At 36.3% G+C, this 288,358-nt stretch overlaps 1 protein-coding gene across 1 annotated transcript; it reads right to left on the bottom strand.

The window, feature by feature from the left end:
• Positions 1–61,356: 61,356 nt before the first annotated feature.
• On the bottom strand, positions 61,357–169,965 carry Cabcoco1 (ciliary associated calcium binding coiled-coil 1). The gene is made up of 8 exons (XM_048335518.1): positions 169,863–169,965; positions 156,238–156,347; positions 147,862–148,031; positions 141,565–141,712; positions 134,359–134,431; positions 67,496–67,618; positions 66,995–67,129; positions 61,357–61,748 (listed from the first exon to the last, which is right to left on the bottom strand). The coding sequence occupies exons 1-8, from the start codon at positions 169,944–169,946 to the stop codon at positions 61,674–61,676; spliced, it is 918 nt and encodes a 305-aa protein (XP_048191475.1). The 5' UTR covers positions 169,947–169,965; the 3' UTR covers positions 61,357–61,673.
• Between the last annotated feature and the right edge of the window lie 118,393 nt (positions 169,966–288,358).

Raw genomic sequence — 288,358 nt, 5'->3', positions numbered from 1 at the left:
TGAGACTGGCATTATACAAATGAAATGATGGAGACTTGGAAATAAAGTAAGTTGCTCAAGGTTTTTCAGCTAGAAGGAGATGGTAGTGGGATTTAAACCTTGTGTTTCACATCAATCTTGAGCTTATAATGTTTCCTATGAAAAGTGGGAGCTGTTGCAATACCAAACAGAGTAAATAATGTCTGTTTAACATTTAAAATGTTGAATTATCTAATACTTTATTCTGTCTTTTTTTTTCATTCAGGAAATGTGGATTGAGTTCATACAATGTGAATCACTATACTAGACATAAACAAGAACTTCCTTAAACGTCTTCAAATCTACTTCTTATATCAAAGCATTGCACTAAATGGATCTATTAGGATTCTCCATGGCCCTAGACACTGATAGCAAGCCATGACAGCTTGTTTTCCCTGCCAATTCCTGCATTTATCTCCTTTACCAAAGCCCATTCCATCTGCCTGTGTGGCCAGCTGGATGAGCTGGGGTATTAATGCCTCCCAGGAATATCCAAAGACAGCGCTTGGTGAATAAATACCAAACTACAACCTCTCTGGTGCGATAATTCTGAAATAAGTGTTCTACTCTGCTCCTCAGAAATTCTTCATGGGGAATAAACTCTAGTTAACTCACCATCATAACTTACATGGCGATATAGCTAGTATTGACTGTCATCCATATTTTGTCTTATCTTCCTACTCTATAACTGTGTGTTACCTTTGTCTCCCAAATCAACGTCTGGTACTCATACCATCTCAAGGTCTGCTTCTAGGGGAACCAAAGTTAAGTCAGGCCTCTTAGAGTCCCTCTGTTTTAACGTTGGTAGATATTTTTATTTTTATTTTTATTTATTTATTTATTTATTTATTTATTTATTTATTTATTTATTTATTTATTTTGGCCAGTCCTGGGGCTTGGACTCTGGGCCTGATCACTGTCCCTGGCTTCTTTTTGCTCAAGGCCAGCACTCTGCCACTTGAGCCGCAGCGCCACTTCTGGCCATTTTCTGTATGTGTAGTGCTGGGGAATCGAACCCAGGGCCTCATGTATATGAGGCAGGCACTCTTGCCACTAGGCCATATCCCCAGCCCCTATTTTTATTTTTTTATTTGGCAGACCTGGGGGTTGAAGTCAGGGCCTGGACATTGTCCCTGAGCTTCTTTTGCTCAAGGCTAGCACTCTACCACTTGAGCCACAGTGCCACTTCCGGCCTTTCTATTTATGTGGTGCTGAGGGCTTCGTGCATGCTAACCAAGCTCTCTACTGCTATGCCACATTCCCAGCCCTTGGTACATATTTTGACAGGGGGTTATATTTAAATTCTTAGGAATTAATTCTTGGCCTACTAGCTGTTTAACTCATGTTTGAATTAAGCTCTCTACGAGTTATTTGGGACTGTGGTGAGCAGCCACCTACTATATCTTGTAACATATTTTTTTCCTGAGAGAAACATGTTCTTGCTTTTTAGAGATTTACTTTATGAGGTCTGCAAAGGCAATGAATACTCAGAACCTAATGACAAATATGGTGTTGACAATATCATAATCAAAGAAAACATTCTTTTCATTGAGTCCTTACTATTTCATAGTTAAGAACTTATTGCTCTAGTGGAGTGGGGAGTTATATATCAGTTTTGATCAGGTAAAGAACAAGTCTGAAAGGGTGAGTCTGGGAGCCATCCTTATCTCCTTTGAGGCTATTTTCATTCTGTTGCTCAACAAAAGTTTATTGAACCTTAATGGGGTTTGAGCTTCAGGCTACGCAATGTGGAGCACATATAAACACACAAAAAAATGGGCAAAATACACAGCTCCACATAAGGTTCATGGATCTGGGAACAACTACTGAAATACCCCCTTTTCAGGGTTCATTTGGGTGATAATACATTTCATCCTAGAGAATAATCAGAAAATCAAATTGACTTTGATATGTTTGCTTGATTTTAAAAATATAATCCCAGAGGGGAAGTGGCCTGTCTGTGGAGACAAATGGTTACCATTCTCAAAATAGATTTTTACTGTATTTTTACTCAGCCACAAAACATTCTCTTGTAGAGTCTTAACCTAATTTCCCAGAGTTTTCTGGTCTATCTTTCTCCTCTAATTTTAATGTTCTGCCAACGTTTTTAAGGTCTCAGTTGGTTAATGTTTAATGCTCTCCACGACCAGTATTTGATGTTTACACTTTATTGGGCTAACCAAATTTGTAGAGCAAATTAAATGTGTGCAGGTCTTTGGCAAGCCACGTTTAGATATGTGTTGCTCAGAGACCATCTCCTTGTTCAATACTGCATGCCCCAAATAGTTTCAATTAACTGTTCTTCTTTCCTGGCAATGTCTGCAGCTGTCTGCATTGCTTTTGGGGAGCTATTATTTCCTAGACTTACAAATGTTACAACCTCATACCCTTTGCTTCCAAAAAGCATGTCACCACAGAGAGCTCAACTTCTGTGTGAAATGAGAGCCCCAGTAACAGGTAACCTATTAAACCAGAATGACCAAAGACCAGAAAAATACTCTAGGGCTGGATCAGAGGAAACAGGAAGGGAAGGCTTTGTTTGGAGAAAGAAGTAAGAATTGAAATTGGTATTTTTGTTAAAGTACTCTCTCTCTCTTTCTCTCTCTCTCATACACACAGGAAGAAAACATATAGGAGGAATTTTTAAAAAGTACAGGAAGAATAAATCCAGTTTATTACAATTACCTAAAAATGTATTGTTTTTTTTCCAATCCATTAATTTAATTTCAGTCTTCTTTTTTGAACAAAGTGATAGGGTGATATGTTTCTACACCATGGACAGGGATGGGGAGACCAAAGTCTACATTCCATGTTCAGCCAAGTGAAGGCTTGGCAATTCGACCTTGGCCAAGCCCTCTCGTTCACCCAACCAGATGTCATCTAGGAGAGAAGAATTGGCCATGTTCTGTACAGTGTCTTCCAGTTGGGACATTTGGGGATTCAGTGCTATCTTTATCCCCTATGATCAAATTCTTGGGGGAGTGGAACACACTGCTTACAACAATCATCTTCAAGGATATGTTTCAAAAATAATAGTTCACTTAACTACAACTTAATAGTCCTTCCAGAGTGCCTTGACCATGGCTGTTAGCAATACTTTCTCCATCTTTCCAAACCAGTATTCTCTTTCAGCTTTGCTTAGAGATAGCTGGGTTTTGACCCACTGTGAGAAAAAAAAAAGAAGATTCTGGGATTTAATCAACAGATGAAAACAAGGAATCCCCAAACTGCAGGGTCATTGGTAGACTTTGGGGCTCAGATTTCCTAGGGGTCAAATTTCCTCTGTCTCCTCAAGGCTACCAGAGAGGGAGGCCAGGTCTGAGTGATAGCCGCTTTTCTGGCACAACAGCAGTGGCTGAACGCTAATGTGTTTAACAGTTGGACTTATTTTTAATCTACTGTATTAGGAGCACACATTTAATCAAGAACAAAATGTTACCAATGTTTTTTTTTGTTCCTGAATATGCATATATTCTTAACACTGTTTTCATTCCCTTGTGTGCAACAAAGCTCTCCATCTGACATCTGACTTATTTCATAACATGAAGGTTTTAATTTTTTTCTTCTTCAGTGCAAATATATGTGGAGGAAAAAGAGAGAACCGAGGAACTGAATTTCTATTCAATGTAGCTCCCCTGCTTAAAGAAATAACTGCGGTACAGATTTTAACAATTAACATTCCTGCAGTGAATGTCGTTATGGATGGAGCTAATAAATGTTTTCAAACACTCTTTGGCTCAAATACACATTCAGCTTATTTTCTGTCATTTGATGGCATGGGTGGGTTGAGACATTCTTCATTCTTCACAGCATTTCCCCCCTTCCTTAGTCAAAGAAAGAGATCTTATCTCTCTGCTAACCCCCTCCCCCTTTCCTCTACCCTCCCCCGCACTGTGACTGCTTTCCTGAAACCTGATTTACAGGTCAGCAAGCTGGTAACAGATTAATTCTACTCAGAGAGGAACACCAAGCATTTTGGCCAGGATACATGAGAATCTTGTTATAATATTACTCCCCCCCCCCTCAAAATTAACTATTAGGAAAATTAAGCCAAATTATGGCACATACTGCAATGGAAAATATTTCTCTTTCCAACACTCCTCTGTGATAAATGCTTGTGTAAGTGAAAACACAATAAATAGGCTGTACGCGAAAAACCTAGATTATTCAGCTTTTAGGACTTATAGCTAAAACTGGTTTAATGTTTCATGCCTAATAATAGATTACTCCTATCACATTTCTAACCTTTATTTCTCCTCGCTTTGAAGTCCAGCCATATAAAGGTTGTTTGTAGAACCACACGAAAGTTAAAGCAAATATTACTTAGAGTGATTCATACCACTAGGAATCTGCAATGAAGGCAGTCTTTTTTTTTTCTCCCCTTGTTTGAGTGTATGTGTGTCTGAATCAAAGGAAATGAAATATTTGTAATATTTTTCGGTTGATAAATTTATTAAAACATTTTAGAGGCTTGTAGTAGTAGAGTTGACATAAACAGACTGTCTGGAAACAGATTATATTCTGCTCTGTGGGGGAGGCAGAATTTAAAGGGGGGGAAATTCCCTGGATTTCAAAAATTGCCACTAGGTCACAGTAATACTTAATTAACTGAATACATTAACAGAGGGCTATAACCTAGATTAAAAAAAAAAAACCCACAACCACCAAAAACAAGGGAGGGGGGGGAGGGAAGAGTAGTCAAATTCATTTAATCCTCTGTTCTTTGCTTACAGATTAGCCTTTCAGAATGAGCAACCTGATTTTTTTTTTAAAGGATCCATTTACCTTCCAGAGCTTTTCATAGCAAAACATTTTGCATGCTTGCAAAAGAAATTAATTTGTTGCCAGTTGCTCCATACTGGCAGGAATTCTGAATAAAGAATGTAAGCAATCTATCTTTGTTTGCAAGATATAATTAATCTGGCAGTTAAAATTCTTTGGAAACATTCTGATGACTTATGTGGAAAAGTAGCAGCAGCATTTTCAAAGAAAACTCAGAACTGTATGTAGAGGAAGATAAAAGATATATGAAGTGTTTGTTCTAAGCGATACTATTCATTTAAAGATCATAATGTAACCCCACCCTAGCAATTATTGTGAAAAAACAAGACAAATCTCCGTCTATAGCTTTCTGACACAGTCTTGATTTGAGAAACAAAATAAGCACATTACTGTTAGAGTCTAATAGACTGCAAGCTGTTTTATTAGAGTCAGCTGAATCCTGTTTTGCATAAAAAAGAACTCTGTTTGCTATCAAGAACACATTTACATTAATATGACTTTGACAAAGTAAAATAAAATCGCATTAAGATGATGTAAGTAGATAAGACAATGAAATCTCTGTGAGAGAGTTTTGGCATGCACTAATTACAGTCAAGTCCCTGCAGGAAAAGAACATATTTTTACACCAACTATCCATGTGTTTGAAAATGTAGTCTAAAATGCAGTTCTTGCTTTAGGTATTTCCTGAATACATTGTGTTTCCATGTTTCTAAGATAGTTGTTGGTGTTTTAAAGGAGCCTGTCTGATAAATAACACTTTCATTTACAATAATACAAGCAAGTTTCTTTCTGAATACTAGCCTGTAATCATCCTGATTATTTTAAGGGACTTTCCAATATAGGGCAGCTGAAAACAAGGTTTTAGATTACATGGTAATTTAGGAATGCATGAAAAGCTAAGCAGTTACCATAATAGGGTTCTGGATAAACTTCATGCTTTTTAGAGCAAAACATAACAACATATGTTTTGTGATTTGTTACAATGATTTTTCTGTATACACACACGTATATATATGCAATTTTTTTGTTCAGGTTCTATCAAAATATTTTGAGCCTCATCTGCACACAGCATTTTTATAACCTTATTTTGAAAACTTTGATGTCTCTCTTTTTGGTTAGGTCATTAAAAGAAAGGCAATGATGGATGATGAAAATGCCTCGGATTTTATGACTAATCAGTTCTTGGCAGTGGCTGTATTTCTTCCGTAGTGAAACCTTAATATTCCTTTGGCCTTGAATAGGCTTAAATTTTTTTTTGGGGGGGGGTGGGACTTTGCTATTCCAGCTCCATATTAAAGATTACCAAACAAGTTACTGCACACACACACACACACACACACACACACACACACACACACACAGCACTATGATTTAACATCTGACTAAACCAGGAAAGACAATCTGTTTTCTTTCCTGGCTTCTCACAAATTTTAGATGTCTGTGATTGTGTGTGTGTGTGTGTGTGTGTGTGTGTGTGTGTGTGTGTGTACATGCATGTGTGTGTTGGTGTGTGCTTCTTCTTGTTTTCAAGGCAAGAATGTGGAGAAAAATGATTCAAAAATGGTTGAAATATTGAAAGAACAGAATGCCCTAAGGGTAAAATGGGCTGCCATTTATTTGTATTTCTCCTTGTTAAAGGAGCAGTCTTGGTGATGATGCAATTCTTATGAGAAGCCTGATTTTCTGCCTGGAGACTTGGATGTATTGTTCTTGAAGTTGCAACAACAAACACCAGGTGTCTCCACTTAGCTGAGCTAAAGGTTCTGGAAAGGAAGGGCAGTTCTGGAGAAGTTGAAGGAACCTTTCCTTCTTAGTATTCTTGACCATTGCCCTAGAAAGCTAGCAAGCAGGGCAGGCTAGGGGCAAGGGAATGAAGTTCATTCTTTCATGAGTATTGAGGTTAGTGCTTTTTAACTCATCTGATCTGTAAGGGAACCGGATATTTGTGTGGAGGCCATGAAGACAGATGTCTCTAGCAGGGGTCTACTGAACTAGAAGGCCATAGCTCAGATTAGTCTCCCCAATGAATGGCAAGAGGCCACAAATGGGTGCATGGTTACTTCACCCTTTTGAGTGCACCAGTGCTGGAAGGGCCTTTTTGGAAATAGGAGACTCAGTAGCTGATAGGCTGGCTTCTTTTTTGCTAATGGTTGATAATCCCAAATCCAATTCTAATTTCCATAAACATTTCTTTCTTTCTTCCACAAATTATTTAATCTCGACCCCAAAGTCAGGTACTATCATAAGCAGAGAGAAACTGGACAAACTACCTTGCTCATATGAACTAAAGGTATATGAAATAAGGTATATTTAAATATACCTTATTATTTGATGATAACCGAGGCCAGTGCTTCCCAACATAAATGTTTCCCATTCATGAAATGCAATCATTCTCAGGACATGATTTTGAGGAACATTTTCATATTTCATTATATTTTAGATAGAAACTCCTTAACAACCTTTATGTGCTAATTCGCATTGTTCTTTTCAAAGAGATGTGTTATTTCTCAAATCATGTTTGGCTAAGAAGTCATTAATCATAAAAAAACATTCTTTTCAGGCCATTTAAAAAGAATTGCGTATGTTCAAATGACTCTAGGGAAATATTGCAAAAGTTTCATTGTTGAACCATTTTCATAATCATTGTCATGTTCATTGGCCATCTATATTACTATTTTTTAACCTAGAAATTACCCTAGACATGAGTGGCTAGTTTGAAGAACATACTTTGAGAACAATTACTTTGAATTACAGGGTCTTTCTTCTTCCTGTGGTAGATAGGAGATAAGATTTGGAAGGTGAAGAAGGCAATAAAAGCCAGGGCTTCTGCCCTAGAAAATGTGACTGTGTGTTCTCAGTATAAGAGAAGCTCTGTTTCCCATCAGATTCTAAGCAGCTGTCAAAAAGCAAATTGGGAAATCCAAAGACAAGGGTTCTAGTCACAGCTTCAACCCTAAGTAGATGGACAGAGAGACAATATGTTCACACTTTTTGTCCCAGTTCCTTACTCCTTATAATAAAGGATAAGTATACACAGTCATTTAGTCATCAAAACAACTTTCTCAGCTTATATTGTTGCCTTTATTTCTGGATAAAGAATCTAAGGAAGAGAGGGATTAAGAAACTTGTGAGGTCACAAAGCTAAACACAATGGAGCCAAGAATATTACAGGACAATCTTGAATTCGGTGATCCTTTCAAGATCCAACATTCTGAATTTTTATGAGATTCACTTTTGTTACATCTCCTCAAAGCAGAAATCATTTATCACTCAACTGATTTATTACACACATACCTTGTGCCAGATATTACCCAAGGAACATGGGATATTCACATAGAATAAAACAAAGTCCATTTTAACAGGACAATATAATCTAGTTGTATTAGGAGTGGAGACAAATAAATGGGGCAATCCATTGTTATGACAAAAATATTATCTGTATGGTGAATCATATTATTAAAATGTGAAGGTAGACTCTTCTCAAGAACCAAAAGGCAAAATAGTCCAAACATAAATCATCAAGTGAACAGATAAATGAAATGTGCTATCTGCATACCATGGAGTATTATTTAATCACAAAAAGGAAAGAAATACTAATATATGCCACATTGTGAGTGAATCTTGAAATATATTGCACTAGCTAGAAGACGCCAGGAAAAATGGTCACATTTTTTTCTGGCCCCACTTATTATGTTCATAATAGGCAAATCTATAGAGACAGAAAGTGGATTCATGGTTGCCAGGTGCTGAGGGAAGGGCTGATTGTTTAATGAGTATAGAGTTACCTTTCAGGATGATGAAATGTTCTGTGGTAGTTGCACAATATCATCCATATACTAAATATGACTGGCAGTAAGTTTTAGGTTATGAGTCTTTTACCAAAATGGAAAACAATGTTCCTATAAGGGACGGTAGGTGAAACCAGGCCTATCATTCTCATTTCAGAGGACTGAGGGGAGGCTATTCATCACCTGCCTGGTTAAAAACTGGACTTATCTGTGTAAAGGTGAATCAGATATAATCCCTTTCCACACAAATACATAATCTACTCAGTGTCATAAGAAGAAACTATCATTAATAATTAAATCATCCCTAAAAACAGCAGAATGGACAAAGTACTGAGGGTTATTTGGCAGAAAGAAACTGTGCTTTCAATTGGGCTTGTGGGACTCTTTTTGGAAGTGTGATAGTTCATGTATATTGAAGGTTGAGTGAGAATTCAGCAGAGAAGGAGAAAAGGGCAGATGGGGATACAGCTAATTTGTAGATTATTGTGCTACAGTAAGGAAGGAGAAATTGAGTACTAGAAAATTGAGTCCTAGTCTTTATCCTTTATGACTTGTGGATTCTGTATGTGTGCACTAACTACTTGGTTAAATGTATTTGTAACCCAAACCATTATTTTGGGTATGTTCACAGTCATTCATGGGTGTCTGCACATTCATGGACACTTTTGCACATTCTCTGCTGAGGTCAACCAAGACAAGTACTCTTGTCATAGTCTGTCTGGTTCCATGTAATCTTTTGTATTTTTGTGCTTTTTGTTTGTGATTTCACTATTTGAAATGGCCCATAACTATAGTGCTGAAGAATTGCCTAGTGTTTTCTAGAGCAAAAAAGTGCCTTATGGAGAAAATAAATGTCAGATAAATTTTGTTCAGCCATAGTATTTGTGTTAGTGCTAGGTAGTACTTTGTGGTAGGCTCAGTGTTAATGAATAAACCATCAAACTAAAATAACACTTCACTCACAAACTGACATGTTGAAATGAAACCCTTTTGTACAACTGCTTAGAGATAATAAAAAGATATAAAAATAAAAAGCTGAAAAGTCCCCCAAAGAGAGTTGTTTTTAAATAGAAGCAGACATGAAGGAAGGGTGTGTTTTGATAAGCTGATGAAAATGTGACCAGAGGCTTGCAGGAACCCAACCTTGTATTTCCCCTAGGAGAAATACATCCTAATTTACTAATGCAGTCTTTATGGCAATTTTATCAAACAAAATCCCTGCAAATAATAAAAATTCACCATATTTCTCATTATTATGTACTACTAAGTTTGACATTGTGCTAATCTTTCTACACACACACACAAACACACACACACATCACTTTTTCCCCATATATAAATTTCAGGATCCATTTTTACTTGTAAGATGGGCATTCAAAACATTTGTTTGCTAGTTATTAAGAATTTTTAAGGTTGAAGGAACAGAGTTTTAATACCACTCATGTATAAGGCCCACTGTAAGCCACACACCCATGGAGCTGGTCTCCTGTCTTCCTCCATGCCGAGAGTCATGTCCTCACCAGGTACTTGTGCTTGTTTTTCCTTGATGACAGAGGCGTTTTTAATTGCTTTCCTCTATATTATTTGAGATAAAATATTTGCCTAGTCATTTCAGATTTAGCAAACCTCTTTGGGGAGGAAAATAATGAATTAGCAGACAGTCTGGGACCTGCAGATGGAAGGGCTGCTTTGATCTTTGGCCTCCTGGAGTCTATTGGAGAGCATTTTATGTTCTCGTTGACAACTGGTCATGGTCATGTGGACTTACACGTTGGAGCAAAACAGCCACCAAGCTCTCTTCTGCCAATTCTGAGCCACATTCCTGAAAGCAGTCTCCTTCATGCTTTGCTAGGTCCCAGTTTAGCTCTGTGAAGTTCCTGGACCACACTCAGGTCTTGGCAGCCTCTCCCAGACAGCCTCTGTGCAAGGGCTGTGGCCTCTCAGGAGGATGGTGAGACTTCCAGGACAGGAGCAGGGGGAGGGTGTGGCAATAGAATCTTGAAGAAGGATAAACGAGGCTCTGAAATGGCCTCTTTACAAACACTGGGACTGAAGTTTTCAGTGAGGACACAAAGGGTAGAGTGGAGATTCCAGAGCAATTCACAACAGACAGATCCCAAATGTCCCATGGCTTGCATGGCCACTCTACCTCTTGCTCCTCCTCCTCTGATGTAGGGGAAGCCTTCCAGGCTTTCAAGGAAGAAGGCCTGGATTCCACTTGGCAGGGAAGAACAAGTGTGTTCTCTGGGTCTCCTACCTTCTCATTTCTGTCTCCAGCTGTTTTCTTTCCTTCCCTTTGCTTGGGTACACTTCCCTTGGCCATCAGAGCCACTACTTCCAGAAAGTTGCATGCTCCTAGGTCAAGGAGGAAGCTGTGCTAGTTTCTTGGGCTGCTCTAATAGAACATCATGGGTTAGTATTTGGCAGAATACATATTTATTGTCCCCTGGTTCTGGAGGGGAGTAGCCTGAGGTTGGTGTCAGCCAAGTTCTAAGGGGTAGAAGGAGAGGATCTCGTCCAGACCTCTTTCCTGGCTGCTGGTGATATTTTTTGGCCATCTTTAGCTGGTGGACTCATCAATCAGATCTTTGCTTTGATGATCAGGTCTCTTGTTCCAAATGCCTATCCCTTTTTTGGGGGACAGTGCTTGCTATGTAATCAGCATTGGCCTCAAACTCAAGATACTTCTGTCTCAGCCTCTCATGTGCTAGAATTTCAGGACGCATCACAATGCCTAGTTTACATGTCTCCTTTTTATAAGAATACTTAGAGGGACTGCATTATTCTCATGTAACCTCATCTTAGCCAGTTATCTTTGTAATGACTGTTTTAAATAAAGTCATATTCTGAGGTACTAGAAGACACCATTCAATCCATAATGGAAGCCATGGTGGAAGGGAACAACTGGGGTGAGATTTTGTAGGTGGGTGAGACAAGAGATGAGCCAGACTAGGTGCTTAGCATAGAATGGAAAGTGTGGAACTAGACATTTTCCATGGTCTGTGGAGCCAGAATTGGAACCGTCAAAGACAGGCATAGCTTGTTTGAATGTGTCCTGGAAGAGAAGTGGGTGTCACTGCTGGTTCCTGAATTGGATTGTAAACGTATCAAATCAAGTTTTAGGTCACAGACACAGGGAGTGGTATAGAGGACAGATTGAAAGGGTACATTGGTGGAGGCAGGGGAACTAATTGAAACCTAGGATACATTGAGAGTGGGATGGAAATGCTAAAAGAGATTTTAAAGGAAAAATAAATGAATTTAGGCACTGAGAACTTTAGTAATAGAGACCTATCGTCATGGTAACAGTGAGAAAAGAAGAATGGGGGTAGAGATTCTGTGTGTGTGTGTATACATGTACTTGATCAAACTGAATCTTAGTTTGTGATGTAATGAGTGTGCAACAATGTTTCACACCTAGGAAGACACATGTCTCCTCAAAGAACATCAAAATTTCTCTAAAGGGCCAGCTTGTGCATATTTGAGGATTTTATAGTTCCATTGTGACTCATCAGTTCTGCTGTTCAATCAAGACAGTAGTCATAGACAATGTGACATTTAAAGGGGTGGTTGCTTTCAATAAAACTTTATTTACAAAATCAAGCAGCATGTTTGGTTGAAAGGTTATAGTTTGTCAACCCCTTTTTTGTTGGTAATTAGATCTAAGACACAATCATATTTTTAAGGAGAGAATATAGAAGTATTTTGAACAATTGTGAAATTTTTTTTTAAGTATGGCAATTCTTTATTATCAGGAATCCATAATACCAAGTAAAAAACCACAACAACAGCATTGTTTTGCTTTGAGATAGGGTCTTGCCATGTAACCCAGGCTGGTCTTGAACTCATGATTCTTCTGCTTCAGCTTCTTATATGTTTAGAAAACAAGAATGTTCCACAATGTCCAGCTACCAATTAAAATTTACTCACGTATTCAACTAACATTTTGTTGAGAATTAACTAGGTGCCAAGTGTGGAGATATGTTATCGCTATCACTTTGCTCTGACAACTTCATGAGTTGGGTAACACTTATTCTCACTTCACAGAAGAGGAAATTGAGGAGGATCTCAATAACGTGAAGTTTTTTAAACTTTCTACCTAACTAAGAAGCCTGCCGCTGACTGGTGTAGTCTTCCATTCTGAGAAGAACATTGACCTGGCTTAATTATTCGCAAGAGACAATGTCAAATTTTATAGCTGGTTATATGTTGCCAAGGTTTTAACTTCGCATTCAATTAACAATGTTTAGGATAACTGTCTTACCCTTGTTTTGCTAGACAGTAAAGTCTTGAAATTTCTACAATCTGTCTAGTGCATGGAAGAAAGAAATAAAGAAGATAATTTAAGTTTCATGAAATTTGTCTATTTCTAGAGATTACTTATGTTTTTTTCTCCTGGTTAAGATGGCTTTAGGATCCCTTACAGGATTTTCTCTCTGTAATTTAAGACAATTTTTTGAAATCTTTTTAAAAATTGCTTAAATAATTATGAGGCTCTTGCTCTTGCTTTGGTTGAGATTTATTATTGAAAGTATTTTATGTTACAATCTTATATATTATCCCTGGTGTGAAACTTACCTTAGAATTTGACATAAGAAAAATTATTTCTCTTAAGAAAAGAGGATTCTGCCTCTTATTTAGAAGAACCATGCAACTAATTGTGCTTTCTCTTTTTGATAGGACCTCTGAGAAGCTCAAAGCTGTGTTTAATGTACCAATACGGGAACTATTGTTTTTTACTTTTATCTGTGTTTCAGGCTATATCCCATTTCCTGTTCTTATTTGATTAATTTTCCATTTCTTCCAATAAACCATTCCAAATACTTCTTGGAGAAGGAGAGGTGTTTAAAAAAAGACTAAATTTCAATGATTTAGAATGAAGATAGAAAGTTTTTCAGTCAACCAAGATAGAAACAAGTTCCATTTGACTCAGGAAAAAATATCTTGAAAAGACTACAGTTAAGAGCAGGTATTTGCTTGGGTGGCTTTAGAGGACATTGGTGTTTGCTCTTTGTTGACAATGATTACATTTCTGTTGGGTGAGCTGCCTAAATGAGCTGCTATGCACACTTGCCTCCATACTAGGTATGAACCATATATGGAGGACAGGAACAAGATAAGATGCAGAGATAGGAGGTCTGAGGCCCATTTCCATTCTGCCACTGGGTCTTCAGCTGCCTCCATGTGGAACATAGAAACTCAGCTGGATGATTCTGAATATCCCTCAAATTTAACCTTCTAGAACTGAGAGCCTGCTTGCTATTCTCAGTCACTCACAATCTGGCAAGCATCCTTAATGAAGTCTTCTAGTACTTTGAGACCTCTAAGCCTTGGTGGGGAGAAGGGAGAATTTCTAAGTTTGGTTATACATCTGACTTAATGCATATATATATATATATGTATATACATATACATATATATATGCTCACTGAATTATATTATGTACCGTATACTATTCAGATCTAATGTGGTCTACAAAGATGAATGAGATAAAATAAAATAAATTTATACTGAGTTAAAAAAGTGAAGATGTCTTGAAGAAGAAACAGAAAGCCAAGGTGATAGGGAGTAAGTATCTGCTAAATAAAACACCAATATCCATCTGCCTGCAGAGAACACATTTGGTTTCTTACCAACACAAACCACCTTGGGAAGAGAAGTAAAGTGAAATAAGATTAAGTAATCTCTTTGTTTTAAATTTAAACCATCATTTGATAGAAACCTAGCACGCATTGACTGAGTGTTCTAAGTAGATGCTGATCATTGATCCATAAAGGCAGCTACTGGATGTGGTAAATGGAAATTCCTTCAGTCAAAATGGAAGTTTGAGAGAGACTGGTCACAGTGGGAAAATGAGAGGTTCTCCTTCATAAGGAAATTATTTCAATTGGAAGATGTTTTGGTTCCCAATGGCTGCCTGTGTTTTCTTCCAAATGAAGGGATACTTTGGGAGTAGAGAAGAGCCGATAGTAGCCATGAGAAAAGAATAACAAGGAGAAAGCAAGTTGTGGAAACTTGTCAAATAGCACGTCTTATGAATAAATGAATAATAAGGCATTATAGAAGACCATTCGTTTTTATGGGGAATAATCTCCTGTGAGCTCTTCATATGAAAGGTCCTAAATACTGTACTGCAATGCTGGCCAAGATTTATGTAGCACGAGGTCATCATATATTGCCAAAGAAATTTGAGGCCATGAAAATTAGTAGCACTTCCATTAATACTTCATTTAACAAATATTTATACAATTCTTACTAGATATTATGATTATCACTATAGGGAATGAGAAAAAGCAAGTTGGGAAAATACCATGCCTGTCTTTTGGAAGCTCATCTCTTAATGGGAATATGGGATCAAATAAATTTTATTAATTCATCAAATGTATTTCTTGAACATTTAAAGTATTTATATGCCAAGGCTAGTGCCAAGTGTACTTGAGGCATATAATTTAGAAGTAGAATAAATGAGATCTTTTTTGAAATATTGAATTAGAAACTTGTAAACTATGAGTTTTTATCTCCTTTTTTCTTTCTCAACAAGGGAATCAACACAAAGAACTACAGAGACTAAACAGAAATGGATAGGATCCAAGTAGTATGTAATAAAGAAATAGGAAAGAAAACAGGGTACAACTGAAAAAAGTTCCTTTATTGTCCATGGTAATTTCTTCTTCTTCTTTTTTTTTTTTTTTCCTTTTGCCAGTCCTGGGCCTTGGACTCAGGGCCTGAGCACTGTCCCTGGCTTCTTTTTGCTCAAAGCTAGCACTCTGCCACTTTAGCCACAGCACTACTTCTGGCCATTTTCTATATATGTGGTGCTGGGGAATCAAACCCAGGGCCTCATGTATAGGAGGCAAGCACTCTTGCCACTAGGCCATATTCCCAGCCCCCATGGCAATTTCTTGATATATTTATTGTGAACATAAGCTGTATCTAATTTTATATGAATAGTAGTATGGGCTACTATGGCCTATAACTTAAAGAATGATAACTCTCAAATGATTAAGAGTTGCTATTAAAGGAGGACAACCACATTTTCTGAACAAATATAAAGTTAAGGTGCTGATTGAAATGGGACAATATCAGATATAGAAATGGTTTTATTTTTTAATTCTTCCTATCTGTTAGACACCACTGCAAGTGTTTTACAACTTATATTTGACTCTGTATGTTGTTTATTATTTTTTCTCTTTTATGCTTGGGGGAAACTAAGGGTTAGAGAGGTTAAGGAACTTTCTCAAGATGACTCAGCTATAAATGATCAACCTAGATCAAACCAGTAGTCCTTTACAGCTGAGACTCATAATTTGCTAAACTTGACATATAGGTGAAAAATCTATAGGTTTTCTAGCACCTAATAATGAATTTACAACAAAACTAGTGAATCTTAAGCTTGAGAGACTCTTGCTTGCTAGCGCCCTTTCCCAAATCCTCAAGGCATCCTAGTTGCTCATCATTCTGATTCCCCATGTTGCTCTTCTCTGGAGTCATGTTTTTTTCAGACAATAAGCTGTGTTTGGGGCTGAAGGCTTCCAGCTACCCAGCAAAAATGCACATATCTTTTATTTAGAATCTCATTTATGACATCACTAGTAGTATGTTTGTAACCCTCTGAATATAGCCAACCATTTAATTATAGTAAATGCAGTCCAGGAAAAATGGACTACAGTTAAAACAAACTGCCAAGAATTGTGCACTTGCATGTCATGATCTGGAAGAATTGTTTAGCTGAATCACAGATTATCCATTTAGATCAAGCCACAAGAAATTTTGTGCTTTCTTAATTTGGGGCCTTTGGAAAGAGCAAAAGAATTCTAGTCAAATGTGCTGAAATTCTGTAACCTTAAAAGTAAACCATCTTGCTAAATCATTAATAGTTCTTGAGGAACTGACTACATATTTAGGGCAAGAATATCTTCATGCTAAATGAACTGTATTTACAGAACTATGACAGTGTAAAAGATGTGATGACTAGGGGATTCAATAAGAAGTTTAAATTACTGTAAAACTGTATCTGGAAATTAATTTGGACTACTTGAGTTCTGAGACAAGATTTATAAAACACTTAATGTTATCAATACAATAAATCCAGGTATATGGAAGAGACTACTGGTTCAAGCAAGAGTCATGCCATTAGTTAGCTATGTGACTTTAGTGTTCATGACTGGCAGAATTAATATGGTATAAATGGCTATACTGATGAAAGAGATCTTCACTTTCAATGCAACTCCCATCAAAATTCAAATGACTTTCTTCACAGAAATAGAAGAAACAAAAAACCTCTAAGGTTCATATGGGAGTACAGAAGACCCCAAATATGCAAAACAATTCTGAACAAGAAGAGCAATATTGGAGGTATGGCAATACCAGATTTCAGATTACTCAACAGAATCATAGTAACAAAACAGCATGGTAATGCCATAAAAACAGACACATAAGCCAAAGGAATAGAACAGAATAGAATAGAATAGAATAGAGTAAAACAGGAGGACCCAGAAAGAAGCTCACACAACTACCTTGTGATGGTAAAGGTTCTAAAAATATGTACTGGATCAAAGAGAGTTTCTTCAACAAATGCTGCTGGGAAAATGGAATATCAACATGTAGAAAATAGAAACTAGACTCTTACCTTTCATCCTGTGCCCAAATCAATTCAAAATGGACTGAAGATCTTAATGGAAGACCTGAAAGTTTGAAATTGCTTCAGGGAAACCTAAGGAAACAGTTGAAGCTACAGGCATAATAGGCGATGACTTTCTAAACAGGACTGACAGTTCAGGAATTGAGCAAGAACTGATAAATAGGGTCAAATCAAATTAGAAAGCCTCTGCACAAAAGAAATAATGTCCAAACTGAAGAAACAGTTTAGCGAAATCTTGGTCTGTAATATATATGACAAGGGAAAAGTATCTAGAATACATAAAGAACTCAAATAAATTAAACATGCCCAAATGAATAAGTGGTGTTGAGTGTAGAGACTACTGTTGCTGTGAATGATGGTGACAATAGTTAAAATGATAAAAGTTGTTGCTTTTGCCCATTTAACAAGTCAGAATTGTGCTAATCACTTTATACTCATATCTATTAGCCATTAAAACTGTATAATTATCCTCAATTTTCAGATGAGACCCAGAAAAGCTGACTGATTTGCCAAGGTCTTTTAGCATCCTCATGGACCAGGAAGGTGAAAACAGGCTGACAGCAGAACTAAGCTTTTAGCTAATCTTCAAGCTGCTTCCCCTCTCTTTTGTCTTGCTCTCCCCCCAGTACAAGCAAGGGCATTTCCCTCCCTCATGGCTACCATTTCTTTCAGCTTTGAAGCTCTGGGATCCTATATTTTCAAGTTATAATCCTTCAGCAGTAAAAGAGCTGTTAGTTTTTTACTAATATGTTTATTTTCCTAATTGATCTCTACCAGCTCAGGATAATTAAAACCCCACAGCTCTTACATTCTTCAAACAAACAGAAGCATGCGTGTTCACCAGCCTCACAGCAGTGCACACACATTGTTTATGCATGGCACCTAAGCTAAAAATCAAATACAGGGAAAAAAAGGATCCAGATATAAGGTGGAAGCCAGCAAGCTCTGTGTAAACATGAGAATCAATGCATACATAGTCTAGCCTAATGTACTGAACCTTTCTGCTTATTTACCAATAGTGCTAAGTGTTGGCCAGAACCTGGGCTTCCATCAACAGGTTCAGGTGATCTATTGGAAAATAGTACTCCATATTCATGGTAAATAGGCAATGGAATGAGGACTTTAGAAATGCAGCACATCATTCCTCAGCTGGTGACCCAGGTCACTGTTCATCATGGCCATCCCAACAGAATTAGCATCATGAGAAGATGGTCAGTCTGTCTGGAATTGAGATACTGTCATAGAAAAAAAATCTTTCATGCCACAGTCTTTGTGCCATGGGGATAATGGTATAGAAGTTTTCAAGTTCTTGGTCTTACTGGAATGGAATTGTTTATTTATTATTTGTGCATATATATATACATATACATATATATATATATATATATATTCCTGAAAGGATGCAAAAGACAACCACATGTCCTACAGGGGAAGGAATGGGGTGTGTCATCATGTACTAGGGATTTCAAAGTACAGTACTATCAGGACATAAAGGTTATCTTTTGTTAATTTCAGAGAATTAGAGGGTACTTTCTTTTCCAGCATGTTTCTGGGTGCTACTGACACTATTAAGATGAAGTATAATGAAATTGTGCTTTCAGGAGCTTATAATAGAGAGAGAAGATGTATGCAAAACTCTACTCCCATGTCTACCATGGTTCAAACTTCCTTCTCTAACTTCTCATGGAAAGATGGGTATATAGAAAAGAATTTGAATATATAGAAATTAGGATGAGGATAGAGAGAATGAAAGACAAGAGAGATTAGATGAGGAAGGAAAAGGATTTATTGCATGTCCATTTATTTCTGTGTAGTGTCAATATCATTGTTACTCTTTGTGTTGTTATTTGCTTATTGACCATCAGCCCAGAATGAGATGTCACCTCTCTAAGAACAAGAACTAAAGATTAAGACATATGCCAGATGCCAGTAATAGGTAGATATGCCATTAGAGATAAGTAAATATGTATCAGTTACAAGGAGGAAAGAAAGTATTACAGGGATTGTTTAAGTGTGTTGAAATATATTGACTTTAGGGATCAAGGATACAAAAGTAGTCTACTTATCAAGAATTATTAAAGGTTTTATAAAAGTTACAGCATTGGAGTAATCCTACTGCTAGTGAGACAGATAGCAATAACAAAAACAAGAACAACAGCAGCAATAACTTAAAAAAAGACATTGAGACTAGGCAAAAGAGAGACCAATTGGGCAAATTTTCATTCAATTTAGCAAAGCTGCACCATCTACAAGCCAGACATCATGCGATAGCAAGGGTAAAGGAATGCACAGAGATCAAGGTTAACTGTAACTATCTTAAAGGAGGCAAGATGGTATCTTTTTGGATAAAGTTGCTTTACAGAAAAGGCAGACATTCAAGTCATATTTGAATAATGGGTAGGGTTTTTGTTAGAAGGGATAAGTGTATTCTGATAAAAAATATTAGAGGTGGAAAAAGAGCATTTCTGAAGAACAGTTCATGTCAATTACTTCTGTATGCTCTTTACTTTAGAACATCATGTTTATGATGCAGATCAAAGACACAAGTTTATAAAGGGGGAATTTAGCCTTCCTAGTGAAGCTATGACTTAAATCTAGATATCTTTGATTCTACAGTGGCAAGACTAACAGTAATGATGGACATTTATTAATTTGGGATTCTAATTTCATCATCAACTCAAGTACCACATCTCTGAGATTTTTCCTATAAGCACCTGCAATGATTCTATATGTCTTCCTTAAAATATTTATTATGCTACATTGAGATTGTCCAAGGACCTTTGTTCAGAAGACACTTGTAACTGCTATTTTCTGCAGAGGAACTCCAAGTAGTATTTAATCGTATAACCAATAATTGAATTCAGTCATGGGGAATCATTCAATAAACAGAATCTGAAATGTTTGGATGTGTGCTAGCTGCAAGAGAAGCAGGAAAAGCATGTGTCTCGTATTGGTTTTGTAGTAAAATGGACTAATAACCTTGGGAGGTTTGCAACACAGGTGTGGGTGTTCAGCCAAGCTGAATCATTCCCTGAAACAGCTTTGAGTAAGAAACAGACCCTGGTTTGAGTATAGGTTATGGGCAAGGAAGGAATTGGAGATATGACAGAGACATTACTGTTCTTACAATGACTCAATTGAATCACAGCCTGTAAAACAGCAGATTGCAACCTATGGGTATTTTAGCGGGACACAGGCTAATTTGGAGATTGACAAAAGCACTACAAATGACCTCAACAGTCATTTATCTTGCTATATATCAGAAAAATAGGTATCACATCAACCTGTAAGTTCACAGCTGTTCTTGCTCAGGTAAAGGTTAAGTTTAAAAAGAGATAAGCAAGTAATGTAGCAGGTGGCATATGGCTATAGGAGGATTCCTAAAGGAAGCATGGGGGTGGCAAGTATGTTAATTGCTTTTTGATTGTTGTGATAAAATATATCTTAGAAACAACTGAAACAGGAAAAGGTTTATTTCAGTGTATGGTTTCAGAGCATTCGGTCTGAGGTCACTAGGGTCCAGGTGGCAGTGAGAGTGTGTGGAGGATGAGGCTGCTCACCTCTTGGTATCCAGGGAGCACTGAGAGGGAGATGGGAGCCAGGTATAGCCTTTCCTAAAATTTCCAGAATCTCCAGAAATAGTACTACCACCTGGCACCAAACATTCCACATATAAGCTTATGGGATGGGACATTTCAGATTCAAACCATAAAAACGGAGTTTTAGAAAAACAAAGACATTGAAGCAGAACCCATATATATTGGTTTACTGAACCTTTGTGTCATTTTTAACAGAGGAATAGCATTTTCACGACTTCCTGAAGATAGTGTCAGAATCACACTATATCTCATTACTGTCCAGGTGACACTTCAAATTTGCCCAAACCTACGAAGACTGCTTATGAAATTCTGGGAATTTAATCTATACAAGCTTGAGAAATGTCAGACTCCAGAGTTATCTGTCTCTAAATGAGTGTGGCCTTCGGACAGGGTTCATTATGGGGTGGGTGTCTTTCTCCATTTGATAAGTGTTTTAAACTCAAGGTTTGATTTGCTGTAGACATTAGACTGCTCCCTAGCTCCATATAGGGATCCCCTACCTCCCACCTGCAGCTTTTCCATCCATAAATATTTCTTTTGAATTATGCACCACTCACTTTCAGGGAGTAAAGTGACTCCAGTGTGGCCATTCCCTTCTTAGAGTCACTTCAGGTTTTTGGTAAGTATAGAATCAAAGTGGGCAGTTATCATACTATGTCATTTTAACTCTCAGGAAATTGGATTCATTTCTCAGGGATATTTTCATGTATTAGCTACTTATTCTGGAGTCATGTATGTTTCAGGAAGACCTGCTGTCATAGGAAGCAGAGGATGAAAAGGAAGGGAGTCAGGAAGATCAATGTGTACTGCAGAGTATTTAGTATTTTCTGAGGCGTTTGGAGGAGCACAGGCATGGGGAGAAACTGGCTGAGTAGGAATAAAATCATAGCAGCAAGGAGAACCTGGATTCACTATTTGAGCACTTGTGAAATGGCAGGTAGAATTAACTCATACTTCAATCTGAATATTTGTGAGAAACATGGATAATTACCCTAAGCATAGGGTCAACTAACATATTTTTTATTTATTCATATTATTTATGATGTAGTTCAATATGCTCTTGTACTTGTGATTCTCCTGCCTCTGCTTCCAGAGTATTGAAATTATTGGCCAACAACACCAAGTCCAGCTTATTTAGACACTATTTCCAGATGTAATTTGGGTTGAGCTCAAAGAGTCTTTAGGTTCAACTGGTCAAGCTGAGTCAAAAAGGAGACTAAAGAAAATACGTCAAGACATTGTTCTTTCGTGGTTCAAATTCTGTGAATAAACTTTAGGAAACTCATTGGTAAACTACCTGCTTCATTTTGTCTCAGAGTCAGCAATGATATGGTTGGTTGATGATACTCTCTTTCATCAAATATTCCTCTTTTCATTTTTCTCCTCTCCTCTCTTTCTTTTTATCTTACACATTTCTTACACATTTCCACTTTGCTAACCTATGAGTGGCCAGGCCATATGATTTGCTTTAGCTAATGATTTAGTGAGCTAACATGATGGAAAATTCTGGGTAGAAACTGTATGTGCCTGTATACCTCTAATTCTTCTGCGGCAGCAGCTAGCAAGATTTCAGCCTACATGCAACAGCCAAGTACTTGGTTGACCTGCAAAAGATATGTAGTAAGTTCTAGAGAAGGCTTTGTTATTGGAAGCTGTTGAGCTTTTGTGTTGCTTATTATAGAACTGTAGTCTAGAGCACAATGGCCAATAAAATAATAATGATAAGAGCCCTAGCAAGTAGAAGTTATTTAAACACACACTATGTGCTCTGCACTGTGCTAAGCATATGTATAGTTTACCTCATTTAATACGGAAACAACTTTGAGGGCTAGATAGACTTTCTTAATTTATAGAAGGGAAATTAAAACTCAGAGAGATAAATGTGTGGGTTTTTTGATGGTCATATCACTAGTATATATTCAAGATTTAATTGGCCCTTGATCCTCAATGCTTTACTTGGTTGTACACCCAGGCCCAACAACTTGGACTGTCATAAGACACAAACACAAAGCTTCAGGTTCTCAGATCCTGCGAAGAGCAAAGTTACAAAAACATAGGTTGGGGAACAGAACTTTCAAAAAAGAGCTATTCTATTTGTTCATAACCTGAAAAACTTATTATATATCTTAGAAATCTAGAGCCATATGTATAACTTCTTACTATGAAAGTGATTTATGCCTACAAAATAACCCAATAATTACATTCTAGTATTAACTTGATAGTACGTTGGAATTTATACTAAAAACACAGGTACTATTACCAGGAAAATATTATGTAAGTAAATTTGGAGAGGGTATAACTATATTATGTACATATTTTATAACATATACATGTATATGAAATCTGCTTTGGAAACAATGTACTGGATGATAGACATTAAAATTACAATGTATAGAGGTTTTTAAGTCTTGTTACTGGATGAGTATAAGCCAAAATATAGGTGCAAATAAATACTATTTTCACAGTAGAGTTTAACCAAACAACAACAAACTAAATTAATAATTACAGTGATTCATAATTAAAAGTAAATGGCAACAATTTAAAGACCACAAGTAACCAACCGAGACAAAACTTGATAATATGTTGAGAGAGAAAAAAAAAAACTGACCCTTCTTGAAACTTGTGGGAATGCCAGCTGTGTGAGCATGAGCTTGTGTTGAAACTTGCAATGTTGCCAAGCATTGTGTGGGAGCCAGGAACTGTTAGAGGAGCAAAGAATTAGTGTTCTCAGAAAAAACCCAGCTATGTGCTGACTTGAATTTATGAAGACTAAAATTTAGTGACCTCTAATTGCCCACTTAATAGTCCTCAGGTCTACAAATTAATTCAAGATAAGTTTCCATCTATTCACATGGTTGTTGATCAATGGGTCTCCTTGGTCATAACCTGGTAATAATTCTTTTACAAGTATAGTGAATCAGATTGCCCAGTGTTTTCCACTCAGATGGTTAAAACATTGACCCATCCTTTAAAATGCCCACAAAGTACAAGGACTTCCATCACCTGCAATACTCACACTTTGATCCAAGACATCATCATGTCACATCCAGTTTGGGAAGTGAACTCCTAATTGATTTTCCTTGCTTATTTCTGGTGGGTCATAGGGCTTAAACTCAGGGTCTGGGCATTATCCTTGAGTGTTTCTGCTCAAGGCTAGGGCTTATCACTTTGAGCCACAGTTCCATTTCTGGTTTTTTGGCGGTTACTTGGAGTTAAGAGTCTCCTGGACTTTCCTGCCCAGGCTGGCTTCCAGACATGATATTCAAATCTCAGCCTCCTGAATAGCTAAGATTACAGGCTTGAGTCACTACAGCCTGGCTCCTAATTGATTTGTATGTTTCTTCTCTAGACTCTCTATAATTTACCAAATCAGCTTTGTTGATATATCAGTTGGTATATCAGTCTGCAATTTACTTATTTGAAGTGTACACTTTTATTCATTTACATATCTTCATTGAGTTCGATAACAGTTACAATAAACTTTAGAACATTCATTACTTCTCCTTTCAAAAGAAACCTTGTACCTCTAAAGAGTTACTTATTTCCTCCAAATTTCTGCTGATCTCCTTGTTCTATGGAATTAAGAAAATCATTTTTGTTTCTACAGATTTGACTATTGTGACTTCTTTTTATTTACTATAATGTTTTTGAGGTTTACCTCTGTTACAGCATTCATCAGTATTTCACTTCTTTAAGATGTCAAACATTCTATAATATGGATTAATTACATTTTATTTATATGTTCATCAGATGGTAGATATTTGGGTTGTTTCCATGTGGGGGTAATTATGAAGAATGCTATTATAAACATTTGTAGACTTTTGTATGAATGTATGTTTTCATTTCTTTTGCAATTTAACTAGGGTTGAAATTTTTGAATCATGTAGTAACTCTAATGGCCTATTTCCTAAAATGATCACGCCACTTTATATTCTCACCAGAAATGTATACTATGTCTGTTTTTCCCCATCCTTGCCAACACTTGTTATTAGCTGACTCTTTTGTGTATAGCCATCCTAGTGGCAATGAATTAATTTAGACTGAAATCATGTTCTCTTTTATCTTCTGCTCCCTAGTGGCTCATCATTCATAGTAAAACAGAAAGTCCTTACAATACTTTTAAAGTATCATGTGATTTAATTTCTTTTCTCTTAACTGTTCAGACTCATTTCCTGTCATTTTCCCTGATGCTCCGTCTGCTCAACTTGGACTCAAAGATTTTGTCGCTACTCTCCTTTGGACTAGGTCTGATTTATGCATTACCTCACAGTTTCTTTGAGCTCCTTTCTTTCCTGCTTGTTCTTCCACAGACCTCAACACTGTCTGACATATATACACTTCACTTGTATGTTACCAAGTTCTCCTTACAAAATGTAAGCTCTACAAATGTTCTATTTCTATCCCTGAGCTCAGAACAATGCTTGCAGTATACAAAAGCCCAAAACATACTGTGTGAATCAAAGGGATTCCTTAAGAGAACACTAAACAATTTTTCTTTCAGCCAAAATAAGAAAGTCGGATCTTTAAAGACACCACAGCTGGCAAATGGATGAATTGCAGATAGACATTTTGTGTAATATGACTTCGATAGCCTTTGTTTCTTTCTGATTAGGTCTATACTGTTTATAGCTTTGGCAGGAATGGATATTTACAATGGTTTCCTATCCTTGTCCAAGTATATGGTTTTAGTTCCTTCAGGATGAGAGAAAATATGGTGGAGTGGGGAATGGCATAAATATATTTGCCAGAGGAGATATAATTCTGGGACATTTGACTCTTTACATTCTCTAGTACCCCTTCCCCTCAAAAGATGGTTCCTTGTTACTTTCAGAAGTAACAGAGGTGATAAGCATTTGTGTGAGTACCTGTGTGTGTTATTCTCATTAGACAAAGACATTTCTGCGTTGCCACTTGTTTGCTGGGTGACTGAGTAAATCACTTAACCTTCCTGAGCAGTGTTTTCTTATTTGTACTACAAGGGGATTGAAATACATGATCTTGGAGGTCTTCCTAGGCCCGACACTGTATATAGTCTGTCGTATGTTTCACCTACTGTTTTGATTTGAAGACATGGGGTTCTGGGAACTGGCAGTTCCCAGTTTAAAAAAATATTCTAATGCAATTTAAACACAGTGGAACTTAATGTATTTTTGTATCTGGGCTTGGAGAGATCAACATTGGAGTTGGCATTATGGGGAATTCAGTAACTATTTTTGACAAATGGTTGGACTTACAGAATGATACATTGCAGCTGGCAGCATTACTGATGAAGCAGGGAACAAGGACAGAGTTAAGAATTTCACAATAGTGGAAGAATCTTAAGAGATCAGCCCTAATGAGGACACTAGCTTCTTTTAAGGAACCACAATTTGTCTTGCAAAAACCTTCATCACACAGAACTAGCTACCCAAAGTCAGAGGAAAGAGAGGTGGTAGGTGGAGAGAATGGTTTGAAGGAAGACTTTGATAATAAATGGGGCCTCAACTTGTGAAGCAAGAGGACAGCTACTCTAGCTCTTAGTAGTACAGTTGATTTCTTACTACTGTGTGTTAGGAGGGATAGAGAGTGTTGCTTATGACATTTTAAGAGGAGGAAAGGTTTGGGTTGGTGGGTCTTTGTGCTACTTCTGCAACTTAAGAGTTTTGTTCCTATCACACAAAGTGCCTATAAATGACATGTTGAAGATGTCCTGATGTGAAGACATGTTCAAGACGTCTTGATGTGAAGACATGTTCTAAAATTGCTCTTTTCTGGGATCATCTCACCCTGTGTGATTGACAACATAACCATTCTTTTTTGGGCCAGTTTAAGGATGGTGGGGCAAGAGCCTAAGCATAGATTGAATTTCTGGCCACTGCCCACTCAGAGTTAGAGAAGATAGAGAGTGTCAAAAAATTGAGACATGTTCTGGAACTTCTGCCTTATAAGTTCAGTGTCTTGATGATCGTGTTAGATGTCATGTGAGTCTATTGCAACTGTACTCAAGAATCACTAGGGCAGGGACTATCTTGGGTTTGTGATTCAAAAGAGGGGATGCTTAATTCAGTAGTGGTCTATAGTTTTCACACTGAGTATCAATAGTGACTAGTTAGTAATAACTTCCTGAGTCACTTTGTTGAAGACTTAGTATTTAGGTTCAACAAAGGCAACAACAAAAAGAGTAGCTTTCTGGATTAGCAATGTCTTCCATTGAGAAAGAGGGAATGTATTATGTGTTGACCATGTATTTATAGTAACTGACATACTCTTCATTTCAACTGATAAAGGCCAAAGGAGGGGAGAGACTTGCCTACAAATGTCCCAAAGTAAACAGAGAATTTCAGAGTCACCAGCAAAACAACAAAAACATGGAAGCACATAATCCATGGAAAATGGCTAGGCTGGTTCTTAGGGTCTTGGATAGCTTAAGAATAGAAGATACAGGAAAAGAAAGATGTAAGGAAAAGGCATGGGGGTAAGCAGGTGAAAATGGACACATAATAAGATATTTGTACTGAGTGCAAACCTCCATTTGCCATCTTCTATAAAAGAGGCTCCAGAAAACCACGTTTTCTTACTGGCTGATTACTTACTTGGTTTATTGCTTGAGTTTTAAATTATCTGCTCTCATTTCAGAAAGAGTTCCATTGGCCCTATTCACTTAAGTCTTTTCCGCAATATTCCACTGTTTCACTTTCTTCATTTTGCTTAGACAAAATGACTGCATTTATTGTGCTTTGGCTGTATTTTTGGCTAGTTCTCCAGCTAACAGACAAGAAATATCCTTGCCTTTCTCATCACTGCATCTTCTATTTGTTGAGTACATGACTAGGACTCAGATAACTTACCCCAAACTTTGCAGCTAGTAATTGTTAGAACTGGAATACTGAGTATAATCTCTGTGATGTTGAACAAGATACTTACTATCATATGTGTCTTGTTTCTTCCATTGTACACAAGCATAGTAATAGTGCCTACCTTTGTGTCACTCTGCAATTGAAGGAGTTGTTACACACCATTTTCTTAACATATAATGGTTTGACTGAATGATTACTGTGAATGTGATATGCATTGGGTAGAAGCTGTACACTGAATTGTGAGCTTTGCCCAGGCTAGTGAGATATGCAGAGTTGCACTACATCATGTCACTGGACAGCAGCAGTTACCTGCACCTCCCAGCCTATAAGTGGAGCATGTTGCTAAGCTTATGATGTTCTGTAGGTTATATATATCAAATATGGTCTGGGCTTATTATAGCCTCAACTTGCAATGAGTTTATTAGGATATAACCCTATTATAAGTCAGGAAGCATCTGTTAAAATATTTTCAGCAGTGCCTGATAAGTACTTGATGCAGTAGAAATATTTGTTATTAAGTAGTAAGAATAGGATTTAATCTTGGGCCATACTGGATCTTTCACATTGGTAGAGTCTCAATGTGGCATTGAGGGCAAGGGAAAATGTGGGAAGAGGGATAGCAAGTGATATGCTCAGGTATCTTCATAACCTCATCAGTCTTTGTGTATTAAGTACTTAATATACCCCACACACAATGGTGGGTACTGTATTAATTACAGTAGGTACTCTGTCTTCAAGCAGGTATTGTCTTAGATGTGATGTTGTGGATGCTTATAGTAATATTGGACATCCTAAGTTATTAGGGTAGTATGGAGACAGACCCATCCTTCTGTATGGCTAAGGATGCTCATACCTGGGATGCCTGCTGTCATCTCATATCATCTATATACCTCCTTATCCAGACATGTGGACACATGTGTAGCAAAGCTTCTTTAAACTTCATTCCAGTTTCATTTTGCAGAGAGTCATTGAATTTGTCTCCTAGCCTCCCCTAAGTTTGACTTAAGAAAGAATTGATGGCTCTCTTCTCAACACACTTGATCTGAATCGCTTAGGACTCAACTTCTGGGCTTGTGACTACAGGAGAGCTCAGACCCTGCACATGAGTTGTGTATGGGCCATTGCTTGGCTTTACAGAACTGGCTGGTGGAAGTGTGTGTCTCATTTTTACTCTTGACATTGAAAGGTTAATCTAAACTACTCTTGGACGAAAATTATACTTACTTTTGCCTGGGAGTTTGTGCCAGCATTGTTTGCTGGATACTGTAGTGAGTACTGTGCTTATTGTAACTGCATGATTTCACTGTTCATTTTCCTCTTTGGGTTGAGCTTCAAGCATCAAGGTAAATGACAAATCCTATCACAACTTATTCTGTTGGTTGGTTCATTGCCATTGCCACAGTGGATTCTGCATTCCTATCAGAGGAGGGGGAAGATTTTTCATGTAGGATGCTAGGAAAGTCATCGCTTTGCTAATATTAGGAATGTGGTCTTTTCTAATAGAGACATGTGTGAAAAATTTGTATATAGCAGTTTCTTTTGCTCATTCCTCTCTCAGCGATGTGTTGCAGCTTCTCCTTTGCTCTTGGTCTCAGGAAAGGTTATATGTTGTTTTAATAGCCTGTGTATATAATGTCCATTAGTGCTAATGGGATGTATTCTTTCATCAGGACATAATTGCCAATAGCATGCAAATCAGCGAATTCATTCTTCTTCAATGTTTGCTGAAGCCTCTGTTCTTAGGCAACATATGGTCCCTAGTCACCTCCTCACTCTGCTCCAAAAAATTTTCCATTACACATTATAATGATAAAAAATTTCCCCTCTGTTTATGAAATAAATTAAGCCAGTAAAATTCAAAATGACAACCAATTTTAGATTGAACAGAACCTTTCTCCTTACTTTTAAAATCCACTGTTACAGATTTATTTTGCATTTATTTTATTTTTTAAATCACCAATTAGCACCTCAAAATGACTTTTTGCATCTCACATGCATGGGTGTGAACTATAAAAATTCTATATTTAATGTTTCTTTTGCTTTTTTCTCCTTGCAGGGAAAAGAATCCCTTTATAAAATGATTGCTCAGGCATAAAGGATGGTAATTTCAGATATAATATGAAGAGTATGTATCTAGATATACATTAGTTTAGAAAATGTCTGACAGGGGCTAACCTGATAAATATCCAGAAAGAAGAAGTTAACATTGAAACAACACCTCCTTTGTGTCAGTTACTGTATTTCATGTATATCATTTAATGGTTAAATAGACAAAGAAACCAAACTAATTTGCCCACACTTTAAAAAAGTAGTATACACAGCCAGGCACTGATGACTCATGTCTGTAATCCTAGCTACTCAGGAGGCTGAGATCTGAGGCTCATGGTTCAAAGCCAGCCTGGGCAGAAAAGCCTGTGAGACTCTTAACTCCAATTAACCACCAGAAAACCAGAAGTGGTGCTATGTCTCATAGTGGTAGAGTGCTATCTTTGAATTGGAGAGCTTAGGGACAGAGCCCAGGCCCATAGTTCAAGCCCCAGGACCAAAAAAGGAATGTACACAATTGTAGGGAACAGTGAGTATCATTACAACATTTTCATACATGGACTAAATATACTTTGATCATATTCTCCCTGTCACAACCTCTTGTCTTCCATCTCTTCTGCTATTGTCTCCTCATTAGTCCCCCTTCTTTTTCATGGTCTTTATTTAAAATCTAGATTCTGCATATAAAAGAAAATATGATAGTTTTCTTTCTGAATCTGGCTTCATTTTCCTTGACATGATTTTCACAATTCCATCTATTTCCTTGCAAATGACACTGCATCATTTTTTAAATGGCTGAATAATATTTTGTTGTATACATACCACACTTTCTTTCCTTTATCTCTTGATGGATACATAAGCTGATTCCATAAGTTGGATGCTGTCAATAGTGCAGCAATACACATGGGTGCTAACACACACCCCTTGGGATATATTCCCAGGACAAGTATAACAGGATGGTGTAGTAGTTCTAGTTGTAGTTTTCTGAAGTGACTTGCCCAAGTTTACTTATGTTTTTAGGCATCATTCTTTCAACAAAACAAATAATTACTGATCGTTAATGTAGGCATTGTACTAGATACTAAAAAGAGTACAGTGTATGTGGTAGAATTACTTTCCATGTTATGAGGACAGATAAAATGTAATTAAGGAAATAAATAAATCAAATAAATAATGAATGGTAATTGCTCTGAGAAGCAGTAGAGAGTGATTGAATGTAGAGGATAGAAACACTTCCTTTGGTTTTTATTTATTTTTCTATCCATCGTGTGGCTTGAACTCACTCAGGGCCTAGGTGATGTCCCTGAGGCTCTGTGCATTCAAGGCTACCACTCTACCATTTTAACCCACAGTGACACTTCTGGTTTTTGAGTGGATAATTGAAGGTAAGAGTTTCATGGTGACTTTTCTGCCTGGGCTGGCTTTGAAATGTAATCCTCAGATCTCAGCCTCGTGAGTAGATAGGATTGCTGACATGAGCCACTAGTGACTGGCATTCCTTTGATTTTTGAGGATACATTGTAAGGGACAGGGGATATGACCAAACCCAATTTAATCTTGTCCCAAAGCTATTTCGTCACACTCTGGTTTCTCTTCAGATTAATAAATCTTTCACTTTTTACCAAAGCTATTCCTTCTACTTTGTGTTCTGAGTTTTAACCATGGTTATGCTTTCTAACAAGTCTTTTCCTATGGTAAAATGTATGCAGTTTATGTGTTTGTTCATTGTGGAATGATACAAATTATTCTTTTCCTCATTTTATAAATGAGGAAATGGAATATTATGAGAAATTTCCAACCTAGCCAGAGTGAAACAGTCAGTACTGCTTTCTCTCTTGCCCCTATGATCATTTCTGTTGTTCTTTTGGTTTTGTTAGTTTGGGGATAAGTTCTTGCTCTGTAGCACAGGCTGTCTTTCAGCCCCCTGCCACCATTTCCATCATTTCTGGGCTCCAAAGCTCACATTTTTTGTATGTGTCAGGCCTTGGACTTGAACTCTGGTCCTGGACACTGCCCCTGAACTTTTGTGCTCAAGTTTAGTGCTCTACCACTTAAGCCATAGCTCTTCTTCAGGCTTTTGGGTGGTTAATTGGAGAAAGGAGTTCATGGTCTTTATGGGCTGGCTTTGAACTGCAATCCTCAGATTCAGCCTCATGAGTAGCTAGGATTACAGATATCAGCTACCAGGGCTCCGCATTGATGGTTACTTTTAGCAACTAGAATTTGCACTCCTCTTTCATCTCAGGGCCTGAGGGTTTTCATTGTGTTTTTCTTTGAGAACAGACAGGCAATGATGACTGGATTGCCTGTCTCTCCTTCTCTAGTTCCCCTGTCTCTATTTTTCTTTCTCAAAAATGAAGGCTGGTTCGGAGGCATGGCTCAAATGGTAAATCATCTGCCTAGCAAACATGAGGCCCAGAGTTCCAAAACAAGAAAGAGGAAGAAATCTGTACCTAAATCCCGAAAGTCAAGAATCAAATATATTTTAAATAGAATTTCTGCATTCAAAATATCATGTTTTTGAGAGGGATAATGATGTGTGTTTATTGTAGGCACTTTGAAAAATCAAAAAGGACAGGAAAATGTAAAAATAGGCATTAAACTCACTTATAGTTATTCTACAGAGAATATGCTGTATTTGGGTTCTTTGCAACATTTTTCCATGTATAAGAAAAAGGACTAGCTCTTTATAGTACTCATATGTGCCAGACATAATTCTGTGTACATTATACCTTAATTAATTGCAACAGTAACTCTCCATGGAAGGTAATATTTTTCTCAATTTTAAAGATGAGGAAAGTAAGGTAAACAAATAAGTATTCCCTAATTAAAGTAAATGGCTAAGTAATATTATCCAGGTCACAGGATCAAACCTACTTACTCAGGTGACATGTTGGCTCATGCTTGCAGTCCCAATTTTTGTGAGGAGATTAAGAGGCTTATGGTAAATCTGAGTGATAGCCAGACCATATCACAAACAAACAAAAAGAAACACAAGCATAAAAAAACCAATTTCTATTCAGCCTATCTCATCTTGCTATCTCGTCTCTATATGCAGTTATGCATCATCTTTAAATACAATCACATATTTTGCTGTTTAATGTCACATTATTTTATGAGCATTTCCTCATGTTCTTAAATGTGTATAATGGTCCCAAGGATGCATTTTACGCAACCATCTCCCACTGGTACACACTTAGGTTGTTCCTACCTTTTTGTGATTATAAAACATGGTGTTCAGGATGTCTGGGCACATAAATCTTTGATGAGCTTTTCGGTTATTTCCTTAGGACAGATTCCTGGAAGAGGACGACTCGCTCAGAATTTTTGGCATTGCTAAGAAAAGTAAGTGTTCATCTCTGCGTCACAGATTTTTTTTTTTTTTTTTTTTTTTTTTGGCCAGTCCTGGGCCTTGGACTCAGGGCCTGAGCACTGTCCCTGGCTTCTTCCCGCTCAAGGCTAGCACTCCGCCACTTGAGCCACAGCGCCACTTCTGGCCGTTTTTCTGTATATGTGTTGCTGGGGAATCGAACCTAGGGCCTCATGTATCCGAGGCAGGCACTCTTGCCACTAGGCTATATACCCAGCCCCTGCGTCACAGATTTAGATGACATGAAATCTAAGGAACATTGATTGTGCTGGCTCTGTGTGGGCTGCAGGAAGAAGCATTAGGGAATACTTCTTTCAGGAGGTAAAATGCAGCCGGTGTTGGCCTTGGAGGCTGAGGGGCTGGGTTTCTACACTGATAGGAGGCTCAGAGGCTCTGTGTGTCTTTCTTCTAGAAGTCAGTTGTCTTGACTTGGGGTCTGATGAAAGAAGACTTCATGGAGAAGGGGGTGACTAGTCTAAAAGGAATTTTCAAGACAGTCAATGAGGTGAACAGAGGCCCAGAGGGGCGCGTCAGACTGTAGATCACCTAGACAACAGACCTAGTGGAGATGATGGAGGGCCTTCAATGGAGAAGGAGACAGTCTGAGGAGCTCAGAAGAGGCATGTGCAGTCCCTTTCCTGTGGCAGTAATACTAGAGTTTGGCTTAGGAGAGAGGTGGTCACCTCGTTATTGTGGATAGGCCAGTGTGGTGCATATGGAGATATATTTTGAGGTCCTAAGACAGTCCTTTCTCTAGCACAGTCCTATTGGGGGTCACTTTGCCTGTGGCAGGACACATGGTTTTCTTTCTCATTCCTCATGCTTCCCCAAGAGGATCTCAGAGTGAATATTTACATGTCCCTACAGTAGAAGTGAGGAAGCTACAGAAAATGAAGAACAACAAATACTTCCTCTGCTGTTCAGAGTTAACATCCGCAACTGGAGCAGAAAATAATGAGTCAATCTACTTCTGGAAACAAATTTAGTCCCTCTTGGTTGGGGCCTGGGAAAGGAATGGCGAGTGATTTTTGCTCTGGGTGTTCTCCTGCTCCTTTTGAAGCTGATAGATCACTCAGCACCTTTTTTTCCCCCTAGGCAATTATTTTGGGGTTGATTGAAGATTTCGATCAACCAATCAAGCTTTCACAGAAGCTGCTTACCTTGATTGTATTCCTCATCTTTAACTGGGGGAAAGATTTTCTTCTATATGGCTTGACAGTCTCAAGTTTTCAGTTAATTTCTCACTCCTCACCTCCTACATCTTTTTACTTTCTGTTGGAGAGTTGTTACGTTTGTAGGCTTCCAACACAAACTTCCAATGTGACCTCTAAGGAATCATTCTGGAAATGACACTGTCCTTCAGTGAGAATGTCCTGCAAAATAGCCAAAGGACTGGTGAGCAGGAAGCTGAGTGAGCAAGGGTCACAGAGACGAAGCTTGATAGGATGCTAATGGGTAGCTGGATTCAGAATCAGCCCCAGATATATTCCAAATGAGGCCACAGGACCCCTATCCTTTCTTCAAAATATATTTAAGATTATTTTTTTAAATGGCTATGTATCTATTTCAGTGTGATTCTTTCTATGGACATTATTTCTTGTCTTTAAAAATACAGTTATTTGCATAAAGTATCAATGACTTTAAAAATGTGAGGCAAATGCTTACTTCCCCCTCCTCCTTCCTTCTCCCCCACAAAAAAAATATAAAAATAAAGGCCTCATCTCCAAATGCTCAGGAATTTGTGGGGTGAGAGTGTAGGATTTCAGCAAGTGGATTTTGAAGGGACATAATTGAATCCATGAGACTCAGTTACATTTTGATCATTTTTAGCATAGGAAAATCTATAGGCCGACATGTGCAACAGTAGAATATTGGAACTGACCAGTAGTAAATACTGAAAATCTGACCACCCATCCCTAAGTAGGGAAAGAGTAGTGATAAGGTGAGGACCAATACATTGCCAAGGTAACTTTGTAGGGCTTGGAACATGATTCCCCACAGCTTCTTTGAGCTACACACACACACACACACACACACACACATGAAATCCAGATCCATCTCACTTTTTTGTGTCCCCAAAGATGAGTCTACTTAGAGGTCCTTAGTTTTTCCATATGTTAACTGGGAAAAATAAAACCAGGATCTCAAGTCTTTCAATGGGATACAGTCATATGTTACTTTAGCACTGAGACTTTTGTACAAACACAGAAGGGTTTCATTGCTTCTGCTAATAAAAAACAAAATTAAACACACACACACACACACACACACACACACACAACACCCTTGTCTTTCTGTGGGACTACAGTACTTACAGACTTGTATTTTTTTTGAGTATCAGAAAACCATGGTAAGGGTTTGAGCTATTCACTCACTTATGATCTGAGATTATTCTAAAAAGACTTTGCAGCTTAGTCTAATTGGGTAATTGGGATGTTTCCAGATGAAATTCGACTTGTATTTTTAAAAAAACGCTTTGAAGAACTGGTTGCCATGGCACTGTTCTGCTGACAAGATCCCTCACTTGCTCTCACTAAGCAGCGATAATGGCCTTGTGTTTATTGTAATTCTCAAGTTACCCACCTGAGCGCCCTTCTGGGCGGAAGCAGGGGGTGAGCCTGAAGGAATTAGTGAAGTCCCTCCCCACCTTGTCTGGAATTAGGGTGTGTCTCCGCAAATACGGAGTAGAAAAGCAGAGGCCTAGCAAGGCCACTTGCTGCTGGCGATGAAAAGTTGGGGGGCAAAACCATTGGGTGTCTGCCACAGTGTAAAATGGGTGGCTGTTTCAGGATATGCATCGTAATCCTTTCATATTTGTGGGCAAATAAGTATCTGACAGGGAGAATTGCCTTTATTTTAAGACATAATATGGTCTTAAAAGTTAATGTTTTCATGGTAGCACTGTATTACATTTGAGAAGTCTTTTGTTCTAAGTCAATTTTTCAACCCAGTGGACACTGTTCTTACCCAGAGTCCTTAAATTTCTTGTAGTGGAGTGTTTATTATAAGAATGTGAAACATCTTTCCCAGATGCAGTATTTTGGCTTCATTAAAAGTTTTTCTAGTTCCTCTTCAGTCATGTCAATATTTACCTTGGACAATGCTTTGTATCCTTTTGTTTATAATTTCAGAATTCTCCAAGACAAACTGATTATTCGTGACTCTGTGGCCGGAGTTACAATTTAAACATACCTTAGGTTGACATTTTAAGAGTACCAATCCCCCAAACTATTTTCTCTACTTCTTCCCAGAGATTCATATTTTGTAATCTTCCATACTCATTTCACTCCCTGTGTTCCTTCTAGTCTCTTCCAAGTATGTCATTATTCTTAGAACATGAGCACACACACTCCTACTTCCGTTTCTTTTGAAATCCCAGGGTCCCTCTCTCCCGCTGAGGATACTTTCAGTGCAGAGGGAGACATGCACATTCTTTGAACACTTCCATTGTTTTCCTAGAGAGCTAGCTCTTCCACACTGCCCAGTCCTTCCTGAGTTTCTAATCACCAATGCCAAGGACACACAACCCCTATTTCTACAGCCTAAAGACAACAACTCCAGACTCCCAATGAGTATCAGGAGGCCTTCATGGCTAAACATGAGAAGTTCAAGTATTTTCCTAAGGGGCCCACATTCTTTAATTATGCAGGTTTTTTTTTCTTTTTAATCTGTCTTTTTTAGTTCTCTGTATGAGCCTTAGTTATAGACTATTCTAAATCTTACTAAGTATTTCACATGTATTGTTACATTTGATCTTTATAATGGCATTTGAGGGAGACCCAGAGGCTTCAAATGACCCGTTTAAGATTACAAAGGGAAGCTGAAGAAGAAAAGAATTTGTCCTTGAGTTATTTATTCTAATACATGCTTTGGATTTAAGCAAGTCTTCCTGTTCCTCTAAAATGCTCTACTATTTCTTGATTTGAGGATCTTGCTTGTGTTATTTCTGCTGCTTGGACCCTCAGACTTCCCTCTTGGATGAGCTAAAAGCTCTTGCTCATTGTTGCAACTTTAGCTTTGATTTCACTTTCTGTAGAAGCATTCTTTGCTCCAAGTTTAGTTAAGCTTTTTTCCTCCTCTGTGCTTTATAACATTTGTAAACATATATAAACAAATTTCTTACAGTGACTGTCACTTAATTAACATTTACAAACATTAGTTGTCATATTATTCTTCATACTCTGACTGTACAACACACACACACACACACACACTTTTTTTTCTTATTTATTGACAAAGTGATGTACAGAGAGGTTACAGTTTCATATGTTAGCCCTTGGGTACATACACACTTCTATGTTTCAAGTAAGATATTGATCTAGATTATTTCTTCCTCTCTTCTCATGGTGAATGTCTTTACCTCTCCCCTTTTCTCCTATGATGTCCTAATAGTATTTGGGTTTAGGTAAATGCGCATAGAGAAAACACAGACATTCTGTGCTCAGACATAGAGTCCATACCACCCTGTCAGAGGGATCTGCTTAAGGATATAGGCATAAAGGTAGGGATAATGAGGTAGCATTTGTTTCTTTTTGTTAGAACTCCTCAAGAAATTGTCAGGACCCAGGTTCTTGGATCTCTAAAGCAATATCATTTTAATTGATTGATATCTTTTATGTTGATTTCTAGCAGAACCAAAATAGAAAAAAATGTTTTCTGCCTATTTCCCAGTTAACCTGAAAATTCAATTAAATGTCAGTCTCCAAACACCACAGTTCATTGACGTTTAACTATGCACATTCTTGGAAAGGCCAAACTATATGAAACTGACATTTTCAGAGTTATATTTTGTACTGAAATAAAAATTGAAATAGGAATGTATTTTTACTTGCTTGTTTTGATAGCATTTTCCTGATAGGGAGTTTGGGAAGCTTTAAGGGGGCAAACATTGAGTTTCTTGTTTACTGTCAGTATTTTCCATTCAATCTTATTGCTTTAGGTACAAATAGTATTCAACAAATTATATGATTTTCCTGGAATTTCATTGCTACTTTCATTCTGGCTTCTCTAGAAGGTCTCTGGATATTTAAGAGTTGCAGCCGCTGAGCTTAATGTTGACTTTTGCATTGCAGTATTTTCTTAATGTTTTCCCCCAGAATTAGTGATCACAACAAACAGCTGTGCTGATAGACCCATTCTGCTTGGTGACACACTTTTTGCCAGTGTCTGTCTGGCAGGGGACAGCAGTGGAGTGGGGCGGAATCCTGCTTATTTGAAGCTATGTTCCTTCATCTCCTCTTTGGGTAGAGCATCTTGCTCATATTTCTTTCTCTAATTAGGTGGAGCAACTACTTTCTGCCATTTGCTACTTCTTCTTCTTTAGCCATTCCACCATTTTTTCCCCTGACATTGAAAAGTTTGCTTGTACTCCTCTTGGCTAAGTATCTTGGGGTTATATTCCTTAAGAAGTCTACAACTGGATTCAGTCTCCCAGTAAAATTACAAGCAGAACACCGTGTAGTGAGTAAAAGGAGACAAGGGATGGTAACTGAGTGGCAGAGGTAATTTTGTCAAATCAGTGTTATTCAAACCAATGTTAGACTGAAAGTGGAGCATGTGCCTGTTCTACCATGGATGTGGTGCCGTTCTGTCTTTGCTTTTGTTGCCATGCATAGAATGACTTTATCTCTTATATATCTTATATTACTCGTGAGACATATTCCTTTAGATTTCATCCTTTGGAGTATTAGATACCTACAAGTATTAGATTTACAAGTGTCTAGAAATACAGATAATGATTTTTTGTTTACTAGTTTCCTTAAAATGGTTTTGAAGGAAAGAAAGGAAGCCTTTATCTGTTGTTAAGGAAAAATAGTTGCTTTCCCTAAAGGCCTATTGGAGAGCCAATGGGCCTGCAGCAGATCTGGCATCTCTACTTGCCTTGTATCACTGGAGCTCAGAATTTTATTCCTGAGTTACTTGGACACACCACTTAAATTCATAGCCCTCTTGTTTAAACTGTAGATGTATGACCCACCCCGAAGACAGACTTTTTAAAAATTACTTATTTATTGTCAAAGTGATGTACACCTTCTACCCCCATGAGTTGTTCAGTTGGTTTATACCAAATGGTTTTGTAAATATTGCTTTTGGAGTCATTTGTCTTTTTTTTTTCTTCAAATTTTTATTATCAAACTGATGTACAGAGAGGTTACAGTTTCATACGTTAGGCATTGGATTCATTTCTTGTACTGTTTGTTACCTTGTCCCTCATACCACCCCCCTCCTCCCCCATTTGTCTTTTTATCCTTTATCTCCCGATTTTGATATTCTCTTTCCCTTCCCTAGTTCTGGTTGTTTATGAAGACCTCAAAATGGAAAATGATGACTTTCTAATAAAAAGACTCCAAGCGCACTGGAGTATTTGTCACTATTTCTCAGAGAATGTTCTTGAGATTCAAACATCATATGAAAAATGAATATCTTTGAGTAATGAATACAACTTCAAAGAGAATGATCAGGGCTCCTTATGCCTCAGATACATTTGGAATATGTGATACTGAAGGTCACATTCAGTTCCAATATTATGCAGACATGTAAGAGTCCCTTTTCCTATAAGACGTTTCATACTTCCACAAACCCACTACAGTAGCAAAACATAGTATTTGAAGTTCCTACAGTTATCCCTCCTTAAGAAAACATCTACCTCTTTCACTATGACTCCCCCACCCCTGGAACTCCCATAGAGTCTCTATTCTCAAGTCAGAGATTTAGTGAGAGTCCATCTTAAACTCTTTTCTTTCTTGAGCTATACATCTCTATACATCACTGCTATGGGGATTCTCTATCATTTTGACCACCTCTATCTGTAGACTCTGCAACTACAGTCTGTTAGAAAACATCATGAAGATGGTGAGGTACTGTAGATACAGAAAACCCTTCTGGAACATTTCTCATGTTCTTATTGATTAGGAAAGCATTTGACTATTAAAAACGGCTTATAGGCCATGACTAAGAATTTTTTTGTATTTATGTTTTGACAACCAAAGTACCATACGGAGTCAAATTTCTAAAACTGAAATGATGCACTCTAATTTGACATTTTAGTTAGTTCCTCCTCTTGACTATGCTGTTTCTAAAGTAAGACCCAAATCTACAAATCTCTGAGGACTCCTTTTTCTCCACTACTTTCTTCCAGTGTTTTCCCAATTTTAATTCAGCATCAGCTGACATTGAGACTGCATAAAAGGTAGGATATTCCTATGACACATTAAAAAAATAATCAACCTTTTACAGGAAGACACATGGAAGATAAGGTTGCTACCAATCCACTGACTTTTGGACAATGCTAATCTGTATTTTGCTAAAACATATACATAAATGGGAAAAAGCTCATGGATGAAGAAGAAAATACATAATGAAAATTTCCATCTTATCAAAGGACCTAATATGAAAAGAGCTATGAGAGGAGCACATTGTCAATCTGAGAATCACCTACATGGAAATTCCTTAGACTGTGGTTGCACCCAGAAGAGTGAGATGCAAATTCTGGTGAACTTTGATTTCCCACAGATTGAGTCTTAAATGAAATTTGGAAAGGCTCTTTGACATCAAAGGCTGTTGCTTTTGGCTAATCGATTGGGTATGTTGTGGCCATCTTGCCCCAAACCCCCTCTCGACAGGGAACATATGTCAGATTCGCCCTCTGCCAGAGTAATTTGGCATCTTATGACAATAAAGCATCCTTTTTCTAAGAAACAGGAAGGGACTGTTAACCCAGTGAGGAATGGCAATGATTTATTCTTCTCTGAAAAAATATACAAAGCCCTATCAATGCTTATCTGAATATCATCTCCATAATTTAAAAATAACTCATGGAAGGGAATAGGCCCAACCTCAGTCTCTTTCACATTTACATCTGGAACAACTGCCAGAGCCTCTTGGAGTTGATTTTTGTTCAGTTCTCAGGGCCGATTTGAAACTCAGGCAGAAAATGAAAGTGAGCAAATTTACCTCTGGCATTCAAAGAAATGCTTTTTGGTCAAAGTGAATATTTCTGACCATGACTCATTTTCAAAAGAAGCATTGAATTCGCTTTGTCATCTTTGCCTGGATCAGGCTCAATTGGCCCTTTTATGATTTTTAAAATATCCTATATAGCTGGGATGGCATTTATTAGGCTTCGGCTATTCAATATTGCATTTCAATGTATAAAAGTCACTGTTCAATTGAATATTGAGTTTTCTAAGGAAGTAAACCTACAGAAAAGAAATTTGCAAGAATCTAAAATAAATGAGTTTGAGGAAGATCAAACTGTTCTTTTGGCTGTTTTAAAGATCAAAAGATCTCTCTTTTATAGAAATCAGGAGCAGTTTGAATAGCTTCTTTCCTCTACTGTAAAGCCCCATTTTTTCACTATCACTGATAGCGTAGGACTGTTCCATAATGGTATGAAAGGCCTATGGAAGAGGGAAGACAGTTTCATTCAGCCAGGCACCAGGACTTTGGATTCTGAAATGACAGGCTTTTAATTTAATGTAGTCTGGAGTCCAATAGAGTGAGCAGAGCACTTTCAGGAATTGTGGTGGCCTTGCAGGGCAGAGAGGGACTCCCAATAATTGTTTCTCAAGGTTTATCTGTGTCTTGGTTTCCACCTGTAGGGGAGGCTGGGTTACACATAGAACACTATCTTTGGGTTCATACTACCTTACATTCCACATAACTTTAGGAATTTACCTGTTCTTTCTAGATTCCAAAGGCTTCAACTGTAAAATCAAAATAATAACATGAATATTATTGGAAATACACTCCTTTCCTTCCAACTCAGAGTCTTTCCTCAAGCTATTTCTTCAAAGGGTAAATAATGAGAAAACATATTCATCAGTATCTTGAACAAAAGCCCAAGCACTATGTTTGTTGAATGAATAAAATTCCTCATATCTAGCATATAGTCAGAAGTGGTAGTTCATCTTAATTCTTGTTCCATGAGCTCTTGGAAGCCAGGATGGGCCTCTCTTCTCTACTGTAGAAGTCTGGGGAGGTTCCACAGAGGAGCCCCTTCAGGAATGTTTGTGGGTATGCACATGGATGTTGTATGTCAACACTCTCTCATCGCCTTGTTCCTAGGCTTACTACCTGAGAGTATATGTCCATCTCCATATACTGAGATAATTATCTTCTTGGAATGATTCTTCATGGAGTTCCTCAGGAGAAACTAAAGGTGCAGAATTGGGTAGAATGGGGAAGTTAGAGATGTCATTTTAGCAAGCCTTATAGATTACGTCTGCTCTTGCATTCTTTTAAATGTCACCATCCATATTATGGTTATTGTTAACTTCTAGAGAGATATTTTTTTAAGTGTAGCAAACTTTTGCCTCCTAGTCGGCATCAGGAGAGGAGAGTCTTCCATCAGTTGTAGGCCACCCATGATTGGAAAGTCGCTATTAGAATCCCTTTGAGCTGGTTAAGTCAAGCACTCATAAGAAGTTACTTTATCAGTTGTTATTTACTGTGAATAATTAACCAACTCCTTGCATCTGAGAAGTTGAATAATCACGTATGAGGCATTTGGTTGCCTGTGTGATTGCTAGAGTTTAGCTGCTCTAGCGAACAGAATTCATGGTCTGGGAATATGACTCAGTGGTAGAGTGCTTGCCTTGCATGCATGAAGCCCTGGGTTCTATTCCTCAGCACCATATAAACAGAAAAAGCCAGAAGTGGCGTTGTAGCTCAAGTGGTAGAGTGTTAGCCTTGAGCAAAAAGAAGCTAGTACATTGCTCAGGCTCTGAGTCCAAGCCCAAGGACTGGCAAAAAAAAAAAAAAAGAACAAACAAACAAACAAAAAGAACAGAATTCACTGGAGCTGATTTTAGAAGATAGATTTCATACAACAAATAAAGAACTTACCAAAAAATGTCACTAGAAAGGCTAGAGGATTCAATTGTAGGCAAAACTTCCAAGATTCATACCTAGAATCACTACCTCAGGCCTGGCCCACTGAGGCAGCTTCTGCCTTTGCCTTGATCAAGGTGGTAAATAAGCAGGTCATCACTATATGCAGCTGTTTTTGACTGTCACTATAGCTATCTCAATGAAACAGATTTCTTGACTTGTCTTTCAGTACCCATGCTAGTAGGATCTAGACCACAGGTTCTCAGCTATAGTTCCACATTTCTCTACCATGTGTTTATTAAGAGAAGGAAAAAGGTACAGCTTCTTGGTCAGTTTCTGTTTTTATATTCTGCCTGGCTGAATATGGTTCAGGGGACTCTGGGAAAGGAGGCTGCTACCTTTTCAGCCTTTGGTGGCCCATACAGCGGCTCTGAAGAGCCAGACATGGATCACACAGAGTGAACCTCTGCAGAACCTGCAGAACCTGAATCTGCAGAACCCTCCAGCGGGGCTACCAGATACAGGAGCCAGGAGTTCAAACATATCTGAGAAAGACGTAAATGGAGAGGGAGCTGCAAAGAGCCCTGACCAACCCCACAACATGGCCAAGTTGGGATGAAGCATTTTAGGAATGCCATATCAGGAGAGACCTTATTGTTTTCTTTGGAGAGGTGATTTTGAGGTCTGCATGTAAACTTGTCTAAATAAAAGGCCTGGCATGTCCTTGCCATTGTTACTGGGAGCATTTGAGTCTCCTTGTTAGCAGAGGAAGAAAGGCCCTGTTCCTTCTAAGTTTTCTTGAGACTCATTTGCAATGGGGGGTTGGGAATCTTTCTTCAGGACAGTGTCTAGATAAAACAAAAACAAAACAAAAAACACCTGAGAACTGGTGAGAAGAGAAGCTTGGGCCACTACTCAGGAACATGTGACACTTCCATCAAGCAATCAATTGTTAGTTCGCTGAAGAAGAGACACAAAGAAGAGCTTGAAATACTTTGATTTTGATGGCTCATAGGAGCCCCTCTGGGCTTAGAAGCCAGAAGCCAGTGGTGTTATCCTGTCATCATCTTTTTAATATTCAATCCAGCAAAACACCTTAAGCTTTAATAAACATTTTCTGCTTTAATAGTGTGGACTCCAAGCTAATAAGGCAACAAGTGAATCAAGTGGAGGTAAATTTCTCATTAACAATTTATTTAACTTTGTAGAAGAGAGCAATTCCAACTTCTGCTAATTGAGTTTGTAGCAAAAACAGGGATCCATTTTACTACCACCCTAAGGACCTTAATCAAACTCCAGGAAAGGTAAAGTAACTCTCATTAGTAGACTAAATGCTAGACAATTCAGGATGGAATGGAATGTACTAGAATACTGTTACATTTTAGAAACTTCAAGAGCATTATAAAGCAGGGGCAGAGTTGGGAGTTTTGCAGTGTTTTAAAATTTCTTTGCCAATGGAAGAGTCCTTTTGACACAAAGTGAAGCCTATAACATGTGTAGGACTTTGAAGATGCTGGCTTCTGTATCTGGGTGATGTGTTGAATTTCTCCCCCTTGATTTAAGACCTCTTTGTGGAATATGGAAGGGGTAGCTGGGGAGACCTGCAAGAGAATTTGTCTTTTTCAACTGATCCAAAGCCTTTCCCTGTGGCTCCTGGAGGTGGCTTTAATTTAGGAGTTCTCATAATGAAGGGATGAGCAAGACTGCCTAAAATGATGACCCTGTAGGCAGAGGCACATATGGCGTGTTTGTGATCGGGCAGTGATTGAATTTGAAGGGATTTATTAATTCTTTTGGAAATTCACTGCTTTTTCTTCAGATTTTCCTCTGGAAACCTGATTAAATGCGTATTATTTCTTCTTAAGTGATTTTACAGGTCGTTTATTTTGGATTTATGAGCATCAACACGTTTTAAAAGGTATTAGAGACTTGTACTGCTTGATACTTGTTCTCTAAATCATTAACTTGACTCTTTATCGGCACCAGATAATAAGAAAAATTTCAAAAAAAAAAAACCATTGGTTTTTCTTTTATGTACTTATTTAGGCAACAGTTATTTAAAAGCATGGACTATGTGCCAAGCATTGTGATTCTAAATCTAGTCCAATCTGAAACTTTAAGAACATGTTAGGTAATATCTGTATTACTGGGAAACTATGGAAAATGAATTACAATTTGAATTAATTGTCTATTACCTCTCAATTTTCTAACCATAGAGTCAAGGTCTACATGAAAACTGTACTTGGTTCCTTAGTGTTTTATGTGTGTACTGATGTACAGCATCATTTAAGAAAGAATAAATTTGTGAGAACATACCTTTCCCAAAGTGCCTGTCCAATAGAATGTGACATTGTGAAATTGTTCCAAGTTGTTCCAAGCTCCAAAAGAGAAAGTGGCTACAATGCTGGTAAAAGAATCCTCATATTACCTATTTTTCAAGGCATACATATCTCTTTTTCTCTGTGTGCCACTCAGAAGATGGTGGTATATAAGTATAGGACCAATTGAAATAGGCAGAGTGTGATGAAGTGAAGCATTTTAATAATGGTGATGAAGATAACCTAAGCGAGAGGCTTAAGGCAAACAAAAACAGAGAGGCCACTTCCCTTGACAGAGTTAGGTGGGTGAAGATGAGAGGTTCTGGAAGAAGGCTATGGGGAATGCTGGGGGTTGGGAAATTGAGTTTCTGTATTTATCAAGTTTCTGAGTATTATGGTAGTACAGTTGTCAGCTGAAGAGCTCTTGCTAAGGCTCTGAACACAAAGCCCATGGGAAGTGGTCAACTGTTTAGTGACTAGAAGTCTTTTAAAACAATTTGTTTATTTCACCAAGGTTCCTGGAAACCTGAATGAAGAATGTAAGAGAAGAGCCAAAGATGCCATCTCTTCTTGGGAAAAACAAAACAAAACAAAACAAACCAGGGGAGTATTGAGCAAAGTAGAGGATACTTAAGACTTTACCAAATTCTTTCCCCCCATGTTCATTGTCCCTTCCAGTTACCCAAGGATTCAGAGGACTATTTAGACAGCATAGGTTTTCTCACTTGACAGATAGTGAACCTGAAACCAGTGAGTCAGTTCCACATCACAGAATTGGGTAAGGTCAGACTTAAAGCTTGAGAACAAATCTCATTCCAGTTGCCATTCTCCTTCCATTGCAATTGAAATTGTTTTAATGGTAGATAAATAAAAGCAAATGTTATCACTAAGCAAACATAATGACCTATGTGTAGGATTGTAGGCAATCTCAGGAGAAAGTATTTGGTAATTCTTATTGGCCTTATTTTCTGGTCTTGATGGTATTGATAGAAATATATCCTCTGATCTTTGGATATACTTGTTTTTCTCAGCATGTAGATTGACATTTTGTTTATAGTCATGGTCCATAGGGTAATTACAATGATGGAGGAGTAGGAAATATTTTGCTCAATAACATTTCACTCATTTTCTTATTCAACTGCTAAATTATCTTCCAAAAATAAACCAGAAAGTTTTACCATTCTATTTGCTCACTTTTGTTGGGACATTGTAGAGAAATGATTTTAATTCATCATTCTCATTTCTAATTAAAACTTCATAACATTTCAAGCTTTTTGACAGCAAAAAAGGGTAAGAAATTTCATGTGGAAAGCAGCTTTGATGAGGCAATCCAATTGTGATGCTTGAGAGTTAGAAGGGTTAAAAAAGGCAACAACAAAAAACCTGTTCATTTTTCCTTGCTTAAAAAAACAAACCAGAAAACCAACTCAAACCATCTCCAAATGTAGTTTAATCCATTTTCAGACTCTATACATTATGCATCAAGATTTTGTGCAAAAGGAATTTGAGGAGTTTTTGCATCAAACCACTTCAGTGGATTAAATTTGCAGTTCAGCACATTAGACTCAAAAAGTACACAAGACACTTTGAGAGTTCTGTCTTCTTTTGTATGCATGGTTCCTACTTCAGGTAAATAAATTTTTAAGGGTGACTGGATTCTAGCAGCTGTCTTTAAGGAAAAAAATTAAGAAAAGATTTGGTCTATTTTCTACTTTGCTTAGCAGTGATGACGAGTGCTTGAAGAAAAGTAATCACAGTTGATCTAAGCAGCTCTTTGGATTCTCATCTCTTTCAAGCAAAGATGCCCTCTTCAAGATGGAAACACCAGCTTGTAAAGATATTACCAAAGGAGTACATCACAGATAACTCTGCACAAATGGCAAACGCCTTTGTTTTAGAGTTACAGTGCTCACTATGATGGGGGTGTCTGGATGGAAAGGTCCGAATCAGTCCTGCCTATGTCTTCAACTACATACTGTGGAGACAGTGTCTGGATGTATGGATGGAAAGGGGTATCCTGCTGTTTAATAATGAGTTATTGATATCTCAGAAACACTTGTACCTACTTTATCTTATCCCAGAGACCAGGTCCCAATGGATACAAATGTTTTAGAGCAGCCAGAGCACCCAAAGAGTAACCTATTTGTGAGCAATTTGAGTTTAGTTAAGCTGTAGATTGACAGGGAGAGTTTAACCTCTAGGCATCATTACTATTAGAAGCAATGTGCTGTCTAAACAAACTGGAAAGAAAAAGACCTGAGAGATTTTAATAATAACTTTTATTTTTTTAAGTGCTGAAAAGTTCCTAGTGGTGTGTCTGGTTGACTGGGTTACAGTGTTATGTTGACAGCTCTGGTCCTTTCCTGGCAGCCGAAGAACTGGGGCAGTAACCAATGAGAAGAGAGCATTCTACTCTGAATTTTCCATTAGACTGGTGATTCATTTTAAAATTCACATTCGACGAATGCTGTGAATTCAATGCAATGTAGTTGTTGAGGTGTCCACATTCAAATTGGATCCCATTAACTTTATAGCATGATTAAATGCCTGAGTCATAAGGATGTTGGACTGAATTTATATGCCTTCTGAAAGCACTTTTGAAGACTGGCAGCTTTGATGAGAAAAAATTTGATTCACAGGATTGAGAGAACAAATGTAAAGAGGTATCATCTCAAATACAATGAGGATTTGAGAACTCTGGTCACTCTCACATGGAGAATAGAGTTGTTATTCAATAGGTAATTTTTTTTTTTCCAGAGACTTTGGATTATTGGAGATTGTTTACTAAGGAACCCAGCGGTCTGCATTTTTTTTTCACACATTAAAGTACTAATTGGAGTGTTTATTAAAATTCCAGTTCTCAGTCCCTTCTGTCTTGTGATTATAAAAGACTGGGCTCCTGGACCTCCCTAGGAACAATTCTGATGTCGTTGCTTTTGTACTTGCAGAGAGGGTGTTTCTTAGGCATAGCCCTCTTTATAGCTGTGCTAAGAGGGCCAATAACCAAAACTAGACATGTCTACATTATTTGCTAAGAGATTGTTTCATCATCTGCTTAGTTCATGCTCATTCGGATGGATATTTATGACATGGAAATGATCGCTTATGGGAGAGTCACATATGCCATGTTGGAAAAGGAGAATATGGGGTGGCAGGAAGAGTGTGTGGCATATTGCATTTTACCAAAAATCACTTCTTACATCTTGTCTGAAAATTCAAAGTACTCTTTATCACAGAAGGTTTAAACAGAAGATGTATAATACTTTCAACATTGAACTTAATATTGGGCAGTTCCTGTGTAAGTGTGCAAACTATATTTATACCTGCATTTCTTTTTTACATTTCTTTGGACTCGAGTATACCCAAATTAAAATTTAAATATCTTTAAGGTTAAGAATTGATGAAACCAGTCAAGAAAAGATAAAAGAAATTGAGAACTGGTGAAATAAATCAGGAATTGATGAAAAATTGTTGTTGATAACTTGCACTTACTCTTTGATCTGTGAATTATTTGTTCAGGTTAGCTTTGTGCCTTTAGTCCTGATTTTAGAGTTGTTTATATATAACATTATTAATTTCTTCTCGCTGATCATATGTATTTTAACCATTTTTTTCGGTTTTCTTTTATTTCTATGGTTAATTTTCTTTTATATAGAGAAGTTTCAATGTTTTCTATAGAAAAATTAAAATTTCCATTTGCCTGCTTTTTTTCCTCTTTTTTTTTCTGTGATGTTAGTTCACTAGGTCTATATGTTCAACCTCTGTCACAAGATCAGAAAAATACTTGTTCATATTTTCTTAGACTTTTAAAGTTCTAGATATATTCTGTAAAATGTGGTATATAAAATGTAAGTTCATAACTTAGATTTTTCTTAGATAATTGCTTTGTAGTATTGTTTTTGATAGATTACTTTCTCTTTGGTTTATATGATAATTACTATTTATTATATATTTAAGTGTAATACTAAATATTTTAAATTATTCTTAGTATTTATTTTAGTTGATCCTTTCAGCAACACTGTCATGTGATTAATTCTGTTCTCATTTGAACAAAGTGAGGTTGTATAGTTTTTTTAAGCTGCCTATTGAGAGGTAGATCTGAGAGGTGACTGCATGGAGTGCCTCCAAAATCTAGAGACTGAATCCCACCCTAAATAAATGTTACAATAAAACAAATGTTTAGAATAAAGCCATTTGAGTATTTTAAAATTGTTAGGTTCCCATTTTGCATCACTATAACATTTCTAAGCATTAGTTTCATAATTTTTAAAGTGGGAAAGTCATTGCCCCTTCTCTTCAGCTTTCTCATTCTTTCTTTCATAGGCTTAGTATTCAAATCACTCTCAGATAAACTTCAGCAGATACAAAAATACTGCCTGAGATTTTCCATGGAATTATACTAAAACTTGACACGTTTGCTATATTTAAACCCCATATTTAGCAAAATATCTTTTAGAAGAGGTTTGCATATATTTTTTCTCTAGACAGGTACTTCACATTTATTATTGTCATCTCACCTATTTGGAAAGTTGGTTGTTATTATATGAATTTTTTCCATTATATTTTCTAACCACTATTAATTGATGGAAAATCTATTTTCTTTATCTTCTCACTTTTTCAAGAGTAAAAAGTCATGAGTTTCAGTTAAGTGATTTTGTAATGTACAAGTCATAATAATTTTAGTTTTGAGTTAATTATGCCACTAATTTCTACATTTTTTCTTATTACAATTGTAGGAAAAACAAAGTACTAGTAGTTAAAATAGCCAAGCACCAGTGAGTCTGTCTAGGTAGGTATTATACAATTGACTCAAATCACATGTATCTCATTTCTTGATGGGGAACACATTTGATGCTTTACTTATGAGCCAATTTGAAATATTCTTTTACATTAATTTTTGTAAGGCAGATTTTTAATTTTTTTTAAAGTTATGAATGTCTCTAGAATTTTAGGAAAAGACTTTTTAACATTCTCTCTTTTCATATAGTTTCAGGTCATCCACATACATCTTATAATCAATAAATGTGAAGCTCTATAGGCTAATCTGACATGTGGACCCCATGGTCCTGGTTTTAACTTCATTATGGAATATATATCAAGCATCATGCATCTGTTTTCTGTATACTGTGAGACAGCCCAGAGCATCTAATTTAAATTAGAAGTTTCTTCAGAAAGAGAATTATTGCAGAGAAACTCTCTATGCTTTCCTAAATGGAAATGATACCTACTGTTCTAATGATTGCTGCTGTAAAGGTTCTCTAACTACCCAGAGAGGATAAGGAAGATTCCTGTGGGTTATTTTGGAAGCTGATGAATGAGCAAAGATACTGGAGACTAGGACACACCAGAAACCATTTAAAAGCAATCTTTATTCTTTTCTTTTGAAAACAAAAATTGTGTTAGTTTCTGCTGCAATAAATAACCCCAGACAACTCAGAGGTTAAAATATTTCTGTGGCTTAGTGTTTCCAGGTTTCAGTGCATAGTTGTCTGGCTTGTTTCTGGCCCTTGGAGAAGCATCATAGCAGAAATATCATGGCAGAAAAGTGGGTGGAGCCAAGTCGTTGACCTCTTCATGGCCAGGAGTAGCTATCCTTGATGCCTTCCTTCTTCTGCTTTTTGTTCACTAGAGTATCAGCTTATTGGTTGGTGCTATGAACATTCAGGTAGGGGCTTTCCTCAGAAGTAACATTACCACAGGCCAATAGTCTTGGGAGATACCTTCACAGACAGATCAAGAATTATGTTTTATGAATTTCCTGGGCACATCTCAATCAAATTTAGTCAACAATTAAGATTCAACAGCACAAAAATGGCTATATTACTGAAATCCCAAAAGCCATTTACAGAGTCAACAATACCCCAAAAGTCATTCTTCACACAGATAGGAACAAACAGTTTAGAAATTTATATGGACACATGAAAGACCTCCAAAGAGCCAAAGCAATCCTGAGCAATAAGAGCAATGCTAGCAGTATTGACATACTTGACATCAAATTATACTACAGAAGTATGGAAACCAAAATAATATGGTACAGACATCAAAAAATGTATAGATTCATAGATTCTGTTTCATAGTTACTTGTCAATTGTCGGGCTCGGTAGCCTCTCCCGGCATGGGGATTGAGACTCAGCTACTCTTTTTACAACTCCCTTTCTCACCCTCTCCCCTAGTCACCCAGCCCGCAGATAAAGCTAGAGTGGGGCGGGGGAGCCAGCACCGTGCCCACCCCCTTACCGATAAATAAAGCCAGGCGTATGCAAGTCTCGGAGCAAGCCTCAGGAGCCAACTGCTTTATTAAGGCAAAGGTAAAAGGAGATGATTCCGAGAGAAGGCGGTCGGCCAGGACGCCGATAGGCTGAAAGCTGTCACCTGATCCCCTTGAGCTCCAAAGCCTGGAGCCAGGGCCGTCGGGACAGGTAGGCGCCTGGCTGGCTAGACTGGGGGACGCCTGGGCTGGCTAGAGAGTTGGGGGCTGGGAGCAAAGCCAGTCCCTCTGGTTCTGGACCCAGAGAACGTAGCCTGCTTCCGCATTCCCCCAGGGCTTGGGGGAGGGGCGTCAAGCCCCCCCCCCCCCCCCATCAAGTCTAAAGGCTGGATCCCAACAGTCAATTTTCATATTTATCCTATGATATAGTTTGCCTTTTTCGGTCATGAATAATTTTGCAAATGTATAAGTGCCTCATTATTTTGTTTGTGTCTTCAGTCTATTCCCAGCCCACGACTTCTACTTTATAGTATTCTGATAGTTCATCTAGGTATTCATTTTGAAGCATTTTAACAAATAAAGGGACTGATGGAGACACCCTGAGTCAAGTCTGAAGCTGCTTGATGACCATGTCATCAAAATTTACACCCTGAGTGCAATGTATTTTCCCTAAAAATGTAATTTTTTTTACTTTTGTAGATGTATTTTTGTTGTTACTATAAGTCAGATAATAAATACATTTCATTATTTTTATATTTTAATTTAATTTTATTGTCAAGGTGATGTACAGAGGGGTTATGGTTACATGCGTAAGGTAGTGAGTACATTTCTTGTCAAACTTGTTACCTCTTCCCTCATGTTGGTGTGCACTAGCTTCTTCTAAGACACTCATTTTTAACCACACCCCCACACAGAGATAATAATCAACCACAGTAACATAATCTTTGAAAAAGAAGAAAAGGTATGCTATGCATGTGTCTATGTGTTGTGTGTATATATCTTTCCAACTGTATTTAAATTTGGAAATCAAGAATGATGAGAATGCTAATACATCCAAGTAAAGTCACTAGGTAGAGAAGAAATGACAGTTGCCCAGCTAATAGCCATGCCTCCTTCCACTTTCCTCCTCTCTTTGCCTATTCAGTGCCTATTCATCTTGATGCAAGACTTTCTAGAAGAGTTTTCCTTGATTTGGTTCAATTTCTTGGTATGAGCTGTGATGGCAAGTATACATCTTTCCTTAGTACTAGTTTTTTTTTTAATATTATTGGAGTTAATTGATTAAAATTCACCTCCAGTGAGGCAATAGTTACCCGTGTTTTCAATAATGTATGCATAACATAGATTTGGACATTCATAGGGCATATTTAGCACTAAGTTTCAGCATATATGAAGAACTTACTAAATGAACACAATCACAATTATCCATGTGGTAAGAGTTCTGTGGTTTTTGTTTTTTTCCTTAGCTCTTCTGTAGATCAGTTTCTTCTTAAAAAAAGGATTAAAGGAGATGATTTCTAGAGTTGTCAACACAATGGTTCTCTGGCCTCACTTATATTGAATCCTGTGAGTCATGACCTTCCTGTAATCATCTAGCTACGTTTCCTGAGCAGATGTAATAAGCTCTGAATGAGATGAGGACATGTTGTACTCTTCCTTAAAAAATTTTGATGACTACAAATTCACTTCAAACTTTGAACTGTGTCCTGATCTTAAAGACTAGTTACAGATGCAAAGTAGGTTAACAGATTAATGAAAACAAATAATAACATTCAATATTATACTGAAAAGGAAAAGTAAATCTGTACTTTATTGGTCAGTGGTGATTAAGTTGTGAATGAGGTTGGAAGAGGAGTATGAGTTGAATATTACTAATAAAAAAATCTGAAATAAAAATGCACTATTTGAGCACCAACATGCCATCAAGTAAAAAATTCAGTACAACCTGACTTCATGTGATGTTACAGTCAAAGATTCAATTATGCTAAAAATATTGCATGATAATATCTTCAGACTAATTATATGTACAGCCTAAATGATATGTATAAAATGTAATGAATTTTGTATCTAGACTTGAGTACTTTTCCCAAGATATCCCATCATATATATATGTATATATATACATACATATGCACATAATCTAAAATTGAACACCTTCTGAAATCCAAAATACTTTTGGTAAGGGCTACTCTACCTGTACTGTTACTTTATTATGGTTGACTGTAGGTTTTTTTGGGGGAAGCCTATATATTGACAAACCATTTATATAAAATATCACCAGTAAAAGATAAAATATTTTTTTCTTAAAAAAATTCTTTTTTTGCCAGTCCTGGGCCTTGGACTCAGGGCCTGAGCACTGTCCCTGGCTTCTCTTTGCTCAAGACTAGCACTCTGCCACTTGAGCCACAGCACCACTTCTGGCTGTTTTCTATATAAGTGGTACTGGGGAATTGAACCCAGGACTTCATGTATACAAGTCAAGCATTCTTGCCACTAGGCCATGTTCCCAGCCCAAATATTTTTTTTCCTTATTTTGCTTTTGAGATCAATATCCAGTGTGTTTTACTTTTGTTTTTGGTTGATGACAGGTGATGCGATCCTTGCCAAGCCCAATTTCAAATAGCTAGCTAGAATTTAGGAATTCACTGCACTCTTCTTGTTATATAAAGATTGTTCATTTAATGAGCAGCAAGATCCAGAGGGCATTGGTTTCACTGTAAGGAGCTTGAGCCATTCTATGAAAAGATGGTCTCTTCATTAAGAGCTGATAGACCATTTTATCATGTTAGTTTTAGAGTTGAATTTTAAAAGAAATCTATCTACTGTATTTTTAAAAAGTATGAACACACAAGTTACAAATTCTACCCCACAATAAGGAAAGGAGAAGATCAGGTCCAATAAGGTTTATAATTGCCTTTTTAAAGGGGATTTGTTTATCACTGTCTCTTCTATGAATGTATTTTTTCCCTTGTTTGCAAAATGATGATTTCTAAGTTTTCATATGCCATTTAGAAGGGAGGGTCATTTCATTAATGCAAAAATATCACTCTGGCATCTTTCTTTCTAATTAATTTTGTTTTGTTTTGAAGAAGTTTCTTCTTTTAAGTAGGCTGTAGGTTTTTTGCATAGTTTTAGATTTCTAGGTAAATTGGGTGGATATTACACTCCCATGTACCATCCCCTTCCTCACTTTCCCTATTACTAATGATCAGTTTTTACTCTTATTACTAATTTAACATTAGTTAGTAACATCTAGTTGAGTTAATGAACCACTACTGAAATATTTTAAGTTAGAAATCAGTATTCACTCGTGGATCTTCAGGCTTCCATTTTCTATTACGGAAACCCATCAAGTAGACCACATTGCTTGTGGTCATCATTATCCCAGGAGCTCCGCTGGAGAGTGATAGGTATCATATTTTCCTTATTGTTGATGCCCCTTCACAGTGCTGAGAGCCATCCATTGGTCAGGATTATTTTAAGACCTTCCACTACTGTATGTTTTCCTTCATTATTAAGCTGGAATTATGAATGGTGGAAAGGAAAATTATAGAGCTTAAGTATAGTTTTCTCTTGATAGTGACATGATTAATGAGTACTGATGTAGTTGTAATCACCTGGTTGGAGTAGTTTGTCATGGCTCTTAATTGTGCAGATACTCAGCCCACTCTTAATTTTTCCATTCCTTATTCTTTCAAAGGAAGCCACTATGACTGACACTAAAGGTGGACTTGTGTTTCTCCTTTTGGTGTAATATCTACATAATTTATTGAGGGTTCTTCTTTAAGGGAAATTTGAATCAAGATTCTTTTAAGGGCTGGGAATATGGCCTAGTGGCAAGAGTGCTTGCCTCCTACACATGAAGCTCTCCGTGATTCCCCAGCACCATATATATGGAAAACGGCCAGAAGGGGCGCTGTGGCTCAGGTGGCAGAGTGCTAGCTTTGAGCGGGAAGAAGCCAGGGATGGTGTTCAGGCCTTGAGTCCAAGGCCAAGGACTGGCCAAAAAAAAAAGATTTTTTTAAATAAATGAGATTAGTTCAGTTTGGAGATTATCTGAATGGGCATTTTGTGGCATAACTCTGTATGTAATTTTTTTTTTTTTTTTTTGGCCAGTCCTGGGCCTTGGATTCAGGGCCTGAGCACTGTCCCTGGCTTCTTCCCGCTCAAGGCTAGCACTCTGCCACTTGAGCCACAGCGCCCCTTCTGGCCGTTTTTTCTGTATATGTGGTGCTGGGGAATCGAACCTAGGGCCTCGTGTATCCGAGGCAGGCACTCTTGCCACTAGGCTATATCCCCAGCCCCTCTGTATGTACTTTTTAAGAAGTAGTAATATGGCCCTGGCAATCCGATGGAGTATAAAGAGCATGAAATTAGGAATGACACCAGAGTTTAAGGAGTTTGTAAACCAGCCTGGATTTGCAAACTTTCCTGGATCCTGACCCTGGGTACCCCCTCATCCCTAAGAGCTGCTTTGAGTGACCATAGGTTCGACTTGGCGATACAACACAGAGGACACTTGATTTCTAATCCTTGCTGTTTGGAGTAAACATTCCTTAACACAACCTCTGTCTGGCTCTCTGTTGTATTTTGATCTTAGATCAAAAGTCACACCTCCTAAGCAGTTCTCAGAGCATCTTAGGTAATGTAGCTCTTCTCACATCTCTAGCCTTTCTGCCATTTGTGTTATTTGTTGTACACAATCACCTTATTTATTCACTTGTTTTTTATCTGCCTTTAGATTATGAACTTCATCAATTCCATGAAGTCTAAAACCTTATTTGTCTTATTTTGTCCCAGTGTCTAAAAAGTGCTCTGATTAAATGATAGGCAAGCATGAAAAGAAGAAATAGATATTAACATGACAACTGAAAACATCTTTACTGAACATTCTTGGAAGCTAAAAATTAAGTAAGCAAAATCTCTTCACTAGCAAAATAGGATAAACTGATCTCAACTGCTGTTTTGTTAAACTAGTCTCTGTTTTGTTGTTTGTACATTTCAAACAAGATGGGAGTTTTTTTTAATCTAGACTCATTTTTGCTTAGGAAACTTAAAATTAATAGGTATTTTGGCTGTCTTGAGGAAACCCTGACTTTTTTTCCTTAACAAATTAATGTCTCAGAAAAATAAAAGTGACTTGCTATCTACATGATGGGCTTCTTTCTGAGACTGAAATTTGAGCTGACACAAGAATTTCTCCCTTGAAATTGTTGGGTAAAGGAGCACATTTATTCTCTAGAAGAACTGACGCATAATGAAATGCAATCTAAGAACATGCAAACTTATTATCTACCAGGATGGTTGAATGGTTCCAATCAAATGGGGAACAGAAATATGGTTTTATATTCAGATTTTAGAAATGGGACTCATTATGTTTAGGTGACATAGTGCCTGTAAATATCTGAAAGAGTGGCAGTACTTGTCTTATTATAACAAAATGAATATATAGCAAAGTGAATATATTTCCTATATAACAAAATGAATCTATTTGGTCTTTGAAACAGCATGGAGGCTAGGAGAAAAATCTCCCTAAACTATTCGTATATATAGAAGAAACATGTCTTCTTGTGAATTTTAAGAGAAAAACTGCTCCTTGTCTCAGTTGTAGGTGGGGAATAGTTTGTAATTGGCTCTTCAGAGGGCTGCCTTGTGCCAAAACCTGCTTAGGATGGAAAAACCCAGTGTCTTTAGCAAAGTCCAAATTTCCGTATTTTTCCCATTCTGAAAACTGGTAAGATGTGGTACTCTAGCTTTATTAGCAGTAAGAGTCTCCTCATGAGAATACTCTTATTTCTGTCTGTCCACAGATAAAAGTCCTAGTTATCACAGGAATGAGCTTTGTAAAAATAATAATCTGATGCCACTTGCTACTTAAAACTTGCCAACAATTTCTTATTTTTTTTTAGGTGAAAAGTAAAAAAAAATCTGTAATGGTCTATGACCCTGTAAAAGAACTTAGACTCTGGTCAATTTTTCAGCCTTCAGTTGTGTTGATGGGCTTTGCTTATCTTACTCTGCCTGAAATGCATCTTCTCCAACCGTCCTCTGTCTGGTTAAGCTCCACCTACCTCTCAGATCCCTGCACAAATGCCAATACCTGTGGGAATCTTTCCTGACCTTACAGACAAAAATCAAGCACCTTTGTTTTATACTTTCAGGACTACTTAAAGCTTATCTTTGTGATAGCATTCACTGTGACAGATTAGTTCAGCACAAACTTTGCCCCTTTGGCTTCTCATTAATGGCTCAGGCACCAAAGAATTTCTCAATGCATTACATAGGAAAGAATGTCTGGAGCGGCATTATCTGTTCTATAGTTGTTCTATTTCCTAAATATTCCATAAGCTAATAAGGAAGTTTATTCTTACATTGTACCTAAAAAGAACGTAGATCTGTTTTCATTTTAACTATTCAATGGACAGACAAAAATAGAAGTTAAGTATATAAGTTTGTAATGATAAAAGCTTGGGTTCAAAGCCTGCTCTACCAGTTACTAGATGCATGATCATGGAAAAACTACCTAAAATTTCTCTGTATTATAACTCCATCATCTGTAAAATAAGTCAGACCTGGATTTGAAGTGCTGATCTACCAATTATCAATTGTGTAAACTTCATTTAAGTTAATAATCTATGTTTTAGTCTCCATTACTATAAAATGAGGCTTATAATCTTCATTTTTCATGGCTTTTCACTGCATTAAATGGATGTATATGTGTATATGTAATGAACATGTATATGTATGTTTTCTTAAGAACATATAAAAAGTGTTTTATCAATTTGAATGAGACAGCAAAAACAAAAGAAAAACAATAGTATGAAATTATTTTTATCAGAATTAAAAAAATAAAAAATTGGACACTATCAGAAGAAAAAGACATTCACACATACTATTTAGTAAGTGTGCACAATGGTGAGCTGTCTTTGCCTGTGTCTATGAAGAATCAAAATGCATGATGAACTTGACCTAGAAAGTGTTTCTTCTATTTCATCCTAAAGGAGTAATCATATATATTGGCAGAGGTGTACACACAAGGACGACCATCAAACTTAGTGATAAAGTACTGGAAACTAAAGATGTTAAAAGTTTTGAAACGGGCTGGGGATATAGCCTAGTGGCAAGAGTGCCTGCCTCGGATACACGAGGCCCTAGGTTCGATTCCCCAGCACCACATATACAGAAAACGGCCAGAAGCGGCGCTGTGGCTCAAGTGGCAGAGTGCTAGCCTTGAGCGGGAAGAAGCCAGGGACAGTGCTCAGGCCCTGAGTCCAAGGCCCAGGACTGGCCAAAAAAAAAAAAAAAAAAAAAAAAAAAAAAAAGTTTTGAAAGTGAAGGGATAAACAGAAGTAGTCAAAAATGTGTACAGTTGGAAGTGGTGCTGTGGTTCAAGTGGTAGAGCACTAGTCTTGAGTACAAAGAAGCTCAGGGATAGCACCCAGGCCCTGAGTTCCAGCCCCATATCCGACCAAAAAGAAAAAAATATAGTGTAGAGTTGATGAAATACAATACAGCGAATAAAATGTACTGATTTAATCATCTCTCAAATATATTATGTGATGAAAACAAACAGAGTAAAGATCAATGTAGGTTTTTTTTTAAACACTGATACAAACATTTGTGTAAAAAATACTTTTCTAAGGGTTGAGTGGAAGCTGTAATTGCCTATGGGGAAAGCAATGTGAATACCCAGGGAGAGATTTATTTTTCATTGTCTCCACAATGTATATTTTGTGAGCTTATTTCTTTATTTTTACAAAAATATTGATATTTCTTTAAATTCAGTATTAATCTGAATGCACACAGAATGTGGATTAAAATTTTGAGTGATAGCTAGTATGATTTTTCTTGTCCATATTATTATATCTTAATTTGGGGCTATCACAGAGTGCCCTGATTGTTTTAACATGAAGGATGTAGGACAGCAGAGGGGCAGAGCCATGACAGAGGGATGATCTCAAAAGAGTGGGAGACCATGCCTACCCACAGGTGCACTGGGAAAAGCAGGAGGCTGGGAATTCTCTAAGACAGGCCTGTCTCCAAACTCAGTAGGAATTTGAGATGGGTGGTGGTAGTTTCTGCATTCTAAGAGGTAAACAGAGAGAAAATCTTGTAATGAATGACCTTAATATGATCTTATTGAATCCTCAAAATGAATCACCTCAAAAATGAATACTAGTAAAGAATCCAAAACACAAACAAAAAGCCAGTGCCTAGCAGCTCTTAAGGAATGTGGATGTAGCTCAGGGGTAGAGTGCATACAAGGCCCTAGACTTGATCTCCAGCAACACAAAAGATAACAACAAAAAAACTCATGCATATAAACAAAATGAACACAAAGGTATTATCTTCACTTAATAGATGAAAAAGTAAAGAAGAGATTGCATAGCCTGTTCAAAGTCAGACCTGAGTATCTCAGGTTAAGTCATGTTTATAGCACATTGTCTTTATGTCGTTTTAAGGATTAGAGTGCTATTTTTTTTTTATCAGTTTTAGACTCCTTATAGCCTCCCCCAAATGAACACTTTATTAGAAGTGCAGGTCCACTCTGTGCCAGTGACTGTAATTGAAGTGGTACTCATGATTTCCAGAAGTTTCTTTGTGACTTGTTTTTAGTTAGCTCAGTTTTGTATGTTTCCTAGAGAGAACTTGTAAAAGGCACTACTGGATACATGGCTCAAGTGGGGGTACATCAGCTGTGAATGAACAAGCCAAGCAGGAGTGTTGAGGCCCTGAGTTCCAGCTCTGGTACCACCATGCACATACTTACGTAAAGAATGCAGCTGGCACCCAGAGTAGGAGCCCTCCTTGAGGTTTCCTTGGTCATGCATGTGTTCATGCAGGAAAGAAAGCAAGCTCAAGGCTTCTCCCCTTGGAGTACCTTCATGAAACAGTAAACAGGGTTTTGCTATTCTTTAAAACAGCAACAACATAATTTTAACTTCAGGACAACTTGGAGTTTGCTGAATAGTGTAGTTAGAAAATACCAAAAGCTGTCAGCTCTGTCTGTGTCCCAGATAAACATGTTCAGGAAAGTTCTTTTGATCTTGATGGAGAAGGTATGATGATAGCCTATATTCAATCATGGACCATCTAGTTTTTTGCATTTTTTGGAAGGAGGAGGGCCTTATGCTTGCTCTGTTACTTGAATCAAGTCCCTTGTCATTTTTGCTTTAGTTTGCTTTTGATAGGACCCCATATTTTTGCCCCGGCTAGTCTCAGACCATAATTCTCCTACCCCTATTCTCAAGCAGCCGGGATTACAGACATGTACCACCATTCTTGGCCCCAGCCTTGAATATTATTGAGAGAACCATTCTATTTCAGAAACACTCTGAAAGCTAGGAGCTTTGAGGAGTGCTTAGATAGCAATTAATTTTTCTTACTAGGGACAATCAGTTGACACATAAGCTATTTTTGTTTTGAAATTATATTTTCATAGGGATATTTAAAGATGAGCTATTTTTCAATTAATTCACTACAATACAGTGGTTAATTTTAGGAACTTTGAGTTTGATTTGTATTTAAGGTTTTGTTTCTAAAAATCTCTATATAGGTTGGACTTTAATAACCACTTATACATTGCTTCTTTATATAGGTCATGAATTCTCCTGGGAGGGTAACAAGATTAGAAATAACAAATACAGTGCAGAATAAATTAAAATGCTTCAAACTGCATTATATAATTTCAGAAAATTGGTTTCACACTGAAACATTTAAATAAGAAAACCAAATGAGTTAAGTAGGAAAAAATATCTAGGATATGCACTTGGATTTCCATTGTTTAGCAAGTTTTAGCCTTGGCAGCGAATTCTTTGTATCACTTAGAAACGTGGCAGTTTATTTAGGTCAATAATGGATAAAATTATTATTATTTTCCTTTATTTCTAGTTATTTTAAAAAATGACTCCATTCTCACTGAAGATTAATAGCATTTATTAGTCCAAACATCAAAAAGCCATCATAAAAGTAATTACAGTTTTACATATAATTCTCCAAACTCTTATATCCAAAGTATTCTCATTATATGCCATGTAATAAATGGAGAGGCAGTTAGGAGACAGGAGATGGCAAAGTTGGGGCTAATATTTTTCTCATTACTAAGGATAATAAAACGTGGGGCGGGGTTTTCTTTTTACAACTAAATGACGAAGATCCAGCGCTCTAGAGACTGTTTTATTTTGACGACTTTTGTTTCTATGAAGTTCAGCCACGTTCTCTCTGTTGCCCAAGTCTTCAGGCCTTTTTCAATTTTTCAATTCGTTCATTAAAGGCGTCTTCCTGTATTTGCAGCTTTTCATTTATCTCGGTCTGTGAAGACAATCATAAAAAAGTGGTTATGATGGAGCTATCTTTTGCTGCACATTGTCTTTGTGGTTTTGACATCCTATAGTGCCTCAAGACAGACATTATCCCTCACACACCTTCCTGTTTAGCAGACATAGCCGTGTTCCAGCCTGTAGTGATGTGATAACACTTTATCATATTTCTCTGCACATTCCCAATGTATAGCATGTCTACTATGAACAGGAAGTGGTATTTGGACAGCCATTTTTCACATAGACTTGTGTTGGAAGATAGGATAATTTATCTGTATTTTCAGACAGACTTTACCAATAAGCACCGAATCAGAATAACTGCTTTGGGCTTCGTTATTTCAGTGTTGTGGGTTGCCCCACCCCTCTGCAATGGCTGTTTTAGTCTTTTGTGTGATGCATTCTAAATGGGATTGCAGAGAGCTGCTGTTGTGAAATAACAACACAAATAATCTCATAATGTGAACAATTCTCATAATTAACAGCATTTATCATACATTGCAACTTTGGGAGTGATGCCACTTTGTGGTATATTTTTGGGAGAGAAAAGCAAGCAATTGCTGACAGGTTTTAGTGATGACTACAGCCATGATCGATAGCATTTAGCCTCTGGCAGCGATATTCTGTGGACTAACATCGCTACCCGCACAATTTCAGAACTACTTACACATCGTCTGAACATTAGCAGCAGCCCTGGAAATGTCCTCCTTGTATCATGATGGATAATAAAATTGCATAGAGATAACTCAATGTAGGTTGACTTGGCAAAATCCTTGTTTTGTTGCCATTGTTTGAATAATTTGAAAAAATAGCAACATGTGCATGAAGTGTAGTTTATACTGATTGGTATTCATAAATGTAAAACTGAGAATCTACCTATCTATCTATCTATCTATTAGAATATGTGTCTAGTCTAGTACACAAAATGTATAATATAGAGTTTTTTCAAGGTCTTCTTAGTTGGAGAAACTTTAATTATCCAAGTAGAAGAAAAAATAAAAATACTGATTTTGGCCGAGATGTAAGTTGTCTAATTTTTAAAGTATGTAAATATAATAGTGAATTCTGAAATGCCTGTCCTGGTCACTTTATCTGATGCAATTTTTTTATGTCTAACGATCACATTGTCAATAATTCTGAATTCAGCATTCATGTGAATATTGATCTCTTCGGGTTCAAGTGTTTTTAAGTCCTGGGATCAAGTTTGGCCTCTGCTTTTTAAAATTCTTTTCTTTGTGGCTAGGTGGAAAAGACAAGGCAAGATAACATGACCCTCCAACTTAAAAAGAGACTATCATTTTTCAGGATTCATGAATATCCTGAATATCCTCATGAGTGATTTTAGTAGACTTGGAAGGAGGATTTGCCTATCACTGAGGAAGCCTATGGACTAGTTTGGTTATGTGGCATTGAGTATCTCATTTAATTACTTCTGGTTGTTAGTCCTTATTTGAAATTTGAAGTAGGAGCATAGGATTTTTATAGACATTATATTCTAGCTTTAAATTTGTAATTTCAACTCTCAATTTCATACTTTGCAAATGACATATCATTGATATGTTGCTATGGAACATTTAAAAAATGTCACTCTTGTTTTGTTAAAATAAATTTTGTACAGACAACATTTTAGACCATATAGGGATTGCAATTATTTGACAAAATCATTTTGTCACAATTCCAAAGAATTGGGAAGAAATATTCTCCTCTCCCTTTCATTATAATTTGTTGATGCCTGTCAATAATCTCATGTTTTTCAGCTAAGGACTGAAAGATTATCAGCCATCAGCTTCTGCACCACTCCCTCACCAGATATTGTCACTCACTTTTCTGATATACCATAAAGACAGGGTTTATTGCAATAAATGTGTGCTGTGGGAAAAAAGATTCATGAAGGTAAGGTATTTCTCCCAAGAGTAGTGTACTTATAGGAGAGGAACCTTCTAGCTCTTCAGAACTTGGTGAACAGTACTGTAGTTCAGGAACAAGTAGCAGAGGCTGGGTCAGAAGATTCTGTGTCAAGTCAGGTACAAGCTGTGATTTTTCTGTCATCTCTTTTTGTTACTCTTCAGGCTGCTTTTGAACAGACAAGCTATCACTCAATCATGGGGAACAATTTCTTTGGCAACCACTGCCAAGTCCATGTCTTGGGTTCAATAGCTTATCCTTGACCACTCACTGCCTTTAGGAGATCTCATTCAATCCTTTAAACTGGAAAATTCGAAGTACACCTCAAGATAGCCAGGATCCCAAGAGAACAAAATTCCCTCAAGGTTTTCACATTATTTTACCCTATTTGTAAGACAGGGCCATCAGCCAACATTCAATGTAAGAATTTAGTGTTAGCATTCACATTTCTCTGAAATGTGATTCTTTAAATATATTAAGCTTTGCTCCACTGGATGTGATTTTTATTATGTGACTTAGAGCCAAAATAGTTTCATTTTGAATGTATCTTTAAAATTAAAAACCCTCAACTATATAGGCATAAAATGTTTGCTCTATTCAGTCTAATTTTTAATTAACATCTGAGGGGCAAGATAACTTCATTCTTAATAAATCTCTAGAATTACAAAGTGAATCAATGGGAAAATAAGTGGATTAACATAAAAATTATAACAATTCACATGACATTTTCAAAAATTTCTTTAGTATAATAGATGATATGTTTGTAACCACACCAGAGAAGGAATGCTGAAAAAAATTATCCAAGTTTTATTTTTTAAATTATCTTTAAGTGGTTGTTACAAAGGAGTTTCAATTTAGCATGTCAGTTTGTGAGTATTGCCTCTCAATCAATGTCACCCTTTTCATCATTCTACCCCATCTCTCCCAACCTCACCCAAATTATCCTGAAAACATGAGTTCTCTATTGCTTTTCCTGCAAAAGAAATGATGAGATTGTTTTTGAAATAAGAGGAAAACAAGAGGGGAGAGTAAACCAAGAAGCGAGTAATTCATTAGATGTGTGTTCAGCGGGATAGTTCACTAGGCTAAGTTACAGTGGCCACTGACATGTGACTCTTTGAATAGGCATGTGGCAGATTCTAGAGCCAGGATGACTGGAAATCAAATTTCAAAAGTGAAAAATCGTTCACCTGTCTGGAGCTGAAGGAGAAACTGAGGTAAGTAGAGAGTAATTATCCAAATTGGAATTTGGCCAAGGTACAAGGGTAGATGGTGAATCCCTAGGTTTAATCCCTAAGTGGATTAAAATTCAAAGCAACATGGTTGTGATGTTAGACCTTATGTATCTTTTGTAGATAATTTTGGTTCACAGCTCCTATTCATGGCCTTTCATCAGTTGTTGACCCTGGAAACTTTAGACAAATGACTTAATCTTTCTGTCTTAGTTCGTTCTTAATTTATCAAGAGAAGCACCATCCTCAATTGCATGGAGTTTTATAAAGATTATTGAGAATAAACACATAAGTGAGTTTGCTATCTTGAGAAATTGTGTAAACCCACACCTTGCTATTTTATTGAAAAATTTGCAGTGATTTAGTCCAGGCTATCCAGAGATCCATTTAAGTTGGGAATAACCAAGATTCTGAAAGGATTCACATCTTTCTTCTGCTCCATAGTTTGTCTGCAGCTAATTACATGTAGGTGAGCAAGCTAATGAACTTCCAGGATGGCTTCAGTTCAATGGGGAGAGAGTGTGCACACATAGCAATTCTATTCTTTCTGTTAAAAACAGGCATATAAATGCTGCAGACTCTAATATATTTTATAAAAACATCAGTGAATAGTTAAAAACACACTGTTAGCTACGTGAAACATGGCCTTGGAAAGTATGTTTTCAATTTGGGGGAGGGGCCTCAAACAATTCTATTGCTGTCTAGTAGTTCCTCACAATAATTCAGAGCTGCAGGATTGCAAAGGAGCCCAGAGCCATGATTGCACATAAACTATATTTAGATGAAATGTTAACAAATCTAAGAAGGAGATATGTTCTGAACTCAGCTTAATTCAACTGCACTCTCCCCTTCTACACACTACCCACTTATTACATTCATGAGGTTGTTAACAATAAAGCTTTGTGTAAAACGTGTTCTTCCACTATTTCTAGTAAACACTTACCACCCCTTATTAAGCTGAGGATTTTGGCTCAGTCTGTTGGCACCAAATCATTAAATGTTCATGTAAATACTGCAATAACATTTGATGATTAAACAAGTAACAAGGTATGTTTATGCCAAGCTAATCTTTTGCTCTTTCTAAATTAGTTGTTAATACAGTGTGCTTTTATATATGATCTCATGATCTGATAGGCAAATTGTCTCCTGAGATACATTAGTAGTTTATGTGTGTTTTACTGCTCTATGGTTATTTCTATGAAATTACAAAATCACTTAAAATATGCAGTTCTTTAGGTAATCATTGACCTGGAAGGCTATGCGAATTCCTCTAAGTGTGTAGAGGAGAAATGGTTGTTTGCCTTTTGAACAGCATGAGAAAGAATAGAGCATGAGGCCAAGATGGTTGGTAGGTCACTGGCAATGGCTATGGAGGTGACGACTGCTTTCTTTATTTTCATGTAGTCCCTATTGTCCACTGTTTAGATCTTAGGGAGATGTGAAAAGGAAAGAACCATTGCAGAAGAATTTCAAGCACCTTTATTTTTTTTTAATTAAAGAAATTTAGTGAGAAGACATACCTAGGAACTAGGATCTGATCTTTAGTGTTTACTGCACACCAATTTAGGAATGCATACCAATTATTCTTGCACAAGCACTGTTTACAGTAGAACAAGGTACAAAGTCATTACCATGCTGTTTTCTGGTTCAATGTTGAATGATTTTGTAAACAGATAACATACACTACACTAGATGCTGCTTGCAGATCTATTTTATGATCTTGCCGAGTTGCAGATGGTTCAATTGAGAATTGTTTGGTGGTGGACTTCATCAGAAATACCTTTTTAAAAAAGTATTATTATTATTGTTATTGTTATTATTATTAAGTAGTTGTACAAAGAAATTACAATTCCATACGTCAGGTTATGAGTACAATGCTTCTCAATGTCACACTCCCTTGTTATACTCTCTCATTGTCACCCTGCAGTCTCTAACCTCAAGTTATGTAGTTTATATTTTATATAGCGTTCATTAAATAGAATGACTGCTATCTCTCTGGCACAGCGTGAGCAATGTTTAGGTAACACAGTGTTAGGTATTTAGGTAAAGCTTATCTTGGTTAATTAACCAGTAATAAAATGGAGACACTACCGATCCTAAGTACCTGAATGCCCAGTAAGACATCATCTGTCACTTGACCCAGAGCTGATTTTACATCCTCAATGGTGAAGCCGACTAAGGGATCTTCTTCTGAAGTGTCACTTTCAGTCTGGCTTTCCTCAGGGACTTGTTCTTCAGCCTAGAATGTTGAAAGTGAATAATGTTCAAATGCCTTCTGGAACATGTATGGATTAAGATCAAGCTCAAACTTCTACTACATACTATTAGGCCAAGTACAGTGTCCATACAGAGAATAACTTTGATTTGATATTACTTTATTTTTTAATAGGGATTATGTCTGACCAAGTCATAGTTCCAAGGTAGCACCTAACTTTGGGAAAGTACAGATGGAAACTGAGGAGAATTATTAACACTGCTGAACTATTATCAGCATTTAGATCTGGCTTGAGAAAGTCTGGGATGAAGAAAATGGCAGTATGTTTGTTTCTTTCATCTTCTGTAAGGTTGAGGTGGGGTAAGTAAAGTAAATCAAGAGGACGCTTACCTTCACATCTGTTTCCAGTGTTGATGCTGGCTCTATGAATGTTGAATAATTATCAAAGGAGATTCCTTCTTCCAGTGGATCTGGGAAATGATAGCCTATAGGCCTGACAACCTCTATCACTTGCTGTAAAGGAAAAGAATTGTGATGGCCTTTGCTGAGAAACCACAATCCAGCCAGTTTCCTTACATATGTACCATTTTTGTAGGCATGGTATATTCTAAGTCACATCCCTCTGGACTTTCCATTTCATTGCCCTCTTTCTATTCTGGTGCTTTCTTTATAGCTACATCTCACAATTTGCATTTTCTTGTTCACCTTCCCTCATCTCATTCTTTGTACTCTGTGATTGAAGTTTTCATTTTGTATGTTTTGTTCTTTGTTTCAATACCAGTCCCTTTTTCCTGCCTACAAGATCTCTATATGTAGAGGACCATGCTTTAGACTCTGTACAGCTCCAGTTCTGACACAGAGTTAGGTACTCATTATACTAATGAGAGACAGCCTGATAAGAGATTGATATTATTCAGAAGAATGGAGCTGGTCTTGTGGGGACCAGTGAAATGGCCAGTGAGAGTCATGGAGGCTGTATAGGTCTAGAGGTTAATATGTGGATCAGAGAGAGATTCACTAAAAATGAGGAAGGGAAGACAAGATTTCTTCATAAGCATCTGACTACTCTGGCCAGTGTGCCAGTCAGAGGGAGCGTAAGAATCAAAATTGGAAATGAAGGAACAGAAGAATCAAGGAAGCCACCTTTGGCAGGGCCCATTTGCCATGAATTGAGAGAGAGAGAGAGAGAGAGAGAGAGAGAGAGAGAGAGAGAGAGAGAGGAGAGGAGATGAGGGTACTAACAGCACTAAACATCTGGATCATTTAATTAGTTCCCCTTGTTCTAATTCCATGTTCAACAAGTAATGTTTTGAACATAATTTGATTTCCCATCTCAATTGATCTGTAAAGACATGCCCCACTTTGAATGTTCTGTGTTTTATGCCTTTTACATTCTTATTATATAAATCAATAAATTTTGCCAGTCTATATATAAATTCATGATGTTGTTATTGCAGCTCTGAGATGAAGTCACTGACTCTATGCTGGCAAAGTCACAACTTGAGCTTACAAAGTCTGACAACAAAACCCTGCAAATGCATACATTCTTAATTACCATTCTGGGACACCTAGAGAAAATTGTGAAATAATCATTCATTCACTTTGAACGTCACAATGTTTTAAATAAATTTCTGTATTATATTTCATCCTTTAAAGATAACGTTGTGTTTCATTTTGATAAGTTTTGGAAAGTACTGGAAGATAAGTTATTTCTTGGTCTTATCAGTGTGTGTGCATGTGCATTTTAAACCAAAATTGTATTAATAATTTTTTTTTGGTACCAGTCCTGGGCCTTGGACTCAGGGCCTGAGCACTGTCCCTGGTTTCTTTTTGCTCAAGGCTAGCAATCTGGCACTTGAGCCACAGCGCCACTTCTGGCCATTTTCTGTATATGTGGTGCTGGAGAATAGAACCCAGGGCTTCATGTATACAAGGCAAGCACTCTTGCCACTAGGCCATATTCCCAGCCCTGTATTAATAATTTTAACTTGATGGGAAGTTACTGCTCAATGTAAATATATAGAAAACACTGAATTATCTTAATTTCACAGGCAAAACGATTTGGAAATGAAGAGGTTAAATGATTGGTCTAAGGTCAAATAATTACTTAGTGCCAAGCTTGGGATGTAAACCCAGATATGCTGACCTCTTAGCCTATGCTGTTTCAGTACTGTAATTTGTCATCAAATGTCCATACTTGGTAATTATTGATATTATTAAGTACTTAATTTCTGTTTTGTTAGTGGACATCATTCCAGATTGTTTATCTTAAGTCTTCTAAATGTTCATCAAAACAGAGTATTGAGGAAACACATCTGAACAGTTTTTTTTTTCCTTACCACATTCAGAAGCCATTACTTTTTCCTAAGTGGGGTAAAGAAGCACTTTTGTTTTCTCACAAAATTATGTGTGCCTTTTTTTTTCACTCTCACATCTATTGTTCTTCCTTATTTTCCCAAGTTGGGAAAAGGAGATAGGTAAACATACTTTTGTGTCTCTGCAACATCAAAAGTAAACAAAGCTGGACATGAGAAGATGATGAGGTATGACTCAGTGATACAGACTTTAATATGTGGGGAGAAACAATATTCTTTGCATGGAAGAATGAGGGAGACAATGAAAAGAGGAAAAATCCGGCATGGTTGGTAACATGACTGTCACCCCAAGCACTTGGGAGCTTGTGGCAGGAGGGTCTTGAGTTCAAGGCCATCTTGAGCTGCATACTAGGATGCTGTCTAAAAATGAAAAGGAGGAAGGAAGGAAGGAAGTGAGGAAGGGAGGGAAAAAAGGAGGGAGAGAGAAATAGAGAGAGAGGGGGAGGCCAGGAGGACTGGAGTTAGCTGAATTTCCTGCAGGAATTAAGAAGGTTGGCATCAGCTCTTCTGCAAGATGAAAGTTTCTTTTAATGAAGTTGAATTTTGTATTGTCTGCTGTCACTGTATTTGTGCTGGTGTTATGCTTTTTTATGCATAGGCTAGGCCTTTGGGCTAATTTGCTCCTCATCCCCATAAAGTTCTTGGTAGATAGCTTTTCCATTTTGGTAACAGAAAACTTTACCATCTATTTTCTTATGAGATCAGCCCCAATTAATTGTAAACTGATATTTGTGTTTAGGTCTCTCACATGAATTATTTGTCAAATACTCAGTATGTTTGTCTTTGAAACTGTGTGTGTGTGTGTGTGTGTGTGTGTGTGTGTGTGTGTGTGTGTGTGTTTCTGTATACTGGGCACACACATGGAAACATGAAACTTTCTGGATTCTCATCATTATTTCTTTGGTAGAATGAAGCTCCTATTTAATCCAAGAAACTGGAGTTCTGGCTGAGTTGAGCTTTTCTTTCCCCTGACTTTTATGAGTGTAGTTCATATGGCTATTAAATTGATTTAATTTGTGCACAAAAACTAGATGTGACTTTCTTTTTTTTGCATGCTTTGCCTGCTATTAATGAACCAAACCCATAGCTATGTTTCTTTCTCCTTCATGAAGAATTACACCTAACTATATTTGTAAGTTAGTATAAGGAAAAGAAATGTCCTGATTCAGATGAAGATAAAAATAAAGTTTTTGTTGATATAAAAAGGCCATTTCAAACATATAGTTTGAAATGAACATAATACCCAGAACCATCATAGTGATATTCCCCTTATTAAAAAGCTGGGTGTTAAAAAAAAAAAACACAACAAAACCAAAAACCCAAGTTGGAGGAAAATTAGAATCAAGAACATAGAGACTGAAATCATGCTTCAATAAAATCATTTGATGCAACTCTTGCTGTAAAAAATATAATTAAGTCTTTGTATTTTTTTTAACAAAACCTCATGTTTTACAACATCACTAGTTCTGTAATAAAATCTATTTAAAACGGAGAGACATGGTCAGCTTTATTAAGTTAGATTTTCTAAAAGAACATTATAATTTCCTCAAATCTATGAATAGTTGAAACAAATTAAATAAAGCTAGTTCTATAACTATTTTTATATATTCCTGTAGGATCATAATTGTCTCATATTTTTCCCTTCAGAAGTCTAACCTGTAAAATCTGGAAAAATAAAAACTGAAAAATGCATCAAGTTTATTTAAAAGGCATTTGTATTTGGTACCGAGTCTTAGCACCTTTTCCCCATTTTTTCATATGAGAATGTCACTCATAACATTCCGATCAGGAAACAAAGTGAAGGACTTTAAGTGACTTGCCCATGGCTCAATGGTGAGATTAAAAATCAGGAGTTTCTCATTATGCACATACATCTATTTGACCAAATGATTGGTTTTTCCTGACTTTCAAATCTCCCCTAAATAGTCCTTTGAATGTAAAGCAATAAATGTGTTTCTCTTGCCATTTTTGAATGCTTACACACAAATGGATATAATAAAAAACAATCATGTTTTTCCATGCGAATGCCATTTATATTTTTTTCTGATAATGAGCAGACCATGTGAACCAAGGTGAGTACATTAAAAGCTCTAATAAAGAAGAGAATAGATTTCTAAACAGAATAATGGACTGTTAAGTGAACATACAATAAATAATGTCTACAGATGTGTAGTTTTGCACAACTTACCAATATACATTTCCCCCAGATGTTATCTGTTACATGAAAATTAAGTTACATTGTTCATTATGTGCACATTGCCTTAGTGTTATTTAAGATGGTTTACAATCTGTGCTTTCGTTCAATTGTGCTATGGTATTTAAAGAATATCAAGTAAGTGGCTTTTTGGCATAATTTATTATTTACAAGTACAAAAATTCATCCTCAAACATTTCTTAAAAGAAACATTCTCTAAAAAAGTAAACTCTTTCCTTACGGGCCAAGTGAAATTATTAGAAAATTTCAAGAAAATTGTATATGAAATAAGAATTGGACCTTTACCATGGGAATAAGTGCTAAGAATTTTGACTTTTTTTGGAACTAAGTGCAGGGTCAGATTGAGACTTAAAACATGCTTATAGGAATTAATCGCTGCTTCCAGATCTCAGCATGTTGGAGAACATTAACATTTCTTTTATTACAATGTTGTTTGAATTCATGCTTTTCTTCTGTTGACTATTTTTTGTGATAATATTAACTCAGATTCATTTTTTAGTAATGTTTCTTTAACAAAAGTGTAGGTAGTTTGTGGATAGTGTTTGAGCCAGTAAAGTATATAACTAAGGTAGTAAATATTAAATCGCTAAAATATACTATTCAATTATTCAAGATTTTAACAAGTCCATTGAGATTATAACTTTCCATTCTTTTGAGTGGCAGAAAGCAAGATAAATCTGTTCAGTCCTTTTTGAGCCACGGTCACACAGAAACAAAAAGAAAAAAAAAAGTGGGTTTGTTTTGAAAAGACATTTGTTTGGAATTGTCAGAGAATGACTTTATATGTAAATCAGAACTTACTAAAATATGTCAAAGTTTCAAAAAAGAACACTTTATCACCGACTTTCCCCACTACTAACTAAAGGGAAAAGGCACACAATTTCTTGTAATGTTTTAACTATTTTTCTCCCTTGAAGAAAAGGCATTACTCATCTGAAAGTCTAATTAAGAAGTGCTTGTGTGGTTTTGGAAATTTTTAACAACAAAAAATTGTAACTCACGGCCCACAAGGAAAGTAACAAGATGTAAATGCCACCTGCAAAATGCAACAAACAGAGAATGTCATACAGAGGCCATAAATTTAAAATGAAAAAGAGGAAACTCAAAAGCAAGATTATCAGAGAGGCTAATTGCTAAAGTATTTTTCCTTTGTGTTAGGGCCATTACAAACTTCTTAATAAACCTGTAAATGTAGACTATCAATTCTGCTACAGGAATCCTCCTCCTCCTTTGCATTTTTGACTTGGAAATAAATTTGCAAATGCAGCACATTAATTTTCTTTCCTGTGCTTAATATGCAGTATTTACATTTTCAAAAGGTTCAAAATGTTGCCAGGCTTCTGCAGGGTATGAATAGACATCTAATAGCAATTTCTATTTTTAACAGCATACTGGTAGTTTGAACATTTATAACTTAATGGAGCTTTGAGACCATCAGATCCACACATGCTAATCACCTAAACAAGGACCAGTAACACAGCACAACAAGTCCGGACAGGAAATGAAGCCGACCCATTCCAGCTGAAGCTCCAAGGAAGAATGGAAGTTGGCAGGCTGCAGCAAACCAATTTGCAATCTGGCCAGGATATTTCATTTAACACCTTGGGCTCATTTTTATTTATATATCTTGATTTGATCTCGTTGAACTTGGGCTTGAAATAATCCTTTTTTAAAAAAAAAATGTTGGATGCTTAAAAAAACTGATTTCAGACACCTTTAGATATCTGCAGTATGTCTAAGTCAACTTCTGTGTACTCAGATGTGAAAGGAATTTGAGTACACCTATCCTAATGACTTCAGACAATAAAATCCTCCCTAATGAATTGGAAAAGGACTACCGTCTTATAGTGTAAATGTGATTTAAAAGGAAAAGATGTTTTGATCTTGCTCTAGTGCAAACATTTCCTGAGGGATGGAACCATTCTTCACATACTCTGATATTTTTCTAAAGATGCAAGAATCTGGAAGATGGATCCCTGAATTACAGGCTTTAGGGTTGGCTCTATTCCTAATTGTGTGATGCTAAGAAAATCTCTAGGCCTCAGTTTATTTACCTGTAAAAAGAGGGTAATGATAATTGCTACCTGGCTCCTTCATTGAATTGTTCCAAGCACAAATGAGATAATGTGGATGAAAATGCTAAGAGTTCTTCAAAGGGAAGGTATTATTAAACTTCAGGGTGTATTATTATTATTTATAATTACTATTATTATTGAGAGAATTGGGTTTCTGATATGACCAACTAAACTAGAATACCCATGTCTGAGGACATTGGCCCAAGCTACTTTGGGTGCATGTTTGTTAACAGTGCTCAGGCAGTCAGCCCAATTAACTGAGGAGACCTGCTTAATGAGGACATGTTGTCACACTGCTTACATATAGTGACATTCTTTAAAATATCAAATATCTCTCCAAAATCTTCTTACTTAAAAATAAGATTGGAAAAATCATCCCCTTGGGCCCAAACAACTTCCCTTTACAGATGCAGATAATTAGGTAGCTATGTGGCCTAGATAGGAAGAAAGCAAACCTTTCCTTAGGAAAGGAATGGGTACATCCAACTTTGCAAACTGCTCAATGTATCACTTTCTTTATCTTTTATTTTAGAGCAACCAATGTGGCATGTGTAGCTCAGATCACATTCATTTCACAAAAATTCCTTTTAATAAACTTTGTCAAAAATAAAGAGTTAAGCTGGGCACTGGTGGTTCATGCCTATACTACTAGCTACTCAAAAGTTTGAGATACGAGGATCACAATTCCAAGCCAGCCTGGCCAGGAAAATCTGTGAGACTTTTATCTCCAATTAATCACCAGAAAACCAGAAGTGGTTCTGTGGTTCAAAGTATTAGAGCTGTAGCCTTGACCTGAAAAGCTCAGGAACAGCTTCCAGGCCCTGAATTCAAGCCCCACAATGGAGGAAAATAATAGAAGAGTTAAGGCATGCCCAGACAAACCTTTAAGAAGTCTTTGTGAAAATGAATATTGGACCGCTTGAAACTACTAAATTTGGCACTGCCCTTTTGATGTTTAGATTGGCCTTAACTAGTAACTTTCTCTGGGGGCACAATCTCTTTAAAAACTAGCTGGAAAATACCTAATGGACTTCAAAAATAGTTTTTCAAGGCTACTTGAAGTGTATTTGCTTAGCCTACTAGGTTATGATCTAAAAGTCATGACCTTGAAGTCAGTATAAAATATTTGAAAAAATTGTAGTTATACAGAATTTTCTGTTTAATTTTATCTAAGATGTTATATTTTAAATTTGAGGACTTTAACATTTAAAACTTGAAGAACTACTCCTATTTATTTTTTTTTAAGATTTGAAATTAAATATCTGCATCATTCAATTAGTTAGAATTACAAAGATGAGGTAGGCAATTATCTCTGTGGAAAGCCTGTTAGAGTTATCAAATACAAATTAAAACATTTGATTTTTACAAATGTTGCATTCTCATTGTACCTTATAATAGCTCCTATGCAGATGAAGCTATTTCATGGTTTTCATATTTGACAATGTTCTCTGTGAACAAGTACCTGTAATTTGCAGAAATTATATGAGACAATAAATTATAATGGTTAGAACAGAAACCATAATGGGAGAATGAGAAGTCCTTGGTTCCAGTTTCTTTTTTCTCATGGACTTTCTATTATTTTGACAATTTAAACCACCTGAATAAAGGGAGGCTGAAACTGTATGAAGAAAGCTGTACATGTAATTTACTTCAAAGCACAGTGATTGAACTAAATGGACTTCAGTCCCTAGTGTCGTCAGTTGAAAGTGGATAAACAAACCTTCTTAAAGCCATATTGACACTAATTTCACTTAGAAATATAAAATTCGAAGGGCTAAATTAGAATGTTTATAAGATGCTATGAAATCTTTACAGAAGTCAATGTAATGTTATTATTCCTGACCTCTTAGATCCGAGATTGCTATTTTAAGTAATCTGACATTAAAAATGTGCTGACAAATATAGATTTAAAAAAAAACACAGGAAGTTGTAAATCAGTTGTAACCCTTCGCATCAAGGAAACAGGAATACAGGAAAATGTAGTCATTTACCTAAGTCAACCTCAACTTTAATTTTTAACTAAAGAAAATTTGCAGAAGGCATGATGTTTATGTTTTGGATATTTTATTCATAGTTTATGTGTTTCTTTTTTTCCCCTGCAGTAGATTCATAAATTATTACTAGAAAACATGCTGTCAGAATTACAAATATTTTCCTCTCCACTTCATTCCCTCTGGCCCCCACTTCTTTTCTTTTCTGTTTATATCTCCACTAACTGATATTTTTTTTATTGTTAAGACAATGAACAGAGGGGTTACAGTTATATACTTAAGGCAATGAGTACATTTCTTGTCATACTTGTTACCCCCTTCCTCATTTTTCTCTCACTTTCCCTCCCTTCCCTCCACTTTGATCAACTTTTTTAACCTTCCCAATGGTGGACATCATCATTCTAGTCTACAATGCTTATGAACTCCATGAACATTAACAGTAAAACAAGTTCAAGCCCCAGGACTGGCAAGGAAAAAAAAGTTCAACAACTGATTACTTTCAACTCCTCCTCCACTTTAAATTACAGAGAACAATAAGATAATACTCTAGAAAGACGGAACGTGGTATTAGAACTAGGAAACTGAAAGAATACCAAAATCAAGAGACACAGGGTAAAAAAAACAAACGATTACAAAAGCAATACTTGCAAAACTGTTTAGTGTAAATCTATTGAACAACTCATGGGGAGAAAAGGAAAGGGGAAAGGGGAAGGGGGGAATGAGGGAGGAGATAACAAATACAAGATACAAGAAATGTATCCAATGCCTAATGTATGAAACTGTAACCGCTCTGTATATCAGTTTGACAATAAAAATTTAAAACAAAACAAAACAACAACAAAAAAAACCCCACTAAAACAATTTCTTCCAGGTCTGGTGAAATGTACATTTCTTTCCTTTTGCTTAGTACAATCTGAACTGATTCTTTAACTGTATTAGGCACACTTTCTTGGTCAGTAGGGAAGGATTTTGTTGCTTTGGGGAAAACTATTGCTGACTGTTCTTAAATGCTTGTCACTCTGGAAGCAGGCTCCTCCAGAAATAACCCAACCTCTTCCTTTCTTCAGGACAGCTTTTTCTTCTGTACATGGAAGAAGCCATTATGTTGATGATATGAAGAGACATGAATTCCTTTGTAAATAATAGGTATAGGTACCTTACAGGGCTTCTCATATCATCAGAAATTGTGGAACTTAACTTAGCAAAACAGACTTTGTGGTCAATGGCGTATATAACAGAGGACCTTCACTTGTAATCTGTAAATCATGTTAGTTCCATCAAAACAATACTTTTGGGGGCCTTTAGTTGCTATTGTTTTCTGAGGGTGAAATGTTGTGGAAACCTAGGCTCTTCCTCCCCCACCCCTTTACTGTGTATCGAGTCCTAAATTGTCTCTACCACACAGTGCAGAGTAAGTTTTGAAGTGATTTCTTTCTTTGTGAGATTCAGGAATTAGATAAGGTCATCTCCAGTCCACATTCATAAGTTATAAAATTTCAAGGAGCTTTTGCTCTATTTACCCAAGAACCAAAGTCATCCTTCCATATAGATCCCCAGATTCCATGTGTCTCTGATGGAGAATATTTGGCCTACCCATTCGGTGTTTACTGGAATCTTTAGACAGGCTGAAGCTTGTCCATTTGTTTCTACTTAATTACTTCTCAAGCCTATCCTCCTCCCATTTTCTTTATCTTTCAAATGCATCATCAGCTTCTTAGTACTGGAGGGAAAGCTTCCAGTTGTCTTCACCTATTCCCTTATTCTCTCCCAAGCTTCTCATATTATACCAGCCACAATAGTCATTGTGTTGCCTCCTGCCTGTCTCTACACTTTGCCCTTACTTTTCATAACAATGCCCATCTTCTTCCAGCCTCCAGAGCCACGTTCTTGGCTTCACAGATATTTGAGTTCCAGTGGTAACAAACTATTAACTCTAACTTTTTTTTTTCGAGTTTGTACAGTGCCTGGAACATAGTAGATGGCCCATAAATATTTCAGGAGGGATAAGGGGAGGTGGAAGAAGGAGAGAAGTGAGAGGGGGAGGGAAAGCTCAGATTACCTGGGTTGCCTCTCCCCTGGATAGGGTTTTCTACATCATCCCTAACAGGCAATATTTGACATTTGGTCTTCTGAATCAGCTAGTCCACTTCAGTGAAAATTTCCTTTCTTCGTTGTGTTCTTGCAATATTTTGCCCATTCCTTTTGTATGGTACTTGTCACATTGATCTTGAGTTACAAGCACATCTGAGTGATCTCTCACTTTCTAGAAACAACTTGAAGGCAAAGTGCATGTCTTCATATTCATCCTTAGGATACAGAGATCAGGGGTTTGTTCACAGAAAGCATAATGTTTGATGTTGTGTGTGCCACAAAGGGTATCCATTCATTAAAAGAAATTTCAAGGCTCTCAGTAACAATTCACATGAAAAAGTGAGTTATGTAAATGAGTCCTCCTGAATGCCCACTTACTGGCTATATCCTAACCGTACCTGTATTTTTTAGTTCTGGTGTGTTTGATTACCACATGACAAAACGACCTGATTCCTAGAAACTTGATTGCATTGGTGGTCATTTTTAACTGGTAATTAAGCTGATAAATGAACTGATTGATAGTTGTTTCATAGACACAATGTGCTAAAGAGTTCCTTGGAGACAATCACTTACCCACTTTACTTCCAATGGAGGTGGTAACATCAAGTAATCTCCAGGAGGTACTGCTGTGATACCTATTCCTGGGGCAACAATTGACAGTTTTTCCACTTCATTTTTTTTCAATTCATTTTTTTTCCCATTGGGCCCCTCCCATTGCTAATACAGAGCAAAAGGCACCCACTGGAGTTGTGCAATGGGGAAGCCACGAGGGCATTGCTGGCCTCCATCCAGGAAAATAGTTCTGATGATAAGGAAAAGAAAGAGCACTCATTTACTGAGAACTTACTCTGTGCTTAGCATTGAGCTGGTTGCAGAGCACATTTTAAATATATCCTTGCCTCATAGTACATTCTAAGAGAGGAGGTTTTTATTGACCTCATTTGTTTTTGTAGATAGATGAAGAGTCTACAAATTACAGAGGTTAAATCACCCAGTGAAGGCTGTACAACTAGAATATGGTGTATTTTAGTCACAACTTGAATCCATATCCATTTGGCTCCAGATCTCATACTGTCTAATCCTTAGAGACAAATACAACCCTATATTGGGTTCTTTGTAGATCTCCCAAAATATCTATCTCAGGTTTATGAGTAAGGAGATAAAAGTTCAGAAAAATAAAATGATAAAATAAAATGTATGTGCACACTAAGAATTAAAAAACAAATCGAGTACTCCAGTAATTTCTGGGAGGCTCTTCACAGCCCTAAAACCACAGAACATTTTTCTAAAAATAAATCAATAAAACAAAACCTTGGAATATTGGGGCTGGGGATATGGCCTAGCGGCAAGAGTGCCTGCCTCATATACATGAGGCCCTGGGTTCGATTCCCTAGCACCACATATACAGAAAATGGCCAGAAGTGGTGCTGTGGCTCAAGTGGCAGAGTGCTATCCTTGAGCAAAAAAAAAGAAGCCAGGGACAGTGCTCAGGCCCTGAGTCCAAGCCCCAGGACTGGCAAAAAAAACAAAAAACAAAAAAAACCCCAAAAAACCTTGGAATATTGAATTGAAGAAAAAAATAGGGCAAGATATAAAAAGCACTGAGTTTGTAAAGAGATTTAAGAACTTGCTTAATTTATGTGTATAAACAGAGAAGCATAAGATGACCAGTTTGCATTTGGTGACTGAATGTCTATGTTCCTGCCCAAATAGCAATTGGTGCTATTTGTTGTTATTATAATTGCTGTTTTCATTGGGATCACAGTTTCCTTTAGAAAGAGCCATGCAGGAAAACACCCAATAACCTAACAAGTTAAGAAACACTGAGAAATGGGTATGGCAATGTGACCAAAGCTCTTCCACCGGGTGCTGTGATATGCTTTCAATCCATTTCCATATTTTAATTAACACTTCATTCAGAAAAAAACTTTCATGGAGGCCATTAAAATCACAAATAGGGAAAAAAGTAAATTTCCTTTATCAGAAAATTGCCTATAGACTATTTTGGTGGCTTTTTATTATTTTTTTACATATTAATGATTAAAATTAAATATGGCCTATGGCTCAAGACAGAAGACAACAGTGAAATAATTTTCATGGCTGATATAATTTTTAAAGTCAAAGCTGGGTGACTAAGATATTAGAGCTGTTGTGGATGAGTTTCTTTGTCCACCTTGCAGCTCTAATTTCTGATCAGATCCATCCATTTTACAAAAGGAATTACACAGTGTTTTGGAGCTACTTTTCTAGCCGACACAGAGGTACACTGGCTTTATCTCAACTGCTGGCCCACTGGGAGAGTGTGGTGCTGCTTCCAGCCCATTTTTTGAGGCACCTATTTTCATGGTATGAGCCATTCATTTATTTGAGTGGAAAACAGAGAATACGATCCTACAACTAACATAGCATGGTGCCCTCCACTATGCTCAAACACTGTCCTTACAAATGGAAAGCATAACTGTGGCTTCTTGAGGGCGCATGTCCCCTCACCATCCCATGACAAGGAGCGCTGCTCCTCATCTATAAGCTGGGGACAGTGATATGACCTGCCACCCTACAGGGTTTTTATGTGGATAAAACCAGTATGCACAAAGTACTTCCCCAGTGTTTGGCAGGTAGGAAGAGCTGAAAAGTGAGATTTAAAAAACAACAACAACAACAAAAATTTCTTTTTTGTGCCATATTTCATTAATGGTGAAAAAAGCTCTCTGATCTATTTTGTTCCTCATTGGTAGGTGATAGCTTAATAAAAAAAGCAATAACTGTTTAATATGTAAATGTGGGAAATCATTGCATGGTCTCATATGGTCAGTGAGTCATCATATCACAATTTTTTTCCCTGCTAGATAGTGAAAGTTTAGAATGCCTTTGGAGATCTCTTCTCCAGCCCTGATCATGACCTGTAACTTAAGCTCCTTTTCATTTGGGAGTCCAATGGTGCACACTGACCCTTTCTCATCCCTCTTGTGCTTGTGATTAGATTCTTCTAAAGGATGTCTGTGCTAGAAGGACTTATGTAAAATAAATAGACATTGGATGGGAGCCTCAAGTTTCAGTTATGAATGTAACTTCTTCCTTGATAAGAGAAATCTCTTGAAGGGTAGTCCTGGCTTTCACATTCGTGTGAACACGGCCTTGGTATGAGCGATTGCTAATGAACCCAGTGAATCTGGTCCAGCATTTTAATTTACTCAGTTCAGGGAACTTCCCTATATTTGTAAATGAACTTTGTACATTAGGTAACCTATATTTAGATAAGAATATCAGAAAACAGTACATCCTGTAATATACTGTTTCAACAGATTGTAATATCAACTGACTCCAGCAAAGCTAACATCATTTAAGTAAGCAAACCCAAACAAGGACAATGAGCTACTATTTAAATTTTTTTTGCTAGAAATAAGAAACCAGGATTAAAAAACATTCAGATTATAATGATGCATTGCCAAATGAAGGTATAGCATTAATTGGGTTCATCTAATTATACAATCTGCAATTAAGCCTTCACATATTTTAGATTGCTAGTATCATTGGAAACATCAGCTCTCTGATTGCTATCACTGCCCCAGGAGGTGATGCAGGATTTACCTTTGAAGGAGCTGGAGTTCACAATGTGTTTTGAAGAGCAGATAGACTATCAAAATGTTATGAAAGACACATTCTGTTTCTTCCACTCCTATTTGTGTTAGAAGCTTTTGATTTTCATTGTGCTCAGCAAAAAATACTATAAATACTGAGAACTAAGATAATATTCTTTATTTTAAAAATACCTATCAGTTTCTTTATAATTAACTTATTGTGATTCATCCATTTACTTACTTATTGGGGAAACCATTTTACTTTGGTTTTAGAAACAGAATTACAACATTGTAGCTGGTTTATTCCTTTGTCATTTATTTTTCTACTAGTGTATCATGAAACATTTTGCTTTTTTACAAGAATTTTTAGAGCATTTTGCTGTTGCATCTCTGAACCTCACTGTCTCTCCAGCATCTGTCAGATTTAATCACCTACAGAACTACCTGATAAAGATTACCTTATCAGAAAAAGTGTCATCTTGTGAGCTTAGGTGTGAGAATTGTAAAATAAAGCTGAGCTACACTAACAACTGCTGTGCTAATTTATTGTAAATTATGGTTTTTTTTGTTTGCAGGAATAAGACATGAGCAATGTTTCTATTTAAATTCATTTCCTATTTTTTCAATGTAAATACCAAACATTTCCACATACTTAAAAAAAGGGAGAACATAGAATCTTATTTAAATAGGTCCTATTGAGAATGAATTTTATTTTCTAAGCTTTTGATACCAATCATATCACCCTGTTCTAGGTACAGAATTATACAGCGTAATTAGAACAAAAACATAAGTGCTTAAACATGCTAGATGGAAATTTCTGATAGTCACATGACGAGGACTGATTTATAAGACATGAACTGGAAATAATTGCAGAGTGAGCTGGTGTACAACAAAGCTTTAATTCACTGGGTTGACACTGTAAACTCATAATCTGTCGACCTAGCACCAGCCCTGATAGATTACAGCCGTTCAGGAGACATAAAGCATGTTCCTTTCATGAACATTCTGGGAAATGTAGTTTAGATGACCCCAGTAAAAACAAGCACAAGGGTTTTAATCAAGCTGGTTCACTAAGAAATGCAAAAAAAAAAAAAATCACGAGTCATTATATTATTAAGTTTCAGAACTAGGTGGCAATGAATCACATGAAGTTATCACCTTTAAATCACCAAAGAGAGCATAAATTGAGTCCTATAAAGCTCCACGAGTCTCAATGCATTTTTAACAAGATGAACCTCTTATATAAACAAGATTTTATTATTCTATTTATTGTTATTATTATTAAAACGAGAGTGAAATTTAGTACTCATAAAAGTGAAGGGCTAATGTTGCAGGCTTGAACCAGAAAGAGCAGGGGACTGAATTTTGTAGGCTCCTTTATGTAGCTCTGCTTTATGTAGCTCTCCTATTCTTGTAAGTCAGTGCCAAACACGGGAATTAGTGTGGTCTACAAAGTATGCATTAATGGATAGGGTATATGGGAAGGGACTCTCAAATCTATTTTAGATTTGAACCTAAACTAATGTCAGGACTCTGGGCATAAAGAACCAGTTGTAGGTCAGCATGTCTTTAATTCACACTCTCTTCCCTCAAGACTAGTGCTCTACCACTTGAGCCACAGCTCCACTTCCAATTTTTGCAGGGGACAAGGGAGGTTGGCTTTGAACCACATCTCATACCTCAGCCTCCAGTGGTGCTAGGATTACAGGTGTGAGTCATTAGTGTCTGGCTTATGATACCTTTAAAACATACACACACACACACAACACACACACACACACACACACACACACACACACACACACACACACACACACACTTGGGATCTTTCAAAGAAAAAACAATTCCAATGTCATTTAAACTAGGTGTGGTGTCTAGCCTCATTCCTTGGAAGGCAAGACCAGAAGATCCTGGTTTGAGGCCAGTCGGGCAGAAGTTAAAGACATCTTGTCTCAAAAGCAAGCTAGAGGGCTGGGGATATAGCCTAGTGGCAAGAGTGCCTGCCTCGGATACACGAGGCCCTAGGTTCGATTCCCCAGCACCACATATACAGAAAACGGCCAGAAGTGGCGCTGTGGCTCAAGTGGCAGAGTGCTAGCCTTGAGCGGGAAGAAGCCAGGGACAGTGCTCAGGCCCTGAGTCCAAGGCCCAGGACTGGCCAAAAAAAAAAAAAAAAAAAAAGCAAGCTAGAAGTGATGACAGATGCCTGGGGTTCTAGACATGGAGGAGGTGGAAGTAGGAGTAGGCTGCAAAGTCAGCTGGGACAAAAGCAAAATAACTAAAAAGCAATGAAGGGATGGAACCGAATGGTAGAGTACACGAGGCCCTGAGTTCAACTGCCCCCCCACCGCCCTCCAAAAAAGAAACACCATTTAATTAAAGTGAAGATCATCTTGCTAGATTTGCTATGACTTGGTTAGTAAGTTCTGTACTATACTAGACACATGTGTGTGCCTTTTCTGTATGAGTTAATCTATGCTTCAATTCAATTAATCTGGACAGACTTCATATGTTAACTACTCCATATTACAGGAAACATTTACATCCTTGGAGGGTTACAGTCTGGAGGTGCTGTTAGAGGGCTGGGGATACAAATACATTTACAATCAATTAAAATATAATTGAAAATGGTTACAACTGAGCTGCTGTGATAGAGAACTGTTGGGTTAGTCACTTTTTATTTATCTGACAATGGAATAATGTATCAGTCATGAATCCACCAAAGAGAACAAAAAGAAAAGGGCATGGCAGATCCCATTGTCAGCCAGTATCTTCTCACAATTACCCCAAACCAGAGGAAGACTCAGCAAGAAATGTCTGGACTACAAAAGCATTAGGAAAATAAATTTGGATCTTAGAGAATTTGACAATAATTTTTAGTTTCTGACAAATATCACTTTGATTATATATGTATAAAGAAAGAAACACTGATATTGGCCAATAGTTATTTTATTTAAAATGTTGGTAGTTACATGGATAGAAACAAACCTTTGGTGCTAAATTATGGAAAAAAAACATTTGATAGCTAAATATAAAGAACCAAATATTAATAACTACTGACATTTGTACAGTCCTTTGCTCTCAAAGCTCTGGACAAACATCTCTAACTATATACACAGGAATAACACTAAAATGTTGCTATATTTTCAAAGGATTAGATGTTAACCTGAGAAAAGAGGAGCAAATAGATGATATGTGTTAAATACTAGTCTGCAAAATGCAAGTGTACATTTAGAAATAATAACCCATTACATTATCTCACTACATGATCTCACTTTCAAAGTTTTATTGAATTATCTCATTTATCTTGCTTCTCCTACCATGTTTATGCATTTTCTTTCTTAGATGAAGTGGTTAATGGATGCTGACGAAGAGGGGAGTAGAAAGCAAAGATGGGGTGGGGGTGTGGTGGGAGATGAACAAATATCAGGGACTGATGGCATTTCCTTTCTGAAAGCAGGCATTCTGGCTCTTAGTGCCTCCTAGTGTGAGGAGGGTTGATATGCCAGCGCAACACAGCAGTGCTATCTAAGACTTATACTATGTCAATTCATCTTGAACCAAGAATGTTCTCAGTTATCTGAGAAACACCATCTGTCTCCAATCAGTGTCATTACTGAAATATTTGATCAAACAAGCTTTTGCTGGACTGTTAGATGACACTGATTAAAAGGATGGTATGTTTGTCATACTTGGTTAGACAAAGTGTAAATTACATGGTGATAATAATTTTTAAAGGCTAGAAAATATGAAATGTTTAATGTACACACAGAAGGCCCTTCCTGTAAAATATTAATTATTTTATTGCATTCTCAAAGTATAACTGGGAATGACAGAAATATAAATCAAGGTCCATTACATTTCCTGTAATGATGATAAAAGTTGGACATTTTAAGTCTAGATTTATTCTAAATAACTTCTTTAAAATTTAACATTCTCTCTTCCTTTCTCTATATATCATAGTCTGACATTGAAGCTAATCTCCCAGCAACTCATAAAAGCATTTATACTTTTTTTTTTTCAGAAAACAAGCAGCTCTATTTGTTTAATATTCTCAATTACATCATCTTTTCTGGTCATCTTAACATGTACAACATGCCAAATATTATCTGAGGATTTGGGGGATTTTGAGATGAACAACACACAATGCTGACCTTTAAGGACATAATTTAGTCTATGGGTGGTGAACTTGGTAGTGTTGACAGATGAGGAAAATTCAGGCTAAAATAATTACTAGAAGTATAGTTAGAAGCCAGGTACTGGTAGCTCACATGAATTTTATGTATTCAAGCAACTGAAATCTTGAGGATCATAGTTTGAAGTCAGCGAAGGTAGAAGAGCCTAACCAGCTACAGGGCTAGAGGCATTGTTCAACTAATGGAGCACCAGCCTAGCAAGCAAGTGCCACCCTGAGTTTAAACACCAGTATTGACTAAACAAATAAATGTTAAAAAGTAAAAAAAAAAAAAAAGTAAATAGACAGTGTCCTAGAGACATAAAAATGGGAGTGGAGAAGTCAATTCATTCCTGAGAGAGGGAAGGTAGGATAGAATTCAGGGAAAGCCTTAAGAGATAATCTCCAAGTTTAAAAAGGATAAATTAGAGTCAAGTGGATGGGCTTGGACTGGAAAAGAAAAACTTGGTGACACACACAGACAGGCAGGCAGAGGTAGTAGTAACATGTATCAAAAAACAGAAGAGCATCTCAGAGCAAAAGCTGCATGAAGTGTTGACAACATTCTGGGGTCCAGTCCTTTGGATGGACCTGGGTCCAGTCCAAGACCTGATATTTAATAACCACATGAATATTTGGCAAATTGTCTAATTTTCAATAAGTGTTAGGGGTTTTTAAAAAAATCTATTAAATGGGAAAGTAACCTGACAATTTGACAATCTTCCAATAAGTAGAGCCAATTTCCTTGGGAACATACATCAAAAATTCAAAAATCAGAACAATGGAAATAAAATCTATGGTGAAGTTTAACAATGATAAAGTGAAATTAAGTTGAGGAGTGTCAATGTTTTCAAATATTAAAATGGTGTAAATGCTTTGAATTTGGCATGTGACTTACAGTCTCAAAGTAAGTCATGTCTAGAAGTAAGTATATGTTTGTCTTTTGCTATGGCCACACTGAAATGGTAGAAGAAAAAAAATATCAAAGGGGTGGCTTCTCCATATGCCCAAATAATATCCAGTAATCTTTAGAAGCAAATTTAGCAGAAGTTAGCACAATGTATTTTCTCCTCATCATTTGCTAAGAGGAAGCCTGCTTGATTAATGTAATTAAAGGGTTGCATGTAACTCAAGACTCAATTAAAAAAATAAATTTGGCCTTATTACTTTACTTCCAACTGGTGGTTTTCCTAGTGTGATTTTTGAGCTAAAATCTGTGGCTGCTTTGTTCATGACACATGAATTGTTTTAGCACATCCTTTCCCCTGCTGTGCATATGATTAAGAAAGCAGAGGTTAAACAGTGCAGTAAAGAATCAGGTAAATTTATTCTATTTTTGTTCACAGTGCCTTTTAATCTCTCCTACCCCCTTCAGAATGGTGAGAGTGAAAGAAACCTATTATCTCCTCCTGAAATTATTTAAGATATGTTCTTAGGCAGAAAATATGACTCGTCTCTCTTAACTTTTTCTAGAACACTGATTTTGTGCTATCTGTTCTATAGGTGTTGTCTGCCTTGGGAAGGAAATCAAATGCAAGTGCATCCTACTGTTTATTGAGTGCTAATGTAATCTGGGCACTTGCAGTAAGAATTTGCATACAATGTGTTTTATTTTTACTTTGTAATTAATCTATGAGTATACTCATTCTTGTTTTCAGATGAGGAAGAAAGGGCTCTGAAGGGTTATGTTAATGAGCCCCTTCTAAGGTGCTATGTTTTATCTCATTGCAAATATAGACACTTATCAAATTTGGGGGAGTTGGAGTTTGAAGAGATTTGAATGCAATTTTGGAGAACATCTTGAACACAGTTGTTCTAGTTGAGGTTAAATTACACTGAGGAGACATCTTTTGTTCATGAGGGAAGAAGCAGTGAGTTCTTGGCCTCTTTGAGGTTAGCATCTCATGTGGGTGGGGCTGTAAGGTGTCCCAGGATAAGCAGCATGGGAAGCCATTTGTCCTAACAAAGGAATGCTTCTTTTTGTCTATTAGATATGGCTCTTCCCTGTTGTTTGAAACAATGCCTATAACATCCATCCAGCTACCCATCTAAATGTGGGATGTGTCCTTGAGTCCTCTTCTCTCTCCACCCACTTGCAATCCAGTTCCTCAGTAAGTATACTCAGGTCTGCTCTGTGATATATCTAGACACTATCTCTTCCTATCTTCGCGGTATCAGTCTGTTCTAAGCCATCTAGACCACACTTAGCACCTGCTTCTCATTGCTTCTTTTCTTTATTCAACAAGAGCCATGTACAAAGAGCAGCCAAAACAAACTTTGTAATGCTTAAAGCTAAATCATGGTTCAAGGTTATATGCAAAAGTGAATCGTTTTATAATTAGGTTTGGGTTACTCTAACAAAATGGCTGGGATAGTGGGTTGGGAATGTGGCTTAGTGGTAGAGTGTTTTCCTAGCATGCATGAAGCCCTGGGTTTGATTCCTCAGTACCACATAAACAGAAAAAGTTGGAAGTGGAGCTATGGCTCAAGTGGTAGAGGGCTAGCTTTGAGCAAAAGATGCTCAGGGATAGTACCCAGGTCCTGAGTTCAAGCACCTGGACTACCCCGTCCCCCCCCAAAAAAAGTAGTTGAGATAATTAATTGATAAAGAAAAACATTTGCAGCTTATTTTGGCTCACAATTTTCAAGGTTCTATGATTGGTAGGCTCCATTGTCTTGGGCCTGTTGAGAGTGAGCATATATAACATGGTGGGAGTACATGGTAGAAAATGCTGCTTATCTCGTGGTTAGGGAGCAGAGAGGGAAAATATAAGGATAGTACAATGATTTTCAGGTCTTGTCTTCAATAACTCAAGGACCTTCCACAAAGACCTCTCCTAATGGCTTTATCACCTCTCGATAGTCTCATACTAATGATCATTCATAAGTCATAGTCATGTGGAGGACTTACCCAGTCCACAGCATATAGAATTCACGGAGGTGAGTACACAGAATAAGTTATGTTTTGTAAATGCTAATAAATTCTGCAAACAGCACAAAATTAAATTCAAAAATGATTTACTGATAATCTATTTACAATGTATTTTTATCCTTGTTTTCTGGGACTTTATACTCTAATCAGCTCTACAGATACAATATCATTATAATATATATCATGACCTGGTTGATGACTTTTTTCTTTCTCTCTTTTTTAAATTACTTATCATTGATCAAGAACCCAGCAAAACCAGCAGCCAGAAGCAGTGGAGAAACGCAGGAAAACAAAAAGGAGCAAAAAAAGAAGAGCCGAAAACCTACATGGAGCCGGAGAATCTATGGGGCACCCTCCCCCCACCAGCCGACCCTGGCCTGAACAGGGCCAGGCTGGGAAAGGGGACCCGGTGATCGGCAGACCGACTGCCGAGAGCGCAGAGTCCAGACAGCAGGACTCCACGGACACCAGGGAGACTGAGAACCAAGACACACGGCGACAGCAGCAATGGGAAGTTCGGGTCCACACCGGGAATGGACGTAAGCAGCTGGGGAACCCAGCGGTGCAGAAGGGGAGAGCCGGGGACGCCACCACAACCTTTCGCCACACCCAAAGGACCAATTCATGGCGCTGGACACACACACAATCCAGGACCCCAATGGGAGACCAGCTGTCAGAGACCCAAACCCTACAAAGAAGCTAGATCTCCCTCCCTCCCCTTCCCCACCCCGAGGGAACAAAGAATCCCCAACCCCCAAATCAGGCGGGAAGCTCCCATCAGGCTCTGGGAAGTAACAGGAGTTTAGCAGGGGAAGGGCGGAGCAGCCCCAAGGCCGCCCAGGAGCCTGAACTGGCCAAACCGGCCCTGCCCCCTTCCCAATAGGGAAGCACGGCAGGCAGTGCAAGCCCCACCCGAGGTGCCTGGACCTTTCGAACTTTTACAACTAAAATCACAGGCCCTGGTGGGCAATACCAGCACAGCAGGGACACCTGGGCCTGATCACTCGCCCCTCTTGCAGCGGAGGCACAGTCTGAGGGCGCTAACCCGCGCCTGGACAGTTGATCCCACCGGGCCCCACACATACCGCCCCCCACAGTGAACTCGAGGGAGGGCACAAGCACAACCCAACAACCCGGGGCTCCCTCTGGTAGGCGTACCCTGATCAGGTGGGCGGGGCCACAGCGGCAGCACCCGTTGTAGTGGGTACACAGCACACAGGTGGGCGGGCCACAGCAGCAGCGCCCACTCTGGTAGGCGCGCCTACACAGGAGGGAAGAGCTCTCCATCGGCCCATGCCCACTCAGTTTGACACATTTTGCACAAGTGGGTGGGCCGCCCCTCAACAACACCGGCCCCAGAGTGGTCTACACAGGAAGGCGAACTGCCTGAGAGGTGAGCTCCTCTGACCAAGATACAGAGTGGAAAAAAGAACCAAAGAAGAGATAAGCCTCCATGCCACGCTGAATTAGCGACCAGCAAACCCCCAACAGGGGCACGCTAGGGTCAGAACAGCACAGCGGCAGGACACTATCCCGCAGAGAAAGACACAGAACCTACCAGCCCTCAAGTGCAGGAAGAGTGACCACCTCAGCAACAACCGAGAAGGTCATGCTCACCCATTGGGAAGCAAGGTCCCACAGCCAAACCCAAACCCACAGCCAGGACACCAGGGCACAAGGCTCCCACTGACGGACCAGTGGGAGCCAGCACAAAAACAAACCAGGGAAGCTACTCACAGATCTCCAGATGCACAAATCACAAAGAAATATAACACAGTTCATCAAAGGGCAAGCCAACTTGCCAGCTCCAAAAAGCAGCACGACTGAAGAGGAGATGGAGAATAAAAAAGCAAATGAGGCCATGTTAACAGAAATGATGGAAAGCATCAGAAATGAAATCAGAAAACAATTCCAGGAGTTTAGAGTGGAAGTCTTGAAGGACATCCAGGAAGCCAAGAAAGAAATGGAAGCAAAAATGGATACAATGCAAACCTCCGTTAAAGAAGACCTTAACATCCTGAGAAGTGAAATGCATGAAAAAATAGATTTAAAATACAACTCTTTAAAGGAAGAAATTTCCACGATCAGAGCTGATCTGACAACCATAAATAGCTCTCTGACATCCATAAACTCCGCAATTGAATCCACAGCACAAAGTATTGACCATATGGAATCCAGAATTTCTCTCTTGGACGATGAAGCAGCCGACAAGAACCAGAAAATTACCACAGTCCAAGAAATGGTAAAGCTTCAGGGAAGACTAATCCAGGAACTAATGGACAAAGACAAGAGATATAATCTGCGCACAATTGGAATTGAAGAAGGAGCCAAGTACCAGAACAGAGGGCTTCATCATATTTTCAATAAAGTTATTGCAGAAAACTTGCCCAATCTCACAAGGGACCCCATCCAGGTAACCGAAGCCTATAGGACACCTGGCAGGCCAGACCCTAGAAAAGCCACCCCAAGGCACATAATATTCAAGACTTCAGATCTCAAGAATAAAGAGCAAATTCTGAATGCAGCCAAAACGAAGAAAGAAATTTTCTACAATGGGAAGAGGATCTGAATAACCACAGATCTCTCCACACAAACATACCAAGCACGAAGTGAGTGGGAGAACATCATCCAAGTTCTACAGGCCAACAGTATGCAACCTAGGATTAAATATCCAGCGAAATTGGAGTTCACATTCGAAGGGAAATCCAGATCTTTCCATAGCAAAGAGGATCTAAAGGAGTATGTGAATAAAAAACCATCCCTACAGCGAATTCTAAGAGGGGAATCTCACCCAACAGAGACTGTACAGGACACACAGACAGAAACAGAAACAGAAACAGAAAGAGCAGCTCACTAAAGACAAAAAAAAAAAAAAGGAAAAAACAGCCCAACAAGAAAATGGAAGGAGAAAAAACACTCTTATCCTTGATCTCTTTGAATATAAATGGTATAAACTCTCCGATAAAGAGGAGCAGACTGGCAGAATAGATCCGCAAACAAAAAGTTGGCATCTGTTGTCTACAAAAGACCCACCTTACAGCAAGGGACAAAAACAGGCTCCAAATGAAAGGATGGAGAAAGATCTTCCAAGCAAACGCACTTACCAAAACGGCAGGTGTAGCCATCCTGATCTCAGACAAGCTGGACTTTTCATTAAAATCAACTCAAAAAGACAAAAAAAGGACACTACATTTTAATAAAAGAAAAAAATCCAGAATCAAGACATCACGGTGATAAATGTATACTCACCAAACAAAAGAGGCCCCACATATGTCAAGCAAATTCTCACAGAATTACAGAACAAGACAGACGCAAACACAATCATAGTGGGAGACTTTAATACCCAACTCTCTCCAAGAGGCAGATCCAACACCCAGAGGATCAGCAAGGGAGCTGAGGGCCTAAGTAACACCATATCCCAAATGGATCTGACAGATCTATACAGAATCTTCCACCCTACAGAGACCCAATACACCTTCTCAGCAGCACATGGATCATACTCCAAAATAGACCACGTCATAGCCCACACAAAGAACCTCAGCAAATACAAAAGTATTGAAGTCATCCCAGGTATTATATCTGATCACAGTGGATTAAAGGTAACCCTCAATAACAACGGTTACCACAGAGGCTATACACATTCTTGGAGGCTAAACCCCCACACTGTTGTCCAACACATGGGCCACAGACCAAATTAAAGATGAAATCAACGAATTCATAAGCCACAATGACAATGAAAATACATCACAAAGAAACCTATGGGACACAGCTAAGGCAGTACTGATGGGCAAGATCATTGCACTCAGCACTCACATTAAAAGAATGGAAGCAGAGCATGATGAAACTAAAACAACTGGAGAAACAAGAAATGAACGAATCTAAAATGACTAGGAGAGAGATCACAAAGATTAAAGAAGAGATAAATCTGATTGAAAATAGAAAGACCATTCAACAAATAAATAAGACTAAAAGCTGGTTCTTTGAGAAAATAAGTAAAATTGACAGACCCCTCACAAGACTTACAAAAAAAAAAGAAGAGACTCATATACGTAAAATCAGGGACTCCACCAGAAAAATTACAACAAGTACACACGATGTTCAAACAATCATAAGGAGCTATTTCCAGAACCGCTATTCAGTAAAAAACAATAATTTTAAAGAAACGGATCAATTCTTAGAGAAGTACAAACTGCCCAAACTGAACCAAGAAGAAATAAATCAACTAAATAAACCAATAACTTACAGTGAGACACAGGAGGTAATCAAGAACCTCCCAACAAAGAAAAGCCCAGGCCCAGATGGATTCACCAACGAATTCTACAAAACCTTTATTGAGGAGCTAATACCAATACTCCTCAAACTCTTCCACGAAATAGAAACAGAGGGAGAAATCCCAAACTCATTCTATGAAGCTAATATCATACTCATTCCCAAACCAGGCAAAGACCCAACAAAAAAAGAGAACTACAGACCAATATCACTAATGAACACAGACACAAAGCTCCTCAATAAAATATTAGCTAACAGGATCCAGAAACTGATCAAGAAAATTATACATCATGACCAAGTAGGCTTCATCCCACAGTCACAAGGATGGTTCAACATCCGTAAATCAATCAATGTAATTCACCACATAAACAGAACTAAAATCAAGAATCACATTGTTATCTCAGTGGATGCCCAAAAAGCCTTTGACAAAATACAACATCCATACATATTAAAAGCTTTGGAGAGAACAGGAATAGATGGAACATTCCTCAAAACAATAAAAGCCATATACAACAGACCAACTGCTAACATCATGTTAAATGGAGAGAAACTTAAATCATTCCCCCTAAACTCAGGAACAAGACAAGGATGCCCACTCTCCCCATTTCTTTTCAACATAGTGCTGGAATCCCTAGCCATAGCAATAAGGCAAGAGGAGGACATCAAAGGGATCCACATCGGCAAGGAAGAAATCAAGTTATCCCTATTTGCAGATGACATGATCTAATATCTGAAGGACCCAAAAACCTCAGTCCCCAAACTCCTACACCTAATTAACCATTTTGGCAAAGTAGCAGGATACAAAATTAATCCACAAAAGTCAGCAGCTTTTCTGTACACCAGCAATATACAAACAGAAAAGGAAATTATGGAAACAATTCCATTTACAGTAGCCAAAAAACTAATAAAGTACCTAGGGATCAACCTAATCAAGGACGTGACAGACCTATTTAATAAGAACTATAAAAATCGAATAAGGGAAATCAAAGAAGACACAAGGAGATGGAATGACCTCCCATGCTCATGGGTAGGCAGAATCAATATAGTGAAAATAGCCATATTGCCCAAATTGTTATACAAATTGAATGCAATCCCTATCAAAATCCCAGTCACATTCTTCACTGAAATAGAGAAAGCAATCCATAAATTCATATGGAACAGCAAAGGACCTAGAATAGCCAAAGCAATTCTAGGCCAAAAAAAGGAGTGCAGGAGGTATCACAATACCAGACTTCAAGCTCTACTACAGGGCCATCATAACAAAAACAGCCTGGTATTGGTATAAAAACAGATAGAAAGACCAATGAATTAGAATTGAAGATCCAGAAATAAAACCGTACTCTTACAGTTAGCTGATATTTGACAAAGGAGCTAAAGACATACAATGGAATAAACATAGCCTCTTCAACTACTGGTGCTGGGAGAACTGGGCAGCCATATGCAGAAAACTCAATGTAGACCCAAGCCTATCACCATGCACCAAGATCAACTCAAAATGGATCAAGGACCTCAATATCAGACCTGGATCCTTGAAACTACTGAAGGACAAAGTAGGAAAGACGCTAGAACTTATAGGCACAGGAAGGAACTTCCTGAATATAGTCCCAGGGGCACAACAAATAGGGGAGAGACTCAACAAATGGGACTACTACAAATTAAAGTTTCTGCACAGCTAAGGACATAGCCACCAAAACAGAAAGACAGCCAACCATATGGGAAAGGATCTTTACCAGCATATACCAGCACAGCAACAGACAAAGGCCTAATATCTGTCATCTACAGAGAACTCAAAAAACTAAGCCCCTCCAAACCCAATAAACCCATTAGGAAATGGGCAAAGGAGCTAAAGAGAGACTTCACAAGAGAAGAAATAAAAATGGCAAAGAAACATATGAGGAATTGTTCAACATCCCTGGTAGTAAAGGAAATGCAAATAAAAACACCCCAGTTAGAATGGCCTATACTCTGAACTCAGGAAACAACAAATGCTGGAGGGGATGCGGGGAAAGAGGAAACCTTCTCCATTGTTGGTGGGAGTGCAAATTAGTACAACCACTTTGGAGATCAATATGGAGGTTTCTCAAAAAGCTCAATATAGACCTACCCTATGACCCAGCCATTCCACTCCTAGGCATCTACCCGGAACAGCAGGCCCAAGATATCAAAAAGACATTTGCACTTCCATGTTTATCGCGGCACAATTCACAATAGCCAAAATATGGAAACAACCCAGATGCCCCTCCACAGATGAATGGATCCAAAAAATATAGTACCTGTACACAATGGAATACTACATAGCGATTAGGAATGGTGAAATATTGTTATTCTCAGGGAAATGGTCAGAACTCTAACAAATAATGTTGAGCGAGACAAGCCTAGAACACAGAAAACAAAGGGGCATGATCTCCCTGATATATGACTGTTAAGAAAGGGAGATGGAGAGACAGTAGAGACCAGGTCTGTGAAACCAAAAACTGCTTGTCAAATGGTATTTCCCACAGGATTGGGGCAGCGACCCAACAGTATGTAACTAAAACCAAACAACTACTCAACATATAAAGGTCAAAAATCGACCTCTCAGTGGAATACAATAGCTCAAAAGCTATGTATGTATGTTCATATAAGACTACTGTTGACATATTGTCTAATATCGACATTACATTTAAAGCCCTAGGTGAATTTTCTTGGGCTTGGCCACGTGGCTACTGTATATGTTCTTGATACATTGTATATTGTATATATGTCTACCTGACCTAGAGAAGGGAAAGAAAAACAGGGCGTAAGATATCACAAGAAATGTACACACTGCCCTACTATGTAACTGCACCCTCTTTGCACAACACCTTGTCAAAAAAATTTGTGTTCAATAAATAAATTAATTAAATTAAAAAAATAAATTACTTATCATTGATAATATCACATACATTTTTCAGATTGATGTCAAACTTCAGAAAATCTTTAGCAAATTTCCTTCACACATGACTTGCAATATTTAAGGTTCTGTTCAGATACTTTCATGCAGGCAATCATTTAAAAACTCTTCACTCCTTGAATGAATGACTCAGTATTGAGGAATATTACATATTTTTGTTACATTGTTTGAAAGTAGCATTTTTATTAAAGTACAAGAAATTTCTGTCTTTTCCTATTTTTCATTTTACTATATGATTAACACACAATCTGTAAGCTTAATCTTTGTTTCTACTTAATATATCTCCTGTTACTGGTCAACCACTTTTCTATGATCTGAATTTGGGTGAGCTGCTATTTACTTCTTGACAGCAGTTATTTTTGTTGATTTCATCATTCAATTATAGAACTAACGTTGCCACTTTCCTCATATTTTTTAATAACTTGAATTTTCAATGACAAAAGAAGGGACCCTATGTCTAAACCCAAACCAGAAGTCAAAATTTCTCACTTGTTGAACTAAAACATTCCAAAAGTCTGCCCAAATTACAGTTAAAATGGTATACTCAGAATTGATTGAGTAAAATGCTTGCATTTCATTTGCACTTTGGTTTTTATTCTAAGCCTTCAAAAGTATATTTTACAGTTCTTAAAATGTCATTTAACTCATGGCAAGATTTGAGTAGCATTTTACACAGCTGATGTTTAGGAGAATTTTCCATAGACTAGCTTCTAGTTGCATACATATCAGAGCTGTTTCCTCCTACATTGCTTACATCTTTCCAGAGCCTGGCCCCAATGATCACAGTCGCTTTGCAATATGACGTTGAATCTGTCCACACTTATATAATGATGTGGAGCCTGCAGGAAGATGGTTAGAGACCTTGTGGTTACTATTCTCTCTCCCTTTTGAATTAATATTCTTTCTCAAATACTTATTTATCCTTCTTTCTCCAAATCTTTGTAGGATAAACAAATCAGCTATTGTCATTCTCCTATCAAAGTATTCAACATTAAATTCGTCAGCATAGCCCTTTATGTTATTATGAGAAGTGGCTTTCCTAATTAGGTTAATGGCACAATTCCTCTTTTATATAATCACTCTCGTATTCTGGCCCAATTTGTGCCAATTTCTGCTTATCTTCACTTCCTAGTCTTTCATATCCAAACATTCAAGAACATGTTCTTTCCTTTCCATTGTTCCATTGTTATTTCATAGTCACTTTTAATGATTTCTCAATTTCCTAACTTCCCAATTAATCTCTCTGTTCCTAATGACTTTCATTTCAAAATGTAGTGTGTAACATTGCCAAGTTATTCTGTTCAAAATACTGCTTTTATCACAACAGTGTCATGCCCCAAACCTGCAAGCCTTATTGCTATCACTAACATTTTCTTGAGAACCCCTACCAAATATAGAATGTAAAAATGAGCTCAAATTGCTATAGAACTAAAGCTCCTTCTCTATTGGTCAAATATTATTAATTAGAGTGATTGGTTGCAATGCCAGTCTGAATATGAGAGCAGGCTGATTTATAAAATATTTTCTAAATAGATCACATTTTCAAGTGGTGATAATTCTTGACCTTTCAAGCAGGATTTGTAGAAAACCAAACGGCCCCAAGCATTTGTAATGAATTAACTTCTATGATTCTATAAAGTCTTCCTAGATATGTACTCTCCTTGTAAAAATTAAGAAAATACCCAATTATTTTATGCAAGATTTAGTTTCTTGCAAAACCCTTCTTGACGAAGAAAGGTAGAGCTATGGAAACACCGAGTAGCTGGGTGCAAGTAGCTGGTCATTGATTATTCACACCTGTAATCCTAGTTACTAAGGAGGTTGAGATCTGAGGATCATTGTTTGAAGTCAGCTCCTGCAGGAAAGTCCATGAGACTATTATCTCCAATTAACCATCAGAAGCCTGGAAGTGGAGCTGTGGCTCAAAGTGGTAGAGTATCAACTTTGAGAAGAAAAGTCCAGGAGGAGTTCAAGCCCCATCACCGACTAACTAACTAAGTAGGGATTTTTCTTTTTTGCTGGTCATGGGGCCTGAATTCAGGACATGGGCACTATCCCTGAGCTTCTTTTTGCTCAAATTAGCATTCTACCACTTGAGTCCCAGCACCACTTCTAGATTTTCTGTGATTAATTGGTGATAAAAGTCTCACGGACTTTCCTTTCTGGGCTGGCTTCGAACTGCGATCCTCAGATCTCAGGCTCCTGAGTAGCTAGGATTACAGGCGGAGCCATGGGCGACTGGCCAAGTGGAGGTATTTTGAATCTACCTTAATGACTTTAAAAACAAAATGAAACAGAACAAAATAAACCTTATTCACTACTAGAAATGTCATGTCAATGTAAAGGGGAATGTTGCCAAATTCCAACTCTGATTTAAAAGAATATCAATTATAAATTTGCAACAGGAGTACCATACAGTGATTTTGGAGTCTATGTAAGTATGCACATATGGCGTGTGTGTGTGCATGTGTGTGAGTGTATGTGCTACAGCTCACAGGACAGAGGAAGCAGAGAGAAGAAAAACGTAATTTAGGATTAAATTACACACAAGATTTCCTGAATGAAACTTCAATGGTAGATATAACAATAGCATCATAGTCACCATCTGAACTCCCAGAATTTCAGAACCTCATCTTTTTATGAGAGACTTTTGGACAAAGAGCGGAGAATAATAGCTGCATTGGAGCCAGATTGAATCTTCCTAAATCTGACTATTCCTGGAATTCTGGGTGTGAAATTAAGACTCAAGACTTAAGGAATTTACAATGAGGCCTGGGATGTAACTCAGTGACAAAGTGATTACAAGTACTGTGTCCTTCAATCCTCAGTACCAGAAAGGAGAAGAGCAGTTCAATTTCTATGGGATCTTCAATATCACTGTACTTGTTTTAAATATTCGACAGGAGGAACTTTAGATTTACTTTATGTGTCAATGGGACGCCATATATTCCCAGCTGTAGAGAATTTCATTCTCTGGATTTTCTTTAGAGTCCAGAACAACAAGGGTAAGTAAGAGTACTTTCTCAAGTTCCACTTTGTTTCACATTTTCTTATTCTATTTTTGTTTTTATTTTAACATTTTGTCCAACACTTGTAGTTTGGATGAGCTTATTCATAATCGTTTGATCACGGTTACAGTTTCAGAAAGAGCTCCAGTTACTTCCCCAGTTATAAACGTTGCCAGTTACCTAATCATGTGTAACTACAGACATTTAAATGTGAAAAACCAGTGTTTTTTTCCCTTTTCCATTTGCAGGAGATAGACTGGAAGGGAGTTATGTACAGCGACAAATATCCATTTTATTTTTCTATGGATATAGAATGTTACAGATAGCTTTTTGCTCAATTCTCTTTAATTTTACCCCTCCCTCCTCCTTGAAGAAAGTCTTAACTGGAGCCTAGAAATTCTCAATACTTGTTTAATTTTCCAATTAAGTATGGTAAAATTTTAGGTTATAAGTAGTTCGTGAGTATCTCTAGCATTAACCAATTATAAAAGGATGGGTAGTGAAAAAGTAGGGTAGGGCAAGAAAAGAGAAACATCAGACACATATATACATATACATATAGATATACATATATCTGAGGATTTTGTATAAATAAAATTTAATTAGAAACATGTGTCAAGAATAGAGAGGTATTTTTGTGTGTGTGTGTGTGCACGTGTGTGTGTGAGAGAGTTTGTGTGACATAGACTAGTTCGCATTTCCTTACTCATGAAACTAAGCAGAAAAGTATGGTTTAGGGCTGAGAGGAAAAATAAATGAACTGCATTATTTTCAAATAACACCTAATAAGTAACATTAATTTATCATTGGGGAAAAAGTTAATTCTTGAACTGGGGAATAAAAGTTTAGCAGTTTGAAAAAAATCACTTAATAAGTATAAGTACATATTATAAACTAAACTTCCAGTGTTATTTTTATTTTCTGTGATTAAAAAATTGTAATCTTTGTGCTTCAAACAAGAAGCAGTTTTCATGACCTAAATCTGAAATGTGTTTCCTGAAGATTTTACCTTAATAGTTAAGGATTTTATTGCACTCTTTTTTCTTTTAATATTTAATTTTAACTAAAAATGGGCAATCTATTTTAATAAAATAATTAAGAAATGTAAATGAGAAACAGACATCTCTCAATTTGTATTTAATTTATATTTGGAGCTTCACATCTTCTAAACCATGAATGCCTGTTATGCTATTAAAAACAATTTCATGTCTAGTTAAAACTTTTAAAATGACGAATGATAGAGAATTTCAGTAATTCACAATGCTATGATTTAGCTACTCAGCATGGAAAATCATTTTCCTTGGGCACTGAGGTGGAGTTTTAAGGAAACCTCCAGCAGAGGGCACTGTGGTGCGACTCCAGATGACTTGAAAGTCCAGCACCCATTCTTTCCACATTTAGCTCCCCATCAAATGTCTCAAATGAGGAGCCCTTTTCCTGAATCAACAATTTCTACTTCATGAAACTACAGTATGAATATCGTGTATGGTAAATATTTTCTCTTTGGCTAAAAATGATTGTAGGCCATTTAGTCTTTCATTTTAGACCTAGGTACTACATAAAATTTTTACCAAATGATAGGAAAAGTAGGATACGTAGTCTGAGGGAAGCAAAAACTAAATAGGTTAAAATTATAGAAGGCTTAGAAAACAACAGTATTTCAGAGCTACCAAGTTAAGCAATCAAACCCCCAAAATATTACAATAAATTACCTACTTGTTATCTTCATAAATGAAACACGTATAAATCACGTTTAAATGGTTACTCCAAATGCTATTAGTTATGGTGCTATGGCTAAGTAGATTGTAGATAAATAAATAAATAAATCTTAGTAAATGTAGAAATAGAACCAAAATTTAAATTCTATAACATTTCTAAACTGGCTTTCCTTATCCTTATAAAAGCTTTTAAAAAAAGTGCTTTCAAAAGGGATACTCTAAAGATAAAGAAGTGGATTTAACACCAATTTATATTTTCAAAAAAATCCCTTGTCCTAACTTTGAATCTCACTAGTATATTTTCAAATCATTTGTTTAGAGATAAAATATTTTAATATTTTAGTAGATTTAAATCAATATAAAAGTAATTACAGTCTTGGCAGTTGCTATGTGTCTTTGTGAGACTTGCCTTGTTATTTTGAAGACTAGCAGAGCTTGAAAATCTAAGAGAGTTACACTGAATAGACAGTTTCATTAAAGTTGAAAAATAACAGGAATAGTTACTTATATAGAGAGAATATATGTTTCCAATGACTGTTTATATAACAAATCTATTTCCTGTAAAGCAACCCTTCTGCTCATTATAGTTTAGCCAAAAATGTCATTTGGGTCAATCCTAACAATGGAGGGAAAGTCTGGTGAACGGATGTGTTTTCAAAACTCTCTGGATGATACATACGATCTTTTCATCAAATATTGGTAGTTTTAATAATGGTTTAGTAATTTATAGTTGACACAAAATAATGTAGCTAGAGTATAAATCTGACAGTTTCTCAACCTGCATTTTATGTTAGAAAATCAATGGCATCAAAATTTCATAAAAATGCAAAGCACTGGCTTAAAGTAGAGAAGTATGCTAAATTTTTGATGGTTTACACCTGGGTAGAATCAGTAAATTTGTTAGTAATTAAAATGCTAGTTCATTACTCTCCTGGGGGGATCAACACTGACTGTTTCATTTGAATATCTTTTGAGCTCACATTTACAAATTTTGTGCCATTAAATAATTCAAAAATTAGATTCAAAAAATGGAAAATTTGTATAACCTGTTAATAAAATTAAATATGTCATGTAAGATTGGCTAATTTTAAACAATAAGATATAGAAATAATAGAACCATATTATTTCAATATTTTCTTCTGCTTTTTTATCTAGTATCTATCTTTTTTTTTTTTTCTAGTATCTATCTTACATTGTTTTGTGAGATGGGGATTGAACTCAAGGCCTTGCATGTATTGTGCACATGTTCTAAAGAGATCAACATCTCCAGCTCTTAGTCCAGAATCTAGCTAACTAGAAATTTTAAATTATGATATTATGTATTGCTTAACATTTGTAGAAAGGTTGTAATCAAATGACTTGCTATTGATTTAAAAAAAATAGCAAAACTTCAGGGACTCAAATTAACAATGTGCCAACTTTATCACATGCTGGTGCCTCTACTCTTAGTTACTCAGGAGGCTGAGAACTGGAGTATCAAATTTCAAAGGCAGCCTGGGCTGTAGTGAAGTCTGGGGCTCATCTATTAATATTAGTCCATTGTTATTTTTCCTTGAGATACTGAGAACACAGTAAGAATGACAAAGAATGCAGCATTCACCTGCAGTTTATTCTCATGGCTTATGCTCAACTTATTCTCAATAATGTCTAGAAGCACTAGGTACTATTTTGGCAACAAACTTAAAGTAATATCACTATATGATCCCCAGCCTCTAATATACTTCACTGTTTAGTCCAACAATGCCATTTATAAGTCCAGGATACAGTTAGAGGCATATATTGTATTTGAGTTTTCCTTCAGTCCCTTTCAATTTGCATGGTCATTAGTCTTGAAGCTGAAACATGTTGTTAGGAGGTCAGGGGAGCACGTAAATGGAGAAAGGAGGGCTGGATGAATTTGGTCATAATACTCAATGTCCACATGTGAAAACAGAACCAGGTAACTTGAGGGGATGGATGGGTTTCAGAGAGATGGGGAAATCAATGGATCAAGATGCATTGTATTCATAAATTCACATGTTGAACCGAAACAACTTTTTAAATAAAGCAAAACAAATTTAAAAGAGTCTTTTTTTAATGGACCTTGACATTTTTGAAAAACTTGGAAGTTATTTTGTAGAATATTATCTTTTGGGTTGTCTGATGTTTTCTCATGATTTGTGTGTTTTTGGCAGGTATACCACAGTAATGATGTTTTGTTCTTTTTATTGCAGTGTGTCAGGAGGAATGAGTGATCATTTGCATGATTATTTGTGTCATTAATGTTTATTACTTGGGTAAAATTATATCTGCAAAATTTCTCCATTCATAAGCTTTTAATAATAATTTTTGGGGGATACAAATTATGGCTATGTTGATACTCAGTTCCTTATCACAGATACAAATTTAACATTCTTTGGTCTTCCCTTCTTAAATCAAGTATCGACAATGGACTCAATCATAGTATTTGAAGTCTATTAATGTGATTTTTTTTTTTGCCAGTCCTGGGTGTTGGACTCAGGGCCTGAGCACTGTCCCTGGCTTCTCTTTGCTCAAGGCTAGCACTCTGCCACTTGAGCCACAGCACCACTTCTAGCCATTTTCTATATATGCAGTACTGGGGAGTTGAACCCAGGACTTCATGTATTCGAGGCAAGCACTCTTGCCACTAGGCCATATCCCCAACCCACTAGGCCATGTCCTCAGGCCCTATTACTGTGATTTTATTAATTGTGGTTCTACTGATGTGCCCTCCTTCCTCTCCATATGTTTATATTTTCTTAGTTTGTGTATTTATGAAGTATTTATGTAGTTCCACATGCACATATTTTGCATAAATGTTATAATCCTTTACCATTTTGATATTCAAATTTGCAAATAGGAGACCTTTCAAGTTGGATCCTGTGAGTTTTGGACAAAGCTTGATCTTCCTTGTATTATACTACTTTCTGACACAGCATATTCCACATGCTTCTATTTCATTTCCTTCCCCAAACCCAAAGTTAATCATATCTTAAGGAGCTATATTCTTGTATTGAACAATGGTATTTTTTTTAAAACAAGAGCTAGATGGGAAGTATATTCATTACATTGGATGACTTTTTATGTTATTTTCCTTTATTCTTTCAAAAACATTTAATCTAAGATCTGCTCTTTTGACAAGTTTTAAGTGTGGTTTGTTTTTCTGCACATAGTGCACAGATCACAACAGCTTATTTATCTTGCTGGACTGAAACTTTGGATTCCACTTTGTGTCAAGTTTATGTTGCCATTCTTTGATTCACCTTTGATAGCTGCCTTTCTACTTACTCTCTGATTCCATGAATGTATTTTATTTAGATTCCTCACACATGCAAGTTCATGCAAGATTTGTCTTTATGGGGCTGGGGATATGGCCTAGTGGCAAGAGTGCTTGCCTCGTATACTTGAAGCCCTGGGTTCGATTCCCCAGCACGCCATATACAGAAAATGGCCAGAAGTGGCGCTGTGACTCAAGTGGCAGAGTGCTAGCCTTGAGCAAAGAGAAGCCAGGGACAGTGCTCAGGCCCTGAGTCCAAGGCACAGGACTGGCAAAAAAAAAAAAAAAAAAAAAAAGATTTGTCTTTATATAGCACATTCCACTCAACACAACATCCCCATGATGTCCAGAGTATAAAATGTTCTCATATTTAACTTTAATAATATTATTGTTGTAATTATTTGGTGATGCTGAGGTTTGAACTTAGTGCCTTGCTCTTGCCAGGCAAGTGTTCTGCCACTTGAGTCATGTCCCCATTCCTTTTGTTAAAATTTAGTTATTTTACAAGAGGTGCTTGCATTTTTTCTCCAGTTGGTCTCAGACCGAAATTCTTGCCCTTATTCCAACCTACGTATATACCTGAAGTCACAGGTGTCTACTTCCATGTTTAGCTTGTTTGTTGTGGTGGAGTTTTGCTAACTTTTTCCACAGGCTGGCTTTGAACCAAGATCCTCCCAATATCCATTTTACAAGTAGCTGTTTATAGGCATGCGATACCACATGCATCCCAAGAATATCCTTCTTTTTACCGGACAAATAGTATTCCACTATGTGTATGTGCCCTATCCATTCCATTCATCTGTTGATAGACATTTATGTTATTTACACATGTCAACTGTTATGAATTGTGCTACAAAAAACACAGGTGTGCTTATGTATCTTTGAGCTTCTGATTTAAATTATTTTGGTGGAATATCCAGAATTTGGAAATATAACAGATGCATTTTTAATTTTTCAGCTACTTTTATACCATTTTCCTCATGGATTTGATTTGCATTTCCCCTGATGATCAGTGAGATTGAGCACTTTTGTTCATGTTCCTGTTGGATATTTGCATGACATCTTAAGAGAAATGGTTTGGATTGGATTTCTTTTTTTTTTTTTTTTTTTCTTCAAGATTTTTTTTTTTCCTTTCTCAAATTTTTATTATCAAACTGACGTACAGAGTGGTTACAGTATCATACGTTGGGCATTGGATACATTTCTTGTACTGTTTGTTGCCTTGTCCCTCATGCCCCCCTCCCTCCCCCCCTTTCCCTCCCCCCCCAGGTGTTCAGTTCACTTACGCCAAAGAGTTTTGCAAGTATTGCTTTTGTAGTTATTTCTCTTTTTTTACCCTGTGTCTCTCGAATATGGTATTCCCTTTGAATTCTATTGCTACAAAAGCATCACAACAATTACTAGTAATTGAATGAAATAGGATGTGGTCCAGTGCTGTAAGTGATCAATTATGATTTCTAAAGTAGAACTCACGGTTCTGATATATTACTGAAGACATCTATGTATCCATTCAGCTATCTGTCTATCTATCTATTGATCGATCTGTCATCTGTCTGTCTTCTATTTCAGTTTGCAAAAGGGAAATAAAGAGATCAAGAGTTGTTGCTTTTTTAAATCAGGAAGACATACCACTCACATCTTTAAGTGCATTCGAATGTATGCTGAAAAAAACTAAGGCTAAAAAATGGACTTAGTCCCACCAAATTAAGGTCTAAATACTAATGCAAGGGCTGGGAATACTAAAGCTGGGACGTAGTGATAGAGTGCTTGCCTAGCATGCATGAATCGCTGAGTTGAATTCTTCAGCACCACATAAACAGAAAAAGCTGAAAGTTGTGCTGTGGCTCTAGTGGTAGAGGGCTAGCCTTGATCAAAAGATGCTCAAGGACAGTTCCCAGGTCCTGAGCTCAAGCCCTAGGACTGGGAACAAATTACAAACAAAAATACTATCGCTTGGGATCCACAGTTTTTAAGGCTCTAGAAACAAAATTTTAAACCAATTTTGTAACAGATGCTAATGTAAATGATGCTTACATGCATTGATAAAACATTTTGCCTTCCTTCTACTAGCATATTCCATAATTATACTGTGACTTAGTTTATATATAGAGATGAATGTGGAACAGGAGAAAAGTAATACTATATTTGCATTCAGAGTAAGGAATTCAAACATCTAATGGTTCAACCCCAAAGAATATTAAATATTTCCAGGTAGGTGTTCAAAATTGTTATTATTTTTGTTAAGTCATGTTTATCATTTGAAAAATTATAAAAAATTTTTTAATTAACTTAGATGCATGCTCTTGGGAAAAGAGTAAAGGAATATGATGAAAATGATCAGTTAAACATTTGTGCTCTTCTTTTATAATACATGCATGCAAAAATCATAACTTGAGGAGAGTTATGGATACACATAGACATTTCTAGTTTCCTTGACTGGGGAGATGCTCTGTGTAAGCATGAATAAAAATCTATGTATCTGTGTGTTTTCCTGTATGGGTGTATGAGAGAGAGAGTGGACATTAAATAGACATTTCTCTCAGCTCTGTCAGAACTCACGCGATGTGATTAAAATAGGACAGACCATTTGAGACAAGGCTCTAATAGGTAACTGCTACTCCAGCAATGCTTATTGGATTAGCTTTGTAAGAAAAACTTCACTGTTAATTGTCTGCATCTTTGTCAAAATCTTTCCATCATGCATTTGGGATACTCTTAGTCTCTATGTCTTTTCTGTTACACTTGTGTGGTTTCCTGAAGTTTGTTTCTCCATGGCACAGTTTGGTTTCCTGCAGTGTCATTCTCATTCTTTACTTTTAAGGTCATAATTTTTCTTTAGAAAAATCAGTTCTATTTTCATTTCATTCTATTTTTGTTTATATGTCATAGTGTTCTCTTTCATTTCCTTCCATGTTCAAAGCATATATATTTTATTTTTTATTATTTTTAAAATTTTCATCTTTATTATCAATGTGAAGTACAGAGGGGTTACAGTTTCACATATAAGGCAGTGAGTACATTTCTTATCCAACTTGTTATCTCCTCCCTCATTTTCTCCTGCCTCCCCATCTCCCTCCCAGCCCCCATCAGTTGTAGTGTTGGTTTACACTAATTGTTTTTGTAAGTATTGCTATTACAATGGTTTGTCTTTTTATCCTTTGTTTCTCCATTTTGGTATTCCCTTTCCCTTCCCTAGTTCCAATATACATATATACAGTATCCAGGGTACTAAGATCAGATACAGTGATAGCAGGGGTAAAACCGTGGAAAGGGAATACAAGAGAAAAAAAAGGGTTGGGTTTCACATGGCATGTTGAAAATAATTGCAACAATGATATACCACTTGTTTCACTTAACATCATCTTACATGTTCATAGGGGCATAGCTATTGGGCTATTGTGATCTTCTGCTATGACTAACCTAGAGATATACTAATTATTCCCTATGAGGGAAACCATAGAGTCCATGTTTCTTTGGGTCTACCTCACTTCACTTAATATAATTTTTTCCAAGTCCTTCCATTTCCTCATGAATGGGGCAGTGTCATTCTTTCTGATAGAGGCATAGAATTCCATTATATATATGTACCACTTTTTCCCGATACACTTTTCTACTAAGGGGCATCTGGTTTGGTTCCATATTTTAGCAATGACAAATTGTGCTGCAATGAACAAAGTTGTGTTGGTGAACTTGTTCAACCACTCTGGAAAGCGGTATAGAGGTTCCTCAGAAGGTTGCAGCCCCGCTTTTGGGCATCTACCCAAAAGATTACAAGCAAAGCATATATATTTTAAAACGCTTTCTTTAAATGTTTATGTCATTAATGAATCTAGTTATTATTTTATTCTTTCTTCCTCCCTTCCTGAATGCCTCCCTCCTGCTTCCCTTTCCCTTCCCTTCCCATTCTGTTTCCCCATCCTTTCCTTTTTCCTTTTCCCTGTCTGTTCTCTTCTTTTTCCGCTTGCCTCCCTCTCCTTTGACCCTCCGTCTCTTAATTTCTCCTTCACTTGTTGTTCTTTCTTTTCTCTCAGTTTTTCTTCTGTTTCTTTTTCTTACTTCTAATTTAGTTTTGTTTTTCCTACTTTTGGTATAGGTCATCACAAGACAGGAAGCAACTTCTCATTCAGAAGTTCTGAAAGATTGTGCATGAAATACAGATGGAACTCTCTGAATCCTTGTAGTTTAATATTTGTTCCCAGATGACTACTTCCCTGCTAGAAAAGGAAAGGTCAGAAAGAACAGGTGCCATTTGGCAAAGCCATACCTTGTCTATTTCTTAGTTTTGTATCAGCAATGAGAGAGCCAATCCTATGCTGAGTGTTTTCCAGCTCTTTTTTTCCCCAATGCTGACCCATTATATTTGATATTGTATTAGATGGTGAGCTTGGTTCTCCAAGTACTCTTTAGGTCAAAATAGATTAATTTCTAATGATTATTCTTTGGAGTTTAAAGCACAGGCCTAACCGTCCTTAGTTTAACTTAGAAGTCAAAGAAAATAGTTTTGTAAACAAGCCCATAGGTCACTGCCTTTCCAAGAAGGCCATTAGATGTTTCGTAATTTGTTTTCCTAAGACTTGGAAAAGAAATGTTCAAAATTAATGGTTGGCTTAAGATACAGGAAATCAGGGCCTTATTAATACTTCCTAAAACATTGAGGCATTCAGAAATAAATTATATATTGGAATTATTTTTCTCCATTAGTAAGTGTAACCAAAAGGTGATTTATTTAACCTAATGACTTTCTGTAAAATTAGTGAAGTGTTTTTAAAAGTCTATTTATAAAATGAAAAGTAATTGATGAGTTTTTCATTTGGAAATTTTGCTGAACTTTTTATTATGAATTGGAAATCAATTTCCAAGCACTTAGGAGAAACAGGCATATGAGTTTTTTTGTGTATGTCTGAAAAATGTGTTCCATCAGTTTAATCAAATTTGTTTCTCCAAAACAGTGACAAGTTGTTAGAAATGGTAAAACAAATACATGCATTAATATTTTTCATTAGGTAAACTTTCTGTGACTTTTAACATTGAATTGATAAAAACAAATTTATTTTAAGCTTAGTTGTTTGAATTTTTTTTCAGCGATGTGTCTACTTTGTGGACATTCTGACAGTTTGATTGGCCAGCTTGACTTGATGTAGTGGTAGCCTGCCTTGTGACTTCTTTGAAAATTATAACACTCAGAAATGTGTATATACACACACTCACATACACACCCAAATCCTGACCTTTGTTTCATGTTTAAAGAATAATATCTTTAACATAGAATGGGTTTACTTTCATACTTTCTTTAAACAAATAGCGTTTGTTTTCACAGATAATTTATAATTTTGTAAATTTAAACTTAGCTGATTGATGGTCTTCCAGTGAATTGACTACTTTGGGGACTGAAATAGACCTTTGGATTGGTTGCCTTAACTTTATGTTGCCCTAACCTGCCTCCTGACCCTGATTTTGGAAACTAAAACACCTACACAAATCATCATGTTCAGGAATACAAGTACACACCCAAATTCTGACCTTTGCTTCATGTCAAAAATAATACTCTCTTATGGAAAGTTATGACGATGTTTATTGCAAACAAGTAGACAGATTTCATTCCAACCCCACTTTTGGAAGAATTTTCCTATGCTAAAACTTAGTAAAATTTCCTTTAGTGCACTAAGTACTCCCATAGTCAAGTTATGAAAATGGCTTTGGTTGTTTATAGTACCACATCTGAGCCACACTGAGTGGCATCTCCTCCTTTCTCGCCATGATTGAGCCTGCTTTACTCATTACTCTGTATTTTCCAGTGATTTCCAAAGTGTATTTTTGCCCAAGATAAATTAGTCTCTTTTCTGGTATATTGGGTTATGACATTATAATCATGTTTGCCTCCATTTCCTCATTATTGTCTCAAATTGAATCTAGAACATGTAATGGTAACTTCTCTAAATTCCCTATTTCATTTCTTTTTCCCCCCCATACCACTGGGGGTTGAACTCAAGGCCTGGGTACTGTCCCTTGATTTTCTCACTCAAGGCTGGCATTTTGCTACTTAAGCTCTACATTTGGCTTCTAGGTGGTTAATTGAAGATGTCTTACAGACTTTCCTTCTAAGGCTGGCGTTGAACCATAATCCTAAAATTTCAATCTTCTGAATAGCTAGGATTCCAGGTGTGAGATACTAGTGCTCCAAATGGTTTTTAACATTCAGCTCAATCCCCAACTCTACAAACAAGTTTTACCTTTTGATCTTATATTCCACATGGATTCCTCTGTTTACTGTCTTCTCGTGTTTCCTTTTCAGCTAATTTACTTATTCACTAATTCCCTAAATATTTAACTTTATCTTTTGAAATACATTGTATAGTTCATTGATGTTATATAACACAGTACACTCCTTTTGTGCTTTTCAACAATCATGAAGCATAATAATGAACATCTAATAATTTTAGGTTACTAAGCAGAAGTATCGAAAATATGTTTAATTTTCTCTATGACACTATAGTACTGTCTTTAATAAAATAATTTTTAAAGATAAATTATTGTTGATCTTTGTTTTCTTGAACAGGCAGTTAAATATTTAACTGTTATTAAAACTACAGTAAGCCAGGCGCTGGTGGCTCACACCAGTAATCCTAGCTACTCAGGAGGCTGAGATCTGAGGATCTTGATTTGAAGCCATCTCCAACAGTGAGATTGTTATCTACAATTAACCACCAGAAAACTGGAAGTGGTGCTGTGGCTCAAAGTGGTAGAGAACTTGACTTGAGCAAAGATAGCTCAGGGATAGAACCCAGGCTTTGAGTTCAAGCCCCATGACCAACAAAACAAAACAAAGAAAAAAACCCACAAAAAAATGGTTTAAAACCACTGCAGTGCCAATAACAGAAAAATGGTGTATTTGTTTTGAACATTAAGAATCTGTGAGCTATATGAATCTACAAATGTGAAAGAATAGATTGTAATTCTAATTCAGAGGTGAGATGTTCCATTCTGTGCATGTAACAGAATTTGGTTTCTCTGCCCATGTAGACATGTATGTTAAAATCTTAGATGTCTTGAAGCTGTTCTGGGGTTTCTAGGACAATTATTTTCTGACTCTTTTTTTCATTGGCTTTTACCCCTTTTACTTCAAAATTTTGTTGGGGGTTAGTTAGGAGGATGAAGTGTTAAGAGCTGTGACTGGCCATAGCTAAGAGATCAGTATTACCCAGGGTGCTCTTCTTCTTCTTCTTCTTCTTCTTCTTCTTCTTCTTCTTCTTCTTCTTCTTCTTCTTCTTCTTCTTCTTCTTCTTCATTGTTTTAAAAATATTATCTTTCCCTACAAAATAAGCTTGGAAAATATCTGTTACATTTTGGCTATATATATGTATATATATACATATATGTATGTATATATATATACATATATATATTTCTGACTGAGTATAAGCAAAGAAGTAGAATGCCAACTGAACATAGGTAAATAAATATCTCATTTTGACCTGTTAGAAAGCTTGGATTTTATTCCAAGCTTTACTGAATATATGTTTGCTAATCACCTGTGGAGAAAGTAGGTATAAAAATGAATTCTGAGGGGCTGGGAATATGGCCTAGTGGCAAGAGTGCTTGCCCCCTACACATGAAGCTCTCGGTTCGATTCCCCAGCACCACACATATGGAAAACCGCCAGAAGGGGCGCTGTGGCTCAGGTGGCAGAGTGCTAGCCTTGAGCGGGAAGAAACCAGGGATGGTGCTCAGGCCCTGAGTCCAAGGCCCAGGACTGGCCAAAAAAATAAATAAATAAATAAATAAATAAAAAATAAATAAAAATGAATTCTGCTAATTTTTACAATGTGAATTTCTTATTTCAGTAATTTTAGGTGAATGTTACTTAAATATAGAAAAGATAAGACATATAGTTTGAGTGATACATATAGTTTGAGAAAAGAAAAACTAGAAGCAATCATATGTTAACTGTAAAGCCTGGAGTAGCTCCTAATTTTACATATAGTTTTATGTATTTCATTTTTCATGTATGCACTAATTTTCAAAAGTTCTTCATTAAAAATTAAGAATAATTTTGAAATTAAAATGAACCATCAGCTGAAAATGATAGAAACAGGTCTGCTAAGAAAAATAATGAGAAATTCTTCCCTCTTGGCTAGTGTCCCTTTTTTTTTCCTTCCCCTTTCACTTTCCCTTCCCTCCTCTCCCATCTTTATTCCTTTCTGTTCTTTTCTTTTTCCTTTCCTCTCCTCTCCCCCCTCCCCTTTCCTTTCTTTCCTTCCTTCCTTTCTTCCCTTTTCCTTCCTTCCTTCCTTCCTTCCTTCCTTCCTTCCTTCCTTCCTTCCTTCCTTCCTTCCTTCCTCCCTCCCTCCCTCCCTCCCTCCCTCCCTCCCTCTCTCTCTCTCTCTCCATCCATCCCACTACCAGTTGAGCCATCTATAGCTCCAATTCTGGCTTTTTGTAGATAAAACTCACAAGGATTTGTCTTCCAGAACTGGCTTTGAACTGAGATTCTCAGATCTCAGACTTACAAGTAGCTAGGATTATAGGACTGAGCCACTGATACCTGACACTTTAAAAAAATATGATTTTCTTCATGTTTAGATCTATGTTTCCTCTAGGATTCACCTTTGCCTATATGTGAGTTGAGGGTCTGGATTAATTATTTTCCTTATGGAATAGTCTACTCTTAATCACTGAAAAAGATCACTCCCCCCTCCCCTGAACTATATAGTCATATTTGCCATGAGCTGAGTATCTGTGTACGTATGAATATGTTTCTGCTCACTTTTAGCCTCTTATGCCACTGTAATTAATCTCAGTGTTTTAAACTCACTGTAAGGTCATAAGTCTTGAAACATCATAATATAAACCCTTTAATTTTGTTCTTCCAGATTGCATGAGCTTTTCTTTGCTTTCTGTAAATTCTTTACACATTTAAAAATCAAGTTGTCAAGAATGTTTAATTTTGTTCAATACTTTTTTACATCCTTTCACACACACACTTGCCTTATACATTTGCAATTAGATATTTTATATCTTTAATACTATTGTAATGTTTGTTTCATTTTCTAATTGCTTCTGGCTTGTCTGCAGACAAATCATTTTTGCATATTATCCACTCGTGCAATGATCTTGCAAAATTCTTTTATAAGTTTTAATGATTTTTCTGGAGATGTCTTCTCATTCTACATATACACTCATGTCAAATGGGAAAAGTGAGAGTTTAAATCTTATTTTTTCCTTTTTTTTCTCCCAGTATGTTTTGTGTAGATTTTTTATTTGTCAGTCCAGGGGCTTGAACTCAGAGCATGAGCACTGTCCCTGGCTAGTTTTTGCTTTAGGCTAGCACTCTACCACTTGAGCCATAGTGTCACTTCTGGCTTTTCTATATATATGGTGCCGAGGAATCAAACCCAGGGTTTTATGCATATGAAGTGAGCATTTTACCATTAGGCCATATTCCCAGCCCTATTTTTTGTAGCTTTAGTAGACTTTGGTAAGTCTGGCCAGTGTCTATTAAATAGAAGTGCCAGCAGCAGCCATCCTCGTTCTGGGAATTCTGCAGAGGAAAGACTCCACTATTTGACCAGTGACTTAATGTTTTATGTAGGTGTTTGTAGATACTATTAATTTTTAATCATATTAAGGAATTTTCCTTCTATTCCAGATTTACTAATGGATTTTTTAATGACTGGGTGTTAGATTTATGAAATGATTGTTCTGCTTCTAATGAGAAAATTATATGATTTCTCATCATTATTCTAATAGTGTGGTAAGTTGCATTGATTGACTCTCAAATTTTAAGCAAGGCTTGTCTTGAAATAAACTTAATTTGTTCATGGTGTGTTAACTATTTATATACTATTGGATTTGAGCTGTTAATATCTCATTTAGGAGTTTTGCATGTATATTCATAAAGAAAATATTTAAGATTATGTTATATCTTATTATGTTATTCTCAGACTTTTCCATCACAGATATGTTGATCATTTTCTCTATTGTGAAGGTTCACACAAAATTGATTTATATTTTTATACATGTGTGAAAGTTATATAGAGAATTTATTTTATATTTTTCATAGGCATAGTCATATACATATGAAAATATAAAATTATATACATAATTTATTTTATTAATTTTTAAAAAAATTGAATTGTGTGAGAACATGATTCTAAGTAACTGTTTAGGGGAATGAAAGGGAGGGGGGAGAACAAAGAAAAATGGACCATAAATAACTTTGAAATATATTGTAACTATGTATGAAGATGACATAAGAAACCTCAATAAAAGCTGTTGATCAATGTGTGGGGGAGAAAACAATGCATTATTTTGATCGAAATATTATATATTGTCTGAAATGGCATGATGAAACTTTGGTACAATTAGTATGCACCAGAAATGCAAGTGACAGGAAAGTAAAAATCAATAAATAAAGATAATGTTTTAAAATATTTTCCACAAGAAAATTTCCAAGTACAGATTGCTTCATATTTAGTACAAAACACAAAGTCAATCTTAGATGACCTTTTGTTATTATGAAATGACCCTTTTTCTCAGTGGTCATATTCTTAGCACTGAAATATTGTATCTAATATGTATAAAAGCACTGCTACTTTGATTACTGTTAATATATATGTTTTTCCATATGTTTAGTTTGTATTTATGTCCTTTTAATTTAATTATGTTTCTTGTAGCAATCATCTAGTTGAAGCATGCAGTTGACAATCTAATGACCTTGACTTTTAATATTGGTTGTTAGGCTTGATGGGATAATTGGTATAGTTAGGTTTACATTTTTATATAATGTGACAATTTAGATGGTTGGGTTTAAATTTATTGTCTTGCTGTTTGTTATTTTGTACCATGTACCCTTGGCTTGCTTTCTTGTGTTCTATTGAATTAAGTATATTTTTATTTCATCTTTTCACTTGCTTATTAACTGTAAGGTTTTGGTGACTGGTTCTTAACTTATTCCTGCCTACTATATGTGATGCTATACCACTTCATGTACAGAAACTTAGGATAATCCTTGCTCTTCCTTTGGGTATTTGTACTACATTGTTTTATGTTTTAGCTCCTATTCAGGTTATAAATCCAACAGTACATTGTCTTTATTTTATCTCTGTATTTTATTATTTGAAATCTATTTTATATTGGCTCACATGTTTCAGGTGCTTTCACTGCTTAGTGTAGAAACACATTTCCATCTGGTATCATTTTTCTCAACTTGATTTGTTCCTTTTAACATTTTTTATGATGTAGGTCTGTTGATGACAAACTTTTTTTCCTCCTTGTTGTCAAAGTGAAGTACAGAGGGGTTAGTTTCATACGTAAGGCAAGTACATTTCTTATCCAACTTGTTACCTCTTCTCTCATTTTTCCCCCACTTCCCAGCTCCCCATTTCCCTTTCCCTGCCATGAGTTGTAGAGTTGGTTTACACTAATTGTTTTTGTAAGTATTGCTATTGCAATGGTTTGTCTTTTTATCCTTTGTCTCTCCATTTTGGCATTCCCTTTCCCTTCCCTAGTTCCAATACACATATATACAGTATCCAGGGTACTAAGATCAGGTACAGTGATACCAGAGGTAAAACCATTGTAAGGGAATACAAGAGAAAAAAAAAGGTTGTGTTTCACATGGCATGTTGAAAATAACTAATATACTACTTGTTTCCATAACTTGAAGTTCATTTCGCTTAGCATCATCTTGTGTTCATACAGGCATAGTTATTGAGTTATTGTGTGATCTTCTGCTATGACTATCCTAGAGATATACTAATTATTCCCTATGAGGGAAACCATAGAGTTCATGTTTCTTTGGGTCTGTCTCACTGCACTTAGTATGATGTTTTTCCAAGTCCTTCCATTTCCTTATGAGAGGAGCAGTGTCATTCTTTCTGATAGAGGCATAGAATTCTATTGTATATATGTACCACATTTTCTTGATCCACTCATCTACTGAGGGGCATCTGGGTTGGTTCCATGTTTAGCAATGACAAATTATGCTGTGATGAACATTGTTGTGCTGGTTGCTTTAGTGTGTGGTCTTGCTTGTTTTCTCTTAGTTAGATGCTCAAAAGTGGAGCAGCTGGGTCGTAGTGGACCTCTATGTTTAGCCCTCTGAGGAATCTCCCTACTACTTTCCAGAGTGTTTGAACAAGTTTACATTCCTACCAACAATGTAGTAGGGTTCCCTTTTGGCCATATCCCCTCCAACATTTGTTATTATTAGTTTTCCTGATAATGGACATTCTTTCTGGGGTGAGGTGGAATCTCAAAGTTGTTTTAATTTGCCTTTCTTTTATGGCCAGTGTTATAGAGCACTTCTTCATGTGTCTCTTAGTCATTCTCATATCCTCTTTCAGAAAAAATGTCTGTTTAGGTCTTTAGCCCATTTGTTGAGGGGGCCATTGGTTCTTTGAGGATTTGTTTTGGAGGAATTTAATTTTTTGAATTCTACATATATTTTAGATTTGAAGCCTTTGGATGACAAACGTTTAAGCTTTGTACACCTCAAACAGTATTCCTGCTACCTGAATTTCAAAAGAAGTTTTCAATGCATATAGAATTGTAGGTTGCTTTTCGTGTCTTTCAGTGTTCTCCAGTGTCCTGGCTTACTGTGCTTCCAACACAAACTCATCCCTCATTTCATCTGTGTTCATTTGCATCCAGTATAGAAGATTTACTCTTAGCCCTGATAACTTTTGAGGTATGTCTTTTTCACTGGCTTGTAGCCACTTGACAACAATATATGATGGCTTCATTTTATTTGGTTGTCAAATGCTGGGAGTAGGTCTCATATGGATCTATGAGTTAGTGATTTTCATAGACTTGGATGAAAATTGTTCACTATTTCTCCACGTACTTTTTTACTCTTGGGAGTCCAGTGTCTAGAGGGGAAAGTGTTTTCTTCTATGTACAGATTGTTCCCTGATACCTTGTCTTCTGGGTCTTGCCTACTTTGGCATATCAATATTCTAATTTTGTACTCCCAGTAAATTGCCAGAAGTTCTACTAGCTTCTCTGCTGTGAAAGGAGTAAGATTTCATGTTTCTCAAACTCAACCAACAAATGCTCCGACAAATAAAGCAACACACCAATAGTAGGCTTCATTCAAAGTTTTCACATCTCCAAGATGGTGGCCTCTAAAGTCTGAGCAGCCTCAGGCAACCTACAAAACCTTCAGATGATTAAAAAAAGCATTCAGTTATAAGATATGCCATGATAACTTGAAACAGATGGGCCAGAATGATTATTTTTGAATGAAGCATTCTTCACATTTGAAAAATATGGAATTATTTGTAAATTTTATGCTTTATTGTTAACATATTTCCACTGTTTTGAAAAGTGAAATTGTGTGTGTTTACTGTAGATTTAGGGAATAAAAATAGCATCACAACTGCCTTAGAATCCAAACTCCGTTCAACTGACACTTGGGGTTTTCCAGTTAACTCTAAGCCCCTTCAAGCTGCTACTGTAATGAAGTTACTATTTCTGTCTCTATATCAATGTCTCTCTCTCTTCTCTCTCTCCTCTCTAACACACACACAGGTGTGCGCACACATACACATACAAATTCAACATCTTGTTTTCAATCACAAAATCATATTGTAATTTGAGTTCTGTGGCAAACAATCAATGTTTCCACTGAATATACTTAAAAAACATTACATAGAAACACAACAATTAGGAAAATTTTCTTCTTTATATTATGGAAAATGAATACTTTATGTTCTTAAATCATTTTGTCTACTTGTGAGGTAACACCAATTTAAATTCACAAATTCTGTAAAACATTTTTATGAATCCACTCATGTTTTAAATTCATGCCCTTTCCCTTCTTAATTTATAATTTTTGAAATGGCAAGTAGAGCTTATGTTACCACAAACATTTCCTTTAATCCAAAAAATGTGTTTTTGCAAAAGCTACTCAATACAAATAAGGCTATAAATAAAAAGTTTTACTTTTTTCAACATAAGTTTAAATTTGTTACATTTTAAATAGTGAGATAGTGTTGGGGCCCTTAGAAAATAAGAGGAATGAGAGGAAACTGCACTAAGTTACACACACACACACACACACACACACACACACACTACTTTTTCTATTTGAAGGGAATAGGGAAAACCAGAGAAATAATGATTTCAATGACTTTAAAATAGTTTTTACTGTTCATTGTGCTTTAGTGGTTACTGGAATTTCTCTTTGTATGAAAACAAATTCAGTTGAAGGCACTGATCTTGTGACATTGTACAAAAGCACTGTACAGTTCCTGTGAAAATGTTACTGGGTTTTATGGTCACTGCATAAAGCTGAATAAACAATCCAAATATTGTAGCCATGATTTAATGAAAGGTGACTATCTTAAACTGACTTAATTCAAAATGTCTGGCCTTATTTTAATTTAATGGCTCTGTGTCTAAGCAATAATCAAATTTTAAGCCTTTTGTTTATCCCAAGTAAAGTCAAACAATATGTGCATTTGTTAAGAATAATCTTTGGGTGCCACTTGAGTTGATGTATCCCATTAGAAATAATTAGGGAGCCTCTTTTGAGTAAGCAATCTAAACTGTCTCTTACGATTTGTAGAAATAAAAGGGATAAAATTAACTATATATCTCTCTTACTCAAAATTTCACTGTTGAATGTTAACTATTTTCCACATCTTTTCATTTTGGATTTATTGCAATAACTTTCAGAAATAGGATCTCTTCCAAATTCTTAGAGCATTTTCACCATAAAAGGCATAAAAATATTTTGCAATCCCCTGGGCAGTAATATGATATTTAGGTTAATATATTTTAAAAAAGAAAAAGAAATGAATAGAGTATGAGCTTTCAAAATTAGAACTTCATGCGTGGTCCACCAGGAACAACATTTATTTCAGTCCCTATAATCTGTTAGTTATTTTGAAATATAAATGGGACAAGAGGAAAAGAAAATTATAGAATACTCCCTATTTTCTAAATGCTTGAATTTTATCTGGTTTATTCCTTACAATCTCTTATGAGAAGAAATGATGCGATAGCTTCAACTGTTTGTATTTCCCCCCAAATTTGCATGTTGAAGGTTATAGTTCCTGATGTGTGGTTGTGAAATGGGCCATTTGGGAGTCCTGCAGGCAGAGCCCTTCTGAATGAAATCAGTGCATTTATAAAAGAAGCCTAAGGGAGTTTGCAGCATTTACTATGCCAGGATGTAGGAAACACACCAGATCAGAGAGAGAGCCCTTACTAGACACTTTGTCTACTGTTGCTTTGACCTCAGGCTTCCCAGACTTTATAACTACAGGAAATAAGTTTCTGACACTAATAGTATACACAGTTTACAATGGTTTTGTGTGTGTAGGGGTATTGCGGTTTAAACTCAGGAGTAATGGGTTGCTAGGCAGACCTTCTACCACTTGAATCACACCTCCAGTTTTTCTTGCACTGGTTATTTTTGAGATAAGGTCTCATTTTTTTTGGTACACAAATATGATGGCAATCCTTTTTATGCTTCCCATGTTAGCTTGCCAGGCAGATATGACCCCAGCGCTTAGATATTGCTTGAGATGAGATTTCACAAAGTTTTGCTCTGGGTTATGACCCTCCCAATCTCTGCCATTTAAGTAGCTGGGGTTACAGGTATGAGTCCTCATACCTGTTACTGTTCTTATCCTAGCAGTACAAATGGACTGAGAGAGAAGTATCTTAGTTTTAAGGAGGAGGAGCCTACAGTTTAGTGAGGTTAAATAATTTGTCCTTTATAAAGAAAGTACATGCAGACGTAGAATTTAAACACATAGAGAAAAAAAAAGGAAGAGTGACCAATTCTATGTCATCCTCATAATAACCACTTACTCAATTAGTGTCTGGTATGTTCCTCCCTGCGTCAGGCACTGATGATGCACAAAGGAATAAATAGAGGTGAGTGCTCACTGAAGTCTGCAATAGAGCACTTAGTACTGGATTGCAAGAACTATGAGTAAGGAATGGCCAAAGCAAACTCAGTTTCCCTGGTTAATTGAATCACTGTCTCACATCAGCCCTTTTGTGTTTATGATTACAAGAATGGGAGGCAGATATTATTTTCTTCATTTTGTTGATGAAGATGTAGAATTTCACAGAGGCTAGTAAACTGTCAACCATAACCCAATGACTCAGTGAGGAGTAGATTCCTTTGAACCAGGCTCATGTGTCAGCTTCTCTGTTTACCTTGTGCCAGATGCAAAAGAAGGCTCTTCATTTTGTTTGTATTTGGGTATACAGAGTTCATTATTTCAAGTGAGCAGTCACATTTTACTGGAAATTTCTTTTAAAAGAACCTCATTCTAATTTCTTTTCTCTGGCTCATAATATTACGGAGTCAGCTAGTGCTCAAGGAAGGGTAGAACAGTCCATGGAATGGTGAGCATGGATTATGCCTCCCATGTGGTCTCCAACACAGAAGTGGCTCCAATCATCCCAGGGCGCTGTTCAGAAGTCAACCTGGAGCTCATTCACCAGCAATGGTAGTAATCCTCTCATCAACACATCTCTTAATGTCCTGATGAAGGGAGTATGTCTTTTGGTCACATGTCCCCCTTCCCCCAGAGTAATAGTGAGGAAAGGACTGAACATTACTTCATCTTGTTCACCAGAATTCTCTATATTATGCTAGGGAAGTTCCGGCACATCCACCTAATAGGCTGTAGGCTATTGCAAAGTATGGACTTCAGTTAATTAATAAATAACTCTATCCTTGGGTGATCATGCCACATTCTCAAGTTCTGAACCCTGAGTGAATGAATTCACACAAGAACTTCCTGTCCAAGCCAAGTAGCTGTGCTCAATCCTTCCTAATAAGTTACCTGGATACTGCGACTTAGTTCATGGCAAAGGTCAGTTCCCCAAGGCCATTCCTGGCATGAATTACTATTTGTCAAAGTTTTAAGTGAAAACATTCTGAAAACTGAGAAATTAAGAAGGGTTCAGTAAAGGGACCATTTCTAAAAGTGTAGACTGGTTTGGAGAAAGTAACAGGGAATAATATAATACTTCTCCATCTTTGCTCATTTCCAAGAAGCTATATGAATTCAGAGAGAAGAGAATATAGACCAGACAAGAATTCTAACTTTCTGTAGAAGACCTACAGTGAGCTAACAGGGAGGAAGCTGAAAGAAAAACCATACTCTTTCTATTCCCATCCCCAGTGGCCCAGCTGGAGGCCTCAGGGCAAGGGAGCCCATTTGCCCATGGCTTCTGTACTGTTGACCTTCTAAGGCAGGAGTAGGATAGAAAGGTCAGAAATGAGTCTGGAGGAGTAAAAAAAGCCACCTAACCAGAAGGAAAAATATTTAATGTAGGGTTTTTTATGTTATTTAAATGTATCTGGAAAACAGGTATTGTTCAACTATAGCTGTTTTTACCTATGAAAAAGTTCTATTGAGTAGGTGATTGCCTTTATTTTTGCTAAATCAGAACAATTAAATATTCAGTACTTCATCCAAAGAGTTAATCTTAAGGAACATTTCAAGTTTTGAAAAATTTACACTTATAGCAGAGTCATGCTCATTTGCATTTAACGATCATATTATTTCAAAAAACATGCATTATTTAACAAGGAATAACAACTTACCCTTCTCTTTTTTCAATTTTCACTTTATAAGTTAATATATGTGTAAGTGTCCATTTTTGTATGTTGCATATAAATTGATACATACATATTAGGTTAGCAATATTTAATATAGAAGAGAAAAAGTACAAAGAAATTGAAAAGGTTGTAAAAGTGATGAATATGTAAGATAATTTTGCTACAGTATTATTTACCATGTACTTTATTTATTTATGTATTTATTTATTTATTTATTTTTGAGACTGCATTTTTGGAAGGTTATAAAGTAAAACTAGTTTACGTTTTTAACTTGAAATTTCTGAGGGCAATCACTATAACGGCATGCTGTGCCACTTAAAAGGGTTCTAAACACAATCTTTCATTGAAAGCTGTGTTTGGTACCCTTGAGGATTAAATCAAAGCTTTTGCAGGGGAATTTGGCTCAGTAACTTGGCATGTAGTTAGTTATCAGTCCTGTGTTAGATATCTTGAACATGTGGCTAAGGGCTATCTACCTCCTATTTTTGTGAAGGGTGCATGGTGACTGGCAGATGGTAACTGCTCAACTAACTCAATTTTCTTTGCCTTACACTTTTGCCTAGTTGGTATGTTATCCTTTCATCTCTATCAGAAGATAACTGGCTCAGAACAGACTTCTTGGATCTGCTGCTCCCCAGATTAGAGAAAACTCTCTAATACATTTTCTTCTAATCTTTTGAGTATCTGGTACTTTTCTTTTATAGTACTTGATTTCTAAATATTTGCCTGTGACTTTACTAAACTAATGTCTGTTTCTCTTGTGAGGCCATTAGGATTATAGACAACTCAGTTTGTTTTGTAAACCAATGTCATATGATATTTAAAAGTAATGTTTGATCTGAGGCTCACTCTTTTAATCCTATCTACTCAGGAGGATGAGATGTAAGGATCAGAAGTTGAAGCTCAGGAAGACAAATCCATGAAACAAATCTCCAATTCATCAGCAAAGAGCCAGAATTGGAAATGTGGCTCAAATGTAGAGTATCAGGCTTGAGCAAAATAGCTAAGGGAGTGCTTTAGGTACTGATCTCAAACCTCAATACTGGCGTGCACGTGAGAGTGAGTGAGCACATGCACACATAGACACACACACAGACACACAGATAACATTTGTACATGAACGTATTAGCTGACTGACATGTTCCCAGACCATTCATTAGGCTGGTCCGCATAACCATATTTGCTCAATAAATGACTTGAACATCATCTGGTAATAGATGCTTACCTAGAGCTTACAGGCAACACATACGCAGACATGCCTTTAGAAAACAGAGATCTTGAACCTAGAATTGATCCTTAGGGTGAATATTAGTTGAGCTCTAACTGCACTGCAGTTTTGCCCATGTGAAAATGGAATGCATGGCTGTACTGCTTCCAGAAGCAAAGCAGCCATGACATGGAGCCCTGTATCGGCTAGGCTCAGGCACCGGAGAAGTGTTAGAGTCAGTAGGCCTGAGTCCTGCTTATACAAGGATTAGCTTCAAACACTTAAGCACGCTCCCCTATAACTTTAGACTGAGTTGTTAAGAAAATATTTTTCAAGTGAATGATTTTCCTTTGCACAAGTCAAAAATTGATATTTGCTCAAGTTATGCACAAATATTTACTGAGCACCTATTTGTGCAATAGCTTGAGATAGGAACCACTTGTGGTGGAGAATTGGATTTTTTAAAAACGAAAATCCCTAGGTTTCTCTGAGAATAAAAAGCAACAGAGCAGCTAGTGGTCTGTACAGGAGATGGCCAGCCATAGTGGAGCAGAAAATGAGAGTACAAGAAGTGAACATTTTTGGGGGGGGGGTGTTAGAGGGAGATGAGAGAGGCTTGCCTAAAATACAGGCCTAAAGGAGAAACTTTGTTACTATTATGAAAATGAGATTGATTAGTTATTTAAGTGACAAATCACGTAAGCCTATGAAGTTTAAATCAACAGAAGTCTACAGCAGTACAGGTGTGCTGGGTGGGGCTGCTTCAGAGTCTGAAGGCTGCTGTCCCAGTGATCCAACAGGCCTATGGCTCTCCCAGGGCTCAGCCAAGGCCATCTGCTGACAAACCCATATACAGCATTGTGTGCTACCTTTGGACCTTAGCCATGTCGACCGCTCCAGAGGCTTTTGCATGCTCACAACACAGCTGCTAGTGTCCCTCAGTGCAAAGGACAGACAGTGGGACAAGAGAGAAATGGACAGGGTGCTGCTGTTTTTGTATAGCCTAATGCTGGGAGAGATTTCGCCTAATGTATCTACAAGAAAGATTTCTGCCACACTCTACCCACTAGAAGCAAGGCAAGCCACTTTCAAGAGGAGTGGGGTGGGCAATTGAATGCTCCCTTTGGAGGAGAGAAGTATGGCACAATTTGCAAAAATACATTAAAAAGGAACAGAGAAAAGTCCAATAAGGGAATATACAGAGCTCTATGTGATACCTTAAGTCTAATAAGCTAATAAAAACAATAACAACAACAATTCTAATATAAAGACTTACTATTCCTTTAAGTGTCTAGGAATCAACTCTGAGTGTGTGTGTGTGTGTGTGTGTGTGTGTGTGTGTGTGTGTGTGTAAAGGCAGGCAGAGGTGAACCTCAAGGCAATTTAGCTAATATCAAATTACACGTAAACTAGTATCTAGCTAAATCAGGTAGGGACATGGTCTTTGTCAGCATGTTCTACAAGAGTCAAAAAGACTTCCCCCTTTTTTGGCTCCCTGTCTGGGAGTCGAACCCTGGTCTCCTGGGTGACAGGAGGGGATACTCACCACTATACTAACGAGGATAGAAAGATTTCTGAGAAGACAGAAATTTCTCCAGATTATAAATATCCATGCATGATATGTACATAGTATAGTTTGACTTGTATTGAGGAAAAGGTAATTGACATCAGATTCTCATTCTTTAAATGAAGCAAAATAGTTACACTCACTTGATCTCTTTAGTTGAAAGTCTCTAATTCTGAAGATACTATGCATTGAATAAAGACAAGAAAAACTTCCTTGAAAACTTATTCTTCTTTTATATAATATAGAAAGAGAGAGAGAGAGAGGAAGAAAGAATGAAGAGGAGTAGAAAAGAGAGGAGAGGAGAGAAAAGAGGAAAAAGGAGAGAGGAAAGAGGGAGTTATTCCGCAAGCCCTGGCACATTTATATGATATTGTGTGTACCGTACCAGGCATGCAAATCTTGAAGAAAAGGAAAGTATATTGTGACTCTCATCTAAATTCTTATTAGCCCCAAACTTGTGCTCTGGGAAATATGATGCTCCATATTCATTTATTAAACTTTCCATTTCTGCTGTGAACATTAGAATGCCAGGAAAACGAAATGAACTTTCAAATACCCAGAAACAAAATCCCCAATGCCCCTTGTATCTCATCTACCTTTGTACTTTTTTTGATGAAGCACACGGCTACTTTGCTACAGAGAACTTTGTTGCTGCCCTGCCCCCCCCTTCACTCGTATAGTGTCAATGGTGCCCATGCAGCTGCATAATTTGCATAGAAAGTTGCCCAAATCTGTAGTCAGAATACCAATAAGGTGGCCTCTTTCTAAGCATGTTTATTCTCTCTTGATTGACTCTTCACTTGCATGCTTTTCTGCACAATGCATACTTATTTGCAAATTCTCAGCCCATCTGTCAAACACTCACCCAGCCTTAAGGGTGGCCTACTAATCAAACTTGAACACTATGGAAACTGGTACATGAGTCCAGCAAAACACAAGTGTGACTGCAATCTCTCTAAAGAAAGTAATCAATAGAAATATGCCACCCTAGAGTCTGGGTTGAGTTACATTTGATTACGTTTATTAACATGCATTCACCAAGAGTTAGAGGCAGCTACATATTCATGGCAAATGGCTTCCTATTTATAAATATACTTTTCTCTAGCCCCTCCAACTGTAGCAGTCCACCATGATTTCCAGCTTGTAGAAAGCAATCCACTTTGTCATTCTATTAGCCCTGCCATCCAGAGGAACACTGACTCCTTAAGAACTTTGGACTTTACTCATGTGAAGAACATTTGGATGTTTACTCAGACAAGACCAGAGCCTTTAAGTTGGGTTTTGTGAAAATTCAAGAAAAAAATCCCAAGAAAATCTGGGGTAGACAGTCCCATATTTATAGATTATTTAACCAGCTTTCCATTTAGTCATTTGAACAGCAAGAATCATATTGTAAGCTGGAACAACAGTGGAAAAGGAAATTATTATGCCTCATTTCATATAATACAACTTTAAGTAATTTCTGTTTGTCAGGATGTGTGCTGAAGTTTGGTGGTGGTGAAGGGAGAAAGATAAATCTTGGTCTTCCATTTCATACAGCTTCCACATTGTACCACTCCTGTGTCTGTGTACTTCATTATTTAGAAAGTGATTGCATTTAGTTAGTCAAAATCCTCCTATACAGATCCACTGGTCTCTGGTCTGCCATGTGGGAGTTTTTCAGATAAGACAAATTTCTTTTTGTCTTGCTAGTCCTTTAGATTAGAAAACAGTTATATATTGACTCTGAATCTTTTATTCTTTAAAGCATCTGGTCCTGGAGAATTCAGTTTACTTTTCTCTAAACATATAACTGTCTCTTTTAAAATGTGGGTTGGTAAGCATGACACATCCTACCTTAGGCATGTCTAGACATCCTAGAAAAGTCTTAGAAGATTGCTTTCTTTTTAAACCTGGGCTTGGATTATTCATGGATTTTTGTGGGTGTGTATTCACAGAATGGAGACATGTTGGCTTTTGAAAAACTGCATTCATAATCTCTACTTACGGGCAGTAAGTCCCTGTGGCTAAGGTCCTTGTTTTCTAAGTGTAATTATTGTCACCTGGACCATGTTTAGTGATTTATATAACTTATGAACAGTAAGATGTGTATCCTCAAGTAACTATTAAATCTTCATTTGCAATAGAACCTCTTCAGCTGTAGGGAAAAACAACACTGCCTAATCACATAAACATGAACTGCATCTCTTCAAAATAAAACAGGCATTTCCATAATGTTATGCGATCTTGTAAAGTTAAATAGGCAGGGGAAAAAAGAAAAATAAATAATGGTGAATAATGAAAGGAAAAGGAAGATTTTGATAGCTTAAAGCACGTATTCTTAATAAACAGCTATGGGATGACTGTTTAAAAAAATTTCAGGACATACAGACAAAGAGAAAAGCAAAGGTTCTCTGATCTGCTATCAATATCCATAACTACTACCAACAATTTGATGTCTGTCCTTCAGGATTGACTATGTGTGTGTGCCTGGGTGTAATACAGAACTATAAACTGAAGTCACAATAGGCACATAAAGTAGCCTATTTTAATTCACATAATTGTTATGATATGAGTAACAGTCCATGTTTCTTTTTGGCTATACCGAGGGCTTTGAACTCATGGCCCTGAGTTTGCTAGGCAAGCACTTTACTGTTGAGCCATGCTTCCAGCTGTTTTTAAGATAGGATTTCACTTCCTTCTCATGAGTGTACCTGGGTCATCATCCATCTATCTTAGACTTCCTCCTTCAGGACTTGTGCTGAGAGTTGGTCGGGTGGTGGGCACAAGCCATCACTCCCCGCTTGCCTCGATTGAAATGGAGTCTCATGCACTTCACTGCCCAGGTGGCCCTGGAGTCACAATTGGATAGTTTCAGCCTCCTGCATAGGTTATGATGACAGAGGCATGCCATACCCAGCTACTGGCTGAGCAGAAGTCTCAACAAACTTCTCTTCCCTAGGCTCACTTTTAACTTCTATCTTTCTATAATCAAGACACTCAGGTAGCTATAGTTCCAACTTTGATCCACACAACTGGGTTTGGGTAGTTTTATTTATTTATTTTTATTAATGACAATCATATAGCAGTGCCACAACATCTAAACTTCTTTTTAATGATAGACATTTAGACACTACAGTTTTCTTTTGCTATTATAAACAAATATATTCACTCACATCTCTGCCTAATGTCTCAATATTTATTTCAAATGTTACACACATTCTAAAATGCAATGTATTTTGCAAAATTGTTTTCTGGAAACCTTAATGATTTATATGTTCCCTGAAGAGAGTGCCAAGTCACCAGAGCCTCACAAGATAGTAGGCTATTTAAGAATTTGGTCATCTCCAAGCCAGGAACACAGACAAATGGCATATGGTCTCCCTGATATGTTAGAATTAAAATGCAAAGAGATAGAACAAAGCAAACAGGTCTCAAGATACAAAAATACAGTATAAAGAAAAGTGGACACAGAATTAGTGAAAATACTACTACTACTACTACTACTACTACTAATAGTATAGCAGAAGGAGCCCATCAGCTACATTGGACACTGATGAAAGTGAATTAAGCAACTCATGGGTGGGAATGGGAAGGAAGGAATGAGTGAAAGAGGGACCATGTTACTAAACAAAAGGAAATTAATCTACATATCACCTGAAACGGAGGAAATAGTTTTAATGTTAAAGTTCATAGACTTTGTAAGCTATGTAGAGTAGAATGATAATTTTCATCATTGTGAAAGTTAAAATGTGTACAGTGAAATATATGTAGTAACTTCAACCCAATAAAAAAGAATTTGGTCATCTCAATTTAATTTGAATACTACAAAGGTTCAAAAACTTCACATATGTTTATTGCCATTTGCATATCTTCACTTACAAATATGCTTTATTACATTTTCCTTTGGCATAATAACCTATATCCAATCTATTTTGTTGTTGTTGCTAGTTGTGGGGCTTGAACTCAGGTCCTGCCTGCTTTCCTTGAGTCTCTTTGTGCTCAAGGCTAGTGCTCTACTACTTGAGCCACAGCACCACTTCTACTGTTATGGAGTGGTTAACTGGAGATTAGAGACTCATGGGGACTTTTCTGCCTGGGCCAGTTTTGAATGATGACCCTCAGATCTCAGCCTCCTGAGTAGCTAGGATTACAGGCATGAGCCATCAGCCCCTGACTATCATATTAATTTCAAGACATTATTACATATGAATTATTAGGACATATCATTTCTCATAATATTTTAAGGGTATGATTTTAAAATATTAATTAACATTAGAACCTTCAGTTATAATGAACTATATTTAGATACTTCCCAAGAAAAATAAAACACATTCTTCATAATTAATAAAAGTAAAATAAACATACTTCCTTCTAAGTGGCAGCTTTTAATTTCTTGGTAATGATTAAATAATTGAGAACTTGACAGATTGACTTAGGCTTTCAATCTACATCCCAATACTATTTTGCAAATACAGTATTCTACAATTAGAACTAAAACAAAACTTTCTCTCTCTCACATTACCTGATATAGTAGAAAATTATTGGACACTAATTGAGTGAAAATAGTTTCCATGTTGGGAACAAGAGAAACAATAGCTATTCTGATATTGTGGATTGCTACAATTAGTTTCATGAAATGTAGATCTGTAACTGGAAGTCAATTTCTAAGAGAGGACATGATTACCATACTCTTGAGTAAGGTGTTTTATGTCAAGAGAATTAAAAGTAACCTAAGTGGAATTTGCCAACCCGAGCTTTGAAGAAATATTGGTTTGGGGTTGGCAAAGGGAGAATTTGAGGAAGTCGGAAAGAACTCATTCTTATAGGCAAAAGTCAGTAGGAAACTATATTTGTGAAAAGAACAACTGAGTTCACAAAGGAATGGGTCATTGAGGAACTGAGATTGATGCTAGTGAACACAGACAGAAACACTTATGTGACAGGCTGAGCTGAGGTGTCATGTGATTGGCGGTGGAAGCTATCTTTAAATCATGCGCCTACCATTTGTCAATTGTTTTGCTGGAGACAGAGCCTTGAATTTCTCTTAAATGCTTTATATTTAGGAAAACATGATTATTTTTTCTCTGCTTTGGAGGAAAAGGACTAGAATGAAGTTTGATAAATTGTATACTGAAGCTTCAACCATTTTCTTTAAATGATAGATTCTAACATCAGTTAGTCACACATGCCAGGTCGAGATGATAGAGTTATTTTAACACAACAACATCTGATTGATTTCCTTTAGCAACACCCAATGTAAGCAGGTCAAACTACAGATTATGTACTCTATGATTTTCCCTTCCAGCAGTTTGCTAATAGGATCATCCAACAAGAGGAAACCTTTTTAAAGATTAAAAGAATCATCTGGATAAGTTTGGATTATTTTGATAAGAGCATCTCAAGGGTGACACGAAGAGGAAAAGGGTATCGATACAGCCATACTTCACTCACTTCTTCCTTTCCAAAATTTGATCAGACATGATGTGTTTTTTTCTTTTTGTCTTTTTTTCCTCTAAAAGGGTTGATATTTGTACGACTTTCATATTTTGTTCATTCAGAAAAACCACAGAGTTATCATTTAAAGAAAAAAAGTTATGTTTCAATCTGGTTATTTTTCCTTCACAAGCTAATAATTTTTTAAGAATGTTGTCATTAATACCCATGATCTTTGTGGGTTTTGAAAAAGAGGGAAAAACTGTTTTCTATATTTTGTGTGTATTCAGAATGTGAAATGTTACACAGTTGGCATTCACTGATTTTTAGAGAGGTCTGAATTTCTTGTATTTGCAGACTTAAGTGGTATTATTTTGGGTTATGGAAAGTTGCCAAAAGTATGACTCTAGGCAAAGTAACCACTTAGGTATATTTATAATTTTCTTTAAATACCTTTCTACGTCTATCATATTTATAATAATCAGATCTCGATACAGTAGTCCTTGTGAAAACAGGACTTTCACCGAAGTCTTCCCAGACTCCACAATGACTATCTCCATAGTCATACAGATGACAACATGAAGAGTGACCCCTGGAGGTGTGCAAGGGAGTCCCTGTGAGAAATACCCATCTCTTGAGCAAAATTCTGCAGCACATTAAGCATACTGGCTTGAGTGGTTAGAAATAAAATGGCATCTACCTATAACATTTTGCAATGTAAAGAAATTACTGTACTAAAATAGACTAAGTTTTATGAGATATCATATTTCTGAATGCAAATATACATGTCTGTGTGCCTGTGCCTAGATACACTTATATAATAATATAACCTTTGAGAGTACACATGATATCAGTTTTATTTTCCTGGGGAAAATTTGAGATGTTATCACACAACATAAGACTTTTATTCCATAAATGACTTTCAGTTAATCCTTTCTTGTAGTTAAAATTTAAATATGGCAGCAATATATTTGGAAAGTAATTTAATGTATTGAGAGGTCACCTTTCTTTCCCTTTTTAATGTGTTCAGTTTTTGTCTTCTTAACAATCTAGATAATGTTGCTCTGACTGAATGTCTATCCATTACCATGTTTAGTAGTATGCATGATTTTTTTTATTGTGTGACAGGAACTGGTTATGTAAAAAATGTTGATATAACCTGGAGTATAGCACAATTTTGTTTTAATTTCATGGAGGTTAAGACTGCACACAGCTAATATAAATATGCTAGAAACTCAGACCATTTGAAATTGAAATCTAATCTATCTAAGGGCTGAATTCATAAAATATGGTTCCTTGTAGGGTAATATTCAATTTGGGGGATTAACTACCTTCTTCTCCCTTTTCAGTTTCTCCACATGTCTACCAAATCTCCACCTTTGAGCTTCCAAGTCTTATAGTCACCTTTTAAAAACTGCCATGGTTGATACTAAGTACCCATTTCCAAATGTTAAGCCTCCCTCTTGGATTCATAATGTTTTTGAGCCACCTTAGCTGAACCCTAAAATACTGATGATTTAAAAGAAAATACCCTAAAAAAGCATTCTGATTTTAAGCGTTGGACCAAACTAGAGTTTTCCATTATAGGATATGTCTACTATTAGAGAAAATTGACCTTAATAAAATTTGGTATAAGGTAGATATGTAACTTGTTTTCACTCAGTTTTTAGCTAACTATCCCAACTGATTTGTTGAATTGTATATGTCATGGATTACAAAAACCATATAAGTATTAGCTTAATTCTAAATTTCATGTTTAAGAAGAATCAACAATAACAACAAATACTGAAAATGCAAGACAATACTATTTGACTGTAGCCTTTTCCATCATCTTCAAGGTCAATTGTATATTTTTCTTGGATAAGAAAATTGATGACTATCCAGTTTGATTATCCAGTTTTAATAAGCTAGGATAATCTTGCAGATAATCCAGAATTATTTCTCAATCTCAAATTCCTTTCCAATCGAATCTTCAAAAGTCATTTTGCCATGTAAGCTAACATATTCACAAGTTCCTAGAATTGATATATGCTCACTGTCACATCTGCAGGCAGCATTCATACGTCCCTGGACATCTCATTTCTCTTCTGTGTTTGTAGGATGCTTTATCTGGGTATTTGAAGTATTGTATATTTGTCTGCTTTTCATTACTACAAAATTTTCCTAAAGCACGCTGACTTTATAAAAACCTGTATTTAGCTCATGGGTTTATGAATTTCAAAGCAAGGTGCTTGGGCTATGATGAGGACCTAATAGAAGATTGTGGAGAGAGAGAGAAGAGAGAGAGAGAGAAGAGAAAGAGAGAGAGAGAGAGAGAGAGAGAGAGAGAGAGAGAGAGACTAGTTTTCTGCAAACCTATCTAAAAGCAAGTTCTAATGCCCTAAGAATTTCCCATTGGGCACCACCTTTTAAAGGATCCCTTAAGCTCCCACATCACAATACTGGAGATCATGACACTTTGGGATATGTACCTAGCCCATATCCAAACTATAGATTATGTTCCAGAAATGATATCTTTGTTGCAACTGAGTTCAATATATTTTAATCTATAAATTCACCTTTTACTTCTTTTTAACTTTCCTTGCAATTTGTTGAAGATTCCCCACCTTTTATTTTGATTCCCACAGCCTGGTTTGCTAATTACACCCCAGTGATATCCGTAACATATTCGTATCTTCCATATTTTCAGGAGATTCACCAGTTCAAATGTCAAGCAAAAGCAATAGATAGTTTTGTATAATTTTATTAGGAGGCAAATACTGCTTGTTTTCTCTCTTTTTATATTTCTCGGACACTGAACATTAATGCCAAGTTCTGCTAGTTCCACTAGTTCATTAAGGGTTGACAAGTGGTGACCTACTATGTCATCATTCTGTTTTAATTTATGAACTGTTATTCTGATAGAGGGATTACCTTATTTTTGTGTTGCAATGATCTCTTTACAGTTAAAAATATGCTAAATCTCATTGATGTTACCTAAATTGAATGCTTGTTTGAGAATCAAGCTAAACATATTCATATAGTTGCCATGTGTCCCTTATTTAGATCCAGGAACTGAGATCAGTATGAATCATCATACATTAGAGGGTTGAAATTAGGCTTCTCCACAATAGATTGTTAATTTGCAAAACAGATTTTTGCACCAGAAAAACTTCAGACAGATCTGAAATGCCATAAAATACTGTAATATAATCACAGTGGTTCATAGTCCATTAAAATTCAACAAGAGATCTAATTTTGAAGACCTAGTAGCTTTTCCTTCAATTTTTTTTTTTTTTTATAACTCTGGTCAACATGAGGGAGAACACAGGAGGAGATGTAAAATACAGGAGCCAATCTGTTGATTTTATACAATTATTTTTCCAGGAGCATAAATGTCACCCAATGTCCTTATAATATAGAAGAAAGCCATGCTTGTTTCATTAACAAATAAATTGATTCTAGAAAAATTTCCCCCATGACTCTGACACTTATACTTCTGTTCGGACCACTGTCTTTCCTCAGAGTTTCGGTGAGCACGTGAGATTAATTTATATTGCAAACTAATATTAATTATTTTCTTACAGTCACCATGTGTGATCCTGAAATCAACCTTTGGCAGTGAAACTTTTTCAAGTGATACCTAATTTAACTATGTCGTGAGGAGATTACAAACAAAAATTAAGCAGAGTCAAAAGGTGAAAGATCAAGTGATTTCCCTGGAACTCAAGGGTAAAATGTCTGAATTTTTGCAAGTACTTGGGTGTGGAAGGTGAGATAAGAGTACTGAGGGTTTTTCTTTTTAAGTAAGCAATTTACTTGTTCCAGAATAACAATACATTCAGGAAGACAGAATAGCTATCACATTTCATATTCATATGTCATTCCTGCTTACTACCAAGAAAGATTTAAAGACAATGTGAATGTCCTTTTACTCCATCAGTGTTGATAGTGATGGCTCTGTCCTGATGCTTCTAGGAAACAATGATGCCTCTTATAGTGATTGAGAACCCACAATACCTGTTAAGTCTCCTTCATGTGTTCTCCTACCCAAGATTCAGCCTCAGTAATTACGAATATGTGATTCTATGTGAACTGTTTAAAAGTATCTCTATAGGTAGCCCATTAATTGTAAAACTTCTATTCTGTGACCTGCCAATTGAAATATTATTAATATAAGGAGTTTATTGTGTCCAGTTTGATGTGTGAAGCTGTCACATATCAAAGAAAGATAACAGCTGATTCCTGTCTTCAGGAAAATTACTGTTCCACTGACTCAAACGGGCCATAGGAAGCAATTAGAAAATTATATAACAGTTCATGTTGCATAACATTTTTACTGGCATCACAGTAGCCACATTTCAGCAAGAAGAACCTAACTGAAATAAAATCATAGGCTGTGATTACAGGGTTTATCCCACCCCTTTGTTTGAGATACGGTTGCAATTAAGGTAGATTTGCTTCTGCAAAGAAGCGGGATTTGATTAGCTCTTAAAAAATGAGTAGGCTGAAAATAAATGGGAAATGAGAAGATATTTAACTGAATTAATTTATCTCATTTTTCCTGATTTTATTTATATGAAGACATACAAACCTCATTCTACTGAGCTTTGTCAAATAGTCCATAAATACTTAAAGCATACGTGATTAACAATGCTTCTAATGCCAAAAGACAGCTTATTTTCCTAATCCAAAGCTCACTTTATATCATCATTCTTTTGCAAACGACTAGTTGGTTACATTAACACTTGAGTAATCTCGACAAGAAGTTGCTTTGAGCAGTTAAAATACCCAGATGCTGATCGGCATGCATTAAGTGATTCAGCCAAATTGGTTTCGTCTAGATAAATTACTTACCTTGGTTCCAATCACGATTTCTTCTCTTGGAGAGAAAAACAAAAACTCATAGAGCTTGTAGTGTTGAAATAAGCTGAAATATAAATTAAACATGTAAACCATCATATATTTATTTCAGGAAAAAAAGGACAAGGCATAAAGGTATTTATTAAAGAAAAGATCATACTGACCAAGCTACAGACATTATAAACAAGAAAATATTATTAACTACCTCTTTTATTCCTCCAGTAATTTCACCAGACCTGCTAAGAAATGCAAGTGTTACTTAGAAGACATTGACAATAATATAAACCAGTACCTAGAATAATGGTGGTAAACACATTTGTAATGGTCAGATAGTTTTGAGATAACGATGCAAGTAGATTACACCTTCAAATTTTCCAGCCATAAGCCAGTAATGCATCATCCCTATGGCATAAAAATTCACATTATTTGCTAGGTTGTTTTTTTTTTTTTTTCTCTAAACTGGAGTCAGTTTCTTCTGGTATGAATGGCACTTATTTCTATAATCTACTTCTGCATCAATTACTTCTCCTTATATTGCCAAACTGTTTTAGGATTAAGTTAATCTCCAATAACACCTTAGAAATGATGCACCATGAACTGGAACAATTTAGAAGATTCCAATTGTCTGGAAGAATATTCTGTCACACACAGGGGGGCAATAAATTTAAGATGGATCCTTTCTTGACTTCCTACCTGAAAATCAGGTGGCCAGTGAATACAAACTACCAAGAGCCAAGGGATAGGAATTTCTGAAAATAAATATTTCTAGTAAGTTTAAAAGCTCAGCAACATATCACTGAGAGTTAAAATTTCTCTGAAGGGCTGGCTGCTAATACCCTGTTTGTGATAATATTTGAATTTTTCTAATTCTCCTCCTGCTGGTTGGGAAAATTAATAGACTCATAATATAGCAAAATGCCCAAGAACAAAAAAAATTGTCTTAGTGGTTTCTCTTTCACTCTGGTGCCTTTTGCTATTTAAGAAAATTGATTTTAATATAACTGAGAAATTAACATTTGCAAAATGTAGCTACAGAGCATGTATAATAATGCCTTCTCCTGAATGCTGTAATGGATCAAAGTTTCAATTCATTTGAAATCAATGAAGAAATCCTCAGGCAGCTGGGTCCCTCTGAGTTATATTAGCAGTTGATCTCACTACTAACACAATCCATTAAAAACGATGAGTGTGTAGACTCAGTCATGTTTTTCTTTAACCCTACACACTTTGAATTATTAACATTCATGAAACTAACAGCTTTTATTTTGTCACCAGTTTGATGGATAGAAATATACATTAAGATTAATGAAAGTGATCCTTCACTGAAGCAAAACTAATTCAGACGTCATGACATTACACTGTCATGTTATTACACTGGCAATAACCACTTTTTCAGTAGAAAAATTATAGACTAGAGCCAGGTATGGTGAATCATGCCTGTAATCCCAGTGATTTAGGAGGCAGCTACATGGAGGAGGATCAAGGTTTAAGACCAAGCTAGGCAAAAAGTTATCAAAACCCCTATCTCAATAAACTGGACATAGAGGTACATGTTTGTAATCCCAGGTAAAGGGGAGGCAGAGATTGGAGGATTTCTGTGTTGAGGCTAGCCCTAAGCAGAAATGCAAGATTTAATGGGGGGGGGGACAGAAGAGGGCTAGGGAGAATGGTCCAGTGTTGATCACTTCTCTAGCAAGTGTGAGCCCCTGAGTTCAAATCTCAGCACCCTCAACAACAAAAAGAAAACAGGACTATTTATTGAACATGGCTTGTCAGTCACACAAAGAACTTTATACATTTTTGAATTGCGATGTCTTAATCTTTCAACCTTATTTCCCTGGAGGTAGGGTCTCTTGTGCTAAAGTGATATTACACAATAAAAATAACATTCAGGACTTAGATATGGTGGTCAACGATGTAGGCTTGGAGCACCAGGGGCAGAATCCTAGGTGTCACTTTTCCAAGGGCAGGGGTCAAATCGCCTACTTTGTCCCGACTCCCCCTCTAGATTTTTTAGGAAGGTATTGAGTACTCTTGCATGAAAACCAAGTGACATTTCATCTGTGGGAGGGCATTTAAACTTTCTTTAGCCTACTGGCTGGCTCATGCTTCTCGATTATTTTGTCAAGTAAGTAATACTAGTCTTAATCTGCAGGAGACATAACAAAACAAGTGGGCTCTTTAGCCCACTTAAAAAGAGACTTCTCTGTTGAGGAAATGAGAATGGCCAAGAGATATGAAAAAGTACTCTACATCACTGGCCATAAAAGAAATGCAAATCAAAACAACATTGAGATTCTATCTCACCCCAGTAAGAATGTCCTATGTCAAGAAAACTAACAATAACAAATGTTGGAGGGGGTGTGGACAAAAGGGAACCCTACTTCATTGTTGGTGGGAATGTAAACTGGTTCAGCCACTCTGGCAAGCAGTATGGAGATTCCTCAGAAGGCTAAACACAGAACAACCCTATGACCCAGCAGCCCCACTTCTGTGCATCTACCCCAAAGACCACAAACATGAACACACTGAAGCCACCAACACAACAATGTTCATACGCAGCACAATTTGTCATAGCTAAAATATGGAACCAACCCAGATGCCCCTCAGTAGACGAATGGATCAGGAAAATGTGGCACATATACACAATGGATTTTTATGCCTCTATTAGAAAGAATGACATTGCTATATTCGTAAGGAAATGGAAGGACTTGGAAAAAATTATACTAAGTGAAGTGAGCCAGACCCAAAGAAACATGGAATCTATGGTCTCCCTCATAGGGAATAATTAGCACAGGTTTAGTTAGGCTAGTCACAGCAGAGGATCACAAGAGCACAATAGCTATACCCTTATGAACACATAAGATGATGCTAAGTGAAATGAACTCCATGTTATGGAAACGACTGTTATATCACTGTTGTAATTACTTTCAACATGCCATGTGAAACTGTAGCTTCTATTGTGGATGATCCTCTTGTATCCCCTTCCTGTGGTTGTACCTGCACTATCACTGTATCTTATCTGAGTACATTGGAAACCATATATACTGGTATTAGAACTAGGAAAGTGAAAGGGGATACCAAAATCAAGAGATACAGGATAAAAAGACAAACGACTAGAAAAGCAATACTTGCAAAACTGCTTGGTGTAAATCAACTGAAAAACTCATGGGGGGAGTGGGAAAAGGGGAGAGGGGAGGGGGGAATGAGGGAGGAGGTAACAAACAGTACAAGAAATGTATCCAATGCCTAACGTATGAAACTGTAACCTCTCTGTACATCAGTTTGACAATAAAAATTTTTAAAAAATCTGGCTTCATGAACCATGTATATGTATAAGAGGAGCAGGGTTGTTTTTCTTATATCAGGCACGTGCCTGATTCTTAGACCACAGAATGGTATACAATGAAAGTGCATGGACTGATATGCATATGTGATGTGTTTATATTAGAAGGCAACAATAATGTCTAGTTCTAACATCCAGTCTTTATAATTGAATGCATTACAGAGTATGCACAAATGTGTATATTGCACAAATAGGCTATAGGGATACTTACAGTAATACAAGAAAGTTGTGACATTAGTTTTTCAAATCACAGAAAAATCATAGCACATATAATTTAGAGTATTAAAAGCATCCCACGTGATTTTATTGTCAAGTTTAGTTTCATGTGCTATGGCATCATATTCTATAAAATGCTTTCTCTAAACTGAATAATGCTTTCAAAGGTTGGAAAAAAGATAATATCAGGCTAAAGGGAAACATATACTTTTGATAACTAAGTTACATTCGTATTTTAAAAACTGCTGTATAGGCAGGCACTGGTGGTTCATGCTTTTAATCCTAGCTATTCAAGAAGGCTGAGATCTGAGACTCAGCGTTTGGAGCCAGACAGGAAGAGAAATTCAAGTGACTCTTACTTCCAAATAACCAGCAAAAAGCTAGAACTGGAGATAAGGCCTAAGTAGAAGAGTGCCAGCTTTAAGCATAGTTTAATTTAGTGAGAATTCAATGCCCCAAGTTCACAAGTTCATACCTTAACACCAGCAGAAAAAATGTCCAACAAACAACTCCTGCTGTATAGTCATCAAAAGGAATATATTACAAAATTCACTAAGCTTAAATTTGTGGACCTATGAAAGATTCTGAAGAGGAATATAGCAAAGCTCTTTTCCTGTCACAGAATTTCAATATCGATTCAAGATATCCCATTCATTGAGTTTATCTTTTTGTTTTAGGGGTATGCATAATTTCTTTGAAGTCATAAAAATGAAGATTTCGCAACATTGAAATGGCTGTGGTTTATGTTTTAGGCTAATCTTTTAAATATTACTCTTGGGGGAATTATGCAGGATTATAACTTGGTGGTATGTGAAGTTAGCTTAGCTAGGATTTAAATGTGACTAAGACTGACTGTCCTCACTTAACCATGCTCTGAAACAAAATGTGAAGAAGAACGTTGATGAATCTTTGCCTAGAGCAATGAGGGCAGAGGAAAGTGAGAGCATCCTTCAGTCAGGATGAGGTCATTAGGGTGCTGAAGTGAGTTTTGCTTCTGTGGTTCACTACTGGGTCCCAGCTTGAGTTTTAAGCCTCCTGGGCTTAGAGCTCGGCTGTAAAAATGTGTTCTGCAAGAGCAAGCTTGTGTGTTTCAATAGAGGGATAAAGGAAAGAAGGATGGTTAATACAAATGAGTAGGGCACTCTCTTTGTCCAGTGACTCTCAAACCCAAAAGGGCAGAAACACTTGAAGGCCGGAGTTCTTCACCCAGTTCTCCATTTCTGCTCCCTTCCCCCTCCTTCAAGGGCCCCACTTTGCTCTAATTGATATTAAAAGTACTGTGACTCTTAGTGAGTCATTCATTAGGAGCTATGTTTTTAAATTAAGAAATCACATTATGTCAAATGCTTATATATATAAAATCACACACCATTATTAATTCATGCCAGAAACTAGCATAAAAGATTCATCATATTCCACACTCTAATATTTAGAAAGCATTCCAGATTGCAAATGGGATCATTGCCAAACAAATCAAGAGCATGTCTAAGATATTATTTGACACTCTTTAGTTTAGAAAGTTAATTCATAACATTGGAAAAAATACTGGAGTATATAGTAAAAGAAGAAAAAAATACTGTACAGAAACTTTTCAGTTAGGCAAAAGATTTTTTATCTATTTTGCAAGTTGTAAAAAAAATGTCCTGTTGGAGAGATGTGTGACTCTAATGCGGGTGTGGTGACAGACTATATAGAAAGAAAAATTTCGGAGTTCACCAGTGAAGAATCACTGTAATGAAAACACTTTCCCTCTCTCCACCATCATTTTCTAAGCATGAAGAGGGACTTGCAATGGATTTAATAGTCAACAGTACAAAATAATTTAAGCCAGGCAATAAAACCTGAGAAAAAATATATAAATCTCTTCAATTTCTAATGCAAAGTACTTAAATGAAACATTTAAGTGGAAATGAATGCTGTCCTTCAAGATGTGAAGTTTGGTCATTGGAAAGACCAAATCTAATTACATCGAATTAATCAGAAAGAAAAGTTTTATTAATAAAATACCATTAATTACAGATAAAAATCAGGAAGTAGGGGAGTTTATTACAATTTTAGATGAAATTATGTTAATAAAAAATAAAACATTTTTAATTTTTTTGGAAGACAGTATTTTATTCTTAAATTAATAGCCCTAACTGCTAATGCTTAATGAACATGAGAATGGCCATTCATATTAACTAATGAGTATTGATAAAAATATTCATCATGAATCTCTTAGCAAATGTGACCCTTGTACTCAATGTACGTTATACAAAGTTTGAACTACATACTTTGAGGGCAGGGGACAGGGGCAAAAGAGGAAGAACAATTGACGGGGTATCATTGGTCCAAGTGCATTGTACCTATGCCTAACATATGGAATTGGAACCTCTTTGTACAACTACTTAATAATAATATTGTAATAAAAAAGAAAGCAATGTTGGCTCAAAGACTACCATCATAAAGCAATCCTACATTTTGTCTCAATAATTCAAACATACATTTTAGAATACAATTTTAATTATATAATCATACATTTCTGTATATCATTTCTGATGATTCAATAATAAACTTATCAAGATTCAGATGTTTTAAATGAATAGTAGTGGTAAATAATAAAAAGTAGCCATTGAATGTAACTGTGGGCTCTCTCTCTCGACTTCCCCTTGCTTGGGGGGAGAAGGGGCTTGTCCGCCCCTTCCTGGGTGGTCCTCTATTGCTCTTGCGATGGCCACAGGTAGCCTCCTCTCTCTCTCTCTCTCTCTCTCTCTCTCTCTACTTCCCCTCCCTTGTGGGGGGAAGGGGCTTGTCCACCCCTTCCTGGGTGGTCCATTATCGCTCACGCGGGAGTGATGGCCACAGGTAGCCTCGGTGGCGTGTGGTCACAGAGTGCCCCAAAACCGCCAAGAACGACACAGATGTGTGGGCCCCTGGAGAAAAACCTCTAGGGCTTCTGTTTATTCAAATGAGGAGCCTCCCAGATATACTCCAAAGGTGGGCACAAGAGAGGGGCCCCTGATTGGTCCCAAGGAGCTGTCCCTCAAATGATGTCAGGAGACTTCCTTTGTTGGCAGAGGTCCAGCCCCCTATGGATGGGCCCCTGGGGTATCCCTCCGCCATAGCACCTGTGCTAGCCCCAGGGACAGGGGCTTCTCTTCCTGTTAAAGACAGGAAGGGGAGGGACAGGCCAAGGTCAGCTGTGGCCCCTTAAAGGTGCAGCTGACCCCAACAATAACCATAACATTTTTTTGTTTCTGTCATCATGTTTCCATCTCATAATTCTGATGAGACAAAGAAGACACAATGCATATAGCTTGTGTATAGAAATATTGGGAGAGGTGGATCTATGAATGATATACTTATTTGGCTAGACAGGTAGAAACAGATAGAAGATATCTAGATTTGATTGTATAAAATGTAAAGTATCATGTTAGTGGCCACCAAGTTAAAGAAGCACAAATAATTTCTAAGAATATATTAGCCAAAATGTCCTGACACTTATTATGTGGAAGATTTGAATATGACCTTTTTATTGGATTAATGATTACATAAATTTTCGTAAATCTGACTTCTCTAAGAACAAAATTATTTTTATTTAACATGCATTTTATAGAAGATATGAAATGAAAACTAAATGCTACCAAGAAACTCCATACCTGTTTTTGAAATAATCAATAATAGCATTGGATTGTTTCACATCAAAGGTATTCCATTCCTCATTTTCTAATGGAGATGGGTGTGGCCCAAGTTCGGCCATAACTTCCCCAAGCCACTTTATGCTCTCTTCTAAGGACATATGTAGCACTGAAACAAACAAAACCCCAGGAAAATCCTAAGTATTATTGCAATCACTGTTTGGGGGGTAAAGCAACACAAGGTATACTAAATGTGACAAAACTTACTTTGTTTAGCATTTTTGAAGACAGCAAATAATGTTTTTTCATAATAAACTGATAATTACATTCTGTGTAAAAGGATGTAGTGCCATCAGACCCACCCACCCAACAACTGGAAATTATCATAATGCTATTTCTGTGAAGAGTATATGTTTCTATTTTAAGATGCAAAAAAGTAACACAAAATCTAGAGTTAACTTTAAAATTGAAAGAAGATATTTTTTAAATGATTTTATAGGAAGTGGTTCTGTCACTAAGAATTGGTTGTATCTGCTCACTGACATGTAGGAATTTGGACCATCAGATTTTTCCAGTAGAAATATGGATTTCTATGTAAAGCATCAAAGTATGTTTTCCTTTTACACAGCTACAGGCTTACAATTCATGTAAGATGTTTCTCAGATGTGTGCCTAATGAAATCCTGTTTTTCAACTATATTTACTAAAATTCTGTTCAGGAAATTTCTGCCTATGACAGCAAGTTCTAATGTTTCTCTTACTCTTCTTGCAGTTTCAAGGTTTCAGGTTTTACGTTGATGTCTTTGATCCACTTTGAACTGATATTGGTGCAGGGTGAGTGACAGGGGTCTCCTTTCATTCTTGTGAATGTGAAGGTCTATTTCTCTAGCACCATTTGTTGAAGAGGCTATCCTTTCTCCAGTGTATACTTTGGACTCTTTTGTCAAAAGCCAATTGGCTGTAGGTGTATGGTTTATTTCTAGATCTTCTAGTTGTTCTATTGTTTTTCTTTTCTTCTTCTTCGTTCTAGTTTTTTTTCCAGTATTGTGTCTAAGCTGTTTCTATTATTATGGCTTTATGATGTAAATTGGAGTATAGTGTTATTAAACTACCATCATTTTCCCTTTCAGTATTTCTTTGGTTATTTGAGGTCTTTTGTGTTTCCATATGAATTTTAAAATTGTCTTTTTTTTTTTTAACTTTGTGAGGAATGAGATTGGGATTTTGATGGATATCACATTAAATTTGTAGGCTGCTTTCAGCAGTATTGACAGTTTTGTGATTTTGATTTTACCAATGCAAGAACATGGAGCTTTTTCCATCTTCTCATGCCTTGTTTGATATCTTTTTTCAAGGTTTTATGATTTTCTTTTTTTTCTCCAAATTTTTATTATCAAACTGATGTACAGAGAGGTTACAGTTTCATACGTTAGGCATTGGATACATTACTTGTACTTTTTGTTACCTCATCCCTCATACCCTCCCTCCCTCCTCCTCCTTTCCCTTTCCCCCCCATGTGGTGTTCAGTTCACTTACACCAAATAGTTTTGCAAGTATTGCTTTTGTAGTTGTTTTTCTTTTTTTACCCTGTGTCTCTCAATTTTGGTATTCCTTTTCAATTTCCTAGTTCTGGGAATATGGCCTAGTGGCAAGAGTGCTTGCCTCGGTTTTATGATTTTAAATACAGAGGTCCTTTAATTAGAGAGGTTCTGTACTGTGAAGGATATTGTCACTAAGTGTAAAAGACAGCTGAAAGAATGGGAAATCTCTGTCAGAAGAACATCTGACAAGTGTCAAATAGCAATAACATACAAAAGGAGCTTAAAAACTATAACCCCAAAAAATCAATAACCAAGTCAATAAACATGCAAAGAAGCTAACTGGATTTCAAAGAAAAAATTCAAATGACCAACTACTACATGAAAAAATGTTCAACATCTATGTCTATATAGGAAATGTAAATCAAAACAATATTGAGGGCTGGGAATATGGCCTAGTGGCAAGAGCGCTTGCCTCCTACACATAAAGCTCTCGGTTCGATTCCCTAGCACCACATATATGGAAAACGGCCAGGAGGGGCACTGTGGCTCAGGTGGCAGACTGCTAGCCTTGAGCGGGAAGAAGCCAGGGACAGGGCTCAGGCCCTGAGTCCGAGGCCCAGGACTGGCCTGGATCAGGAAAATGTGGTACATATACACAATGGAATTTTATGCCTCTATCAGAAAGAATGACATTGTTCCATTTGTAAGGAAATGGAAGGACTTGGAAAAAGTTAAACTAAGTGAAGTGAGCCAGACCCAAAGAAACATGGACTCTATGGTCTCCCTTATTGGGAATAATTAGTACAGGTTTAGGCAAGTCATAGCAGAGCATCACAAGGCCCAATAGCTATACCTTTATGAACACATAAGATGATGCTAAGTGAAATGAACTCCATGTTATGGAAACAATTGTTATATCACAGTTGTAACTACTTTCAACATCCTATGTGTATCTGTAGCTTCTATTATTGATGATGTTCTTGTATCACATTCCTGTGGTTGTACCTACACTATCTCTGTAATCTTATCTGAGTATATTGGAAACCGTGTTTACTGGTATTGGAAGTAGGAAATTCAAAGGGAATACCAAATTTGAGAGACACAGGGTAAAAAAAGAGAAACAACTACAAAAGCAATACTTGCAAAACTGTTTGGTATAAGTGAACTGAACACCTGGGGGGGGGGGGGGGAAGGGAAAGGGGGGAGGGAGGGGGGTATGAGGGACAAGGTAACAAACAGTACAAGAAATGTATCCAATGCCTAACGTATGAAACTGTAACCTCTCTGTACATCAGTTTGATAATAAAAATTTGAAAAAAAAATTGATGGGCTGGGGATATAGCCTAGTGGCAAGAGTGCCTGCCTCGGATACACGAGGCCCTAGGTTCGATTCCCCAGCACCACATATACAGAAAAAACGGCCAGAAGCGGCGCTGTGGCTCAAGTGGCAGAGTGCTAGCCTTGAGCAGGAAGAAGCCAGGGACAGTGCTCAGGCCCTGAGTCCAAGGCCCAGGACTGGCCAAAAAAATTGAGATTATCTCACTCCAGTCAAAATGGCCACCATCAGAATATAAACAATAGAAAATGCTCCTGAGGACTCAGGTAAAGGACTCTAATAGATTCTTTGTGGATGTTAAATTGGTGCAATCACTGTACAGATTTCTCAAAAAATTAAAAATCAAAATATTCCTGGTTTATTTTTTATTTATCCAGAAGATTGGCAGATGGGATACGATAAAGCACCTACACACCCTATTCTTCATAACACTATTTACAGTAGTCAAGTTATGGAAACATCTCAGATTCCAAGCCATACAATGGCCAAATGAGTGTGTGTGTGTGTGTGTGTGTGTGTGTGTGTGTGTGTTTTATTCAGCAATCAAGAAGAAGGACCTTATGTCATTTGCCTGGAAATGGATAGATGGATCTGGAAAAAAATCATATTGACTGAATTAAACCATTCCCATGTTTTCTTTCAGACTTGGATCATAGACCCAAAATACAGCTCTCAATAAACACACACTAGGGTATACGCATATGTATGTGAACAAGTTGAGTAAAGTATAGACTATGCATGAATGAAACTCCATTGTATAAACCTTTGGAACAGTTAAACAATTTAACAAAATGAATGAAAAACCTGAAATGTGTTTTGACTGGGTGGGGTTACTGGGAGGAGGGATGAGGAATGGAAAAGGGAACAATGGATAATTATAGTCATGATACTCAAAGTACATATGTAAATAAGGAAACTTGCTTTGTCAGGTGAGAGGAAGGTAGGTAAGAGGGAGAATGATGGAAGAGATGACTTTGAACAAGATGTACCGTAGATAAAGACAGACGTGTTAAAATGTAACATTACAAACAAAAATATCAGAGTATGAAGAGATTTTTAAGAGACCATATCTTCACCCCCATAACCCCAAACCAACAGCTGGGTGATCTATTCCCTTACATCGCTAAACAAACAATACCAAGCACTCCAAACTATCTTCTTTGGCATCTGTCCTGCTAGAAAAGCAATAGATAAAAATATATTGCCAATAATAAAAGTATTAACTTATATTGTATTTTTTGTTTTATTATATTACACTCGTTTTCACTAGTGGCAGGCAAAACAAATATTATTTGCAATCTACACTTACACCCTCTGGAGATGAGTTCAAGTAAGTGGAGTGTCCAGATGGCCCTTTTCTAACTATAGTGGGTGTGTGGACACAAAATAAAGGTGGCTAGAGGCGGAGAGCGGAAACCAAGGCTAGACTGCTTGTTTGGGGCAGTCACTATCAGCTGGGGGAACTATGGGAGGGCTCCGAGAAACTGTTCTTTTGCTCAGTGTCCATCTATTAGGAATCCATCAGCAAACTTTCTACTTCCTGTAATGGAACAGGTTGAATGGGAATGGAAACAGAGATAGAAAGTCAACTCTGAGACTATACATTGATTGTTTGTCCCAGGCACTTCTCGATTATACTCTTTTTCTCTAGGAGGTAACATCCTATGCTCTGAATGGCAAAAGACATATTAAATGATAGTAAGTAAAAGATACATACAATGACCACTAATTTGTAGTTTGTTCAGTGAAGATTGCCTTCTACTTAGATCATCCCTGCACAGAAATTTGTGTGTATGGCACAGAATTGTTGCTGAATAACTGTGCTTTTCTATATTACCTAATGTGGAATTCAATTGTACATCTCCCTTTCCACAATAGAATTTTAGTTTTCATAGTTGCAGGTAACTTTAGATATAAAAAAAATCTGTTGGGAAAGTGAAATTCATGAATGAATGAAAAATCTGAATTGCTTTATAAACAGAAGGTTATTCACTGGAGATACAGAGAAAAAGGAATTTTCAGATAATTGATTTTAATTCTAGGGGAAATTATACTTATCAAATCCAAATTTTATTTATAAGACTCTATCCTTATGTTGAAAAATAACTGGGTCTTTAAAATGGTTTCTCTATGTCTAATGCCTTTCAACTGTTAATTGCTTTAAGAAAGTTATCACTTCACTTATCCAACTGAAATACTTCCTCTTTTAAAAATTACACTCACTGGTATGATTAAAATATAAAAGGATTAAATCACTTAGCTACTCAGGTTTGCTAGAATAAATCTAGGGAAATTAGAGAAATAGTAGACATACTTAGTAGCACCATTACTATTACACTGCACCTGCGTGGGAGTGAGGAGCCCAAATACATTCTTTACTGATGGCGTCAATAATCTTATTCAGTTTAAAGGGTAGGAATAATTTTCTTTTTCATACCAGAAACAAAAATTGGATACCTTGCTTTTTTCTGTTTTACATGTGTATTTTCATTTGCTCAAGCTATGAAATTCACTTTGGAACTGATACCAATAATATAAAGAATTACCGAAAAGAAATATTCTTGAGTCCATTTTTAAGACAGAGAAAGTTGAAAATGGAAATCTTTTCTCAGATTTGGAATGTGAAGTTCATAAAAGTTTGTTTTCCTTCAATCTCTTTCTAGTTTACAAATATAAGAGGTTTCATATTTTAGGACTACCACAGCATATGTTTTTAAAATTTAATTTTGGCATTGGTAATAGTTCTATGCCTCAAAAAATACAAATGCAGATATATCAGGAAATACTTCTTGAACCCCTCTTTGTCCATGTGCCTAGTTCTATCTTTCTCCAAAGGTAATTTTGATTATTAGTTTGTTTCTCTACTCTTCCAGCTTTTCTTTTGTGACATATAAATATAAACAAAAATTCACATATTTTTCTCTTTTACAAAACACAGAATTCTTCACTTTGCTCACCTTAATAATAACAACATATAATCTTCCACACAATACTTAGAAAACTTCCTCATTCTTTCACTTACTGAGCTGTACAGTATTCTATTTTAGGCTAGGATAAATACCAAGGGAAAAACTTTTGATGTCAGTCCTCTGAAATGGCTGAAAAGTTGCCATAATTATCACAGAATCTTCACATATTTTTAAGGTGTATAGCACTGATAAAACTTTAAAATGAAACTAGCATATCTTTGACAAATTGATTTTTAAGAGACCATTAATCTTGCTAAGTATTATTTGAATATTTACAACTCAATGGTGATATGAATTATAACTCTGAAATAATGAGATAAAAACCATAATTTTCATTGAAGGAATTATAATTAACCCAGGAACTTTGGCTTAAGAACGTTCATTAGAACTATAGAAAAATTTTGCTCTTCTAAGAAACGAGAAAATGAGTGTAATTTTCTTTTCTTGGAAAAAGAGAAAATGAATATACTTACTACTGAGGTTATGAAGCAACATATTTAGTAAACTCATAAATTTTGAATTTTGAAGAATAGAGAAGTCCATTTCTTTAGCCCACAAGAATCCGGACACATAATAATCTAGTAGAATGGCATCCTTTAAGTGAGTATGAAGATGTTTAAGATTCAAAAACTTTCCCAGTTTCCTGTAACAAAAATGCAGATACTAAATCAGATTAAATTCAAAATAATTCCTTTATATTTTGAAAACAATTTTATGAAACAAATGTATAATACTTATAATCTAAAAATATTAATTTGTATCAGAATCCATAAGTTCAAAAGGACAAGGGAGAGAACCAACAGTATGAATCCTATTTTCTTTTCTTTTTTTTTTGCCAGTCCTGGAGCTTGAATTCAGGGCCTGGGCTTTGTCCCTGGCTTCTTTTTGCTCCAGGCTAGCACTCTACCGCTTGAGGCACAGCACCACTTCCAGCTTTTTCTGTGTATGTGATGCTGAGGAATCAAACCCAGAGCTTCATGCATGCTAGGCAAGTGCTCTACCACTAGGTCGCATTCCCAGCCCTTGTCTCCTTTATTTTCTATTACTCTTCCTTCTCCCTCTTATCTTCGACTTTCTTTTTCTGTTTTCAGTACAATATTTTCTTTCCTCTAAAGGTCAATATTTCTCTCCTTTTATTTCTGAAATTTTTCTGAAACTAAATTATTATATATCTGATTGCAGTTTCTTTGTATTTTAAGAATTCCAGGTATGTATGTTATATGAATTTTGATCTTCAACTATTTAAAATTGTTATTAGGTATTTTCAAATATATTTCACTCCTATTTTGTATATTTTTGTTATGGTCCTCTCTGCCTCTTATCATGTGTTCAACACTGCTATGCTTCCCTTGGTTTGGTATTAGTTTCACTGCAGATTCTGTATGGGAGTTCTTTCAATTTAATGTTTATAACTTTTTATTTCTGTGTTATTTCTTCTTGTGCTTTTATATCTTCTTGAGCTTTTATGTTCTTATGATTGCTTCATAAGATTTTAAAATTCATGACAAAATATTTTGTCTGCTCATGGCTCTTTCTGATCAATTTTCTTTATTTGCTATTTCTCTTTTGTATTCATACTCCCGTATGTTTTATTTTCTTGCACTGCCTTTTCTGGGGAGAGGGAAGCTGTCCTGGGGCTTGAACTGCGGGCCTGGACCCTGTCCGTGAGCCTCTTTGAGTTCAAGGCTAGCACTCTACCACTTGATCCACAGCACCACTTCCAGCTTTTTCTGACTAGTTTTAAGAGTTTCAGGGACTTTCCTGACAGGTTGGCTTTGAACGGTGATCCTCAGATTCTGCCACCTGAGTAGCTAGGATTACAAACATGCGCAATCAGCATGCCTAGCTTGCACTGACTTTTTATGGATATTCTTTGCATTTTACTTACCATTGAATCAAATTCACATTTGTCCTTCAACAGCTACTTTCCAGAGATCCTTTGGAGGTGAAGACCTGCTTATGTTACAAACTAGTAGTTATTTCCTGTTTGCACGACTTTTCTGTCCAGTATTATAACACCTATTATTATTATTTTTTTTTACTGGGGAGAAAGATGAAGACAAATTACAGGTGAGTTCTGTTTTGCTATTCCACAAACTGTCTACTTCCTGAGACACAAAATGAATCTGCTCCCAGTCTGTACAGCTTGGTCTTGCTAATGCTACTAGGGGTTCTTAGTCTGACATTTTAAGGGTTTTTTCCCCCCTAGGAGAACAAATATATATATATATATATATATATATATATATATATATAATATAAAAATATATACTATATAATACATATAAATATATAAATATATTATATAAAATATATATAAGCTCATAAATATATATATATAAATGCATCTAAAGAGCTACAACTGTGTGTATCTTTTTTATAGTTCCTCCTGTACTTCTGCATGGTCTGTGAGTGTGGAAATCATCTTCACACTTTGTGGTTTGGGCTTTCAGCATTCTCCCTATGTTGACAAATGTACAACTGGTATTTCCTTGCTCCCTCTGAGGGAAAAGGAGGGGGGAAGAGGCAAGTGACAATATATACTACTATCTACCACATTAGTCGTAAAATTAAACCAGTTAAGAATCAAAGTGATAAGTCCAGCAGAATCAAACTATTTGGGAACCAATAGAAACTTATATTGGTATGTGGTTAAGCCAGCTCTTTAACTTCAAACTCAAACTCAAAACTGAGGGCTGATATTTTTTTTTTTAAAGAAACCCTGTAATTGATTCCCTTTACCACAATATCCAATAGTACCATTCAGTATGTAAAAATTGTAAGAATTATTTTTCAGTGGTGGTACTGGATTATCTCCTTAATTTACAACTAAATATGTCTTAATTCCTTCTGGTGAACAAAAATAAGAAAAAGTAAATGAGAAGCCATGTTATGATACTTACATGACAATTATAGAAATTATATACCACATATTAGGAAACTTACAGATAAGCTTATGTCAAAGTTGTTTGAATCAATGAGGCTTCAATAGTATCACCATCACAGTGTGTGTTTATAAATATGTGTTCGTACTTGTGTACATGTTTTTATTCATTTTAAGTCAATAGAATCAGGATTTTTATGTTTCTTGTAACTATGCCTTTTAATATATTTTGTCAAGTAGACAAAAATTGGTAGATGCATATATGAACAGATATGTGATAGTCATAGTGGTGGGTTTGCTCTACTAGCTGGACATCTTTAATTTATATTGGACATTATTTAGAAAAATTGCTTTTTTCAAAGGTTAGTTTTAAGCATTATTTTCAGTGTTTCACTTACTGCATTATTTACGCTTAAGAGAAAGTAAAAACATTCTAAATGGATAGTAATTGGTGGCCTTGTTATGGACTAAATAAGCAGGCTTTGGAACAGGTAAGATGTGCAGAAACTGTCTCAATATTCAAGGAGCTTGCTATACATGAGGTGATATTTCAAATCAGCAAGGGGAATGGGAAGTCAATGGTGCCAGGAGGACTGTCTATCCATATGGAAAAAGCATTCCATCCTATCCAGTACACTGAAATAAAGTCCAAGTGGGCTAAGATTGAACCACTAATATCCAACAGTAAAATTAAAAAAAAAAAGAAACGCATACTTATCACATTTGAACAAAATATCTTAAGCATAACCCCCTAAATTCAAATAAAAAAGAAAAGACCAATAAATTAGACTCTATTAGGCAGACCATAAAAAACACACTGCTGCATGACCAACCACAATATTACTAAATTGAGAATAAAAAACTGGAAAGAAGTTTGCCATAAATATAAATGAGAAAAATATTCAAATTGTAGGAAGAAGGTAGAAATAGAAAACCTTCACATACTCCCTACTCTTTCCAGTGAGAGAAGAACTCTAATGCTAAAAATATATTGGGAAAACGTATTCCCAAATGCGTTTCAATATTCTCCATTGGTTATGAAGGGAGTAAGGAAAAATGATTAAGATCTTTTCAAAATGCCACTGATCTTCTGCAATAAATTCTTAACATTGGGATGGCTAGGTTATATTTGGCATGCACAATGTATTTCTAAAGTTCCCTCCAAGAATGTAGTGCCAAATAAATGTCCCTTTAATATCACACAAAACCTCCATTTTTCACACTCCAGTCTAGTTTGGATTTTGTCCATAATTTTAATATTTATTAATTTGCTATAAAAATAACCATCTTATGCAATTTTTGGCATATTCATTACATTAGAATTTTTTTCCTGTGCTTTGTTAGATTTAAAGATGAATTTCTAGCCAGGTACTTACAGCTCATGTCTATAATCTTAACTACTACTCAGCAGGCCAAATATGGAGGATGAAGGCTCCAATCCAGCCTGGACAGAGACATCTGAGAACTTTATCTCCATTTAGCCAGCAAAATGCTAGACTGAAGGTTAAAGAGGTAGAGTGCCAGCCCTGAACAAGGAAATTGAGCGAGAGAACAAGTCCTTAAGTTCAAACCTCAGTACCGTTCCACAAATGAATTAAAAAGAACTTCTGTATAATTAGGAATGCTATCTCTTTATGCTTTATTTATTTATTTACCTATTTATTTATTTATGTTCTGGTACTGGGGTTTGAAATCAAGGCTTGGGCACAGTCCTTTAGCATTTTTTCCTTATGGCTTGTGCTCTACCACTTCAGCCACAGCTCCACTTCTAGCTTTCTGGTGTGGTTAACTGGAGATAAGAATCTCAGACTTTCTTGCCCAGCCTTGCTTGGGGCTGCGATCCTCAGGTCTTAGCCTCCCAAAGATACAGGATTAAAAGCATGAGTTAACTGTTGTCAACCTTTTTACATTTGTGTTACAATTTAAAAAATTTTTGAAATTCAATTTTATTTTTGCCAGAGGAGTAAAATAGATTACTTATTATTTTTCTCATGTGCACACCCATTTTCATAGAAAAGTTCTACAATAGTTGTTTCAAGTTATCATTATCATGCTAGATTTCATTTTAATTTAAAGTGAGTTTCATAGCAAGGATTTTATATTTCAGCTTCTTATTGGCAATTTTGCTGTTATTTTTATTTGTAATTCACCAATGAATCGGTTAGTCTTTCAGTTAGATTAATAGGTAAATAGATTTACAATAAGATAAATCAGGAAAAGCTGTATTTTTGAGATATTACTCATAATACAACGTCTTGTCACCATAACCAAAAAACAATCCATACTACTATTTTATTCTGGATTTAACAAATTACCTACTACGTTTTCTTGCTTGCTTGCTTATTTATTTATTTATTGGCTGCTTTGCTGGTATTCTATCATTTGAAGCACATCTCAGGTCTTGCTTTTGACATTTTTGTTTTATTTCATTTTCTTTTCTTTTTTTTTTTTTGTGATAGAGTCTTGCAGACATTTCTTCCTGAGCTGGCTTTTAACATGAGGCACAGGCAGTCGGCATGGATTCAGCTTATTTTTCTCTTCCTAAATTTTGATGACTTGTTATTTTCTTTATTTCTGCTATGTAATATTGCCAAGGAAAAAAGGATGGAAGTTTACTCTTATGATTTTCCTTTTTAGGTGAGGTTTTTTTTTTTTTAGCTATAAGAAGATACCCAAAGTTTTATTTGACTAAAACAGATTTTAGGAAATTTAATTTTATCTGAATAATTACATCAAATGTATATTCTAACAACTTCTAATTTCTTTTTATGTTACTTAAATATATTGTCTCTTGTTCCTGACTTGATTTCCACCAAGTTAAGAACTTCATTAGTTCTTAGTACCCTGTTTCTTTCTAAAAGTTTATTGACATATTTTATCATCTTGATATGTTTTGTGGAATTGCAGCCCTCTTTAATTACCAGCCTTTGTGTCACATTTTCTCCCATTTCTAGCAGTTAGTTTCCCTTTCAAGTTTCTCTTCGTCTGCTCTCTGCATGCTACATTTTGCTAATTAAATATTTGACCTGAATATTTGTGTGTGTTCTTTGCTCTTTATTTTTGATATTTGTGTTTAATGATGTTTAAATGAATCTCTCTGACCTTCTGCTACTTGGGCTCCCCTTGTCACCCTCTCCACCACTTCCCCCAGTACTATTTGAATTTTCCCCTTTAATTTGAACCACAGGATTCAACCATATTTCAGGTCTTTGCCTAGTCATTCTGCTACAAAGGATATTAAGCAGAAAGTCATTTGGCACAAGATAATGCTGCAGCTTGAATGCAAAGTGTCTTTTCATTTACCAGAAAAGGTAAAAACTTTCTTTTCTAGACACAGGAGAAATGGAATAAGGTAAAGGGAGGGAGGTGGCCAAAGCTGAAGCATGAGGGATGGAGAGTAGAAGAAGGATGCCTGAAGCTGAACTGGGACACAGAGTGATGGAGACGGGTGATGGGCTTACCTACCTTTCTTTTCAAGAATTTACATAAAACTTCTACATTATTCTTGCATGTGTTTTTGAAGTTGGAGTGCACTTGACTTGCTGAATATGATGACTTGCAAGAAAAAAAAAGCCTTTTAAGAGCTACAAAGGGAATACAGGCACTCAGCCATAGAAAGATTGTTAAAAGATGATTCTGGGTTAGTTTTTATTTTTTACAAAGTTATTTTTAATTTACTCTCCATATTTTTCTAAAATAAAAGGATCTGGAAATAAATTTTCATTGAAGAAACTACGATTGATAGCAAGCAGCTAAGAGATCCTGGGAAGTGTACTTAAACATTTAACTTTGTTTTAAGTATATTCCAAAAATATTCTTAATGATATTTTAATGCTCCATTTGATTGGTCCCTTTCAGGGAGAAGAATTCTTAATTTTAGCATGTAATGAACTGATTTCTTATGATTTATTTAAATAAGGTTATGCTTTGTATACAGTACATTTTAGTGTACTTCTGTCACTTGATGACAGGATAATTTGTATTTGTCATTTTGAAAATTACATAATTCCTATGTACAATACTGCTACTTTAATTTGGAAGTAACTGATTGATTGAAAATATTTCAGGGTTGCTATTACAAAAATCCTATAAAATCATAAGAAAATCACAAAGAAGTGGCTCATAGTACTCACAATCACTTTTAGTGATGCTATTTATTCAAAGATGTTCTATAATTTCAAATTGCTTTAGGTGATTTTACATCAAGACAGTTGTCAAAAGTCAGCCTGCTATTGAACCTAAATATTTTTATGTTACTCACTGCTGTATTTCCTTATGTATACTTATTTTTGCAAGGCCTCGCCCATAAAGATTTTCAGAATTTAGATATTTAACAACAGTGAGCCAGTGATGATGATGATGATGATGATGATGATGATGATGATGATGAAGAAGATGAAGATGATGATGAAGGAGGAGGAGGAGGAAGAGGAAGAGAAGAAGAAGGAGGAGAAGGAGAAGAAGAAAAGAAAGAATAAACAAAGAAAGTTAACTAAAGTGCTATATACACAGGAACACTTATGGTGTGATAAGACTCTTGAAAGCAACAACCTTCATTAATATTCACTGTATTTAATATAACATTTATACTTAATGTCCAATATAAATAATTATTACAAACTGCATTAAGTATCTGTAATTTGCATTGTATTCTTTTCACCTAGAATTAAGTTAAAATTGTTATTTTGCATTGCAAATTTATTATCACTATTTTCCATTGCAATGATCAGTGACATTTGAGATTATTTAGAAATGGAAAAATATAAAAATATAATCAATGATATCAGTACAAACTCATTTAAAAATGGTTCTTAAACTAAGAACCAAAATTGCCAATAAGCAGTCATTCCTATAAAAATTGTAAATTTGTAAAAAACTATTTGTTTGAAATCAGGAGAAATTTTAATTCATGAACTAAGGCTTGCAAAGATACAGATGTTAGGCAAAATGGCCAAATCACAGGTGTTCAATTCTTAGCAGAGTCTGAGAGCAGTGAAAGTAAAGAGCATCTTGAAAAAAGGGCTGCCAGTGCCATTTATCTGCTCTTGATAAGTCTTTTCTTTTCAGATTTTTTTCTTTTTCTAGCAAGGACATCTGTCATAGTTCCTTCTCAATAGTTAATCACCTCTATTCCATGAAACTTTTAAGATCTGCCTGTGATAACCACTGACAGAGTCATTTTCTATTTGTCCATTATGGTACAAGACACCTTCCTGTGTCTTGAGGAGTAGCCAAGAGAGCAGACATAAGCACAGTGCTCTCACATATTGCAACATCCTCACTTTCCACATAGTTTGGCCAGTCAGCTTCCATTTTCAAGTGTGATCATTTTAACCATTGACAATGACTAAAAACATTTCTTAATGAAATTATCTTGTTTGATATATCTGGCTGATGTTATATATAAATGAACTGCTGGGAAAAATAAATCAGTGAGAGGTATATATGTTAGAATCATTGCCTATGTATGTGGTTATATTTACATTTTAAGCAACATATAATGATCAAAATATTTATGTAGCTTCATTTCTGAAAAAGAAATCACAAAGTTAGTTGGCTAACATTTGGGATTCCCAAAATTATAAAATGCATTGAGTAGTATTATTATAGAGAACACAGCCCTTGATTATTATACGTATTGATTTTCCCATCAATTAAAGAAAAAAAGTAAAAACAAAAAAATACAATATGTTAATGACTGCTTTTAACAATAAATCTCTACTGTTCGTTAATATTAACACGTTGATTTGTCATCTATTTTTCTCATAAACTAAATTGCCAAGCAAATTTAAAAAGTCAGGTATTTTTGAATTTCGGTATTCTAGAATCTGAATATATTTCAGTGCACAATTTAATAATATATATTTGAGAAAAAACGCTTTAAATATGTAATTAAATACAATGGTCCTTTATAGATAAAAATCTAGATCTGATCTATATGTGTCTGAAATAATAAAGTGCTTACTCTTGAATTGCATCTGCTCCAATGTCCTCTGCTAGCAAATTTGCGATTTGGTCCACTGAAAGAAAATCTGAAGACAGAAACTCTCCTTCTTCCTCAAATTCAGCATATTTCTATAAAAAATAGAATGGGTATTTAAATAATATATTTTACATATGAAACCCAATTATACAAAAATGCATCTTTCTGTGGGTTAGTTGCTGCCAGAAAATATTTTAAGACAAGTTATTAGACAGTTATTTTTTCCAATTTTTGGAATTCACTTCAATACTTAAAAAAATTTTAAGTTTATTGTAAAGGTGATGTACAGAGAGGTTACAGTTACACAAGTCAAGTAATGAGAACATTTCCTTTTGGATGGTGTCACCCTCTCCCTCATTCTCTCCCAGTTTTTCCCCTCCCAACTTCCCTTCCCTACAAGTTGTATAGTTCATTTTCCACATAGTGTGTAGTGACTATCACTGCTGAATTGGTTCACCATTTGTCCAGCCATTTCTGTGCTTCCCCTTTCCTTCCCCAAATCAAATAAACTTAAACCCAAGACAAAGGGTACAGAAATAAAAAACAGTGACAGAAGAGAGTAAACTGAAGAAAAAAAGGAAAGAAAAATAAACACAAATAGTGTAATAGAAACTTCTTGCTTCCATTTCTTTTTTTTTTTTTCAAATTTTTATTATCAAACTGATGTACAGAGAGGTTACAGTTTCATATGTAAGGCATTGGATACATTTCTTGTACTGTTTGTTACCTTTGCTTCCATTTCTTGCAATTCATTTCGGTAAGCATCATTGTATATGATCATATGCACACAGCTATTAAGCCCTTGTGATCATTTCCTAAGAATATCCTCTATTCTCACCATGTGAATGTTTAGAGTGCTGTTAAATTAATCGAGTTCAAGTGTAATTATTTTTCTTTTTACTATCCATTGGGTTTATTTGTAGATTTATAGGCACATTCTTATGATTACAAATAAAGGAGACCTTGGAACTTATGTTTCTTTGGGTCTGGCTCACTTCACTTAGTATAATTTTTTCCAAGTCTTTCCATGTCCTTACAAATGGGGCTATATCATTCTTTCTGATGGAAGCATAGAATTCTATTGTGTCTATATACCTCATTCTCTAAATCCATTCGTCTACTGACAGGAATCTGGATTGATTTCATACCTTAGTTATGACAAACAATGCTGCAATGAACATGGTTGTGTTGGTGGCTTTAGTGCAACCTGGTTGGGTTTTAGTCATTTGTATAAATGCCCCATGTGGGATTGCTGGATCACAGGGAAGCTATGTTTAGTCTTTTAAGGAACTTGCATATTGCTTTCTAGAGTGGTTAAACAACTTTACATTCCCATCAACAGTGTAGTAACATTCATTTTTGGCTACATTTCCACCATTGTTAGTTTTCTTCATAATGGTCATTTTAATTGGGGTATGGTGGCATCTCAATAATGATTTTTTTAAAAAAAATTTCATTATCACGGTGACATACAGAGGGGTAACAGTTATATACATAAGGTAGTCAATACACTTCTTGTCAAACGTATTACCTCCTCCCTCATTTTTCTCCCACCTTCCCTCTTTCCCCAATTCCCCACCCTCTGAGTTGTACAGTTACTTTACAACATATTGTTTTCTAAGTATTGCTGTTTCATTGGTTAACCTTTTACTCTTTGTCTCACCATTTTGATGCTCCCCTTCCCTTCCCTAATTCAGACAATCATATGTACAATACCCAAGGCACCAAAATCAAATACAGTGACAACAGAGGCTAAACCAAGGGATGAGAGACAAAAGCAAAAAGAAATAATTTCACATTGTATGTTAAAAATAGCAACAATGATAAACCACTTGTTTCCATATCTTGGATATCATTTCGCTTAGCATTATCTTATGTGGTCATAAATACATAGCTCTTGCACTTTTGTGATCATCTGCTAGGACTATCCTAGACATATACTAATTATTCCCAATAAGGGAAACCATAGAGCCTATGTTTCTTTAGGTCTAGCTCACTTTACTTTGTATGATTTTTTTTCCCAAGTCTTTCCATGTTGTTATGAATAGAGCAATGTCATTCTTTCTGATAGAAGCATAGAATTCCGTTTGTATATATACCACAATTTCTTTTTTTTTTTGTTGAATTATTTATTTATTTTTATCTTTGTTATTGTCATTTTTTTTCAAATTTTTATTATCAAACTGATGTACAGAGAGGTTACAGTTTCATACGTTAGGCATTGTATACATTTCTTGTACTGTTTGTTACCCTGTCCCTCATACCCCCCTTCCGCCTCCCCCTTACCCTTTCCCCCCCTGAGGTGTTCAGTTCACTTACACCAAACAGTTTTGCAAGTATTGCTTTTGTAGTTGTTTCTCTTTTTATACCCTGTGTTTCTCAATTTTGGTATTCCCTTTCAATTTCCTAGTTCCAATACCAGTATACACGGTTTCCAATATACTCAGAGAAGATTACAGAGATAGTGTAGGTACAACCACAGGAAGGTGATACAAGAACATCATCAATAATAGAAGCTACAGATACACATGGGACGTTGAAAGTAGTTACAACTATGATACAACAATTGTCTCCATAACATGGAGTTCATTTCACTTAGCATCATCTTATGTGTTCATAAGGGTATAGCTATTGGGCCTTGTGATGCTCTGCTATGACTTGCCTAAACCTGTACTAATTATTCCCAATAAGGGAGACCATAGAGTCCATGTTTCTTTGGGTCTGGCTCACTTCACTTAGTATAATTTTTTCCAAGTCCTTCCATTTCCTTACAAATGGGACAATGTCATTCTTTCTGATAGAGGCATAAAATTCCATTGTGTATATGTACCACATTTTCCTGATCCATTCGTCACTGAGGGGCATCTGGGTTGGTTCCAGATTCTCGCTATGACAAATTGTACCACAATTTCTTGACCCAATCATCTACTGAGAGGCATCTGGGTTGGTTCTATATTTTAGCTATGGTAAGTAATGCTGCAATGAATAGGGTTGTATTAGTAGCCTAAGTATGGCCTTCATTGTTGTACTGGTAGCTTTAGTATGACCTTGTTTGTTTTGATTTGCATTTATTTTATGACCAGAGATGTTGAACATCTCTTCTTGTGTACTGGCTATTCTATTTCTTCTTCAGACAAGTCTCTCTTTAAGTTTTTAGCCATTATTAATTGGATTGTTGTTTCTTTGAGGATTTGCTTTTGGGAGGTTTAATTTCTTGAGCTCTACATATATTTTATAGATGAGGCCCTTTAGACAGTTATTTTTCTTTTCCAGTATTATTAATTGGTACATCTCCACTGGGGGAAAAATCAGATGACTAGTCTGTCTTTTGACCAAATGAAAAACTGAGTGATGGCTTGCAATTCAACATATGTTTATAATGCAGCATTACTCTTTGAACTCAGTGGCTCAAGGGGAACAGAAGGCAAATAAGAAAGACTTGCTGACCTCAAACACTTTAGTGACAGGAACATAGCAAGGGTGAAAAAACTAAAGAAAAAGAGAACACAATAAATGACTCATGGTTAATGGATTGTACAGTCCACTAGAAGAGACAAGGACAGGACAGACTATGTAAAGTTTACAGAGAGGAGGTCCATGGATGACTTTCCAGCATCGGGCATGGATAATGACCTAAGAAAATGAATCTCTGGCAGGACAGTAAAAGAATGGTTGAGGAAACATCAAACAGTTTAGAGAGGTGCTCAGGACAGGGGTTGGGGATTAGTTACACTAAGTCTGCAATGAGCACCAGGACCATGTTCTGAAGGATTTTTAATTTAATGAGCCAACAACTATTTATTAAGTGCTTACAAAGTGTAAGATATTGTGCAAGGGACCATAAATATTTTTAGACCTAGACTAGTTGAAGAATGACAAGCTAAGGTTTTTTTTCTTAATAAAATAAGAATAAGAACCCATGAAGTTTCTGAGCAGTGAAATGACAAGATAAAAATATGCTTTGGGGAAGGGTAATGTGTAGCAGGATACAGAAAGGCAGTAGCAGAGAAAAAAATACAGAGGAAGAGTTAAAATGAAGAGAGTTCATTATACTAGTTACGAGATGAAACACTTGACAAAACTGTCCCCCTGGCTGTTTGGATGGGAAGAAAGGGGGTAAATACAGCATTTGATATGACTCAGTGATTAAAAGAGGGAAGAATTTAGATTCTGGGTTTCTGATATAGGTGAATTGGAAAAATGCTGGTAGTTCTCACTCAAAACACATATTCCACCTCTGAAGGAATTAAACAGATGAAGTTGCTCAGGCTGAAGGGAGTAGTAAAAAGGCTTCTCCCAAGGCTGAAACAACTCTATATGCCAAATGTATGGCAAGGCAATATAATTTTATGTCATACCAACACTTCAGCCCAGTGCTTCTCTTCAGGTTTCATCCTCTACAATTATACATGGCACCCTTCTTCCACCCATAGATGTCTGTCTGAATTAGTAAAGGAGAGGGGAACATTAGAATGGTAAGACAAAGGGTAAAAGGCAAACCAATGCAATAGCAATACTTACAAGACAATATGCCGTAAATTAAGTGTACAACTCGGGGGGTGCAGATTGGGGAGGAGGGAAGGAGGGAGAAAAATAAGGGAGGAGGTAACATGTTGGACAAGAAATGTAGTCACTACCTTATGTACGTAACTGTAACCCCTCTGTACATTACCTTGACAATAAAAATAAATTAAAAAATAAGAAATGAATGTTGGAAGAGGATGCTGGTTATACAAAGGCAAAATGTTAAGTTCCATTTCGGTGGTAGATTTCAGAGTGGAACATGCATAATAAGCATGAAATATTTAGAAGTTAATTAGAAATACTGGAGTCAGGTCAAGCTGAAAGATGTTGGCTTAGAAGTCAAATGTAAGTGTGGGAAAGGGTGATACTGCTCAAAGCCAGAGCAGGAAGAGAAGAGATGCAAATAGGAGGTGAAAGAGGAGGCTATGAAATAAGCGGGTGATAATAACAGCTACACAAAAATCAAGGCGAGTTTGAGATGTGGAGTGCAAAAGGAGAAAATATTTTTAATTCACCAAATAATTATTGAGCATGCCAAAAATGGGTTCCAATAAATGAGAGCAGTAAAAATATGCTTTGCTACCATTTGCCAGATAACACACTAACATTTTCTAATTTCAATAGAAGAAAAAGCTAACATTTATTAGTTATAATTAGTAACTTAGAGAGTATAAGGTTTGTAACCTTGGCAAGTTAATATTCAGTTGTTATATTTTTAATTAAAAAGTCTTAGTGTAAAAATAAAATATGCTGTTATTACAAAATATGCTTTTTATATTCTAGGGTGGGCAAATTAACCTAAACAAGGTCATAGGGTTGGATTATTAATCCATCAAAGAAAATAGTACTTACTGTAGTACTTTGCACCAATTGGACGCAGATATAAATTCAATTATACCACTCAGTTTTTTTATAAGACAGTATTTTGTTTCCTAATATATGGCAAAGTGTTTGTTTAAATGTGTTGTGATAACACACATGTTTTATTAACAGTGAAGAATAATGATTGCTACGCTGTCAATCCCATTAGATTGTAAATTCCTGAGGCAGACAGTCTTTCACTTCTTTTTTAGAATTCCGCAGACCTTGGCATGTCAACATCCATTGCTAACTGACTGCCTAGGCTCATCTTCATCATTGGATGGCATTGTTACATGGAATGGTGTGAGGAGAAAGCCTCAGGATTTAGAGAAACCCAGAATCTCACAATGGGCTACTAATTAATTTTATAACATATGACAAGTAATTTGAAGGTTGTGATTCATTTAAAAATCCTTTTATATGCCTTAGTACAAATAAAATTGCTGTCATTATAAATATATATATACCTGAAAACTGAATTATACAGACATTTGGCTCAATTTATTTGAGTTGAAAACTCTCCAGACAGAAGGAAAGTAGGTCACATAGGAACTATATAAAAGAGAACATAAGAATCATAGCCTTTTGGACAATAATAATTCTAGCTAAGTTGTTTAATATTAGTTCTGCTATTTTTTTTTTTACTAAAACTTGCAGTATTAAGATAATCATCTTTTAGTAGACTTTTCCTCTGGGTTTTTGTTTTCAATTATATTCCCAGACCTATTTTGAAATCATGCCACTTTGGTTTGTTTCTACTCTGTTTCGTGTTAGAAAGAATATTAGGTGGCTTAAAAAAATCTCTGCTCTTTCATCACACATGTTCTGCTTTGTAAAAAACTAAAGATACAATAGAAAATTCAAAAATTAGCTAAACTAACCACAGTGCATAATTGTTGCTTTCTCTGTAAAAATGCATCTCCAACTAGATAACTATGTAAGCTAAATGACACCATTATCTCTTTTAAATCCACCACCAGGTGGATTTGAGCAGCTATTCCAAGGGCAATAAAAATTTTAAGCCTGATATTACTTACCCGATAATCTTTTCTCTGATTTGTTTTCCCTCCAATGCTACCTAAACAGTCCACATTTCTGTGTCAGTTTTATCCCTAGTATATAAGCGTTAGGGAGTATGTTTGTATCCACCACTAGTCATCTTTTCAGACAGAAAAATTCCTAGTAAATGCTTATTATAAAAGAATGACAATGGATTTCATTTAATAGAATTGGGTTTCCTAGTCCTGGGGAACATAGGCTTGTCTACAAATGCCAGGCTTTGAGTGGCTTTTCTTTTCTAGTCTAGAAATAAATGAACTACAGCACAATGCCTGAATATGCCATATTTGGCATCTGAGGCAAGAGAAAAATCACTGAATATATACATATATATTATATATAATCACTGAAGAATACTGAATGTGTGTGTGTGTGTGTGTGTGTGTATGAAACACTCAGTTCTTTGACAAATGTGATTAAAGAAAAAGCAGGAATATGTATGTGAATATATATATATATGTCACACTGTCAATACTTTTTAAAATTCCACAGAAATTCAAGACATTGTAGGAAAATGTAAGTTACCAAAATGACCTGACCAAACATAGGCATTCACTTTTTAAAATCATCTAATCTAGATGGTATTATATTTGAAGTACTGTAGAATCAAAAGCACACAAGTTCTCTATTAGTGTTATAACTATAGTCTGAGGAAAGTTCATCACTAAGACCCCAGAAGAGTCTACAAACAAAGCCCTAAACTAGCAAACAACAACAAGAAGATAGTACAAACTCAAACTACTAATAATAAGATACAAAAATTATAATTATAATATATTTTGGAAAATTAGGTACAGTAGTATATTTAAGAATAATATGCTATTACTATGCCAAATAAGACTAATTATCAGAAATACTATCAATCTAGAAATAAAGGATGGACACCATTAAGAGCCTTAACATGATTTTATGTCAAATTAAATGATACAAATTCTATGAGTACATAAAATAAATGCTGAGATAGCATTCTGTAAATTCTGCAGCAAACTCTTGGAAAATATAAATAGAAAAATGAGTTAACATCATATAGTTTTTTAAGTATTGCTGTTGCATTGGTTTGTCTTTTCTTCCTTTGTCTTTTGATATATATACACAATATCCAGGGTTTTAAAATCAGTTACAGTGATATCAGGGGTAAAACCACGGGAAAGAAATGCCAAAAAAAAAAAAGGGCATAATTTCATGTGGTATGTTGAAAATAAGAGCAACAATGACATACTACTTGTTTCCATAACTTGAAGTTCATTTTGCTTAGCATCTTTTTATGTGTTCATATGGGCATAGCTATTGAGCTACTGTGATCTTCTCCTAGGTGCAAACCAACTGTACAACTCACGCAGGTGAAACGGGGAGTGGGGAGGCAGGGGAAAATGAGGGAGGAGGTAATAAGTTGGTTAAGAAATGTACTCACTGCCTAATGTATGAAACTGTAACCTCTCTGCACATCATTTTGACAATAAAGAAATGGAAGAAAAAGAAAGGCCAGAGATGGCACTGTGGCTCAACTTGGTAGAGCACTAGCCTTGAGTCAAAGAAGCTCAGGGACCACACCCAAGAACCAAGTTCAAACCACATAATCAACAATAAAAAGCAGTGCTTAGCTTGTAAGTTATGTGTAAAACATGAATTACACTAGATATATAGTGCTGAGTCTTCTCAATAAGGCACATGGTGGCTGGGGATATAGCCTAGTGGCAAGAGTGCCTGCCTCGTATACACGAGGCCCTAGGTTCGATTCCCCAGCACCACATATACAGACAACGGCCAGAGCGGCGCTGTGGCTCAACTGGCAGAGTGCTAGCCTTGAGCCGGAAGAAGCCAGGGACAGTGCTCAGGCCCTGAGTCCAAGGCCCAGGACTGGCCAAAAATAAAAAAAAAATAAAAAAAAATAAGGCACATGGGAGACAGCTAAATACAGGGAAAAATATATATATTCTTGGGCTCCAATGATTACTCTGCTGTTCACTTGCTGTGTACATTTGTGAGATTTGTGAAACCTCTCTGGGCCTCAGATTGTTCATCTGTAAAGCAAAGACAGCACCTCTACCACAATGTTATTTTGAAAGCTAAATCATGTGACACATGTAAAGTAGCTGTTATACAAGTCAAATCATAGTTGACAATAACAAAGGCAGTAGTAAAATCGTAGTTCAATAGTAAGCCTATAGAACCACTAGACTACAAGATTATCTTGTAAATTATACATAGGAAAATTTGCCCCAAGAGCCATCTGGGGATAATCCTGATGTAGTGGCATTGAAGTACCACTAGGTCACCAATTCCACATGCCTTAGACATTTTCTGACTTACATGAGTACTTGAAAGTAGGCGTGTAGATCTTGAAGGCTTGAGATGAGTCTTGAGGAAAGGAAAACAAACTTCAGGCCTGGCACCTTTGGCTCATGCCTGTAGTCCTTACTACTCAGGAAGCTGATATCTGAGGATCACAGTTTAAAGCCAGCCAGACAGAAACATCTGTGATACTCTTATTTCCAATAAAGTACTTAGGAAAGTCCAGAAGTGGTGCTATGGCTCAAGAGGTAGAACTCTAGCCTTGAGCACAAAAAGGCTCAGGGACAGTGCCCAGAGCCCTGAGTTCAAGCCCCAGGACAGGCTACTTACAAGACAATATGCTATAAACCAAATGTACAAGTTGAGGGGGCAGAGGAATGGAATTGGGGAGGAGGAAGGTGGAAGAAAAATGAGGGAGGAGGTAACAAGATTGATAAGAAACATACTTACTGCCTTAGGTATGAAATAGTAACCCCTCTGTACATCACTTTGACAATAGGTAAACAATTAAAATTAAAAAGAAAAAAGAAAAATGAGTTAAACATGAAAGACATCATTTGCCAAAATCAAAGGTAAATATCACATTACATGGAACAATAGGCATTCTTATAAAGAAACTAAGAACTAAAATAAAACTATAATTAGGTTCTAATCTAATACAATAAGAAAATTAAGTTTGTGGCTTAAATATTGGAAATAAGGCAATAAGAAAAAGGTTTCCTGGAGATTTTACATGATTACATACTTTAATAAAGCTAACATTGTATTAAATGATTTGAATTAAGAATGCTTATTAAAATAGGTATATATAACACAAAAATATAAATGCCAGTTGCTTTTCACTCTATATAACAAACCACTTAAAAATAGAAGTAGTAAAAAATTGATTAAACTACACTTGGTTTTAAATATCAGGAAAGCCTAAAAGCTACATAAAGATTGTAAAACTTTATCTAAATTTCAAGAATCGAATATTTATTAGAAACCTTTGAATTCAAAAAATGAAATTTTCTACTAAATTGTAAATACAATACAATGACAATCTCAGCTCTCAATAAAATTGTTCCAGATCTGTACAAGGAAACTTTTAAGTTCTTATGGGAAGATAAATATATTTGGAAAAAAGAAAAATAAAGAGAGGGACCTTTCCAAGTTTAGATATTAAAGCTAACTATAAACGTGGTATAATATTGATACAAGAGTGTATAAACTATGCAATGGAAAAGAATAGAGGATCCCCAAATTAATTATCTAGGCAGAATGTATATACATTCATGTGTTTCTACATTTATACATATGTGTTTAAACATATGTACATCTTGAATTCTCTATTGTTGTCCAATGACTAGTTTATCCACCTTTATGCCTATTTATATATGTGAGCAATGTAATAGCAATAGTCAACACACTTTCAACGGAAAGGAGAAATGATGGTTTGCTAAGCAAATAAGCCTGACAATTGTGATTTACCTCTAGAAGGAAAAAAAATTATATCTCTTCCAATATACAAAATAAACAAAATAAATTTATCAAAAATTAAGTCTTGTCAAAGTCTTAGCTTTAACAAAAATAAAACTTAAAATAGCATAAAGAAACTGAAGACTATTTGGCACCACCTGAGGGAAAGACAGAAAGCATAAGGGCAGGACATTTTTAGAAAGAGTAATGAAGAACAGTGATAGACAAGCTAAACTTTGTCAATGTATCCATACCTACAGCTGGTATATGGTAGAGGTCTTGAAGTAAATGTTACTACTGCATACTAACATTCTGAAGGATATCAGTAATAAATAGAATGATATAAACTATGTAACTATAATTCTTCTGTATGCAATGAATTATTCCATTTCAATAGGTACTTCTTGAATAATAGTGAAATTGTCAAACCCCTTTACAGTTAAAATTGACCCTGAGATTTTTCTCTAACTTACCTGTAGTGAAGTGGGGCTTACTTTCTAACATTTTTAGGAACAATGAAATGTAGAGAAAATTTTCTGTGGACTCTTCTTAGACATGCTGGTGATCCTTAAGACAAGTGACATCACCTTTCACTCATCTTTGGCCTGATAAAGCCCCAAATGCAATAAAATCTATCTATTATGGGCATGTGGGAATGCAATGGCACTTGAAGAGAAATTATTCAGAAAAAAATGGGACATACTAATTTGGATTTTCTTGTGAGTTAAACACATAGCAGAGTCTTTAAATGATTCCATTTTCCAAATATTATTTCTGAAGCTTTAAAGAAAGTTTATAAACAAACTAGAACACTGATCACTGAATTCGAAGTATATATTTAGAAACTTGTTTCACTTGTAGGCCAATATACAGCAAACATTTGCTTTTATTTTTCACTCTTCTTATGTATTCATACAGATAAGTGCCAAAGGTTTAGTCTTATATTTTAAGGGGAAGCATTTTGTCCAACATTACTAAAGAAACGAATGTGAAATTCAAAAAGTTGGCAAGCAAAGCTTATGCAATGTCACTGAAAAAATATTTTTCTGTATGTGGCTCATATTTGCTTGTTCACAGTATCATACAGAAAAAATTTTAGACTATGATAACTACTTCTCTTGGCATATTTTAGACCACCTATGATTTTAATGGCTATAGCAATTTATTGACCTCTTTCCATGTGATTAGGATAATTGCTTTTATTCTAGATGTTGGCCATCACCAACAAATAGGAAACCTCAGATACTCCAAGCTTATGCTTTGTTTCTGATAGATTTGGCAGGAAAAGAAATACTGCACTATTGCCTGAATCAGTTGACTATATGGTCTATCACCGAATCAACTTAGATATGGAATTTATTAGATAAGACATGGTAAAAGCCTATTTCTGGGGTGGTGGTGGTGGTGGTGGTGATGGGAATTAACTCTGGAAAGAATTTAGTATTCAACTAAAAATCAACAGCTGAAGGAACAGACTACAAGAAATTCTTACCCTCTTTCAGTATGAACACTGAAAGCCCCAATTCGGCACCAAGGCAGGTTAGACAAAACTTGGTTTTAATTTAACGTACAGCTCTATGGGTCAACTGTCCTGTCTTGGAATTGCACTTCATGGGGAATACCTTCTCCCCTAAGAATTTAACAAAAGGGCAATCTGACAGTCATGAAATGATAATTAAGGTATAAGTAGTTCGTTCATATGACTCATCACTTATTGAAAAAAAATGTGCGTTTTCCTAGAGCTTGGTACTTCTTGACATCTTTCTTGCATCCTAAATGTAAGTACAGACTTATTAGATCTCCAATTGTCAGATTCTTCTTAGAAAGGACATTGTCTGCTTAGGTTAGTATTTGTATGTATACACTGACAATTGTATATGCTCATAAATTTTTATGTATGTTTAAATAACACAAGTTAATTGGGAAATTTCCTATGCAACTTCTGAAATTGTATTACTTACATTAGCGACCACAAGGGAGTAACTGGCTTAGAAGCCAGTTTATCACATTAAAATGTGCATTTAATGTATGCTAATTTTATTCAAAAGGCTCATATGAGAGTTGGCTTGGCTTAGCAGTCTGCATATGGAACTAGGAGAAATCTGTATTGGGGAGGGTTTGCATGTCTAAGAGCAAGGCATGAAATTATTGACTTTTTGCATTTCTCATTTATACAATCGTAGCTAATATACTTATCTTCTGTAGAAGGTTGTTTAGACTAATAAGGAGGCTAAGCGAAGCAATGTTAATTAACACATTATTATTCATCCTTTTGCATCTTTAGAAAAACTGAAGAAAAAAATTCCTAGAAAAAATGTACGATAGACTCCGAGTATGGAAATTTAAACTTTCTTTGTTGTTTGTTTGTTTGTTTATTTATTTATTTATTTATTTATTTATTTATTTATTTATTTTGCCAGTCCTGGGCCTTGTACTCAGGGCCTGAGCACTATCCCTGGCTTCTTTTTTCTCAAGGTTAGCACTCTACCACTTTAGCCATAGCACTACTTCTGGCCGTTTTCTACATATGTGGTGCTGAGGAATCGAACCCAGGGTTTCATGTATATGAGGCAAGCAAGCACTCTTGCCACTAGGCCTTATTGCTAGCCCCAAATTTTAAACTTTAAAAAAAATATATCTGGCATGGCAGATGTGCTCTTTGTTAAAAATCTCAGGGTTTGAAGCTTATGCCGTAAAGTTTCTTCTCACTCATCTTTTACTGAGAGTGGGTTTCTATCTGCCTTACAAGAGGAAATTCCTGGGGTCCACTGAGGTTAAGGGATGACTTTCCTGAAGACAAATTTATGAAGAACAAGGAAGCCACAGCCAGGAGACAGATTTTGCAGATCCTGTCCTGTGTCCTGTCTCCTACTATGTATTGATTTCTTTAGAGACATGTCAAAATAACAGAAACACTATGGCCTGGTGTTTCTAGTAGCTTTCGGTCTACTTACCAGGGCGTAGTTATTATTCATGGCCACCTTTTCAGCAAATAGTACCGAGATCATTACAGAACAACTGGTAGCTTATTTTAAAATCTGAGTTCACTGTTTTTTTAAATATTAGAAAGTGTGTGTGTGTGGGGGGGGTGTATGGTTGTGAGGTGGTTTGGGTTTACAGGCGTCCAAAGAAAATACATAGGAATGTATAGTTTATAATCACTGCTGGAAGCTCCAGGAACCAGAGGTGATTTGGGGGCGGGGACTGGAAAAGTGGCAGGGCTCAGAAACCCCCCTATATCTTCCCTACCCTGCTCCCAGCTCCACCTCCAATCAGGCAGAGGATCTGCAGGGCTAGGCGAAGCTCCCACCATGGGGACAGGCCTTGGTCTGGGCTGTAGCCCCGGCGGCAGCAGCGGCAGGGGCTTGGGGACTTGGAGAAACTGGGACCTTGATGGAAAAGGGGCGGCGTACCTCTGGGTCGGGCGTGCTTCCCACCGGCGTCAGTCCCGCGGGGGTCGTCCCCCATGGAGTCGTCCCCAGCGAACTGGTCGCCATGCTGCCTCAGCAGAGAAGCGAGGCCTTGTCGCCCAGGCAACCGGGGTGGGGCTGTTCCAAGGCACACAGCCTCTGCCCAGCCAGGGAGAGGGCTGGAAACACGGCAGAGGCTCTGATCCTCTGGGAGAGATCATGGCATCAGATCTGATCCTTCTAATCAGAGTTAGGAAAGAGGCAGACATTTCCATTTTTATGAGCCAATAGATGTTCATATTGCCTAGAGGTAGGCAACATGAGAATGCCCAGCTTAATAGGCTAGGCAGTATAAGCCTAAGCATTTTTTTGATCATGTGTTACAGATTCAGTTTTATACCACGGGAGATAGACTTTGACCTGACCATTGATAGACATTTGATCTTACGTTATTTTATTTTTCTTTTGGAACTTAAAAAGTCTTATGATAACATTGTAGTCACGTTTAGAAGGGGAAAACAATGTTCTTATCTTTTAGAGAAATATACCCAAGTTTTCAGTATAAGAAAATGATGTTAAAATCGAGAGACACAGGATAAAAAGACAAACGACTACAAAAGCAATACTTGCAAAACTGTTTGGTGTAAATCAACTGAACAACTCGGGCGGAGAGGGAAAGGGGGAGGGGGGAGGAGGGAATGAGGGAGGAGGTAACAAACAGTACAAGAAATGTATCCAGTGCCTAATGTATGAAACTGTAGCCTCTCTGTGCATCAGTTTGACAATAAAAAATTTAAAAAAATAATAAAATAAAATAATACTAAACAACAACAATAAAGAAAATGTCATGAAACCTGAGATTTACTCTGAAATAATGAAGGGGGAGAGGTGTGGGGAAGGTACCTCAACTTTGGGAACAGAAGTGGGGTCAGTATACTATTTTAACTTTTGAACATGTTCAAAATTTTGTGTAACAAAATATTTAGAAACAAGACATATGTCACTGAGAATAGGAATATTCTTGACTTCTCTGGATGATCAGTATTTCCTTTAAAAATGGAATGTACGTTGGCTTGTATTTATGAACATGGAGGTTGCTATGAAAGATGCTTACTGAATCAGATGTTAAGCTGGGCACTGGTGGCTCATGCCTGTAATCCTAGCTGTTCAGGAGGCTGAGATCAGAGGATCTCAGTCCAAAGCCAGCCCAACCAGGAAAGTATATGAATCTCTTATCTCAACTTAAAAACCAAAAAGCCAAAAGTATAGCCGTGGCTCACCTTGTAGAACTCTGGTCTCGAGCACAAAAGCTCAGGGACACTGAGTGCGAGCCCCAGGACCAGCAGCAAAAAGAAAACAACAAAAAACTTGAACAAGTAGGCATTAATTGCTTCAATTCTCTCAGATATAAAATTAAAATAAGTTATAAGACTATTGGGCTCAAAGCATTATGATGTGGATTTAACAGGTTTTTTTTTTTTTTTTTTTTTTTTTTTTTTTGTCAGTCATGGGGCTTCAACTCAGGGTCTGGGCACTGTCCCTCAGATCTTTCTGCTTAAGGCTAGTGTTCTATCACATTGAGCCACAGCACCACTTTTGTTTTGTGCAGAGTTATTTGAAGATAAGAGCCTCCCGGGGACTTTTCTGCCCTGGCTGATTTCAAACAGGCAGTGGGTTAATTCTTGCACTTGATAGTAGTTTGTGCTTGACAGCTTTAGTATTCATAGTCCATTTCTCCTGATTTTATTTAGTTCATTCTGTATTTAGCCACCTATGTACTATTTCACTATATAACTCTCCTATGGATTAGCCCACTGACCTTCAAACCAAAGATACCATACTAGATTACCATAGCCTCATATTTTCTTTCCCCTTTGATATAAACCCTTTGAACTTCTAACTTGTGTTTACAAGTTGAGTCTTGTCATTTGTACATATGGCCGCCTCTCTTCAAGTGGGCTATACTTTCTGTTCTTGAAATTTTTACTCCTAAAGGAACCAGTCCACTTTTCAGTACAAAGTACTGATTCAATGTATCTGTGACTTTCAACTCCATTTAAAAAGGATGACATTAGAATTTCTTCAGCAACTGAAAATATTGTCAATGTAGAGTGATTTCCAGATGTAACAAGAACCACCATCTTATAAACTTATTACAGAGTTTATTGTTATTTTCTCATTATTTCCTTTTGTCCTTTACTCCAAAGAAATTTAAAGTTGCTGGTCACTTTCTGAGAGGTTAGATTGTCTCATATGTTTTCAAATTTAATGTTTGCTAAAATATTAAAACATTTATTTTTCTTAAAATGTAGTTCTTGTCTTCTTGTTCTCTCAAAGATCTCATTTCTATTTTCAACATTTAGTTGTTTGCCTTTCTTTAATAGGTTCTAGGTTTTCTCTATTTATTTCTGGCATTAGATCCCAGATCTAGATGAGGTATTCCACTAAATATGAAATCTGTTACAGTAGCATTACTTCAAGAAGCCAGGAATCGTTTTGTAGGAATTCCCATTTTACTTTAATATACTCAAAGTTGCAATTTATAGAGGGTTCAGTTTTGAAAATGTAATTTAGTTTTATTGGGTAGATTTTTTTTTCCTCAATAAGGAGTAGTGTTGAAAACCCATTAGCCTGAAGGTTACTTTTAATTTGGACAAGTTGAAGCTGACTTTAGCCTCACGCTTCTTTTGTAGAGAAATGCCAACAAGGAAGACAGATCTCAGTAGGTGCTCTGCTTTCTAACATGGAAAGGTCAGCTAAGTCTTCCTTTCTTTTCTCTTTTGAAGATAAAGTCTTGTAACCAAAGCCGGAAAAAATACACTTGTTATCTTAGTTTATTGTTTTAGGATTGGAAAAGAAAAGGAAACATATGTAGGTCTTGTAATTTATGGTTATTTTTGAAAGGACCTCTGACTTTTACCACATCATTAAAACGTTGTGGGTTTGATATGATTATTTAATCTATTTGGCCACTATTTTCATGAAAGTGCTCAAGTTTATATACTTATAGACTTTTGAAAAGCACAACATAATAGAAGCTGAAGCAAGTTTTCTTGAAAAGGAATATTTTCATCTTTATGCCCTTTCAAATACTGGATGGGAGTTTAAAGCACAATTTTAAATACCAAAGGAATATATAGGAAATATCTAGGTACTTTAATGGTAGATATTGATGAGTTAGCACAGCAGTGTATGTTCAGTAGTTGTGATGAAGAGATTTCATCTGTCTTCTTATAATGGGGTGAAATTTTAACAAACATTTCAACTCCACTCCTTGTGTTTTTTTTTTTTTTTTTGCCAGTCCTGGGGCTTGGACTCAGGGCCTGAGCACTGTCCCTGGCTTCTTTTTGCTCAAGGCTAGCACTCTGCCACTTGAGCCACAGCGCCACTTCCTGCCATTTTCTGTATATGTGGTGCTGGGGAATCGAACCCAGGGCCTCAGGTATATGAGGCAGGCACTCTTGCCACTAGGCCATATCCCCAGCCCACCTTGTGGTTTTAACACCACTGTTTCATTTTAAATATTAATCAGATTCTTCAACAATAAACACAGTAATGTCACAAATGAGATCAATGATATGCATATTAACTAAACTACTCACACTCTTGAAGACGCTAGTCAATTAAATGATCTGATGAAATTCCCCAAAAGATCAGGTTAGAAGAAATTTACAGTTTGTCTTTGAAATGATGTCCTTTAAATCTCAAACTCCCAAGTAGCTAGGATTACAGGCATGCACTGCTCATGGCTTTATTTTGTTCTTTTCTTCAGAAGTATTGCAACACCTTGTAGATTTTGGTGAACCATTTTTTTTTTGAGTTATCTATACATATTTGTGAACTGCTAATCTAGTACAAAAAAGGAGCTAACAATCATAAGAAATGACTGATACAATGCTACAGCAGCAGAAAAAAAAAGTGTAATACAGATTCTTACAGAACAAGCAGAACCTTTAAATTCATAATGTTCGCTACCAGGAAAAGTTTCGTGACAGTCAAAATTCACCCTCTACTTTTGTTTTGAGATTTGCATGATCTATTTTTCTCCTAAAATCTTCTGAAAGTGACTAGGTGCCAGTTAACTCATGGCAAGACATTGCTCTTTGAATATATTTTTGAGCAGCTTTATCCTGAGGGATTTTGTAAGTGCTTGCTTGAACCAGTATATTCCCATTGTCTGTCCTACCTCTTATCCCATCCTTACTTTTATAGAGAGAACTTCCTGTTTTACCAGGTTTCATAACAGTGTTTGTACAAATTTCATTAGAAGGATTTGAGCCTTAAAAAGTTTGAAAACCCTGGATAATCTCTAACAAAACTTCTTCTCTAAAAATTCTATTATGGTGTAATTTCCCAAAGCTTTCATTGCTAGAGCTGAGACACATCCTTTGGCAAACATATAGGGTTGCTGTTATTAAACCTTTCGGGCATACATGCATGTTTATGATTCCAGGGAGGTGAAATAACCTACAGTGTATCTCACTCACTCATCAGCACCACATTAAAAGGTAGACAGTAAGAGTTTTCTTTTGCAAACGAGCAGATGGAGGCCCAGAGAGCTTAGGGAATCTGCCCATGGACTTATGGTTACATCAGATATGAAGGAATTCCTAGGACTCCATGGCCCACTTAACTCTGCCCACTACATCACAGCACTTTAGAGCCTGGGTGGAAGTAGATGGAATTTATATCTCTTCTTCCATGATTCTCCTCTTGTTCTCTTCCCACTTCCCCAGATCCTTTTGCAATAATTACTAACTTAGCATTTTATTCTTGGTAGATTATCAACCCACATGCATAACAATAACATGCATAGTAATAACTGAAGATTGAGTTGTTAAGTGTTAGTACCTACCAGGGTGCATTTGTATTTTAGTAGGAGATTTTGGAAGAGGAAAAATTCTTTTCCAGCTGACACCAATGAGCCTTTAATAGACGAGTGGCAAGTTGTGAAGTTTCAGTCTTGTAAAAGGAAGGCTTTTCGGGTAGCTGCTTCAATCTCACCTTTTAGACAGCTTTACTCCACTTACTAGTGTCAGAAACTCTTCCATGATTTCTTCTGCCTTCTACCATGCTTTGGTAAGTACCCAATGACTAAGTAAAACATAATGATAAAAAAAGAACATAAATCATAAAAATATTGTAACTCTGGTTATTCTCAATGCTAGCATCAGAAATGGCCAACTCAATATTTTTATACAAAAGGTGAATCTGAAGCCTTCTCAGATCGAATGTGTTTTCAAATTCCTCAAAGCTGAGTATCACATCTACACTACAGAATTATAAGACAGCATTGTGCTGCTCTCAGGAGAACTAATCTAGGCTGGGATTTTTAATTCCATTTGATTTTTCTGATAATAATTTGAAGGAATGATTGCCTTTGTGTGCTGAAAGGCCAGGTTTGTAAAGGACTTGCTGTTTCTCTAACTCTAGATATCAAAGCCTATTGGTGATTCACGGTGGATTTTCAGCTTGTAATTTGATCCAAGCCCTACTGTGTCCATTATGATGCCAGTTCACCAAGGTATCCACATAGACATTGCTTGAGTATTAGTATAATGAGTTTTTTCTTTTTCTCTCTAAATATCTTTAACTCCTTGTGATATACATAGTTATTTTTAGAAAACCTGTAAAATTATTTTTATTGGCATCAAATACTGACATGCTTATTTATGCCGAACACATATCATGTATCTTGATCTGAGTAAGTCTTCCATTACTTTTCTGCCTCCACTACCCTTCCCAAACCAATTCTAACAAGCTTTATTGTTCCAATTTTATACACACACACACACACACACACACACACACACACTATTTTGAGCATATTTGCTCTCCTTCACCCTCTCCATTTGCCTACCCCCTCATTAAGCAATTCTTTATGTTAGAGCACATGTACTTAGAATGTTTCCACATGAAAAGTAGAAGATTGAAGGAGATAAAAGAAATACAGATGGATAATAGAACAAAAGTGATGTTTCGACTTTTTAGAGAGGAAATAGGGTCCAGTTGAAGGGCCAGATCAAAACCACCATGACATTAGATCACCCTCCTGTCATGAAGAGTTTTCCACATGAGATTAGGTTATGACATTCTAATAGATTCAACTTTGCTCTGAAATTAACCTGGTAATCAGTAGTAAGGTTCCTAGGACAATGCTTGCTTTGTGACTTCTATCTTCTACTTTAAAAAAAGAGACATTTTCCCTTTCTATCACTGTACTTTCTTAAAATAATTGATGGTATGGCCATAGATGCAAAGCTGACTAAGGCAAACTGGTTTGAATTCAGCAGTAAATAAGGTAATGGAGCTATAATTAAGATGTAGAATTTTTAAGGCTACTTTTGCCTAGGTAGCACACTCCTGATATTCTATCATGTCCTGATATGGCAGCCTTCTCATCGATGTCCTAGAAGAGTCATTGAACTCAATGACTCCGTAAGTGATAGACTTCGTATTACACTCTTTTCTTGACTAGATTAGAAAGGATCAATTTTTCTTATGGACACTAAAGTGTTTTGAACAATTTTACCTGTTGATCTCAAGCAGCAGTATGATCAGGCTCTTATGGATAGAGGAAATAAATATTACTTTCCATTTAGGCTAAGAGACCTGTCCCTATACCAATATGCTGAAATTAGGACCAAAATGTAGGATAAACGAAATTCTATCCACTATTTAAGATCACCTAAAGTTGCTGACAGTATGTGTTTCTCATTTGTCATTCATACATCCAACATTTACAGATTATCAACTTATATTCTGTCAGATGCTGTTCTAAGCACTTAGTCAACCAAAGAGACCAACCCTCCCCCCCCCAAAAAAAACCCTCCTTGTTCTCCCAGAAATTCCATTCTTGTGATTTTATAAGCCTAGATCTATTTCAAGATTAAAGACTCACTAATAGTTATTTTGGAAAGCTTTCTAAGTGAGTCAGAGAAGTTAAGATAAAAAAATGTGATAGTATATGCAACATTTTTTAAAGTTGGAAATCATATTGTACTTGCTGATGATTAATAGTTTATTTAAAGAATGTTAAAGGCTGTGGAATGAAATAGAATTGACTGCAGGCATCAAGTGTGTGGGGTTTTAAGATAGGTAGGATAGGCCTAAAAGAAAATAGGACAACTTAATACAGCTTATCATTTGCATGACCATAACTAGTACTCTAGCCAATTATTTCTGTACATTATCTCCCCTAAACTTTACAACAAATATATCCTTGAGGCTTGAAGAAGTTAATTATTTACCTAGCTTTACAGCAATATTTAGTAGAGGTGAAATAATTTAAACTCTGGATTATCTATTTAAGAGCCTGATACTGTGTCTCAGAGCAGCATTTGAAGGTGTCACTGACACTTCACTTTAGATTTTATGTATGTATGTATGTATGTATGTATGCATGTATGTATGTATGTATGTATGTATGTATGTATGTATTATTTATTGCCAGTCCTGGGCCTTGGACTCAGGGCCTGAGCACTGTCCCTGGCTTCTTTTTGCTCAAGGCAAGCATTCTGCCACTTGAGCCACAGAGCCACTTCTGGCTGTTTTCTATATATGTGGTGCTGGGGAATTGAACCCAGGGCTTCATGTATATGAGGCAAGCACTCTTACCACTAGGCCATATTCCCAGCCCTGCACTTTAGATTTTAAAGCATCTATTGTTAGTCATATCTTAAAATTGTTTTGTAAAGCATATACTAAATGTATTATAATCCACACAGTAATCTATGGTAAGATCTTGATTGGTTTAACTGTGTGTGAGGAACATTTTGGAACCTTTCCAATTCCCTGTGCTCTTAAAAAAGGTATAAATATCTTGCTGGTAAGGAATGCTTGAATTTTGCATGATTAAAAAATTCAGGTCTTATCATGTCTGTCCTCATAAAAATGTAAGACAGAGCAGAGTAAAATAAGGTATGTCTGTTGCTTACATGTTCACATCAGAGTGAAATGACTGACAACTTGTTAATGAGAGAAACCATAGCATGTTTATACCATGTCATTATTAAAAGTCATCTTAGTATTATAGGTTAGGTTTATAGAATGTCATATTAAAAGTCATCTAAGTACTGTTTGTTAGATTTTCTTTTTTGCCTATCTTATATTTGAAAATAGATAAAATATAATGACTAAATCTTGAGTTTTGTTTGAAGCTCTGAATTACATAACTGAAGAGTAACCGAAGAATACTTGGGATGATCCTTTAAATGTTATGAGCAAAATTATTTATAGAAACAGTATAAAAGTGTAAAAGTGTAAACATATTCATTTATTTACTTCCTCCCCCCCCCCACCAAGGTTTGCAGTCTGGGCAGTGTCCTTGAGCTTCTTTTGCTCAAGGCTAGTGCTGTACCACTTGAGCCACAAGGCTACTTCCACTTTTCTGTGATTAATTGGAGATTAGAGTTTCATGAACTTTCCTGCCTGGTCTAGCTTCAAAGCTTTGAACCCTGATCCTTAGATCTCAACCTCTTGAGTAAGCTTACAGGTGTGAGCTGCTGGCACACAGCTACTTACTTTTTTAAACTAATATTTGTTTATTCTTAATTTCTTTCATCAGTTATACAAGAAGAGAGTCATTGCTATTTCTCAACCTATTTATATTGCATCCCAATCGATTTCAATCCTATCAGACTCACTAACTGTTTCCTCTATAAAACAACAACAACCAAAAAAAAAATCCCCAAGAGACTTTTTTGTTCTGTGATCATAAGTCCTACTCTTTTAAGACAAAACATATTCATCTTAACTGTATTAATTTTATTAAGCGCTCTTTTAATGTTCAAGGGGTTTATACCATGGGCATTTGCTCCAATGTACACTATACTTTAGTCAGTTTGATTGTGTATTTATGCATATGAGATTGTATGTGTTTTTATTTATGTTTATATTTTCGATCTAACTTTTATATATTAGACAAAATGTGTTATTTGTCCTCTGAGGCACGTAATTCACTCAACATAATGCTTTCCAAGTACATCAATTATACCTATGTATCTCTCATCTATTTCACATCTGTTCTGTTTCAAAACTTTGACTGTGGTAAATAGTGCAACAATGAACAAGGGGACCTTTACTGTGTACTGTTTTGTAATCTTTTGGGTAATTGCTTACGAGTGGTATCATTAGTTTACAGTAACTGCATTTTTTTTAAAAAAACAAAATATTAAAGGAAGTTCAATTCTACACAAAAAAAAATGTGTTCAGATCTACAGAAGCTACTTGCTAATTGTGATTTTCTATGACAAATTTATTACATCTCCTCTTGGACAATATTTTGTTTCTAGAGCCTAAATACTAGTTTAAAAATACTGACTTAGGGGCTGGGAATATGGCCTAGTGGCAAAAGTGTTTGCCATATATACATGAAGCCCTGGGTTCAATTCCCCAGCACCACATATATGGAAAATGGCCAGAAGTGGCGCTGTGGCTCAAGTGGAAGAGTGCTAGCCAAGGAAGGTGCTCAGGCCCTGAGTCCAAGGCCCAGGACTAGCAAAAAAAAAAAAAAAAAAAACTGACTTAAAGGCATTTCAGTGTTGTTTATGAACATGGTAAATCAGTGAAACTCTTTCTCATGTTTTGAAAATGGAAGTAAACACCTCCTTGTTTTCTGGACATTAGTATAATTTCTCTGAATCCATAAAGAAGCTCTACACAGTAAGAGCCAAGATGTGATGTGCCCAGCTTTGCACAGTCCTTACTTCCTTTCTTCCTCTAGCTTAGGTATTGGCAGAATTATCAAAGCACATTTATGTGAAAGGGACCTAACCTGCACTCAGTTTGAAGAGCTCTTTCACTCTTGATTTCTGAATTTGACGTACAGTATTGGCTATGCAATAGATATTTGTAAGAAGCTTCTAGAAGTAGTTAAGAGCTATGTGTGCTCCAAAGGATTATGTGAAAAACAGATTCCCTAGAGTTTAAATATTTCTCCACTGAAGAATAAAAGACAGAAAGATGCAACACTGTCTAGTGTATTTATAACTTAAAACCTTTCTTCTAGGATCCTGTATTTCCACCAAGATTTAAAAGCTTTTTTTATTTTTTATTTTTTGCACTGCATTAGTGGGACTTGGTGCATATTGATGGACTAAACCCTCTGGCAAACTTTAATGTGTGCTATTTTTTTTTTAATTCTGGATAAGTTACTTTTGGAAAGTGGAAAATTGTTTATTTCTTTTATTTCCATAAGTTCCGATATTGTGGTTCTAAGGAAATCTCTAAAACTGGATCATAAAAAGTAATAAATGCACAGCAACATTAGTATAAACATAATAAATGCCATGCTTTCACATGGAAAATTGTCAATATCTATTGACATTTGTTCTTATGGCATCTATTAAGGCCACAGTATATTTATTAACTCTAGTTTGATTACACTGCTCCATTAACTTGGTAATTTCATTACAGTTTAAGAGGAATTTTAGCTGCTGGATTTAGTTTAAATTTTATGCATAAGCCCAGGAGTCCTTGGGCAGTGAATACATTTCAAATAAATCAAATAAATAAATAATGAACAAAGGTTATTTCAGAGAAGAACAAAACAGCAGAATCAGGATCAGGTAACTTTTTAAAGAACGTATTGAGAAATTGTTCAAAGATGTTACAGTCATAGCTATGTCTGATTATATACATATGCTTGTTAGCTAAACATTGTCACATAGAAATAACCATGTCAGAAGCAAATGTCACTGTAGTCAGAAAACAGTTGCTAAGCCTAATGAGGGAAGATGAGTTCAATGATTAGGGGAAGATACTTTTAGAGGTAAGAGGGTAAGTAATTTGCTTGTTTTTTAAACTAATTTTGAGCATGATATTGCAGACATTTGGTGAAAACTGTGAAAAATCTCATTAAAGTTTTCGAGCTGGGCTCTGGTGGCTCATGCCTGTAATCCTAGCTATTCAAGAGGCTGAGACCTGAGGATCACAGTTCAAAGCCTGCCCGGGCAGGAAAGTCCATGAGACTCCTATCTCCAATTAACTACCAGAGAAGTGGAAGTGGTGTTGTGGTTCAAGTAGTAGAGTGCTACCCTTGAGCTGAAGAGTTCAGAGACAGTGACCAGACCCAGAGTTCAAGCCCCACAACCACCACCACCAACAAAAGTTTTCAAAACAAGTGGGGATATATTAGTTAAGAGCTTCTTTTTTGCTGTAGTGAGGCAGCCTAACCAAACTATCCAGAATATAATTTTGTGTTATTTTAGCTACTGTCTGTTGATCAATCACAGATTATACCTGGGTTTATCTTTGCGTTCTCAGTCCACTACTTTAGCTTAGTGTTCAGTTTGAAAGCCCTTAAAACAATGAAAAGAAAGCTTTCAAAGGCTTGAAAACAAATGAGTAAACACATTTCGACTTATCAATTTGTCACACTGAACAGAGCTCATTGGATGCCCTCCACAGCTCTTAGATGAAGACAAACACTATCAGTTAAATAAGTGAATGATTACACTGGGATCAGTAATTTTCAACAGAGGCTATTAATTTTTATGAGCATTGACTCTGACAGAAATCTATGTGTTTGACACCACCTAGGCCTCTGTAAGTTCCCTCTGCCGTGTTAACATCAAGGATAGAGTCTCATGCAATTCTGATGGAAACTATAGCATGAGGCAAGATCTTTTCAATGGTGGGAAGATAGGGCAAGAATTATGTTTGTAATTTTCTGAAATGATTTCCAGAAATGCAATGGGGGCTAAGTGCTATATGCAGTATGCATTGTTAGCAGGTGTTGTGACTACTTTCTTTCTTACACACAATGCTGACATTTTGCTTCTTTATACTCTTTAAGGGAACAAGCAGCATAATTGGAATTCTTTTGAGAATGATTGGTTAGTTATTTTAGACCTTTACAGGGAGTAAATGGTAAATGTGAGCTGAGATTTTTTGGACATTAGTATCTATTGGTTGAGTAGATTATACTGTAAATTTTTAAAGGGAAGGGCAATTTAGGCAACGATAGTAACAGCTGTGTGGTTATTGTGTAATAGTGGCCCACCTGGGCTGAATTGTGAATTGCAAAGCAGAACTGAATGCTTTCAGTTCTGTGATGTATTATGCTAGGAGGGAAGCTCTCAGCTAAGCGCTCAGCTACTGTCAAACTGTATCCCTCTGCCAAATTACTGCTGCCTTGACAAATGGCTACAGTGATATCATTTGGTGAGATCATCACAGTCTACTTCTCCTAATGATTCCATCATTTCTGATCTGGATTTTATACCTCAGCAATTTATTTTTGATAACAAAATGCTTTCTCCTCCCTTACTTTGATAGAGCATATGTTAATATTTCTTTAAACTTTTTGAGAATGAGAATACTAGTAGTTTGTTTCATCCTTCATGTTGCGTGACCAGTTTCTAGGCCATAGATACATGATTGATTTGTACATAGGACGTACAATTCCTCTATTCAGAAAGTGTTCTTATGGATTAAGCGCAGCAAAAGTAAGGCTGTGTGCATGTGTGAGTGCATGTGAGTGTGTGTGTGTGTTTATATGTATACTGATTGGGGCTTGAACTGCAGGCCTCACACTCTTGCTCAGCTTTCTTGCTTAAGGCAGGTGCTCTATTACTTGAAATATACCTTCACTTCTGGATTTTTGCTGATTAATGGGACATAAGAATCTCAGAGATTTGTCTTCTGGGCTGCTTTTGAGCCATGATCCTCAGATCTCAGCCTTCTGAGTAACTAAGATTACAGACATGAGCCACTGGTATCTAGATAATTTAATAATGAATTTACTACTAAGTTCTGAGCTTAAAAACTTTTACAAAGTTCCATATGACTGAATAGACTTCTACAACTTCATGTCTAAATAACAAGAAAAAAAAAACATTTCCTATATCTCCATGAAGACCCCAACCCTGCCTTTCTCTAATTTCTCTCTACACTTCATAGTGGTGAAGCGAATAATGGAGGCTTTGAGAAATATGCATTCTTAGAAGAGGGAGGAGAGAGTTGAGACATAGGGAAACCATGTGGTCTTGATGTGAATCATCATAAATATAAGCCAAAGAAAAATTGGGCATGATGTCAAGCACCATTTTCTTTCCAGGCTTTGCTAAATCTGGCTGAGTTTTGCAAACACTTCAGGGGAATTTTAAGAGTTCTGAATTTGATTCCTAGATCTTTTGCATGACCCTGCAAGATTACTTAAGCTTACAGATGTGTTTGAGATGGATGTTAAGCCACCTTTCAAAATATATCAGTAATAAAAGGTGTTCATTTGGATGCTTTCTCTTCATGCACACTCAGACAAAAGCATGAAAACAGTAATATTATATCCTGATGCAAATAATAATTCAGTTTTTAATAAAGCCAAATGACTGCTTGGATAAGTCTGTTAATCAGTCTTCTCTTTACTTATTTTCTTTCAGTAATGTGGTTTCCATTATCCTTTTCAATTCTGCTTCATTGCTGGTATGCATCTGTTTTAAAATACAGTTAAAAATTGGTACTCTTGGTCCAATTCCAAGGGGCAAAATCAGCAGGAATAAGTAATCCCACAGCCTTAAGAAGAACCTTCTAAACCATGAAAGAAAAGCAAGTAAGTACTAAACTTTGAATAAAAGAGCCATAAATGAGTCTGGAAGCCTCATTTACATTGTAATGTGCATACCAGCATGATGTCATTATCAATTAAGTGTGAGTATTTTCTAACAGCCATCTATTCCAAGTATGTAGTCATTTAGTTTATGGTTATGATTGCAATGTGTGTGTGTGTGTTAGTGTGTGTGTGTGTGTGTGTGTGTGTGTGTGTGTGTGTAATATCAGGCAGAGAACATTAAGACAGTAATGTCCATGAAAAGAAGTAATACAGAAAAAAATTTAGGCATGAATCAGTCCTACTTCATTTAATGTTATTTATTGATATGAGGTAGGCATAGTGCCTCAATAATCTATGCTTGTTGAATAAACTAATAAAACCTGGTTGTAATATAATCTTTCTACTGTATGAGTTAAAGCAAAACAAAACATGTATCTATATCATGTATCCACACATATATTCATTGTTTGTCAGTTATGTCCCAATGTACTTATTTCCTTTTGGATTTTGGAATGCTATCGGCATTATGGAGATTAATATTTTTCCCTGTCTTTCGTTTCTCAGTTTCTGTGTTTTGATTATGTTACAAGGACTCTGGGGCCTAGACTAGTGAGGTGGAGGCTGAGGCATGAGGTGAGACCGCTCTCTGGAGTTTACCATTTGTTCTTTATGGTTCTGGGAGAACATAAGGTGTTTGCATGGACACTGATAGAGATGAGGAAAGAAATGTGGATAAGAAAATATGCATCTGGCTTCTTGGTTTTAAGACTGTCCCTTACATTTTCATTTATTTCGTCCTCCCTGTGTGTACTCTGAAATATTGATTCTTTTAAAAAAGTCTAATCCATTATTTTTCATTACCATGTAGGAATTCATCACAGCTATTAATAAAACAGTTTTAATTTATGATTTCAGAATGTAAATACTTCTGACTGAGACTGAGCCATGAAAAACAACCAGTTAGTTCATACATTTGTGGAAAGTATTTCTGGATAATACTGTTGAAATATAGAAATCTTCACCTGAGAAGTTTATATCTTATTCGGGAAAAAAGGGAGAATGCTGCAAATGGTACCTAAGCAATAAGGAAAAAACAAATGAAGCAAAACAGCCTTATGACAGCTTCTAAACAATGCAGGGAAAACACCTCTATTAACACACTTTCCTGAGTCTTTTCCCTTTTGTCACTTATTTGTGTTGAAAGTTGAGCATGCCCAGAGGAATTCTTGTTGACAATATGAGAAGGCTCCCCCAAAAGGTTTCTATATGTCACCTTAACTTTTAGAACATATGCTGCAGGAACCTGGGCTGAGCCTGCCCCCCCCCCCAAAAAAAAATGCCTGCCATCTTCCCTCCTTGAATGGAGCTTGCAGGAATATACTGCTTAACTAATCAAGCTCAATAGTGTGTCCTCCCCTAAAATCCTTTCCTGTGTGACTAGGTCCAGGCTCCGTGAATGAAGTCTCCATACTTCCTTTGTTTGAGAAAAACCTTGTTTTGGAAACAATTCCCATGCTGTCCTTAGCTGCTGCAGATAATGAATCTTTCTCCACTCTTCTTTCATGCCTGTGCTTGTTTTGGCTTGGCACTGGCTAAGGTACAGGCTCATTCTGTATGGTCGCACCTGTTTCTAACTGAACATTTTAACCCAAAGCAGTGCTTTATCTCTGCCTCTCAGTGTTCTTCCAGCCCATCCACTCTCAGGTTGAGGCTGTGCTGCTTGGTTCTGAGCGCTCTGCAGTTTGGTGATCTGTGTAATGGTCTGTGTCTTTGTTAATCACACAATGGAAGGACTGAACTTACTGAATCATTGGCTTTATTACAACTCCAGAACAGCACTATGTCTATGTAGCTGCCTCATGGGAACTCACTGCAAGACAGGGATTCTGGAGGCAGTCATTATGTAAACTCCATCTCTTCAATTCCTGTAAATGGTACCAGGACCTGCTGCTACCACTACTCGATTCAAAAACAAATAACCTTTTTTGGTTCAGTTTTGCTGGTCTTTCATGCTGTATTTAATAACATCATGGTATTAGCATGCAAAGTGGCTAGAATGGTGATCAAATCAGATCAATGATGAGCGCTGAACACTCGGTGACTGCCAGCCAGGTCTAGTGACCAACCATGCACACATCACATAATAATGTGTCAGATTAGCACTACCTAAAATGGGTTTGTTTTAAAACAGTTTTATAACATTTCACCAGAATACAAATATGGAGCATATAAAAGTACATAGAAACTCTCCTGTCTTCACCATGTCTTATCTTAATTTTTACCCACCAGAAAGAATCTTCACTCATGTCATATTTGCCCTGCTGGCACCCACTGTCCTTTCCACTGTCACCTGTAATTGCTGTCATGTTTTCTTCCAAGCCTTATTCATAAAACACAATACTCCACCTGGATCAACCTTTTCTTTAAGTAGTTGGCTTCAGTTTATTCTTTTCTTTTTCATAACTAACTTCTTAAAAGAGCTGTCTCCTTGATGGCATGTCCCCAGCTCCCTATACATTTTGAAAGCAACAAGTGATATGGCAGCACAAATATGAAATTATCACGGCATTAGGGAGATCAGTTGCAAATTGTTAATCAGAAGAGAAACAAAGAGAATATTCTTAAGTTCTTCTCCCGGGTGGCTGGGAATATGGCCTAGTGGCAAGAGTGCTTGCCTCCTATACATGAAACCCTGGGTTCAATGCCCTAGCACCACATATATAGAAATGGCCAGAAGTGGCGCTGTGGCTCAAGGGGCAGAGTGCCAGCCTTGAGCAAAATGAAGCCAGGGACAGTGCTCAGGCCCTGAGTTCAAGGCTCAGGACTGGCAAAAAAAAAAAAAAGTTCATCTCCAGGTTTTTAAATCAAGAAACTAGATGGTAAGAAATTGTTTTACATGCTGTGGTCTCCAAGCTGCATATGCACTTCTTGGGGAGAAGACTCTACAATGGTTAAAAGTAATTGAGAGTGAAGAATGCTCCAGAGTCAAGTAAACAGCTCCACAGTTTATTTGCAACCACCTGGCTAGGATATGAAAATGGTGATTCCTGAGGTAGAAAAGTGGATAGTTTGGGGTTGGGTGAGGGATGATGGCAAGATCAGGGCTGGTTTTTAAGTCTGGATCCAAAGTAAAAATTTTGACATAACATGTCTAGGTTAGAGCTGTTGCATAATACCTAAGAAACTTGGTAGTTAGAAACTTACCTGACCAGGAAGGAAATTTTTTTAATTTAAATTTTTATTGTAAAGGTGATGTGCAGAGGGTTTGCACTTACATAAGTCAGGTAACGCGTACATTCCATTTGGAACAGGAAGAGTTTTTTGTTTAGTTTATTTTTGTTTTTTTGCCAGTCCTGGGCCTTAAACTCAGGGCCTGAGCACTGTCCCTGGCTTCTTTTTGCTCAAGGCTAGCACTCTGCCACTTGAGCCACAACGCCACTTCTGGTCATTTTCTATATATGTGGTGCTGAGGAATCGAATCCAGGGCTTCATGTATAGGAGGCAAGCACTTTTGCCACTAGGCCATATTCCCAGCCCCAAGGAAGAGAATTTTTTATCGGGCCAGTTAACACCAAAATACCAGCTGGTATGCACTTCATTCGGTAAATATATTTCTAGAAATTGAGTTCTTTTAAAAATAATGACAATTTTGCTCGTTCATAAATAATGACAAGTTGCTGCCTCATCAAAGAATGAATGCTAAATAGCATGACTCTCATAGTTGCCAGTTTTACTTTAGTGTAAATTAGACAATCACATTAACTTTTCAGGCCTTTAGGGGAGCTATCATTTGTCGTATGAAGAATTATCTGGCTCCTGTCATTTAATATATAAATAATGAATGTGTTATGCTCATACATGGCTGAATGTTGCTGGTTTTCAGGATATTATTTCAATAAATATTTGACTGCTATTCTTGTCAGCCTATTTTTTTATTTTGCTATTTACCATCTCAATTAATCTCTGTGTTATACGATACTCAGTAAGGAAAATTTAGGGAGAAATTAGATGATACTCAAATAACTAGTTATGTCACAGATCTTGCGTCATTTTTAAATTCTGCAATGTTCATTAAGTTGATAAGAATAGGAGTAAAAGGGCTCGAATAGACCAATTTTCTCAGGATACAACTTACCATTGAAAAGCTACCTATCAGATTTTGTGTGGCCAGAGGTCCATTTAATAAGATTTTTCTTCTTTTCACTGGAAAGGACTCAGGGGACATGAAATTATTCATGTGCGTTCCAGTCAGTTACAGACTTACTATGCTTATTTATTGCTTCACAGCAACGTTTTAGTGATATCCTGAGTCAATTTGTCAAATTGGGTCATTTTGTATAATGTTGCGAAATATTTCTGATTCATTTTCCCTTTTGAATGTCTGTGTTCCTTCTAAAGTGGCTTTGTGGAATGATCCATTAGAACTTATTGGGGTGGCAGAGGTGATTAGAGCTGAGGTTAGGGGCTGGATTGGGGGTTGCAATGTATGTAGAATGCATTTGCTGATTTGCATTCAACCCAGTAGATGTCTAAAGAAGACGGGATATTATTATGATTGAAAACATTAAATCAGGTCTTAAGGCAGGGACCTGATACTGGCTTTTCATCTGGTCTGTCAGCAGCCTTGGGTTACTGTGTATTCAGCTCTAATCCTTGAAAGCAATCAGTCAGGACGAAGCTTTCCTTTAACATCTGAATTTGACCTACAACTGCTGAGTCAATTGAAAACAGCATGCCAAGACTAAAATAATAAGATTAAATGGTGAATAATCATCCTTTTGCGCTTATTTTGCCATTAGAAATAAAAAAAATCATGAACTAAATGGCAAGAAAACTTCCAGTGTCAGAAGTAACATATTTTAAAGATCTGCATAATGTAATAGAATCAGCCAGCAAGTGATCAGAAACGTCAGAGCCAGACTAAACAGGAAAATCAGTTTTCTTTGAATACTTTTATAGAATAGTAGAATGGTGAATGAAGAAATTGGGTAGATGGCCTAAGGATACAAGAGTTCAGTTAAATAGGAGGTAGAAGTTCAAGCTTATGCAAGATGGTGACCATAGTTAATAAGAACTTATGGTTAATTTCTAACGAAGAAGTTTAAAGTTGATAATAACATACTGAAAATTTCTAACAAAGAAGGTTTAAAATGATTTCACCACAAATCAGTAATAAGTATGTGAGGCCATACATATGTTCATGCATCGGAATTGGCCATTCCTCAATGCGTACATATTCCAAAATTTCTTGTTGCATGCTAAAAACACAATTTTTAAGTGTCAATTGAAAACTTAAAAACTGTATAAAAGTGAGTATTTGGCTCACCAGGCTAATTTCCAGGTGAAGAGATTGAGACCCAGAAAGTAGCTGGTATACTCAACTTCCTGCAACTTGTCTATATCTGTTTCTGAGCCACTTGCTTGAGTATATGGTATACTGAAGGATTTTTTTTTTTTTTTTGCCAGTCCTGGACCTTGGACTCAGGGCCTGAGCACTGTCCCTGGCTTCTTTTTGCTCAAGGCTAGCACTCTACCACTTGAGCCACAGCACCACTTCTGGCTATTTTCTATATATGTGGTGCTGGGGAATAGAATCCAGGGCTTCATGTATACGAGGCAAGCGCTCTTGCCACTAGGCCATATTCCCAGCCCCATACTGAAGGTTCTTGAAGTGTGCATTTTGCTATGCTTTGTTACCACATGACTCTGACTTTTTTTCCTTGTGAACAAGGCATGCATTTCCATGTGAATGAGTACTACTTTTGATCAATCTTTTCTAATATTAATCAGTTGTTTTTCATCTAGTAAAGTTAAGAAGCATGAGCTTTGCTATCTGACAGATGTGGATTCAAATTCTGACACCCCAGTTATCTATATTTGATATGTTTAACATAAACCTTGAAAAATAGAATTTTTGTATAACAAATATAAACATTCACTGGTTGGTTGAATAGGGGAAGGATTTCTGTGGTTTTGCTACTACATTTAAAGACATCTTATTTTTAAAAATGGCAGTAATTGTAAAGTGACCATGGTGGCATGTAGAGACAAATCTATGAATGTGTCCTGCATAGTCTTGTTGCAATATTTCTAGATTTACAGACATCCATGACTTACCTTAAGTCTATAATAATAGTCTCTCACTATGTAAGTTATATAGGAAAACATAGACCTAAAGTTACTTTACTGGCTTATACAGTCTGAGGTCAGATTTCAAGTAGAATTTGAACCTTAAATTAAATGAGCTGTTTACAAAAGATCCTATTTTCTTTCTACTGTCCTCTTTGTTCCCTAAGTGTCTGTTTCATCCAAGAAAGGCTCCATTTGGGGGAAGTAAGTATTTCTTAGTTTACATTTAGCAACAAGGAAATCTCTTTAATGCAGCTCTCAACAGGGTGGAATTAATTTCTTCAGAAGCTGTCAGCAAAGATCCTGGGTTTCATTGGCCCTCACTAGGCTCTGCTCATTGTAGCAGAGATCAGATGTACTGATTGGTCACTCAGGATCCAGACCAAGTAATGAAAGAAAGTCATCTTCTGTGCTAATATAGCTGTGTTGGGGAGGGGAGGATATTTAAGAAGAAATTTGAGTATGTTCACTTAACAGACATTAAGTAGGACATAATGAGTTTGCCAAAATTTCTACCATATAGCTCTGCAAAGCTATCAGTGTGTCCTAATTTTGAGATCAAATGTTAGATGTGATCACAGCTTTTATCTATCACATTGTTTTTGTACAGATTAAAATAATTGTGAGAACTTCCGGGAAGATGGTGGAGGAGAAGCAGAGCCCTAGCTGAGCTCCCTCCGACATTGCAGTTTTCTCACCCCATAGAAACTTTTACTCCTAGAAAGACAGCCAAAGTAAGTTCTAACAGTACAGGGATTCTGGCCAGGAAGGAAAAATCAACTTTGCTGGTCTGAAAACACAGATCTGAGCTACGGGCGGCGTCCCGCTGCCGCACCAGTGCCGGCGCCAGCACATCGCCCAGCACAGCAACCTGCACTCCGTGCAGCTAAAGCACACAGCGTAGACCAGGGAGAAATCCTCCAGATGGCGGCTGAGCACAGACGACCTGAAATCGCAGAGAAAGCGTGAGTACCCCACGAAAGATATTCTCACTCGCGCCCACAGAGCAGCTTCTGGAAGGCAGCCCTTCCCCCACCGCCAGAGCAAAGCGCCATCTTTGCCACTGGCATAGAGTCAGACCAGATTGGAACTGAAGCAGGCCTGGGGAAAGCGAGGTCAAAGTAGCCATCTTTGAAAAGGGCAAGAGGGACTGAACAGTGAGAGACAGCTCCGCCCAGGAGAACGCCCCCTGCCCAGGCGGGAGGCGAGTCCTGGGCCACAACTCAGCCAGAGGTGCCCCGCCCTGCCCGCCGGAATTTCTAAACTTAAAGCAAAAGCTGCGAGCAGCTACCGGCGGCACGGAAACACCAGATGGAGGAACAAACAGTTCCTGGGACAGCTAAACGGTCCCATCGCAGAGGAAGCCCAATTCCCAGCCCAAAACAGAGCTGCATTCCATAGCCACCTCCGCCAAGGAGGCCGCCTCCCCCAGGCAAGCAACTCTCAGCCGAGCAAAACAGGCCAGAGGCGCCCTGAGCTGCTGAGCCTATTCAAATCCAGGCATCAAAGGCAGCAGCCCCACAGCAGACAGAGGAGCCACAGTTCCTGAGACTGCTCACGTCCCCATCTACAGAGGATGCCAAGGCCTGCCTGCAAGCTGTGCGAACCACAGAGACCCAGGATTGCACCAACAGGGGAGAAGGGTCAGAACAGATCCACCCCTTGCATACTGAAATCAAGTTAAACCAGCCAATCAGGAAAAAAGACTGCAGACCATTGCAAGGAAACCAGAGACTGGGGAAAGACCACCCAAACAAGGAGGACTCCTTTTTTTTTTTCTTTCTTTCTTTTCAAACATTTTTTAAACTTTTAAAAAAAATTTTCAGGGCTGGGGATATAGCCTAGTGGCAAGAGTGCCTGCCTCGGATACACGAGGCCCTAGGTTCGATTCCCCAGCACCACATATACAGAAAACAGCCAGAAGCGGCGCTGTGGCTCAAGTGGCAGAGTGCTAGCCTTGAGCGGGAAGAAGCCAGGGACAGTGCTCAGGCCCTGAGTCCAAGGCCCAGGACTGGCCAAAAAAAAAAAAAAAAAAAAAAAATTTATTTTAATATTTTAACATCTGAAACATCGTTGGTTTTTTTTTTTTGTTTTTTATTTGTTTGTTTGTTTTCCATTTTTACTGGTTTGTTTTATGAAGTTTTTTTGTTTGTTTGGGTTGTTCCTTCTCTGTTTTTTTTTCCTTCTTACTTATTTTTTCTTCTTTTTTAAATAATTTTTCTCTGTTTTGTGTATCTGTATTCCAGTATTTTTACTTTATATCTCTCTTTGCATTCTCTTTCTTTAAAAATTACTTTCCTATGAATAACACCTCCACTCTTTTCTGCTAACTCTCCATTGTCTGTCATTTTAACCTTGTTCTTTCTACTGATTCCACTCTTCTCCACATTTCCACGTCACTGAAACTAAACCAAAATCACCACCACCACCACCACCCCCAATACATTTTACTCTATTCTCTTTACTATCTCCAACTTACCCTCCTGACTTACTGCCTGGACCTCCAGGTTCCATTGACTCCTGGCTAATGGATAGAGGGTATCCCAGCTTAATCTGAGTTAATCAAAGGGGTTCATAGAGAAAGCCAGTCCTAAAAGAACTTAATATAAAAACAAGAATTGCATATAGGGTTGTAACAGTAAATAAGTAACTACTGAATACAGGGCCCAGGATCAGTTGTTATATTGAATTGTATTCTTTAGAAACACCAAATCTAATTTTATAGACAGGTATACAAGTTATCTGTATATAATTGTGAACTTGTAAGATTTACACAACAGTGCTTGGTAAGGGCTGCTTTGGGTCTTAAACGGTGCTCACAGGTGCTGGTAGACTGGCATTCCCAATTCAAATGGGCAGAAGAAACACAAGAAAGATGGCAAACAATGAAGTCCTATCCCCCACTCAAAACAAGCAGGAAGCAGAGCAGTCAATCAAAGACATAGAAGAGAACCCCCAAAAGGCTCTACAAAGTCTACTGATAAACATGATAAATGAAAAGTTTGAATCTCTTCAGTACATTATTCTAGAGTGTGAGGAGGCAAAGCAAAAATTAATGGAGAATTTCATGGCACCCACAAATAGAAAGATAAATGAACTTCAAGATTCAAATGTAAAGATAGCTACCCAGCTTAAAGATCTGAGAGACAACAATCAGAACCAAAGTAATGAAGTTAATGAAGTAAAGAAGTCCATACAAGACCTAAGAAATGACATGGAAATCATCAGGAAAGACCAGTCAGAAGGAAAAGAGATTCGAAATCAAGTAGCTAGCCTACAGTCCCGACTAACTGAAGCAGAGGATCGAATCTCAGGAGCTGAAGATTCCCTAGATTCTATGGAGAAAGATAAAAAATCAATACAAATCCAGTCCAATCAACAAAACAGATCGCTACAGGAGATTCAAGACATGATCAGGAAGCCCAATTTAAGAATAATAGGTATTGAGGAAAACTTGGAGAAAGAAGTTAATGGGATAGGCAATCTATTTAACAGAATATTAGCTGAGAACTTCCCAAATATCCAGAAGGAAAGGCCTATACAGATACAAGAAGCATTTAGAACCCCAAACCGACCAGACCAGAATAGAACATCCCACAGACACATTGTGATCAAAACAGGATCAGTAGAGTACAAGGAAAGAATCCTTAAAGCTGTTAGGGAGAAGAAAACAACCACATATAAAGGAAAAGCAATCAGAATTACCCCAGACTACTCAACAGAGACCATAAAAGCAAGGAGAGCCTGGAATGAAGTATACCAAACACTGAATAAAAATAACTACCAACCAAGAATTCTGTACCCAGCCAAACTCATTCATAGCCGAAGGTCAAATAAAAGTCTTCCACAGTAAGGAAAAACAGAAACAATATATCTCCACAAAAACAGCTTTACAGAAAATCCTCAAAGATGTACTACACAGGGAAAATAATCAAGAGCCCAATACAGACAGAGAAATGAACCCTAAATAGTAAACATCAGATCAAGAAATGGGAAGACACCCCTTTAAACAAGATAGTGATAATGAAAGGAACAAACGATCATCTCTCAATCCTAACTCTCAACATTAATGGACTTAATTCTCCAATCAAACGACATAGGCTCATAAGTTGGATCAAAAATCAAGATCCATCTTTCTGCTGCCTCCAAGAGACACATCTATTCAGCAAAAGTAAACATCTTCTAAAAGTGAAAGGCTGGAATCAAATCTATCAAGCAAATGGCCCCCATAAGCAGGCTGGAGTTGCAATCCTAGTGTCAGACAAAATTGACTTCAAATTTAAAAAGGTAAGAAGAGACAAAGAAGGCTACAACATACTAGTAAAGGGATCTCTCCTACAGGAAGATATAACCATCCTAAATATCTACACACCAAATGCAGGAGCACCCAACTTCATCAAACAAACACTACTGACTCTAAAAACACTCATAGACCCAAACACATTGATAGTTGGGGACTTTAACACTCCACTATCACCTCTGGACAGATCAACACGCCAAAAACTGAACAAAGAAACCACAGATCTTAATAATTGCATAGACCAACTAGACTTAACTGACATCTACAGAATATTCCACCCAGCAACAACAGAATACACATTCTACTCTGCAGCACATGGAACATTCTTCACAATAGATCACATCTTAGGGCAAAAAGAAAATCTGTACAAATTCAGAAGTATCAAAACCATTCCCTGCATTCTCTCAGACCACAATGGAATAAAATTAGAGCTCAACTCAAACAGCCACCACAGAAAATCCTACACTTCATGGAGACTAAACAACACACTGCTGAACCATCAGTGGGTCATTGAAGAAATTAAAACGGAAATTCAAATGTTTATGGACTTCAACCAAGTTGAGGACACAAAGTACCAGCTCCTTTGGGACACAGCAAAGGCAGTACTCAGAGGAAAATTTATATCTCTGAGTACATACATCAACAAACTGGAGAAACAGCAACTCAGTAATTTAAGGAAGCACCTTAATTTTCTGGAGAGAGAACAGCAAGCCAAACCCCAAGTCAATAGACGGAAGCAAATAATTAAAATCAAATCAGAATTAAATCAATTAGAGACTAAAAAAACCATTGAAAGAATCAACAAAACAAAGAGTTGGTTCTTTGAAAAAATCAACAAGATAGACCCCTGGCAAACCTGACCAAAAAACGAAGGCAGCACACTCAAATAAACAAGATAAGAGATGAAACAGGTAACATCACCACAGAAATAACCGAAATTCAGAAAATAATAAGGGACTATTTTGCAAACCTTTATGCCAACAAATTCGAGAACTTGGAAGAAATGGATGATTTCCTAGAAAAAATTGATACCCCCAAACTCAACCATGAAGATTTAAACCTTCTAAACGACCCATATCCAGTATTGAAATAGAAATGGCAATAAATGATCTCCCATCCAAGAAAAGCCCAGGTCCAGACGGATTCACCGCAGAATTCTACAAGGCCTTCAAAACAGAACTCACCCCAATATTTCTCAAACTCTTCAATGAAATTGAAAGAGAACGTTCACTACCAGACTCATTCTATGAAGCCAGTATAACCCTCATCCAAAACCAGGCAGGGATTCATCACGGAAAGAGGACTATAGACCGATCTCCCTGATGAACATAGACGCAAAAATTCTCAACAAAATTCTGGCCAATCGACTTCAACAGGTCATCAAAAAAATCATACACCACGATCAAACTGGATTCATCCCAGGGATGCAAAGTTGGTTTAATATACGCAAGTCAATTAATGTAATCCCCCACATCAACTGGAGCAAGCTAAAGAACCACATGGTTTTATCTATGGATGCGGAAAAAGCGTTCAATAAAATCCAGCACCCATTTATACTTAAAGCCCTGGAAAAACTGGGATTCCAGGGAACATTTCTGAATATAATCAAGGAAGTTTATGACAAACCAACAGCAAGCATAACTCTAAATGGGGAAAAACTAAAGCCATTCCCTTTAAAATCAGGAACAAGGCAGGGATGTCCACTCTCTCCCCTGATCTTCAACATAGTACTAGAATTCCTAGCCCGAGCAATTAGGCAAGAAGAAAATATAAAGGGGATCCAAATAGGAAAAGATGAAGTTAAACTTTCTCTCTTCGCAGATGACATGATCCTATACCTAAAGAATCCCATAGACTCTACCCCCAAGCTATTACAGCTGATCCAAAACTTTGGTAAAGTTGCAGGATATAAAATAAACCTTCAAAAATCAATGGGCTTTCTCTATGCTAACGACCCGAAGACCGAGGCTGAAATCAGGAAAGCAACTCCTTTTGCAATAGCCCCCCAAAACATAAAATACCTGGGAATAACCTTAACCAAAGAAGTGAAAGTCCTCTTTGATGAGAACTTTAAAAGCTTGAAAAATGAAATTAGGTCAGCACTATGGAAATGGAATAACCTCTTATGCTCCTGGATTGGGAGGATTAATTTAATCAAAATGGCAATATTGCCAAAGGCTATCTACAAATTCAATGCAATACCCATTAATATTCCAACACCATTCTTTAATGAAATAGAGGAAGCAATCCAGAAATTCATATGGAACAATAAAAGACCTAGAATAGCAAAAACACTCCTAAGCAGAAAGAACAGTGCTGGAGGAATTACAATACCCAACTTCAAGCTGTATTATAAAGCTATAGTAATAAAAACAGCTTGGTATTGGCACCGGAACAGGCGTGAAGACCAATGGAACAGAATTGAAGACCCAGAAATGAACCCACAGAACTACGCCTACTTAATCTTTGATAAAGGAGCTAAAACAATAGTATGGAAGAAAGATAGCCTCTTTAACAAGTGGTGCTGGCAAAACTGGCTCAACACATGCAACGAACTAAAACTAGATCCTTATATATCACCCTGCACCAAAATCAATTCCAAATGGATTAAAGACCTCGAAATCAAAACAGACTCCCTGAAAACACTAAAGGAAGGAGTAGGAGAAACACTTGGGCTCCTTGGCGCAGGACAGAACTTCCTTAACAAAGACCCAGAAAGGCTACAAATCAAAGAAAGGTTGGACAAATGGGATTGCATCAAACTGCAGAGCTTCTGCACAGCAAAGGACATAGCCTGCAAGATAAACAGAAAGCCCACAGACTGAGAGAAGGTCTTTACTGGACATTCAACAGACAAAGGCCTCATCTCTAAAATATATGCAGAACTAAAAAAATTGCCTTTTTCCAAAACCAAACCGCAAAGAACCAATAGCCCCCTCATCAAGTGGGCTAAAGACTTAAAAAGAGACTTCTCTGTTGAGGAAATGAGTATGGCCAAGAGACATATGAAAAAATGCTCTACATCACTGGCCATAAAAGAAATGCAAATCAAAACAACATTGAGATTCCATCTCACCCCAGTAAGAATGTCATATATCAAGAAAACTAACAATAACAATTGTTGGAGGGGATGTGGCCAAAGGGAACCCTACTTCATTGTTGGTGGGAATGTAAACTGGTTCAACCACTCTGGCAAGCAGTATGGAGATTCCTCAGAAGGCTAAATATAGAACTCCCCTATGACCCAGCAGCCCCATTTTTGGGTATCTATCCAAAAGACCACAAACAAAATCACAATTATGCCACCAGCACAACAATGTTCATTGCAGCACAATTTGTCATAGCGAGAATCTGGAACCAGCCCAGATGCCCCTCAGTAGACGAATGGATCAGGAAAATGTGGTACATATACACAATGGAATTTTATGCCTCTATCAGAAAGAATGACATTGTCCCATTTGTAAGGAAATGGAAGGACTTGGAAAAAAAATTATACTAAGTGAAGTGAGCCAGACCCAAAGAAACATGGACTCTATGGTCTCCCTTATTGGGAATAATTAGTACAGGTTTAGGGAAGTCATAGCAGAGCATCACAAGGCCCAATAGCTATACCCTTATGAACACATAAGATGATGCTAAGTGAAATGAACTCCATGTTATGGAGACAATTGTTATATCACAGTTGTAACTACTTTCAACGTCCATGTGTGTCTGTAGCTTCTATTATTGATGATGTCCTTGTATCACCTTCCTGTGGTTGTACCTACACTATCTCTGTAATCTTCTCTGAGTATATTGGAAACCGTGTATACTGGTATTGGAAGTAGGAAATTGAAAGGGAATACCAAATTTGAGAGACACAGGGTAAAAAAAGACAAACAACTACCAAAGCAATACTTGCAAAACTGTTTGGTGTAAGTGAACTGAACACCTCCGTGGGGGGGGGGGGGAGGGAAAGGGAGAGGAGGGAGGGGGGTATGAGGGACAAGGTAACAAACTGTACAAGAAATGTATCCAGTGCCTAACGTATGAAACTGTAACCTTTCTGTACATCAGTTTGATAATAAAAATTTGAAAAAAATAAAAATAAAAATAAAAATGAAAAAAAAATAATTGTGAACATGGCACACCAACAGAAGAATATTTATAAAGGGTTATTTCTATTACTCTTCACATCTCAGACTCATCCCAGAGTAGCGATGGATGGAGAGCTTCTATTGTTGAGAAGAAGTTCCCAGATGAATTATATTGAACACTGTAACACATTTCAGAATTCTGAATCTGGAACGTAGCAATGGAAACTTTAAACCCAGAGACAAATTACTGGCATTATTTTGTATTATTTTGTAATTCAGTTTTCTTCTTTGAAAAAAATTCTTATCAAGCAAGAGAGAAATGAGAGGAACCATTTTGGTCAGAAATATAATTTCTACTTTTAGAAAATTATAGTGCTATCATCATGTAATCTTTATTTCTCTTCCCTCCAAACTCTCCCAGTTGGAAATTATTTTCTGTTGCCATCATTTTTTGACAATTTCTAACCATATATGAAGCACACTGATGGATGTTAGAGGTATCCAACCTTCTGCAGACTAAAAATAATTATGGTTTCAAAGTAGTTTGAGTCTCTGAATATTCACCTTACTCATAGGAAAAATAATCTCAGGACTAAATCAGACCAAAGCACAACAAAATGATGCAATGGTAGAATCTCACAGAACTTTCAGAACAAGAAACTTGACTGATTTTGGACTTCATGACTTTTAAGTACACTGAACGGTCCTGTGATAGTGACTAAATAGCCCAGAACACACTGTTTCAGTCATTGTTGGTAACATATTTTTTGAAAATCAGATGAGAAATACAAATGCTCAAATCTGAACAATGTTCTCTCCTGCCCAAATTTCACACATAATTTTAGGATAGCAAGGATTCCTATTGCTTTTTTTTGTTATAGGCACTCATATATATCATCTTTTTATCAGAATATAAAACAAAGCCCTTCCTTGAATTTTAATGTAATATCTGCATTACATGCACAGCTTTAGGGACTAGAAAGAAGTTCACTGTTTCCCAAAATATATTTATAGTAGTTCACTAGAGTAGGAGTAAAAATATTGGGAAGAGTAGGAAATGAGTAGCAATGGGTTCTTTCCATGTCTCTCACATAGTAGGCACAATGAAGGTGAAGTAAGTAATTTTTTAAAAAGCAGACATGCAGCGGTATCACCTTGATTCTAGTGTTATAAAATTAATAATAGAAAGATTCATAGAATAATTTTTCTTTATTTTATCATAAACTGCTTAACTACCATATTATAGTACTTGACTACCATTTTGTCTTTGACTCAGGATTTTCTCAATATACAAATGATTAGAATATGCAAAGTAGCTAAAGTCCTGGGTAATTCCTTGGCTTTGTAACTTCACTGGCATGTTTTTAGGATCAGTGGTATATTTATGAGAGAATTCCAACAGCTTCATGAAGATTATTACTTACATTCATTCTCCATTTTAAATGCTAATTTTCTTCTTTCTTTTGATTTTTATAATCATTAATAAGCTGAGCTCTTCTAAAAATCAGTGTTCTTACTGGAGATGATCCAACGTGTCAACTCCAATGACATGATCAGTTCTAGCACTGAGCAAAACTATGTGGAAAATTTGCAATGATTTGTAAACATTTTCACACTCATTATGATTCAGATATGGACTGTGGCCCAGAAAAGATTTGGATTTATTTTGATAGTCCTGTAATTAGCTCAGCAATGTTTTTCTAAGTTATGATTTCATGCTGACTATTAGATATTGCACATCACTGAGATGCCACATGCAAAGAAGGTACAGGATTATATGGCAACAACTAAACACATCAAGAAAATATGAAGTATAAGTGACATAGAGTTAATAAGGGAAACTGATATCTAGTTTCAGATTTTATAGCAGATTCTATGCACACGGCCTAGTTCATTTTTGTACAAGTAGAGTTAGAATCCTGATGAGAGGTTAAAAAACGTGGACTCCACTATTGTATTACTGGTATCAGGGTGGAGATCAAGGAAACATATCTTGAAGTCTTTCTTGCTGGGGTGTATGAGAGTTAGACCTGGAAAAATATAACTTCAGGACACCTCAGTCATGACTGTTTACAAATTTCAAGATGGCGACTGCAGAAATTCAACCCAGCACTGCGTCTGGTGATTTTCTACCCTGTAAAGATGTTACTGAATCTCATGTGTTTCTGTCTTCTACTTCTCTTAGACTCTGAGAAGATACCCAGGCCAAGCCTAAGGGCATGGCCAGCTCTCTGAGATAAGTTTTGATGGCAAATGAGATGACAAGGGCTGCTTCTTCCTGAAATCCATCCTCAGCATAGGTTGTGAGAATTAATGAGTTAATATCAGAAATTGCTACGGGGCAAATCTTCACTTGCCTAAAAGAACATAAAATTTTTATTTTGTCTTTTATGCTTTCTGACAATCCCTTTAGTCTGCCACTAGACTTTTTGTGGAGTGTGTGGAGAATTTAGGACAAGATGATGAATCTTACTCAAGGGCATCTCAATAGCTGTGCAAAGTTAATGCAATAATGCAAGGCTTGGGCCTTGTGTTATGGAGAAAACTAAGACAGCCGAAATTTCAGATAAAAGAGGCCATTGTTCTTCTATTATTATTATTTAGGAGACAAATTACGGCAGTATTTTTTTTCTTAAAATGTCTTTCTATCATTTGATATCTACCTAATTTAACTTGAATAAATAGAAATGCTAGAGACACTTGATTAAAGTTTTATTTTACTTTAAACAGGAATAAAGAATGTGTGTCAATGCTATGAAAAACAAAATTAAAGCCAGTTGTACTCAGAAGGGAACAGGGTGATTTCCCAAATGAAGTCTGTTGGAATTGCTAGGACAGGAATCTTTGCTTTTGAGAGTCTAGAGAATGGTTGGGAAGGTGCAGATTTCTGTCCCAGTGCCACAGCTAAGACTGTTCCAGTGGTCTTAACAGCAACTTAAGGACATGTACTCTTGAGTCCCCAGGAGAAAGGTGATAAGGAGGTATTAACACTTGCACTCCCCCTTTTAGCTGATTCCATGCAAGGACAACAACCAAAGGCAGCCAAGAAGGGGAGGAGAGGGACATTACCCAGGCCTCTATACATGGAAGCTTCCCTTTCTTTGTCCCATGTGCTTTACTTCACAGTATGTGAGGAGAAGTTAGGTGTCTTCCACTCAAGGAGCCCTTGAAGATAAGCACTGTGGATAGAGTTCTCAGATTTGACTTCAACCAGCTTTCAAACTTGCAGTGGAGGATATAAAGACACCGGTGGGTACAAGAAATACTAAGGATATTGAGATGGTGTTGACAAGAAGGGAGGAGAGAGGCTAGGAAAGCTTGGATGAAGGAAGTACTTTCAGACATCAAATCTAGATGTTTGAATTGGGAAAATGCAGAATGGGAAGACAGCACAGACTGTATTGAAGCTAATCATTAGGAAATATATATTCTGCCAAGATATCTCTGTCTTGAAGAGGCTATATATAGAGAGATGTATGATAGGTTTATATGGTTAACTGGGGTCCTGGGGTGTGAAAAATAATGGGTAGAGGCAAAATAAAACTGTTTCTGGTATAATGAAAAGATTACATCCATAAAAGCAAATTTATGGAAAATAAATAATCTCTGTATATTGCCATAAACAAAGTCTCAAGGTAACACAAATCCAGTAATGATGTATTTAGACAATTGCCTTGGATTCCTTTTGTTATCTGAAAATTAATTTTTCTCTATGATAAAAATAACAAAGGCAACACACACACAGTAGAATCCTAATTGTTGGCTTTTAGTTATGTCTACGTGTGCGCAATCAGCAGTGATACACTGTACCTGTATGGAAGTACAGGTCCCTTAGTTTCTCCTCTGTGCTTCCAATGAGACCCAATCCCACCCCCCCCCACACACACAGACAACCACATACATAGTGGGCAAGCTGATGGCACTGAACAAAACTGAACCTATCCTTTACCCCACAGTAAACAGTAACAAGGTATCCAGAGCCCTTTGGGAATTGGGAAAGCTACAATATTAATGTCTAAAAGGAGCCATCTAAAGATAATAACCATATCTTAGAGTTCATTTTAGTTATTTTATATATGCACATAGTTATTGGTATAGACATACATTAATTATTACAAATGATGTAACCCATGGAATCCATGTTCCTTTGGGTCTGGCTTACTTCACTTAATATACATTTTTCCCCAAATCTTTCCATTTTCTTACAACTGGGGCAATATCCTTCTTTCTGAAGCATAGAATTCAATTGTGTTTATAGACCACATTTTCTTGATCCATTCATGTACTGAGTGGCATTTGGGATGGTTCCATATCTGAGCTATGGTAAATAATGCTGCAATGAACATAGTTTTGCTAGTAGCTTTAGTGTGGCCTTGTTTGTGGTTATTTGGGTACATGTCCAGGAGTGGGATTGCTGGGTCATAGGGAAGATCTTTTGAGGCACCTCCTTAACTGCTTTCCAGAGTGGTTGAATCAGTTTACAGTCTCACCAACAGTGTAGTACTGTTCCCTTTTGGCCACATCCCAGTCAGCATTTGCTATTATTTGTTTTCTTGATAATGGTCATTTTAATTGGGGTGAGGTGGAATCTCAATGTAGTTTTAGTTTGCATTTCTCTATAGCCAGAGATGTTGAACATTTCTTCATGTGTTTATTGGCTATTCTTATTTCCCCTTCAGAGAAGTCTCTTTTTAATTCTTTAGTTTACTTATTAATGGGGTGGTTATTTCTTTGATAATTTGTTATTGAGGTGGGGTTAATTTTTTGAGATCCAGGTATATTTTTTATACTAACAGAGAATTCCAACATTTGTTAACAAGACTTTCTGTTTTGTTTTGTTTTTTTTTAATGTACTGTGTGAAGTTATTGCTTTCTTCCTTTCACTTTTTTTCCATTTGGTTTATCCCCTGTTGTCACTGTTTTTGATTTTGGTACCCCATATCTTGTACATACATTTATCTGATTTGGGAAAGGGAAGAGGAATAACAAAATGGTGATCCAAAGGACAAAGTGTGAACCAATGCAACAGCAATACACACTCAAGACACTAGGCTGGAAATGAACTTTACAATTTGGATGAGGGGGTGTCAGGAGAAGGAAAGTAGGAGAAAAATGAGGAAGGCAGTAACCCTGTTTGACAAGAAACATACTCATAATCTTACTTATGTAACTGTAACATCTCTGTGCAGCACCTTTACAATAAAATAAAATTTAGAAATGAAAAAGATGATAATCTCCTATGCGTTGCTCCCTTGAAGAATGTCAAACTCACTATTGTCAGATCCTCTTTTATTTTCAAAAAGTACAACATTGCACTTAGAATGTGAGAATTTCTTACTTTTCTTTGGGCTGGTACTGGGGCTTGAACTCAAGGCCTTATGTTCATACTCTGCTTTTAGCACATTAACACTTTGTGTGTGTGTGTGTGTGTGTGTGTGTGTGTGTGTGTGTGTATTTCAGCATTCTTTGCTTTTAATAACAAGAATAGGCGTACAGCTGGCAAGATGTTACATATGCCAAACTAGATATGTTTGTAAGTACATGCAATTGAGCCTTGGATGGGGAAGGTTTTGTTCAGTATTTTGCATCGAGTTCAGGCATATTCTGGCTTTTAGGTAGGGTATCACATATTGTGAGGGATGAGGAAGGGATGTGATTTTGATGTTTCCTATGGGGAAATTTGAGAATATTGAAGGGATGTATTAGTCACACACTAAGGCAGGATAGCTATGAAAAATTTTGGTGATTAGTTGGTTATTTTTTCAGCTATGCTGAATGTCCATCTTTTCCTGATTATCAGCTCTGTTTAGACTAATTGCTAAGATTCAACTTGGGAGACTACTGAGAGAGTCCTTTCAACTTCTCTCTAACTACAACAATACATACACACGTTACATCCACAGATTTCAAGCATGGAGACACAGAATACTGTCTTGCTATTTTAATTGCATAAGAGTTAGAGATAGGAAGCAACTGAAGGAAAAACTGTAGTGTGTCATTGCTTGTTCTGAATTCCAACATAATTCTAACACCTCCCACTAAGATTTGTCATTCCGCCTATAGTCAGGACTGTTCTTAAATTGCCCTAAACACAAGAACACCTGTGGTGTTCAGGAAGCCTCCTGACAGTAAGCTCCCCTTAGAATTACTCAGAATATCATTCTCATGTAGTTCTATATCTCCATCAAGACGATAAAGGTATCACTCTTAAACAGAAAAAAAGTAGGTTAGCACATTGGAAGTAGAATCGAGTCATTGGCAAATAATATGCTAGCCCGGCTCATGACAAAATATCAGCTAAACCTTCTCTCTCACTCACAAAAGGGCACAAAAATTCTGGAATGTTATACTTTATTAATTTTTAAACAGTGCTGGCAATGAGTACTATTGAAACATGGAAATATTACGAACCATTCTGCATCCATAACAGTTCTTTTTTAAAATTTGTTAGAGGGGTTACAGATTTATACATAAAGGAAGTGAGTACATTTCTTATCAAACTTGTCACCTCCTTCCTCATTTTTCTCCCACCGTCCCTTCTCCCCAATTCCCTCCCTACCCCTCAAGTTGTACAGTTGGTTTACATCATATTGTCATATAAGTATTGCTGTTGTATTGGTTCACCTTTTACCCTTTGTCTCTCCATTTTGATGTTCCCCTTCCCTTCCCTAATTCTGATAAATGTATATACAATATCCAGGGTACCAAAATAAGCTACAATGACATCAGCGGTAAAACCATAGGGAAGAACAACAAAAGAAAGGCATAATTTCACACAGTATGTTGAAAATAACAACAATGATAAACCACTTATTTCCCTAACTTGGAGTTCATTTCGCTTAGCATCATCTTACGTGAAACATAGCGACTAAGCTATTGTGACTATCTGCTAGGACTATCCTAGACATATATATATATATATATATATATATATACATATATATATATATATATATATATATATATACTAATTATTACCATTGAGGGAAACCATAGATTCTATGTTTCTTTGGGCCTGGCTCACTTCACTTAATATGATTTTTTTTTCAAGTCTTTCCATTTCCTTATGAATGGGGCAATGCCATTCTTTCTGATAGAAGTGTAGAATTCCATTGTGTATATTCACCGCATTTTCTTTTTTTTTTTTTTTTGGCCTGGGCCTTGGACTCAGGGCCTGAGCTCTAGCACTCCGCCACTTGAGCCACAGCACCACTTCTGGCCGTTTTCTGTATATGTGGAGCTGGGGAATCGAACCCAGGGCCTCATGTATATGAGGCAAGCTCTCTTGCCACTAGGCCATATCCCCAGCCCTCACCACATTTTCTTGATCCATTCTTCTACTGAGGGGCATCTGGGTTGGTTCCATATTTTAGCAATGGTAAATTGTGCTGGTTGTGCTGGTAGCTTTAGTGTGGTCTTGCTTATGATTCTTTGCGTAAATGCCCAAAAGTGGGATTGCTAGATCATAGGGGAGCTCTATGTTTAGTCTTCTGAGGAACCTCCACACTACTTTCCAGAGTGGTTGAACAAGTTTACATTCCCACCAACAATGTAGTAGGATTCTCTTTTGGTGACATCTTTGCCAGCATATGTTGTTATTAGTTTTCTGTATAATAATCATTCTTACTGTTGAGGTGGAATATCAGTGTTGTTTCGATTTGCATTTCTTTTATGGCCAGGGACAGTGAACACTTCTATAGGGGCCTCTTGGCTATTCTCATTTCCTCTTCAGAGAAGTCTCTCTTTAAGTCTTTAGCCCACTTATTAAGGGAGCAGTTGCTTCTTTGAGTATTTGCCAAAATGGGTATTCTTATTTTAGAAATTCCTTTTTCACCAACTATTGTAGCATAATTTTTTGAGAAGGAACTAAAAGATTTTCCTCCCTAAAGTCTGTCTTCAAACTTATAACTCATTTCAGGGAACTACAAACCTGAAATTTTGATATTTCCAAGCCATCATGGGAATCGCATAGCCTTTGTGATCCCAAAGACACATTTCTTGATAATACTTTGATTACCCTACCTGCAAATGGATATTTCTGGTATATTTTTCTGTCTAGAAGCCATAGATTCCCACCTATTTGTCTGGGTAATTTCAGGTTCCAGAAGAACATATGGACACATTCATAACATCTACCATTTTCAGTGTTTATCTTCATTCTGTAAAAATTTCTTAGGAGTATATCCCTTTTGCCTTATTATTCTCTTCTTTGAGTATATTGAGCAGCAGTTTACTTTCATAATGCTCCATCTTGAAAATTTGTGGGTTAAGCAAAGCTCAGCATTAAGGAAATGAAAAAACCAGAGGCTAAACGTTTGATCCTTGCTCTGTCATGATTTAATAATTCTAGTAATAATTAATAATTCTAGTAGGTCATTTAATGTATCTTAATCTGAGATCTCCTATTCATCACTATCTGCTTAGTAGGAATATAGTGGTAATGATGGATGCACACAGATTACTTTGAGATCCTTTGGAAGAAAATCTTGGGTTCTTAACTTTATTCTAAAAACCATTCATTTTATTGCCTAGGCAAAGTCACTTTGACAATGCTTTGCTCTGTTTTCTTCATTTGAATGATTCGAGTGATAATTTATCTGCATTCTTCATTGCAATGCCTGGATCTCCATAGGCAATTGTAATACTTTTTAAGAACCAACATTTCTGAGACTCTAAGGAAGTGTGACTTAGCTTCTGTAAAATAACTGATGATGCATACAATAGTTATCAAGAGCCTGTTATATGTAGGCTTTTTATACTTCATACTAGTTATATGATGTGTTATGATCTTTTTACTGCCTTTGTCGCTATTCTCAATTATCCCTATTCTTTTATGTGGAGGAGGAAACTATTGGCATGTGAAAAACTAACCCAAAGATAAGGGACTGAACAAGAAGGAAATAAAAACAAAATTTCAATCAAGTTGTTCTCATCTTTGAGAACTTATTTTTATTCAATAAATGATTGCTGGTGTGTTCCTATTTATTTATATTTATGTTGTATAACTGGCCATGTTATGAAACTTTTCAAATACATAACAATTTGTTCTAACATTCTAAATGTTAACTATCTATGTATCAATAAAATTGGTAACTTTAGAAATGGCTTTAGGTAAGTAGCTAAGTATGATTTCTTATATGGGTTTAAAGTACAGACTCCTCAAGGAAGGTCATATGGTATGTAATCTCTACTGACAGAAAGCAGATTGTTAGAGGGGCTGGGAATATGGCCTAGTGGCAAGAGTGCTTGCCTCATATACATGAAGCCCAGGGTTCAATTCCCCAGCACCACATATATAGAAAATGGCCAGAAGTGGCACTGTGGCTCAAGTGGCAGAGTGCTAGCCTTGAGCAAAAAGAAGCCAGGGATAGTGCTCAGGCCCTGAGTACAAGGCCCAGGACTGGCCAAAAAAAAAAAAAAAAAAAGCAGATTATTAGAATCCAAGGCCAACAACCAGTGTGGGATTGAGCACACACACACAAATCTTTGAGGTAATGCAATTCTTCTCTATCTTTAATGATTATAGTAGTTACATAGGTGCATTTGTCAAACCCATTAAGCTCCACACTTAAAATGGGAGCATTTTATTGTTGATAAACTAAGCCTTAATAGATTTATTTTTTTAATACGGGCAATATCATCTACTTGCTATCTGATTGGGCAAGTTACTTAACTCATCAAATTGTCATAGTTCTTCTGGATGTAAAGGGATGCTAACTGTACCAATGTCAAACAGTTTGGGAAGTATTACGTAAGACAATGCCTATAAAGAGTGCCTCATCACATTTGTTCACATTAAGCAATGAACTCATGCCTTTTTGGCAGAAATATATGTTACTATTCTCAGAGGCAACTTCAATAAAGTTTCTGCTTTCACGTGGCTTTTATTCTAGATAAGGCAGCCAGATAGCTAGCAAGTAGAAAGAGATGACCACAGAAATGTCAACTAGCAGCAAGGGCCATGGTATTAGTGACACTGTGATACAGTGACAACTGAGGATGGTGGCTGTTTCTCCGAGTGGTCTGAGAAAGACTATAAGGAAGTGTCATTTCAGATAAGGCCCAGATAATGTCAAGGAGACACCTAAGTGAAAAATCTACAGACAAGTGTTTCAGAAAGGGCAACAGAATGTGTCAAGGACCCAAGGTGAGAGCAAGGTTCTGTTTTGAGAATAGAGGCTGAAGAACGGATAAGAGTTGAGTTTGGATAGCTAACAGCAGGCCATTCACCACTGCAACAAGAAGATGATGGAGGAAACTAAGCAGGGGATGACAAAATTTAACTTCCGTTACAGTACATTTTTTAAGCTGCTGTATAAAATATGAGTTCTGAAAGTGAGAGAGAAGGTATTGGTAGACAAAAGCAGAAATATTGCTATTTGAATTGGGGTGGTAGGAACAGAGCTAGTGAAATGTAGCTGGATTAGATCTGGAGTAGAGCAAACAGGAAGGACTGCCAGTGTTTAGATTTGGCAAGGAATAGTGTCATTGTTTGTTGTTGTTGGTTTTTTATTTTTTTTGGCTTGATCAAGAAAATTCTTGCAATTGGTAGTCTTGACATATACTGATCATATTATATTGATTTTATTGAGAATCCATCGAGAAAATATAAGATGGTATATCATGAGGGGTTTCCAACTACTAATATAAAGTATTAAGTTCTAGTTTAGGTAACCTGAAAGTTTTGTTGAAAATTTTTCTGAAATCAGAATAGCATTTGTGAGTTATTGTGTGTGTGTGTGTATGTGTGCAAATATGATGTGAATGCACAAATGATATATTCTAGAATCCAGGGTGTCTGCTTCCATGAGAGACATTGAATGGTAAGAGATTAAACGTCAATCTGAATATGGACCTTCAGTTTCTCCCTGCTCATTATACTTGGACCATCCTATACCCTCCATAATATTTACAAATGGAGCTGAGATGTTCCTTAACTGTGCTTTCCTCATTACTGTTGTTTTGTTCATAAAGCAATAAGAATTCTTCTAATCATCCCAGTCTCTCTGGAGTGGCAGGTGGGAAATGTCCAGAACACTCCATAGTTTCAGTGCAGAATCCAATGGTCAAAGCTTCATTTTATCCCTTTGGTAGAGAAGTTCAGAACCAGCCTCCTGTGAGTTGATTAGTAGAGTTTCCCTCTTCCTCAGCTTTTTACTTACCAGATTCTTCCTGCTTAACTTTGCTTGTGTTTCACATCTAAAAATCACTAGAAGTTTCACTCCGTGTGAAGGACTAATGACTCTGCGATAAATCAATAAACTAAATTCCCCAGGGGACAGCTGACAGCCAATAGAGCTTTTAATTCAATAAAAATAAAATACACAGCCACTGACTTGAGTTGAGCTTTATAGGAATTTTCTCCTAATCCTTCCAGCAAACGCAAAAGCTCTCTTGTACAAACTTGTAAAGCTCTTTTATTTTCTACTTCTAATGGTTGAGTACACAGGCTCAGAGAGTAAAGTAATTTGCCCAAGGCCACACAGCCAGTATGTGACAGAATTGTAGCATCAACTCAGATCTTTCTGCTTTCAAATTCTCAATTTATAACGAAGAAGCTACAGGGTCTCTATCCATCGGAGCCTCTGAGTATGGGATGCTATGGCATGAGAATCCTGAATCTTGGCTGGGTATTCAGTCACCTGCTGTGATGCTGACCATGACCTTAAACAATCACAACTATGGCAGCTGCTGTCCTAAGTCAAAACCACTTCTGCCATTTGCATGGATGGATCTGTTAGTTATATTTCTCACCTTTCAGCTAGGCATGGAAAAGAGCATCAACCTTCATTTTAGACTGATTTCATGCTGCCCACTATGTTTTCTTTCATAAGTACAAGTGCTAATTCACTAAAAACTTTCTGTTAGCACAATTATTAATACATTATTAGCTAGAAAACTTTTCTGTCTAAAATATCAACCAGACTGACTACTTCATACATTCTATCTTTTCCTGAGGGAGTTCCAATATGGGATACCAAGCAAGTAAATTCAATGGGAGACATTAATGATGGACAATTCTTAGAATACTTTTCCCCCCAGGTTCACATTTCTTTATTGTGAAAAGAGTAAGGCTACAGGAGGAAAGAGAGGAGTAGAAAAGAGACTGTATTCTGTGGTGTTTCTTGACTACTTAAAATACTGAAAATACATTTGGAAATCTCCAAAAAGGATATTTCTTCTCCATTCTGAAGATATGAAATACTTGGAAAATTTACATAATCTAACATTGCAAGCTGACACTGGAACAGGTCCAAACAAAACCTACAACTCTTCCATTGTTCCTTTTGAAGTTTAATTTGCTAGAACTTGGAATCCAAAACTACTCACCCTCTTACAGCGATTTACTACTCAGAGACTATATGCCTTTATGTGACTCAGATGTACATTATTAGGGTGATGGAAGAATGGAATTCTGATTCACAGATTACTAACAAAGCAATGCAGATGAGTCTATTAAAGTATATCTCTCTTCACTATTTTGTTATTGACTTCCAGTTGGCACTTTTTCTTGCTTTTCAGCTTTGAAACTTGAGAATAAAACGCCTTTGGAAACAAAGCAATGTGAGCTGGAGAGTGTGTTATACAGAATACTGAGAGCTATCTTTGTGTCATTTGCAGCTACAGCTGTCACCAAGTTTTCATCTACAGTAAGGTCAGCCAGAAAAAAAGACCCAAGACAACACAGTCAGTAGCATTTTTGTTCTCAACTCAGCCTAAAAGAAGCAACTTCTTGTGGTGACTTCCAAAAATGGTCATAGTGATTTTCAATACGTCATTGGTTTAGATTAATTGTGAGTCATATTTGGGGTGGCGATTTCTCAACCTCCTAAAACCAAATGTAACTTCCACTAAAGATGTTAACCCCCATTTTCCAGAGCTAAGGCAGTTCCTTAACTCTTCTTGCTGGGACCTGGTGGGTTGCCTTCTATTTGTTTTGTGGAAACAAGATAAGTTATTAATTCAAGATAATTTTCAGTCTTAAAAGTCTACTCTGTTCATCAGGTTTTGATGATATAGATTCTTTTTGAGATTCTTTACTTTGCACTATCTCACTTTGGAAGCCTTCCTTTGCCCCCTTTCTCTATTAAATGGCTGGTATGGAACAATCTTGCATTATTAGCTACCCACGGAATCCTTAATAAATGAAGGTTTAAGAATTATTTGTCTATCATCTATCCATCTCTAATTTTTTGTAACTCCTGAAGTGCATGTTTGCATTTTTTCCTTTCTTTTAAAAAGATATCAGCCATACTACAAGAAAACAAAGAATTGCAAAATTTTTCAGTGCTTGTCTTCAAATATTTTCAGACCTGTTCTATGATATGATTTGCAAAGAAGCTTCCTGTTTCTTGAAACATCGGACATGATAAAGATGTTAGTTTTTGGTGCTTAAATAAAATGCACAGTTTCAAAGTACTAACTTCATTTTCCCAGTAAATTTTGATTTTTACATATTGAACTTCAGCTTCAGTGGACATGAGTGTATGCTCCATTTTCTTCCTAAATGAGAGTAGTTTCATGTCCTGTCTTTGTAGAATATTTGTTTTTTTAAAAAAAATAAAATTGTTCACAGAGAAGGAACTTCACAGAGGATGTCAAAACAGTGTTATTGTTCACATTTCTATGTAAAAAAATCAGATGATTTTGTATTGTATGGGAAGAGGTCAGAGCCTTCACAGATCTCCAAAGCTATAATTAAAACTACCTTTGACCAGATATTATGTATTGACAAATAAACATCAATGTAAAGAAAGAAGAAAGTGATAAAATTAGGCAAAAGGGAAAGTTTGTTCCTTCTTCATGTTAAAATGGTTTATTTCTTTTTGATAAGTACTTACAATGAGTCCACTGTTGACTTGGCATGAAGATCAAAAGAGTGACAGATTTAATTCATGTTTCTGAGCTGTGCAAACAATGACATGGATGAGGCAATCGGTATTGCTTTCAGCAAGTAATTGAAGGTAGCACAAACACAGACCTTACAAGATCAGTGGAATATAACAGGCCTGTTCTACAAAGAGAGATCCAACAGTGCATATTCTTTTTTACTGTTTCATTGAGATTTCTCTTTGCTTGCCCTCTTCCCTGTCCTAACTCTCCTGGAATTAATAGCAATTGATAGGCTCTGTATTGTGTCAATGGAAATGGACACACACACACACACACACACACACACACACACACACACACACAAACACTGTATTTTAACTCATTTGTCTGCTGCGGGGGGAAGAGATAATCTCAGAGGGTGAAAGAAGAATCTGGAGACTTTGGGAAGCTAACCACAAGAAATCAAAGTTTATATAAGCTACCATTTCACAGGCAACTTTTACTCTGCAATGAGCCTAGTCAGGGTAATAAGGTTATAAATATGCCCACAAATGTATAAAGGATGACCCTGTAGGATTTTGATAGGACATTTTCTTGTGGATCTAACTTGGTTAGAAACTATAGGCAGCATTTTTCTCCAGTAATTTGTGTACTTGATGTACTTTTTTCTTTCAAATTGCATAGTGCCAGTCATTTGGTTTTTAAATACAATAGTCTTTTGAAAAGAACTGTAGAAAATGAATAGAAAATCACCAGCATCATAGCAAATTATCCCAGGTCAACACATAATGCCTTCATTTTCCAGATGTCTCCATTCAGGCAGCTACTTTGGCTTTTTTTTTTGTCCAAGGATTCTTATATTCATTCCAAGTTCAATACTGCATTTTCTGTTGTGTGTGTTACCATGGGTTAACCGTGAAAACGAAGAAAGAGTGTAGCCCTTCGAGCTCCTAGAAACAATAGGGCTTGTACAGTTTCACTGTCTTAGTTTACTCTTAGCTTCTATAACTCCATTTTGGTGACTCCATGCTAAAGGGCTGCACCCCCACCTGTGGGACTAGTTCCTCATAACTTGACGTTTGAAAATAAATGTAGCCCTTGTTCCTCTCTGTATCTAGGTAGCAACCATAGTAACAGATTGTGAAAATGATCATAGTAATAGATTATAGAAATAATCATAGTAGTAGTTATAGAAATGCCATGGTGACTGTCAGGTTGCTCCACTTATGATTGAGTACTGGATTGTTTTAGCCCTCTCAAGCTTGCTTAGTTAATATTAGGGAACATGGTAACAATTGTTAAAAATGAAGTTAATATTAGATCAGCCTGACCTCAAAATTCTGCTTCTGTAAAAAGCTTGATTAACCCATTTGTGACCTGTTCTACCCCCTGCATTGACCCCCTGCATCTGTGCTATCTGACCACCTGCTGTAGAATTCATAGCTTCTACCTTTAAAACTCCAGCCCTGTGGTGGCTCATGGCTGTTCTTTACCATCCCGATGGTGGAGAGCAGAAGCTGTACACAGCTAAATAAAGACTCCTAGCCCTATTGACTGAGTGCTGGTGACTTTCTTGTCATGGGTTTGAGTCCTGGGTTAGTAGGATACTAAACTAACATCACTGTATGTATGTCCTCTGATTTCAAGTTAAAAAAATAAGAATTCAAAACAATAGTGCCTTGTCCAAATGTTCCAGATAATAGGTTTTAGTTGTTGTTGTTCAAAATCTTTACCTACACATTACAGTCATTGATAATTTCTCATAATTCTGTTTCAGTTATAAGATTTATAATTCTTTTAGACAAATAGGTTTTAAAATATTGTTTGCAAGCTTTTTCTTTGCTTATATCTACAAGTTTTCTATATTTTAATCATGAATTGACTATGTAATCAATATCATTATGGATCTTGCCTTAAGAAAACTTGCATAAGAAAGGTTAGCTCAAGGTAGAAAAAGTGAGACATTTCAAATAATCAAAAAATGTGAAATACTTTTCAACCAGAATAAGCATTCTTGTTTTTTTTTTTTTTTTTTTTTTTTTGCCAGTCCTGGGGCTTGAACTCAGGTCCTGAGCACTGTCCCTGGCTTCTTTTTGCTCAAGGCTAGCACTCTACCACTTGAGCCACAGCGCCACTTCCAGCTTTTTTTCTATATATGTGGTGCTGAGGAATCGAACCCAGGGCTTCATGTACATGAGACGAGCACTTTACCACTAAGCCATATTCCCAGGCCCCAGAATAAGCATTCTTATCACTTAGTTTCTGTCCTTTCGAAGGATAGGATGTGCCTACTCTTTAAAGAAATAAGTAGGAAATTTGAGTTAATAGTCATTGTTAAACACACACACACACACACTCACACACACACACACACACACACACATTTGTTTTCCTCATGGAATTATCTAGAATGCTTTACCTGGTAAGTCTTTTCCCTATGTTGACTTTCTGTGGATTTACTTGAATCTGGCGTTTTCAAGTTAGAAAAGGTTCAGTCCATGAAAGTCTGTTACAACACCACTTAGGGACTAGCAGACTAATATCATCAGAATAACATCAATGGGTTAGTTACAGAGAACTAAAGATTGCTGTAAACTTCAGGTATGGAGGGCAGCCATGATTGGGCACATTTAGACTAGCAAAAGATCATAAAATTATTATTTTCCCCCAAATGTTTTCCATGTGGAATTCTTATGAGTGCCCTCTTTATTCTGTCTGCTATAACAAGAAATGTCCTAGTTTGGTTGCTTAAGTGGAGATGGAAGTTAGAGCTCAGGGTTCCAGCCTTGTTGAGTTGTTGGTGAAGGCCCTCACATGTCTATGTCATTGTTATATCCTTGTTTGAGGGAGAGGAAGAAGCATGAGAAGGGTGGAGGGGACAGAGGAAGTTCTCTTTTAATTCTCTTTTCATACAGGCTCTAATCTCATCATGAGGGCTCCACCCTTGTCACCTAATTGCCTCCCAACTTCATCTCTAAATTGCAGATAGAGATTTCATGAGAAGAATTATGAGGAAGGAGATACAAATATTCAATCCACAGCAACTATTTTTAAAATAAAAAAAAATCTGGGATAGCAGGGTGGTCATTACATTCAGTAGAACTGGAATCCTATTGGAAAGGAAAGAGTGATTAGCAATTATAAATATTCATTAGTATATCCACTGCATGTAAACAACCATACCATTGAACATGACCACTGGAACCCAGGACAACTATCAGGTATTCAGAATGGGGGATTCATGGGGAAAAAAATTAGAGAAATGTGAACTAGGTGCTAGTGGTTCATGCCTGTCGTACAAGATGCTTAGAAGACAGATCTGAGCATCCTGGTTTAAAGCAACCCCAGGCAGGAAAGTCTTTGAAACTCTTATACCCAATTAATACCCCAAAAGCCAGAAATGGAGCAGTGCCTCAAAGTGGCAAAGCACTAGTTTTGAGTACAGAAGTTTAGGGACAGTACCCAAGCTCTGAGTTCAAGGCTCAGGAATGGAATAAAACATAAGGAAAAAGAAGAAGGAGGAGGAGGTGGAGGAGAGGAGGGGGAGAAGAAGGGGATAAGAAAAAGGAGAAGGAGGAGAAGAGGAGGAGGGGGAGGGGGAGGGGGATGGGGAGGAGGAGGAGGAGGAGGAGGAGGAGGAGGAGGAGGAGGAGGAGGAGGAGGAGGAGGAGGAGAAGGAGAAGAAGAAGAAGAAGAAGAAGAAGAAGAAGAAGAAGAAGAAGAAGAAGAAGAAGAAGAAGAAGAAGAAGCAGAAGAAGCATGAGAAATCCCCTTATTTTGAAGGAATGTATTTCTGCAATGCCAGTTATCCCATAGAGCTCAACTCCACAAAACTAAGATGTTTGTTATACACATCAGGTTGAAACCTAAATGACACCTCCAGAGAGAAGATGAGCAGAAACAAAAACAGTTTTTCTTTATATATATCTTTGATTAAAATTTCTAATTAAAGTACTGTTAGACATTTTGTTATGCCAGATATTAGGACTACTTTTAATTTTAGAAACATAGGATTTGTCAGTGTTAAAGTTATCCATGGGACTTGTCAGAATTTTTATTCAGTGGTGAGGCTTCTATATCCCACTCTGGGGAAGAAATCCATGAGGAAGGCTGAAGACAGAATTATGTGTGACACACATGATAAAATGAACTATATTCAGTTATTTGTGTGAAAAACCTAATCAGTCTGTATATGGCAGCATCACAATAATATAATCTACAAGTAAGTAAATATAAATCATCACATTGGAAACATAGTGAACAAAGCTAGAGATAATTCTTGCATGGCAGAATGGTAACAAAACCTAGATGACTTTATGTTATTCCGGAGACAAAATGAGGATCAGCATAAACACTACACTACAAGATCTGCAAAGGTGAGATGATCATTATAAATCTGGGTGTTTTAGAGAGAAGAAAAGTGCTGTAGCTTGAGACAGATGCTCTAATTAGCACGATATCCATTTCCAAATTATTATGTTTTCAAATAAATTCTGACATGCAATTTTGGAACATTGGAAAATAATACTAAACCAGCACAAGCAGAAACAGGAAGTAAGTAAATCTTGGCAGAGCTGTGCACCCTGAGCTTATTACTAACAATTCGTTATATTGCTGAGAAGGGGGTGGTGAACAGAATAATTTTCAAAACCAGCATTTAACTTGAGATGGTTTTTCTCAAGCTTGGAGTTACAAATTCAAATAGGCAAAGTCAGAGGGAAAAAATCCTGTAATTACTAAAGCAGATAGTTCAACCAGATAGTTTAAATTGATCTATAAGGACCCTCATGTCCCAAAATACCAAATGCAACTGAAAAGTCACACACTTAATTTCACCCTCTGGTACATGGCATGCATCATTACACATCTTAGAAAATCTATACTGTTTCTACATGTGAGCATAAAATTCTGTTTGCTTTTTACTAAGTCCATTTATGCAATGCATTTGGGACCCATGTTAAGTTCATAAAAATATTAACCCTACTTCCCAGTCCTTAATACATATAAACTAGGAATTTTTTCTAACCATGAAAAGAAGCCAGTACTGACCTCACAAAGCCACTCCTTTGATTAATACAGGGCAGGGAAAGAAACTGGAAGTTATTTCCAAAGTAATTTTCCATGTATAAACTATGTCAGGAACAGCTATAATTGTTACCTACTATCATAGGATTCAGGATAGTTTGGTCGCACCTGAACTTTAAATCTGTTCATCAATAATTTTAATGCATTATTATTTGCAGACCATTGGTTGGATTGTATGTGTGAAGGTTTTCTTCTCAGGTAGCTTCCATAGCCTTCCAGAATTTGTGAGTGCTCTGTAAAATCAGTATTAAGGAATAAATGCAGGTTTTTCTTTTCAAAAAGGAGCTGAGATAAGGAAGGAAAGTATGAAGAATGACAAATTGGAAGATCAAATAATTTGAAGTCTGAATGTCTGAGTACAGACTAATGTATGACATATGTAGACAAAAGCTATTGAAATCAAAAGCAGTGGTTTGGGATAGAGTGAACAAGGATATGAAATGACTGTGTTCTTAAGCTGTCATTTATGTCAGGCGATTGCTTGTCACTGGGAATAAGCCCGGAACCCCCTGTGTATAAATACAGAGATGAATCTTGGAAATTCTTACATGTATGCTTAAGTACCCTCTGAAGTTCAGTGAAAGCTTTTCTGTTTGAGCTCAGTTTATACAGCTGTTGCCAATGTAATGCTAATTATGATGTTTCATGGTAGAAAAGACTCTGAACTCTTTGTAGGTATTAGCTCAATTAGTCTTTACAACACTTCTCTAGCATAGAGGTTGTTAATCTTCCTGTTTTGCAGATGAGGACACTGAAGCCTAGAGAAATTGAACAATTTGATCAAAGTTTCAGTTATTGGGTGGCAAAACCAGGGTTTACGTACAAAATCCTGACTTCAGAGCCTGTGGTTTAAACCAGAATATATACATACATTCATACATATACACATATATATGTGTGTATATGTATATATGTGTATATATGTATGTGTGTATGTGTATATATGTATATGTATATATGTGTAGAGTGATCAAGTTTTATCTGTTTTAAAAAATAGACAGTAAATATCCCCCCCACATACATAAGCAGTGAATATAATTAGCTGACCATCAAATAATTTAAACAATGCTTCCCAACAAGACTTAATATTTTAGCTCTAGGCTTTATCAAGGCTTTCAGAGTGTTTACTCAGTCTTCTCAGTTTTGTGGAGTATGGCACTTAGTATAAAATAGTACATATTTTAGATTTTACAGATTATGCTGTATGCACCATGAGCTCTCTTTGTGGACACTGAACAAATAATAGACAAAATGGATGAGGCTGTTACAAAAAAGCTTTATTTATGATGATGGAAAACAGGCTGTGGTTTGGAGATCCTTGTATGTAAAATATGTCCACCCCTCAAGAGTAATATAAAAGAACTACAAGTTTTATTTTCTTTAAATCACACACAACTTCTTTGAACAATAATTTTATATTCTCTAGTATTATATTTGAAAACTTAGATGCTTCTTGTTACTTTCAAGTGGTAGAAGGGCTTAAGACTAAATTTGTAGTAGGGATGATGAACTTGCTTTAAGGTATTCTCACTCATCTAGTTGCTCTAGACTCCAGAAACATGGATTTATGAAAGAGTTAACTGGGCTCAAGGGGTGGAAATTTCTAGAAAGGAGACAGATTTCTGCACTTGGAGAATGTAACTCACCTGTGAGAGGATTTCACTTATGAACTAAACTTCTTTATCTTCATGCTTTAACAAGATGAGGCTTCCAATCTGTGCAAACTAGTGATCTTGAGGATTACACTGGTTTGCACAGTATCTGCTGTGTGTGTGTGTGTTCTGTGCATGCTTATTCTAGCTGAATATTTCTTGAACTTTTTTGCTTATTATGTCAAAGTGAAGAGACCTTTCCAGTCTAAATGCTTTCAAATAGCCTGCTAATAATAATGATAATAATAATAAATTGCAAGTTGAAAATAAATTTGAAAACAATAAATATTATCGATTGTGGCTTTTTGGAACTTCTTAATCCTCTATGAGGTTTTTTTTTTTCCCTCCCCATCTCTGTACAGGGACAATAACAGCTATCATATTTCACAGAACTGAGAAGATTGAGTGAGGAAACACCTATGAGCCTTAATAAGTTCAGAGAGCTAAATACCCAATCTTGTAGGGGTATGTGGGAGTGTTGTTTAAATTTTTGGTGGTCTTTAAAATATATTCACTTCCTATGTGTGTATGTGGGGGTTGGTAAGATGATAACACTGAATCGGGATTCTTATTATAAAATAGTTCTTGAAAATATTTCAACAGTTCATGTTTTATGGACAATTTGGAACACTCTGGAACTTCTTGGGGGTAAACCAATGTGGATTGTAAAAAGGAGCAGGAGGCCTTAGGCATACTGTGATGATATATGGCAAAATATGGATGCTACTTTTGAATTCAAATTCCTTATAGTGGTTGTTGAAAATGGTGGAGGTTTTGTTTGTTTATTTTCTTGCTTATTGTTTTCTTTGCAAATAGTGATTTATTTATTTGTTTGCTGCCAGTCATGGGGCTTGGACTCAGGGCCTGAACACTGTCCCTGGCTTCTTTTTGCTCAAGGCTAGCACTCTGCCACTTGAGCCACAGTGCCACTTCTGGCCATTTCTATATATGTGGGTGCTGGGGAATATAACCCAGGGCTTCTTGAATAAGAGGCAAGCACTCTTGCAACTAGGCCATCCTCCCAGCCCCCTGGTTTCTTTTTGCTCAAGGATAGCACTCAACCACTTGAGCCACAGTGCCACTTCTGGCTTTTGCTGTTTATGTGGTACTGAGGAATCAAACCTATGGCTTCTTGCATGCTAGGCAAGCACACAACCACTAAGCCACATTCCCAGCCCAAGTAATCTTTTTTTTTTTTTTTTTTTTTTGGCCAGTCCTGGGCCTTGGACTCAGGGCCTGAGCGCCATCCCTGGCTTCTTCCTGCTCAAGGCTAGCACTCTGCCACCTGAGCCACAGCGGCCCTTCTGGCCGTTTTCCATATATGTGGTGCTGGGGAATGGAACCCAGAGCTTCATGTGTAGGAGGCAAGCACTCTTGCCACTAGGCCATATTCCCAGCCCCCAGTAATCTTTTTTTAAAAGCAATTTTTCTGTGTGGGTTAAAAGGAAAATCATCATTCTAACAAAACTAGAAACTGAATTCTCTTCCCTTCAAAGTAGCTGATAGATCACTTTCTGTTGCTTTTTGCTTTTGGAAATGGGCTGTTCTAGAAGTACTCACTACTTATTGACAGCAAACAGACTGGAGTCCACACGAAGAAAACAAAGCAGGTGGGTTCTGCATAGTTCCTCAAGTTGTTCACTCATGAGGCTCTTACCTAAAATCCTGAGGACTACTTAGATGCTTTTTTTTATTTTTATTTATTTTTTTTTGGCCAGTCCTGGGCCTTGGACTCAGGGCCTGAGCACTGTCCCTGGCTTCTTCCCGCTCAAGGCTAGCACTCTGCCACTTGAGCCACAGCGCCGCTTCTGGCCGTTTTCTGCGCCGCTTTTGGCCGTTTTCTGTATATGTGGTGCTGGGGAATCGAACCTAGGGCCTCGTGTATCCGAGGCAGGCACTCTTGCCACTAGGCTATATCCCCAGCCCTACTTAGATGCTTTTTGATTCTTTATGGAAAGAGTTTGGATCGATGAAGGTGAAATGAGTATATAAACAGGAAGGACAAAGCAAAGGGTAGCATGATCATGAGTGTTCAATAGTAAACACACTAAAGTTCTAAATAAATTAAAATTCCAATTTAATTCTTATAAATCCTTTCTACTGATCACTTAGGTTAGGTCAATAACTGTGGTAAGGATGTAAATTACTGCCTCTCCATAAATACCTTCATAAGGTAAAAAATCTTACTTTTTTTGGAAATTGAAAAAAATGACTGGGGGTACACAGTAAATGCTACTGACTGATAACAATGTTATTTGATCACTAGTTGGGGAAAGAAAAAGGGTAACTGGGAACTGAGCTTTATTTATATAGAGATGTGTCTAAGAAGATAGAGCTTGTAAGCAACTTGGATAATATAATTAATGAAGAGGAAAACGAGCATGTATTCTTTGCCTTGGGGGAGGAATGAAAGAGGTTAAGGTAGAAGGCATCTTTTTAATGCTCAAATCAGCAAAAACTTCTTTGGCCATACTGAGGTGACAGATACTTGCACACCATTTTTGTCTCACATTTCATTTGGTCTTGTTTAGTTTATTTGTTGTGGTGGTTGTTTCATAAAACATGTCAGAATTTCATATTTCATTTGCATCTGTGCTCAGTTGACCTTTGATTTGCTGTATGAATATTTGTCCTTTGTCAGCCATATTCACTGTTATGAACCCAGTAATTCTTGTATAGTGAATAATTGAACTCAATAATAGTAACAATAGTATGGCTGCATGCTATTCCAAATATTTTACCTGCATACATTACCATGATTCACCATGTGTGTGTGTGTGTTTGTGTGTATGTGAGAGTGAGAGAGAGAGAGAGAGAGAGAGAGAGAGATATTAGACTCAGGGAAGAATGATTATGTCTGATGTGAGCTCTTTTCCCCATGATTGCTACTTTCTTATGTTCTGCAGCTCCATTGTTAACTGCATCAGCATTTTCTTCCCTACCACCATAATAAATTGTTATTTTTAATTTGTTGGATCAGTGATTGTGCATGTTTGTTTAATATTTTATGATATATTGTATTTGATATTTACATACTAGTACATATAGGGTTTATCATTTCTTTTGTAAAACTGAGTTATACTTTTGGACAGAAAGCCTAATAACAGCAGCTATAGCCTGAATTAAGGCAACTTACATATTCCAGCTAAAAATAAAATAAACTCAGCTTCCAGATGTTACTCTTATAACATGTAGAAAAAGAAGGAATAAAGTTTACTTAATACACATCTGTTAAGTGTCTAGTCCATTTATATCCCTGTGCTGAAGAAGAGAAGTGAAATTCAAGATCCAGTCTAACTAGGAAGAAGTTCACAACTTTTAAAGTTGTGAAGATATCAGTATTCTTGAGAAAAGCCCTTCGGGAAGGCCATTCACATGTCCTTTGGGATTTTATGAAGCTCTTGACTTACATATTAGATCAGCTTGTTGGTAAAAGAGATTTATGAGAAAATAGTGTACAGATTGGGAAATAGGTGCCGCCAAACTATCCAATGGGTAGGAAAAGCTTTCTGTGACTAATAGAAGATGTTAAATGTTCTGTTCTATTAGCTTAGAATCAAATGTGGAAATGAGCTAAGTAAGATGCTGGATTGATCCTCCAGAAGGAAAAAGAAAGAGAAGCAATAATCAACTAATGATGAACTAGTTCAAATATAGAAAGTGAATTTTTTTTTATTTTATTTGGGGCCAGTCCTGGGCCTTGGACTCAGGGCCTGAGCACTGTCCCTGGCTTCTTCCCGCTCAAGGCTAGCACTCTGCCACTTGAGCCACAGCACCCCTTCTGGCCATTTTCTGTATATGTGGTGCTGGGGAATCGAACCTAGGGCCTCGTCTATCCGAGGCAGGCACTCTTGCCACTAGGCTATATCCCCAGACCAGAAAGTGAATTATTAATAGAGCTTTATATGTAGTAAATATTCTATAAACATTTGTTTGACAAGTTTAAATTTCAATCCAGAATGTATACGCAAAGCTGTGGTCTCTCTCAACAGCCACATGTCAGTACAGGTCTTTTACTTAAGTCAAAAGAAAGATTAGCTGTTTATTTGTTAATCATCCTTAGGACAAGTCTCACTCAAGAAATTGCCTTCTTCTCTTATCTTCCTGAACCTACCCACACTTTGAAAATCATAAAACACTTGCTTGCCGCCTCTACTCTCTGCCCATGAGACTGGAGACTTCCATTCTTAGGTACATCTATGCCATATGTGTAAAAGAACAAAGTGAGGAGTCATTTCCTTTATCTGTTTCTGTAAACAGTCCAGGAACATGAGCTTGGGTCTGGGGAAGTCCCTACAGGAAAATGTTTTATGGCAGAGATGGTACTAAAACTGAGGGTTTAAAGGGAAAAGATTAGAGCTAGCACCTTAAAGGAATAGTCCTCCTTTTAAGGGACAACTATCAGAATTTGTTTAAGATTTAAATTAGTTTGCTTTGCTTTTTAAATTTATTGAAAGTGCACCAGTTAACAGCATAGCCAGAGCCTATTAAAAATACGTGAATCTGGGAGCTAAAAATTTTCCCATTAAAACAAAACATAGGGGGAATTGGTAGGTGCTCTGCCAAAAAGACATTTCACAGTATGTTTTTGCCATCCTGAGATGAGGGGAACCCCCTGGCATGGCGTTGCCATACAAAAGCCAATATCTTCTTTCCAAGATGGAAATCTGGAATGGCAGCTTCTAGAGGATTTTGATTTATTGGAATGAAAACAATAAGAAAAAGAGGCAATATCTTTTGATCACTGGTTTCCAAATCCTCTAAGCAGGGTTGTAGAGATTTAATTGCTCAAATTGGCTGGAGAACAAATAGAAAAGTAGGCAGATGGTCATAGCCTGCATCAGACCACAAACCTGAACATTGGCTGTAAGGAACCGACTCACCACTCGGTACCATAGGAAGAAAGGTGTAGAGAAATTCCACGGAGAAACTCTCATGAAGGGAATCATTTGCCTGCTTTACTTCTCCAATAGCTGAGATTGTTTGCAGACTCCAGAATAATGTGTTTCTCTCTCTTCCTTTCCCTCTCCAGTTTCATTCTCTCCACTCTCTTCTTTTTCTGATTATTTCCTTGCCCACTCTAGATAAGTTATCTGGTCATTAAAGACATAAAAATACATCTCCCATCCTCCCCATTTCTTCTAATTTGCCTCCTTCTCACTCCCTCTTTTTTTATTTTAAATTTATTTGTTTATTAATTGAACACAAATTTTTTGACAAGGTGTTGTGCAAAAAGGGTACAGTTACATAGTAGGGCAGTGTGTACATTTCTTGTGATATCTTACGTCCTGTTTTTCTATCTCTTCTCTAGGTCAGGTAGACATATATACAATATACATTGTATCGCGAACATATACGGTAGCCACGTGGCCACACCCAAGAAAGTTCACCTAGGGCTTTAAATGTAATGTCGATATTAGACCACATGTCGACAGTAGTCTTATATGAACGTACATACATAGCTTTTGAGCTATTGTATTCCCGAGAGGTCAATTTTTGACCTTTATATGTTGAGTAATTGTTTGGTTTTAGTTACATACTGTTGGGTCACTGCCCCAATCCTGTGGGGAATACTATTTGACAAGCAGTTTTTGGTTTCCCAGACTTGGTCTCTACTGTCTCTCCGTCTCCCTTTGTTAACAGTCATATATCAGGGAGATCATGCCCCTTTGTTTTCTGTGTTCTAGGCTTGTCTCGCTCAACATTATTTGTTAGAGTTCTGACCATTTCCCTGAGAATAACAATATTTCACCATTCCTAATCGCTATGTAGTATTCCATTGTGTATAAGTACCATATTTTTTGGATCCATTCATCTGTGGAGGGGCATCTGGGTTGTTTCCATATTTTGGCTATTGTGAATTGTGCCGTGATAAACATGGAAGTACAAATGTCTTTTTGATATCTTGGGTTTTGCTGTTTAGGATAGATGCCTAGGAGTGGTATGGCTGGGTCATAGGGTAGGTCTATATTGAGCTTTTTGAGAAACCTCCATACTGTTTTCCAAAGTGGTTGTACTAATTTGCACTCCCACCAACAATGGAGAAGGGTTCCTCTTTCCCCACACCCCCTCCAGCATTTGTTGTTGCCTGAGTTCAGTGTATGGGCCATTATAACTGGGGTAAGGTGGTATCTCAGGGTTGTTTTTATTTGCATTTCCTTTACTACCAGGGATGTTGAACATTTCCTCATGTGTTTCTTTGCCATTTTTATATCTTCTCTTATGAAGTCTCTCTTTAGCTCTTTTGCCCATTTCCTAATAGGTTTATTGGGCTTGGAGGGGCTTAGTTTTTTGAGTTCTCTGTAGATGACAGATATCAGGCCTTTGTTTGTTGCTGTGCTGGTAAATATCCTTTCCCATATCGTTGGCTGTCTTTCTATTTTGGTGGCTATGTCCTTAGCTGTGCAGAAACTTTTTAATTTGTAGTAGTCCCGTTTGTCGAGTCTTTCCCCTATTTGTTGTTCCCCTGGGACTCTATTCAGGAAGTTCCTTCCTGTGCCTATAAGTTCTAGCATCTTTCCTACTCTGTCCTTCAGTAGTTTCAAGGATTCAGGTCTGATATTGAGGTCCTTGATCCATTTTGAGTTGATCTTGGTGCATGGTGATAGGCTTGGGTCTACTTTGAGTTCTCTGCATATGGCTGCCCAGTTCTCCCAGCACCAGTAGTTGAAGAGGCTATGTTTATTCCATTGTATGTCTTTAGCTCCTTTGTCGAATATCAGTTGGCTGTAAGAGTGCGGTTTTATTTCTTCACTCCCTCTTTTTGAATTAGCAACTGATAGGTGTTTTTTTCACATTTGGCAAGTCTATACTTACAGTAAAATATTAACTATTTTTGGAAATCGAGCAAAAAGAAATGTAGATCTATAAGGCGGCCAACAGCCTGCAGAGCACCGTGCTCACATTTTATTGTGATTACTGTGATATATACTTCACCCATGACTTTCCATCTGTGAGAAGGATACACTGAAGCAATGGGATGAAACAAGAAGAGAATATGAAAGACTAGAAATGAATGGAAGAACCAATTCAGGGCCAGATAGATAATAGCTGCTTTTCTCCATTCTCTGGTCCTCTTCCTGCAGGGGAGTCTGAATCCTACTTCCCTTCTAACCCAGTCTCCTGAGTCCTCCTTGCTAGAGTAAAATGCCAGATGGCCATATGGTAGGCTTTCCCATTATGCCAGTGATGGGCCTTCCTCCTCTTGGGATGATGTTTGTGGGACCTGCTCCTGGCTTGAGGTTGCTCACAGAAGGCCTTATGCCAGTGATGCCTGGGGCTTCAGTGATGAGATCTCTTGCTTGTTCTATGATGGTGTCTATGAATCCAGAAATGACTCAAACAAAGAGGAGGAGAACATTTATGCCATTTTTATATCAGTTATTCTACTTTACCTCTGGGTGAAGTTATGGCCCTGTTGCTTTTGGAGCTTTCCAACAGCAAAGGAAGAATTGGAGAAGATAAAATAATGCAACAATATTTAGGTTTTTCTTTCACCTTGAGAAATGTGAAAATAGAATGTTACATTTTAATTTATAACCACACACACCTTTGGAAATGGTTAGAAAAGTTCAAGGTTAAGTAGAGGTATCAATTGGCTGTTTGCTAACACTGAAATTTAGTTTGAATGACTTCCTGTGAGAATAAAAAAATTTGGAATAGATGAACCTTTTAGGAGTCTGGGAAAGAAAAATAATTATTTGTGTGGGGTGGGGGATGGGGCCAGCATCATTCAGTTAACTTCAGAACTACTCTGGAATTGGGAGTAATGAGGTTGAGCTCACTTTCATTAAAACCAAAATCAATAAAAAAGACTCTATGTTGGAAACTTAAGTTAATTTCTTCTTTGTTGGGCAGAAGAAAGGGTTGGAGATATTTTTTCCCTTGACTTTGCAAAACTTTCTAGAGAATACAGTAGGGGCCATACTCAGTGCAGAATGTTGGAATGAATGTTAGAACTAAAGGAACCTGAGAGATTTGGCTCAAGGAAGAGGGGATTAGTCCTACAGCCTACAAGCCTTATTGATAGAGCACTTTCACAGAATCAGGGCTCAAGCAGGGAGTTTCAGATCTGAAATATGGGTTAGGAAGGAGTTCAGTCTTTGCTTATGGGGAGAGACTTTGTGATCAATGTCTATGCTGTGTACTCACAAGGCCTATTTGATCACTCTGAGCCTCTAATACCTCCTGTGCAAAACAGAATGTTCTAGCGAAGCTGTTATGAGACTAATTAAAGAGTCATGAAAATTTGAAGCATTGTACAGCCACAAAGCAAGTAGATAGGAACATACAGGATACAATCAGGGGAAATTTTCTACTCACATTCCCTTTTTTCACCTTTGTGATTTCTCAAGCAAAGTATTCAGGCTGGATCTGCTTTATTTCTTAATGGAATTTTCAGTCCTTTTAGGGTTCTGAATTTGTATGAGGAGCTGATGCGAGCAATGGACTCTTGCCTTTGAGCAAGATGCCTGTGCGCATGTGCCCAAATATTTTGCATGCATGTGAAATTTCATGCCTTGTGTTTGCTAATCCTAGTAAGGCATAATGGATTAAGCAAGGACTGTAGAGAGTCCTGGATCTAAGGTGGGCTTCTAACTATAAAGTTTCATGACTTTGGTTAAGTATTTATCTTTGAACTAGGTTCATTTTTAAATTCTAATAAAAATGCAACACCCACTTAATACATCTTATTATATGGCAGATATATGTATGGGCAGGAGGAGTGGTTATTTTTCTACTTCCTAGGTTTTTACATAGCCCTGAGGTTTTGACTTGTTTATGAGCCTAACATGATTTTCTGATTGTGAAACTTGAAGTGATCTAGAGATAAAAATGGCTCCGGGGAAGTTTCCAATATTGTCAAATTAGAGAAAAGAAAAATTTAACAAATATTTAACCTTCACTAGAGAAAATGTTCTCAACTCGGGAACATTTAGTAGCCATAACTTCGAAAAATATTTTTACTGAAATGAGTGTATATAAAAATGTATAGCAGGCTGATAAATAAATCTGTAAATGTAATTTAACATTTTTAAAAACAGAGCTGTTGACTGATCGATGCCCATGGTTTAGACTTTCATAAGACACACATTTGTTTTATTTTTATTTTTAATTTTTATTATCAAACTGATGTACAGAGAGGTTACAGTTTCATACATTAGGCATTGAAACTGTACGTTTCTTGTACTGTTTGTTACCTCATCCCTCATTCCCTCCTCCCCCTTTCCCTTCCCCCCCGCCCCCCCCCCCCCCCCCCCCCCCGTGAGTTGTTCAGTTGGTTTACATTTGTCTTATAGTTAGGATACAAAGCCAACTAGGCCAGTTAAGTAGTTATATTAATGGGACATTTCATATTTCTGTCAGTTTCCTTGACTTTATTTAGTATCTCTCCATTTCTTCTGTGTTAAATATGCCCAAGTTTATAACAACCATTCTTCCCATATGGGAAATTTCTGTCTTTTTTCCTTACAAATTGTTCTTTTCTGAAGTTTCTGATGTAGACAGTGTAACATCTAACATAATTTTTACTCACTCCTCCCTTGCATTTTGCTTTTACCAGTCACATTCCATTGTTGTCATGATAGTCTGATTCTATTCAATAAGGCTTAAGAACATCATAATATGTTACCACCAACAGTTTTTCACATGCCTTTTGTATGTAGTGGTTTATATGTGCCCATAATATTTGTTTTTGTTTTTTTTTTACAACATAAGATCATAGAATTGAAAGGGATTTTAATGATCATTTAGTTCAATCCTGTTGTTAAGAGATGAAGAAACTGAACCCTTCAGAAACTTCATGACCAATGTTAGTAACATAACAAATACTTGACAACTTCAGAAATAGCCAAATTTCTACACCCTCCTTTCCTGTCACTCTGTTTGAATACTACCTGGTTGACTACTGAAATATGTTTACTTTAAAAACTTCTGGCATTTGTCTCCTGTATAATAAATTCAACTCAACTCAGAAATATGTTTATAAATCCTTAAAATTGACAGCATATTAAGCATGTTTCATTTTTGCTTTTCCTTAAATGTGTCATTACGTTTTCTCACTGGGATTTGAACTTGGTAGGCAGGTACTCTATAATTTTTTTCTTATCCTGGAGCCAGCCTGAACTACGATCATCTTATGTAAGTTTCCTGTGTAATTGAGATGTCATGCCACCATGCCTAACTTTTTATTCATTAAGATGAAGTCTTGCTAATAACTTCTTGCCTGGGGTCACCTTGAATCTCAGCCCTCTCCATCTTTGCCTCCAGAGTAAGTAGGATTATAAGCATGAGTCACAATGCCTGGAAAGCATGTAACTTTCAAAACAAATCATTCCTTTTGTGCCTCTAAATTTGAAACAAATTTTATTTCTTCATTCTACACTTAGAAAAACATGTTAAACAAGAGGTCAGTTTCTGAGCAATAAGTCTTCTCCATTTTACAATGTTTCCAAATGTAACATCTGAAAACTGAAGAGCAATGAAGTCATCAGGAGATCATATGTCACTTAGGGGCTTAGGGGCATATGTAGAACTTCAATATTTTTTTCTTACTAGAAAAAGACAAGTTTAAAATCTAACTCATATGGAAAGGAAAAAACCAAAGAAGAAATAAACCTTTTATTATACAAGACCAAAAAGAATATAATTTAGAAAATGTATACTATAAATGCTAGTGCATAAAAATGCCTTTATTTTAATCACAACCCACTTTTGATTTAACTAGTGTTGAAGTGAGGAATGTAAAAGTGAGCTTAAAATCCTTTTGTAAAAAATGGGCTATCTGCCAACTACTAGCAACGGAGTAATTATTTTTCCCCACAGGACACTTGGGCTCACTGGAATGTGACTAAATATAATAATCAGATTCAAAGAAATCCTGATGCCAGTGTAACATGGAATTTGGTCACGATGCTCTTTTTAGGAACATATTAGATTTTATTTGGAGAAATGTGTTCCTATTCTGTTTTAATAGGATATACAGTGGAATGGGAATGGACTTGCTTTCTGTCTCTAGCTTAAAAATTCCCAAAAGACATTCATCTATAGGTTTAGAAATTTGATTTATTTATTCATTCTTTATCTTTAGTCATCACTACCATATAAGAAGTACAGTACTTGAGCCTGAAGATCAGAAATTATATGTGTTTACAATGATTTGATATCCAAGTGTACTTATGTGAAACTATATTTTGAGAAAAATAAAATAGATGTGCAGCTATACAAAAATTAATAAGAGCTACCATTTAGACATGTGACATACAATGTGTGAAACACCTATTTTTGTCACCTATATAATTTCATTTCCTCACCCTGACCCACTCTTTATGACTTAAGAGTAGTATAGTTGTGCATTTTTCAGAAAGGTTATTGAGGATTAGAAAAGTTAAGTAAGCACTCGATTCCATAGCTAATATACTGTGAAGCTGAACTTGAAACATTGACTTTTAGACTCAACATTTTATTTCCTAAGACAAGCAGGTTTAGTTGTTACTAACTTTTAATATTAATGTTTAATTATGTATACCCATTGTTAGAACCTCCTTGAAGGACATTTCATTTTATTTTACTTTTCTTTTTTGTTGGCCATGGGGCTTGAACTCAGGGCCTGAGTGCTGTCCCTGAGCAATTTTTCCTCAAGGCTAGTACTCTACCACTTTGAACCACAGTGCCACTTCCTGTTTTCTAGTGATTCTTCAGAGATAAGAGTCTCACATGCTTGCCTGAGCTGGTTTTGATATTCAGATCTCAGCTTCCTGTTTAGCTAGGATTAAAGCTGATGAAGTCACCTGCTTCGAAGCCCATTTTAAAGTACCAAAGTCTTGACGTCTTTTAGCTGTATCATACTGCATTACTCCTAGGGTAAACTATAGCTTCCAGAATCATGGCAACTCAATTTCTGCAATCCTTTTGGCAGAAGCATCACAGAATACTAAGGGTGTCTCTGGGAAGCTGAACAAAGAAGTGTAACTAATAGAACTGGTCTTCAGATTCTTATACTCATGATACACAGATAGTGTCTAATGAAGGTCATGGTGATATTTCTAGGCAGTGTATGCATTGATCTTGATCCACATGTTTGTACCATGTGAATGCAAGGTACTCTGAAGGATTAAGTGATTTTGAGTTCACATGCTATAAAGCATGAATCTAGGGTTCAACTTTTTTGTTAACCAAAAACCATGCACCCCTCAAACATCCCCAAACTCACTAAGTGATGAGGCAACACATTAGAACTTGGAAAGGTTTAAAATTCTCATTGTCCAATGTGACACAGAGTTCAGATATACTTTCAAGCAAATGGCAGTCTGAGAAATGTAAAAGAAATTGAACTAGTCTGTTATGAGTTCCTTGGTCCTAAATTGAAATATTAGTATGAATATGAGACCAGGTTGCTTGAAGACATTTTGAAGTTATATTTTTACTAAAAATATGTGGCATTACTAGGCAGTGTTGCCTTGCTCTTTGTATCTAATAAACAGCATAAATATAGAAAAATTATAATAGCATTGTATTTCCTGAATATTGAAGGAAATATATTGAGGAAATATGATGGTATATATCTTCACCTAGAAAAAACCCTGAGCGGTCTTACAATTATTTTTTAACTCAGTCCTATCTGAACCTATAGCTGTATTTTAGTATTAATATGAAACCAGTGCTCTGAAGAAGATGGCAATATTGACTGTGGAAAACCATTTTGTTATAAAACCTTTGCCTATGTGCCATTGATTTCTTGTTGCTTTATATTTTTTATCTAAATCTGACACCTACTTAGGAAGAAAAATATATTGAATCACGTGTACTTATAACAGAAATAACCATTTATATTTTATCATATTGCTTCATCTATTTTTGAATATTTTAAGAATAAATCTCAAGAGCCATGTTTAATCTTCATATACCTTGAGATGATATCATCAAAACAAAAAAATCATTACATATCCACCATACTATTATTCCCTCTAACAAAATTGACAACAAATTTCTAATGGTGTCTAGCACATATTTACTATTTGGATTTTCTAAGTTGTTTCCCATATGTCTTCTTTTATAGGTCCGTATTTCACTGGCATTTGTGTATTGTAAGAGTTATACATCCATTGCCATACTGAGTTTCAGATATTTTCATAAGCCTTAAAAGAAACCCAGCTGCCTTTAGCCATCCATCAACCCCAGAGACACACATTCTCCTCAGCTTCATGCAATCCCTAGTCTACCTTTTTCTTTCAGAAATTTCCTTATTTTGAATGTATGTGTTCCTCTGTGTCTAGTTTCATTCATTCAGCATGTTTTCAAGTTCCCTCTGTGTGGTATCATGTGTGGACACTTTCTTAGTAGAATTCTACCCCTTTGTATAGACATAAAACATTATTTATTCATTGGCCTGGTGATAGACATTTGTGTCACTTTCAATTCTCATGATTTCTTTATTATAAAAAACACTTTGGGGTCTTGGTCACTTCACTTAATATTATTTTTTTCCAAGTCCTTCCATTTCCTTACAAATGGTGCAGTGTCATTCCTTTTGATGGAGTCATAGAATTTCATTGTGTATATGTACCACATTTTCCTGATCCACTTGTCTACTGAGGGGCATCTAGGTTGGTTCCATGTTTTAGCAATGACAAGTTGTGCTGCAATGAACATAGTTGTGCTGGTAGTTTTAATGTGGTCTTGCTTGTAGTCTTTTGGGTAGATGCCAAGTCCCTCATAGGGAATAGCTAGTAAATGAATAGGCTAGTATTGTAGAAGATCAAAATACCCCAATAGCTACACCCATATGATCACATAGGATGATGCTAAGTGAAATGAACCCCACGTTACAGAAACAAGAGTTATACCACTGTTGTAAGTATTATCAACATGCCATGTGAAATCGTACCTTTTGTATTTTTTTTTGGTCTGTTTATTTGATTTTTTTTTTTTAGTTTTTTCCCCTTGTATTTACTTCCTGTGGTTGTACCCCTGCTACCACTATATCTCATCCGAATACCCTGGATACTGTTTATACGTGTATTAGAACTGGGGAAGGGAAAGGGAATATCAAAATTGAGAGACAAAGGACAAAAAGACAAACCATTCCAAAAGCAATCTTACAAAACCATTTGGTGTAAATCAACTGCACAACTCTTAAGGGGGAGAGGGAAAGAGGGAGGGAGAAAGTGAGAAAAATAAAGGAGGTGGTAATAAGTTGAACAAGCAATGTTCTCACTACCTTACATAGGAATCTGTAATCCCTCTGTACCACACTTAACCAATAAAGAAAAAAAGTTTAATAATAATAATAATAATAAACACTTTTGTTGGGCACTGGTGGCTCACATCTGTAAACTTAGTTACTCAGGAGGTTGAGATTGGAGGATTGTGGTTCAAAGCCACCTCAGGCAGGAAAGTCCCTGAGACTCGGATCTCCAATTAAGCACCAGAAAACTAGAAGTGGTGCTTTGGCTCAAGTGATAGAGTTCTAGCCTTGATTTGAAGAGCTCAGGGATAGTGCCCAGACTCCATGACCAACCAAAAAGAGAGAGAGAGAAAAAAATTAAAAAAAATTTGTAATTATGAAACACCTCAAAAATGAAAATATACAAATCCTCAAGTTGTATCTCATAATTTTCTCATTGTCTACTCCCTGGCTTTCCAGTTTATTTGAAGAAAATCCCAGACTATTTTATCTATACACATCTCAATATCATTTGCAATGATGATAGTATTTTAAATGTGCCACTACAGTCACATCTAAGAAATAAACAATAATTCTTTAATTGTCATCAAGAATAAGATTCATTTGCTTCTGAACATTAAGCAAGATGTTTGTTGTCAGATATTAGCTTTGATTTGCCTCATTGGTATTAAAATTGTTGAAGGCAATTGATTCATATGTGGGATCATGTGCTATGCTTATCTTAAAGAAAATTCTTCTTTCTTTGGAATTGCTAGGTATGAAGTATTTCCTGGGTAAGAGGTATCACATGCAGAATCTGCCTGTCAATCCTGCCTTCCCCAAATGTCCAACCCTAAATTTCAATGTCCACAAGCCTAGAGATCTCAGAGAGATCAATAAAACTACTAATCTTTGGAAGAGAGGAATTTGACCTATGATTCCATAAACTGGAGTATTTTGATGTTGATCTACTCTAGAAATGATGAACAATAATCAAGCATCCATGGAGCGTGTCCAGGTCATAGATTATAGTCTAGATCAAAGGCTATATCTATGGAGGCAGCAGAAAGAGGCCCATGGCTAAAGTGATGAAGGAAACTGATATGAGTAAAAGTTCCAGGAACATATAACCTGTCTTTTTAGACATAGTGTCTGGGACTCATTGATGATATCCATACATATGTATGTTTTCTTTTTCTTTTTTCTGTCTCTGGAGAAAAAAAATTGTACTATTTTTCACTGAAAAACTGAGGCTTTAAAATAACACTTAAAAGCCTCTAGATTTCTTTTTGACACATAAAAACCTGTGTTTGTGTAGTGTATAAAAGGAAAGAATTGCTTTTTTTCCTACTATTCCTACTAAGCATTTAGTTCACAGCTTTGAGGGAATGTGCACTTTGTCCTGTATTAGAGTGGTGAATTTAATTGGTGGTAGGCAGAGGAAATGTTGCCTGGGTACATGTGTGTCTGCGACAGACTGTAATCAGTTTTGTAACAATTTTGGGTCTAGAGGATGCCGAGAAAGGGGAAATCATGACACTGATTGAATTAAATCAAACTTTGGAACTTGTAATTCCTTCCAGATTGTGGCCATTTACATAATCTTTTATTAATAGTCTCTTTCACTCATTAGGAAGAAGGGAATTTGTATCTACGCCCAAATAAGACATGATACTCTTATACATAGATGATAGAGAGCATCTATATACAACATCATAAGATGGCTGGATTTTCAAATTAACCTTGAAAGTACACATTAGCCCATAATCTCTTTGCCTTTTATCAGTATTCATTGTGCACAACAGGTAGAGCTTCTAGATAAAGCAATTCTGATAACTTGTAATTGGAAATTAGATAGAAACTTAAAAACTCTAGATCTAATCCAAACCATAGGGTAGCTTTTAGGAGTTAGCATTTAGATATTTATGCTTATATTTATCTAAATAGGCAAGTGAGTAACACATTGTAATAGCCCCTATGCGTGGCAAGATAGATCTCCTTATTATTTGAAAAAGCCGTCTAAAAACAAGGGAATGATATTTCTTGAGTTCCTACCTCAATTTGCATTTTGGAACCAAGAGAAGGAAAATTCATTTAAAATAGATTATCTGATGACAGGGAGTCAGACTTATGAAAAGAATATTTAAGCTTTATACCAGTGAAAGGAAGAATAAAATATACTTCTTACTCAAGTATAATCTTTATGAAATTGAACACGTAGTATGATTATATTCCAAACATGTCAAGGAGCCCTGTAATAACAATGAAGTCAGAAATAGAATACAGGACAAACATGAGCTCATCAAGGGGATATATACATATATAAAATTATATATGTAGATAATACACATATATGCTTACACATTTGTATGTATATATGTATGCTACACTCTTGGCCCTACTGAATTAATGGATTCATTATGTCATCATGTAGATACATAAAATTAATATCAGACAAACATTAGTTACAAATTATTCCGAATGGGATCAAAGTAAGATATGTAGATTATGCTATGAACTTCCCAGATGTCCAGTAAGTATCTTGAGCAGATGATGATAAGCTATGCCTTAATCCCTTTTAAAGAAATTCATATTTTTCATTTACTTTTGAAACTAAATTCACCTCCATAAAATTCTGTTTCTCTATCATAGTTAGATACTTCTTCATGAATATGACTACCCAGAGAAAGTATACTAGATACTACTAAGTATCTAAGTATTGATTGGGTTTTTGTGGATTCTTGTGAATCTAGTCAAACTTAGAAGGTTGCAGAAAATAGTTGAGTAGGAGGAACTCAGCATCTTTCTCTAGTTGAACTCCTAATATGACCTTGAACAGGCAGATGAATCCCTCCATACTGGGGCTTATCTGATATACTTAATGAGTTAGTTGTACTAGAGCTTGTAAGTGTCCTTTTGGTTCTAATAAAAGTGAGATTCTAAATTAATCTGTAATCTAAACCAATATTGCTAATCTGGTCTGAGCCTCCAGCCTCTTTAAAATGTAGAATACTTTATGTGATTTAAAAAAAAAAAACAACAACTCATCTTTTCTCCATTCCACTTTGGTTTTGAACACACAGTCTCAGATTCTAGTCTGTCTAGTGAGTAGCATTGTGAGCCTATTTATTTTTCCAAAGACATTTTACTCTGATTATATGATAAGAACCCATATTTTTTCAAAGATATTGGGTTATTCCCTTGGTTTGTATTAAGGTAGATAAGTCCTTCGAGTTTTTAAATGAGTTTACTTTTTCATTCCATCTCTTTGATTCACGTTTGAAGGGATTCTATTTTGGCTATTTTCTCCCTACCCTTGGAAAGCTAGACTTTAAGTTATCCCCAAGGTATCACTGGCAGCTTTCCACACCATCTGTAATGTATAAATATATTCAGTTGTTCAGTATATTTTAACTTAGCTAGCTTTAGTAATTTTATATTATTGGAATCTTTGAGGAGAAAGGCATTTATTCTCTACTGATTTATTTCTTACTGTTAGTCTTGAACTTTTGATTCAGTTGACAAGTAATCTAATACAGAAACAATAGCTTAAGATTTTTCACAATGAGTTGAGTAACAGAAAGTTCTGGAACCCATTCATTGTCTTTATTAGAGTTGATTCACTGAGCAGATTTGAACTCACTTGACAGATTCCAGATTTGAATTTAAGAGACTAAAGTAGGACAAATTATTCTCAATAAAGACTGCTTGCCTTTGGAACTCTTCATCAAATGCAGCCTTACACTCACCTACCAACATAGTATCAGATTGCTCTCCTTCTTCTCTATTGAAAAATTCCTGTTTCACTTGCTTTTTCTACCATTGTAGTAGAAAATTTTTAAAAGAAATGTCTTATTCTTAGCATTACATGCTTTAAAATCTGAATTTAAAAATTTAAATTCTGAGTATAGATACATTTGGACCTTGCTAATAGGAAGATCTATCAATTTAAGAGACAAATATATAGAAGCTTGGTTATATTAGATAATTAATCTCTTGTGTGAGCACTTGGTCAAAGAGGTACAATGGACAACAATGTTGGGGAAAACGTGTAGCAGGTAGAGAACTGTAATTACAGACAGAATTAGTGGTGTGACCTCAAGAATGCCTTACCTTTTCTCAGTATCAGTCATGCCATCTTTAAAATGGGATATGAGTTAGAAAAGCAACCTATTAGTCTAAAAATTACTGATGAATGTAAAAAATTAAGGAATTATTTGAGAACCTATGTTCCTATCTTTCTCTCTCCATCTAAGATGTCTTATAGCATTTTATCAGCATTTGTAGAAGCTTCTGTTTGGGGTAAAAATCTGACTGTTATATTTTTTTCCACCTCTAGGACTAGAATATTTTCTGCATCTACCAGAGATGAGTAGAATGTCATCAGGAAGAAATGATATGGTAAAGAAAGCCAAAAGCTGATTTCCTCATGGGTGAATGGTATGTTTTATGCCTGGTCAAAAGAAGTAGCAAATAGTTCAAGTGTGTTAATATGTATGGAATAGTATAAGAAATATAGTATGTGAAAAATCACAATTGGATTAAACAAGGACAGTCAATTGGACTGTAAAAGTATATAGTTACAAATATCAGTAAGTTCTAAGGAGGATACTATCATTTCCAAATATTAAAGTAAATAGTCAGAATACGACCCCCAACCCCCAAACAAACAAAGTGGTAACTAATAGTATAGCTGATTCATTACCTATGTAACCTAGCACTGTACCCTAGGACTCTGTCTTTTGATATTTGCCTGTAACTCATCCCACCTCTCACTTTACCTGGGAACCTCAAAATCAAGAATCCCCCTCTTTATTTCTCCAGAAATTCTTGGGAAGAGGAACTTCCGTTTCTCTGGTTTTAATTATTTCCTACCACTAAGTGAGTTTAATTTGGTTTCAAATGTCTGTTGCTAAACTTGATATTACTGATAATAAGATTATTCTTTCTTCTTTTATCTTTCAAAAGACCAATGATGTGAAGCACAATGCCATAAATACACTTGCACATCCATGTTCATTTCTGCAGTATGTACAATAGCCAAGTTATAGAAACATCCCAGATGCCCTACAATAGATGAGTGGATCCAAAACATGTGTTACCTATATATGCACAATGGAATTTCACATAGCCATGAGAAAGAATAATATTATTTAATTTGCAGGGGAATGGATAGACCTAGAACAAATTTGTGTAAGTGAGGTAAGCCAAGCTCAGAGACACAAACAGTGCATGCTTTCTCTCATATGTGGAAGTAAGATCTAAAAAACACTGGGATATGATAAATTATACAGGTCTCTAGACATTCACACACAGTGAGATCAAAGGAAGAAAGTCTTAGAGAGGAACACAAGGTGCAATGCCTATGTGCATTTGATCATATAAAATAATATTTATTGAAATGAGCTCCAGGAAATGGAAAAAGAGGTTTTTTTTGTTCGTTGCTGTTTTCTTTTTCTTTTCTTTTTGTCTTGTTTGTTCATATGTCTGTCTTTGGGAGGGTGAGAGTGGGGGGACACAGAAATGGAGGGACAAAAACTAAACAAATTCAGCAGTGGTACTTACCTGACACTATGTTCAAAATGAACGATACAACTTGTGGATGGAGATGGGAGGGAAAAACTGGGAGAGAGAGCAAGGGAAGGGGTGAAATTGTCCAAAACAGAAATGTACTCTTTGTAGACATATGTAACTATAATCACCCTGTATATCATTTTTATAATAACATTTTTAAAAGACCAGTGATACAAAAATAAAATGTGTGTGAGATTTGCACCAAAGTGGATGCAAAACTGTGACCGATACATGTGACAGGAAGCAGTTCACATCACTTTCCTTAATGATAAATATGTGTAGCACAAACAAACAGCACTCAACAGTCCAATAAAAATCTCCCAAGCACTCTTACTGGCATTACTCCTTCTGTAGTCATTGCCTGTATCTTATTAGGCTTCTCCCCTCTGCTCTGACCACTGTCTTGCATTATCTAACAAAAATTCATTGCTTTATTTCATATCTTCACATACCTAACAAATGATCTCTATTATTCATGTGAAATTAACAAATTTGTTGCCTCTCTTCAAATAATTAGGGGTCAGTGATTACCACTACAGTTTGAAGCAAACGAAATTGGTGGATTATATGGCAAAATTTGAAAGATACAGAAAGAACTACATGTTCCCAAGTATGTTGGTAAAAATCCAATTTGTGTATATGAGGAAGAGAGGTTAGATAGATGGGAAGAAGTTGCAGTTATCAGAAATAGAAAAGGCATTGAAAAAGTTCAGAGGCTCATTTGTGAGTTTATAAATGGAAAGTAGTAATTAGCTAGAAAAAAATAATTCAAAATCTAGAGAGAAGTGTGAAAAAAAGATAGAAAGAAAATTGCCAATTCCTTCATTATTACCATGCATCATGGTGTGATACTTGCTTATAAAACAATTGGTTTTTATTTGTTTGAGTGAATGCTTTATAATTTGTAAGGAAATTGAAGAATTTCTTTTACCTAGTGAAAAATTGCAATACTCACGTTGAAAGTGGAATGTTCATCTTCTTCAAATTTATTCCTCAAATACTGATCATAGTTGAGAGACAATCTACAGTAATTATTATGATGTTGATAATAGAAATATTTATTGACCACTTACCATGTGTGTGGGGGTAAGGGGGCTGATAAATAGCAGATGCATGGTCTCATCTTAATCTTCCAGAAACCTTGTATGACAGGATTATTTCTGCTATTGTTGCTGTTATTTCTATTTTATATTTGAAAAAAAGAATGTTGACTCAAGAAGTTAGATAATGTTGGGTGCTGGTGATTCATGCTTGTAATCTTAGCTACTCAGGAAGCTGAGATCTGAGGATTTGGGTTTAAGGCTAACTTGGGCAGGAAAGTCCATGAGACTCTTATATCAATAAATGATCCCATAGCTGGACACGGAGCTGTATCTAAAGTGGGAGAATGACAGCTTTGAACAAAATAAGCTAAGTGCCCATCTCCAGTACCAGTTCATATGCAAAAAGAAAAGGTTAAATGACATACCCAAGGTCCCATCAAGAAAATGGGTCAAACTTCATTTGTGCAGGGAATTCTGGCACCTTTTAGCATCTGGACGATTTGATGGTGCCCTACCCCCTCTGGATGTTTTATTGTTGCCTGCTACTTCTGAGGTTGATTCTGTTGCAATTGGTGAGCTGATTCCTTCCAAACATTTTTTATATTCTGTGTTATATATGTGTTTTGCATTCTGTATTATAATTAATAGTTTCACTTTGAAGAAATAAGGTGTGTAAAAGGCAAGGAAAAATAAACTGTCACCACTATCACCAAAATCAGAGCTATTTTAAAACTGGAAGTTTCTGTGAAGATGAACAATAAAACATAATATCTGCAGGATAGAAACGTCAGCCAACTTGCTGAAGGTCAAATAGCTAGTTTTATAATCACATTTTCCTTTCTCAGAGAAGTTAAGTGTTTTAAGTAACTAATTTATTTTAATGTTGGGAGATGTCTATAAATCTTCCTGCATTACTTAGATAAATAATTTGCCATGAAAATTGTTTTCCAGTAATTTTGTTTGGCTATTTTAGTGTGTGTTTTTCATAATCTCTAGTGCTGAATTTCTCATCAATTCAGCCCTCTAGATTTTATTAGGTTTTGCGTGCACAGGAAATAACACCATCAAAGCAGAGTTATCTTCACATACGCAGGACAATTATATTGATATATCATGTGCTGTATTTTAATTTCAAAATTATTGCTTCATTGTTTTCTCCCGGAGCCCAGTTTTATTTCTTTCTTCTTATCATTAAAGGTACAGCGACAAGCAATTCACTCTTTAAAAAAAAAAAGAAAGAAAGAAAGAAAGGGAAAGGAAAAGGTTTGCTTTAAAAAAAAATGTAGCTAGAAAAATCTCCCACAGAGTGAATTCCCACAGTGTTATGGAGAATGTAAATTTAGCCCAGTGTGATTCAAACAATCAAGTTAGGAATTTTAATTTAATGGTTTGTTCCTTCAAATTGTTAGGAGCTCACCTCATTGTGCAAGTTGTATTTGAATGGGAGAAAATTAAAACTAAAATGTGTTGAATTTTCCCCCAATCTAGTTATTCTGGGAGGTCTGATTCATAAGCTGAATGATGGATTGGAAAAGAAGGGGAATCAAAATAGGCAAGGAGAACAATATTGATTTGTTCCACTCGTATCCCAATGACTCAGTACTTTAGACTTAAGATATTTGAATTTGGTGGTGTCTCTATAATCATAGCAGTGCTAATAGACGTGAAAAATTACCCTGTTTTCTATTCAATACCATAACCCCCAAACCCATGTTTCTAATAGGTTGGTAGAAACCTCAGGACCTCACAGATGAGAGGGTTTGTGGGTCAGTTCTTGCCTGGTGACATGGCTATGCAAGTAAAATGCTAGAGAAGAGAAAAAATATGTGTGATGAAACAGACCAAAATAGGAACCAAGTCACTTTTATGATAATTTAGGGAATAGTTCAATGGGTTAAATAGGTCTACATGATCAGGCCTATTGGTTGGAATTAACATGGTAAGAGTTGGTAAAATATAGCATTCTTCTTGAGTTCAACAAGTACAACATATAAAAATCCCATCAAGAGAAGAAAAGTAAGTTGATTATTAGCCTTTTTACATGCTTACCCACAAGGAAAGAAATGTGAATAAAATGAACTCTTTGACCGTAAGATGTTGTTTCTCTCCATAAGTGGCTTTAGAAAGCTAGATGGGATAGGGCAGGGATGTTATAGCCATATATAGTGTGTAATTTAATTTCAAGTCCATGGGGACTCAGGTTCAGAGACAGCATGCTCTGTCAAGGATAATGTGGGTACTGGTGAGTTAGAGAGGCTGACTCTAAAAATCCTTTTGTGTCATGAATCTCTTGCCTTCTCTTCTGTCTCACATAGCTGCCATTGCTCCTGAGTTCTTTTCCTTAAACTGAACATCAGCATTTCTGCCTTCTCCAATAACCATAACCATGTCAAACATGGTGGTGTAATAATTCTATCCACAACTACGATGAACAGTGGCCCAACTGGTTTCTACAGTTCTGCCAGTCCAGGGCCCTTCTACACACAAGGGTGTTCTTGCATTTTGGTGACTGGGCCCTTGAACCCTCCCTCACAGCTCTGTGCCATGTTACTAAGTTATCAGAGAAAGATAGTTCTATCTACTTCCATCATCATTTATAAAAGGCATTTCTCATGTGTTGATGAAGCTTCTTGATATAAAACAACTGAGCAATGGAGAACAAAATGAAGCTCTGAAAAAGTAGGCTTTTGTGGAGAGGGAATATTTAGCTCCAATATGAATTAGCTACAAAAGCCATACTAGCTAGGAAACATGGGCTGTTGAAGATTTTAAAACTGTTTTGTTTGTTGACTTGTCTTCCCTTGTTTCTTCATCTGTAACTAAATGGTTTGGATTCATTTATTGCCAAAGTCCCTTTGTGTTCTAGGAAGTTCCTTTAAAACAGACATCTCTGTTATCTTTGAAGTGTGTAAAGAATGAATAAAGTGATCTAAGCTAATAAGTTTTAATCCTGATTACAAAACTGCTCTTAGCTAAGATTAACCTCATTTATATGGCTTCCCCTTGGGCCCTAGGCTCTTGCAAAATTGTAGATGCTTTTTAGTTTAATGTGTTAACAAGATATTTTCTCAGCACTTAAAACAGAAATTTTAGGCCATGCTTTCCTCTCCAGAATCCTCAACAAGCCATCCTTAAAGCTTGGAAGTACTGTAGGGCATGGAGAGTTCAAAGAATTGTAGGATTTGTTTGTGGTCCTCAGGGAAGCCTACAGTGATATTGAGGAGAATATGATTGAGGGCACATTTAATTAAGTGACAAGTGAGTGATCTGGAGAATAATTGCGGTCTGTAGCCTGTTTACTTAATCACTTAATTTTCTTATAAAGAGGATTTCCGATATTTAAACTCTTACATGGTTTAAATGAATCTGTTTGAAGTTCATGCATCTAAGTGAAAGATTATGGTTTTGGCATTGAGATAATAAAAAAATAAAATTTTTTCCTGACATTTGTGCTTAATGATTGAAGGCTATAATAAAGGAAATAATCCCCATGATTTTTATCTAAAGAAGTGCATTAACTATAGTTTTAGCTTTTCCTTCCTTTCTTTCTTTTTGTTGTACCAACACTATCCTAAACCTTAGGACATGGCAATGCTATGAATAATCTACATCAGCTTTTTGCTCTTGGTTTTTGTTGCTGTTGAGTGCTTTTGCTTGCTTGTTTGACTTTTGAGCAACTAAATGATCTTTGATTTCATTTGATCTGGCAATGTGCATAGTTTTATGAAAAACATTTCCCAACTTCCCTAGCAGGAAACCAAGTGACTTAAGCCAGACCAGAGAGAGATAAAGATACTTAATTGACGGAGTTTGCATATAAGTTGTTAAAGCTAAGACAAAGGCTGAGTTCTGTGGGATGAGCATGTAATGCTCATGTCAAGCAGCCATGTTGAATTCAAAAGAGAAGTATGGTATTGCAGATAGCTAAGAAAGAGGTTGGTTCTAAATAATATCGTGGCAGATAATCATGGTACCATGGATGTATTGCCTTTAGGATTCCTATTCAATGAAAAGAACAAGCATCTTAATTTATTTAAGTCATGGGAGGGCAGGTAATGTTGAGAAACATGGAGCTACCAAGCTGAATTTCAAAACCATAGTACACAGGTGAAACCTTACAACCTAGTGAGTCATCTGCTTCACACTGTTGGCAAACACATGTACTTATTCATCCTGACCAATTTGAAAAATTACAGAACAATGAAGAGAATAATATAGCTATAACAATAGTATGCCCTCTACTTAGACTTAATCTCCTAGCATAAAGTCTCCTATGTTACTTGCAGTGTGGTTGTAATCAAATTATCTTAGAAAACAACACACACACACACACACACACACACACACACACACACACACACACACACCCCACACACACGTCTCAACTCACAGAGAGTCCCTGCAGTTCTTGTATTCCTGGAAGTTCTGATCTAGCAGGGCCAGTGAGTCCTGAATGTCTTCATTACATCTCTTGTTGGCTGTTTTTCTCAAGCCTCCTTTCTAGCTGAGATGATGGAGTCATTTAGCACATTTTAAAGGCCCAATCCAGTCATACAGTGTCTTCATTGGTTGATTACAAACATTTTATTTCCAGCTGATTCTTGGATATATAAACCATACTGTCATTGTTTAGGGTTCTTTTTTGTTTCTATGGCTTGAAAGAAAACAAAAATCGAGGTCATTTGCATGGTTTCTTCCCTTTCTATCTCGTTCAATCTCCTTTGTACCACTTCTTCTTTGCACCTCTGGTTCCTATTCAAAATGGAAGCAGTGGGAAGGAGGATGATTTTAGTAGAAAGTAGTCCCTGTGAAAACTGGCAGGGATGTGGGATCAAAAGAGTTAACTGAGCCTGATCTTACTACATTTTTCTGAGGCTGTGTTTAACATTGATTATTTCAAGGTGGCTTTATAATCACTTCCAAATGTTTTAATGAGGCTCTTTTTTTCATTTTTCTCAAGACTGCTTTTTAAATGTTTTTTCCCCTTTCTATATTGATTTTCCAGCCAGTTCACCTAATGTTGCTGTTGGCAAGCCTCGTCACACACTTTTATAGTTTGTTCTGGAAGCTTCGCTCTACCTCTAAGCCCTATCTCTCTTTCTATCTTTTGAGTGTTCTTTCTCTGAGAAGAACCATCTTTTGGTCTGATTATTGAGTGTTTCTCTTCTAGCCCAAGTCCCCTGTACAGCTTTTTATATTAAGATATTTCATAGCTATCTTCTATTGTCATCTTATTGTTTAAGGACTTTGTTGGAATAGAATCTATGAGAGTTTTAAGTTTTATCTAATTTATTGATTCTAAGCATTGGAAAATCTCTTCCATTGTGTTTGTATGCCTTTAATTTCAAATTTTGTATTAATTTACTTCTGGATTTCTCCTGCCCAGAAAGTCTGCTCCTTATTTATCAGGTAAGGATAGTCAATTAGGCTGCCCAAGGAAAGCAGAGCCATGACACCCATCACATGCCACAGCTTTTGGACAGCTCTCTGTAAACACGTTTCCAGCTAGCCAGGCAGATGTCAGAGATTAGAGTCAGAATGTGACTGCCATTCCTACAGACACAGGTCCTGTTAGATCATGATAAACAGTCATAAGATTTGTGGCTTCCTAAGGAGGAAAACCAATTCCCTAGACTATTTCTAGGAGTGAGATCAGTATGCTAGACACTCTCCTTCCAAGCACCATGACACAGAAACAAAATCACTCATCAAATATGTTGTTATGTTGTGATGCAAAGAGTATTGGATATTTTCTAAAAGGTAACGAAAATGGATCTATTTTCCCTCCTTTGCTTCACCTCTCTAGAAGCCCATTCTCAATTTAGTCTAAAATCATTGCATATATAATATAATAGATATATTTATTCCCTTGGAACTATATTACTTGCACAAACTTATTGAGAGAGTCTGTATTTTTATTTTGAAATTGGAGAAGTCAGAGCACATCTCTTTTTAATGGACATGGATTGTATGTCACAGACAGATGTCAAGGTCTATGTCATGATGATCATGATTGAAAGCATTTATACAGTGGCCCTATATACATATTTGAGTAAACTTGCAGACTGTTCATCTAGGTAAGGAATTATTTGGGAGAATTCTACCATGCAATAAGGAGAAGACAAAATTAGATAATTTAAGAAAAGCTTTTTGAAAAATTGATAACAAACCAATGTTAACACGAATTCTCAAGATTCAACTGCTATCTATGTTCACTCATTGGGATACAGTCAAATAATAAATTATACACAAATAATAATAACCTTTATTTTCCTAGGACAGGCCAAAAGAAACAGGAAAATTTAGCAAATAATATGGGTAAATATTGCCCCAAACTCCTGATCTTTTTTCTATACATACCTAAACATAAGACTATTTGGTTGTGTCCAATTTAGAACTGCTGTTTTCTTTTTTCCTTCCAACCAAGTTTCTGGCTCCCTGTGAACAGGGTAGTTTGACTACTTCATGGCTAAAAATTCTGCACTAACCACATTTATCAGCCACTGAGCTGGAAGAATAAAGAAAGTAAGAAAAAGCATCTCTAAAAAATTGAAATATTAGAATTTCTACAACATGAATGAAAGCAAATGATTCTCTTCTTCTGCATACACTCGTACAAACTCAAGAGAAGAAGGTGACTTGAATTTGAAGTATTTTACTAATAAGATTAATTGGCATCAAATTTAACCACTGAGCAAAGATACCCCAAAATAGATAATGTAGGCACTCTAATAAGAAACAGGTTCTCATCCACATGGAAATGAATATTAGTGCATATGGAATGTTAGTACAAAGGAAAGGAGAAAATATGTAGCTGCTGCATGGAGTGGCCAGTTCCCACCTAGGGCTATGTACTGGCTTCCAATTCTGTTCCCCCTTATTATCTCTAGCTTGAAAAATTTCTGCTTTTGGAGTTGAAATTCTCCATGCTTTGATTTGCCCTAAGGGAATGCATTTGGGTTTTGTAAATATTTTATTTTGTGAAACCAAATTTTCTTTTGCTTTTGCTATTGCCTACGCAATAGAGCACTTTAAACAAACTCATGGCTGGTGCTCTCAGCAGCAATTAACAACTAGCCTTGTCTCTGTGTCTCTGTATTTCTTCATGTTGGGATGGAGCACACCAGCCCTTTCTCATTAATATCGGAGTCCTCAATCATGTATTATCTTTTCTGGCATTGCCTTCCTTTTAGTTTCTCTAACCATGACCAATGGCAAGGTCAGCCTGAGGTCCTTATGTTCCATGGAATCTTTTGAAGATTCTAGTCCTCTTGTACTGCATTTCCTTCCTATCTGATTGACCCTGAGTGGTCATATGGGTATATACTATCTTCTAGATCCCTTGCACTCCAAATGTGTTATCCTCGGTCTCATTGGCTAGATTATAAGTTGCTTGAGAAGTGCCCTTCTTCTTTGAGAGGGCTCTATATAATTAATCACTAATTCTAGGCATTCAGTATGCACTTTGCAGGTTTGAAGGACTTGGTAATTTCTTCCTACAGAAGCTTTGTGAAGAATTGAGAACTTCTATCCTCTTGGTCTAAAGAAACCACTAGTAGAAATAGACACTTATCCTTAGTGGAGATTCTATCTTAGCTTCTCTATGGAGGTGCTGTCTCTTATTCATGGAGTAATAACTGATTTTTACTGAGAAACCTGTAGCAGTGCACAGTGAGCGTGACTAGTTTATAGGGGACACACATAGTCCCCATAAGCAGCTTGAGATCAGAATGATGGTAAGGATCAGATTTCAGATTATGCATGTTGATAGAATGTACATATTTGTACTTAAAATGACCAATAATTCCAACATTTCACTTATGGTAAGGACTTGCTTGGTATCAGATACTTTATTAAGGATTTTATTAATATAATTTCTTTTAATCCTTTTACCACATTTGTAAGGGAAAGGATTACCATTCCACCCTACACAACAGGGTACTTTGAGCTTAGACCTGTTACTTGCTTAGAAATGCAGCAGCTGGATGGTTCCATCACAACTTCACAACTTTACTTGACTTATATGTTGGCCACTATCAAACAGCTGACTGTGAAAACTTGAAAAGTGTCTGTCAATCAACAAAAAGTTCATTATTGCTGCTCATAATTTTTCTATTATTTTATTCAAACATTTATAAATATATTACAATCAGTAGCTACTGGAGACTGCCTTATTTATAGATAGATGGCCATGTGGCTAACTGAGAAAGAAAAAGGAGAAAGAAGAACCATGTGGGACTAAGGATATCATGACAATCTAATTTATCAATTAATCAGACTCACAGTTCTTTATTACTAAAACAAATCTTTAGGCATAAACAAATGTTAAAAACAAATAGAGTTGCTATATTCACTGTACAGTATGTAAAATAGAAGGAATGGAATAAGGATAGAAGGGAAAGAACAATAGAAGGGTGATATTGACCAAGATGCATTGTAGTCATAACCTGACTTCTGGAATTGAAATTCTTTTGTGCAATTAATACTAATGAAAACAGGAAAAAAATACAATTATAAAATTGCCTAGCATTAGTTTCATGTCGCTGACTTTAGTAGATCATAATTATTTCCCACAAGTCTGCTATTAAAGGGGAACAATATTTCAGCAACATTTTAAGTACAGCAAAGTATTGGTTTAGGCTGAACAAGAGTTCTTATCATCCAATCCACTCTGAACTCTCCATTAAGCACAATTGGGTAATAATGTGGTGTGACCACTGCCATTTTCCATTTCCCTTTGACTCCACACCAACATAGTCCTTCTCATGATTACAAATGTGTTCATGGGAAATAGGAAATATTACAGAATCCCTAAAACCAACAATCCCAGGTTTTACATGTTTTTAATGTGACTTAAATTGATTTAGGGGCTTAAATATGGCAAGTATCCTATCCTGATGAAACCCTCAATGGGGGATTTCAAAGTATTGTACAGCATTGATTTAGTATCAGGATCCAATCAACATGAGCAATCTTCTCCCTCCTCTAATTCCTTAATTCCTTTTCTATGTCTTTTCTCTACCTTTATTTACCTCCCTCCCTTATTTTTTTTCTAACTTTCAGCTGAAATATATTCATCTTTACTTTTACCACCAGACTGCTCTGTTTCAAACATTTGAAGAAATTAAAACAATATTTCTGGCTAGCATTCTATATTAATTCAGGGATTCTGTAATAACAACAATCATTTCTTCTAATGACATTCTGTATTAAATGTTTATTGAATTACCTACAAGCATTAAATCTTCATTAATGTGTATGAATTTGGTGCAATATAAAGGAAAACCAAAGGAATCTCGTTATGAAGACACATTTTAATTCACAAAAACTCCTAGGCACTGCCAGTTGTTTGTGGTAAAGGTTATTGTATTTACTACTGTATTATGTGAGTAAATTTAATGCATCAGTAATTTAGATATGTAGATTCATCTAAGACTGTGGATTTGGGGAGTTCTCATTATAAAGGAAAAACATCCTGTGGTGTTCTTTGTTTAGGGAATATTACCTAGGATTTTTTTGGCTCACCACAGGAGGCTGTAAGAAATTAGCAGATAGAGTTGTATTAAAATGAAAATTGAAAAAAAAATCATTGTTATAATTACAATTCTATAACACTTCTGAGGAACAATGTTAATGATCAACACTGGAAGTGGAGATTAATAGTGGTAGTGTGTGTGTGTGTGTGTGTGTGTGTGTGTGTGTGTGGTGTGTGCATGTGTGTGTGCATGCACATACCTGGGTAGAAAACCTTCACTTTCTCAAGGACATGGTAACTGTAAAGTGGCTTGCAAACATAAAAGCACTCAGAACAGTGCTGGCTAAAGTGGATATTCTCCGCATTGCCTTTGGCCTGGCATAGGCTAGGATGCTCACGTTTCATTAAAATGTACTTGAGGATCACGCTGATTGCTTTAAATAGGTGTTATAATTAGTTAGCTAAAGGTGTATGGAGGAAATTTGAAAGTGTTTTATGTAACGTGTACATAATTTTTATCTCTTTTCCTTTTCCTTGCTTTTCTGTTCTCCTCTCTTTTCCTTCTGTTTGGAATCAAGATTATTATACTCTCAAGAAGTGGGCCAAAGTGGTTGAGCAAGTTTGCATTCCCACCAAGAGTGTGTTATAGAGTTCCCTTCTGCCTTTATCCTTGCTAGCATTTATTATTGTTAGTTTTCTTGATAATGACCAATTTTTATCTATTTATCTATCGATATCTTCGTATATATACATAAATGTATACATTTGTGCATGTATAAATGTATGTATAAATATACATAGATGTACTTATACATTATATAAATGCATATACACATTTATGTACATGTAAATGTATACATTTATATACGTATGTTTACATAAATGTAAATGTACATTTATGAATTCATAAATCTATACATACATATATATCAGATACAGATATATAAATATAGCTATACATATCTATGTGTATATATACATAGATATAGATAGATATGCATATATATGCACATACACTGGGACCCAATAAATTACATAGGAATCTAGACATTGACACACTGAAGGATATGCATAGGAGTGGTGGGCAAAGGCTCAATAGATCTGTACAGATGATCATAGAAAATAATGTATGAAATGAGATCCAGGAAAAGGAAACAAGAGATAGATATTTTTTTAGTTACTGTTGCTGTTTTTGTTTTATTTTCCCTTTTGCTTGTTTGTATTTGAGAGGGCAAGAAGAGGGCATGGAAAAGGTAGAACAAAAGGTGAACAAACCACAATGGTACTTACTAGACATTATGTGTAATATTGAACTTTACATTTCATGGGTGAGGAAGGGAGGGAAAAACTGAGAGAGAGTGAGGGAAGGGGAGATATGGTACAAAAAGAATTGTACTCATGACTTGATTTGTGTAACTGTAACTCTTCTCTATACCAACTCTACAATAAACTAAACTGAACTAAAATGTTAAAAATGTAAAATAAACCAATAAGGTTATAAAGAGCAAGAACAAAAAGAATAAATAATACTAGAATTTGGAAAAGAAGTGGGCCAAATGAGCAGATTAATTTTTCTATTACTGGAAAACTTTATGTAAGAATTACACACATGCTGAAAACGTGATACAGTTTGTCTACATAACTATTATCTGTCTTTAGCATTTAGGAGAGAAATTGAGTAGAAATTTCACTTCTTTTATGCTTATCTCTTTGTGTCCTACTGTTTTCACCAATTTTTAAGGTATGTAGAAATCTTACCAATTTTGCATAGCTTTTTAATTGATGTTCACTTAAAATAACAATCTAAAGTTTCCCTACTTTCACTTTGTAGTTTTTGTCACTATTTCTCATTTTTTCTTTCACTTTATTCTTGAGAGGTCAGTGTGTCACTATCATAATTGTTTTACTTGGCTTCCCTAAGTTATTGAAACAAATACTTAGCTCATTTTATTTCAACTTTTGCTCTCTAACTGATATACATAGAAATACATACTATACATACTTACGGACATATATGTGGGAAACAGATTTCTCTGTTTCTCTGCCTCTCTCTCTCTCTCTCTCTATCCTTCTAAATTTATAACTTTATTTCCCCTTTGTATTAGCTTTGTCTCATAAATTCTGACATGTATTGTGTTACTTTACAGCATTCTTTATCATTTTTAATAATAAAGGGTTACATTTAATGTTTTCTTTTTCAAAATTTGACTTTGAGAACTTATTTCTAATACTTTATATTTTTGTTGCATTATGATCATAGACCACAGTCTGTATGATATTGATTTTTTTTGCAATTTATTAGGCTTAACTTTCTGGAAGCAATGTCAATGTATTCTCTCTCAAGTATGCATACTTCTACATAACTAATAATTGAAGTCTATACAATATATTATTCAATAAGATAGATAAAATTAACATCAAAAGATGTGTACCCTTACTCAATTTTACCTGTTTTGTCTATAATTTGTGAACCAAATATGTTTTAAAAATCTTCAATTTCTGTCAGGACTCACTTATATAATTTGAGACTATAGTTTATGAGCACATTATCTTATATTTCTTTCTAACCAACATACTATGATTTCATTGTACATTATAATTCTTGCCTTGAATTTTAGCTTGACAAAATATAAGTATTTATTACTACTTCTTGTCAATAATTCTTTTGTGTACCTATTCAATTCTTAAGTGAATTTTTTCATTCCTTTTACTTTGTATGTATCAACTCAACTGTATGTTATAGCAGCAATGAGAATCCAATAAACTGTTGAAATTAGTCATTGTTTCTAGGACATTTTTATAAGTAGAATGGAAGCATACGTACTGGATATATTTCTACAAAAAATGATGTATATGTAATATTACATTAAGTCATCTTCAAAACTACTACAATTACTTAACACCATTAAGTTTATATGACTAATTTTTTGCGTGCTGGAAATCTCAATCCTCAGTGATAAATTACTGATATATTCTATCAAACATTATAAATAAATCAGCATTACAATGATAGTTCCATTACTATCACCCAAAATCTGATTATAAAAATGGTTTAATTTTTAGATTATATACCACTGACAATGTAAAATCAAATTACTATGTTTAAAGTCATTTGAAATACATCTTCTCTGTGTAATTATGCCAGAAACTAGAGTTTGAATTAGCTTAATTTGTTTCACTTTTAGATGTTAATGATTGCTTTTTGATTGAATTTCTATTTTATAACCATGTGAAATATTTTTATGGTTCCAACATTAAATCTACAAATTAAAAAAAGCTTGGCTTCTCTTCCTGCCTTTTCCAATTTTTCCTTTATCCTTTAATGAGTACATGCCTTTTTAAACCACTGCACAAATGTTATTGATTTAATTTAAAGAGTTGCTCGGCAAAAACTTTTCTTTCCTATGTATTAGTAATGTAAATAAAAACCTGAAATGATGGAAATATTTTTAAAGGAGCACAGAAGAGCCTGATGCCAGTGGCTCATGCCTGTAATCCTAGTTACTCAAGGGTTGAGATCTAAAGATTGGGTTCAAAGTCAGTAGTGACAGGAAAGGCCACACAACTTTTACTTCTAATTAACTACCAAAAAGCCAAAGTAGAGTCATGTCTCAAGTGGTAGAGTGCCGGTCTTGAGTGATTAAAGCTCAAGGACAGTGCCTTGGCCCTGAGTTCAAACCCTAGTACCAGCACTAAAACATAGTAAAGCAGGGCTGGGGATATAGCCTAGTGGCAAGAGTGCCTGCCTCGGATACACGAGGCCCTAGGTTCGATTCCCCAGCACCACATATATAGAAAACGGCCAGAAGCGGCGCTGTGGCTCAAGTGGCAGAGTGCTAGCCTTGAGCGGGAAGAAGCCAGGGACAGTGCTCAGGCCCTGAGTCCAAGGCCCAGGACTGGCTAAAAAAAAAAAAAAAAAACATAGTAAAGGAAATCACAGAAAAAAAGTTTATGAAAAACCCTAAACCCATCATCAACCTAAAATGATCAACTATCACCTGTTTTCACTTCAACTATCTCCTCCACCCCCACACACACAATTTTTTCTTGCATTTTGAGAAAAAATCTTGGAAGATTACAATGCTTTGTCTTCAGGATTGTTAGCACCCATCTCTAAAAGAGAAAGAAACTAAAAATAAAGTAAATATAATTCCTTAGCAATAAGTTTACTCAAGTTCCAACTAGATGCTATATTTCATTTTTACAAATTTCTGGTTTTGAACTAGAATCTAAATAAGATCAACCTATCACAAATTTATCTTTTACAAACATCCTCTTTAGCCTAGAAATTCTATTTCTGTAGTGTTCTTTCCTTCCAATTTATTTTATTTATTTGCTATTGCTGATGAATAATTAGACATTCTATAGATTTTCATTCCATTGATGATTGATGATTTACAGACATCATAATGTGATAGTATTTAAGTTATTTTCCAGATTATTCTCTACCTACCCCCTCTCCTTTTTGGATTCACTCAAATGATGATATCAAATTTGAAGATATCCAGATTACAGGATTTTATCTATGGTTTTGTGTTCTAATGGGACTTCTCTTTAGCCTTCTTGATGTTGAGAAATCTTACTTTTTATTTTATTTTTTATTTTTTTGCCAGTTCTCCGGCTTGGACTCTGGGCCAGAGCACTGTCCTGGACTTCTTTTTGCTCAAGGCTACCACTCTACCACTTGAGCCACATCACCACTTCTGGCTTTTTCTATATATGTGGTGCTGACGAATTGAGCTCAGTGCTTCATGTATACATGGCAAGCACTATTGCCTCTAGGCCATATGCCCAGCCCCACTTTTCTTAATCAACTATTTCCTCAACTATGTAATTTTTTAAATGTCCCTTTTATTATCTGTGTGTTTTGGCTTTGATTTCTGAACTCCATACATCTTACTCACTTTATATTTCCACCATTCCCATTCCTGATGCCTTGGAAGAATTCTTACATAGGTAAGAATTCACATTTCAGTTCCTTAATTCAGTTCCTTATCGCCTGATGTTCTTTATTTAACCTATACATTTCCTATTTCAGCTGTTCTTTCCTTCATGGTATTTAATACTGCTGTGTCCTTCATTCTCTGAGTGCATTCATAATGATTATTGAGATTCTCTGCTCTGGTAGTTCTTCATGTGATTAGTATTTTTCAATTTATTTTCTTTCTAAAGAAGAGCTTGGATCCCTCATCTGTCTGTGAAGTCATATTTCAAGTTATCTAGAAGATAATAGAGGCTCTCAAACTTTTTCTCCCTTTATTCTACAGACAGAAATACAATTTACCTCATGATTTATTTGGTAGAGACTTACAAAATGGTATTTAAAAATACATTTGATATACGATACAAAGTAGTTGCCGTTATGATGAGCAATGCAGTCTATTTTCTTGTCAATTTGATTTTATTGAAGTCACGATAGAGTGTAGTGACCTCACCTTCTGCAACGATTCAACACAGCATGAAACTCATAGAGAATTCATATGGACACCTGTCTGAAGGCCAAACCTAGCTGAAAATACTAAGGCTAGGGGAATAAGCCCCACCACCACAGGGATCATCAAAGCCTGTAGTGTTGTATTTTTATGAAAGAGAAAGCTTCAGTGATCAATCTGAGATAAGTGGAAATCAGTGTGAAAACGGGAATATACATAGTTTTACTTAGGATCCCAGGCTAGATTTCAGCTGTGCATTTTGAAATAGTCTGCATAACCAAAGCCAGTCACAAATGTGTAGGGAATGTCCTCAATCTGAATAGCTCAGGGAAAACAAGTCTTTGTGATTGTTTACTTTCCTTTCCTTCCTTCCTTCCTTCCTACCTTCCTTCCTTCCTTCTTTCTTTTTGAAATTTTGTCCCATTAAAGATAATTCAGGTCCTTACTTTTACTAGGAGTACATTGTCTTTTATATTTATTGTCCTGACAGCTCTTCATGTTTAAATGACCAGATAAGTGGAATGCATTTCTGTTTTCTAGAGCATATTTATTCAGTGTAACTTTATCAGTTGTTAATAAACCAAATTACATCAGAACAACCACTGCTATTTTGTTTCTCAGGAAAGAAAACTTATAGCAGAAAAAAAAAAGCAAAGGAAAATTTTTCATATGGATTGAGTCATCAATAATGTTTTTATTTTCATCTTTTCCATGTTTCTTATTATTTTAATGTTCTATTGTGTACCAGTCACTTTAATTTCTCTATAGATCAGAGAAACAAATGAATAAATATGGGAAAGAGAAGACAGAGAATTTTCCAAGAATATGTGTACTAAAAGAAAACATAAGTGAAACTCTCCATAGGAAAGTTGGAAAAATAATCTTCAATTACCCTCAAAATTCAGTATCAATAAATAAAAAGGACAATAAATTTAAATATATAAACTAAAAATATTTGTATGAGCAATTAAACACTCTTAAGGAACTTGAGTTCAAAATGGGAAAATATTTGCCATTTACAATAAAACGAACTTCTGAAATAGAGAAAATCTACCTATGGAAAAATATGCCAGTTTACGAAAATAGAAATTCAAAGGGCTCTTAGCCATCTGAAAAGATACTTTAAATCATTGCTAACAAGGAAAATGCAAATTGCAAGTATTGTCAGGAACATTTTTCTTTATGAGATGGCCAGAAATCCAGTCTGATAGCATATTTGGTTTAGAAACAATGAGTAAATAGGCACTTCAAAAGGGTTCAGTTTTTATGCAGAAAGAGTTTTCAATATGTCGTAAAATTACATGTGCATTTACTATTTGATCCAAGAATTATAGTTGAACAACCTTCTGAAGAAATTGTCAAATATATGAAAAGATATATAAGACTATTACAGCACTGGAGTAATAGAAAAAGACTAGAAACAATTCCAATGTACATCAGTAAGAAGTTAGTTGAATAGATAATATTGAATATACCTTTGTACACCCCCATAAGTAATTAGTATTGTAAAATATAATGAAGAATAGCTTCTTGTAGTCTCATGGAACAATCTTGAAAAAGGCAACAATAAGATGAAGAGTATATGCTAATGTTACTCTAAAGTAGAATATGGATTTAACAAAATTATATTATAAAGGGAATAAAAAGCTACTCACAATGGGAAAGAGAAGAAATAGGAGAGATGTATGGATTTTTTATTTTAAATTTACCATTGCAAAGATTTGGCCCTGAGATCTTAAATTTTTGTTTACATTATTTTGAAAGAAAATTAAATTAAAAAGTAGTGTTTTAACATCTGAAACAAAATAGAACTAATGAACATAACTCTATAGTGGACTTAATCTCTTATCAAGTATGATCCCAAGTTGCTTTAATACTTAGTAATTGGATTATATATTATTAGTAGTGAGTATCAGCAGTATAGACTCTCAGGAAAGCAGTGGAAAAGCTAGAACTATTTCCAATAATCACGTTGTTGGTGGTAATGATGCTATAATTATTCTGAGATTATTTTATATATTATATGGGCTAAAGGAAGTAATTATGCTAGGGCCATTGAAAAAACTAGCTTACCAGAAGGAGAGAAAAGTTATACAGAGGTAAATATATAGTCCTGACCTGAAATGGACCATCAATATGATTTATCAAAGTATCTTCAATAAAATAGATACTTCCTTAGTTGGTCCTTTGCAAAAGAAAAAAAATTAAACAATTCCCTCATGGGCCCCACTAACACCACCCACTAAGGTCTTGGAATGATTTTTTTCCTGAAAATTAATGAAAGTTTTAGAAAAAATGACTGAATTTGAATCTGGAGTAAGAAACATACAAGAAAAAGTCTGGATTACTTTGTACCTGATAGAAAAGCTCTCTTCAAAGGGACTGAATAAATGCTTAAGTTAGTTCCCACTGGGCAAGTATTTTAAAATATAAAATACTCAAAACTGCAGAATTTATGATGATTTCTAGATGCTTCAGGATAAGTAGCTATTTAAAAGCAAATAAACCAGGGAAAAGATCTATACATTTACTCTGATTTCTCTACAAGATCCATATTTTACAATACTCAAGTATTTGATGGAGCCAAGTTTCTCCTTATGAATTTATTTCAGTGAATGAATAAAAAAGAAAATGTAGAAATAGAATATTTCCTGCATTGAATTAATGCTAGTCACTAATGATTATCAATGGCTAGAGATAATAGACATCATTCATCTCCTGATAGAAATATGCAAAAACATCTATAAAATACTCATGCTAAAAATATTAATGGAAATCTTATCATTTTATTGCTTCTCAACAGGAAAGGCAATCAAATTCTAACTGTGGGAGAATTCTATATACTTTGATCCATGTGCAGAGATAAAAACCCAGGATATTGAAGGAAAATATAGTAATACACACACATTTATCAGTGAACAAAATGTGTGTACTTTATTGAATCACAAATCAAGTACACAAATTTTTTAAAATATAAAAGACAACTGGGGACCCATAAAAATGGATTAATATTCAAAGAATTTAAGAAAATATTTTACAGTATTTTTAAGTGATGTTGTTTTGTGTTTTATGATAAACACAATTCTAGCTGATAGTTTAAACATTGTTTTACTGGATGGGGGGTACAGCAAGTTTATGAAGCTATCCTTTTACCCTGTTCCTGTTTTAAATTTTCAGTAATAAAAAGCAAAACAATTCCATTTATTGAAATTTGTAACTACTAAGAGGAACAATGAGAATTCTCTTATCAAGAGATTTTTGATATTCAACTTTTCTTGATTAATATTTCCAGGAAGTTAATAAAATACAATTTAAGCCAGAAACTCAATTACCTGCTCAAGCTTAATGCTGGCAAATTTTTTCCCCAATCAATTTCCTCTGTCTCATAAAAGTCATTTCAAGAAAGTGCAGAGAACTATAAACTAGAACTAAGAGATAAGAAATAACTTTGAAAATTTTTATGGATTAATTTCATATTTAATCTAGGCTTTTGATAATTGCGTATACATTGCCAAACATTGAAATTTTTAGAGCAATCAGACTTACATATTATATTTAGAGATCCTTATATTACCTCCTTGTTATAGTATCTTTCTCTTATGCTGAAGCCTATATTTCTCTTTTGAGCAGAAAATTTTATTATATAACCTAGTTGGAAATCCTGTCAGTGTACAAAGAATCGATTGGGATATTGTTCTAGCTGGCTTACCAAGAGAGAAAATAAATTGTATTCTGATTTCACCCTTATCAAAATTAATTCTTTATTGATTTCACAATTAAATGGTAATAATGAAATCATAAAAGTAACATAAATTATTGATAACTATTTATGTCACTGGCTCTGATTATTTTGTGATGTTATGACCAAATAGTGCAGACTGTGTCATTTATGAGAAAAACAAAGGTTTATTGTGCTCATGGTTCTAAATGCTGGGAAGTTCAGTATGAGGCAGCATATCTGGTGAGGGCTTTCTTGCTAGAAGAATTATGTAGACTCTCCAGGCTGCAGTGTGAAGCACAGCACAGAGAAACTTAGCATTCTACTCATATCCATTCTCTTTGTACAAAGACACAATCACACTGGGTTAGAGCCCCAACCATAAGGGCTCTATTCACCATAATTACCTCCTGAGAGTCCTTGCTCCAAATAGATTAAACTTTGACCTTCTTCAAACTTCACAGTAGAGCTTCAACATCAACAAATGTTTAGGTGAGAAGATTGTAGCAATATCAATAACCAACTCTGAAGAATGACTTTCTCTTGTGATGTCAAAGCAAATGATACATTAAAAATTTTTGAACATATCAAACTTTGATTAAATATCACAAAGAACCTCTTCTTTCCCTTTAGAGATTAAATAACTTAAGACCTATGAAACTAAGGGTTAATATTCCTAACATAGAAAGGGAATTTGCTTATAAAAGGTAGAGAGAAAAAATAAATTTTGATTAGAGAAATACACTAAGAAAATCAATAAGTGATACACAAATAAATATACGTAGCCAATTTCTCATGTGGAATCAAATCCTGTACATTCACTGGCACTAAAGTAAGCCTATCATTTATCAAAGATAGATCAAGAGTTTGACTGGTAGGTGTGTGATCTGCTGGAAGAAGTACATGTCAACCAACCTCTCAGGACAGTTTGACATTTAGCAGGACCCATGACATTTTCATAATCTTTAACACTGAAACTACTTTCCTCTAGAAATTTTTTTTCAACCATGACAAAACAAGTACAGAAATAACATGCCATGTGAAACCGTATCTTTTTTCCTTGTCTGGTTTTTTTTTTTTTTTTTTTTTTTTTTAGTTTTGTTTCTCTTGTATTCCCTTCCTGTGGTTGTACCCCCTGCTACCACTGTATCTCATCTGAGTACCCTGGATACAGTTTATACAGGTATTAGAACAGGGAAAGGGAAAGGGAATATCAAAATTGAGAGACAAAGGACAAAAAGACAAACCATTCCAAAAGCAACACTTACAAAACCATTTGGTGTAAACCAACTGCACAACTCGGGGGGAGAGAGGAAGGGAGAGGGGGGAGAGGGGAAATGAGGGAAGAGGTAACTAATTGAACAAGAAATGTACTCACTGCCTTACATATGAATCTGTAACCCCGCTGTACCACATTTGACAATAAAGAAAAATGTTTAATAAAAAAAAGAATATTGTTGATTCACATGATGATATAAGAAATGTAATCCATAGAGGTCCTATCCTTTCCCAGACCCCCTTATCATAAAGTGGCTTATAGTGATAGTATAATACTATCATTAGGATATTGACATTGATGTTGACATTGATCTTGATGTTGATATGGACATTGGAATGATCAAAAGAGTTCCATGTTCTAAGACCATATTTATTGTCCTCTTGTAGTCACATCAACCTTCTGTGTTTCTACCCCATACTGACCCTTTAACAATCAATCACTAATTCATTCTTCAGTCTTGACTTCCAATGAGAGTTATTTTTCCAATGATCAAGCCTTTTTTTTTCCCATTTGTGTACCACATGCTAAATATATCTGACTGTTGAGTATTGACATTCCCTCCCTTTTTTTTTCTTTATTCCCTACTTCTACAAGCTGAGGTGGGGTGAGGTGGTTGGTCTAAATTTTTGAGTAAATATAATCATTTGGGATAACATGTTATGTTCTGATTTCAGTTTACATCCTATCCACACTTGTGTCCTGGCAGAAAAGCCAACATCAGTGATGTTGAGTTTGGTGTCTTGATTAGATGACTAGCAGACTTCTCTGGTGAAAGGTGTGGTCCCTATGACAGTGTGAATACAATCTATACCGTCACCATTTCACCAAACTGCTCTAATTTCTTTAAATGACCTTTGCCTGAATTATTCCAATGTTTGGAAAAGGGTGTCAGAAAACTGTGTGCATTTGTAATATTACTGAACATTAGTTGTTGTTTTTTAATTGTTATTAACTCATATTCTTTTGTGGAAAACAAAGTGTTTTTTCCTCTGCAGTTTTGCTCAGCTTCTTCCTTTTAATTACCAGCTGTTAAAGACTTGACCTAATAGTAATATGACTATATATTTCTACTTGGCCAAAACTGTCTGGTTATGTCTCTTATCTCCAGAGTTAACGTTTTTGGGTTTCTCTTCAATCCAAAAAACATAAAACAAAAACCAAAAACAGATCAGATTGGCAAATTCTAAAACCATCCTGTGCTTTACTCACCCCAACTCTGTTTCTGTCCCTTCAGTTTCAGAATCAGTAGAGATGACTAAGTTGACTTATTCTGTCTTAATAATTAGGCTCTTAGATAGCTATTTTCCAATGGCTATTTTATTATTTTTGAGTTAACATATATTTATAACATGAGAGAGTTTCATTATATATCTTAATCATGTACATAGTATGCTATGAACAAATCTCCTTCCATTACATTCCCATCCCTACCCATTCAAGTTGACCCTCACATTTTGTGTCTTTACTTAAAAATGTTAAGTCTTTGAGTATTGAAATTTTAGTACTCAAGTTGCATAACTGAGTAAAGTTTGTTAGTGTGTGTGTTTTTCTCATAACCTTTAAATCTTGCTTTATGGAATATTAATCATCTATGCTTTTACCTTTTTTTTCTCCTGTGGTCTAGATTTGAATTTTACCATTTTTCCAAGTATTTCTGATTTCCTTTAGTGGGAACTGAGAACTGAAAAATTGAATTCTAAGCTCTGGGACTATCCATTTTTACTTTTATGGCTTTTATGGCTTCTAGGCATTTTAATGGATAAAATTAGGACACCGGCAAATAAATGTTGAGTTGTCATTATGTTGACTTTTTTTTATAGTAAGAGTTTAGCTTATTATTTGTATTTCAAAATGAACATTATAGTACTTTTCCTAATTTCCTTCTTCCTTTGTTTATATTGTAAATCTTTTGCTAAAAATCTTTGTTATTGATCAAGGTTATTAATAATCTTGGTAATAAATTCATTTTACCCTAAGAGATGTGTAAAATGTTTCCAAAGTTAAAAATCCAATTCAATTATCCATTTTGAGTAAGGTTTAAAAGTATACTATAGGGGCTGGGGATATGGCCTAGTGGCAAGAGTGCTTGCCTCTTATACCTGAGGCCCTGGGTTCAATTCCCCAGCACCACATGTACAGAAAATGGCTAGAAGGGGCGCTGTGGCTCAAGTGGTGGAGTGCTAGCCTTGAGCAAAAAGAAGTCAGGGACAGTGCTCAGGCCCTGAGTCCAAACCCAGGACTGGCCAAAAAAAAAAAAAAAAAAAAAAAAGTATACTTCAGTTACTTTTTCCCCCTCTACAGTACGTTTTACTGAAAGAGTTCAGACAAAAGATATTTGAACATTGATGGGACCCATACAAACAAACAAAGGACAACAAAAAGCCAAAAACTACCAAGAAACAAACTGAAACTTCAAATAAGGAAACAAATGATTAATGGGGAAAATGTTTATAGTTTGTAATCACAGGCAAAGGATTAATATCCTAAACATAAAAAGAGCTACTAGAAACAGAACGTGTTAAAACAGAAGAAAAATATGGTTGAGCTATAAATAGCTTGTAGAAAAATGCAAATGACTTTGAAAATATAAATATAGACTTCATTTGGACACAATAAGTGAAATGTGAATTAAAACGGTAGCAGTGTACAAATTTTTACTTACTGTGCTGGCAAGAATCCAAATTGAGAACAAACTCTATCGGCAAGACTGCAGGGGTTGAGATAATGGCATTAGCTTGTGACAATGCAAATAGTGTAATTCTTTATGGACAGAAATAGACACTAGCTAGAAAAATGTGTGCATTAATAATTTGACAAAGAGAATAGGACAATTTCCATCTCATGATTTTTACCTACATCTGAAAACTCTCTTTGCCAAGAAAGGCAATGCAGTTACAGATGATGAGGATTAAGCAAGGACATCATGGAGGGATATTTTCTTTCTATCACACAGTGTCAAAGAAGAGGCAAATGTATTTACCAGCAAATTTAAGACTTTCTTTGACTCTGTGAGAAGTAAGCCAAAAAAATTAACCGGAGATAGCTGGGAAAAACTTCAGATATTTAGAAAATAGCCAGACATTTTTAAAATTACACTTACAAAAAAGAAATCACAAAGGAATTTTGAAAATATTCGGCACTAGAAGAAAGCAACTATGTTTCAAAATTTGTGGGAAATAGTGTATTCAGAGAAACTGATCAACTTTTAATGTGATAGCCTTAATAGACAATGAACCAAGCTTTCATCAGATGAAATTCAAAAGGAGAGCTATTAAAATGCAACTTGGTTAAAGGAGCAAATAATAAAATCTGAAAATATAAGAAAAAATAAAATGTGGACAAATATAAGAAATCAATGAAATTTGGAGTTGGATCTGGGAGACATTTAAAAATAATCTGAAATACTTCTATGAGATGGAGCTAGAAAAAGGAGAGAAGGTACAAATTATCATCATCTGGAATGAAATAAGAGATGTCACTTTTGAATGGGTAGTCATTGAGAAGATAATAAAGGAACATTCTGTAGAATTTTATTTTAATAAATTTGAAAACTTAAATGAATTGGAAAATTTACTTGAAAGGCTCAAATTACAAAACTGACTCACAGAGAAACAGACAGCTGAACAGTTCTTTATCTATTAAAAAATTGAATTCATTACCTAAGATTTCTCCCAAAAGAAAACTCCAGATGGCTTCATATTGAATATGGAAGGAAAAAAATAACAGTTCTACATAAACTCTTTCAGAAATCAAAAAGGAGGCAATGTATTCCAAAGTGCTTTGAGTCCAGCATTAGCCTTATAGTAAATCTAAAGAAATATATTATAAGAAAACAATGTCCCTCATAAACTAAGTACAAAAATACCTAAATAAATATTGAAAAATTAAATCAAGCACAATAAAAATAGATAATTCACAAGAACAAAGTCATATTAACCCAGGATTATATGGTTGGATAAATATTGAGAACTTAATGAATATGGTTCCTTATGTGGGAAATAAGAGAAAAAAATACAATCTCTTAGTAAGTACAATAAATGTAATTTGGAAAATGAGTTGTCACCTCTTCCTTCATTCAGAAAACTATTTATATGTATAAAAGATTGTTTTTGTTTGGATATCATTCCATATCCCTATTCCTAAGGGTTCCATAAATTGAGTTACCCATATAAAAATACCAATACACCAGACTTATCTGCATTTCTAAATACTTTCAAGAATCAATTACAATGACAATGAAAAATCTAAAAGTGATTAGAGACTGTTTTAAGCAATATTTACAATAATTGAAAGCTTTGTAAAAATTCTGAGTAAAATTAAAGCAGATACAATTAATTTATAAGGCCACTTTTCTACAAGTTGGAAGGTTGAGTATTGTTATGGTAACAATTTTTTTACCAAATATTTATACATTGAATACAATTAAATGAAAATTCCAGCAGCCTTTTTTTTTTAAAGAATCTGATCTTGAAGTCTATATTATTTGAGATGATGCTGAGATTAAAAAAAATATCCCCAATTAACAATGCACATTGGGAAAAAAATTAAAAAATAGTAACTCCAGCTATAGTCTTTAGATCACCTTTTTAAAGGTGTATTTCATTTTCCCAGAGTAGCTTAAACTGAAGCAGTTTCCCCTGTTTGGAAATTTTGTAGTTAATTTTAATTTTGACTATTGTTTGGAAAAGATGGGCTGTCTGTGTAGATATGAAGTATAGTTTTTTTCCATAAAACAGATGTTTATTTTGTATTAAAAATACCACTGTACTTGTTTTACACCATTTGTATACATGTGGTGATATTAATGCTGAGCTGTAAAATTCAGGAATTAAAATGTGACCCTGCAATTCCATGAAAAAAAAAAAAGAATACAAGACTTTGAAGGCTTACAAACCTTGATGCCAAGATTTTCTACCTATCTATAATAAATGAGATAGTATAATATTGCTGTGAATGTATACACTAGATCAATGGTTTAGAATCGAGGGATCTGAATTAGGTAAATATGAAAATGTGATCATTTCTTGACACATTTGCCAGATAAATATGTAAATGGACTTGTCTTTTTCAATGGGTGGTATTATTACAACTGGATACCTAGAGGAAAAGAAGGAATGTTCATTCTAAACACAAAATTTGATTACAAATGAATCAGACATCATTTGGATTTAGAAACCATCATCAAATATATTAAAATCCCAAAACCTCTAGATAAAGTATATGTGAACATTTTCTGACCTTTAGTAAGCAAAAGTTGATTGGCTAGGTCATAAAATATATGAATCATAAAAAAATAGGGAATTAATTAAATTTCATCAAAATAAAAACTTTGGCATGAAACCTTTATTGAGAAAATCCAAAGGCAAACTCAAACCAGAATTATAGTTGAAAAAATACTACTAAAGAAACAGCTATTGTATATGTGAAGAAAATCTTCTAAGTTAATAATAAAGAAAGCAAACCAATGGAAAAAATGTAAAAGCCTAGATAAATGGTTTGTCAGTGATCAGCAAGTCAGAAGACTTTGACTAATAATGAAAATTAAGGCCACAATGACAAAATACTGCAATTTACCAGAAAATCTAAAATGAGAGCAGAAATGTGGGGTGCTAAATGGGAAGATGAGTCGTTTTTCACAGGTCCTGAAGTAATGGGGATGCAAGACAGTTAGCAGAGTCAGGTCTGATTTTCATGCAAAGCACTTGGGAAAGGAATACTCTTCCTTCCCGCTGAGGTTTAGGGATTAATTGTCAGGAGCATATTTTACATGAACTGACAAAGTTGTACTTTGACTTTGTATTTCTTCTGTCTCTTTGTCTTGCTATATAGTTATTTTATCATTGAATTTATTGACTTTTTTATTTCAGCATTTGAAACATAACTGGAATATTTTGCCTACTTTCACATTCTAAAATAAATGCATTTACATTTTCTTATAAGACAAGTAATATTCTCTTTTTTTGGATTCTTGATTCTCATAGAGACTTTTTTATTGCTATCTAGCAAGCGAGACATTAAACATTAAATATACCTTTTATCCAATTGTTGCATGATATTTACTTAAGAATTCATTTTTTCCTTTATTGGAAATGTCACTACAAGTAGGCTTCCAATATCCATATGTGCTTGTTTTAATTTTTCACCTTTTATTCTCTTTCATTGTGTTTTCTGTATTCTTGCAGTAACACATTGTTTAATTATAATGACCTTATTATATGACTTAGGATGCATTATATTACTCTTCTCCAATGCTTCCTTAGCCACATGTTCATGCATTCTAAGAACGTAGCTTTCTATTTTCACAGAACAATTAATATTTCTATGGAAATTAAATATATGTATAATATGTATCTTTTATATTTGCTTGATTAATGTTGACCCTTCATTAGTCAAATTATATAAGCCAAGAATATTTTTACCTCTGTTGGAGAATAGAGGAGAAAAATCAACTTCCCTAACACCATGGCAAGGTGTTCCGGTGCAAGCTGTGTCATTCCTTTTCCTCTTAGTAGCTGAGTAAATTGAGGCAAATAAGGCCATGAAAGATTTCTCATAGTAGCTCACATGTTTCCTACTCCTTTGGCAAGGGATAGGTAAGCATTTTCCTAAAGCTTTTTGGGGGCTGATCCGGTTGGCATTTCTAGGGTTAATCATCCACATTATTAGTCATTATTTGCACATGTGGCAGAAAAGGAGCTATAGGGAACTGATATTGACCATCAAACAAATCCTTGTGAGTTTCTATTTGCAGCCAGCTTTCTGAAGATCCCTATACTGACTTGGTATATAATATGATATGATATGATATGATATGATATGATATGATATCCAGGGGCATGGTGGTATTTTTTGGTGAAGAGGCAGACCTGTAGAACAGAACTGCTTCATCTTGGCAGAACGAGATTGTATGTTGTAGAAAACTTTCAATATCTGTGAAAAACACAATTGGCTTTTATTCTTCATTTTAGATGTTGCATAGTAATATGATCAAGGATTCATTTAGTTACTCCAATGCTTATGGGCAAATTAGACCTCGGAAGAGTAAGAAATAAACCAGACTTCCATCACCATTAATCTGTTAAAAGAAGCTGAAGGGAGAAAAAATCCTTTCCCTGAGTCACTAAGGCAGACATTTTTAATATGTCTGTAGATGATAAATGTTAAGTGAGAATATTTGGTCTAAGGACAAGTATAACATTTCCTGTAAATTTATATCCACCATTTAACACCACCAAGTTTGGTCCATGAGCACATTTAATGATAAATATCCCTTTTAGGTTAATTTTTCTGTAACTAAAATAGGGGCCCAGTGGGACATGATGGCCAATCTATTCCCCCAACATCTTCAGGTGAGCAAATACAGAGCTCATCATCAATCTTACCTTTCATTCCTTCAGGGCAGATTATCTTTGTAAAAATGGGGTAAGGCTAAATAAATTTATAAGATTATCAGAGAGAGAGAGATTATAAATCTAATGATAAGTTAACGATTCTGAGAATCTATTAGAACCATCGAGAGAATTAGAAAATGTTAATACTAAAGTTTGCAGCGCCCCCGAGCATGTACTTAAAAACATCTTGAGTAGGACCTGGATATGAATATGTTTTTAAAGCTCTGAAAGAGATTCTAATGTGCAGCCAAGGTTGAAATAACTTGTATACATGGGCGTCGATTTCCATGACAAAGGAATTTATGTGCTATAGCAAACTACCTCTACCATACCAGATAAAGCCCCAGGACCTAAAAGGAAATGGGCTAGTGACATGACATAGGCAGTTGAAATGAAGTCTCTTTACAACTCCACCTACATTTTCTAGTGATTCGTGTTGCCATATGACTGTCCTGTTAAACCTCAAAAGGCTCTACAATGATCTAGAACTGTTCCCCCAAGGGATTAGATAATATTAATTAAATATCATGAATCTGGAGAAATGAAGGATTCTTGTACAGAAATTGTGTATTATCCTTCAGCTCCAGCCCATCTGCTGACTTACAAAACAGCATCTTTTGCCTTCCAACAGTACCTACAGTCAGCCTACCAGGTGCAAAGCCCTGGGCACTGAGAGGTCACTGTGCAGAAAGCATGGAACCCAAAACTTGCTTGTGCCTGGACTCAACACTCATCTCATGTACACCATGTCTAAACAGCAGCTTTCAGGTCCACGCCTGTAATCCCAGCTAATCAGGAGGGCTGAGATTTGAGAATCGTGTTGTACAGCCAGCCAGGGCAGGAAAGTCAGTGAGTCTCAATTTACAATAACTCGGAAAAAGCTGCGTGTGACATTGTGGCTCAAGCGCTAGAGCACAAACTTTGAGAAGAAAAAAAAAGCTCAGAAAAGTACTTCAAAGCTTCTGTCTCCACCAGCTAATTATCTACATCTGGGTAATGTTGACGGACTCTGTCCCAGAGCAGTACTGGTCTTGTTAGGGTGCCAGAGGCATGACAACAAGAGAATTTAGTGTCCCCTCTGGAAAAGGTTAGCGGTGCACTGCTGAAATTGGGGAAATTCCCACAGGTTATACAACGACGTGTCAGGACTTTCGCAGAAAACAGTAAGCTGCTGTGTCTGTGGATTCTTACAAGGAGATCTTACAAGTGTCTGGACTAAGTAAGTGCTGTCAGAACAGAGGCAACAGAAGTTGAGTTTGGGGCATGCAGTGTCTATGAGATCGAAATGATCGAAATGATTGAAAATGTCAGTTTAAACCATCTCCTTCCTCCAAAAGAGACAAACCCATTGATTGTGCTGAAAGGGTCGCTTGGTCCTTGAGTAGCCCATCATAAACGGATCACCACAATCGATCTCACTTACAAAATTCTCTGATGATTTCATTCAACTCATCTTCTCTATAATTCTTATTGCCACTTCTCAGGTAATTGTAGCAAGTGGCACTGCCTTCTGAATATGTCAGAGGACCCTGTTTCTGTTGGCTTGGGACTTACAGATTCAGGTTAACATTGGTTCAAGGCCTAGAATTTTTTATTAAAATAAGTCATTTCTTCCCATTGTTTAAGAAATACAGTAGGAGAGGGTCAACAGTGGCATGAGAACGAGCAACTCATATGGCCTCTAGAAAGCTTAGAGTCAAATTTAAGCACTAGTTAGCAATCACATAAAGTAACTGAAGTGGTTAGAGCAAGTTGTGCATGTAGGGAAAGCAAAATAATTCTTGGACACTTGACCTCCCTAGAGTTTACAGGAATACAAGCAATTTACTCTTCTAGAAACAGAGTTGGCCAGTCTTAAAAAAAACTTTCTTGAGTGCCTACTGCATGCTAACATATACAGAAATGGATAAAATATGCACTTTATCTTTTAGAAGTTTATAGATGACTTCAGTTTTTCTATTTTTGGCCAAACTTTACCCTGAGAAAGCTCCAACTTTCAAAAAATGTTCAAAGAAAGTTTATGCTTAGCTTCATAGTTCACCCATGAGTACTGAGGTCCTTAATTTTAACCTTGAATATCATTACTGATGGTTGAATTACTCGTCTTTCATTTTAAATATTTATTACTAGAGCTTTTCTATATAAAAATCTCTACAAACACTCAAATCATATAAAGATGGATAACTTGACCCAGTGAATAAATTATAGTTGGTAGTTCTTTAAAGTCTTAGCAGGCTGTCACCAACATTCTCAATACTTAACAATATTTTGCATGTCTCTGTTAAGAGGAGAGTGAATGTCACTGTGTACATTTAGGAGGAGGTGCATCACACTCTGGGGATTTAGAGCTTAGGAGTTCTACATATATATATATATATATTCACGTATATGTTTGTATATATATTCATGTATATGTATGTATATCTGTATATACATATATGTATATATACATGTATATTTTAAGATGGGTGTATATAATGCTTGAAAATATTTAATTCACATTAACTTAATGATAGTTGTGAATTTTTCTTGTAATTATGATGATCATCTCAGTGCATATCAGATATTAAAATAGAAATTAAAGAAAAAAGTTATATTCAGATCTCATAAACAAATGACTGGTAGAGAGATGTCAGGGGTTTATCACATTTATTTTTCTTTCCATATTGGCTAATAAATATGTGTTCATTAGTTAAGTGGGTTAATAAATGAGAGGCTATAAATAGACATGCTCTTACAAGTGAAATTTTTTTACAGAGCCAAAGAAAGTCTGAATAGTTTTGTTAGATCTGAATCCTCTGTATTTGTGATGATTAATATCATGAGACAATGAAAGAGTAATTGGCTTCTCATTCCAACATGGCCAGTGACTCACCAAATAGAAACTGGTTGGAAACTTTCAAAGCCCATTGGCTTTCGAGTATCTTCATCTTTAAGGATTAGACTAAACGCATTCTTGGGGCTCTTGAGTATGTGACGGCCAATGAAGAATCTGAGGGTTTTTTTAAAAAAAAATATTTGTGACAGTGTTACATATCATAAAAGTGATGGGTTCATTAAACATGATTTTTCTAGGGTCAAGTTCATTATTAAGACACTCCAAAGTTAAGACTTGGGATAGAGCTTCAGCGATTAAATTAATGAGCTGACAGAGGAATGGAACTTTTGATATACTATCCTGAGATAGGACAATGTAAATGAAAAGGTTTTGTGAACTCTTCAGGGTTATGCATGCCAGATATTAGGCATTATTATTACCTTTGCTACTTACTGAGGATTTAACAAATAGAATTGACTTCAACAAAGCTATGTAATAACAAGGAAACAGTTTGGAAAAGAATCTATTTTTTTTTGTTTTGTTTTTTTGGCCAGTCCTGGGCCTTGTTCTCAGGGCCCGAGCACCGTCCCTGGCTTCTTCCCGCTCAAGGCTAGCACTCTGCCACTTGAGCCACAGCGCCGCTTCTGGCCGTTTTCTGTATATGTGGTGCTGGGGAATCGAACCTAGGGCCTCGTGTATCCGAGGCAGGCACTCTTGCCACTAGGCTATATCCCCAGCCCGAGAATCTATTTTTTAATCTGATATTTTATTCCTCCATCCATTTATGGGGTTCTTTTGACTTGTAGAGTACCACAAGGAGAATCAGACAGGTATCTCAGACTATCACTATCCTCAGTGAGTTTGCTATCTTGTAAATATACCTATAATAGTATCATTCGTTCATTAGTCTATGAATATTCTCTGAATAGGTTCTAAGTTCATGGAGGTTCAAACTAGACTTTTAACTTCTTTTGAACTTCCCTGTGTTCAAAAACATCATCAGGCATATTGATCCTAAGAAAATAATTATTTGATAGAAAACTGAAAGAAAATTCTGTGACAGGGGTTAGACCCACCAAAGAGCTATACAAATAAAAGCTATCATTAATTTGTTAGTTTTATTTATATTTCATTTGATTTCCCTTGTGTTTTGCTGTTCTTGGTATTGAACTAAAGGCCTAATGCTTGTAGGTGCATTTTTCAAGATAGGGCACCACTATTGCTCTCCTAGGCAAATCTCAAACTTACCATCCTTCGGCTTCTACCCCGTGAATAACTGGGATTCAAGTTTGTACTGCCATAGCTAGCCAACAATGGAAGTTCTTATTTATGATTGAAATTTCAGTTTTCTAACTTGAGATGTTTAGACATCAAATGCCATTTCACAAAGAGAAATGAGCAGAATCAACCCCCAAAGTGCTAAAATAAACAGAACAAAGCAGTTTACCTGTGCAAGATATTGTGTTAGATGTTAATAATTGTTATCGTAGACATACTCCACATCCTGTTACCTAGAATTTATCTACATTTCATACATCAACAGGTGAAGTGTTTGGAGATGATAAAAACTATTATGGAGTGATACAGATGGCAAATGGATCCACCTGTCTGGGCAATATAGCTACCAACACTGGATACTAATTCTAGGTAATTTACTGAATGAATGTTATCTAGAGTTTTAGATCACTCTAGACTAGTGTTTTTTGATGATGAATGGCTTTAGCACATAGAAATACATGTACATATTTGGAAACATTTGCAGGTGTCATAATCATAAGGATGCTACAGAATCTGGTGGAGAGGCCAGAGATGCTACCTGATATTTTGCATTAAAAAGAGCCCCTCCCAATACTGAATATTGAATGATCTGGCCCCAAATATTCAGAAAACTCCTGATCTAGAACTCTATTTCCATACCAGAAAATGAATGTGTGTATTTTCTTTTTGTTTGTTTGTTTTTCTTTGTAAAGTAGTATATGTTTTTCTTCTTCTTATGGTTCATGCAGTGATAAACATAACAGAGCCCAAAAGACCAATACAAGATCAAGCGAGTATGGTAGAATGGCTGTGATTCCACAATATCTCCAAAGGCAATGTCATAGATGATATCGTTTTCTAGAAATAAGAAGAGTACATTCTTTGCATTACTTTCTGGTTGAATTTGAAATCTCAGAAAGTGTAGTTTATATGTCACCTCTTCCCAACAACCCTCAATAGTACTTGCTAATGTAGACCCATGTCCTCTACTGTTCTCAAATGTAAAATGTAGCAGAAATGTTTCCTACATTTGAAACACTTTCTATCTAACAGTTATATGGCTTTGTCTATGAGTAGCCAAGATAAATAGTTATAGCAATTTCATGGTACTTAAAGCCACATTTTTTTTTTTATAATCTCTGGATTTTCAGGGACCATTAGCGATTCCTGTGTGAATCTTGGAAAATGAAAAGTACACTCCATCGAAGATTTTTAGGGACTCTGCTATTACTGCATTGATTTAGAAACACATTTCTAATCAATTTTTTTTGCAGTTTTAAGTTGTAATAAAATGAGTCTTAACCAAAGTGCCCTTTGCCGTCTAAATGCTTAGATTTGAGACAGGAGGCCAAATTGAGAATTGATTAACATTTCAAAGCCATAGTGCTAGGTTGTTCAATCCAAAATTGTACTGCAAACAATGATTGGTTTCTACACCATAATAAAACAAATGTTCTCTCTTCCTATGCCCAGTTTAATATAAAATATGAACAGTGGGTATTTAGAAAGTAAGATTGAATAATGCAATCATTAAATGTTTCTGATGAAGCCATAATAATATCTTTGTACAGAACTCATGTTCTCTAAGTCATCTTTATGACTTGGAAAAACAATTACTACAAAATAAGCAAGATAGAAAACCAACGAGTGCTGAAGCCATTAGTATAATTTATGTATTCATAAAATTGATAATAGACATTTATTTCTAAAAATTCTTAAAGCACAGGTAATAATGGAATCAGTCAGCAATTTGCCACTTGCAATTAATCACTCTCTTCATATTCACAACATTCAATTTTTCTTGCTATTTGAGAGAGTAATGATTAATTGATAAAAGTTTAACAAGTGCACTAATAGCAGGTGCTCTTAATTGCAAAATCTTCAGAATGATTCTCCCCAAACCTACTTTATGCTAATTTGTATAGCATTAGTCATAACACTTTATGATTTTACTTTTAAAATGACTTTTCTTTTAGTCACCCTAATTTAATTAAGAATTTTAACTAGTTACATGTATCAAGAACACCAATGAATTTTAAATTTGTCATTTTGATTAACATAAGAGATTAACAAGAGGACTCATAAAAATGCACAGGCTGCCAATTAGAAGCATCAACACTGTGTAAATTAGAATTTGTTAATTGGTTTAGCAAATGTAAATTCAATTTTTTGAAATTTTATGAACTGAAAAATTGATTATATTTTCAGGAGCCTCTAGAAATATCTTATTAGTTGGTAATATTTGTTTCAGTAGTTGCTTAGATTTTTTACTTGTATTTTAGCCAAAAACGTGTTTCATTTATTTAAAAAATTATTATTCATTTTTCATCCACACATATTTACTCTTTATCATCCACAATATTAAATGAATACTTAAGTGCACATTTGTCTTTCATCTGTGTTTGCTCTCAGCAAGACAGATAAAATATGCATTCTAGGTAAGTTTACTATTTTGTACTTGCAATATTAAAGTATATGAAATTAATTTAGTTTCCTTAAACAGTATGAGCTTATGAACCTACAAATGCTTTTACAAAATGGAGATTGAAACAACATTTTATGCATGCAGATTAATCCTAGTTGCTTCTAGGAAATAGACCTAGCAATCTTGCATTTTATAATTATAAGACAGAGTTATATTTTAGTATGTACTGTGGAATGGCAGGTCTCTTAAGACCAAAATCTATTCTTAGCCAAGTGTACGCACAGTCTGATAATGAATCTTCTAACAGTTACTTCCATGCTAAGTTATCATCTGCAAATTTAGGGGAGAATTAAGATCACAACTGCAATATCCGTATGCGTTTGTGTATGTATTTTAAGTAAGGAAGTCCTTGAAGAACAAGGCACTCAAATGCTCCGTAAACACAGCAGTTTGTATTTGCCAGAAACTTGACTCATTTGAGGGTTTACCAATAATGAAGGCCCCCAAACATCTCCAGATCCTTTCAGAGTTGTTTTTGAGAAATCACATTGCTAGTGAATCTCCCCTAAAGGCTCCAACTTCAACAGGTGTATTTGGCCATTCCAAAACTTTATATACCTAACTGAAGTTAGTGATTAGTGTCCAAATAGATAAGGCATGGGATAAAATCAAAGGGTGGAGAAAGCATAATCATGTTGCCTTTTCTTGTATGAACAGAAGTAGGAGGGGTTTAACATTTATAGAGAAGATACTTTACGTATTTACTTCCATATTTCATCTTTTTTTCTTTCAAATTTTTATTATCAAACAGATGTACAGAAAGGTTACAGTTTCATACGTTAGGCATTGGATACATTTCTTGTACTGTTTGTTACCTTGTCCCTCATACCCCCTCCCTCCTCCCCCTCACCCTTTCCCCCCCTGAGGTGTTCAGTTCACTTACACCAAACAGTTTTGCAAGTATTGCTTTTGTAGTTGTTTGTCTTTTTTTAGTAGGATCTGCAGCCTATACAAGTTGACTTGGGAACCAAATTGTGCAATTGTTGCTGTGGAATCTAGGCTTAATAGAGATGTAGTCACTAGAAAAGAGCATTGTAGGAATCTGAGTGGGTTTTCTGGACTTCTAATATAAAAAGTGCAATATATATCCTGATTTTGTCTTCCATTTGACACAATTCTCCCCGACATAATCTTCATGATATATGCTTTAAAAAAATCAGTAGATGTGGCTCAAGTTGTAAAGTGCTAGCCTTGAGCAAAAGAAGCCCAAGAACAATGCCCAGGCCTTGAGTTCAAGCTCCAGGACTGACAAAAAAAATCAGTAGAAGCATCCTCAATTCTCCCAAGGAATTTTAAAATAAATTTAGATATTAGTAAAAGATTGCACAGTTTATTGGTAACAAAGATGCAAGTAATACATGAAGATATATCCATAATTGATTACTTCATTTACACACTGAACATTGTTGCATGTCTGTATGTGTTAAGTTTTTGACTAGGTACATTATCAGTAAAGCAAACAAGCCTATCTCCATATTTTAGTGGGAAATTCAATTAAAAACTAAACAAATATAAAATGCAGTTTGAGAATTGACAATTTCTGGAAAGAAATATAAAACAGATGAAAGCGTTGGAGGTGGGATGATTTTTTTAAATACATCTTTTTTTTTTTTTTTTTTGCCAGTCCTGGGGCTTGGACTCAGGGCCTGAGCACTGTCCCTGGCTTCTTTTTGCTCAAGGCTAGCACTCTGCCACTTGAGCCACAGTGCCACTTCTGGCCATTTTCTGTATATGTGGTGCTGGGGAATCGAACCCAGGGCCTCATGTATATGAGTCAGGCACTCTTGCCACTAGGCCATATCCCCAGCCCCCTAAATACATCTTTAACACAGTAGAAGCTTGTGCAGTTCTGAGGGTCAAAAGTGCTTATGAGATAGGGATAAACCTATTTCCAGCAGAGGGAAAGTTAGAAAGAATGTTGTGAATTAGGAGTGAGATGACCAGCTACAGAGTCAGAAAGAAATACCAAGTTGAGATGGAAAACAAATGGAGTGGGGGGGGGGGGGAGAAGAATGCAGAAAAAAAGAACCATAATGCTGTCACAAGTTGGTAATACTTGCCTGTCTTCATCCAGTTGTACATTTTGAGAACTGTGTCAAGACAGAAAGCCCCTCATGCCTAGAGCAAGTGGTGTTTTCTGGTGAAGAGAACAATGAAATGCTCTCTAAGTATTAATATCCAGATATCAAATATATCCATGGAAGTATGGACAAGCATGGACATATTATAAATATATTTATCAAAAATAAAACCACTGTATGAATCAGACAGATTATGAACAGGCACTCTGTAGCCTTTCAATGAAATTTAAAACCATTTAGTGAATACTCAAAGACAGAGAGTTCTGAAGGCAAACAGAAAAATATGCATCGTGGTCAGTAGACATTCCTTGAGCAGAAAACTTTATCTAGGAGGTATCAACTTTACTTTCCCATTTGTCAGACTTTTTTTCCCCCGATGAAATTTAGTATATCTCTAATCATCAGACTCTCATCAGACTCTCTAGGTATCCTACTACAAAACCTCTTTTCTTAATGTGGTATTGGGGGAGCCTTATGGTCTGTAGAGGGCTACCTTGGATGTGTGTGTGTGTGTGTGTGTGTGTGTGTGTGTGTGTGTGTGTGTGTGTGTGTGTGTGTGTTTAATCTGGGGCTTGAACTCAGGGTCTAGGCATTGTCCCTGAGCTCAAGGTTAGTGACCTACCCCTTGAGCCACAGCTCCACTTCTGGGTCATGGTAGTTAGTTAAATACAGGATTCTCACAGACTTTCCTTCAGGGTCAGGCTTCAAGCCATGATCCTCAGATTTCAGCCTCCTGAGAGGTTAGGATTACTGGCATTTACCAATAGTGCTGAGTACATAGATGAAAATTTATGGAGGACTCCTGACCAAATATTCCTGTACTGAAGCCACGATTTCTTAGGTAATTTAAAAGGAGGGTAATATTTATATTTCCAATAGGGTATCACAATGGTTGACTGATAAATACTTCAAGGGTGTTTTAAAGATTATAAGTGACAGCTATTATTGTGATTATTATTAATTATTATTAGCTGATTCTACAATCCTGAATTGGAATGAGCAATGTGTTTTGGTTGACTCTGTCATCTTCTGTACACATGTTCCATGCACTGGAGGATTAAATTCAAGCCCCACATAACTAATTAATGTTGATGAAGCATGCTGTGATTCTCGTCTACTCTATGTGCTAAATGTAGTTATGAGAAACATCATGGTTTGGGTTTGAATCTTATGGTAATATGAGATTCTGATTGGCTTCATTTACATGACAGTACACTCAGGGTCTCATTTCTACATTCTGTGCAGTGCCTGATAGCCTTCTGGCATATCATAACTGTCTAATAAAAGCAGCAATAAAGTTGTAACTTCCCTTCCTCCTTTTGATTTGTCTCCATCTTATTTTAAAGAGACTAGACAGGAAGAAAGATGCTCTCTTATTTTTGACAAAAGATTAATTCAAAATGTTTGCTAATGGGAACATGGAATCTTTCTTCTCTTGCTTACCAATCAGGAAAATGAAAACTATTTACTCTGAGAAGTCTGGTTGTATAACTCTTAAATCATTTATAGTCCACTAAGTGCTTTGAATAATGGAAGAGCTAGGAGGGCTCCTGATTTAATTTTGTCTTCTATATTTCTTCAGTATCTTTGTGCTTTCTTGCATTTAGGGGAAGTATCACAGAAGAGGGAGCTAGGATGATTTTTTTTAAAGAAAAAGAAAGCTATTAAAAGCTTTTACAAGGGACTTGAGCTTTAATGAAACCTCTCTGTATGCAGAGGCCAAATCTCCAGGGATCTGGGAAAGAGACAACCTCAAAGTTAAACATTTGAAAAGCAAACTAAATTCATGAGTGAAACATCATTTCCTTTCTTCTTCTACCCTTATCTTCCTTATAATAGATACGTTGGTTCAGTACATTCTTTAATCGAAAGTCTCCATAGATCACAGTATCAAATTATAAGAGCTCATATTTGCCTGACATTTTTAGTTTATAAAATGCTACACGACATATGTATTCATTTTCTATTGGTGTCATACGAATCACTATAAGGTCAGTGGTTTAAAGTACTAGCTATTTTACATGAATAGTTCTGTAGGTTAGAAGTATGGGCACAGATTTGTTCAGCCGGCTGTGCTCCCTTTGTGAGGGCTGGATTCAAGTTTGGGCAGAGATTTTTATTTCTTTCAGGAGTTTCTGGGGCCCTACTCACTTCTGAGCCCTTTCAGTACTGGGGGAACTCAATTCTGTGTGGTTGTAGAGCTGTAGGCTTGCTTTCCTTGCTAAGTAATGGCCGAAAGTTATTCTCAAAGTTTCTAGGCTACCTGTATTCCTTGACTAATGGCTTCCTTTCTCAGTCAACAAAGCCAGCATTGGTGGATCAGGATTTCTCAAGCTTGCAAGCTTTCAGGTTCATCTCTCCTCTGCTTCTCACCTAGGAAAAATAGGCACTTTTAATTGCTCATGTGCTTAGATTGGGTTTGTTCGGATACTCCATAGCAATCTCCCATATCAGGTCTGTAAAATTCATGATGTCTGCAAGTTCCTTTTTCTGTGTAGTATAACATATTGACATGTTGCAGAGATCACAGCATACGTGTCTTTGGCAGGATTTTTCTGCCTATCATTTCATGGATTATCATGCCAGGCAAAGCAGATGTTCTTATCCCAATTTTATCCATGAAGAAATGTAGAACGACAGGATACAAAAACTTTAACCCAGGTCCCAAGGCAAATAAATGGCAGAGCTAAGGTTAATGACTAAAATCCTTTTGCTATTTCTCAGTTATTCTTTGCTTTGAAAAGAAAAAAAAACCAGTTAAAGGTCACATAAGTTTCAGACTGTTTGGGAATATAGCAATGAAAGGTATTTCTGAATTTAAGAGGTTTATAATCTTGCAGACTAAACGTCCAAACATTTAAATAATTTTATTATAGTTTGTGAAAGCTTGGTGACCTAAACAGAGGGAGTGAATCTTAGAGAGAGAGAAAAAAATGAGTGTGTGAAATGTTCCAGAGGAACTGATCTTTGAAATGACTCTTCAGGCTTAGGAACTGGTATGGAGTGTCTGGTGTTGGGTGTCTGAGATGTAAAGAAAAGGTGTACAAATCCTGAGTAAATAGAATTACAGGTGTGTGCTATGACGGCCAGCTCATGGCAGACATTTTTTACTTGTGAGAATGACTGGAAGACTATTGTTTTTCTGAATCTCTGGTTTAAGCACATTCTGACAGAACAAGTTAGCTTCCTGCAAATGACAGCTCTCCTTTTTGATAATAGCACTTGGGCTCTAAGCAAAAATTAGAAATTTAGAAAATTGATCATTGGGACAACAATTTGGTTCTTAAAATCCTTTCCAGCTTGTTTATTTATTTGTGGTAGGTTCTCACTGCATACCATGGGCAGGCCTCAACCTTACAATCCTGTTCTCTCCGTTTTACAACTGCTGAGTTTGTAGGCATGCAATATCACACCAAGCGTAAAGGCTTTTCAGCTACAATAGATGGTACATTCATCAATGCCATTTTTATATCTCTTGTTCATCTTTGAGATTCCTTATGTAATTTAGTGAGTCAGAATATCCAAATTACCGAGAAACGGCTTTACACTATCTATCATTTACAAGGGAAAAAGCCACTGGTAGTGCAAGGCTGACAAATACACATCACTACAGCATGTACACAAGGCTCCATTATATAGTTCCTGATTCCATATGCAACTAAATTAAGAAAATTCCACTACTCACATATGAGTATAGGACCAAAAGCTGTCTGTATTTGTCTAAAAAGCATATAAAAGCACTTCTTCCACTCCAAAATACATATCTGAGGGCCAGATTGTCTTCACACACTTCATCCTACACATGCATTGCAACAGATTGAACACAAAAAAACTGATGTGTGAAATTGACTGGATTCTCTAAAATCAGACACTGGAGGCTTTGCAAAAAATGTGTGGTGATGCCACTCTTGTCATTAATGATTGAACCTTGGGGAATGTAGTTATTATTTAATTAAATTTTTTCCTTTATTTTAGTATGCCTTTGTTTTTATGCTAGTGAAGTAGAAATATTTTAATTTCCTTTAAAAATGTTTGACCTTTTGTATCTACCCATATAATCCAGATGAGCAAAGTTTCTTTGAAGTTCTTAATAATTTTGAAGACTGCATGTCTTCAAAAACCAAACTATGTGAGGAAACATTTATTCAGTTTTAAAGAGTGACATGTTTTTTTGTTTTTTGTTTTTTTTTTGGCCAGTCCTGGGCATTGGACTCAGGGCCTGAGCACTGTCCCTGGCTTCCTCAAGTGCTCAAGGCTAGCACTCTGCCACTTGAGCCACAGCGCCACTTCCGGCCGTTTTCTGTATATATGGTGCTGGGGAATCGAACCCAAGGCCTCATGTATACAAGGCAAGCACTCTTGCCACTAGGCCATATCCCCAGCCCCAAGTGACATGTTTTTAGAGTCTCAAAACAACTCCAATTAAACTAATATTTTAGAAGTTTATAAACCAGTGGGCAAGCCTAATTAGAGAAATCTGAGATTGCTAGGTTCCTTAACTTACAAATTACATTACAACACAGCTGCGCCATATTCCTTATGCTTAGAATTAGACTTCTGACATCTAATTGCACACAGTTAATCTTTTTGATATTGTACTTGGAAGAGAATGCATGCCTTAGAAAGCATTCAGACAAAAAACCCACAAAAATTAGAAAAATTCATATGTAAATATGTAATTGGTCTGATGTAAATGCCACTTACAATAGGGCATTGAGTATTTGTACCTTCATTTAAAATGTGATCTTCAAGTAAAACTTAGAGATAAGTCTCTCACATTTCTAACATAAATGCTATTTGGCATGGCTTCCATTTGTCCTAGTTTTTCTATCGCTTTTGACATGTCAAATCATACTTAAATAGTGATTCTTTTTTTTTTTTTTTTTTGGTACTTTGCTTTCAATACTAAACCAAAGGTTAATCACAAGAGGGTTAGTATCTCAAGATGGGGTTATAAAGCTCCCTAAATGGATAATTTTGGTTTTTGGTTTTTTGGTTTTTTGTTTTTTTTTGCCAATTGTGAGGCTTGGGATTCAGGGCCTGAGCACTGTCCCTGGCTTCCTTTTGCTCAAAGCTAGCACTCTACCTCTTGAGCCATAGCACCACTTCTAGCTTTTTCTGTTTATGTGGTACTGAGGAATCAAACCCAGGACTTCATGCATGCTAGGCAAGCACTCTAAAACTAAGCCACATTCCCACCCCTCTAAATGGATGCTTTTATTCTTTATATGTAAAGATTAAACTTCAAAAAAAATTAAAAATTTACTGTTTACTTACAGTTCCAGATACCATCTCCTATACCTTATAAATATGGACACCTTTCAATCTTTTAATAATCTTATGAAGGACTTATAAAGAAGTTAAGAGACCACAGAGGTTAAGCTACACTCCTTCGAGATCACATAGTTGTTGACAGTGGTGGAGTTGTCTGAGCACTCTGATTGGAGATATGTCCTTAGTGAAGGCATTATGGAAGAATACGTGCTTTGATTGAACATCACTTAAAAACTAACATTCCAAATGATCAGAATTTACTTAAGTCCTGGACAAATACTCAGTTCTTGAAAGTCTTCAGCAAAGTGTTTGAAGAGGAGCTGGGGCCACGGGGATTCAAAATTGCAATGATCTGCAATTAGTGAAAACCTAGTAATGCTCGTCCAATTTTGCAAGCAAAGTTCTGACCCGCAGGGCAAGTATGTGGACCTGGGGTTTTCTGTGACAGATGACAAATGTCTTTGAAATTTCTTGCTTTCTCTTACAAATGTTCTTGAATTCTTCATGCTATTACACTGCATTTTAATGTGAAAATTGTTTTGAATTACTCATTCTTGAATAAAAATCATCTTCCAAGAAGATCCTGTTGCTATAATTTTTGTATGTGTGATTTCAAACGGGGTTGGGATACACTGTTCCAACCTTAGCTAGGACAGTCAGCTCCACAGAACACGTTGGAAAGGTTGTGAAGGATAAACTACTCCCCATGTCTCTTCTTTGTGCATTATTATGCAAGCATGATATACTGGCATTAATTTGGTTATATAGCTCTAAATGAAATGTGAGTAGGAGTGTTCCAAGGGCAAGTCTGTAAGATAATTAAGTTTGTCAGAGTCAACCAATGGTTTTTCTTTCATTTTTCCTTTTGACTTATGCCAACAGTCAAATGACTAGAGGGACTAAGCAGGTAACATACATGAATGAATGAGTGAAATTAAGCCAAAGAATGCAAACTAAAGCAAATGTTGGAGACTCTGTTCATTGGATGGCACATGTGTTGTTTAATGTGGCATGAAACATATGCTTCCAGCCCACTAAGAATGGGGACCATGTTGATACAAATTCTGTGCATTTTTTTTCTTTTTAAATTTACAGTGGGAGAATCAAGAAATTTGGGTTAGTATCTAAACTAAAATTTTAACTTTGGCAAATAATTCATTTGTATAAAATATCTAGCCAACTGAAAGAGTCTCAGTCCTCTATGTGGTATAATCTTCTAGAAAACATAAATGACACGTGTGTTACACCACACGTGTGTAGTGAAATAAATGGCTAATCTGATGTCAGGGAATTCTGATGCCTGTGTGTCAGGGAAGTCGGAGCAGAAAAACATATATCCTTGGATCATTCGTTGTGTGTGTGTGTGTGTGTGTGTGTGTGTGTGTGTGTGTGTGTGTGTATGTGTGTGTGTGTGAATTCTTGGGCCTGAACTCAGGGCCTGGGTACTATCCCTTAGCTTTTAGCTCAAGGTTAGTGTTCTACCACTTGAGATACAGCTCCACTTCTGGTTTTCTGGTGGTTAATTGGAGATAAAAGTCTCACAGACTTTCCTGCCTGGTTTGCTCCAAACTGGGATCCTCAGATCTCATCCTCCTGAGCATCTATGATGACAGTTGTGAAGCAACAGACATGGGGCTTCCTCCTTAAAGAGCAGAATAAAGGTGCCTCGTGGTGAATATAAGAATGACCTTTTTAAAAGCCATCTTTATTCTTTTTTAAGGACATACATTGTTTTGTTCCCCTTAAATAAGAGAACAACTATTTCACATCCTCTGAAATTTTGGTTCATGGAAAAAATCAATAGAGCTCTCCTTACCCATATTTTTGCGTTCTTCACATAAAAAAACCCCAAATCCTTAAATATTTCCTCAAAGATTTCATTTCTTCTTACTCATAAATTATTTTCCCTCTTGATCTCTGGATCCTCTCCAAGTTTCTCATTTCTTACTTATAACTTGAACAACTTGTTCTTATCAAAGCTTATACAACACTAAATACAAAGGGAATATTATTGACCATCACTACATGCTATGTCTTTATGTTAGTTTCAAACAGCATTGTACTTCTGACTGATACTTAACTTGTATTCAGCTTCAAGCCGTGTTCTGTTTTCACTATATATGTGTGTATATACCCCAACTCTTGCCCTATAACATGTGCAACTTAAATGCATTATATTTTATCTTAAATAAATTCCTTTTCCTGTATTACACATACAGAATGCTGGAACTTTTAATGATAACACCCATATTGTGCTCAATATGCAATGAGTGCCTTAGATATATTTAATAAATGAAATAACTAATTTTTTTTCTTGAGATAATATATCCCCAAAGAATGTTTATTGATTTTAGGCAATTTAAAATTTAGATGTATTGAATCTAGTCAAACTGTTTTCCAAACTTGACTGAAAGGTATAGAATTTGTCTAGAGGAAGATCGTTGTGAATGTCTTTCTCTTGCTATTTGAATTACATAAGTGCTTACATTCTCTACGACTTTGTTTTCTAATCTAGAAAGTAAACATAATAATACTTACCTTCAACTTCATTGTGATATTTTTGAATGAAGTGGTGATATAAAACACTTGAAAATGTTCTTGTATATAATGAATCCCTTCAAGATGCTAGACTAAGAAGAAAATCTGTGTGATATGAATAAGTAAAAGAGAATTATGTTTTTCTCATCTCATTTTTTTGCTTCTAAAAGGTGTTATGCTGGAAAGTATTTATGGAGTCTAAAAATTTTGTTCATGGTATTCTCCCCTGATAGTTTGCTTTCTAATTTTTCTGCTCAAATTAAATCCATAGTCAGATGTTTAGTACCTGTAAAACACTACAATGTGTTAGGGTTTCAAGACTAGCAGTGGTATCCTATCATCATTTTTCCATAATCTTTAAAAAAGAATATAGATATATTTTGCCAAATGATTCAAAATATTAATATACATATATTGAAATATTGTACAAGTATTATACAAAATGTACAAGTATTGAAATATTGAAGTACTTCAGGGAAGAATAGAATAATTGAGACTCAATGCTGAAGGATGGTTTCCCTTACAGGAAAGTGAAACTTCCTAGAATGTGAGCTGGAGAATGTGTGAAGTACTCCCATGACTATCAGCCTATCCTAAATATAAGTTGTAACAGGAGCAGGAAGTGAAAAAGACAGCTCAGAAATCATCCCCAACAACACGAAATTAATAAAGTAGTATATTTTGTGGATACTAAAACACACAATTCCATAATGGCCACATTCTGCATGTGATTCTTGAAAGTCAAGTGACAAAATGCAAGAGGTGAACTGATCGTGAACAGGACTTTTATGAAACTTTGCAATGATCATTGAAATGATACTACTGAGAGACGCCGTCTGTCAGCCCAAGATACTATGAAGTCATAATTTACCAACAGTTTGTATTAAGCTCAGGTTTCATTAGAATGATTTTCAAAATCCAGGTGAACTTGAAAAACAAAGTGTACTTTCAGTCACTCTGCTAAGTCATTTCCTACTCAGGATACAATGAATTTTTTAAAATAACTTTCCAGTTTTATCAACTTTGGATAAAAGAAAAGGTCATTGACCTGAGATAAACAAAATCAGGAGCTCCTTTAGTGACATTTTTAGGGTTATTCTTAGATTCTATGTTTTTTTTTGTTTTATTTTTCATAACAAGAAGTACAGAATCATTGAAATAATCATGTATTATTGGTCCAAATATTTGGTGCCAGTTTGTTCCATATTTTGACTTGAGAAGATTAAATATGCCTAGAAAAAATGAGAAATGAAAAGTGATCTAGGCATCAAATGATGGAATTATTTTTATTGGCCTTTTCATGTGTTAGCTCTGCACCATGTGTTAAGCAAATACTTGAAACCCTACTTTCTTCTTAGTCAAATGGAAATTATTTCACAGGGCCTTTATAGTTCTATACAATAAGAAAAATGTATAAAGATCTGTTTACATTTGTTTGTTACTTCAGAATAGACTCCTTTTAGGTAAAATCAAAGTCAAAAGGTATGTGCATTGGAATCACCCATGTGTAAGATTATAGAACTGTCAGATTCACAATAGTTGACCTGGCTGTACATAGTCTCTAGATGGCCCTTCTCACTACATTTTACATGTATAAAAATGCCTATCTATATTTTTACATATACACAAATGCTCACATTTGTACAAAAATCACTAATAAGAGATGTAAAGTTTATCATCTATATGCATATTTCTTTATATGCACTCACAAAAGGTTCTTCAAATAGTTAAAGATATATGCATTTCATGTTTTAACAATCAATGTGAGATTGTGTTTCATAAGCTGTAACAATTTCTATTTCCACTAACAATACAGGAAATCATTACAGCAAGATGACAAGTGAAAATCCTTCATTGATGTCTAGATTTGTTTCCTTGATTATTAGTGAAATCACACTAATATTTCTAATCTATCTGGGATTTATTTCAGTACATGATATAAAGATTAAATTTATTTTTTCATCCTATTGTCCTAGCACCATTTGTTGAATAATCTTTCCCTTCCTCTTTGATTTGTTAGGTCATTAATCTTTATCATATTTTGTGATGTCAATTGCCTTGATAATATAATAAATTCTTGTATATAGCAGGCTCTGTTTCAGAGACATCTATTCTCATCTATTCATTTGTCTCTTTATTATAGCACCAGTGCCAAACCGATTAAATTAATAGAACTTTTAAAAAGTCATCTCCATTAATCTTCTTTTTCAAATAGAAAAGGAATCCTGAAGTTTTAACTGATGACTAAAATGGTTCATTTATACTAAAAAAAAATTACCCACTTGGATTTTTATTTGTAGATTTTTTTTGTTTTTTTTGAAGGTAAATAGTATAGGTATTTTATTTTATTTTATTTTCAAATTTTTATTATCAAACTGATCTACAGAGAGGTTACAGTTTCATACATTAGGCATTGGATACATTTCTTGTACTGTTTGTTACCTTGTCCCTCATATCCCCTTCCCCCCTCCCCCTTACCCTTTCCCCCCCTGAGGTGTTCAGTTCGCTTACACCAAACAGTTTTGCAAGTATTGCTTTTGTAGTTGTTTGTCTTTTTTTACCCTGTGTCTCTCAAATTTGGTATTCCCTTTCAATTTCCTAGTTCCACGGTTTCCAATATACTCAGCTAAGTTTACAGAGATAGTGTAGGTACAACCACAGGAAGGTGATACAAGAACATCATCAATAATAGAAGCTACAGATACACATGGGACGTTGAAAGTAGTTACAACTGTGATATAACAATTGTCTCCATAACATGGAGTTCATTTCACTTAGCATCATCTTAAGTGTTCATAAGGGTATAGCTATTGGGCCTTGTGATGCTCTGCTATGACTTGCCTAAACCTGTACTAATTATTCCCAATAAGGGAGACCATAGAGTCCATGTTTCTTTGGGTCTGGCTCACTTCACTTATGCACCACATCAACCAGAGCAAGGTAAAGAACCACATGGTTTTATCTCTGGATGCAGAAAAAGCGTTCGATAAAATCCAGCACCCATTTATGCTTAAAGCCCTGGAAAAACTGGGATTCCAGGGAACATTCCTGAATATAATCAAGGCAGTTTATGACAAACCAACAGCAAGCATAACTCTAAATGGGGAAAAACTAAAGCCATTCCCTTTAAAATCAGGAACAAGGCAGGGATGTCCACTCTCTCCCCTGCTCTTCAACATAGTACTAGAATTCCTAGCCCGAGCAATTAGGCAAGAAGAAAATATAAAGGGGATCCAAACAGGAAAAGATGAAGTTAAACTTTCTCTCTTCGCAGATGACATGATCCTATACCTAAAGAATCCCATCGACTCTACCCCCAAGCTACTAGAGCTGATCCAAAACTTTGGTAAAGTTGCAGGATATAAAATAAACCTTCAAAAATCAACGGCCTTTCTCTATGCTAACAACCTAAAGACCGAGGCTGAAATCAGGAAAGCAACTCCTTTTGCAATAGCCCCCCAAAACATAAAATACCTAGGAATAACCTTAACCAAAGAAGTGAAAGACCTCTTTGATGAGAACTTTAAAAGCTTGAAAAACGAAATTAAGTCAGAACTAAGGAAATGGAAAAACCTTCCATGCTCCTGGATTGGGAGGATTAATATAATCAAAATGGAAATATTGCCTAAGGCTATCTACAAATTCAATGCAATACCCATTAATATCCCAACACCATTTTTTTAATGAAATAGAGGAAGCAACCCAGAAATTCATATGGAACAATAAAAGACCTAGAATAGCAAAAACACTCTTAAGCAGAAAGAACAGTGCTGGAGGAATTACAATACCCAACTTCAAGCTGTATTATAAAGCTATAGTAATAAAAACAGCTTGGTATTGGCACCGGAACAGGCCTGAAGACCAATGGAACAGAATTGAAGACCCAGAAATGAACCCACAGAACTACGCCTACTTAATCTTTGATAAAGGAGCTAAAACAATAGTATGGAAGAAAGATAGCCTCTTTAACAAAGGGTGCTGGCAAAACTGGCTCAACACATGCAACAAACTAAAACTAGATACTTATATATCACCCTGCACCAAAATCAATTCCAAATGGATTAAAGACCTCGAAATCAAAACAGACACCCTGAAAACACTAAAGGAAGGAGTAGGAGAAACACTTGGGCTCCTTGGCACAGGACGGAACTTCCTTAACAAAGACCCAGAAAGGCTACAAATCAAAGAAAGGTTGGACAAATGGGACTGCATCAAACTGCAGAGCTTCTGCATGGCAAAGGACATAGCTCGCAAGATAAACAGAAAGCCCACAGACTGGGAGAAGATCTTTACCGGCCATTCAACGGATAAAGGCCTCATATCTAAAATATATGCAGAATTAAAAAAATTACCGTCTTCCAAAACAAAACCTCAAAGAACCAATAGCCCCCTCATCAAGTGGGCTAAAGAGTTACAAAGAGACTTCTCTGATGAGGAAATGAGAATGGCCAAGAGACATATGAAAAAATGCTCTACATCACTGGCCATAAAAGAAATGCAAATCAAAACAACATTGAGATTCCATCTCATCCCTGTAAGAATGTTATATATCAAGAAAACTAACAATAACAATTGTTGGAGGGGATGTGGCCAAAAGGTAACCCTACTTCATTGTTGGTGGGAATGTAATCTGGTTCACCCACTCTGGCAAGCAGTATGGAGATTCCTGAGAAGGCTAAATATAGAACTCCCCTACGACCCAGCAACCCCACTTTTGGGTATTTATCCAAAAGACCACAAACAAAATCACAGTAATGCCACCAGCACAACAATGTTCATTGCAGCACAATTTCTCATAGCGAGAATCTGGAACCAACCCAGATGCCCCTCAGTAGACGAATGGATCAGGAAAATGTGGTACATATACACAATGGAATTTTATGCCTCTATCAGAAAGAATGACATTGTCCCATTTGTAAGGAAATGGAAGGGCTTGAAAAAATTATTTGTAGATTTTTTTTAGGCTGAGTTCCTTAGGTAAACAGATCCTGAGATGGAGATTCATATGTAGGAAGTTCATCTGAGAATGCACTGGGATAGCATTACTGAGGGAGTGAGGAATGCTAAAGACATGGAACTGTAATGAAGCTGCAAAAGAGGCCTCAGCTTATCGTACAGGGAGTTATGAAGTTGAAACCATTCTACTAAACTGATTATCTCTGGAACAAAGGATCTACATAGTGCTATCACAGCAGTAGGGAGTCAGACGGAGGATGCAACCAACAAAGCAAAAGGCAGTTCTAAAACTCAGCTATCAGCTGTCAGTGCCCACTTCTCTGTCAACCTCTGGAAATAAGGACCTCGAATTGAAATGGGGAAGGGTGGGCACATACATCTGTGACA

Source organism: Perognathus longimembris, chromosome 2 (assembly GCF_023159225.1).
Source record: "Perognathus longimembris pacificus isolate PPM17 chromosome 2, ASM2315922v1, whole genome shotgun sequence".
Taxonomy (NCBI): Eukaryota; Metazoa; Chordata; class Mammalia; order Rodentia; family Heteromyidae; genus Perognathus; species Perognathus longimembris.
Note: the sequence above shows the minus strand (reverse complement) of the source record. Positions and strands in the feature narration are given on the sequence as shown.

What these genes read in the sequence shown, in the direction of transcription:
- Cabcoco1 (XM_048335518.1), bottom strand. Translation starts at nt 169,946, where the DNA reads ATGGCGACCAGTTCGCTGGGGACGACTCCATGGGGGACGACCCCCGCG. An exon ending in GGAGCAGATGCAATTCAAGA is followed by an intron (nt 148,032 to 156,237) that starts GTAAGCACTTTA and finishes TTTTTGTTACAG; the next exon opens with GAAACTGGGAAAGTTTTTGA. An exon ending in ATGTCTTACTGGGCATTCAG is followed by an intron (nt 61,749 to 66,994) that starts GTACTTAGGATC and finishes TTGTCTTCACAG; the next exon opens with ACCGAGATAAATGAAAAGCT.